The sequence below is a fragment of the Salvia splendens genome, chromosome 12 (assembly GCF_004379255.2).
Source record: "Salvia splendens isolate huo1 chromosome 12, SspV2, whole genome shotgun sequence".
NCBI classification, from domain to species: Eukaryota; Viridiplantae; Streptophyta; class Magnoliopsida; order Lamiales; family Lamiaceae; genus Salvia; species Salvia splendens.
In genome coordinates, this window is record NC_056043.1 from 30,814,004 (window position 1) to 31,098,386 (window position 284,383).

General features: G+C 40.2%; 24 protein-coding genes and 3 pseudogenes across 41 annotated transcripts; 15 read left to right on the plus strand and 12 right to left on the minus strand.

The window, feature by feature from the left end:
* Positions 1 to 11,828: 11,828 nt before the first annotated feature.
* On the minus strand, positions 11,829 to 12,374 carry LOC121757865 (annotated as a pseudogene).
* Positions 12,375 to 40,998: 28,624 nt separating this feature from the next.
* LOC121757866 (transcription factor bHLH84-like) lies at positions 40,999 to 42,407 on the plus strand. Its single transcript, XM_042153334.1, has 5 exons — positions 40,999 to 41,391; positions 41,470 to 41,709; positions 42,011 to 42,076; positions 42,173 to 42,238; positions 42,318 to 42,407. The coding sequence occupies exons 1-5, from the start codon at positions 40,999 to 41,001 to the stop codon at positions 42,405 to 42,407; spliced, it is 855 nt and encodes a 284-aa protein (XP_042009268.1).
* Positions 42,408 to 46,009: 3,602 nt separating this feature from the next.
* On the minus strand, positions 46,010 to 46,432 carry LOC121757867 (2S albumin seed storage protein-like). The gene has a single exon (XM_042153335.1). It carries the CDS (start codon positions 46,430 to 46,432, stop codon positions 46,010 to 46,012), a length of 423 nt encoding a protein of 140 aa, XP_042009269.1.
* Positions 46,433 to 46,608: 176 nt separating this feature from the next.
* On the minus strand, positions 46,609 to 50,636 carry LOC121759373 (vacuolar-sorting receptor 3-like). Of its 3 annotated transcripts, none has more exons than XR_006041650.1 (13): positions 50,116 to 50,636; positions 49,062 to 49,754; positions 48,899 to 48,987; positions 48,727 to 48,796; positions 48,569 to 48,652; positions 48,412 to 48,488; positions 48,257 to 48,338; positions 48,045 to 48,127; positions 47,898 to 47,964; positions 47,296 to 47,424; positions 47,103 to 47,212; positions 46,854 to 47,016; positions 46,609 to 46,662 (listed from the first exon to the last, which is right to left on the minus strand). XR_006041650.1 is itself a non-coding variant. In XM_042154932.1 (12 exons), the coding sequence occupies exons 1-12, from the start codon at positions 50,423 to 50,425 to the stop codon at positions 46,918 to 46,920; spliced, it is 1,893 nt and encodes a 630-aa protein (XP_042010866.1). In that variant the 5' UTR covers positions 50,426 to 50,636; the 3' UTR covers positions 46,655 to 46,917. The 3 variants fall into 3 exon arrangements, 1 of the variants encoding a protein (XP_042010866.1); XR_006041649.1 differs by having other exon boundaries at positions 46,730 to 47,016; XM_042154932.1 differs by having other exon boundaries at positions 46,655 to 47,016.
* Positions 50,637 to 56,595: 5,959 nt separating this feature from the next.
* Positions 56,596 to 57,219, plus strand: LOC121757868 (serine/threonine-protein phosphatase 7 long form homolog). Its single transcript, XM_042153336.1, has one exon. It carries the CDS (start codon positions 56,596 to 56,598, stop codon positions 57,217 to 57,219), a length of 624 nt encoding a protein of 207 aa, XP_042009270.1.
* A 1,715-nt stretch (positions 57,220 to 58,934) lies between these two features.
* LOC121756827 (dual-specificity RNA methyltransferase RlmN-like) lies at positions 58,935 to 61,974 on the plus strand. The gene is made up of 8 exons (XM_042152226.1): positions 58,935 to 59,273; positions 59,865 to 59,975; positions 60,073 to 60,207; positions 60,562 to 60,666; positions 60,870 to 61,039; positions 61,135 to 61,234; positions 61,322 to 61,548; positions 61,722 to 61,974. The coding sequence occupies exons 1-7, from the start codon at positions 59,013 to 59,015 to the stop codon at positions 61,538 to 61,540; spliced, it is 1,101 nt and encodes a 366-aa protein (XP_042008160.1). The 5' UTR covers positions 58,935 to 59,012; the 3' UTR covers positions 61,541 to 61,548; positions 61,722 to 61,974.
* Positions 61,975 to 70,333: 8,359 nt separating this feature from the next.
* Positions 70,334 to 74,507, minus strand: LOC121758231 (telomere repeat-binding factor 1-like). Of its 5 annotated transcripts, none has more exons than XM_042153654.1 (8): positions 74,366 to 74,468; positions 74,211 to 74,272; positions 73,725 to 73,887; positions 73,405 to 73,619; positions 72,911 to 72,995; positions 71,370 to 71,453; positions 70,888 to 71,238; positions 70,334 to 70,743 (listed from the first exon to the last, which is right to left on the minus strand). In XM_042153654.1, the coding sequence occupies exons 3-8, from the start codon at positions 73,872 to 73,874 to the stop codon at positions 70,720 to 70,722; spliced, it is 909 nt and encodes a 302-aa protein (XP_042009588.1). In that variant the 5' UTR covers positions 73,875 to 73,887; positions 74,211 to 74,272; positions 74,366 to 74,468; the 3' UTR covers positions 70,334 to 70,719. The 5 variants fall into 5 exon arrangements, with proteins under 5 accessions (XP_042009588.1, XP_042009587.1, XP_042009585.1 ...); XM_042153653.1 differs by having other exon boundaries at positions 74,211 to 74,299; positions 74,366 to 74,465; XM_042153651.1 differs by lacking the exon at positions 74,211 to 74,272 and having other exon boundaries at positions 74,366 to 74,507.
* Positions 74,508 to 78,737: 4,230 nt separating this feature from the next.
* Positions 78,738 to 82,867, plus strand: LOC121759360 (nucleobase-ascorbate transporter 4). The gene is made up of 14 exons (XM_042154916.1): positions 78,738 to 79,040; positions 79,196 to 79,293; positions 79,393 to 79,569; positions 79,655 to 79,755; positions 79,840 to 79,915; positions 80,331 to 80,390; positions 80,526 to 80,710; positions 81,133 to 81,229; positions 81,405 to 81,491; positions 81,580 to 81,638; positions 81,747 to 81,838; positions 81,937 to 82,014; positions 82,135 to 82,295; positions 82,384 to 82,867. The coding sequence occupies exons 1-14, from the start codon at positions 78,941 to 78,943 to the stop codon at positions 82,600 to 82,602; spliced, it is 1,590 nt and encodes a 529-aa protein (XP_042010850.1). The 5' UTR covers positions 78,738 to 78,940; the 3' UTR covers positions 82,603 to 82,867.
* Positions 82,868 to 85,367: 2,500 nt separating this feature from the next.
* On the plus strand, positions 85,368 to 87,185 carry LOC121757183 (cyclin-D1-1-like). 2 transcript variants are annotated; one of them, XM_042152698.1, is made up of 5 exons: positions 85,370 to 85,876; positions 85,954 to 86,040; positions 86,119 to 86,413; positions 86,493 to 86,602; positions 86,717 to 87,185. In XM_042152698.1, the coding sequence occupies exons 1-5, from the start codon at positions 85,649 to 85,651 to the stop codon at positions 86,927 to 86,929; spliced, it is 933 nt and encodes a 310-aa protein (XP_042008632.1). In that variant the 5' UTR covers positions 85,370 to 85,648; the 3' UTR covers positions 86,930 to 87,185. The 2 variants fall into 2 exon arrangements, 1 of the variants encoding a protein (XP_042008632.1); XR_006041180.1 differs by having other exon boundaries at positions 85,368 to 85,876; positions 86,119 to 86,642; positions 86,717 to 86,841.
* A 14,963-nt stretch (positions 87,186 to 102,148) lies between these two features.
* LOC121757318 (armadillo repeat-containing protein 7-like) lies at positions 102,149 to 103,858 on the plus strand. The gene is made up of 7 exons (XM_042152863.1): positions 102,149 to 102,267; positions 102,516 to 102,591; positions 102,754 to 102,790; positions 102,887 to 102,960; positions 103,048 to 103,141; positions 103,221 to 103,303; positions 103,479 to 103,858. The coding sequence occupies exons 2-7, from the start codon at positions 102,520 to 102,522 to the stop codon at positions 103,650 to 103,652; spliced, it is 534 nt and encodes a 177-aa protein (XP_042008797.1). The 5' UTR covers positions 102,149 to 102,267; positions 102,516 to 102,519; the 3' UTR covers positions 103,653 to 103,858.
* Positions 103,859 to 119,375: 15,517 nt separating this feature from the next.
* LOC121759384 (serine carboxypeptidase-like 7) lies at positions 119,376 to 122,192 on the plus strand. The gene is made up of 14 exons (XM_042154945.1): positions 119,376 to 119,523; positions 119,607 to 119,752; positions 119,904 to 119,980; positions 120,058 to 120,180; positions 120,290 to 120,392; positions 120,479 to 120,516; positions 120,615 to 120,716; positions 120,805 to 120,891; positions 120,979 to 121,131; positions 121,207 to 121,278; positions 121,346 to 121,464; positions 121,552 to 121,665; positions 121,752 to 121,812; positions 121,909 to 122,192. Exons 1-14 carry the CDS (start codon positions 119,399 to 119,401, stop codon positions 121,990 to 121,992), a joined length of 1,404 nt encoding a protein of 467 aa, XP_042010879.1. The 5' UTR covers positions 119,376 to 119,398; the 3' UTR covers positions 121,993 to 122,192.
* A 10,610-nt stretch (positions 122,193 to 132,802) lies between these two features.
* Positions 132,803 to 138,235, minus strand: LOC121758280 (ribosomal RNA small subunit methyltransferase E-like). Of its 5 annotated transcripts, none has more exons than XM_042153690.1 (10): positions 137,896 to 138,235; positions 137,164 to 137,378; positions 136,979 to 137,052; positions 136,407 to 136,549; positions 136,271 to 136,317; positions 136,070 to 136,178; positions 135,885 to 135,946; positions 135,644 to 135,758; positions 135,358 to 135,520; positions 132,803 to 132,945 (listed from the first exon to the last, which is right to left on the minus strand). In XM_042153690.1, exons 2-9 carry the CDS (start codon positions 137,326 to 137,328, stop codon positions 135,369 to 135,371), a joined length of 867 nt encoding a protein of 288 aa, XP_042009624.1. In that variant the 5' UTR covers positions 137,329 to 137,378; positions 137,896 to 138,235; the 3' UTR covers positions 132,803 to 132,945; positions 135,358 to 135,368. The 5 variants fall into 5 exon arrangements, with proteins under 5 accessions (XP_042009624.1, XP_042009625.1, XP_042009626.1 ...); XM_042153691.1 differs by lacking the exon at positions 132,803 to 132,945 and having other exon boundaries at positions 135,162 to 135,520; positions 137,896 to 138,000; positions 138,086 to 138,233; XM_042153692.1 differs by lacking the exons at positions 132,803 to 132,945; positions 137,896 to 138,235 and having other exon boundaries at positions 135,162 to 135,520; positions 137,164 to 137,419.
* Positions 137,946 to 138,757, minus strand: LOC121758281 (thymocyte nuclear protein 1-like). Its single transcript, XM_042153695.1, has one exon. It carries the CDS (start codon positions 138,754 to 138,756, stop codon positions 138,244 to 138,246), a length of 513 nt encoding a protein of 170 aa, XP_042009629.1. The 5' UTR covers position 138,757; the 3' UTR covers positions 137,946 to 138,243.
* Positions 138,758 to 140,720: 1,963 nt separating this feature from the next.
* Positions 140,721 to 142,464, plus strand: LOC121758881 (F-box protein SKIP22-like). The gene has a single exon (XM_042154307.1). The coding sequence runs from the start codon at positions 140,760 to 140,762 to the stop codon at positions 142,278 to 142,280; it is 1,521 nt and encodes a 506-aa protein (XP_042010241.1). The 5' UTR covers positions 140,721 to 140,759; the 3' UTR covers positions 142,281 to 142,464.
* Positions 142,465 to 143,193: 729 nt separating this feature from the next.
* LOC121758886 (protein SHORT HYPOCOTYL IN WHITE LIGHT 1-like) lies at positions 143,194 to 145,717 on the plus strand. The gene is made up of 4 exons (XM_042154313.1): positions 143,194 to 143,469; positions 143,545 to 143,790; positions 144,598 to 144,663; positions 145,376 to 145,717. The coding sequence occupies exons 1-4, from the start codon at positions 143,308 to 143,310 to the stop codon at positions 145,523 to 145,525; spliced, it is 624 nt and encodes a 207-aa protein (XP_042010247.1). The 5' UTR covers positions 143,194 to 143,307; the 3' UTR covers positions 145,526 to 145,717.
* A 738-nt stretch (positions 145,718 to 146,455) lies between these two features.
* Positions 146,456 to 148,968, minus strand: LOC121758887. Of its 2 annotated transcripts, XR_006041572.1 has the most exons (4): positions 148,544 to 148,968; positions 147,993 to 148,225; positions 147,667 to 147,774; positions 146,456 to 146,781 (listed from the first exon to the last, which is right to left on the minus strand). XR_006041572.1 is itself a non-coding variant. In XM_042154314.1 (3 exons), the coding sequence occupies exons 1-3, from the start codon at positions 148,722 to 148,724 to the stop codon at positions 146,659 to 146,661; spliced, it is 537 nt and encodes a 178-aa protein (XP_042010248.1). In that variant the 5' UTR covers positions 148,725 to 148,968; the 3' UTR covers positions 146,456 to 146,658. The 2 variants fall into 2 exon arrangements, 1 of the variants encoding a protein (XP_042010248.1); XM_042154314.1 differs by lacking the exon at positions 147,667 to 147,774.
* A 206-nt stretch (positions 148,969 to 149,174) lies between these two features.
* On the plus strand, positions 149,175 to 152,287 carry LOC121757869 (putative late blight resistance protein homolog R1A-4). The gene is made up of 2 exons (XM_042153337.1): positions 149,175 to 149,204; positions 151,100 to 152,287. Exons 1-2 carry the CDS (start codon positions 149,175 to 149,177, stop codon positions 152,285 to 152,287), a joined length of 1,218 nt encoding a protein of 405 aa, XP_042009271.1.
* Positions 152,288 to 152,418: 131 nt separating this feature from the next.
* Positions 152,419 to 153,597, plus strand: LOC121757870 (putative late blight resistance protein homolog R1A-10). Its single transcript, XM_042153338.1, has one exon. It carries the CDS (start codon positions 152,419 to 152,421, stop codon positions 153,595 to 153,597), a length of 1,179 nt encoding a protein of 392 aa, XP_042009272.1.
* Positions 153,598 to 156,848: 3,251 nt separating this feature from the next.
* Positions 156,849 to 163,640, plus strand: LOC121758885 (inositol-tetrakisphosphate 1-kinase 1-like). 5 transcript variants are annotated; one of them, XM_042154308.1, is made up of 10 exons: positions 156,849 to 157,286; positions 158,554 to 158,635; positions 159,712 to 159,744; positions 161,141 to 161,261; positions 161,482 to 161,574; positions 162,163 to 162,282; positions 162,370 to 162,546; positions 162,820 to 162,875; positions 162,973 to 163,057; positions 163,380 to 163,640. In XM_042154308.1, exons 1-10 carry the CDS (start codon positions 157,114 to 157,116, stop codon positions 163,445 to 163,447), a joined length of 1,008 nt encoding a protein of 335 aa, XP_042010242.1. In that variant the 5' UTR covers positions 156,849 to 157,113; the 3' UTR covers positions 163,448 to 163,640. The 5 variants fall into 5 exon arrangements, with proteins under 5 accessions (XP_042010242.1, XP_042010243.1, XP_042010244.1 ...); XM_042154309.1 differs by having other exon boundaries at positions 161,150 to 161,261; XM_042154311.1 differs by lacking the exon at positions 156,849 to 157,286 and adding an exon at positions 158,069 to 158,262.
* A 2,767-nt stretch (positions 163,641 to 166,407) lies between these two features.
* LOC121758878 (serine/threonine-protein kinase TOR-like) lies at positions 166,408 to 194,513 on the plus strand. Of its 2 annotated transcripts, XM_042154303.1 has the most exons (57): positions 166,414 to 167,001; positions 167,191 to 167,529; positions 167,610 to 167,684; positions 169,903 to 170,075; positions 173,263 to 173,361; positions 175,208 to 175,367; positions 175,448 to 175,591; positions 175,699 to 175,868; positions 175,951 to 176,155; positions 176,314 to 176,508; positions 177,100 to 177,252; positions 177,926 to 178,047; positions 178,193 to 178,292; positions 178,372 to 178,467; positions 179,353 to 179,483; positions 179,654 to 179,756; positions 179,842 to 180,024; positions 180,123 to 180,215; positions 180,410 to 180,445; positions 181,213 to 181,311; positions 181,391 to 181,492; positions 181,574 to 181,736; positions 181,819 to 181,943; positions 182,036 to 182,088; positions 182,999 to 183,122; positions 183,218 to 183,385; positions 183,978 to 184,130; positions 184,256 to 184,408; positions 184,701 to 184,772; positions 184,851 to 184,985; positions 185,060 to 185,121; positions 185,304 to 185,401; positions 186,063 to 186,172; positions 186,489 to 186,662; positions 186,740 to 186,805; positions 187,401 to 187,469; positions 187,584 to 187,694; positions 188,092 to 188,232; positions 188,325 to 188,453; positions 188,553 to 188,712; positions 188,818 to 189,032; positions 189,394 to 189,600; positions 190,348 to 190,461; positions 190,560 to 190,763; positions 191,016 to 191,096; positions 191,197 to 191,271; positions 191,393 to 191,459; positions 191,584 to 191,744; positions 191,899 to 192,072; positions 192,178 to 192,306; positions 192,380 to 192,463; positions 193,039 to 193,100; positions 193,177 to 193,249; positions 193,345 to 193,479; positions 193,632 to 193,805; positions 193,886 to 194,142; positions 194,263 to 194,513. In XM_042154303.1, exons 1-57 carry the CDS (start codon positions 166,879 to 166,881, stop codon positions 194,279 to 194,281), a joined length of 7,398 nt encoding a protein of 2,465 aa, XP_042010237.1. In that variant the 5' UTR covers positions 166,414 to 166,878; the 3' UTR covers positions 194,282 to 194,513. The 2 variants fall into 2 exon arrangements, with proteins under 2 accessions (XP_042010238.1, XP_042010237.1); XM_042154304.1 differs by lacking the exons at positions 191,899 to 192,072; positions 192,178 to 192,306; positions 192,380 to 192,463; ... (4 more) ...; positions 193,886 to 194,142; positions 194,263 to 194,513 and having other exon boundaries at positions 166,408 to 167,001; positions 191,406 to 191,459; positions 191,584 to 191,725.
* A 402-nt stretch (positions 194,514 to 194,915) lies between these two features.
* Positions 194,916 to 197,563, minus strand: LOC121758879. Its single transcript, XM_042154305.1, has 3 exons — positions 197,257 to 197,563; positions 195,199 to 197,159; positions 194,916 to 195,125 (listed from the first exon to the last, which is right to left on the minus strand). Exons 1-3 carry the CDS (start codon positions 197,396 to 197,398, stop codon positions 195,057 to 195,059), a joined length of 2,172 nt encoding a protein of 723 aa, XP_042010239.1. The 5' UTR covers positions 197,399 to 197,563; the 3' UTR covers positions 194,916 to 195,056.
* Positions 197,564 to 201,625: 4,062 nt separating this feature from the next.
* Positions 201,626 to 202,294, plus strand: LOC121757872 (agamous-like MADS-box protein AGL62). Its single transcript, XM_042153339.1, has one exon. It carries the CDS (start codon positions 201,626 to 201,628, stop codon positions 202,292 to 202,294), a length of 669 nt encoding a protein of 222 aa, XP_042009273.1.
* A 13,468-nt stretch (positions 202,295 to 215,762) lies between these two features.
* Positions 215,763 to 216,170, plus strand: LOC121757873. Its single transcript, XM_042153340.1, has one exon. The coding sequence runs from the start codon at positions 215,763 to 215,765 to the stop codon at positions 216,168 to 216,170; it is 408 nt and encodes a 135-aa protein (XP_042009274.1).
* Positions 216,171 to 233,482: 17,312 nt separating this feature from the next.
* LOC121757874 lies at positions 233,483 to 234,250 on the minus strand. Its single transcript, XM_042153341.1, has one exon. The coding sequence runs from the start codon at positions 234,248 to 234,250 to the stop codon at positions 233,483 to 233,485; it is 768 nt and encodes a 255-aa protein (XP_042009275.1).
* A 3,089-nt stretch (positions 234,251 to 237,339) lies between these two features.
* Positions 237,340 to 239,674, minus strand: LOC121757875. Its single transcript, XM_042153342.1, has 2 exons — positions 238,238 to 239,674; positions 237,340 to 237,861 (listed from the first exon to the last, which is right to left on the minus strand). Exons 1-2 carry the CDS (start codon positions 239,672 to 239,674, stop codon positions 237,340 to 237,342), a joined length of 1,959 nt encoding a protein of 652 aa, XP_042009276.1.
* Positions 239,675 to 269,015: 29,341 nt separating this feature from the next.
* On the minus strand, positions 269,016 to 274,906 carry LOC121757876 (annotated as a pseudogene).
* A 1,214-nt stretch (positions 274,907 to 276,120) lies between these two features.
* LOC121758893 lies at positions 276,121 to 280,484 on the minus strand (annotated as a pseudogene).
* Positions 280,485 to 284,383: the final 3,899 nt, after the last annotated feature.

Sequence of the window (284,383 nt, forward strand, 5' to 3'; positions counted from 1 at the left end):
CCGCTTTCGCTGCTCGTGTAACCACCAACGTCGGTGGTCTTCGTCCTCTTCGTCGCACGGGTGTGCAGAATCCCGTCTTGGAACTTCTGATTGTCCCTCAAGAGCGCCCAGATGCTGAAATGCTTGAAGTCGCCGTACAGGGACTGGTACGACAACAACGCTCTATCGCGCACATCGCTCAAGCTCTCGCCGCTTCCCTGCTCCCTCGAGCACTTCTCGTAAGGTTGTGTACCCGGCCAACGTGCACCGTCTCCAAATATCGGGCTATTGGGACTTGAGTATTCACTGTAATCCATTTTATAGCGTAAGTTGAGAGTGGAAAACTGAATCGAAAGGTTACAAATGAAATGTGGAGTAGGGGTATTTATATAAACACAATTTTCGAATTTAAAAAATAAAAAAAGAATAAAAACACGTTGCATCGTCCGCGCCATCGTCCGCGTTGCCCACAGTGGGCGGCCGATGACGCGGACGATGCCCTATCGTCCGCGGACTAAGCTTAGGGCGAGGACGACGCATCGTCCATCGTCCGCGCACCCACAGTGGCGGACGATGCCCTATCGTCCGCGGACTAAGCTTAGGGCGAGGACGACGCATCGTCCATCGTCCGCGCACCCACAGTAGCGGACGATGGCGCGCCCGAGGCATCGGGCGGCCTATCGTCCGCCCCACTATGGATGCCCTTATTCACTTTTTACTTTATTCTCTCTACTTTTTTTCTCTTTCTTACATTTTTATCTATTTATTTAACACACTCAACATTCTTTTTCTTAACTCTGTGCCGAAAACTTTCGCCTCAATTATAAGGGAACGAATGGAGTATTTAATAAGCGCAAGTAATTGAGGTCATTAATAGAGAAATGATTGAAATAAAAACTATTCAATTCATATGCTATGAGCCTATGACGAAGCGAGTTGATTAGTTTTTTTGGAATGGTTACGTGTTATTCTTCCTCCATAACCTTTTTCCTTTAAAACACGCTTCTGTAAATAATTATTCAGAAAAGAATTGAAGTCTTCGAAAATAGAAAAAAATGTAACGTACTCGTATTAGTTTAACTTTCCATTAAAGCAATCCATAATTAAAACAATGTAAGCAATCTCACGTATTCACGACTATTGTATAGTGGACTTTCGACACCAAAGAAAACTAAAATATGATAATTTAAAATTTAAAGTGCCCTTTCTTTAATACTTATTCATTTTACTTTTTTTTTTTTAATTTCTGGCTAGCTAGCTTTTCTTGTATGTATTGCATTTGGATACTTATTTTTTTAAGAAAGGAAATATGACATTAATTAAAGATCAAATAAACGGTACATTATCGTTAGAGCTTGTTAATTGGATGCTTTTCATATTTAAAATGATGCAACAATGTCTAACCCTTAATTTATTGTAGAACTAAAACCTCCAACCTTTTCCATTTGAAAGTTATTTACAATGTTAATATCCCACCATAGTTGATTTGTTTCTCAACGACGTCGTTTGCATATACGAAAACACTGTCATTATTGTTGGCATATTCATTTTCACGTATTTTCTCGTTTGATCACCTTTATTTTTGCCTAATTTGAACTCATTTAAAACCATCTAATTAATTGTGATTAGTGATGCAGTATATGTTATGTTTAAAGTTAAAGCTAATCTGATCATAACCCAAACACAACAAAATGATCAATGGCAATAGTGGTTGAATTGAATATTTATAAACAAATCACGAACGGAGCCAATCCTCACTACTAATAGTACTAATACATTAAAAATCTCTACTGTTAATTGGGTAGCCTTATCATTATTTAATACTACTAATACTGATGGATCAATCATTACATTAAAAATCTCTAAATTTAAGGGTTTTAATTATGTTTCTTTTACACCGTGAAAATGGTGGAGTTTTCTAACAATATAACTACATATCAAATATTAAATTTAAGGATTTTAATTATGTTAATTTCTTTTACTTAGTTTCAGAAAATGGTGGAGTTTTGGGGTTAGAAATGACACACATCCGTGTAATAACTTATATACATGATTAATAAATACAATGATCATCCATTTGAAACGCTTATCGATTATGTGCCTTTAATTTCTCAAAATTAAGTTTTAGTCTCATGAAAAATTAATTAAAGCTTCACTATGATTTTGTTTGATTTTAGACCTCTATGTTACGAGATCGCACCGTTTAGTATTTCTCACAAGGATACGACCTTTAATTGTGTTAGAATATTTAAGGATTATGTTGATATACTATATTAATATTTAAAAACTTAGTATATAAAAACTTAATATGCAAGCAAGCTAATGCTGAGATTGCATAAATTTGAGCAGCATATCTATCCATTATTTAAGCACGTGAACGTGTTACTTAACACCTTGGTCTACGCCTCCAGCGTGCCCTAGTGTAACTACTCAACATTTTCTTTAATCATCAACTTCTTATATATGTTGTGACACCATCATGGATTCATTATAATGTTTTTTAAAAAAAAGTAGTTAGACCCAAGTGCAAGAGAGGAAGCACCCTGTATCCTATTAATTTTTCAAATTTAATTTGTGATAATTATACTTATGTGCTTTGCAAAAAAAGGTAAAACACGAAAATAATATTTGAGATTGTTAAATATACCACATAATGTAACATTTTCATAATATTTGAAGTTTTTAAAATATACTCCGTTCCTTTTTAGTGAATAATATCACAAGTGTCGAAATATAAAATTACTGATTGTGCTATTACTTAACTCGTTAATATAAACACAACTAACCTTAGTTAATTATATTCAACTGTGGCTGTTCATCATATCTACACACTACAGCCCAAGTGTTAGTTTTTTAAGAAAAAAAAATCTCGTCTTATTGGAACATTCTTATACATCACAAGATTTTATGCTTTGTTGTTCCATTAATTAAGTAGAAAGAGAATAAATTAGATAAATTAGGGTGGGGATACGGTCGGTTCGGTTAGTCGGTTAATCAACTCCATTTTTTTCCAAATTCAAGAACCAGAACTGAACCTTAAGTCGGTTCGGTTATTTGAGGAACCAATCGGTCCTGACCGACAGGTTATTCGGTTCCACCAAAGGAACCGAAATTTAGTGACCGACAATAAAAAAAATTGTTTGCTATGTGCTAGTAGGATTTGATCCATAATGTTCCATCTTCAAATTCAAGACTTCAAATTGTTAAACATTAAGTACAAAATTCATAAATAATAATCATATATTCATATTTGTAGAAAACTGATGGTTTTAAGTAATAGTTAAACCATAATATCATCACAAACATACACTACAAAATCTAAATACTAAAATATTCATATTGGCAAATTATGCTAATTGCCTAAGCGGGCAACTACGATTCTACTTCTCACGGTAGGCGGGATTTTTACTTTTTCATTTCTTTTTAAAATTTTCAAAACTGAAATAACAAAACTAAAATCAATATATAAAAAATTAAAATTAAATATATAAAAAATCGGTTATTCGGTTCTAACATCTTGGTTCTCGGTTAGAACCAATAACCGAGATTAACTTAAACTGACTAACCGAAACCGAACCTTAACCTTATTTTTTCGGTTCAAGGTTAACCGAGAACCGAAAAAATAAGGTTCGAACCGAGAACCGAGAACCGTTTCCCCAGGTCTAGATAAAATGATGTTTTTATTTAAAAAAATACTCATTCTGTCCTTGAAATTTTGTTACATTTTACCAATTTTGGTAGTAGGCCCCACATTCCACTAACTTATATATTCAGGACCCACATCCAACCAACTTTTTCAACCCACTTTTCATTGTATTTATTAAAACCCGTGCCCGGTCAAACTGTAACAAAATTTGGGAGACGGAGGGAGTATGTAGTAATTTAGAGTGTAATAGAAAGTAATTAATAATAATTTCTTATTTATTTTGTGACCGTCGTAATTAGAATTCTTGTCAAAATAAGCTATATACTAATGAGTAATGAACTCCGATTATTGCTTAATTAATTTATGACCTCCTCTAGAATGTGAATACAGGTCATTTCAATCATATAATTTCAGTGGGGATAGGAAACAAAAGCAAGATTATAAATTCCAAATCAATAAAAATATCAGTCTTCAATTAGTATATTGAATACCACCACTTGTTGGTAAAAAAAAGCATATAGCTTACATAAGTGCCTTTGATTTTTCTTGCAAAGCATTTAGTCTCCCATAGCGGTTTAGGTGTGTACACATACTATAAATATATACTCCCATAACCCTAATCCCATTATCCACATCTTTAAATTCAACTATTTGGAAAGTGATTAATCACTAATCCAATACTCACAAATACAATGCCCTCCCCTAGAAGCATCAAGCTAGATAATTACTACTACTCCTCCCCACCACCACCACCACCACCACCACCCTCCACTCCTCCTCCTCCGCCGCCGACATACAGCCCACCCCCACCCCCTCCCCCTCCCCCACCAAAACCTAGCCCGCCGGAAAAGCCGCCAAAACCCGAAACTCCGGCATATCCGCCGGGAAAGCCGCCGAAGCCGGCATATCCACCTCACTCGGCGCCGCCGGAATATCCACCATATCCATACCCTCACTATCCGCCGATATCCCCATCAGTCCCCCACACTCCGATCACTCCGTTCCCGCCGCCCAGGGTGCTGACGCCTCCCGGCGGCGGCGGCGGAGGGCACGACCACACGACGATCATCGCCGTGTGCGTCTCCCTCGGCGGCGCCTTCTTCCTCGCCTTCCTCGCGGTGGGGCTCTTCTGCTTGGCCAAGAAGAAGAAGAAGCCGGTCATGGTTCCCGCGGCGCATCCGCACGGAGGGGAGGGCGGCGGCCCACACGGCGGCGGCGCGGCGCATGGAGGCGGGCATGATTACAGTTAATTAAGCGTGTGATTAAATTTAAATGTGTGAATGTTTGTGTGTTTCTCTCTAGTCAATGCTGTTACTTTCTTGTGATTTTTTTATATGTTGAATTGATTTTGAATAAATCTTCATTTGTATATGTCGTTTGGATTTAAATTAGTAAAATGTTAATGTTGGAGTTGTATTGATTACAATATTTGATCCAATCAATTGCTTGTATTAATGGTACATATATATAATATATATTCAATGTTTTTCGTCGACTTAAATATTAGACGGTTTAGAGATTAGTATGATAAAAAAAATGTCGAATTATGTCCTAAATTTGAAATTCTCTCTTAATTACTGCAAAAGAATGTTATAGAGGTTTCTACTTTATTGATAAAATTTTCTATACATTAATTTGTATTCTCATAATCTCAAACATATTGCTCGTTTAGGCAACAATATAACCACGCATCATCAAAAACATTTTTCGAATTGATATGCAATTGCTTATAAAAAAAACATGATTAATGTTTTTATGTGTAGAATCTCATAATTTTAACAAATTAAATGACAAATGGGCCTAAAAATACAATTGGATTGTGATTTCAGTCTTTATTTATTAGCGTCACTCAAACAAATTTGAGATTTGCGGAGGTAGGCAGTTATATGGTGGAATTATTTAATAAATTGATTATAACAAGATAACTAATACATTGTCGTGACATGTTCAATGGTGAAGACTAATATTTTTATAATGCATTTTCCCCTCAAGGGAGGCATGTGGAATTTTTGGATCTATGATCCAACGGCTTTGTCTATTGACTTTTTGCCACAGACATTACTTGGAACATTGCATTAGCATTTAAATTATACTCTATATATACTTTTTAATTCTTATTTTTTCCACTATATATTGATTACGTGAAACAATATTATAAAACGATATGTATTTATTATTTATGTTTTGACGTGTTAATATATTTTGGTTAAAGTGAGTATTTTCAATAGCAAATGGTTTCATTAATATTTCTCTTTATCGTATGCTATTTCCGTTCATAATTAATAATCTTATTTTTCTTTTATTTTAGAGTGGCTATGAATTTAAGCTATCTTCAATTTTATATAAAAACACATATTGAAACACCCCAATTTTTTCAATCTTTTTATGTGTTCTTGAAAGGACCGTCGTTTGTGCACTTAAAAAATTTTCGACCTTGTTTCTTTTGTCGAAAGAAGAATTTTACTTTTTGGGCCAAACAATTATTCTTTCCTAGCCCAATTTGAAACCCAATTGTTATGAGCTCAAAACACATTTTATTTATTTCTTTTGAGCCCAATTTTGGAGAAGCCCAATCAAGATTTTAAATGCATGAGTTTTTCTTCCACTCAAATCTAATACAAAGAAATCTGCCACGATCTGCACTATCTGAGAAATAGTTTTAGCAAAACCCTAGCAACAATCTATATATTTTCACGTTCCACACATCCGATTTTCGAGAGAAGAAACCGAGAGACGAGGGGAGAAAAAGAGTGAGGCAGCGACGGAAGAAAAAAAATTTGACGAAGTTAGGAGCGTGACGGCTCCCGTTTAACCGAACGCAGCTGCGGTGTGAAACCGGTGAGAGCATGAGGCGATATTTTGGAGAGGCGCGAGTTCTGGGGTAATAATTTGGATTTAGGACTGTTTCTTGAATTGAGAGATGTAGAGCGATCGATGTTGAGGAACAATGGAGACGACGAGAGTTTGAGAGAGAAATATGAGGGTGCTTGTTGGTGAAAGATTTAGAGAGATACGCGAGGGCGCTGTAGTGACGCAGCGGCTGGAGATGACGGCGTGAAACCACGCGATGGAGACAGACGGGGCCGGAGGCTTCAACTACACCGTGACAGCAACGACGCTACGTTCTGACCGGCAGAGAGGCTGCGAGCTGAGGAAGGGAGATGGCGATGTGTGACGGTAGAAAGAGAGAAAGAGTAGACGAATAAGGGACAACAGCGGCGCTCTCCGTGAACAGCCGATGCTGGATAAACCGGGCAGGCAGCTCGGGAGATGACAGCAGCAGCGAATGGCGGACAGCGGCTGCTCGGCTGAACGGCGATGACGAAAGCCGAGCTGGAGCGACGGAGATAGATGAGAGACCGAGAGGCCGAGGGAATCATCAGCCTTGGTAGAGCTGAGCGACGGAGACGGCAGGAGAGAAGGCATATGGAATTGGATGACAGAAGAAGGAACTGGACATTTTTCAAATGCCATTTTTGGAATATACGTAATGAGAAAAAGAGAGATAAGTATGGCCCTTTTACTATTTAATATATTTGGCTCAAGCAATATTGATAAATAATAGTATGGGATGGAGTTATATTTACATATGTCAATGAGTTAATTAGGAGACTTAGGCCGCTTGTTTTTCTTTTTGAGTTAGGACTGGAATTTGAATACAAGGATGACGAGAGCTCGGACTGAGTCAATAGAAGGATGAATACAATGTGCTAATATCACAGATATTTTAGAAATTCCTAAGAGAGACCGAAGGGTAAGATTATGCATGCATGCATTGTTGAAATTAAATTATTTTCTTAAAGTCTATTTTTTGCATATTATGTTCTTTTTACAAGAGTGATTTTTGCATGTTATTTGAGAATAGAAAGGATTGACAAGTGAAGGATTTAAGAGAACGAGGTGGACTTTCTTTTTAAATAAGGGTTGTGCCATAAGTATATTTTTATGTGAAAATAATATGAATATTTGTCATGCCGTGTTTTGTTTTATATATGGAACGAATCTGATGTGGCTTTTGGCATCTATGGATAATCGAATTCGGGTCTGACTAGGGAGTGGGTTCCTACTCAAGCTAGTGTACACCTATGGGAGATCGTGCGCTATCTTTCGAGTTGGCCGGTCTAGTGACTTGGAATGTGGCCACATTCCTTGTCATCAATGCTTCAGATATAGTAGACATCTATGAGAAAATGACTGATCAGTAGAATTTTACAATGGAAATGATTTTAGTGTCTCAGACATTTTCAAAGTTAAAACCCCGATGGCACTCAATGGTGGCATGATAAATACTTTTTATAAAAATGTTTTCGGCATGAGTCCACTGAATGCATCAAGTACTCAGCCCAGCATTTGTTTTAAAAATTGTGCAGGTTGAGCTGCGACGAGTGCGGTGGGTGTTGAGCAGAGCTGGTGAAGATTTATTTGTGTTTGCTTTTAAATGTTCCGAATATATTATGTCTTCATACGTAATATTATTCTTCTCTCGAATGGTTCCGCTGAATGTTGTTTCTTTGAGTTCATGTATTGCTGAGATATTATTCCTTTGAGCTATTCCCATTTATTTCGAGCCATGGTCGAGTTTCGTTGTTTTCCCCTTTCTTCCCCGCTTTTTTAATCCTCTCCTAATCGCAATCAACCGTATTTTCTATCCTTAGAAAATTCAATACAGCCCCACCACTCAAATTCTTTGATTTACATATTGCAATATTAAATTTTAAGGTACCATTAATGTCTATCTGGATACACTGCATTTAGCCACAACAGAATAAAAAGAGAAAGTGAAAATCAGTACACCAAGCAAAGAATTAAAAAAGAACTATAAGAAATATATATAGAATGAGAGACGTGTCGTAGATGAGAATTGAGATCTATGAATGAGATGGTTGCTAATTAGTACTACTACATTCATTAAGAGTCGAATTAAAGTTTTTGTGTCAAATAATTGATCAATTACATTTGTTTTCCTAATGGTAATAGTTATTAAATTAAATCAACAATAAGAAAATTAAATCAAATTGCATATTATAATTATATAAATTAAATTTAAAAACATTTTTGAACTTTCGAAAGTACATAGTCTCTCGTTCTATTTACTTTTTACAATTTTGTTACATCAATATATCAAATTCTTTATTATTTCTGCAGTTTTACTAGTACTACATAACTTATCACTTTCTCCAATTATAATATATACTCCATTTATTATTAAAATAGTAGTATAATTTATTCGTTCACGCTACATTTAATTATTTCTATTAAAACTTGTATTATTTCATTTTTTTATTTACTGATTTTTTGTGACTGGTCGCTGTTTTTACGTGCATCATCATTTGAGCCCAATCAACTTGTAGGTCCAAAACATAACTTTTATTTCTAAATTGCATTACAAAATGGCCCAATTAGCCATTTTCATAAAATTATGTAAAATTAAATAGAGATGTCGTTTAACTAAATACATTTAGAAAATTTTATTAACAAATACAAAAGAGTAATGACCTAGCTATTAAAATAGGAAAATGTCCAAAAATGTATTGAGACAAACCAACAAAAGCATATTGATTAGATTAGTTGTTCAACCATAAAAAACGACTATATATATACTCTATTTGTGTATCCTAATTATATTTATTCACCATTAAACAAAATGATTATCTAAAGTCTAAGCTCTTGATTGTATCACATCTTTGAACCAGATTATACTACTAATAAAATTTTGATTTTATTATAATAAAAACTATAGTAGTAATTTACACTTATATCCTACGCATATTAAAACATATAATTAAAATAAAAATGACAAATGTCACAAAACCAATTTTATAAGAATAGGCCCTTCATTAATGAAATACTACTACTTAGTAAATAAATTTTGTCCCATGCCGCAATTCTCCTTCCACGTATACATCACTCTCAATTGCTTCCTTAAATAATTATCAAATTAATAGAGAAATTTACTTATTTAAGCTCCTTGAAGGAAAATCCATGAAGCTTTTGTCATATCCATTGATCTGGAAACCGTAATACCTTTGCTGGTGCAGCACAAAGCATATAGAAGAAACAGTGATAGTTTCTTTCAGGATCTGAAACTCGGCAAACTCGCGATCTTTCCAGCAAATAAGTGCTGATAGCAGCTCCAGATATTCTGCCCCTATTGTTGAACTGAATCTCCACAAATTTTCCGAAGCGACTATGATCAAAGAGCAATTGAAGCAAAAGTATACCAACAGTTGCGAAAAAATATGGAATTTCGGAATGAATTGCAGATTGTGACTCACCTAGGAGGTACTGCGGCCTATTGTGTCGGAGACGGTGCTCGGATTTCATTATTCAGTGTTGTGACCGATGCGGCGGAGAAAGGAGGAGACGGCGCTGGGCAACGGCGACAGTGTGTACGTATGTATTCTTTCCAATCTGAATTCACCGTGAAAATCTCAAATGAAGGCGAAACAATCGGCGACGGAGGGCGATGGCGGTGGCTGAAACTCGGCGACGGCGGAGGTGGCTGCAGCTAGACGGCGGCGGTGACTGTAGCTCGCGGTGGTTGAAGGAAAATTTTGAGAGCTAGGGCACGATATTCCATTTTTTGAGAGTAATGACTAATTATGGACTAATTATTTTTTAATTAAATACATAAGATTACCGACGGATCACTTTCTGTCGGTAAAGAAAAAGAAAAATAATTGATAACCGTATTCGTTCGGTTTAAAAATAAAATAAAATAAAAGTTAAACAAATGGAAGGACCCTCCCAAAGTACCATTTTTTAAAATTATTTCCACGTCAACATTTTATCCTACTTTTTCTTAGGGGCTTATCTCCCTGCAATGGAAGGCCTATCCCACCTTCCAATTCATTTCCACATCATCAATATTTTGTTTTAATTTTTTTTCACTTCTATATTTAATATGTTATCATTTTAATTGATCCCAAATATGTGACAACTTATTAATTAATTAAATGAAACCCTAAATTAGATCACCTCCAATCTATAGTCCATTTATTTAATAAAATTATTGGTTCACTAATAAGCCCAATAGAATTAGTAAAATTAATTTAAATACAAATTAGGGTTACATTTTCTCTTCTTCCTCAAACAACAGCATTTTCTTTTTCTTCCTCCAACGTATTTCTTCTCTATCTCTCTCTCTCTCAGCAAATATTAAAAAAAATCGATCATAAGGCCGATCGTCAGCCCTATCACCACAAAGAAGGGTCGATCGACGGCCATATGGGATCGGCCAAGGCCGATTCAACGGCTCAAATGATGGAGGTGGAATGGGGCGATGATCGACCCCTCTTCCACAATGAGGGGCCTATGGGGGAGCCGATCATATGCTCGATTGGTCGCCCCCATTGCTAATGCTCCTATTATTAGTGTCCCAACTAAAATTAGAGGGGGCAAATGGAAACGTTCTAAAAAGCAAAAGATTAAGTTAATTTGTCCTTAATTCAGGGACGCTTTTTTTTTGCGTCCTAGATTGTCGTTACTTTTTTATGTCCTTAAAAGATAAGTTTTTTATAGCACAACCGTAGAAGAAGACATATAGTAATATAGTAGTAGAAGAGAGCAGCGCAATCGAGGTGACATGTAAAGAGCAATAAAAGAGAATTAGAACCACTAAAAATTACTTGATCAATATTTCAACAACAATAAATTAGGAGGCACACAATTGGTGGCTACACAACATGTAACATCTTACGATTTTATCACGTGGGGTTTCTATTTTTCAACAACAATTTCAGTATATCTTCTAACATATCATAATAATTCCCTATTTTCAAGAGACGTGTCACTAACTAATAATTTCGATTTCTTTTTATCCTCCAGATACTATAGTTGCATGTTTGTGATGGTCACCAACCTCAAATTTTCAATGAAATTCATTATATTGCAATTGATTCAATCAAATCAAAAACAACAAAGAAATACTACTAATAACACAACAAAAGACAAATTCCATTAAATAATATCGACTCATTTGATTATTTCAGAACGTCCACAGAACAATAATTTATTTTGTTATTTTTGGATAATTTACTATTTAAAATAATGTTTTTTTTCTATATAATATTTAATGAGTACACTTTATAATATTCTAACTAAATACGACTCACCATTCACCATTGACTATTTCTGTCAAGACATTTTTTAAAATCTGCACCGACTCAAACTGAATTTTTGAATTGCGGGACGGAGGGAGTATCTATTCGAATACAGGCGGCAGCGCACTCTACACTTCTTCATCCGACGGCAGACTGTTCAAGTCGAGATCCCGGACGACGGTGGTGACGCGGCTCCTGGCCGCACTGCCGCCGATCACGCCTTCGTAGTGCCTCCGCTTGTGTCCCCCGAGAGCCTGCCCGGACGGGAAAATTTTATGGCAAACAGAGCACTCGTGGCGCCGCCCGCTAGGGCTCAGCGCCGCCGCAGCGGAGCTATTGATTTCTTCCGCCGCCGCCGGAGCCTTGGCGCGGTGGCTTGCCTTGTGGCCGCCCAGCGCTTGGTACGAAGGGAAAGGCCTGCCGCACACACTACACTTGTACGAAACCGAGCCACCGCCGTCGCCATCGCCGGCGACGGCGGGAGCGGCGCCGCCTTGGGAGAGCATGACGAGGCAGAAGGCGAGATATTCGTCTTGGGATTGTTCGCGGCTGGAGAGGCGCTTGGAGCGCTTAGATTTCGGCCAGTCGGAGACGTCGTCGAAGCTGAGCGGCGGTGCCGCGGCGGCGGTGAGAGCTTCGAGAGCCATCGCTATCTATAGAGAGAGAGGAGTGAGTGAGTGATGAGAAATGTAGGGAATTTGAGATATTTATATGAGTGTGAAATTAGTTTGTGTAGTGAGTGAGAGTGTGGGAGTAGTATCTAATTCTTTGAATTAAAAAAAATAGGATTATGGTTGAATTAATCAATAGTGAAAAGTTAGACTGTAGACTGAGTATTTAATTCTATATTTCTATTTGAAGTCATGCTTGTGAAAATAAGCACTTGATATTAGGTAGTCATGTGCATTTAAAAACATTTAATTGTGATACATTAACAAAAATCTATAGTTTTGTAAATATGTATTGCGTAATTTATGTATTAATAAATGCATAATAAAATTGATTTGCATAATTAAAAAAATGAAATATATCACTTAGCGCGTGCAGTCTTTGGTTTTGCACACTGTACACTAAGTATTATTTTGATGGAAAAGGAAATGAATAAATTGATGTTAAATTGAGTGGGTGTACAATTAGGGTAATATTTATATACGGATTATCAAGATTATCACAAAATGAGAGATAGAGAGGGGACTATATGGAGTTTAGAATTTCCAGGTAATTAAAATAACTCTCTTTCATCAATAAATTAGAAATGATAAAAAAAATTCAGGTGAAATAATTGCATCCATCGAATTAATAATTAAAGTAATGTGAATAATTAATTTACTGATCCACCGGATTTTGTTTTGGGCAATTAAGAAAAAATATAATTTGCAATCAGATTTGGGGAGTGTGAAATCTGATGGCCTGCGCGAAATTATATTTAGAGATATGTTTTAATTAAAGGATATATTTGGAATACAATGCTGTTTTCCTTTTAAGATTTTGATTTATTAATGCAGATTAATTAGCTACGCATGATAGCGAAAATTTTAATTATTTTATCAAAGGAAAAAGCCACAAATATTTTTTACTCTTTTGAATGAGCAGAAAACTGTGATGCAATTTTCATTGAATCATTTGTTACGAACTCCAGTGTAAGAAAATTTTTCTGTGAAAGTAGGATACATGATATTTATAAACTCAATAAACTCTAGCTCTCATATTTATAAATGAAATTTTCTTTTTATAACAATAATAAGTACTAGCAGATATTATATTTATAGACTAAATAAACACTTTCATGTCTATAAATAAAAACTTCTTTGTATAGCAATAATAATAATTTCACACCATATTTATGGTGATAACCTAATAACCTATCATTCTATGGACGAAATATATCATTTTATAAAATAAAATATCATTTTATGAATTAAAAGTATTATTCTATGCATGCTGAAAAAATAATGATATTTTTGACCCATAAAATGATAGGTTATTAGGTTATCACCATAAATATGGTTATCATTTTAACGCACCCCTATATACAGGTGTATGTTTGAAGAGTTCCTATATATATATATTTTTTATCGAAGCCTAGTTTATATATAAAGTTTGATCTATTTTCTATAACAGACCTTCTTTTAAATTATTGAAGGTTGAGTCCTTTTAGAAAAATAAGAGATTTAGTGTAATATAGATATGTCTTAGAATATAATCTTAATAATCACCTGGAATTTTCTATGTATCACGAACATATTGGTCAATAGTTCTATAGTCGAACTACTCGTTGAATTTAATTGATCGATTTCGCATTGATAATTAAGATTACTTGGACCTAATTTTGCATTTCACACAATTAAGATCACTGGTTAATGTATTACAAGGATTTTCAAACATTAAGATTTGGTCAGTTGATTGTATTAGAATAACAATCCATTTTATTTGGAATCTGATAGCGTGAATTGCATTTGATTAGAAAAATAAAATAAAATAATCTTGTGTTACGAATCAGATAGCAAATTTTATCTACATTATCACAAGAGAAAGTCCAGCCTATTAACCAACTCATCCTGATAAATCTCATTTGATTTCTAAATCAACTCATCTCAAAACACTATGTCAAGAGAGAACTAATCCATTTAGGTAGGATTGGTAAATAATATTGGGATATAATATGAGATAAAGTTAAAATAGAGTTTATCTAGGATTAAATTAATATAGTGTAATCATAGAACTTTGAAGCGAGCCGAGATATATTGTCACGTAACAAGTTTTTAAGAAAAAAAAAAGATTTATCGAACAATATATAACAATAAACATGATCTATAATCATCAGTAGGATAGAGAATAAAGACAGTAGAAGAGAATAAAATATGAGCTATTAGACACTTTGTTTTTTGCGAAATAAGGAAATGACTCAATTTAGTTTGGATATCCGAAAATGAGTACGACTCAACTTAGTTGGGACGTAGGCAATAATTGTATATGTCTGTGCGACGTGGGTGCGTTTCGAACTAATAGTACATGACACGTGATGATTTAGAGCTAAGATCGATTATTGTTGTATGGGACAAGTAAACTGTAAAACCAAATCTTACTCAACCATTCCAAACTCAATTCTATTACAACAAAAGTCTTTCATTCAATAAATTCAGTCTTATCTAGTGTTAATGAAGTCTATGAAGAGAGACTAAGAGTAATACTTAACTACGGCTCTTTAATAATTCACACTTAATCGTTAAACAAGTTAGTTTTAGAAGAGAAATTAGGAGATGGGGAGTGAGGTAGCTTACCCATATGAGAGAAATAAGAGCTGACGTCAGCATGAAATAAAGGAATTAAGATTCCATAAGTGTGTGTTTGTTAGTGACATTGTCCTAACGAATGAATAATTAAGGTATCTCATTCTCATATATATTAAAGATTTGAAAAAGGAAAACATTTTCATCGCGTGACTCATGTTTAATCAAATAATCAAACTTTGTAAACATTCTTACATTTTTTTTAATCCAGAAAGCTAACAAGAAATGAGGGTTTCCAAATGAAAGCTCTCAAACTTTTATCCATGTTAATTACTATTATTTGATTTATTGATTATTTGATTTGTTGTATTCAATTATTTTGATTCTAATTAATCTAAAACTATTTTTAACATTATTAGTTTTATAAATTATTTATAAACCAAATTCTATACAACATTCATTTTATCGATAAGTTCGAATGAATGAATAAAATAACAAATTAAACTTTTTATATCAAGCTTTGTACACATTCATAATTAAAAAAAATCATCTGGAAAACTAACAAGAAATGAGGGTTTCCAAATGAAAAATCTCAAACTTTTATTGGTTTAGTCTATGTGAGATTTTTTGTTATATTTTATACTTTTATTTTGATTCTAATATCTCTGAAACAATTATTGAAGCTCATTATGAATGTCTCTGTATAAAAAACATAAATTAGGACCGTGTTTAGAAATTAGAATTACTCCACCAAATATGTGGTTAAGGCTACTGGACTCAATGCTCCTCAAATGAAACAAAACCCAACAAAGGCACAAATAATATTCTTATTTAACTTTTGAGTTATGTTAGTATTAAATATTGGTGCATTTGTCATATTGCAATCATAATTGTTATTTATTTTAGTGAAATATATATACATTTTATACCTGAATTATATACTAACCCAGTCCAACCCAGTCCATAAAAAAAGTCATCGTAGGAGACGACGCGAGTTTATTGCAAAATCGATAAAAATAAGATAGACTAATTTTGGCGGAGGACACAAAATGAAAAAAATATGGTTCATTCGTCCATAAAATAATATCCGCATTTTCTATTTTTGGCCGTCCACGATTTAAAGTTCCATTTATATTATTTTGGATGTACTAGTAAATAATTCGGGTATTAAAGTGTGTTTGGGAGAGACTGATTGAACTCCCAAATCTTAATCTCCTTGTAATCATTAGTTAATTTTTATTTTAAAATGTAACAAAAGGTCCCAAACAAAATTAGTATTGTCACAATTAGTGAGAGCGAGCGTTATCATTGATTGCTTGATATCATACTCCGTACTAAATCCATCCCTATTAGGGGGTGTTCGGTTTGCAAGATTGTATCCGGGATTAAAATTATAGTGTGTTTGGTTCATGCGATTCAATCTCACAACTCAATCCTAGATGGATAATCATGGGATAATTAGTCTTAGCTAACTCCCTATGACTAAAATAAACTCATAACTCTATCTAAATTATATCTTGGTATTGTTTTATCTTGGCAACCGAACACCGCCTAAAAGTTAAAGTGGCACATCAATATTTTGTCAAGGCTACTGAACCCAATAAATAGTCAACCCATATTTATAAAGCCCAACAATAGCCCAAATATTACAATTTGGGGCTCTTATTTACTCCACTGAGTTAAATTTATTAGCCTAAGTTGAAAAACCTATTATTTTTTTAGTGACAGACATGATGATAACGTCCGAATTAAAAAAACACTAATATAGTTTCTAATAGTATAAATCAATAGATTTCAGAATTTTAAAACATCTATGTTTAGTTGATTTCATTATCAAACTGAGAAAAAAATTCCAAATCTAGAAAACAAGAACATAATATATCAAGATCAGGAAAAATAATTTGATTTCAGAATTTTAAATCCCGTATGTAATTAATTTTTTGAGTCGGTACGGATTTTAAGAGATGTGTTGACAAAAATAGTGAAAGGTCAGTCCTATTTAGTTAGAATATTAAGTGTACTAATTAAATAGAGAATAAAAACAAATATTTAAATTATGAACGTCCTAATAAAATGAGTAAAAAATGTGAATAAAACAGGACTTGTGTGAAAAGGAAAATGAAATCAAGAGGTGATTGGTCGGAAGGAAAACAGGACTTTTTATGATTCTAATCAGCCGGCAACAACTTTTGCCATTGTCCATACTAATAACATCGAGTAGTACTATTTTCTTATAAGAGATTTAAGAATTATTTACAATATTTATTTAATGGCCACTTGACATTTGACACCATCAAAGTGTATAGATTTCAGTTCAATAGTAAACTTTTTCATAAATGCTTCTATCAAAATGTATTTCGCGGTATATAAACAGTCTTGGTCGTGGACGGTACGAATTTTAATGCGAAAACTGGTAAAGTAAAAAGAGAGAAAAAAAGTGGTTGAAATTTAATTAATGGTAAATGAGAATCAAAGTATTAGAGAGACAAAACATACTATTAATAGATAAATAGTACTCTAGTTTTTTTATAGGTAAATGAATTTTAATTTAAATGCCACGTCACAGAGGACTCGAACCAGAGACCTTTGGCTTCAGACACTAACCTCTCTATCGCTTGGTCAACTCACACATGCATAAATAATACTCTAGTTGTAAACTAATTTTGGAGGACAATTCAAAGTTAAAAAATATGATTATTTTTCATGGACGGAGATAGTACTAGCTACCTTCGGTTATACTACTACACAACAAACCTTTTGGCGGGTCTAATCTTTACAAATTAAGACAAATTTGATTTTTTAAGTTTGGTGAAAGATTAGTACTAGTATTAGAAAGAGAATATTCCAACTAGGCCGTTTCAACGGCATCTTATTACAGTTAATGCTGAAACTATTTCTCCAAAATGTACAATAAAAATAAAAATAACAAACACAAACAAAATGACAAAAAATGACCTCATTTGGGTCCATTTGTTATTTATTTTTTTGTGCACGTACTATACAATAAAAAATCCAACTAAACAAATACAAAGTCTATATAAACCCATAGAAACTGCATGATTTTGCAAAGAAAAACAAGAAGAAAAATAGGGTTTTTGGGTAGCAAGAATGTCTAGAGGTAGCACAATATTGTTTGTTTTTCTTATGGGATTTGCAGTGTGGTGCTATGTTAGTAGTCCTCACTCCAATCATGACCAAATTGGAAATGGTTTTCTCTTGAAAGAGAATGGCTTGAGTTTCCCAGTCACCGTTACAGATAATGTTATTCACAGGAAATTATTTGGCTGCTGCGGTTGTCCGAATGCTGGAAGGTCTTGTGTATTATGCTGCTCTACTACTAGTGCCAAAAATGGGACTGTCTGATTAAGTGTATTTTAATCCTAAATAAACTACTTATGTTGTTTTCTTCGATTGATCTGTGAATCGATCGAATCGAATTGTGTTCAGTGGTTGTGCCACATTCTCATCAGATTTGTTCATGTAAGGCTCAAGATCACCTTGATGTATTGTGTTTTGTGGTTAAGTTTGTTGTGAGTTCTTTCGAATTTGAAAGCTTATGTTTGGATTGTTAATTTGGTAATTCTTATACATTTCTTTACTCTACAATCCCGTCGTTAGAAAATAGGCGCACAAGCAATCACGAACATAAACGAGACAAACCCAGCAACCGAGTTCGATACTGTGTGTAACTCACAAATAAAAATTACATTAATCCTATACTAAGTACTCCTTCTTGTTGGATTTGGAAATTGTGAATTTGTTTGATTTAATCTTATAACTAATTCATTTCGATATATTTGTTCTTCTCTGTTGTAAGTTTAGTATAAAAAATTATAACAAAAATATGATTAATATTCACATGAATTAATATTTCTAGAAATATAAATGTCGTCGGACATTCTATTTATGATTAATGTTCAAGATGTACTGATATTCGAAGAAATAAAAAACTTTTCAACTATAGGTATAATTCTATATTATTTCGAATTACAAGTATCTAACAAAATAAAATGGAAAGCCCATAAAATAGAAACTAACATTTTCTATGGGGATTCTATTTTTTAGTTCCGAGATCGATATGTTAGCTTTTGATTGAATAAAAAAATGATTTAGCCCAATAATCCCATTGCAAATCTTTGTTACTAATATGTTTAGGAAACTTATGTTTGAGTCACATAGATATGATTGATAAATTAAATGTTCGATATACATAACTAGCCCAATCCACACATAATTATCGATTTTAAATATTATTTTATAACCCCAAAGTTGAATTGATTATTTAAACATCCTCGAATCTACATTACAAAATTACATAAGTACTCTTATACAATTATCTTTGTTTTTGTTTGTCCTCTATTTTGACTGTATATTTAATAAACATCCGTAAACATCTCTTAAATATATTGTCATAAGCTCCTATATGATGTTCCATAATTATTTCTTAGGTACCTTTCTTTTTAAAAATTTGATAAATTTTAGCTTCCCCAAATTAACGTTTTGGCTCCACCCCTGAATTATGTGTGAAGGAACCATGATTTGAGCTTTGACATTTGTATGGGTCAAATCATAAATGGAATTAACTAAAGGATGAATATTTCCCTATTTACAAATCGTGCAAGTCAAATGGATTTTGTCAAAACTATTTTAGTGATTGAAATTGCGAATGTCAACCATATTTATATTAATAAAAATAGTATTACCCTTTCTGTTACGGACTCGTTTTCTTTCAGGCTCTAGTAGTGGATATATCATAGGAATTAATAAATACTCATAGAATTTTGAAGAAAAAACTAATTAAAAAGAAGAGGAAAATTAGAACAAGCAAGGTCTTTTACTCTTTTCTTTTCCCCATTTTTCATCTTCTTGACTAAACCTTTACTCTTTAAATTTAGCCATAAGCATTTCTTATATATAAAAAAATATATAAAGTGACCATCCATATATATGTTCTGAATTGCATTCCCCTCCAAAATAAAACAAAAAATAATCAAATAGAGAGGTTGATAGCATGCTTGAATTTTCAAATTTGTATGTCAAATTGGAAATGTCATCATGAATATTTTCCCCATTTACTAGTACAAGTCGTATGTTCGATTTGGTTTTGTCAAAATTAATTTAGTATTTGAAATTGTGAATGTCAACCACTTTTAAATTAATAAAAACAATAGTATAACTTTCCAGGTCTGTTTATCCAGTCCTTTTCTTTCATGCCCTAGCAGTGGAAATATTACAGGAATAAGTTTTAAAAAATACTACTTAAATAAACAGAGTGAAGAAAAAATAGAACAAGCAAAGATTTTATTATGCAATATGCATACATACTTCTGTTTTTTCTACACTCAACAAGATTCAAATCTCTAACTAGTCGTATTTCGCCATAAAGTTCTAAAGATTGTAAGAGAAATTTTTTTACAATTAAATGTGAATGAAATACGACTGTTATAACTTATAATACCTAAAATTAATAAAATCTATATTTATCAGATGCCACTGAAATAGAATATTTATTAGTATAAATTTAAGTGCTAGTACTACCTAATTAGTCAAAGTCTTGGTTAACGCGGCAATTAGAGATGGTGAACATAGATTATATTTTAATAGTCTTAATTTTTTTTAATTGAGTAGCTCTTGGACTTAGAAAGCACAACCACCAAATTAAAATACATTTTTATAGTTTTACTAATAGAGATCGATAATGCATATGATGATGTATGGCGTTTTTCTTTCATTTTAATTCTTTCTATTTTTTTATTTCTTAAACCATGGGCACATATAAATGAACGAAACTCAGTGAGAGACAAATGAGATTTAAAAAAAATATTCTAATAATTAATTGTGACTATTTTTTGTTTAAAAATAATTAAGAGCCTCATTTTGAATTATTTACCTCGATTTTAGTTTTTCAAATAGTTGTGCCATTGGAGTGGAGCAGGGGTGGCTAAATCGCCCAATCATTGATTTTATTTCTTGCCTGTATAAAAGTTTACATTATAAATGGTTTGAAACCAAATTTTGAATAGAGCATCCTTTGTTGGAAAATATTAGACTAGCACATGACAAACTTAACGTGCATTGCTATTTTAAAGTGATTCTATTAAAGTGATCAACTAAAGTTTACATTCTGGGATTAAATGTATTAATTGTTATGAATTTAAAGTGTAGATACCAAAAGCAACTTATCATTATAATAAAGGAGATTGACGCATAATAATATCATCAAATTTTCCAATAATTTTTCTTTTTTCCTTGTAAACTTTAAACTTGACATATAATATCATAAATGTTGGAAATAGAGATCGGAGCAAAATCGAAACGGAAATAAGAACACGAGAGATTTAACGTGGTTCGGCGTAAGCCTACATCCACGGGAGAGTAACGGATCGATTTACTTCAATCACGATCAAGAACTACAATCATACAACAAGATCACACACTCAAGAACAAGCTACTCTCTCTTCGCATATGAACTCACATCAAACCGAAGACTATACAAGCTAGTTCCTCACAAAGATAGTGTGTATCTCTCTCTCTAGCTATTGATTGTTGTTATGATCTCTCAGCTGATTTCTCTCTCTCGTTTCTTCTCTCAAATGATCTCTGTGGCTTGCAGCATACTTATAGGAATCGCATCACCTCATGCAGTTGCAACTGCCGCTGTAGCCGTTGCACAACTGAATCTTGAACTCTTTCTTCTTGATCATGTGTTGCACACTCCACGCTCGGTTCCGATGCACCATCACTAGTTGTTATCATCACAAAATTCCTAACAATCCTCCACCTTTTGAGATGATACAACACATCTTTCGATCATTTTGTTCTTTGTTGATCTCATGTCCGAGTAGCGCCAATCTTGACTATTGTTGTCAGCATCCTGACTCCGAGAATCATACCCAGATCCTCCTTTATCACTTCCTTGATCAGCCACAACGCCCCCACCGGACGATCGCCTCCACCGGACGACAAAACCTCCACCTAATCTGAATCTTCCCCGATTCAGAATTGGAGTTGCTGATCCCTAGAGATATCACACATCTCTCATAAGTGATAACCAAATTTCTGTCAAGATTATGCCACCTTCACCGCTTAGGATGACACGGCTGTTGCACCTCTCTCACGGACAATTCAACAAACAAAGCTTCACAGCCTCCTCCAAATTGCATTCCCGCGAGCATCCATTGATCGGCGTGTTGTACGTGATGATGTCTGGCCTTATCCCCAATCTCCTCATTTCACCAAGAAGCTCAACCTCGGAGACTCAACAACTGAATACAGCTCCCTGACTAAAAACTTCTCTCAGACATTTCGTCGAACACGCTCTGCTCGAATTGCCGAGCTTGGTGCCGAACTGCCGAACTGCCGAGCTTAGTACCGAACTGCCGAGCTTAGTACCGAACTGCCGGGCTTGGTGCCGAACTGCCGGACTTGGTGCCGAACTACCGAGCCTGGTACCGAACTGCCGAGCTTGGTACCGAACTGCCGGACTTGGTGCCGAACTGCCGGACTTGGTGCCGAACTGCTGAGCTTGGTGCCGAACTGCTGAGCTTGGTGCCGAACTGCTAAATCCAACGCCCTTCTCGGCATCCAAGCAATCAGTGTTCCAGCATACCTTTTCTCTCACAGGCATTCTATCGAACACCTTCTTTGCACCATCCAAGATATCTCACCATCGTCGTCTGCCTCTGAAGCATCATCTCATCAAGGCTCTCATGGCCTTCAATATCCATCAACATCATCATAGGCTTCGGAAATGAGTTGCATATCGCCATACTCGATCCCATTATGGATCATCAGTATGAGCAACGATCATTGAGCGAGCTACACCAACGATCACCAAGAACTTCCCTCTTTCTTGATCGATGAACCTTCGAGCTCTCTCCACAATGAATCGCCAATGCAGAAAACTTCTCAACAATATCGCTCAAAGCTGCACGAACCAAAACTGGCCACACCGTCGTCCCTTCAACTGACGTGATCAAGAACTTAATCTCCTTCTCCAAGACCGCTGCATATCCCTTCACCAAGACCGCTGCGCATCCCTTTTCGAACTGATCCTCCGACTTCTTCCAACGATTCTCCTCCTTCCCACAGACGGCGCCACTTGTTGGAAATAGAGATCGGAGCAAAATCGAAACGGAAATAAGAACACGAGAGATTTAACGTGGTTCGGCGTAAGCCTACATCCACGGGAGAGTAACGGATCGATTTACTTCAATCACGATCAAGAACTACAATCATACAACAAGATCACACACTCAAGAACAAGCTACTCTCTCTTCGCATATGAACTCACATCAAACCGAAGACTATACAAGCTAGTTCCTCACAAAGATAGTGTGTATCTCTCTCTCTAGCTATTGATTGTTGTTATGATCTCTCAGCTGATTTCTCTCTCTCGTTTCTTCTCTCAAATGATCTCTGTGGCTTGCAGCATACTTATAGGAATCGCATCACCTCATGCAGTTGCAACTGCCGCTGTAGCCGTTGCACAACTGAATCTTGAACTCTTTCTTCTTGATCATGTGTTGCACACTCCACGCTCGGTTCCGATGCACCATCACTAGTTGTTATCATCACAAAATTCCTAACAATAAACATAAATAGTTGTTGAGTTTTCACACATGGCAACAAAATCCGGCTACATCTCATTTGCCTTCACATCATACTCCGTATAAGATATGGTTACGTTAAAAATAATAGTAATATTATTGGAAAATCCCTAAGCAAATATGATTATTCATCTATTTTTAATATAGCGGGATTCCAATCTTGTAATTGATCATTTTTATAAGGCCAGTCAAAATGGATGTCGGGTATTGGATACCCGATATCCAAACCCGAAAAAGTCAGATAATTGGATACCCGAAACCTGATTTTTTGGATATCGGATCGGGATCGGGTAGTGAGAATTTTGGATTATCGGGTATCGGGTTACCGGATATCCGATCGGGTATACCCGAATTATCCTATTTGTTTTCTAAAATTAATAAATTATGTTTTCTTAATAGTTAGTGCATAAGATATGTAATTTAATTTTTTAATTATATTTTAATTTCATTAACTTGTGATATTTTGAATTTTGAATATTTGATGATGTTATTGTTAGATCTTGATTCTTATGAATTTTTGAATTGTGATATTTATAAGGGATGAATGTTTGAACTTATGAATTTTGATGGTTATTGACTTATTGTGGATGGATGAAAGATGTTAATGGAGTATAACTTATTTTGTATTTTTCAAAGTTTGTATTTTCCTTTAAATTCGAACTACTGCAAGAATTTTGTATTCCTAAAAGTTTATAGTTATTTTCTCTTAAATTCGAACTACTACAAGAATTTTATATTTCTAAAAGTTTGTAGTTATTTTCTCTTCAATTCTACTTCAACTTTGTATTAAATTTGAATTAAATAATATTAAATAAATTCTAAAAGTTTATAGCTAATTTCCAAAAATAAATTAATATTGCAAGGAAGAATTATATACACCTAATTTCATGTAAATCCATACATTTACTTGTTTGGTATATAAATAAATTAACATTGCAAGGAAGAATTCATAAGCACGAACATGAGGCTTTTGGTCGAATGGATGACTTTTAATTTACATTACATTACTTTCAGTGAGATTTTATACTGATTTTTCATTTTATGTAACAACCCGAACTTTCGTACCTTATTATTATTATTAGCCAAAAGATAAATTATAAATAATCGTTGCTTCGTTCTCCAACGAATATTTCAAATACAACTAAAAAAGAGAGAGAAAAAAAAAAAAAAAAAAAATATAACACCAAATAAAAATTTATAATGTCTGGCACTATTATACAAATTTATAAAATCCCTATCTATTACAATTAGGGAAAAGTTCACGCAGCCCGTTCAACGGTCGTGCTCGTACTCCAAGAAAGTCCGGTACATCATCAGGGAAGACTATGAATGTTATTTATTTTCCTACACCAAATTAAATGAATAAGTAAACAAGTACTCAAATAATTAAATTAATAAGCAAATAAAATAAAATTAAAAGGGAGAGGGCGGATCCTAGAGGATCAACATTATCGGATACATTAAATGTGCATTAATGAACCTTATCATATACAATATTAAATGTGAACCTTATCATATACAACATTAAATGTGCATTAATGGATTTGCAGTAGAAATTGACAAAATATTTGCAACATACGCCACTTGCAATCTTTTATGTATAGATACATTTATGCAAATCACTTTCTTTCACCATAAGACATCACCATCGGATGTCATAATTTTTCCCTTCACAAAACCCCCCACACAAACATTTTACTCCACATCAATCTCCCAACAAAGCTGAAGCAAGAGGAGGAAGCAAATTCGGCAGCTCTTTTTCACAATCACTTTCACCACCCACATCACAATCAAGCTTTCCAAAGTTTCCACATAGAATAGAGGAAGGAGAGTTGCAGATAATTGTAGGATCAAGTTCCCCAATCCAACAACACTTCTTCGTCCCCACATCAAAAAGGTAACCACAAGCCTCCTTTCATTTTCTTTATGCATATACATCCATTTACAGTAGGAATGAAAATGGAAACACACATGCTAGGCACCACCATACCACATATTACATCTAAGACTCTCAATAACACAACAAATGCTCCAAAATTCACCCAACACATACAAGTAGCATGCCAAAACCAGAATTTTCCCCAAGCTATTGAATGATAGACATAACATAGGACTTTTAATGATGCTTTAGACAACACCAAAAGCATGTGACTCTTATAACAATTCTATGTAGACCTCTAAAATAAATATAGAAACTCATCTTGAGCCAATCAGTAAATCTGCCGTGAGGAACTTCCGGCAGCGAGCTAGGCGCTCCGTCGTCAACAATGACAGCCCACGCTCCAAAAACCCATCCTTTCTTTTCGTTCCATGAATCTGGGAAATCTTGGAATGAAATTAACAAAGTCTATTATCATAAAGGTATTTAAAACTTAAATAAAAAAGGGGGGAGGGGATGAGGATCTCGACGGCAACGGCGCTGGAAGGGAGGGGAGGGCTGGTGGATGCAATCCCAGCCGAGCTACAACCTCGGCAAGAGCCGAGCATGGTTCCAGCCGAGCTGAAACCTCGGCCAGAGCCGAGCATGGTCCCAGCCGAGCTGAAACCTCGGCCAGAGCCGAGCATGGTCCCAGCCGAGCTACAACCTCGGCAAGAGCCGAGCATGGTCCCAGCCGAGCTGCAACCTCGGCATGAGCCGAGCATGGAGTAGGAAACGACTCCGGCAGACCTACAGCCTCGGGAAGAGCCGGTCGAGGAGCAGAGTGTAGCAAGGGAGGAAGTATCCATTGCGAGGACAAGGCCGGCGAGGAACGTGGAGCCTCCGAGCCGATTCAGCGACCTTGGGGCTGTAATGCATATTGATTTGAGGTCCATTCCGAAATTAAATTATTCCGGTAAGAATGAAATGGTTAAGTAAGCTAAAATAAATAGTTGTGACCCAAATTGTTTTATTTTTTAGGAGTAATTAGTAAAGTATAGAATATCAAATTTTGGCTGGAATCTAACTAGCAAACGAAGTGGAAGTAAATAATGCAAGATTTGGAAATTTCGAATAATAATAATAATAATAATAATAATGTTAATAATAAAGTTAAACCTTGAGATTTTATTTCTCATTTAATCAGATTAGTTTAAAACTGAATTAGTATTTTTATTTTTTTTTCTTTTCCTATTGTGTTGTTTCAAAAGGTTATCTCCGCAAGTAAGGTCGGAGTAAGAGATTCAAGTAAGGAAAATAAGCGATCAAGGTGAGCTTTCTTATACTAAAAAAATACGAATCGTATTTTATGAAAACTTGAACACATGTTCGTGATTTTTAAAGATGTTGTCTTGCCATAAATGTTTTTGTGTATGATGCCTATCTGTTTGGCTAAGGCCAAGTGAATTATGAATGACGATATAAGTCGAATTCGGGTCCCAGTGAGGGTGGTGTCCCCGCTCGGACTAGTGTACACAAGCTACCTCTGTCATGATGGGCAGAGCAGGTGACCGAGGAAGGTGGCCACCTTCCCGGCACAAGGATACCTCTGACATGTTGGGCAGAGAAGGTGACCGTGGAAGGTGGCCACCTTCCCGGCACATGTATGTAAGGTGACCGTGTGAGAACACCATCTCAACGGCACAATGTGATCAGATATGGCTAAGTACAGGAAAAAAAGGGACTGCAGTCCAATGTGAATATTTTTAGTAAGCTCGGGCATTTTTAATAACACCCCCGAGTGTTACTGTGATGATGGCTTGACAATATTTTTAAATGTATATGTGTAATTTTCGGCAATGTGTTCACTGAGTACTTTTTGTACTCAGCCCTGCATATATTTCTAAATGTGCAGGTTGAGCAGCGAAGTGGTGGAGGAAGTGCTATTGAGACAAGACACTTACTTCAGTCAGATTTTGACTCTCGGAGGTTCATGTCTTCATACATGGAACCGCGTTCATTTGCTTCCGTTGTGCATCTTAAAAGACTCAAGTCTATTTTGTTCAAAACTCTGATTTATTTCGAGCTATTCCCATTTGTTTCGAGTTGTGGTTGAGTTGTGTTGATTTTCCCCTTTCTTCCCCGCTTCTTTAATCCTCCCCTAGTCGCGATCAACCGTGTTTTCTATCCTTAGAAATGCGGTCGTGACAGAGTGGTATCAGAGCATTCTTTCTCGCTCTGAACCCGAGAGTCTTTTTGAAAATCTTTGGTCTAGCCTTGTTCCACTAGACTGTATAATCGATGAAAATGCTCTTAGCACTCCCACCAATCGCACTCAACGAGGAAAAAAGAGGTAACTTGTCCCTTTTTCAAAAGAAAGTCAAGCTGTTTGAAAGTTTGAAATTGAGAAATAACTCATGCAGTTAATTTGAGTGAACAGATGAAAATACTAAGTCTAAAGAAAGAGTTGATGTTTCTTGATTTGGTAGCGTGCTTAAAGAAAGAGTTAGTATGTCTTTTCTTGGCTAAAGACTGTGAATGTATGAATAAAAGAAGTATCTTTCCTAAATGGAAAAAGGTACTGAAATATGAAAGTATAAAGTATACGAGTCTGGCACCAATTGGTGAAATGACATCTCTTTTTGAGTTGGTCATTGAATCATATTGCTAGTATGGGGAAATCGAAATTTCCAAGAACTTAGAATACTTAGTTATGCGTTCCTTCTAGAACACAATATGAACTCGAACTTAGAAGTACAGTATGAACATTTCTCGCTTTCCCAAGCGACGAAAAGAAAAGGGCGCGATAAGAAAGAAACTTCGTCACGAGAATAGTAATCCAACATAGAACAAAACGATGTTTCTACGTCCCAATGACATGAATAGTCTGGGTTAACCATTGTCTTTCTGGACAATCCAATCACTCCAAAGAATCATAGCTTTGATCCAACTAAGCGATGTACACATACATAGCAAGAGAATATGATTACAATGTAAACAAAGAACCTAGCTTTACAATATAAGTAAACAGAAACGACGTGTTACGAGGATGAGCGTTATGACGAACCAAGAGTACCAGAGAGTCGTAATCGCCACATATGGTCATCTGACGTGATCGTAAAGTGAAAGTAGCTTGTGACCAAAGTTTCCCATAACTCATTTACCATCCTCTATAAAGAATTAAATAAGGGAGTACCACCATTGTAGTTAACCAAGAAGATTCATCAGCAGCGCTTACTTGGGTCCCCTTGAATCCCATTTTCTCACATCCCCCTTGATGAAAATACTTTTGTTGAATTAAGATATTAAATGACTTCTTTTGCAAGGTAATGTGCCATTATTTTTTCCTCTTCTATGTCAAGGTTGTGAATCACTTTCAGTTTTGAGCTTGCTCCCTCATGTTTTCTGATAACCTCCAGTGACTACGGTCTTTCTTTACTCATTCTGTATAAAAGCAATACTTTGACTCTCTGAATTCTTACCACCAAACTCCTATACTCGAAGCTGCTTTATTTATAGCCTTCAGAATGAACATGTTTCTCTAAACTATTGTCTCTTCAATGATAATATATTCTTCAAAGATCATTAGTGGACTTTTGTGTTTTCAAAAGTGCTTCTTGAAAAGCTCTTTATTTTATATGAGTAGTTCCCTCTTATTAATTCCACTACAATTATTCCATCATGCTTTGAGATCTTCAGCAACTCCGGGTCTAAATCAATTTGCTCTCTCCCTGAACTAGTTTGTTTTGATTGTCTTCTCTACTAGTTAATTTCCGTAATTTGGTTGTAAACTTTGTGAATTCATTAACGTGATATTGTATCACGATGTTGTTGACCCAAAATGGTAGTCCTTGTTATTCTTCTTTCTCAAATCCACTTGAGCCCAATCATTTTCAGTCTTACTATATTGGAGCAGCCATCTGTTGAGACCTTAAACCTTTTAATTTGACTCTTTGTGTTTTCAGACATACTTATTGACCAGCTCTTTGTTTTACATGAGTACTCTCATCTTCTGAATTCAAATATGATGGTTGTCTCTTGATCTGATCTTTTCTGTAAGCTCCATGTTAAAACTGGCACATTGCTTCTCCCTTGGCTAGTTTCCTCTTGTTGTCCTCTTTATTAGCCAGTTTCCCTGAACTGCTTATAGACTCTAAAAATTTCGTTGATATGATCTTCTATCATCGTGTTGTTGGGCAAATTGCAATTGTTTGTTTTTCCTATTTTTTTTCAAATCCAATTGTAACCCACAATCTCAGGCCTTCCTGTTATTATCTGGGGATACTTGAAACTTTTCTATTTGACTGTTCATTTTGATTATATTATTAGCAACCTATTATTGACATCTACATTCTATTCATCATACCATCACTTTCGAAATTTATTCCATCTGGCAAGCTCTGCCCACAATGAAATTCTCAAGTTCTATGGGTATAGCTCAAGCCCTTTGAAGTTGTATCTTTTCTTTTCTGGGAGTGAGCATAATGAGCCCAATTGAGCCTAGTCTTTGCACTTCATGAAAATTTTGTTGCAAGCTACTGGTGAGGGTTGTGGTGAACCAAACACTCACGTAACTGAAATAATTATAATCGTTTTATTTTCATGGCTACCCTGGAGCCTACACAAACAAGAACGATTCGAATATTTCTCTTGGAATCCCAAATTCAGTTCCTATCGAAGTTAAAACGGTTAGATCAACTCTATATTTCCTCGCGGGAGACCCTATGAATTTCTAGAGGAAGTGGGCCCAGTAGCATATCGCTTGGCATTACCACCCAACTTTTGAAACGTACACAATGAATTCCACGTCTCCCAACTTCGAAGGTACGTGTTCGACCAAAAACATGTGATTAGTCACGAAGGAATCGCTCTAGAACCTGACCTGAGTTACGAAGAAAAGCCGGTAAAAATACTAGATCGAAAGGCGCAGCAGCTTCGGAATAAGTCGATTACTACAGTGAAGGTTTTGTGGAAAAACCACGGACAAGAAGAAGCAACATGGGAACTAGAAGAGAAAACGGAGGAAAAATATCTCGAGTTTTTGCCTAGATACTTTCTAAATTTCGGGACGAAATTTCTTTTAAGAGGGGTAGAATGTAACAACCCGAACTTTCGTACCTTATTATTATTATTAGCCAAAAGATAAATTATAAATAATCGTTGCTTCGTTCTCAAACGAATATTTCAAATACAACTAAAAAAGAGAGAGAAAAAAAAAAAAAAAAAAATATAACACCAAATAAAAATTTATAATGTCTGGCACTATTATACAAATTTATAAAATCCCTATCTATTACAATTAGGGAAAAGTTCACGCAGCCCGTTCAACGGTCGTGCTCGTACTCCAAGAAAGTCCGGTACATCATCAGGGAAGACTATGAATGTTATTTATTTTCCTACACCAAATTAAATGAATAAGTAAACAAGTACTCAAATAATTAAATTAATAAGCAAATAAAATAAAATTAAAAGGGAGAGGGCGGATCCTAGAGGATCAACATTATCGGATACATTAAATGTGCATTAATGAACCTTATCATATACAATATTAAATGTGAACCTTATCATATACAACATTAAATGTGCATTAATGGATTTGCAGTAGAAATTGACAAAATATTTGCAACATACGCCACTTGCAATCTTTTATGTATAGATACATTTATGCAAATCACTTTCTTTCACCATAAGACATCACCATCGGATGTCATAATTTTTCCCTTCACAAAACCCCCCACACAAACATTTTACTCCACATCAATCTCCCAACAAAGCTGAAGCAAGAGGAGGAAGCAAATTCGGCAGCTCTTTTTCACAATCACTTTCACCACCCACATCACAATCAAGCTTTCCAAAGTTTCCACATAGAATAGAGGAAGGAGAGTTGCAGATAATTGTAGGATCAAGTTCCCCAATCCAACAACACTTCTTCGTCCCCACATCAAAAAGGTAACCACAAGCCTCCTTTCATTTTCTTTATGCATATACATCCATTTACAGTAGGAATGAAAATGGAAACACACATGCTAGGCACCACCATACCACATATTACATCTAAGACTCTCAATAACACAACAAATGCTCCAAAATTCACCCAACACATACAAGTAGCATGCCAAAACCAGAATTTTCCCCAAGCTATTGAATGATAGACATAACATAGGACTTTTAATGATGCTTTAGACAACACCAAAAGCATGTGACTCTTATAACAATTCTATGTAGACCTCTAAAATAAATATAGAAACTCATCTTGAGCCAATCAGTAAATCTGCCGTGAGGAACTTCCGGCAGCGAGCTAGGCGCTCCGTCGTCAACAATGACAGCCCACGCTCCAAAAACCCATCCTTTCTTTTCGTTCCATGAATCTGGGAAATCTTGGAATGAAATTAACAAAGTCTATTATCATAAAGGTATTTAAAACTTAAATAAAAAAAAGGGGGGAGGGGATGAGGATCCCGACGGCAACGGCGCTGGAAGGGAGGGGAGGGCTGGTGGATGCAATCCCAGCCGAGCTACAACCTCGGCAAGAGCCGAGCATGGTTCCAGCCGAGCTGAAACCTCGGCCAGAGCCGAGCATGGTCCCAGCCGAGCTACAACCTCGGCCAGAGCCGAGCATGGTCCCAGCCGAGCTACAACCTCGGCAAGAGCCGAGCATGGTCCCAGCCGAGCTGCAACCTCGGCATGAGCCGAGCATGGAGTAGGAAACGACTCCGGCAGACCTACAGCCTCGGGAAGAGCCGGTCGAGGAGCAGAGTGTAGCAAGGGAGGAAGTATCCATTGCGAGGACAAGGCCGGCAAGGAACGTGGAGCCTCCGAGCCGATTCAGCGACCTTGGGGCTGTAATGCATATTGATTTGAGGTCCACTCCGAAATTAAATTATTCCGGGCCTAAGAATGAAATGGTTAAGTAAGCTAAAATAAATAGTTGTGACCCAAATTGTTTTATTTTGGGAGTAATTAGTAAAGTATAGAATATCAAATTTTGGTTGGAATCTAACTAGCAAACGAAGTGGAAGTAAATAATGCAAGATTTGGAAATTTCGAATAATAATAATAATAATAATAATAATAATGTTAATAATAAAGTTAAACCTTGAGATTTTATTTCTCATTTAATCAGATTAGTTTAAAACTGAATTAGTATTTTTATTTTTTTTTCTTTTCCTATTGTGTTGTTTCAAAAGGTTATCTCCGCAAGTAAGGTCGGAGTAAGAGATTCAAGTAAGGAAAATAAGCGATCAAGGTGAGCTTTCTTATACTAAAAAAATACGAATCGTATTTTATGAAAACTTGAACACATGTTCGTGATTTTTAAAGATGTTGTCTTGCCATAAATGTTTTTGTGTATGATGCCTATCTGTTTGGCTAAGGCCAAGTGAATTATGAATGACGATATAAGTCGAATTCGGGTCCCAGTGAGGGTGGTGTCCCCGCTCGGACTAGTGTACACAAGCTACCTCTGTCATGATGGGCAGAGCAGGTGACCGAGGAAGGTGGCCACCTTCCCGGCACAAGGATACCTCTGACATGTTGGGCAGAGAAGGTGACCGTGGAAGGTGGCCACCTTCCCGGCACATGTATGTAAGGTGACCGTGTGAGAACACCATCTCAACGGCACAATGTGATCAGATATGGCTAAGTACAGGAAAAAAAGGGACTGCAGTCCAATGTGAATATTTTTAGTAAGCTCGGGCATTTTTAATAACACCCCCGAGTGTTACTGTGATGATGGCTTGACAATATTTTTAAATGTATATGTGTAATTTTCGGCAATGTGTTCACTGAGTACTTTTTGTACTCAGCCCTGCATATATTTCTAAATGTGCAGGTTGAGCAGCGAAGTGGTGGAGGAAGTGCTATTGAGACAAGACACTTACTTCAGTCAGATTTTGACTCTCGGAGGTTCATGTCTTCATACATGGAACCGCGTTCATTTGCTTCCGTTGTGCATCTTAAAAGACTCAAGTCTATTTTGTTCAAAACTCTGATTTATTTCGAGCTATTCCCATTTGTTTCGAGTTGTGGTTGAGTTGTGTTGATTTTCCCCTTTCTTCCCCGCTTCTTTAATCCTCCCCTAGTCGCGATCAACCGTGTTTTCTATCCTTAGAAATGCGGTCGTGACATTTTATAATCGAAAATATCACTCCAATATTATACCATTCTGAAATAAATTAAAACGAAAAATCTCAATGGAATCAATAGCATTAATTTGTCGTTAATTATTATTATAGGTGACAACTTCTAAAATTAGGCAACATGCAAAAGTCAATATGTGTGGACTGTTCCACATTTAGGCTTTAACATTCTAAAATTAGTTCCATAAATCTAAAAACAGTACTTATAAGTTACTTATAATACATCTTTGATTAAAATATACATACTTTGTAAATTTTTAATTGTAATTCGCATTACCAATAAAGTATATTTCACAGAATATGCCGTAATGGACAATTATTTGATTTCAAAATTAGTTGTAAAATATAAGAGGAGGAACAACATGAGCTCGATTCTTATTGCAATTAATAAAATTATAAATCGTGATCTTCTAAGTTAATTAGTGCACTGCATCAATGAGCAGATATAGCTGGGCCAGTCATTCACTGCTGTTATTTGATCTTTTTTTTATTATCGATTATTTGATCTAAAATAGATAATATACTAATATTGAGTTTCAATATGCATCAACTAACCCTCATATATTACAAATAATGTTACAAAATTATATTTAATTATCCAAACTAGTCATCTTATACTAATATAGTAACATTTGTATAAAAAAGAGTATGAAGCTACTATTTATTTTTTTTAGTTTGTCTTATAAAAGATGGTCATATTTTCTTTTATGAAAAAAGTTCTCTTTCACATTAATATAAATACTGTACTCTCTTCATTCCAAAAAAATATGCACTCTTTCCCTTTTAGTCCGTACCACAAGAATATGTACTTTCTATTTTTGAAATTTTTTTACTCTCTAATGAGATATGACTCATTCTTCACTAACAATACTTTAATTACTTTTTCTTTCTATCTCTCTTACTTTATCAGTTGTGCATTAAAATCTGTGTCGAACCCAAATTAAGTGCATATTCTTTTGGAACGTTGGGAGTATTATTTTCTCTTTCCACTTAACACACAAAATAATATCTTTAAAATATTGAGCAATTATCCGAATATATCATCTATTATGGGACGGGAGAGTACTACATTAAAATCCACCCTCCCTCCCCGCGCGCCATTAATTGGTCTGCTTGGCTCGAATTTTGTTAAATGTAAAAATAGAGCACTGCCGACTTTGATATTGAATCATCTACAAAACCATAACTGTATTTGTCATAAAAAAAAGTAGTAGTAGTATATATTTACAGGGTAGTGATAAAATGCAAACTCTATATATTATACAAACATCAAACTCTTCAACACATTGTTAACACAATGTCAACATAATATCAACACAATGTAAAATTTCAGGATTTTGATATCAACACAATGTCAATACAATGCCAACACCATGTCAACAAGATGTCAACACAACATCAACCGTTGAAACTGTGTTGACATTTTCTGTTGTTGTTATTTTTTCATCTGTTGACATTTTCTAACGGTTCAGATCATAATTTGGAATTTGTACAGTATTTAGAGTTTACATTTGATTACATCTATATTTTTACATGTGTTAAATATAGTTACACCTTTTATATTATGTCTTCTCTACATTCTCAAATACGTACCTAATCTTAGTGATATATCTTTATTTTCGTGAGGCGCGGTTACCCATTTATAATATGTCACAATTTTATTTGGTGACAATTTATAAGTGTTATTTTTTTCAAATATTATGACACTACTGGAAATTTTACTGGAGAGGTTAGTCTAAACGAATTTGTTTAACTAAATCAAGATTTTATTACTATTGGACTTTACAAATTAACTACCACGTTCTATTAAATAGGTACTGGACTGATGTTTGCTACGTCAACATGGGCCTGAAGCCCTTAAACTTTTTTAATGAGGCTCGAATATTTAATATATTATTAAAATTACTATTTTTGTCAATTTATTGCATTTATAAAGGAAAGATGCTTGTTTACACCTTAACCTCACAAGATCAAAGAAACATGGCATTTAGTGGAAGTAAGTAACTTTGGCTCCTTTTCTCCATTATTACCCTTTTTTTTCTCACATATAGTTTTTGGATAGAATCCACCTTCACGTATCATACACACTTCAATATTTGGTACCGTATCTAACTAACTCCCTATAAAATCTAACATTATATTAGAGTAGCCTTATGTTTGAGCCGAATATATATCGACGAAGCCTCGATGAGAAATGGATGATCCTATTCAGATATTAACAAGTACAAATGATTGCATAATTAAAACATTACATCTGACTTGTCCCTTATGGAAGTATTGAGATATGAGTTGTGTTAGTGTGCTTACTAATTTGCAGTAATAGCTAATAACTTTGAATTATGTGTATTAAAATTATCAACACAAAAGACATAATTATATCAATACAACATGTAAATTTAAATATCAACACAAAGACATAATATTATCAGCACAAGAATATTGATAAATTTATATCTTTGTGTTGATATTTTTAACATACAAAATTGATATTAGTTATTAGTTATTAGTTATTAGTTATAACAATAAATTAGTTAGTATTTGATCACACACCATTGAGAATTTTCATATAATTAGTCTCACATCTTAAATTTAAAGTAAAAAGAGATAAATTTAAATACCTAGTGACCACTAGGGGCGGACCCATGTACAATGGGGGTGGGGCTAAAGCCCTTAATAAAATTAATTTTTAACCTTTTTTCTTTTATAAATTTTTAAAATTTATCTAAATTTAATGTTAATTATCATGTAAAAGCCCCTATAAATAATCTAAAATACCCAAAAATATAATTTACAACAAATTTTAGAAATCACAGCCCTTATTGTGATTTATTTCTGTGTCCGCCCCTGAGTGACCACTTATCAATTATCTTATTGCCAATTAATTTTAGAATGGAATCTCAGTAAGTCTTGGAATGAAACCTCGTTGGGATTTGCTAGATCCCTAATTAACGTATTAGGTACATTGTGATTGTGGTATATCACAGGCCCGTCCCTTGGCCCGTGCGGCCTGTGCGACCGCACAGGGCCCCCAATTTTCAGGGGCCTCTGAAATATTTCAGCCCATATACATGTATTCCTATTTTTTCAGCCCAACAAAGCTATTTCTCTTGTATAGCAACGCCCATGCCTTTTTCTAGCACCGTGACTCCAATTCTGATCGGTTTCTTTTCCCGATCGTAGACCTGGGAGCCGCTATTCGTATTCGGTGTTCCTCATTGACAAACGCCGCAACAGGGACCAGCTCACTAGAGCCATCGTTGATCGCTTCTGCAGCGCCTGCCATCGTCGGCCATTGCGATTGGGAGCAGCGCAAATGCATCAATTTAGATTTTTAGATTTCTATAGTGGTAGGCCTCATTTTAGATTTTTGCATGGGGCCTCTGATTTTGTCGGGACGACCCTGGTATATCATATATCTATGTGTTTTATTGGAGTGTCCTTTGCATGATAAATTAGGTATTTCTTATCTTTATTAATTTTGTTATCGGGCTGCGTCCGCCTAGGGGTGGGCAAAAAAAACCAGAAACCGAATATCCGAACCGAACCAAACCAAACCGAAATTTTGAAATTCAGTTCGGTTTTTTCAGTTTTTCGGTTCGGTTCGGTTCGGTTCGGGCGAAAAAAAAACCGAAAAACCGAATTATATATATATTCTATTAATTTATTATATTATATTATATATAATATATATATTCTTTTAATATATTCTACTATATAATATATATTATATGTATTATTAATTTTATATTATATATAAATATTCTATTAGTATATATAAAATAAAATAAAATAAAATACACATATATAAATATATATTTATATTATATTTATTTTTTCAGGTTTTTCGGTTTTGTTCGGGTTTTTTTTCTATTTTTTAAGTTCGGTTTTCGGTTTTTCGGTTTCGGTTTTTCGGGTTCGGTTCGGTTTGGATTTTGAACTAAATTCGGTTTTTCGGTTTTGGTTCGGTTTTGGCAAAAAACCGAACCGAAACCCGAATGCACACCCCTACGTCCGCCTTTCGTTACAATTTTTTTTTCATTAATTCTATAAAAACTAACTACTACTATTTGTTTTTGTATATGAATAGTTATATTGGGTAAACAGTTGATAATAAAATAAATGAAGTTGATTACTTTTAGAAGTTTGAGTTGGAATGAAGTGTTGTCAGTATCTAGCCAATTTGGGTAGATCAAGAATGTAATAATGCAAATGATTCGAAGACCGAAACCAAACGTGCAGGCCATTGTAGAATATTCTCCTCCCAACAACCACTGATTTTATTTGCTTACTTCATCTTACCATTAATCTATGCTTTCAAAATCTAAGATTTTGGTAGCTGCTATCTCCTTTTATAGTAATATTATTGCTAGTGTCTCATAAATTTATTCATGCATTATGCATGTTTTTTTAATGTCTAACGTCATTTTATTGAACCAAGATCGTGCGTTTGTTAATTGATCGCTCATCTGGCGACATCAATAATAATAATAATAACAATAATAGTAATTAATAATATATCCATTTTGTTATTGTAGAGAATAAATAGTCACTAGGGTAGCTATTTTTTAATCTTACTTTTGTTACTATAATGATTTACAATGACGATATTTTTAGCTATGAATTGATCTTTATTTTACTTACAATTTATAAGTACTAAATTTCTTAGTTGTGAAATGAATTTTATTTTGATTGTTTATTCACAATTTAACCATCAAACTTCTAGTCGTTATCAAATGATCTTATTTCACGTACTGTTTACTACCAAGTGCTCTTAATCTTAAATTATTTAATCAAAGCTAATCCTGTGAATAAAGAGCAAATTATAAGTACTACTTTGAACCAAAAAACATCTCTTTTAGCTTTTGCAGTGGAACATTTATGATTTTACTAAGTGAGATTACATATTAGTTTTGCTTATATTTAATCCAAACCCAATACCATAATTTCTTAACACAGAATCACAAAATAAGTTAATATATATACCGCAAAAAACATAAGTATACTTTGTTTAAGAGCCCCTATGTAAAACATTGTTTAGGGTCATGTTTTAACATATTTACGGATATGGGATCCCAAAATATTTATAAGAAAAAAAACTATATTTAGTCATTCGTTCACAAATATTTAGTGCGAATTTTTTGCTAGATCAACGCAGCACCAGAATTCGATCGAACTTTATGAAAAGCGAAATTTCATTGTTTTCTAGTACAATTCAATTTCATTGCGAATTAAGTTTATATGTGTAGTGCAGTATTCTCACGTTCTTATGAGAAAACACTAACATACCTGATTTCCATTAACCCTAACACATGAATGTAATCTAATTCGTCTTGGATAAATTTTAATCTATCTCGGACAACCTCAACCTATATAGGTAAGATCATTGAATAATATTATCGATAATTTTGGTTCAGATAGTTTATGGTTTAATATGATACTAAAAAATATTTGGAAAAATAATCTTGTTTTATTTTTGTTTTTATCTATTGCCCAACAAAATATTTTAATATAATTCCAATGAATAAATTACACTACATTTAGTAATCTCCAAAAGTAGAATAAAACGACTAACTTCATGGGAATGATGGAGTATTTCTTTTTTAGTTGGAACTATATAGACATTACAATATACTAGAAACTTATTGAGAGAACACATTAATATTATATTGTTTACATAAATATAAAATTGTTAATAGTTTTACAATTATGAATGTTGATAGTGATGTAATCACATATAAAAATGATCTCGACGCGTATTTGAAATCGAAGCAAGAAAATCGGCGAAAATCTTGGGTTCAATCGACCCTACACACACTTCAAGATATTTATATATGTTTGAGGGAATTAGCAACTCGATTTCGTTTTTTCTTTTTTTTTTTTATTTTCTTTGCTTTTTCCCAACTATTTTTATGGGTTTTTGCCTTGATAAATTAGTTGACCTTTTTTTTTGTTTTTCAGTGTGATTGAAGGACGTGTTTCTCCTATGTTTGGTTGCTGTCTTGTGATGTTTAAATTTTCATGGATCCAAAATTCTAGTACTTATTAAAATATTTCCATCAACTCAGTATAATTAATTAATTATATTAGTGTAATGTAAAACGGCACTGTGAATAATCCATGAATTTGAGACGGTGATTTAATTCAATCTAGTGAAACATATGTTCAAAAGAATTTTAGTTGTTAAAATGGCTTGATGATTTAGGATAAAGTTTTAATGTTGAGGGGTGTATTAAAAAGCTAATTAGTAAACAGTTTTGACAATTTATTGTGCTAATTCGCATTTGAAGTACTAATAGTCGACCAGGTTCAGTGAACCATCCATTCTAAATGTTAAAGAAATAAATTGATATAATCATAAGTCGACATGGCACCATTAAAGGATTTCTTCTTAATAATTTGAGTTATATGATTAATTGATAAATGTTATCCAAGTTAATGAATTGTTTGTTTTAATGGATTTTATTGTTTTGAGCGTGTTTGATCACTTTATATCTATCTTATCATTAGAAGTGAACACTCCTTATGCTTTGTTGGATGGATTGCATGTTTTTATAAGTATCAAGGTAGTGAAAAATATTAAAAGATGGTATACAAGAATTTTATCAGAGACAATAAAAAAACGGCAGCATAAATCCCGTGAACCATCGAGTCTTTGAACGCAAGTTGCACCCGAAGCCATTTGGCTAAGGACACGTCTGCCTGGGCATCACGCATCGCGTCGCAAAAAGTGGTACGTCTGCCTCGGCATCACGCATCTCGTCGCAAAAAGAAAAAAAATCTTCACAATAAAACCAAAAAACAGCAAGGTAATTTACATTTTATAAAATAATGCTAAATATTTGTGACAGAGTAGATTTTTTATATGGATGATGGATAAACCCCAATCAAGGTTTGGAGACAGAAGCTAAGATGAAAAAGATTATGTCTGCTCATAGACCATAGTGTTCTTATTAATATCTGCCTAATTAATCAAATATCATTTTCATTGGATTAATCATGGCCAAAATTGTTTAATAATTTTCGAAAAAGACTTGCACGTTCTAGTATGCCAGGTGTCGTTCCGATAACTCCAATCCGAACACCATATTTTGGTTAAATTTCTTGCCATCAACAATAATTAACCCTATGTCAGTTACTCATTTGATTAATTAGACTTCATTACCAAATAATATATTCTTAAAATTCCTGTTTTGAGCTTCTTCAAGTGCCGAAAGGTTGCTTTAAAATCCTCCTCATTATTGCTTGAATAAGTCTTCTATGAGTTGTCACATTTTGTTACTATGCTCATAATTAAATATTTGCACCAATAATTGGCTAGCTACTAGTATATATAAATATGTACTTGTTTGTGATCAACACAAGTCAGTTTTGTAAGTAACAAAAACTCCAATTAATTCTCTTCACTTGAAAACACAAGAATTGATATGGAATACGAAATGCCTCAAGTAGAGTGGAACGGAGTGATCTGCTCGGACGAGGAGGCCGAGTTCATGTCACAGCTTCTAGGGAACTTCACTCTCCCGAATGAGTTCCCGGCCACTTTTCCGGCTAGCCGGGGAATTGATGAGGCGACAATGTGTTCATTATCACAAGGGAGTAGTAGTGGTTTTAGTAGTGGCTTTGATCACTTCCCCTTCTCCAATCTCTCTCCACACACACCTACTTCTCTCCCTAACAACAATTTGATCACATTAATGGATTACTGCACCAATGATTACTTGAACCGGGACGCCAGCAACGACAGTTCACAGTCGTCTGAACACGAACAAACGATGAAGGTGGAGGAGAAGATTAGCCACTCCAAGAAAAGGTCTCGTGTTCCTTGTCAAGTGAGTAGTGCTAGGTTAAAAAGAGAGTTTTTGCCCTTTTTTATTGAATTTATTTTCTTACATTTGATGCAATGGCAGATTCCAAGGAGCAACAAGAGCATGAAATGCAGCAATGATGATAACCCTAACATTATCAGCAATGCAGTGGTTTGTAGAAAGCAGCAGTCCTCGAGCAGCTGCTGCTCGAAAGAGGAGTCGAATGAGGTCATTGGGACGACTTCTTGCTCCGGTTCCAAGGGCGGGCGGGCTCCCAATCCCAGTGGCAAAACACGTGCCAATAGGGGTTCGGCTACCGATCCACAGAGCCTCTATGCAAGGGTATACATTCTTGAGTGAACGAATAAAATATTCATTTTTCTATCGTAAACAAAAAAAAATAGTCATTGCGACTTTGAAAAAAAATTAGACGCTCAGGCGATTTTACCCTTACTATTATAGTAAACGCAACTAATCACAAAATTTCAAATTTATTTAATTTTATGCAAAAAGTTATGCACACATTATTAGTGATTTGAATCGCCTAAGAATTTTTGAATAAAATTTAGAAAATACCGCTCATACCAATCTTTTTTTCTGCATTCGCTCCTGTGCCAAAACATAAATTGATTTACTCGTGCAGAAAAGAAGAGAGAGAATCAACGAGAGGCTCAGAATCTTGCAAACCCTAGTCCCCAATGGAACAAAAGTAAGCATTGCCCAAATACAACTTCATATATATGTAAATATAACCTTTTTTTCTCAAGTAAATGAGACTAAAAGAAATTCCCATTTATGATCTTAGGTTGACATTAGCACGATGCTGGAAGAGGCTGTCGAGTACGTGAAGTTCTTGCAACTCCAGATTAAGGTATTTGCGAAACCCTAATTTTATCAATCTAAAACGATGAAGTTTTTGTTTGGATTTGTAACACTTTCGGTTTACGCAGCTGTTGAGCTCCGATGATCAATGGATGTATGCTCCGATTGCCTACAATGGCATGGACATTGGACTAAATTTGAGACAACAATCTTCGTGAAGAATACATATGTGAATAAAAATATAAAAATCTTTGATGTTTTTTTTTTCTTTTTATTGCATGAAAACTAAATAATTAGAACATAACAGAAAGAGCGGCGGGTTGTATCTGAGTGCGGCTTATTATATTCATCATTCTTGTTTATTAATTGAAGCCTAAAATCACTGGCTGATGTTTGAACTTGATGAATCGGACATTGTTTTTTTTATTTAATTTTTTTATGGTGAGAGCCATGAAGATGGAATTGTATAGGTTGTGATTAAACAATGGGATTATTCTTTTGTATTAAATTGTCACATTATTGCATGTAATTATTTGTGTCTAGCTATTTCAGAATTGTGAATTTGTATTTCTCGATTGTGTGAGACGAATTTTATTTAGCCTCTTTGGGTTATGATTTTACTAAATTATAGGCACGAATATGTATAAAAACATATTTCTAGTTAAAATGTCTACAGTAATATATATTGCTATCGTGCAACAAGCCAACAAACAATGCATAATTAAATTTGAATTACTCGCTAAGAAAGGAATATATAATATACTGGCGGCTTGATAGTGGAGATTAGGGTTAATTGTTGTTCCTTTTCCCACTCACACTAAAAAAAACAAATAAAAATGAAAGCGCATTTCTTTTACTTTTAAAAATTGAAAATTTTGTCCCGAGATCTTAGCGGAAAAAGTAAAACTTTGGGATTTAAAAAATAAAATAAATCCAGGACATTTTTTAATGACGCTAAAGTTAATTTGGGAATTAGATCCATATATTGGTGGAATATATATCAGTAAATTTCCCATTATTTGAAATTCCAATTAAATCTTGAAGAAATTTTAAAATTCAAATATTACACAAAACAATTTTGTTTATACTCATTAAAAGCATCATCGTTTTTTATATTTACCGGTTTGATCACATGCATAATACGACGTGTCGCGTAGAATTTAATTTAGGAGAAAATCAAATCAGTAGTAGTCAAGTTTTTAGTGCGTGAAAAATACCAAATTCGGCCACAATTTATGATTTTAGGAAACATTATCCCTATAATTAATTAACCATCTTTTTTTTTTATTGAGAACAAAAACAAAAATAGGTGTCAAAAACACCATGTTTTACATATTTGTATCATATATTATCACTATAACAAATTTATCTTACAAGGACAAAAAGTTAGAGACTTAATTACTTGAATTTTTTTAAAAAAATTGTCAAAATTGAGGATGCAAAGAAAAACTATCTTATGTTGAGGACACAATTGTCTACTACACCTTAATCTTTTATATTCCTGGAATGATTTCGTTTCTTAATTTTAGTTGGGACATCAAATTAGAGTCTTGAATTGACAAAAAAAAAATCCTTAATCATTCATGTACTATGTACTTATTAAGTGTTGTTTGGATTTTTCACCATTTAGACCATCAAAGCACCACACTATTCAACAAATGTAAGAACCCAATCACATCATCAACTCCATTCATTCTTACATAACTACATATCTCAACACATTATATATGTCAGCAGTAATATTGAGATATCTACATATTCAATACGCAACAAGTGTTCATCATGAATTATTCAATTTAACAAAATCAAGATCATCTTGAGAAGTTGCATATTATTAAATGAGTTCCAAATTTTCCCCACAGATCCGTGGCATTATGATGTAACAACCCATTCATTATTAACTAATATTCCATCCATTCCTTTGTAATTGAAGCGTTATTTTTGGACACGGAGATTAAGAAAAGAGTGTTTAGTTAGAAGACATTAAGTGTGTGATATTCTGTCATAAAAGGACATGACTCAATTATAATGGGTAAGTCCAAAAATAAATACGACCCAATTATATTAGGACAGAAGGAGTACACAATACTTATGTTAATTCATATTTGACTCTCTATATATATATATATATCTCTCTGTGTGCAAGAAGAAACATGCTATCACGATGAAGACACACTACCAAGAGAAGAAACACAAAAGAAAAAGGATTGAATTGATTTAGGAGGCACAAGCTGTCACATGCTACCAAATCTTTTTCTTAAAGACTATAGTAGTAATAACCTAAACACAATACTGACTCAAACATGTTGCTTATTAAAAGACATCAGGGTGATACTCATTCCAACTGTATTTCCAAATATCATTCAAATAATATTATAAGTCTACCTTCAAAACCATTGTTGGAGATGGAAGGACAGGTATACGAGCCCCCACATCACCCTTGCACAAGAACAATAATTCATGATAATTTTCAAGCACGATTGAGATATTCACTTATGAATTGTTTTCGCACCGAAATTGAGATATTCACTTATGAATTGTTTTCACACCGAAAATGTGAAGTAAAAGCTAACATGGTAGAAAACAGATCTCCCATTCACACACGTACTATAACCATTTATTTTAGGATGAAACCGCACTAGGGTTTGGTTGATCTCCCCTTCACACCGTATCAAGCCTCTGTAAAGCCTAACATGGTAGAAGAATAGATCAACTAAATATAGTTATATAAATCTAGCCTCTTCATTATATTAAGAGATTAATTAACACAAATTTCCCACCTTTTCAATGTGGGAGTGGATAACATCTTGTTAGAACACATCAGTACTTATATTCAATACCTAATTTATATCTCTTTGGATAACAACAAAGACAAAGAGCGATCAAAAAAGATTGTATTCTGGAAATCTACCTATTAGACTTAGTCTAAGATATGACTCATCAATTCATATCTTTTACTTTCTATTATATTTGGGAAATGATATGCTATATACCTTGAACTCCTTAACTCCTTAATTATGTGAGCACCATTGTTGTTTGATACATATTTGGGAAATAATATGCTACATACCTTGAACTCCTTAACTCCTTAATTATGTGAGCACCATTGTTGTTTGATACATGTTTGACGTTGTTTGTTTTAATTAATTTATTTTATTTGATTCTAACACATTAAAAAATATTATTGAAAATTTTAAATTCACAAAATTCACAAAATCAAAGCTCGATTTGCTCTTTTTCTCCATAACTTGAAATAAATTAATAAAATAAAAAAAATCGAGCTCTGATTTTTATGAATTTGTGAAATTAAAAATTTCAATAAAATTTTAATATATTAAAATCAAACTAAATATATAAATAAAAATAAACAACGCTAAATGATGCTCACATACACAACACTGCATATTGCATGCACACACATTGTATACACACATAATGCAGCCACACTTCCACACACACTACACACTTACAAAAAAAAATACACACATTGCACACGATATATGAAGATGTATACAAAAAATAAATTTATTTACCACACGGTTTGTCACGTATACACACTACATGCACAACACAATATATATACACTAGACACACACATATAGCGTGCGCACACTACAACACTATAGTGTTGTCGTCGTCATAACTACTATTAGTAACACACTACAATGTTGTCGTTATAACTACTATTTTGAAGCATTTGGCTAGTTTAATAGTGAGTGAGTTGTTGTTTCTCTGTTTCACTTAACATTGATAGGGAAAGAGAAAACACGGATACTTTATCCATTATTTGGAAGGAGAATAAAAAAACATTGCGACAGCCTCAAACGAAGAGGCGGCGGAAGTGGCATTGTTGCTCACGAAGGCCGCATCGGCGCGGGAGGGCGCGCACCTGCTGGTAGACCTGCTCGGACTGGCTAGTCTGGAAGCGGCGCGTGCTCTGCTGCGCCTGCCTGACGGCCTGCCTGATGGCCTCGCAGCCGCACTCCTGGCTGTCCATCTGCTTCAGCTCCTGGCAGCAGGCCTGAAGGGCGGGCCGCTGGTACGAGTCGAGGAGGGCCTCGAACTCGTTCCTCTGCTGCAAGAAGCGCTGGCAGGACTGGAAACGGCGCCCCTGCACCTGCTGCCTGCATTGGTGATGGTTCTCGCTGACCTCTTCATCGAAGGAGATGGTAATGGTGGTGGCGGTGGCAAGACCCACCATGGCTACGAGGAGAGCTGCTGCGAGTGCGGCCTTGTTTGCCATTATAATTTAGATGTGAGAGAGAAGGTGAGTTTGTTGGTGGTGTTTATATAGAGAAGGATTTGAAGGGGTTTTTACGTGTTGATTGATGAGGAAGAGTGAGGCTTCTGAGCTTCCACATCGATTCACATGCAAATGTTGCCAAAACCCACCTCCCCACCTATCCCCTTTTCATTTCATCTCCAAAAGTGTGCATACTTATTCAAATGAGCTCCCAACACACCATTTAATCCCTGGCATATGGCACGCATACCATTATTACTACACACTAATGCTACAACTAACAATGTTCGAACTCACCCTGCATCCACAAACATCCAAGATACACTGCCCCCGACCCGGGCATTCGCATGCATAAACACGTCACGGTGATTCTCATCGTATCTACAACCAACAAATCGTTCCAAAACTGTATAAATTCTACCTTCGAAACCATTGTTGGAGATACAAAGCGAGCCACCACATCACCGTTGCATTCAGAATCACGGTCAAGCACGATCAATATCTACGTGACTTGGTACTTCGTTCTGGCTGTCCAGAGGCATGTATTGGGCCATTATAGCCCTGATCTCCGAGTCCATATACGACTGAAAAGGAAAAACATGCTATAGATTCGAATATATTTCAACTAGGTAGTTCTAAGTCGTTCGTATGTATAGATCGAAAAACTTACCCTCAGCCTCTGTTTGTACACGAGATAACCACCACCACCGGCCAAACCCAATACGATCAAAACAAGCCAAACAGCGCCCCAGCCATACTTCACCTCTGAGGCACTCGTACCTGCACAAGAAATGAAATACGAATGAAATGAGGAAAACTCGTACAGATAGATAGTAAAAGACAATTCTTGGAGTCGAACTAACTGATGCAGGTATCTTGATCCCTCATGTACAGCAGGCCGCTGCTACAAGTGCACTCGTAACTCCCCCATGTGTTTATACAGTTGCATTCGTTGCATTGACAAGCTTTCTTTTCCTTACATTCATTAATATCTGTGTGTTAAAATGTAAAAGGTTATAAATTGTGAGGAAGTGTTTACTTTGCATGATAAATTAGACGCAATGGATTGAACATATGAAGGCTAACATGAAAACAAGAACAAAATTGCTCAAAACAGCACAGACAAAGCGATGAAAAAGACGATTTCTAGCAATCTAAAAAGCTGAATCTTCTAAAATATGACACCAATTCATGCCTTTCTTTTTCTATACCTTGTTTGTAAGTTACTCGGCAAAACAAATTGGTATCTCTACAGACTGTAAAATTCGCAAGGGAAGTTGATATTGAAAAATATGGAAGCTGTCATTTAATAAAAAAGATTGCAATTTCTAGCAAATATTGTAAATTCATTATCCAATTTGGTTCACATGGTTTTATTAGGGGGGCAGTATCGGGAAGAGAACCGTCTAGCATGGTGAACTGAGCTTCGAAGAAACATAAGAGTGTTGTGCAGAAAGTTCTTTACCTTCACAATGTTTAACACCGTCACCTTTGAATCCTGGAGGGCATTTGCATTTTCCATCATCACTATCCTGTTAAAAAGGTGCTCAAAAAATTCATGCCTATCCAACTTTAAGCTTCGGATGATGACACAGTTTTAAGGTTAACTAACCACACAAGCAGAGAAAGTGACCCCGTCTCTCTTTTCACCCCAGCAGCCTCCGTTATTTATTCTGCATCGCCCAGGCCCACTTGCTGCACATGCAGAACGAATGTGAATAGTTTTCGATGCTCAAGAGGGCAAGATAAGTTAGTCCATCTGAACTACTTGGTGTTTATTTGTTTGGTAAACAAATAAACAAACAACAATGATCCTTAACATACCAGAACAAGATCTGTAACCATCTCCCCTAAATTGCACGCCGTTAACTACTGGGCATTCACACACTCTTCCTCGAAATGTGTCCTGAACACCAAATATGTAAGAAAAGGAAAAACTTGAGACAAAACAATGTTTATTTTTATTGAAAAAAAATCACCTTGCAAGCTGTAACATTTGCTGCCTTGTCTTCCCAGCAGCCACCGTTATTGTGCAAGCACTCATTTGTTTCTACATCTGCAGCTAGAAAGTATCAGTTTCGATTTCATAGTCATATCATGACACTCAACCTTGTAATTACTCCGTGAAGAGCATACCGCCATTTAAACAAACAGATGGCTCCGTAGTTTCTTCAAAACCAGCACATATAGCTTTCGAGACAGCACCTTTCTCCAACTTCCCTGAAAGCAGACAGGTCAAGAGAAGGAAGTATTTGACTATATTGATGCATTTCTACATAAGGTTGCTAACAGACCTCGATACTGGCGATTGTTCACGACAAGGGTAGGCAAAATGGTTACATCGCCACGTGATCCTTTACCAATCTACAATTTAGTACTCCACTTTTTAGGCATATGAAATGATTGTTAACAGGCAATAACATAATACAAAGACTATTTTCCCGAAAAAGACGTTCAAATACTCACTTGAGCTTCCTGCTCTTCTTTCAGAACGGGATTGTCCGCATCGGCATCAGGGTCACCCATGCACGTTTCGATTTTACTCAGATCAAGACCTGAAATAGAAGTAACCATAAGATAATTTCATTTTGAGGTAAACCAACATGTTTATGAACAAAGTGGAATCTACCTAAAGACTTGATAACCTCTTCGGCACACTCTTTGCCGTATTTCTTCTCCTTCATGGGGCATCTGATATGGAAGTCAGTAACATAGTCCCACCAAATCCACGGCTTTCGAGTCTCATTTGCCACTCTGAAAACACATAGCTGTCTCAAGTTTTCAAGCACCACATCTTTTCCATCATAACCAGAGCTGAAATCTTGCTCCGGGTCCGGAGCACAGTATCTCCCATGGTTGAGGCATTGCGACTTGCATTGCTTGCTCACAGTGAACGCCTCAGGGCAGTACCACGTGATATAGTGCGGAGTAAACTGAGTATAGCCACCTTGCTCGAGCATTAGAGCTGCACCCTTAAAATCCTTCAAGAACTCCATCAGCATATCACACTTAACCCCACACTCGTCATTGCTGTTAGTCCACAGTTCATACTCCACTCGTTCATCCGGGTGGGGCACGGATTCCCTCCAGTCGAGGTTCACATTCACTATATCCCCACTACCAAGTGCTTTCTTTAGCTTCTCACCGAAACTCTTATCAATCAGCGCAGAAGGTATTGTTATATTCGCAATATACTCTGCAGCTGCACGATCCTCTTCGGGTGAGTCCATCGTGATCAATGGCTCATCGCGGTGGTCAGCCACTAAAACAGCAGCTGCACCGGCATTCTGAGCATTCCAAACTTTCAAAGCAAAGAAGCAATCTGCAACAAAGAGTATAACACCATAAACTCCCCAACTCCTCTGTTCAATAAGCTAAACTAACTACAAAAACTTCCTAAATCAAGAATGCCTCAGCAATCACAAGACAGGGAATCTTGAAAATTGAAATTACTTGAAACAGAAACTATCTCAACAATCACAAGGGTATATCAGGAAATAATTTAGTTTACCTAAATTAAACCGTCAAGCACAAAACTGAAATTCACATGAAACCCCCCCTTAAAAGGATGCGAATTTGAAGGAGAGATATGCATGATAATTAACTAACTCACCCTCAATTACAAAATATGCCATAAATTAAATACCAAAAAAATAAGAAAATTGAACAAAATACACAAGTACCTCCACGATCAACGAGAACAAAGGTGGGTAAAGCTCCAGGCTTGGACTTGAAAGAAATCCCAGAATCCTCAAATTTTTGGCAGCCCTTTCTATTATCCTTTGGATAAACCACAGTTCCAGCCATGCTTCCACCATATTGTGGAATCCCAAAGTTGCCGATGGCACTATCGTAATTTCCCTTAATGCTTTCCGGGGATAGTACTTTCAGGCTGTTCTTCTCCACCAGAAACCGACCGATCGCTGATTCCGCCCAAATCAGAAGTAGAAAAGGCAGCAAGATTGCAGCTTTCGATCTTCCAGAACGCCCCATTTCCTGCAACAAGCAAAAATGCCAGGATTTTGGTTGGGTTCGTCCTTTTTTGAGGGGATTTTTGTCTAGATTTCTTGCTAAAGCTAAAACACGCAGTGAGTGTGTGTTTGTGCGTGAGGTTTCTAGGGTGTGGAGAGTTGAAAATGGTGGAAATCCTAGCTAATAAAGAGTATAATTAACAGTGGAGATTTTGATGGAGTTGTCTGTTTCTGTCTTGATAGTGGAGCTAGAGACACGTTTTTGGTGATTCATGGAGTAATTTATTTCCGAATTGAATATCTAATCAAAAAACAACACGAATACAGTTGCGATTATGTTTTATCCAAATCTATTAACCAGAACAAAATTAACTCATTATGTTTTATTGATCCTTTTATTTTTTTAAAAAAAGAATAGCTTTTGTTTTCAATTCGGGAAACAATGATAGAATATTCAAGTAATTATATCAAAATAATAAATTAGAACAGTTTTGTTTAATGGTAATTGAAATTACTATATAAGTTTAGTTAGTTATTGGTTTTAAAATGATATTTTATTCACTTTTAATAATAATAATAATAAATGAGAAATTATAATCGATCCTTTCTTTAAAAAAACGTACACGTTTTTGACAATATTGTGAAAACAAAAATCATTTTAATTCTGAAATTATTTATGTGTTTTTTACTAGTTGTATGTTCACTGCAATAAAGTGAACCTCACAATTCATTAACATTAATTCAATTGTTTTTGTTATTCTTCTTTACTTTATCAATTTTTCTCTTTCTCTCTTTTATTTTATTAAAAAAAATTTCTTCTCCCTTACTTTACCAATTGTGCATTAAAATTGTGTCAGTTTCAAAGGTTTCTATTTTAAAAATAAATAAGTAGTATATTTTAATCTAGAAAATTAACTAATTAACAACTTTGAGAATTGGACATATAGTAGAATGAATTTACCCAGTTATCTTTCATCATTCCCACTTTCAATTTATATAAATACTGTTGCAAATATTTTAGTTCAAACAAAATTTAACATTATATTCTATTTTTTACATCAAACATAAATTTAATATATTGTGATTTTTTAAAGTAACCAAATACACCGACTAATTACACACTTGTATTAATCAATAGTACCATGTGTCCATGTCTGCCTAAAATCGAAATATGAACTAATTACCAAATTTTCCATAGATTTAAATATACCACTCATTAATAATAGGGTAATATAATAATGATGCAAAAGAATTGGGCCCGTCGTTCAAATCATTGAATTTGTTTTCTTATACTCCCTTCGTCCGCCATTAGGAGTCTCATTCTTTGGCACGGATTTTATGAAATGTTAAGAAAAGTAGGTGGAAAAAAGTTAGTGAAATAGGAGTCCCACTTGTATATATTAGTTTTAAATGAAATGTGAGTGGAATGAGTCAGTTGAAGGTGGGACCCTATTACCATTTATGATAAAAGTGAACCGAGACTCCTATTCGCGATATGTAATCCCCTGCACCTAAAGTCGCATAATTTAAATCAGAACTATAATGTCAAATTTGCATTTTCCCTCTAACGATCGAAAGTCTTCTCAACGTTCTTAAGCAGGATTGCATAGATCTTATCACGGGTCCTCGTAAGCTTCGTCCCCATCTCCCTTCACACTCGAATTCAGCCAATTACTCACCATCTTCACCTTATACATCATCCCCGCCATCTGCTGATCACCACATCCCACCAAAGAGATGGATGAGATAATTGCGAAAATTTGATTGCTTATAAATTGTGGGTTCATCACCTCGCAAGCCTCTTGAAGAGCATCTGCAGCGGGCGTCGCACTGCCGGATCACCTCCTACACTTCATCAACAACCACTCAGTTTACAAACTATGAAAGAAATAATTTGTGTTAATGGATTACCTTTCCATGATTAACTAAATTTGATGGAAGAGGGGTCCATGATATCCTAGCTTCCGCCCCTTTGCGATCACACACCACATTGAGTTTTAATAATGTTTGATACCATTTGTTATTACATTTACGCCCATGAAATGTTGGGCCAGTATTCCCTGTATGTTGAAACACAAAATTTTAACAAATATTTTAATACTCCCTCTATAAAAAAAAATAGGCAAAGTCGTAAATAATGTCAGTTTTAATACACAATTGATAAAGTAAGAGATAGGGAAAATGTGATGGAAAATAGTGTTAATGGATTATGAGGTCCACATTAGAATGATGTGTATGGTTATTATTGGTTTAAAACTTTCTATTTTTAGAATTAGTCTAATGGTAACCTTGTCTATTTTTTATGGACGGAGGAAGTATAATCTATAAAAGAAAATTCTAAACACGGAGGTAATAAAATGTTTTCCCCTAAATAAGAGAGACACTTGCGAGCACATCCTTGTTTTGGTCACCAAAATTATTATTCGAGTCCTATAAGTTTAAAGCATTTTTAATGAATTATAAATATGTTTTAAAAAAATTTAAAAGTTAGAATTTCGATCTTAAACTTGTCACAATAAAAAAAATCTAACATACATTTTGTTGAAAGGTATAACACCACATCGAATATCAATTAATGAATGGAAACATTTTATAATGTTGAATGCGACGGGATAACCTTGTTATACAAATCAAAGGAGTAGTTATTATTGCTGTTTGAATTCAATTTTGCTACAACAATGTAATTTAACACCACATGTCACACTAACTTTATTTAATCCACAGGCACCATTTAAATTTTAAATCAATGGGCTAAATCGGTACCACTTAATTTATGATTAGTGCGTTCCAACTGGTTTCAAATTAGACATCTATTTTTTAAATTTATTTACAAATTTCGGATATTGTAAAGTTTCCATGCAGTTTCATGAAAGTCCTAAACCCTCTCTGAACTCCTATTTTATACATTATCAGTAGCTGAGTTAGTAGTAATTTTGAAGAATTGTGAAACTCAAATAGTACTACTTGCTATTAATATTTATTTCTGGACTATTGTTTATACATAGCAAGTAATGAAAGATATAGCTATTAATATGATGTCACAGCTGCAATTTGCAAGCATGTAAAGTGAAACATGAGAAATTTAGCCGCTACACCTACATTTCATAGATCGCAGTCAGTCAAAACTAACAACGCATCAGAAATTTTGAAGTCACAATTGGGAAATTTTGAAGTCAGAAATATGTATCTCACTATCCATTAATATTATTTTATCTACTCTTCTTCTCATCTTTTTCATTTTATTAATCAGACATTAATTACTATGCCGTCCCAAATATTTTTATTTTTGAAGGGCGGGAGGAGTGTATTAACTTTCTTACTCAGTCCGTTCCGCGGTAGTTAAGTCATTTCATTTTCTAAACTCGTTTTGGAAAAATGATAATAAATAATTAAAGTGGAGATAGAGTAAAATAAGTGACACAATAAGGCAGATAAGAGTCTTATCTACATTATTCTCTCTCTTACTTTACTATTTGTCCACTTTAACTATTTGTTGCCATTTTTCTAAAACGAGTGCAGAAAATAAAATGATTCAACTACCACGGAACGGAGGGAATACATGATATTGTACTCCCTCTGTTCCATAGTAGTAGAGTCATTTTGTCATTTTGATACGTTTCATAGTAGTGGAGTCATTTCTCTTTTCTTTAAAAGTCAACACATTTCTTCTCACTTATTTTACTCTCTCTTCATTTTTCTGCCTTTTTCATTTTCTACTTAATTTTCCTCTACTTAACTCACTTAACATAATTTTTCTTAATTTCCGTGCCAAAAGGAAATACCTCCACTACTATGGAACGGATGGAGTATTTAATAATGTTAATCAGGCAAAACATACTCCCTCCGTTTTTTAAAAATAGAAACATTTGAAACAACGCGGGTTTTAATGTACAATTTGGTAAAGTAAGAAAAAGAGAGGAAAAAATTTGGTAAAGTAAGATAGATGGAAAGAAAAAAGTAATTGAATTAATGTTAGTGGATTATGGGCCCCACTTTATTAGCGATATAAGTATTAAATAAAATGATGTATATGTGGTAAAGATTTCCTAAAATAAAAAGTTTGAAGGTTGATATTTTTAAAGATCAGACTAAAATGGAAATAGTTGTTATTTTAAAAAAACGGCGGGAGTAATAAATTCTTTGACGGTCAACTTTCGCAGGCGTGAACATTTTTGTAAAGGACATAGACGTCATTATGAAAAATGGGCACTATAAATATTGAATTCATCAAAATAATTCTTCACCCAAGTACAAAATCAGCTGCAGATCAAATCGGAACCGGAAAAAAATGGAAGGTCTGATCCCGCTCCTCATCCGCGCCATGAAGAAACAGAGGCCTCAGCACGCCTACCGCTGCCTCTCAGTCTCAGAGAATTCCACCGGCAGAAGCTACCACCTTCTGCTCGCCGATGGCTCCTCACACCGCCGCACGCGATCCGATTTCAATCCGGCCGAAGCTTCGGAGAATTTCGCGGCTAGAGGCGCGTCGGAGGCTTCTCCTCATCCCAGTGCCGGAAATGGATCGAGGCATTACGGCCAAATCTCAGCCAGGGCTTGATCGGATGAAGATGAAATGAAAATAGTTGGATTAGTCTTTTTATTTTCTTTTCTTTTTTAATTAAATGTTTTTGTTACTCGCTATGATAAGTGAACAATTATTTATTTATGGCAGTCATATAAACACATTTTATGATTCTCCCGAGCTGTTACTCTTTTTTGGATATTTGTAATGCATTATTTATGAGCAAACTTTATGGAATCTAATTATATTTTTTTAATTACGCGATGTTTAAAAATAGCCAATTTTTTTCTTAATTATTTGAGGACAAAATATGTACAGTATGATTTATTTTTATACCAAAATCAATCAATTTTGTGTGTGGGATACAAATTTGCAAAAGATCATGAATTTTAACTTTCCCATCTAAGTGTTAAAAAAAGACAATTGGAAAAAATATCAAAATTATATTATTAGTAAAAAATTGTGAGATTGATTATAAATTGAAGTTCCCCCATAACATAATTGTTTTTAAAATATGCCAGGTACATCAATTGAATTTGAAGAATTTACCTTCATGAAAAACTGACACTGATCTTAGAATTTTTTATTCATAGTTTTGTTTAAAATTTATGGAAAATACCTAAATTCACCCCATTAAAAACCAATGTCTTTATTTTAAGTATATAATTTGCAAAATTTCAAAAAAATATTATTGGATTAAGTTCGGACCAACTTTATTGGATTGTAGACTATTTTGCTCAGGTTTATTTGGGTTAAGATTTTATAATTATAAACTTTTAACCCCAACTCTAGTAGGCCAAATTCCACGAAAGTATGTCATGGGAGAAGTTATCCGCCATTTGTACCCGAAAAAAAAACATTTCCAGTGATAGGAAAGACGCATGACGCTCTCGCGTGTATCCATATTAAACACGCGTTACGCTCATGCGTGTTTTAATTAAACACGCGATTTGCTCATGCGTGTTTTAATTTATACATGCGATAAGCTAATGCTTGTTTGAATGAATGAAATTACGAGGCTTCTGCCCTCTTCCTCACTACCAGTTTCTGCCCTCTTCCTCACTCCCAGCGCTCCTCCTCTCTGCACGGTGATAAGCTGCGAAATCGTCATATAGCCGACGAAAATTGAAGTGAATCCGACATATAGCTGCTCCCATTCCTCTTTTAAGCGTTGTTAGGTAAGATTTTACCCTTAATTTCGATTTTAGTTGGTTATTATAGATTTAGGGTTCATGATTTGAAATTTTTGGTTGAATTATTGAATTTGTCAATTATTGAAATTGGTGTCGAATTTTTCTTGAATTATTGAAATTGGCGGCGAATGTTTGTTAAAATATTGAAATTGGTGTCGAATTTTTGTTGAAATATTGAAATTGGTTTCGAATGTTTGGTGTTGCGATGAATTTGTGATGAATTTGGTGTTGAATTGATGAAAGAGACATGTTGGGATGAATTTGGTGTTGAAATTGGGTTGAATTTGGTGTTGAAATTGGTGATGAATTTGTTGTTGAATTTGGTGTTGAATTGTGATGAAAGACATGTTGGGATGAATTTGGTGTTGAAATTGGGATGAATTTGGTGTTGAAATTTGTGATGAATTTGGTGTTGAAATTGGGATGAATTTGTGATGAATTTGGTGTCGAATGTTGTTAATTGTTGATTATATTAGGATGTCGCGATATGGACCAGAAGATCCTTCTGTATTGCATTATCAGCACAGTCATATATCTCGCAAGGCGTGGGCAGGTGAGGAAACAACTCCTTTCAATATTCGGCGCTTTGAGGGCCATTTTTGGGAAATAGATAATCATCACAGACGCGTGATTGATTATGTCTGCAGATTTGGTTTCGATAGGGTTTTTTACTGTGGGAAGGCTCTAGATGTAGATCATGCTTTGATCACAGCTTTGGTTGAACGTTGGAGGCCAGAGACACATACATTCCATCTTCTCGTAGGAGAAGCTACTATTACATTACAGGTCGTTCAAGTATTATGGGCTCTACGTGTAGATGGAGTACCCTTTACAGGAAATGGGTATTGTGAATCTGGGTGGAAGAGTTTATGTGATGAACTGTTGGGCTTCTATCCCCTTCAAAGGGAGATGAAGGAAAACAGTATCTTGGCATCGGCTTTAATACATAGGATGTCGATTGAACCGTTAGAAGATGGTTTGGAAGACGAGGCCTACATTCAACGGACACGTATGATTGTGCTTGTGCTATTGGGAGGGTTTATATACCAGCGTACTGGTGAATCCAAACATCTGTATGGTATCGGGAATCAACATGACTAAAGAGGTCATCACTACGTTCTTATCAGAACCATCTAAACCGGAACAATTATCAGAACCATCTGAACCATCATAACCATCACATGTCACATTTGGTACATCTAGTTGTTCATCAACCTCCCTCCCAAATGTGTTGAATTCAAAGCTATGATATTCATCATCCCTCCTAGATGTCCCGACATCAAAACTATGATAATCATCTCTCATAGACGTTCCAACATCATGCTAAGTGATAGGTGGTTCAAATTGCAACGCAGTAGTCACAGGAGTATATTCAATAAAAAGTTCAATTTGACGTGAATTTTCAGCAAACATATACTCCAACAAATTATCATCCACTGGTGTAGCTATATAATTCACCACTCCACTAAAAACCACCGGATGTCTCCATGTTAAATCAATCGTATGTGCATCCAAATCAATTCCAATTTTCACACATATCATTGAAACTAGCTGATAATAAGATATCTTTTCATTCAATATAATAAATGATTTTGCACGAGGGGGATCATAAGCAACACCCAAACCTGGGAGCTGAATAATTTTCACATCCCAATATAAACTCACAAACACCATCAAACCTGCAAAATAAGTACGACAAAACATCATATACTCTAAATTCAACCAAATTCAACAAAAAAATTTAAAACCATGAACCCTAAATTTTATACCCAACTAAAATATACCAATAATAATCGAAACTAAGGGTAGAATACCTAACAACACTTCAAATTGGAATGGGAGCAGCTAAATGTCGGATTAGGGTTCGATTTTTGCTGGTTGGGATGAATGGGGCGACGAAGCAGAATCAGTTTTCGTGTTATGTGAGAGGCAGAGAAGCAACCTGGACTGATTTTTGTATCCAAGGGAGACACGCATCAGCCTGATGCGTGTATGTTTAGAGACGCGATAGCAGAATGCGTGTTTCTTTTTAGAGACGCGAGAGGAAGATGCGTCTATAAGTAAACACGCGATAAGCTCACGCGTCTTTCCCCTCTCTGGAAACTTTTTTTTTTTGCGGGAACAAACGACGGATACTACCTCCCAGGAGGTAGTTTCTTGGAATTTGGCCAACTCTAGTACTCCATCCGTCCCGGCTTAAGCGAGACGTTTCTATTTTGATACAAGAATTTAGGTAGTGTTGTTTAGTGAATTAAATTATTGATAGTAAAGTAAAAGAGAGAGTAAAGTAAGAAAGAGAGAAAAAAGTAAGAGAGAAGATAAAGTAAGAAAGAGAAAGAAGGAATTAAAGTAAGAGAGAGGATAAAGTAAGAAAAAGAAAGAATAAAGTAAGAGATATGATAAATTAGAAGAGATGATATGATAAAGTAGGTGAGCGGAGTGAGGCGATTGTTGCCAAAAAAGAAACGCCTCACTTAGATCTCAATTGGGACGTACTAAAAAGGAATACATCTCACTTAGGCTGAGACGGAGGGAGTAATTGATTTTTCACTCTTAATGTATTTTTTCTTATTATCGACTTTTATTCTTGGGATTTCAGTGACTAATCCTTGTGCAGTTTGTTATTTTATTTTCTCGTCTTCTTTCTAAGTTTGAAATATGTTTCAAAGTACATTTCTTTTATTTTTCGAATAAATTTTTCTCTATTTATTTGTAATTAAATGAAAAATTACTCCGCATTATGCAGTAATTTATAGTACTATTATTTTAATTCAAAATTAAATAATTAGATGAATGATCCATCTTTTTTTTTATTCTTAATGTCAAAAATTTTCTGTCACTACTTGAAAATTTTCAAAGATCGCAGCCCTAATTTAACGAACTAGCGCCGGCCGATGGCGTTCAAATGGAAATCGGTGTTCGACGTTTCCGCCATTAAATCCGATTTCGAGGTAGCCGGTTTAAACCCTAACTTCATTCCCCAAATCTGGAAACACGTCTTGAAAAATCCTGATTGCCGATGGGATGATATTCCTTCTCTGCCTTCCGCTGCTTACCATCTCCTCGATTCCAAGTTCAAACCCTCCACCTCTACTGTCCATGCCGCCATAGATTCTTCCGACCTCGTCACCACTAAGCTCCTCATCAAATTGCAGGTAACTGCCATCAGTTTTGTTTAATTTGCTTTTTTCTGAACTCTTCTGCTTATAATCTGTCGGAGGTCTACTGTGATTGTATATTTCGATTCACAGGATGAGGAAAGATTTCGTCTTTGCTCTGTTTGTCTCTAAATAGCTGGTTCTGAAAAGTAATTTCCTACATTCTGATGCTTTATTTGACAATTGAGGTCAAATCCATGGGTTTCACTTGTAAATGGAGTTGTGAGAACCAGTGCTACACATGAATACTTAATTAATTACGAATTTGATCATTCTAAAGAGACTTGGACTTTAGTGTTCTCCTATGTGAATGAAATTTGTGTTATGGAATTATGATTGCGTTTTTATACGCTATTATAGGCCTTGTTGGGACATATCTTTGGTGTTTTCGTGCTATGTTTTGCATGAAAAAGCTTAGAATGATTGTACTGAATCATAAGAAGAACCGGATATATTTGGTTATAGTATGTTTTTAGGAGAACATAGCCTGTATCTTATCTGAGTTTGTTCACGAGACACTTTTTAGTTACATTTTCTTGGTTGGTTTAGATGCATGAATGACATTAGGTTCTGTTCTGTTGTTGCTAGAATGGAGAATTTGTGGAGGCTGTGGTAATGAGATATGATACTCGATTGGGTAAATATGATGGGAAACCTCGTCTTGGTGGTCCTAGGTCAACCTTGTGCGTATCCTCTCAGGTAACTGTTGTGGAACATGGGATCACAAATTTATAAGTTGCCTACTCTGTGTGCAGCTGAACATTTCTATACAGCAATAATGTTATTGTTATTGTAGGTCGGGTGCAAGATGGGTTGCAATTTTTGTGCAACAGGAAGCATGGGATTTAAGAGCAATCTGACATCGGGGGAAATTCTGGAACAGTTAGTTCATGCATCGCGCATATCAGCTATACGCAACGTTGTCTTTATGGTATAAACTTATTAAAATAACACATGTTAGCATCCCACTGAATTGTTTAGTGCTTTACTGGTAACTAACTGTTAACTCGATATCTCCTGACTTTCATGTGGAGGAAGTAACTGGTGTTATTTTGAGTTCTCTGGAGTTGAGTAGATTATGCTAAAATGTTTGTATGAAGTAACATGCAGACTAACTTTACCTTTTTTGCAAACTGCAGCAATGGGCTCAATATATTGCTTTAGTTATGCTCTTGTTTATCCATCAAAAGTCAAAGAAGATCATTCCATTTGTTATAGGTGTGATTGTTGTGTGGGCTTAATTTTGAACTGATGTCATTTTTATATCATTATTTGTTGTGAGCAGGGAATGGGAGAACCTCTAAATAACTACTCGGCAGTGGTGGATGCTATTAGAGCCATGACAGCTTTTCCTTTCCAGCTGTCTCCCAAGAAAATTACTCTCTCAACGGTGCGTACATTTATTCTCATGATCAATGTCTTTCATGCTTATCTTTTTTTATATACTACCTATTTCTGGATCTCTTGGTTATTTTTGCACTGGGTTAGTTCCACGAAGTTTCTCATAATTGCATCGGAAGTGACAACTTGACTCGGTCACTTTGTTTGGCACAATCTTTGCTTGATTTTGATTAATTGCAAAATTGTGCATAGGTTGGCATAATACATGGTATTAACAAGTTGCAGAAAGACATGCCAAACTTGAATCTAGCAGTCTCACTGCATGCACCAGTTCAAGAGATCCGCTGTCAGATTATGCCTGCTGCTAGGGCTTTCCCTCTGGAAAGACTAATGAATGCATTACGAGAATATCAGACTACCAGGTGTCATTTTTTCTCAATTTGCCAACCTCTCATGACCACCTCATTTTTCATTTTTATTAGAGATGATTAGAGTAACTCATTCGATTTTTCTGTAGTCAGCAAAAGATATTGATCGAGTACATAATGCTTGACGCTGTCAATGATGAGGAGCAGCACGCTCACCAGCTTGGCAAACTGCTTGAGACATTGCAATCGGTAACCTTCAATGTGCTAAGTTGCAATATCTGCTCATTTTTTGAGGTCTCATCCACTGCTCTAATGCCATTCTCTGATTTCACGCAGGTTGTAAACTTGATACCTTTTAATCCGATCGGTTCTTTAAGCTGTTATAGTACCAGTGATGGTCAGAAAGTCATCAAATTTCAAAAAATACTTAGAGGCACTTACAACATCCGTACAACAATTCGTAAGCAAATGGGCCAAGACATAAGTGGAGCTTGCGGCCAGCTTGTAATAAAAAAGCCAGATATCTTAACAGACATTGAAGATCTCCGTATTTGATTTTCCAGGTTTGAGCTCTTCATTCATACACACCTGATGAAGCATCACTAGATTCAGAAACTGTTTCTGTTGGCCTTCATAAACTTCATGATTCGAACTTTAACTTGCATCAGTTTACGTGATCCTCCAAAGCCAGAATTTAATGTTTGACCGCATTCACATTTGCTCGTCTCTACTTTAGGACTGCCTGATGTTGATATGGATTACTTGACTAGTGACACCGGACAAATATGCGATCTGGGTGCTTTCGTGCTGTGGAGTAAAGCATAGCCTAGTGAATCAAGAGTGAACTAGGTCGAAATCGTTCCATGATCGATGAGATATTATTAAGTCGATTATCAGTAGGCAATGTATCAAAAGCTTTCTTACTATCTCTTTGTTGTCCTAGTTATAGGTCATATCTTAATCAAGTAATTTCATTTTATTTGCCGCAATAATCTTATTTAAATCTTCATTCGATATAATATAAACGACAAGACGATTAATTTTTCGAAAGAGAGATCTGTTTACATCAAGTAAATAAATAGTTGATGTTTGAGACTTTGAGCTAAAAGTTAGAGATAACCAAGGGTTGCAACTTAGAAATATACTACTACTTGCTATGTTAAATACTCCTTTGTTATTTACTTTAGCATAACATTGAATTTACATTTGTATACCATTTAACTTACACCAGCATAATATAAATTGCGAAAATCATGTTAGTTTCATAACTTATTTAAAATAAATTGAACCACCACGATATTTACTTCAGTATATTTTTCGAATTATAATAACTCTATATATATTTTGGCCATTTTTTTATTTATGTTATAATTAAAGAAGTGGACATATTATAAAGAAGAAATTGAGCAAAACAAAATAGTATTATTGTAAAAAATTGAAGCGAAATTATTATATAGCCTAGTTATAAATTTAAAAGTCCTAATAATGAATTATTATCTATAAAATTTAAGTTTAAAAATAAAAATAATTATAGAACGTAATCGGCACTGGAATAAACACTAATAATTGTTACTCCACAAAATTAAACCAAAACATATAAACAACTGAAATTAAAGAAAAAAATTTGAAAGGAAAAAAATTAAAATGGAACACAATGTTTGATACAGTACATCTCAAAGTGAAACATTCGATCTGTTATTAAAATTGTTACTAACATAGCAATATTCCAGTTTTTTTTTTTTTTAATTTTAAAAAGGGAAATGTCAAATGCCAGAGAATCCAAATGTAAATCAATGACCAATTTTGTTTATAAAATCGATTTCAGTCAATAACACATAATTAGGGTGTGGGTTTTTCCTTATTTTTTTAGTGTATTTCATGTATAATTTGCATATTTTGTATGTTAAATTGACGAAATATTAAATTATAATCATAAATGTACACATAACATGTTTTGATCAATGATATATGAAGCTCAAAATAAAAATTAAATCCTCCCTGACCACTAAACAAAAATTAAATCAATGTACACATAACATGTTTTATTTTTTTCATACTTTATTCGCATTCCATTCAACTCATAAAATTAAACAATTTTTTTGAAACTTGTGCTAAGTCAAATTAGCTCTTTAAATTAATGGTGGACGGAGGAAGTAATTCATTTTGAACTCTACTGATTTTAGTTCAACTACACACCACTACACATATTCATTGTTTTATTAGTACATATACACATGCTTCTTTGTACTAATTCAGTTTAAACCGCTCAATCTTGAATTGTAATTTTTGACGATGCAGTGTCACATTATGACTTATACTAATTCATGCAAAATTGCAAACCCAAACACAGATTCAATGTTGATTCTAACTTTGGTATTCAAATGTGAATGACAGGAACGAAAAGACCTGGTGATACGTGTTGTATTCATCGGATGTTGCTCTGATACCACTCTGTTTAAGGCTTCCAAAGTTTTACGAAAGGGAGCCAAAGATGCCGAAACTAGTCAAGCCAGTTCGAAGAGTGTAAACGACTTGGTCCCAACCGTTACAACACGGAAGAAGAAGAAGAAGAGGAGCCCTAAAACAACTCCAACAAGCTTTAATCTTATTCCATCCGTCCCTGATAAATATGAACTGTTTCCTTTTTAGTTATAACAGTATTGCATTTTCACAAAGATTCTAGTTAATAGATTCATGTGGATGACAATGCAGACCATGTTGTAACTGAATGTTGATTTCTATTTTTTTGCAGTGTTTCTATGTTGATCGGGTTGTATATGGCAAGCGCCCGGTCGATCGCGCTTTTCCATCTATAAAAGGATGGACAAGCAAACTCCTAAAGGACAGAGAGAGCCGGGAATTCAACCACTTCCAAAATTACGGATTTGTATACCTTGACGATCTCTACGAGTTAGGATCTGAAATTCATGAAGAAAAGTGGATGCAGACGAAGAAGCTATTCCTCCTTCGTCTGAGACTACTTGTTAGGATCATCGACTGCACATAGTGTTGATTGCCTGTTGCATACATATTGATTTTCATGTAATGCTTATTAAATCAGGCTACTCCTGACGTACCTTTTATCAAGAGAGGACGACGAAAATTGATCTAAAGCTTACTGATGAAGAGAAGGTGATTTATCATTGGTATGCTCGATATTGTTCATGGAGACACCCCAATATCATTGGTATGCTCGATATATGCAGAACTCAATCTTAATGACAAACTACAAAACTGTCATTATTAGTTGGTTTTTAAGTTCATTTTTGAAAGGATGAACTAAAACAATCTAAAAATGATCTTCGTATTTTTAAAATGAACTAAAAATGACCCTCATGTTATCTAAAAAATGACCCTATTGTGATATAAGAACGTAAAGCATCTGCAATTCCATAGAGCCAAATACTGTACAAAGTTGTTGGTGGCAGCTAACAATAAATTTACAAGAGAAAACATAGGGAAATATCACTGGAGTTTTATAATCTACGTTTAGAAAAATCAACTGTGGATGTGGAGAAAATGATCTTGGACACTTGTATTATTCAGCCAAAGAAGAATTGATATAATTGCTCGAATTTATTTTGTTTTGATCTGTGGAAGCATTATGCACAATCAGTATCAAGTTGAAATATAATCATTAGTGTTTGAGTTCATTTTTTGTGTTATAGTAATATTTTTACATTTAACATTATCAAAGTCCATCAATGCTTATTCGGAGGGAGTGCATGTTTGTAACATTGATCCTAACACTTCAAAAGCCTCATATTATACCCTTCTTCCGTCCACCAAAAATAGTCCTAATAATGGACTACACTAATTTTAATACGAAATTGATAAAGTATGACATAACGTAAATAAACAGAGTTGGTAAAGTATGATAGCAAAAGATAAAGAAAGGGAAAAAATGAATAATAAAATGAGAGTAACTTTCTAATTTTATTGAACAGACGAAAATAGAAAGATATACTCCATTCGCCCTCCAACACCTGACACGTTTTTCTATTTTGGTTTGTCCGCCGTATAAAAACACATTTACCAATTTTTCATTTTTTGTAAGTGGACCCCATGATACTCTACTAGTTCATACATTCACATTCTACTATAAAATCACATTAACTATTATTAACACCCGTGCTATGCATGGATCATGTGATTTTCACTTAATGAATTAAATTCTAAATAATTCAACATAAATAAATTAATATGGTTATATACATTTAAAAAAATTGTATTTCTCTCATCCCACTCTAATTGAAGTAATTCCTAATATTTTTATTTTGTAAATTGAATGGAGAAGGAATAGTAAGACAAAGAATAAAGTGGATATAATGGTGCTTCCATTTAAGAGAATGTGTTATTTTGAATAACACTTTAGTAGTTATATTCTTTGGGGACGGATGGAGTAATATGTGTATCATCAAACGCTTCATCAAACACAGTCGGTAGGTTATAAGTTCTTCCATCTCTACATCGTTTTTAAACAACCTTAAATTTACATCTTGTCTTCTTTCTTGGGCAATTTTTTGCTTTGCTATTCGAAACGACTTTATACTTAAAACAATAAACCAATAATAAATACCTACACAAAAAATTATTTTCATTATACTAACCTAAATTTTAATTAACTGAAAACATGTATATTAATACTATGTCAAAATAGATAAATATGAAAAAAGTAAAATGATTTCATTAAAGAGTTAATCGAAATAAAAAATTTATGGTTGATTGAACAATAATAACATGATTCATAATGTTAATATTCTTTACACAAAAAGTGAGTAATAAATAGTACCTTCGTCTTGAATCAAAGTTGATAAATCCAAACTAGTTTACACTAGATGAATTCTTTTCTTCTATAAGAAATACTATCACTTATAATTATAGGACTCTGAACAGATTCAACTACATCAACTAAAAAAAACTATGATCAATACAATAAAAGATTTACCAAAAAAAATACAAAATAAATTGATGAAAAATAATTATTGTGTCTGATTGAATAATATTTAACCTATTCATAATGTTAATATTATTCACAACAAAAAATTTCTAATAAATACACCATCCGTCCCTGAAAAGTATGAACTCTTTCCTTTTTATTTCATTACTGAAAAGTATGAATATTCTAATTTTAGAAGCTATTTTCTCTCTAATAAGGTGAGACTCCTTCTAACAATACTATAAAAACTTTTTCTATCTATCTCTATCTTACTTTACCAATTATGTATTAAAACTTGTGCCCAACTGAATGTTCATATTTTTCAGAAACGGAGGGATTAATAATATCACTTATAATTATTCTGATTCACATTATATGCATTCATTTACGTATAACAATATCACACATAATTATCGAACTCTAAATCGATCAAACTACATCAACTACATAAAAAATATGATACTAACCTATTCATAATGATAATATTATTCACAAAAAAGTGCTAATTTTTTGGAGATTTTGTATTATAGACTGGAGGAGATTAAAGAATCAACGCAACTTTAATTTGAAGTGATAAAATAATTATTCGTTTGAGTGATTAGCTGCAGGCCAAATCATCATACATGGATCTAATCATGCAAAATTAATACTTGATTAAGTTATATCATTATATTATTGATCAATTCATGCCTTATCACTCAATATGGACGTTAGTTAAGTTTAATTCAAGAATGTATTATTTAAAACGGTAATGAGTTTTCAAAATTAGTTCGGTCACTCAAATTAAAGGCACACAATAAGCTTTATTATTTCAAAATTAAAATGATGTATATGTATACCGGAGTACACAAATCACTAAAAAAATGATTTCTCGAAGTGAAATATATTAGTAGAAAGATTTATGAAAAAAATAGTACAAACTTAATTATTGAAACTAACTTTTAAGTAAAACTTGGTCAAATATATTTTTGTCATAATTAACATTAAATGAAATCAACGTCAATAAGAAACCCGCAAGCCGACTCGAACCATGTTTCAATCCGACAAATCGGAAAAAAAATGAAAATTAAAAATAAATTTAAAACTGAAAGGGGCATTCCGAGAATCGACTCGGGACCTCTCGCACCCGAAGCGAGAATCATACCACTAGACCAAATGCCCAAGTGCTATCTTTCAGCTATAGAAGTGAATTTGAAATGATGCGATGTTCACACTGAAATTTCTAGGTAAATTCGTTTCAAATAAAGTGTGATTTTGGATCGTACGAATTACGAAATGTGTTGATGGTGAATATGTATTTGATGTGTTTTTTTGGAAAACTATAGTCTATCGATTTAAATTTATAACTATAAGTATCATTTAGTAATATAAATCAAAAGTACATAAAACAACACTTACAAATAATATTTCCCTAATATCCTTAAATTAAATTAAAAGAATATATTTTTTACATTTTCAGGATATTATAAAATAACAAAAATCATACCTTTCAAATTAATAATTGGTGATATGTTATTTGAGCAAATAAACACAAGTTATAGTGGGCTGCATTTAAAAGCCCACACGACATTGGATTTAGCCCAAAATCAACAAAGTATACGTAAACCCAATTAATGAGGTAATTTTTTTATGAATAGACAACGTCTTAGGTCACTAACGGCGATACATACGTATGATTTTTCAACTGTCATGTCATATATAATTTCACAAAAAAAAAAGATTCGTTGTAGAATAGTTGCGTACAAATTCAAACTTCTAACTTTTTTCAGCATATTTCTAAAATCGCAAGATGGACTAGAATATATTAGCAATTTTTATTTTTCAAGCAAATTTATGTCAATGAATTAGCTTGTTTCACATATTGAAGTGTAAAAAGAAACTCTCATCACATATATTTCGACATTTTCTAAGGAATTGTCGAATTGGACCTAGATTTCAAGCCCATATTGGTTTAATTTTAGCCCAAATCATTGATTTACTATCATTCATGGAGTGCAATCAACCCATCAAGCAACAATGATTTTTCATCAGCAAACACTCAAGGGATAAGAGCATCCACATCGGTTGAAATCCGCCGTCCGTCCGTGCCAGCGGCGAGGCAACCGCTGCTTGTCGCTGGCACTGCGCTGCTCGATGCATTGAGCACGTCCGTGCCAGCGAGCAGCCTACGTGTAGCCTGTGATTGGCCAACGGCAATGCCGTTGGCAATTTATTTTTTTTAAATCGGATTTTAATTAAAAAATTCGATCAAAAATAAAAAAAAATATTTTCCCACTTCCCAAAAAATTATATCCGTTTTCTAAACACTTTTAATTTATTTTTTAATTTTTTCCTCAAAAATACACATTTTCATCTATAAATACCTTCACTTCCACACCAAAAAATTCACACCACACTACACAATTCTCATCTAAATTCTCTCATTTCTATTCTTACAATTCTCAATCTTTCTTTCACTCACAACAAAAAAATGTCCGGCTCCGACGATCACCCCTCCGGCTCCCACGGTTAGAACCCCGATTGGTTCGGTTCACAACCATTTCCTAGTCCGGAAACGGAATATTCGGCCCCTCCTCAAACCCAAGGTTCGCAAGTTCCGGGTGGCTACCAGCCTTACCCGATTGACAACCAAGATGCTCCTGAAGGGCAATACGGGTGGACACCCGAACCACCCGTACCTAGAGCGGGAGGGAGCGGCCCCTCTCAAACTCCTCCTCTTCCTACTCGTGGTGTCCGCACCCCGTACACTCTGGGGGAGATGGAGCAATTATTCAAAGCGTACTTGTCAATCTCCGAAGATCCGGAGGTTGGCACGAACCAATCCGGTGACCATTATTGGTGGCGCATCTGTCACCGGTACAATCAAAACCGGCCGGCTGGAACAATCGAGTGCAACGAGAGTATGGTGCGCAATGCCATATACAGAGCTAACGAAGAAATCCAAAAGTTCCAGGGGTATTACCTCCAGGAAAAGCGGTCGGCGGGGAGCGGCCTGAGCGAGCTTGACATCATCAGTTCCGGCTTGGCGACTACCAATCCATGAACTACAAGCCGTTCAAGTACATCAACATTTGGCAGGAGACGCGGGCGCATCCAAAATATAGGGGAGGAGTAACATCCTCCTCTAACTCCTCCTTCAAACGGTCGAGGTCGATATCCCTATCCGACGCCGGCTCTTCCTCTATTATCCGGGAAGAATCTCGTAACTCCATCCCAATGCCTCAATATTCCACATATCATCCATCACAATAAAATACCTCCTTCCTATCAAATATTGGTACAAGCGTAATCCTAATTCATCTTCACTCAAATCTCCCTAGTTTTTCTCCTCTTTGTCTACTTGACCAAGAACTTGTCTAAGAATTTCCCGCGGGTTAAACTTTTGAGAGATCGTAGACCATGCACAAAAATCAAAATGTTGCTGGACGAGTGGACTTACATAGATATTTTGAGCGAGAGTGGTCTTGCATATCCCACCCATTCCAACTACGGGGAGAATTTGAAGATCGAGTCCTCCGCCAGAGATCTTGTATAGCATTCGCAACAAGACATCATCGAAACCAATCATGGCAACATTCTGAGCAGTGGAAGTAGATCTAGAAGAGCCTGCACCAAAGCTTTTGATGCGCAGCTGATTTTGGACTACCATCTTCTCTTTAACCGCAATGTTGATCAAATTCATGTTTTCTATCACCTTCTCCAGACCTATTGAAAAACAAATGATCAGATCTAGTGTGTAACAAGCAAGTTAAATACACAATTGTTTGTTGTGAATTGAACGAGGTGATGTTTTGCACATCATTTCTAGATCGAACATGAATTTGATCGACGATATAGGACTCGATCACATCTTCAGCGTGGTAAGCCGCTTCGACAATTCGACTCTCCCAAACATCATCTTCTTCTTCTTCTTCAGTGTAGCCACTGTGGGGAGCATAGCCTTGGAGAAATTGTTGCAGGTGCGTGAGTGAGAGATTCAAGCTGTTGCTGGTCGATGGAAATAGGAGGGTGTGGATGAGTTTGAAGTTGATCTATAATATTCATTAGAGAAACTAGAGCTCCATAAGCAGCCATTTTGGACTAATTTTGAAGAACAGAGAAGCTTAAGCTCAATTCACCTGAGGATTCTGAGAGAATGAGCAAGCTGAAGAATCTTTGAATAAAGTACTTTTGGCCAGCTCATATTTCCATTATAATCCAAAAGATAAAATTACTATCATTTAAATCATTTTTAGTTAACTTGCGATACAAATATAAACAATTGTAAATTCTTTTCTACAAACTACAAATTAAAATTCACAACATTTAATTTCAAGATTTAATGTAAGAAATAACAAATGCAGTAATATCAATAAAAAAATATTAACACAACTTCATTTGTTGATATTTTTTTGTCATTATTCACTCAATTGGATTCGTGATTAGCATTATTATAATATTATTATTTTCATACAACAAAAAAAAGACATTTGCCATCCATTTTAAACTAACACAAAGCAATGGATGATCCAAACACTGATCTCAATTTTATCACCCGCAAGGTCTTTCCCCTTTTCATTTTTTTCCCAGCAAACGTCTCTCCTACGATAGAATGAATCAACATACAGCTAACCCCCCAAAAATGACGACGACAGACAGACAATGAGCGCCGGGCTCGCCTGGAGGAATACCTCCCCCCTCCCTCATGTTATAGGCTAAATATCTGGTTGCCATATTTACATGATAGATCAAGTGCATGGAAGACAATTAACCAGGTTTCGTTCGAGAGAATCTGTAGTGATCAGATCGAACCCCATCACGCATGAATCATCTGTACATTCTGTCAAAACAAAAATAAATCATGTGAGAAGAAAATAAGGACAGAGTGGGGCAAAACTAGCAATCTAGTGAAAATAAGTGAAAATACATGCAAAATGGTCAATTATATATTGTGGAAGTAAACAAGAATGCCTTAATAACTCACCAGGTTGGGGGTGTTTCTTCCTTTCAGTGTCTTCATTGCCGCATCTGCAAAAGCCTGGGCTGCTTCTGCATCAGCTTCTGCAGCATCAGCCTCACGAGCAGCCTCTGCAGCTTCAGCCATTGCAGCTTCTGCTTCAGCGACTGCTTGAGCAGCAGCTACAGCGGCTTCTTGTGGAGTCATACTCCTCAAATTAGCTAACTCAACATCGTCAATCTGAGATTTTGTGATATGATCAATGTCATCATGGACAATTCTTGGAGAAATCTTGGGCCTTCCTTCCGCAGAAACAGATGAATTCCATCTTCGTTCAGATAATGTGGAGGCTCCGGCTATTTTATACTTGCGTTTCATCTGCAAATCAAGAAACGACCTCTAAGTCTCAGCCAATTTATAGCAGTGGATTTCAAAGAGTTAATTTGTGTGTCATTCTAAGAAATAGAAGGGGGAGTGCAAATAATTTGGAGAAATTAAGAGACAACGACCTTAATAAGTTTCCCAGTTGCAGCCATATGCTTCAACTTTGCAGACAATATTCTCTTAAAGTTTGGAGGAGCCCAGTATTGATCCTAGAGAAAAAGAAACTAGTATTGAGATTCGATGAAGATGGCAAATATAAACACAGTAACTGTAGCTTCCAATCAAGTCCACAATCAGAAGACAGTACAAATACAAACACAGCCAAGGTGTATTAGGTGAAAAAAATGGCATGCAAGTCCACAATCAGAAGGCAGTGCGTGTGTGTGCTGCTACATCCCTAAACAACAAATTTGGTGTTCCAATTTCCAAATCATAAAAAGTACTAGATCGTTAGTAAACTTAATATGCCGAAATTTTTTTATTGTGATTCGACAAGGAAACTAGAGAGCAATGATACATCTATTTATTGTTTCTGAAAAAAAAGTAGCAGCTCCAGGACACAAGAATTGCTGTGTTAGATTAAGAATTCAAAAAATATAGTGGCAGTGTCAGTCAGTTCTATCAAATAATTTATTCCTTGAGGCATAAACACAGCTATGTTTTATTAACACATATTAAATCTATTCCTCACAGATCACAATCCATTCAAACGCATATTATCCCCCCAATATCTTCTACTATAACAATCATACCCAGACATTCCCAAAGCGACAGCAAGAAGCATGAAACAATGAGAAAATTGAAGAATTCTCTGAAAGACACCTACCACTGTCCTGGAGATATCAACAAGCATAATGAACTTGTTTCAGTTTCTCAAAAAGGAAAAGCTAATTCACTTATTGTGTAAGAGACACAATGTGCACATAATCACACTTATGATTCATGAAATAAAAATATATAGATTGTCTCTGAGCCACATGAGGACTTCTACAGTTACTTATCATAAACAAACGGGATATCAACCAACTAGGAAGTAAAGAACAAAATGAATTAAGTTGAAACTTGAAAGTTATCCACCCTGATAACTTCATCCAAGTAGCAAAGAACACATAATATATTATTCGCTTGATATTTTTATCTCCAACAATTACATATATGTTGGGAAAATGCTTTTTCACAAAAATTAAATCTAGGAGGAGATGACAAGAATGTGGTGATTAACACATGCCTCTTGTATTATAGAATGCACTTTAGGTCAATGCCCATGTAGTGTTAGTGTGTGTGGAGCTTGAATGCACTAAACACTACTACACTAGAGCATGATTGCAGTGCCGAATTGTTTGGGCCCATATTTCTAGCCTAGATAATATCTTAACGGGGAGGATTAGAGCTTGGTTGCTATAATATATAATAGCTGTTTCCCTTCGTGTTATGCATATGAAAATTATAGTGAAAAATCCATGATTGGTATCACCACAGACATAGTTACATATCGTAATGAACTAGTTAAGTAATTCTCATGTGTTCTTCATTGTTTTTTCGTGATTTTTTAGTGTTATTCCCAACATATAGGTCAATTGCAAAACACATACAAACAAGCTGCAAGTTTGCATCAACCAACAAATAAATGAACCAGTTCATGACATAGTAAAAAAATATATATCACCTCTATATATGTAGCTATTGATGTCTTGTTAGAGCCACCAGGTTCCCTCAAGTTGCTTATGGCCTCCATTATGAGATTGTCCAGCCTTCAGTGACAGAGAACATAAACATCCACTGTTAGTCAATCCCTGGCTTTTAGAACAGAGCTACTATAAAGTAATTAGAAACACACAGAACATGTATGGATGTCCAAATCACGGGCATGGTTTGTATAGAACAGCTATCTAATATGTAAGTACAAGTGACAGATCTTTTGCTATTCCATATGCAGATGTAAGTCAAAAAAAGGATATTCATGTGTAACTGATTAGAAGTAAATAAGAGTTAATCCAACACGTCTATATACACAGTTTTATCAAAAAGTAAAGCAAACATAAAAAAACGGACGAAAGAATGAACAACCAGATAATTTATGTACAGTTGTGACTCCACCTTGCCTGTTTTAGTAGGTAAATATAACTGAAAAATAAAAACTTGTAACATGAAATGTATAACCTCATGATAGATCTCTTTGGTCCATCATTTGGTGAAGAACCGCCTGAAGGATCAAGAGACCTAGCATCAACTAATTCGTCGTCACTTTGACTATAAGTGGACAACATAGAGCTCTCTCCATGCTTGGGGGTAGGATGCATCCTTTTTAGAGCTAACCGGGACCTCTCCCGCGAGCCCCATCCATTTGCCATGACACTCATGTTCCTCCACTTGTCCTAACCAATACTACCATGAAATCAGAAACATCTAAATATCTAAAACTCGGAAACAATGTAAACAGAATTATAACGACAAAAGCATAGGGGAAAACAAAATTCTACCTTCAGATCAACATTGGATCGCAGATACAGAACTCCACTAAATTGTGGGTCCTTCAGAATGGTACGCCATTTCCCTGGCCCGTGCTTAACAACTCCAGCTTTAAGAGCTGCTTCTTCCTCTGAGGTCCATTTTTGCTTAGGTGCCCCCATTATTTTAAATTAACTGCACAAAAAGATTACAGAGCATTAAACAATACACTAATTGCATAATCTCAAGTAACTCACTTCAATTTATATAAAGCAAAGCAATTCTATACCAAAAACCATTTATCAAATTTCCAGAAGGAATGGCCTTCAAATATAAAGCAACTGCCCTTTTTCTATCATCTAGAAAAGGGGAGGAAATGGGGAAAACTACATCCGTAAAAACAAACATTTATATTATCAGCTAGTTCCAATGATCAAATCAAATTAAAAGCTAACAACACCCATCAAGTTCCAGAATTTAACACGGATCAAATTCAATTTTAATCGCAAGCCAATTACCAAAACTCAATCGAAGCCAACGAATTAGGACTGGAGGAGCCGCAGAAGCGGAAACCCTAACCCTAATTTCGCAAGAGAAATAGAAATTCCTGCAAATTGAGTTCAAATTGCAGCTGAAATCAATAATTAATCATCAAATGTACCAGAAATATCACCTCAATACGGCGATTGCTATGGTGAATTGGAGATCCGATAATCAAATGTGAAAGATGCAAATATAACTGTATAGGCTGAGGTAACCGTATTTTATTTTGAAAATCTCAATGATGACAATTTTCCAATAATAAAAAGTCATGTGAAATTTAACAAATGAATATAATTATGAGAAAAGACAAATGTAACTATTTACACATTATGTACGTAAACATTAGTATAATTTGGGTTAGGTAGCTGTCTCGACTATATTCCAAAATAAGCTAATTTATATGTAATCATATGTTATAAAATTAGAATTTCTTTTAGTTATTCCTTTAGTAAAAAAAATATTTTAAAGTCCATAAAAATGAGTGAATTTTTTTTTCAATCTGATCATTTATTTGTTATTCACTTTTAATGTATTTTAATTATTTTTTTAATTTTATATTCAAATACGTGTTACGAATAAAATTTTGAAATTTGGAAGCTCCTTTTTTCTGTTTTTGCTAGCAGTATTTTATGGGCCTAATGCTTAATGGGTCACCAACAAAAACACAGGTCGATTATTAAGAATTATAGTATTTATTTATTTCATTAAATTTGATTCTCATTTATGATCTAATATACCAAGAAATAATAGTAATTTTCTTCAAATTACTGTGTAAATGGGACGGATGGAAGATAAAATTAGTAAATGAAAAACTTTTTTGTACTAATGTGTCATTTGAAAAAAATATATAGGTATGTCCATAAAAGTACTATTCGTATTTAGATTTTTTTTAGTTTCAACGTAAATTGTTAATCTTGAACACGCAGTAATATATTCTAACTGTTATTTATTACTCATATTCGAACTTTTGTATTAAATGAAAAGGAATGGCCTTGTGAAATTGCAACGCAAGATGCACATTTAAGATTAACAAACTATTACCAAAAAATTAAAGGAAGCTGTAAATATGAAATTAATGTAAACAAATGATGCATGATCTCAGTATTCCAAATTAATGACAGTGAAAACTTGACTGATAAAAAATTAAGAGCAAATTAAACAATGGTTATTTAAGAAAATAAGAATATTGGGGAGTAGCCTTCAATTTCACTGCATTTTATTTTAACATTCCTTCACTAGAAGCATGCATCCAGCAGGCAACAGCAGCAAAGTGCAGCACAACTGCACAACACAACACAACACAACACAACGCAAATGTGATATTCGGTTTGATACATCAGACGAGACTAGAGTCTTATACTTAATCTCGAGATAATGCCGCATAGGAACACTAGTCTTGGTCTTCACCATTTGACACAAAATTATTCTCAGAAAACACAACCAAAGTTTTTAAACCACAACTACTTTATTAGAACAATATATTGCTTCTACATGCACATAATGATTTTATACACACAACTAAAATTTCCAACTCCAAACATATTTATAAACTTTCAATTGTTCATATTTATTAGACGGCCCAGAAATTAACATGCATGAAATGTCGGCGTGGCTTAAACAACCAATTCACTAAATGAGGTTGCCTGTTCAGTACAAACTCATCTCACACCGAGTCTGTCTGAAGAAAGTTGGAAATTGTATATAATTCATGTTCAACCCTAATGGGAATTTTGGAAGTGACACAAAAACAAATCCATGCATACATAAATTTACTACTACTAAATTTTGACAATCCGTTGAAAAAGAATTGCAAAAAACAAAAGATTCAAGTGATTGATTGGAAACAAAAAATTCAAAAATGAATGTTAGATGCGGCGTACCATCCTTGCAAGAAACTGTCGCCGCCGTTAGGCTTATGGTTGTGGTGGTGGGGCGGCGGAGGAGCGTATTGTGGGGGGTAGGGGTGGTACCCCTGCGGCTGGGGAGGGTAGCCCGGGGGTGGGTAGCCCTGGTGTGGGTAGGGTTGAGGTGGGTACCCCTGGGGTGGGTAGGGTTGGGGCGGGTAGGGTTGCGGCGGATATCCGCCCTCCTTTGGATATCCCTCTGGTGGTGGCGGATATCCTAAACATTTATTATATAAAATCAAAGCCAAATTATTTGAAAATTCGAAAAAAAAATACTCCACCAAACAATCTCATGAGGAAAGAGACGGAAAGCATGCCTTGAGGAGAAGGAACGCCGACCGGCGGCGGCTGATTATTCTGATTGTAATAACTCATGATTTCTGCAACTCCACCAAACAATCTCAATTTTTGTTCTAATTAGGTAAATCTGAAAGAGGGATTCTTCGCAACAGAAAATTGTTCATGCAGTTTTAGATTTGGACCCACGATAATTTCGGTTGCTCTTTTTTTAGTTTTGTTAGTATGTATGTTCTTTAATTATTCATTTATTTTCATGTGATATACTTAATTCATAGTAGCAAGTTTACTATTCATGCAGACTTAGTAATCTTACCTGAATTCAACTAAATTATTTACCTATTTTAACACATTAGTTGTACATATCAAATTATTAATCAATCCTTCCAAATGGAAGTGCAAATACTATAGACATATCATTCTTTGTAAAACTCAAACTTTTATAATAGTACAGTAGAAAATTAAATAGTGATAATAGAAAGTGATTTTGAATTGAGACGAATAGAAAAAGATTGAGAATTTTGCAGGTTGGTAAACTTCTTTACGACTACTGCATTTGAGTGTTTGAGAAAATAGGCTATTTCCACCTAAAAGTTGTATGTAGTGTGGAAATAGTTATTGTTGGATGATGGGACTCTTTTAAAAATATTAATTGGTCGAAAAATATGCGATTTAGATTAAAAAAATTTATATGATTAATATTATTCATCGCGAATGATAAATATATAACGAGATGGTGTATTAATAAGCGTTTATTTACTAAAACCTTAGTTATGGATTATTTGGTAAATTTTAATCTGGACTTACTCTAATTCTTACTACTACTACTACTATATAGTTACTGATATCAGACAAGGTTTTATGAAAATATTTAATTTCCAGGTGTTCTTACTTAATCAGAGTGTATTATCTTAACTTTAATAATAAAAATAAGAATGGGATACGTATATTTTCATTCTTTTTCTTATCTCATCCCAAGTCCTTCAAATTTGTTACATATGGTATTTATTATCGGAATATTTGACCAAGTCATAACCAATATAGACAATTTGTGACAAATTGTAATTTTTTAGGAAATACTTGTGAATAAAAAGGCAAGGTGTTGGGTTGGTGAATTAGGTCATCCAATTTTGAGGGTTTATTGATAAAGAGGTCTTGTTTGCTCACCACATTGGTTGCTTTCTTTCATCATTTCTCAACTTCTTTGCTTGCCCATATTCTCTTCCATTTTTCACAACTTAAACAAAACACAATTCTTTTATCCTAAACATATACTCAATCCTAATTTGCCATTATGAAATAATGCTAAAATACTATAAATAGAAATGATGAAGAAATAAATAATTAGTACGAGTAAAATTTAATAATGGTCCCTTCGCTTTTAGATTATCTAATTTATTTTCATGAAGGCTACGAGTAGAATCAGTTGTACATCCGCCACCAACTCTATCAATATCCCAAGATATTGTCTTTAAATACATTAGATTCTACTATGAATTACTCATTTGTCGGCCAATAGGAATCTCATTTTTTTCCGGCACAGTTTTTAAAAAAATGCTAAGAAAAGTGGTAGAAAAAAGTTAGTAGAATTTGGGGCTCATTTATATATATTAGTTTTAAATGAAATATAAATGAAATGAGTCAGATATATGACCCTATTACCATTTATAGTAAAGGTAAAACCAAGACTCTTATTTGCAGACAGACTAAATAGAAAATAGGACTCTTATTCGCGGACGGAGGTAAATAAAACTGTATATCAATTCCACCCTATTGTTCAATTTTATGAATTAGATAAGATTGAATTTTATAAGTAAATATGGAGTATTCAATTTGATTATAAAGATCTGAGTCATCTGACACTAAATCTAAAGATAGTATTCATATGGAATTTAAGCTAGCTTATTAATCTTAGCCTTTTTATATTATAAATGTATTTAACTAATCTCTGAGTCAATTCAATTTCGGACAAATTAATCTTAAAGATTGGATATCCCACTAAGCATAGCATTGTATATTCCCATTTTCCTATTTTTAGTCCACTTTGTGTTAGACATGAGTTTTAAAAAATAAAGAAAAACGAATTGAAAATGTTAATGAAATGTGGATCTCATTCTTATATATTAGTTGTACAATAAAATGTGAATGAAATGAGTTAGGGTAACGTGTGACGTACTTATCGTTTATAATAAAAAAAATTAAAAGTTAACTAGTAAATAAGGGACTGACAAAAATGACAAAATTGGACGTAAAAGGGGACGGGGCACTAGTGAATAAGGCTTTGAAAATGAAGTCAAATGATTGAAATTCATGCATGGTAGAATACGAGTAGCTCATAACTGGTTGAAGCAAGCACAATTGTGTGTCTACATATTGTTTGTATATATATACATATATATGTGTGTATAGAAAATACTGAGAAAGAGAGAAAGCGCGCGAAAGTGAAGAAAAGGAAGGAAGAGAGGGCTTTAAATTCCTCCTTCTTATCGATTTACAGAGAGAGAATGACTGTGGCGGCGAAGGTAGCGGTTGAATTAGGGCCTCACCCCATCAAAGAGCAGCTCCCCGGCGTCGATTATTGCGTCAACAGCAATCCTTCCTGGGGTATCCCTCTCTCTCAATGGCGCGAATTACTCCAATTGCAGAAACAGAGCATTCAATTGAACTCTCTCTCTCTCACATCACATGCATCTAAATTGGGGAATATTGATGATCATCCCTAATTGATTTCAAAAACTTTATACGATTTTGTAATGCAGGTGAAGCTGTGATTTTAGGATTTCAGCACTACTTGGTAATGCTTGGAACTACGGTGATAATTCCTACCATTATTGTTCCTTTCATGGGTGGTGGAAATGTTAGTATTTCTTTCTAATCAATTTCATGAATTAGCCATAGTTAGTGTTAAATCCTGTAAGGGATTTCAAACCTCCTAAGTTTGAATCATCATTATCAGGTGGAGAAGGCACAGCTGATGCAGACTTTGCTGTTTGTATCTGGAATCAACACACTGCTGCAGACATGGTTCGGGACACGGATGCCAGTAGTGATTGGCGGTTCGCTTAGGTTCCTAATTCCGTCTCTTTACGTTGCCTTCGCCCAGAGATATTTAATATTTATCAATCCAAGAGTGGTTAGTTGGTTCTTGATACAACTGTTATGTAGTACTAAGGATCAATGTAGTTGTTAATTGATGGTTTCTGCTTTCGTTGATTAAGAGGTTTCTGAGAACGATGAGGGGGATGCAAGGTGCTCTAATGGTCGCTTCAGTACTTCCGATGCTCCTTGGTTTTCTTGGGATTTGGAGAATTGTTGTGAGGTGGGTGTTAAAACATGAAGCAAGCTATTTTTCGGTATCTTGTGAGATAATGGATGACTAAATCAAGATTGTTTAACTATACAGGTTCCTGAGCCCTCTTGCCGCTGTGCCTTTGATAGCTCTTGTTGGATTTGGTCTCTTTGAACAAGGTTTCCCACTGGTATGAGAAATATTGTCAAATCAAATGTCATTATGTTTACGAGGCTGTTCCAAATTTTCTATTCAGCTGTGAACTAAAACTTTTCACCCATTAGTACTCTGTTAAGATCTGCATGGAATTGGAATCTTAGCATGTATGATGATGTGTAAGTTTGATGTGAAACCTCTTCTATTCATGCCCCAAAACTTTTAGATCAAGATATCGTATACTGGTCTTAAACGTGTCGTTATGTGGTACAGAGAAATAGTGTTTCTCATCTGGAGTATTGTAGGAGGAGGATGACTTCATGCTCAAACATTTTAGTATATGAAAGCATCATATTCTTGATCTAAATATGATTGATTTGGAACTTTTGAAGCAAGCAAAAGCACCTAACAGATTCTTGTTTGTTGATTTTATTGGTTGATGTTTGTAGCTTGCAGAATGTGTGGAAATTGGGCTTCCGGAGCTAATTATTCTTGTTTTGTTATGCCATGTAAGTAAACATAATTTGTAGTATATGTATTCACTCAGTTTCTTTCTCTTCAAGGACGTTATGTTGAACAATATATTTGGCATCCTCGTCCCAATTTTATACTTGGCTCACGCATTATCATAATATGCGTTTCAGTACTTCCCTAGTTTCTGGAGCTTCAAGCGTCCCATTTATGATCGCTTTGCTGTTCTAATATCTGTGGGTCTGGTGTGGGCTTATGCATCCCTTTTGACAGCCGCTGGTGCGTACAGGAATAGGCCCTTAAACACCCAGTTAAGCTGCCGTGTTGATCGTTCTGGGTTTGTAAGTGGATCATCATGGTAAGTAGAGTTTTGTAATGTTTTTTTCATCTTCTCAGTACTATACTTTTTTTTAGTTTGCATAGCCTGCTCTAGTTTATCTGACATTCTAGCAGTGAGTGCAATATATCTGAAAGCTTGAATCTGAAAATAAGAGGACTTCAACTAGTTTTCCCTACCTATTTCTTCATGACAAACGTAAGCCTAAAACTTTTGCTGGTGTATCTCTTCCCTAATAAAAGCCTGTTGAAAATATCAATTCACCAGCTAAAAGACGGTCTTTCTGAAGTTGAGATCATTTCGTATTCTTTTTCTAATCAAAAAAATTATTGAAACTGGCTGTATCATGGATGTATAAAAGCATTACAAATGCAGTTGCCTATTGATATTAAGTACTACTCCCTTGACAGCTTTCCAGTGCTTAACTACAGCTAAATTTGCAGGGTTAGCATTCCCTATCCAATTCAATGGGGTCAACCCACTCTAAATGTCGGAGAAGTTTGTGTCATGCTAGCAGCTGCTTTTGTTGCTATGGTTGAGGTTTGTATCCTCTTAGTATAAGTTTGTGCATAAAACAGTGTCAAATGTTGATTTTGTTAACATTCTTTATAAGTGATGATATGTTGATGAAAATTCCTCTCTTTTCTCCACATCTGTTTCTGTCCTCCTTGAGGTATCAGTTTGTCATTTGGTTCCATTTTATTTTCTTCTACAGTCAACAGGGGCATTTATCGCAGCATCCAGATATGCGAGTGCTACGCATATACCATCTTCTGTTATTAGTCGAGGAATTGGCTGGCTGGTAAGAAGAGAGTTAACTATACACCTTCGGGCTTGCAGTTTCTCAACATATTTTTTGGCCTCACTATTATTATATCTATGAGATGCAGGGCTTTGGCATTTTCCTGGATGGTTTATTTGGCACAGGAATCGGATCAACCGTATCAGTGTAATGCTGCTAACCTTCTGAAGAAACAAATAAATCAACTAAGCATTCTGAATGCTTATATTATTATTTTCACTCAATGGCTATCTAATTCATTCTCTCCTCTTCCAGTGAGAATGTAGGACTATTAGGTCTGACACGAGTTGGAAGCCGGAGGGTGGTTCAGATATCAGCGGGATTCATGCTCTTCTTTTCAGTACTAGGTTTGTTATTCAACACCCTCTCTAATACATTCCTCGATGATCACATGATACATTTTGGTCTGCATCTTTATACTCATGGAACAGTCTTCTATAAACAGGAAAGTTTGGAGCCATTCTAGCTTCCATTCCCCTGCCAATTGTAGGAGCTCTGTATTGCGTCCTGTTCGCTCTCATGTGTATGTCTACCTTCTCCCCTAATAACACACATCGTGTAGTATGCTTCTTCCTCGACCTAGATAATCCGAACTGTGATTGTATTAATGTAATGCATGTTCATGGGCAACCATATTTGACAGCTTCTGCTGGTCTGGGCTTACTGCAATATTGCAACCTCAACAGCTTCAGAACAAAGTTCATTTTAGGCTTTTCTTTCTTCATGGGGCTTTCGGTTCCACGGTATTTCACTGACTATGTGTTAACTTCTGGGCGTGGTCCTGTTCACACTCATTCCGTGTGGGTACGCAACTGATATCCACGACTCGTTTTTTTTTTCCCAACTTCTCTTACGATTGAAGGAATTATGCCTAACTTGTATTCTTGCGCAGTTCAACAAAATGGTTCTTGTCTTCTTCACGTCCCCGGCCGTGGTGGCAGGTTGCGTAGCCATGTTTCTCGACCTTACTCTTGCGCGCAAGCATGCCAACACGCGGCGAGACAGCGGCAGGCACTGGTGGGCTAAGTTTAAGTATTTTGACAAAGATCCAAGAAGTGAAGAGTTCTACTCTCTTCCATATGGACTTTCCAAGTATTTCCCTTCCTACTAACACACACTTATTCATCCCAAGTTAAGAATGTGAGATGCATAAGATCTTTGATACACCATGGGAAGTGGATCAAGAATTGGCTTTGTTTAATTCAACCAATTAGCCATATACATATGTCTATAGTGTATATCAATGTAGCACTTGAGTTAAGAGTAGCTGTCTCCTCTAATGTATAATTAGTCGATCATACATTTCCTTTTTCATGAGATATCCTACCATGTTATAAACTAAAAGAGTGTGTTTGTATCACCTTTAATCTTTAACACACTATCATGTAGATTGTGTATTGAGACACACACATATTTAGTGATTGGGATGTCAATTTAACTCGAATTTTACTGATTGTTCTAAATAACTATCAAACAAGTCGGTTAGACACTCAGGCCTAAAATCTCTACCCGTAAAAAATCAGTAGACGAACTTGAATAAGTCACATTTTTGGAATGATTTGAAATAAGCACATGACCTAATAAATCAAACTCATAACTCCGTTGGAGGAGTACTGGTGCATCATGAATTTTGGCCATCAGAGATCGTTTGAGTGAGGAAAACATCAGTTTACTATTTTTGGATTTTATGTTATTTTCGGATTTTATTTCATATTTCTGTTTTCTTATTTCCTTTCATATAAACGGTCATTCTTACAACTTACTACATGTCAATTGGCTTAATTTTTGCATTATGTCAAAAGGGAATGACTGTACATGCAAGTGTATATATGTGTCCTTTTTGCATGCATAACTATAATAATGGGAATCATCAATTTTTGTAGTGAACATGTGAAGAAACTGAGTTTAAATAATTATCAAGTACGGTATCTATGGTTCTATTGGAAATTACCGAACTGTAATTATGATCATTTATTTCAACAAGAAATGCATTTCTTCATCTGCAAGTACAAAAAACTGCATAGTAATCTATGGAAAAAATGTAGGAATAATAAAGAGAATGTTCAGTTCAGTCAATGTAGCTTTGAAGACTAAACAAAACAAAATGTAGCTTTGAAGACTTTCGCATTGAAGTAACCACTGTAATAATATTAAAAATTGATCTTCTAGATCAAGAACTTATACTACTCCATATAAATGCATAGTTATGTCTTACTTAGAACATTATATCGAAAAGATCCCTTATGATAAGTACTTATATCAGTGTTTAATCGATCTCATTTGTATCGCGTTAATGCCTATCTATATACTACATCTGTCTCATTAAAAATGAAACATTTTCTTTTTTGGTTGTCCTATTAAAAACATAACGTTTCCTAAAATGAAAACAATATCATTTCTATTTTTTCATCTCTCTTACTTTAATATCTCTTAATTAACTCACAAAACAATACTATATAAAATCTCGTGCTGAAAAATAAATGTTTCATTTCTAATGGGCTGGAGGGAGTATATGTACTATTTTACATATACTAATATAAAAATATATAATACTCCCTTCATCCACAAATGTATGCCTTATAAATTTCATTTTTGATCCTTCCATCCAAATCATTTATTTTTCACAGTATATTTCACTAACTTACTCCACTCACATTTAATTGTAAAACGAATCTCGTAGACTTTTTACACGAAATTGGATAAATGTTTGGGCTTGGATGGAGTAACTGATTAATTAAAAAAATAGATTTGAAAATAGAAAAAATGACCAGATGGCACATGAGCTGTATTGAAAGTTGTAAGTAGTTCAGAGAGCATTAAAAATGAAAATAAATAAGCAGAGTTAGTAAAAAGTAGCAAAGACCAGTCAATTGCGAATATCAAAGTACACTATATTTCTTTAGTTGAAAATCAGTTTTTTTATATAAAATATAAATTCTTTATACTCCATAACATTAATTTTAAACTATATTTCTCGTCACGTGTATTTAATTCGTTTGAATTGAATTTTAAATCCGTTGCTTGTCATATTATAGAATCATCTTATTCCTTAAAATGAATTGAAAAAGCCATTACTACTTACTAGGAATTCAACTTACTGCTTACACATCTGATTTTTCTTTTTCCCTTTTTGGCAATGAATTAATACATTTTTATAATATATTATAGAATTATGGAGCAATTAAATATGAATAACATCAATTATATAAGTTTATTTAGCTTCAGAATCAAGGGAAAATGATGGCTAAATGAATAAAAGTCCTAATGTCCTGAAAATAAATGAAATGATACAACCCTACCGCCGAAAAGTGTTTTATAATAAATAAATAAGTGTTCATCATAACTAAAATGAAGTTTGATAAGTGAGAGTGTGAGACCACAGTCCACACACACCATATTGTTTGAGAAATGAATGTCATTATAATTGCATATAATACAAGTTATAACTTGGATTAAACATTTTAGCATGTTAAGAGTTTGCGTCTAATTTCAATATTTTAATATATTGTTGTTTTACGTTCTCTATTAATTCGTATGATTCTTCTTTCCATTTTAGTATAACTTTGGTTCTTCTGTGCAAATTGATCTTTAAGTTCCATTTATAGAGACTTTGACTGGTCTCTAGATTTAATATTGAGCTTGAATTCAGCTTTAGGATTCATAATCATACATTCATGGAAAATAGTTAGGAGTATATCAAATGTTGGGTTAAACTCGAACAACTTGGGACTCTATGTTGATATGAACTCGAGACACTTCATGTTGCTTCCACAATTACTGCCTTAATTCTCGTCGGTATTTTGAAAAGTATCGACTGACGTGACAACCAAAATCATACGTCGATTAGATAATCAATGTGTAACTCCGGATAATAACTTCAGCTGTCAAATCGCTATTTCGACCGCCATAAAACTTTTTACCGGTGATTTTATTCATGATGGTACAAAATCAACTATATAACCTAATTTTATTTAATGGGATAAAATTGTGTAGGGGTCGGATCCAAAATCCTAATTTTAAGGCCCATTCACAAAAATAGATCTTCCACTCTCTCTTCAAATTTCGCGCAGCTACTTATTTAGAGAGAGAATCAAATTCCGAATCAAAGCAAGAGAGAAAATAAAATGTCTTCACTCCTCCACAAATCATAAACCGCCATGTGTCAATCCCTACCACCACCACCACCACCACCAATCCCACTCCGCCGCCGCTCCTCCGCCGAGATGTCCCCCGCCGGCTCACTCAGATCCGATGAATCCGCTCTCATCGCCCGATTGCTCGATTCCGAGCCCCGCCATATGCCCCACCCCGATTACATCCGCTTCTGCCATAACCGCCCCATCCACCTCGCCTCCCGCCAGGATTCCATCAATTCCATTCTCAAGGTATGGTTTAGGGTTTAGATTCATACCTGTAGAGTTTGTTGAATGTTGATGGAGATTAATTGAGCAAACGATTATAGGTACATTCGCATTTCGAATTCAAACCGGTCACGGCTTTCCTCTCCATCAACTACTTCGGTCGTTTCCTCGCTGCTAATTCGCTTCCGGTAATCGATTCGTTTCTATATCTACACTTCGATCGGCGCCGCAGAGCTAATAATTTTTTTTTCCAATCGAAAAATTAGGAAACCGGATGGCAGTTCCAGCTTCTATCAATCGCATGCCTCTCTCTCGCCGCGAAAATGGAGGAATTGCACGTTCCATGCCTTCTAGAGCTGCAATCGCTCGAGCGCACCTACATTTTCGAGCCGAAGACGGTACAGAGGATGGAGCTTCTAATTCTGACGACTCTCGATTGGAGATTACGCTCCGTCACACCGTTTGATTACCTCCATCACTTCATCTCCATGCTTCCTTCCTCCTCCGCCTCCGCCGCAAATCACTCCGTCGCCTCCTATATAATCCTCAATACCAGCCGCGGTAAAACTCAAATCGCCTTTAACCGTCGAAAATTTCTTATCAATGTCGATCTAAACCCTCGCTGTATTGGATTGATCAGTGGTGGACTTCATGAGGTTTCCTCCGTCGGTGATTGCAGCGGCCGCCGCGATATCCTCCGGCGGCGCGGGCGCAGATCTGCCCGATACGTTCGATGAGAGAATAAACAGAGTAAGATTCGATTTCGCGGAAATATTATTGGAAATTCGAGGTAGTGAAATAAATGGAATATCACATTCTCCAGGGGCTAAAAAGGAAATATTTACTGATTTCGTTCTTCTCCAGGAAATGGTGAGAAGCTGTCATCAACTAATGGAGGAATATTTGTTGGACACGTGTCTTTCATCCGACGGTCTCAAAGCCGCGCCGCCGAGTCCCCACGGCGTCCTCGAAGCGGCGGCTTGCGCTAGCTGCGACACCAACTCCGAAAATCAAGCCGGCTCCGAGCCGCAAAACAAGCGGCCGAGATTGTCTCCGCCGGATGTACAGGAATCGTAACCGTAGATAAGCATTGGGTATTCTTCTGTTTTCTCCAAAAAAAACAACGAAACAATTCTTTTGAAAAAAAAGGATACTTTTGATTTAATTGGAGTAATTATTTCCATAATTGGCTGTAGAAAAGGATGGACTTTTTTTTTATATTTTATTTATTGGGTTATGGATTCAATTGATTGCCCCTAATTTTGAGACTTTTATTAAAGGGGCGCTGTGTACGCCAATAATTTTGGTATGAGTATTTTTTCTTTTCTTTTCTTTTCTATTTCATTTTTTTAGCATAATGGTGGTGGTTATGGATCTTTTTCCTGTGTTTGTATGTGCTTTATTAATAAAGTTTTTATAGCGTTGTTATATATTTAGGGTCTGTTTGATAACGAAGTTGGGATATACGAAGATATGTAAAGTAAGATAAGAAATGTGGGTTTTTTTATCGAGATATGCCTTGATAAAGTTTTTTCGTCGCTGTTTGGTAGAAGATTAATTATCTTGATTTTTGTATTAGATAATACATGAAATAACATAATTACCATTATTTTGAAATGTGTATATATTTCTTTTTTCGTACTACTACTTACTAGTGGTGCAAGTCTTTATAATATAAACAAATTTAATAACTTAATTAGCTACTACTGTAAATTTAATCATGTAAATAACTACCTCCATCAAAGAATAAAATAATATAGTACTCACATTCATCGAAGGACAAAGCTATGCCCTCCCCAAAATTGACAATCCAGAATCAAAAGAACGGCAAATATTATATCTTCCACAATTCAAACAGTTTTTTAAAAAAATCAAATATGCTCAAATTAACCACATCATCATCACTGCCTTGGAGAATCACAGAGAAGAATCGGCTGAACCATTTGAACAGAAAATCAGATGGAAAAATTGGTCAACTACGATAGAAACTCAGGCCATGAATCTGCGTCGGCCAGCGATGAGCCGAAGGTTGTGCTCCGACGGAGGCTGCGGAGTGAAACACAATCCAAAAATTGAAAGGTCACCGAGATCGTAAACACTACCGCAGGAGTATCTGGACAGTCGTCGTTACTGAGGAATGGGATGATCTTGCTGGTGCTATGAACTTAATAGAATAGAAGAGGGAGAATCGTGGAAGGAGGGGATCGGTGGGAGAAGGAAAGTCATGTGATGGAGAGAGTAGCATCGGAAATCCGAGAGAATAGATACATAACCCACCAATTTTGTGGGTTACATAAATGGGCAAAACAGCGCACTTTTGGCCTGGCCGAGACAGGCCTTTCTCTTTTATTGGGCTTTATGTTAAGCTTTTCTTAGATACCAAACAAATAGAAATGTCAACATGTAATTCTTTATGTTGACATTACCCCTTATCAAACATGCCCTTATAGATAAATATTGAAATATGTGACAAGTCCATATAGAACGAGTGATGCATAATATGGATAACAGATTCCAATTAAAAAAAATCCATCCAAAATTCTTGGGCTCTGTATTACTAACTTAGTTCTTTTAAATTCCATTGTTTTCAAAATGGATTTTTAAACTTAAAATATATATATATATATATAGGGGAGCGTTATTCTCCTTTTCACATCTTAGATCCTTTTTCCTTCTTAATATTACGTGTTAGATCTAAGGCATCAACGGATCAGATTGATTCTATAAAACTGGTTCCGTGTTGCATTATAGAAGGTGGTTGTATGCATTACAGGGTTATTATTGACATTTGACGGAAAAGTAACTGCCACATTTTGGTATCTGCGAATAATGCACCACATGGTCACGAGTAATGCATATAATTGACTATATAATGCACAATATGTGAACTGCAATGCATACGAATAAGATGTACCATGTTATGATGTTTGGACACACGTTTCTTGTTTCCCCTAAGGGTTTAATAAGCTTAGGGGCTAGGGTATAGTACGTAGACACGTATGTAATCTTCACATGGTAACGAGTAATGGATATAATTGACTATATAATGCACAATTTGTGAACTGCAATGCATACGAACAAGATGTGCTGTGTTATGATGTTTGACACACGTTTCTTGTTTCCCCTAAGGGTTTAATAAGCTTAGGGGCTAGGGTATAGTACGTACGCATTAATAACAAATTGTAAAACGATACGAATAATTCACCAAATTGTCACGAGTAATGGATGTTATTAACTATATAATGCACAATATGTGAACTGCAATGCATACGAATAAGATGTACCATGTTATGATGTTTGACACACGTTTCTTGTTTCCCCTAAGGGTTTAATAAGCTTAGGGACTAGGGTATAGTACGTAGACATTACTAACAAATTGTTGTTATTGGAATATACGTATGTGCATTATTTGGTTTAGGTAGTGCATTATGTAGCTGTTAATTGTCATTATCTCAGTATATTATGCATTATTAGAGGTATTGTGTATATGGGTTAATCAACGGATTGAAGATTACATACGTGCATTTAGTAATGTCTATGTACTATACCCTAGCCCCTAAGCTTATTAAACCCTTAGGGGAAACAAGAAACGTGTGTCAAACATCATAACATGGTACATCTTATTCGTATGCATTGCAGTTCACATATTGTGCATTATATAGTTAATAACATCCATTACTCGTGACAATTTGGTGAATTATTCGTATCGTTTTATAATTTGTTATTAATGCGTACGTACTATACCCTAGCCCATAAGCTTATTAAAGCCTTAGGAGAAACAAGAAACGTGTGTCAAACATCATAACACAACACATCTTGTTCGTATGCATTGCAGTTCACAAATTGTGCATTATATAGTCAATTATATCCATTACTCGTTACCATGTGAAGATTACATACATGTCTACGTACTATACCCTAGCCCCTAAGCTTATTAAACCCTTAGGGAAACAAGAAACGTGTGTCAAACATCATAACACAGCACATCTTGTTCGTATGCATTGCAGTTCACATATTGTGCATTATATAGGCAATTATATGCATTACTCGTGACCATGTGGTGCATTATTCGTAGCGGTTTCCAGCCATTATTAGATTACTATTGTACCCTCATAATGCACAAAATAGGACAAATAATGCAACACGAGATTAATTACCCAATGTTGATCTTGACCGTCCATTTCTCTAATCTAATGGCTGATATTAAGAAGGAAAAAGGAGGAAATATAGGAAAAGGAAATGAATACATCCCTATATATATATATATATATATATATAGGTGCGTTATAATGATAACCCATTGTCACGCCCGCATTTCCTAAGGATAGGAAGTACGGTGGACCGCGACTAGGGGAGGAATAAAGAAGCGGGGAAGAAAGGGGAGAACAAGAATACTTGACCCGAAACGTTTAATTAGAGGAAGTTCACTTCAAAACAAAGTACTGTAGCGACATTTCTAAAGTTAAAGTAAACAGAGTTTAAATGAAAACATTGTATCGGATTACAAAGCAGCGGAACAGACCAAGAGATAGATAATGTCGGGTATGACGACACGACACCATCCAAAAGGCAAAGTAAAAACACAATTTTGACTTTAATTGCTCAACATCCGTCATCCCCATCGTCGCTCAACCTGCACATTAAGAAAACAACATGCAGGGCTGAGTACTTATTGCACTCAGTGGACACACGCCAAAGTCATAGTTTGTCATGCCATATCAGTGTAACCTTGGGGTTTTAAGTGCAAGAAAATAACCCAAGTACACTAAAACATATTTCATAAATTCGACTGCGCAGTCATTTTCAGCTATTGCCACCCTTATTCCCACCATCATACACTATCTGATCCAACGGGTGACAAGGGGCGTGGCCACACCCCAGGTCAACTAGACCGGCTAACTTGCTCTCAGATGGCTCCCGATCTCGTGTACACTAGCCTGAGGGTTCGCAGCCCAACAGACCCGAATTCGATTAAACATATGTGGTAAACCACTTCAGATAGGTTTCAAAACAAAACAGTTGGCAAGACAAACAGTTCATCTCCATAAACATTTCCGGAACAACGTCCGTATTAAAGATAACCCACAAAATAGTAAGGTAGAAAAGCCCACCTCAATTGCTTAGCTTTTAAATAGTTCCCTTCTTCAACCACAATTTCCTCGTAAAAGATCACCCTTTTGAAAGATAAATAGATATCATAATTAGAGTCAGGAAAGACGAGGTTTAAACGACAATGCATGATTCCTACGTGGATGACTTCAACATCTAGCACATTACACGTACACACACTTAACAACATCTTATAAGTCAATCACACAAAATCACACATCCGAAACACACCACGCACGCACCCGACATGCATACCACGCACCCACGACGCGCACACGACACACACCCGAAACACCCGTACTCCCGGTATACCCTCCTTGTGCAAACGGCTCACTTGGCTCGGAAAAGGTTCAGAAAAGGCTCGGTGTCTCGGCCTGGCTCGGCACCTCGGCCGACCGTCTCGGCCGCCTGGCTCGGCACCTCGGCCGACCGTCTCGGCCGCCTGGCTCGGCACCTCGGCCGACCGTCTCGGCCGCCTGGCTCGGCACCTCGGCCGACCGTCTCGGCCGCCTGGCTCGGCACCTCGGCTGACCGTCTCGGCAGCCTGGCTCGGCACCTCGGCCGACCGTCTCGGCCGCCTGGCTCGGCACATGTCTCGGCATCTGGCTCGGCATCTGGCTCGGCGTCTCGGCCGCTGGCCCGATCAAGTGCACACCAGTTTTCCCCCAACCAACGATTCTCAAACCTTATACGACATTCACAACACACATTCTACATCCCAAAACACACCCGAAAACAAGAGATCAACCCTCCAAAACTCTCCACAACACCACCCTAGGCCAAACCCTAAAACTCTCGGCCAACACACACGAAACACTCGAACCAAACACTGATTCCTCCGAGCCATCCCTTGGCCAAACACACCCACATACATCATAATATCAAAACACTCAGATTCACACCCATTGCACAAAAACACATCACCCAGAAACGTACATCTCGCAGAACTGCGCAGTTTACTTACAAAAATCATTATAAAATCATCCGACGTCCAATGAAGCTGAAATTTACACACCACACAGAAGACACACCCAAGTTTAAACAGTTAAAATTTCGTACCAAAAGGAGATCGTTTGCTCAGTCAAAAAGGGGTCGGAACCCACTGTCAGTCACCACCGAAGACATACCCCACACAAACACATAATCACAAAGCCTATTCAGCATCTAAAACATTCAAAACGTCCTAAATGCATGTGTTTTCGAAATTATCATGAGTTAGGGTCTTGGGTTACCTTTCCCGGATAGTTCAAACGTAGTTCAAACGCTTTACTTCCTCTTCCGACTCCGATTCACAACGAGAGAGAGTAACACCTTGATGAACCAAGAAATCGATGAGAGGGAGTGAAAGGAAAAAGGTGAGAACCGAGGGGGAGAAAGAGGGAGACCTTACCGTGATGATGAGAACGATTGCGAGAGAGAAAAGAGAGAAGCCGATGTGGGGGAGAGATTGGAAGGGAGAAAGTGTATCGGTTATGTGGGAGTGGGGAGAGAGGTTGAGAAAGTAGTGGGGAGAGGGAGAGAAACCGAGAGAGAGAGGGAGAGAGAGAGATTTAATTTATTAATTAGGATTTTATTTTGTTTTTCAATTAATCATAAAAAAAAATCTAAATAATCACATACAAAAATAATATAAAACAATTAAGACTTACCAACCATATCTTAAACAAGATATTCACAAATTCAAACCTTAATTAAAAGAAACAAAAAAAAAATCGGATATTACAATCCTCCCACCTTAATAAAATTTCGTCCCGAAATTTTCCTAGATCACTCAAACAAACCTGGGTACTTATCTTTCATCTTATCCTCGAATTCTCACGTTGCTTCCTCGACTCCATGATTCCTCCATCGTACTTTCACCGAAACGATTGACTTATTCCTCAATTCTTGCACCCTTCGATCCAAAATGGCCTCGGGCTTCTCCTCATAGCTTAGATCGGGATTTAGGATCATCATCTCTTCTTCAGAGTCTGGTCCGAGAATTCTTCTCTCACCCACTTCATCCCAATAAAGTGGCGATCTACACTTCTTTCCATACAATGCCTCATATGGAGCCATCTTGATAGTCGCTTGGTAACTATTATTGTAAGCGAACTCAACCAATGGCAATACTTCTTCCCAACCCCAGCCTCGATCTAGCACCACGGCTCGCAGCATATCCTCTAAGGCTTGAATCGTTCTCTCTGACTGCCCATCGGTTTGTGGGTGGAAGGCAGTACTAAAATTCAATTTAGTCCCCAACTCGCGCTGCAGGCTCGTCCAAAATCTAGAAGTAAATTTAGCATCGCGATCGGATGTAATTGTCGCTGGTACTCCATGCAGGCGTATAATCTCCCGCACATATATCTTAGCCAACTGGTTGGATCCATAGGTAGCACGAACCGGTACAAAATGAGCAGATTTGGTGAGGCGATCTATAATCACCCAAATCACAGTGTTTCCTCGCTGGGATTTTGGCAGTCCTGTCACAAAGTCCATTGCAATATGTTCCCACTTCCATTCCGGAATCTCGAGGGGTTGCAATCTCCCATAGGGCCGTTGGTGTAGCGCCTTTACTTGTTGACATGCTAGGCATCTCTCCACAAATGCCGCAACATGCTTTTTCATACCGTTCCACCAAAATTGCCTCTTCATGTCCTGATACATCTTGGTGCTTCCTGGGTGAGCAGCGTATGGGGTTTCATGTGCTTCTCTCATGATTTCGATCCTCAGGCCTTCATCCTTAGGCACACACAACCTTCCCTTGTATGTGAGACCATTATCCGCTGCCTCGTGAAAGTTTCCGAGTTCACCCGCCCTCACTTCTGAGCGAATCTTCTCTAATAACGTATCTCGCCGTTGAGTTTCCACAATTCTGGCTCTTAAGTCGGGTTCCATCACCAACGTGGCTACTATTCCTTCCACAGTCTCGGGCATTCTCACTACTTCCAACCGCATCTTACTGAACTCTTGGATTAGACTCTCCTCGATAGTAAGAAAGGTGGCCAGCTGAGATTGAGACTTCCTACTAAGGGCATCGGCCACTACGTTTGCTTTTCCCGGATGGTAATTTATACCACAATCGTAGTCCTTCACCAACTCGAGCCACCTACGCTGGCGCATGTTCAACTCCTTTTGCTCAAAGAAGTACTTTAGACTCTTATGGTCCGTATATATCTCACAACGGACTCCATAGAGATGATGTCTCCAGATCTTCAGTGCATGTACCACGGCTGCCAGTTCTAAGTCATGTGTCGGATAGTTCAGCTCATGGGGCTTCAATTGTCTCGATGCATATGCAATCACTTTCCCCTTCTGCATAAGCACACATCCAAGTCCCACCTTCGACGCATCTGTATACACCGCATAGTCAGTCTCTGACTCCGGCACAGCTAGAATTGGTGCGGTGGTCAATTTCTCCCTCAACAACTGAAAGCTCGCCTCACACTCCGGTGTCCAATTCATCTTGACTCCCTTTTTCAGTTGTTGAGTCATTGGCCTTGCTATCTTCGAGAATCCCTCAATGAATCTTCGATAATAGCCTGCCAGTCCTAAGAAGCTTCGAATTTCATTTTGTGTAGAAGGCGACTTCCATGCCTGCACCGCTTCCACCTTGGCCGGATCTACACGAATTCCATCTGAAGTTACTACATGTCCAAGAAAATTCACTTCCTTGAGCCAAAACTCGCATTTACTGAACTTGGCATATAGTTTCTCGTCCCTTAGGGTTGCTAGGACGGTTCTCAAGTGCGCTTTGTGCTCCTCCACGTTCTTTGAGTAAACGAGCACATCATCGATGAAAACTAGGACAAACCGATCCAAATACGGTTGGAACACGCGGTTCATAAGGTCCATGAACACTGCCGGGGCGTTCGTCAGTCCAAAAGGCATCACAACGAACTCATAGTGACCATATCTTGTTCGAAAAGCCGTCTTGGGTACATCTTCTCGCCGAACCCTCAGCTGATGGTACCCAGACCTCAAGTCCATCTTAGAGAAGACTCCTGCCCCTCGAAGTTGGTCAAACAAGTCGTCTATCCTTGGTAGTGGATACTTGCTCTTCAGCGTCAGTTTGTTTAGCTCTCGATAGTCGATGCACATCCTCATCGTTCCATCCTTCTTCTTCACAAACAATACTGGTGCTCCCCATGGCGACACGCTAGGTCTAATGAATCCCAAATCCAGTAGCTCTTGTAGTTGCACCTTAAGCTCCTCCAACTCTTTTGGCGCCATCCTATAAGGTGCCTTGGATATTGGTGCCGATCCGGGCTCCAGATCGATCGTGAATTCTACTTGCCTGTCGGGTGGGGGTCCCGGCAATGCATCGGGGAAGACATCGGGATATTCACTCACTATCGCCACATCTTCTATCTTCCTGTCTTTCTTCTCCTCCCCACTCAAATAAACCAGGTACGCTGGACATCCCTTCCTCATCATTGTAGTGGCTTGCAGCGCGGAGACAATGGACTTGCGTCGGTTCATTGAGATTCCGTAAAACCTCGTCGGCTCTTTTCCTGGGGTTTCAAACGAAATTTCCCTTTCTCTACAATGAAGGGTAACGTGGTTCTCCGCTAACCAATCCATACCCAAGATTATGTCTACGCTATCCATCGTCATTACTTGTAAATTATGAGCCAACAAATTGAGTTCACCTATTCCAAAGTTCACACACGCACAAGATCGGGATATATCTATAGTCCCTCCTACCGGTGAGGTCACACTCATAGTGGGTTCAGTCTTAATCGTAGGCAATCCCAAAGTATTCACACAAGAAGTTGATATAAAGGAATGCGATGCACCCGTATCAAACAAGACAACTATAGGCATATTTAGAAGTGTGCCCATACCTGCCAAGTTTCCTTGCCCAAAGGTTTCTTTCCCGTTTGCCGGCTGTTTCCCCTTCAAGGCGTAGGCTCTTGCTTGCGACGGTAGTCCTTGGCGGCGTTGTTGCGGTTGAGGTGCAGGTAGTGCCTGGGATGGTGGACGGAAACCTAGCTGGTTCTGTCTCATTCCCGTTCCCATGTTCTTACTCGGGCAATTTCGGAGGTAGTGGCCGCTTCCACCACAGTTGAAGCACCTGAGGTCCCGACACTCTCCGGTGTGGTACTTGAAGCATCTTCCACATTGAGGGTTCCTCGGCGGAAAGCTTGCCCTCGGGTGATAGGTATTCTGTCTCCCGCCATTGAGGGTGGGTTCTTCATGTGTTGTGGCCTCTTGCCACCATACTGAGTCTGATCACCATCCCACCTCCTCTTCTCTTGATGACCTGACTGAGCTTGTAGGGGTGTCGCGTTTGTTGTCGCCACTACTTTTGGTTTAGGGAGTGCATCTTCCACGTCCAGTGCACAAGTCAAGATCTCCGAGTAGGAGAGTTCTCCTTGACAAGCCAATGCGGCCTTTATCTCATCCCTGAGCCCGGCCCGGAACTTCACCGCCCATTTCTCGTCGGTGTCCATCAACTCGGGCGCATATCGTGCCATCTGTGCGAGGGCTCGGTCGTACTCAGTTACAGTCATTCGGCCTTGGCTCAGCGTGTGGAATTCTACCACCTTGGCCCGTCTGTACGTCTTTGGAACATACTTGTTATCAATCTCCATTTTAAATTCCTCCCATGTTAACGCTTCCAAGCGTGCAGGATTCATAGTTCTTTGCCGAGTCTCCCACCAGTAATCGGCATCACCTGATAGTTGAAAGGTGGCGCAAGCAATGCGCTCCCTATCTGTGCACTCCATGACCCTGAAAATACGCTCGAGGCCGCGTATCCACTCTTCGGCTTTTGATGGATCTCCTTGTCCATCGAATTTAGGGGGATTCTGCCTGGAGAACGTAACTATGAATCTTTCCTGCTGAGGCGGGGGTGGAGGTGGTGGTGGAGGCGGTGCATCCACGTTGGGTCCTTGTCGTGGTTGGCGTACACGTCTTGGCGGCATTCTGATTCAATATCCAAAAAGTGTTACTACAATTCTCATCCAAAATTACCACTTTCTCAAAATTTTCTTATAAAATCTTCATGTAGTATAAGATGCAACACGTAGGATATAAATCAAATCCAAATCCTCATTAAAAGAAAGAAGGTTAAACGTTGTTTCTCAAGAGCAGTTCACACTAAAAGCAACAACTAAAAAGACATCGAACTATTTTATTTCTAGACTACGACTCGATCATCTTCATCCATAGGCCCTTCCTTCGGATCTTCGTCATCGTCCTCCTCGGAATTCCCTTGCGGAGCCACCTCGGGTTCCTCCTCGGGATCCTCTTCGGTTTCCTCCTCATAGTTATCTTCAAACCCTTGCTCACCCTCGTACATACTCACGTACTTGTCCTGATACACGATCCTCTCTTGCACATCCTGTGGGGGCTGCTCCTCTCGAGAGTCTACCAGTGCACAATACACGGCCTTCCGAAAGCCAGCCATGTCGCCCACCATGTCATCGGTAACGGGCTCATGCCACGTGTACCTCCTCGCCGTTCTTTCAGCCCACTCCTTCCAGCTGTCAGGGAGCAATTCTATTAGCTTCTCAATGCCGTCAAGCTCTGTCACTCCGAACTCCTGAGCTGCCCTCCAGAGGGTGTCGAAGTGCGCTACGAACTCAATCAACGGTATGTGATCCTTCTTTCGATACACTCTATACTCTCTGAGCACCCTCTGTGCCCTAAGTCTATCACGATCACTCCGTCGCGGGGTTCGGAACATACGCGCCATCTATAGAAAAACAGAAACAATCGCCTCGCATATAAAAACAGGGTGCATAACCGAAGAAGAGAGAGATATGTGTATGCAGACGTATCACTGTTCTAATTCCAAGCCCGCTGGTGTTCAAAGGCCATAAGTCCTTATCTACTATAGGTCCAAGAAGCACTAGTGAAACCTCTCACGTCTAAGTTCAATCATTCAAAAGGCCAACACATTCACACGTAAAAGCTCACATCAACATTCACGTCATCATAGCATCACACATCAGCCACATGCTTTCATGTACACTCGACACACACTAACAGTTCATGACATACCATAACAGTTTGTAATTCAAATAATTTCCAACTTTTCACATCATTTTGTACCCTTCCACATGCATCAATATTTACTTAAACTTTCCAAAAATCATTTTCAAAACCCAAAATCACAATTTCCTCCACTTCCATATACTTTCCAAAAATTCAAAATTTTCATTACCTCATTTCAGGTTGAGTGCGATGAGTCCGATGTTGAGCCAATGACACTTTTGAAAACTTACTCAAAACAGAAACAGACTCTTGGATCCAGAGCAGAAAGAAAACCTAGGCTCTGATACCACTCTGTCACGCCCGCATTTCCTAAGGATAGGAAGTACGGTGGACCGCGACTAGGGGGGGATAACGAAGCGGGGAAGAAAAGGGGAGAACAAGAATACTTGACCCGAAAACATTTAATAAAAGGAAGTTCACTTCAAAACATTGTACTGTAGCGACATTCTAAAGTTAAAGTAAACAGAGTTTAAATGGAAACATTGTATCGGATTACAAAGCAGCGGAAAAGACCAAGAGACAGATAATGCCGGGTATGACGACACGACACCATCCAAAAGGCAAAGTAAAAACACCATTTTGACTTTAATTGCTCAACATCCGTCATCCCCATCGTCGCTCAACCTGCACATTAAGAAAACAACATGCAGGGCTGAGTACTTATTGCACTCAGTGGACACACGCCAAAGTCATAGTTTGTCATGCCATATCAGTGTAACCTTGGGGTTTTAAGTGTAAGAAAATAACCCAAGTACACTAAAACATATTTCATAAATTCGACTGCGCAGTCATTTTCAGATATTGCCACCCTTATTCCCACCATCATACACTATCTGATCCAACGGGTGACAAGGGGCGTGGCCACACCCCAGGTCAACTAGACCGGCCAACTTGCTCTCAGATGGCTCCCGATCTCGTGTACACTAGCCTGAGGGTTCGCAGCCCAACAGACCCGAATTCGATTAAACATATGTGGTAAACCACTTCAGATAGGTTTCAAAACAAAACAGTTGGCAAGACAAACAGTTCATCTCCATAAACATTTCCGGAACAGCGTCCGTATTAAAGATAACCCACAAAATAGTAGGGTAGAAAAGCACACCTCAATTGCTTAGCTTTTAAATAGTTCCCTTCTTCAACCACAATTTCCTCGTAAAAGATCACCCTTTTGAAAGATAAATAAATATCATAATTAGAGTCAGGAAAGACGAGGTTTAAACGACAATGCATGATTCCTACGTGGATGACTTCAACATCTAGCACATTACACGTACACACACTTAACAACATCTTATAAGCCAATCACACAAAATCACACGTCCGAAACACACCACGCACGCACCCGACACGCATACAACGTACCCAAGACGCGCACACGACACACACCCAAAACACTCGCACTCCCGGTAAACCCGCACCGTGCAAACGGCTCACTTGGCTCGGGACAGGTTCGGGAAAAAGGCTCGGCGTCTCGGCCTGGCTCGGCATCTCGGCCACCTGGCTCGGCACCTCGGCCGGCTGTCTCGGCCGTCTGGCTCGGCACCTCGGCCGACCGTCTCGGCCGCCTGGCTCGGCACCTCGGCCGACCGTCTCGGCCGTCCGGCTCGGCACCTCGGCCGACCGTCTCGGCCGCCCGGCTCGGCACCCCGGCCGACCGTCTCGGCTGCCTGGCTCGGGCGTCTGGCTCGGCCCTGGCTCGGCACCTGTCTCGGCACTGACTCGGCACCGTCTCGGCATCTGGCTCGGCACCCGTCTCGGCACCTGGCTCGGCACCCGTCTCGACACCTGGCTCGGCACCCGTCTCGACACCTGGCTCGGCGTCTCGGCCGCTGGCCCGATCAAGTGCACACCCATCTTCCTCCAACCAACGATTCACAAACCTTATACGACATTCACACCACACATTCTACATCCCAAAACACACCCGAAAACACGAGATCAACCCTTCAAAACTCTCCACAACACTGCCCTAGGCCGAACCCCAAAACTCTCGGCCAACACACACAAACCACCCGAACCAAACGCTGTTTTCCCCGAGCCATCCCCTGGCCAAACACATCCACATACCTCACACTATCGAAGCACCCAGAATCACCCCCATTGCACACAAAAACATCCCCCAAAAACATACATCCATCAGAAAAGCGCAGTTCACTTACAAAAATCATTATAAAATCATCCGACATCCAATGAAGCTGAAATTTACACACCACACAGAAGACACACCAAAGTTTACACAGTTAAAAATTCGTACTAAAAGGAGATCGTTTGCTCAGTCAAAAAGGGGTCGGAACCCACTGTCAGTCACAACAAAAAACATACTCAACATAAACACATAATCACAAAGCCTATTCAGCATCTAAAACATTCAAAACGTCCTAAATGCATGTGTTTTCGAAATTAGCATGAGTTAGGGTCTTGGGTTACCTTTCCCGGAGAGTTCAAACGTAGTTCGAACGTTTTACTTCCTCCTCCAACTCCGATTCACAACGAAAGATCACAACCGCGAGATTGAGTGAGATTGATTGCTTGTGAGAGAGAGATTGAGAGAAGAGCGATGGTGAGAGAGGGAGAGATTGAGAGAGAAGATGGTTTCTTCTTTGGATCGGTTGTGAGGAGTGGGGAGGGGTTGAGGAAATAATGGGGGTGAGGGAGAGAGATCGAGAGAGAGAGAGAGAGAGAGAGCGAGAAATCGAGAGAGAGAGAGAGAAAATTAGTTAATTAGGATATTTAAATTCATAGCTTAATTAATTATTTCAATTACAAACCATATCTTAAACAAGATATACACAAAAATTTCATTCCTTAAAAAAAACAATATTTTCGGATATTACATGTCTACTCCTCCAATATATATTCAGATTCCAATTCTTCCCCGCTTGATTATGTTTAATCGAACTTCATTCTGTTATATTCTTAGACACTCGTATTTGTATATATTATAAATGAGTCACTCACCCCTTAAAAGGTCTCATAAGGGGGAGGGTTATCCACACTTATATAGAAGAGATAGGATCATTACCAAGCCAATGTGGGACAAGATATTAGAATTTTAACAGTATATATATGCTTCATTTTTGTTGTTAATTTATAGTATATATGTACTAGTATATTCTAGAACACCAAGTGCATGCATTTCTTAGACGTTGGATAGTTGTTTTGTCCAGTGTTCGGCTATGGAATGATGTAAACATATTGTATAAATATGAAAGAAATACAGTATTTATATAATTATATACTATCTCAGTCCACCAAAAATTGGTAAAATAAGAAATATATATAGGAAAAATGTGTAGTACTACCACTTTTTATTGCAAATTTTACAGATCAATTTTGAAGTTTAGTATTTATATTATCAAACTAAAGAGTTTGCGGAGAAGTGGTAAATGTACTTATAACCTAACCAAAGGTCAAGGGCTCGAATCCCACTAAGGTCAAATCCTGCAATGTGGGTCTTTATAGGTTTGATGAGGTTTGATGATATACCTTTGGTTAGGTTATAAACACGCTCAAATCCCACTAAGGTCAAATCCTGCAATGTGAGTCTTTATAGGTTTGATGAGGTTTGATGATATACCTTTGGTTAGGTTATAAACACGCTCGAATCCCACTAAGGTCAAATCCTGCAATGTGGGTGTTTATAGGTTTGATGAGGTTTGATGATATACCTTTGATTAGGTTATAAACACTTGATGGTTTGATCAAATGACCTTAATATGGTTAGGTTATAAACATCTTTGTCACTTCACTATGAGCTCTCTTTTGAAAATTGTATGAATTTCAAAAAATAATACTCCTTCCGTCCCATAAAAATATGGGCTATGAATATGGCACGAGAATTAATACAAAATTGGTAAAATAAGAGAGAGGAGATTGATAAACTTTTCAAAAATAGAATTCACATATATTTTGAATACGGGTATAACAAATGCATATAACTATAGCAGCAGTACTAGTACTATTTTCAATGGAAAACTAAGTGCATTTGCACAATATGTGAGATAATAAAAAGGAACTAATTTAGTAAGCGAGGTTTGTAATTAACACTAATCGAGAATTATTAGAATGCCTAAACTTATTACTTTTTCTCTATACATCTCTCTTATTTTATCAATTTTACTTTAAAACACGTGCCGAACACAAAGTGCATATTCTTTATGGACGGATGGCGTATTTAAATTGCTATTTTCCAAAATTAATAATGTTTGAGCCCACAATTAGTTCAATTAAATTAAGCCCATTCAATTCATATGAAATTAAACGCCGCGATCTTCTTCTTCCCGACGCCTCTGCACATCTGTCGCCGTTTCTTTCTCTTCCAGGTATGTTTCTATCTTCCTACAGTGTTTCTTCCACTCACAGAAATCTGCAAATACATAGCATTTATTGGTTGATTTGCAATTTTCAAAAAAATATTTGCAGCTCAAACGCATATACTGTAGCAGGACGAAAAAAGGATAAATTAGGATAATTGAGTTTACATTTTCAAAAATTGAAGCTGTAGCATTTCACGTTAATGCTAAATGCAATCTGTATTGCGCTTTTGAACATTTTAGTTGTTGTGTTACAGCAATATGTTTACCAATGATCAGAGACAAAAGGAGCGCACCGGAAAATATGGATCTCCGAGATTGCAATATCTCCAGGTCAGTTTCCTATCTCAATCAAATGTTATTTTGCCCTAGAATTGTTCAGTTTTTCTAATTTATCGCGTATTTAACACGTAATAGTATGCTTCTTGCAATGATAATTGTCAATTGATGGGGACTAGGTTTTAGGGCTTTAGCTTTGTATTTTCTGTGTCACAGGAACTGGTTGCACAATTTCAGAATGCATCTGATGAAGGTATGAGTTATCAATCAATTGGTTGTATTTGAACTCCAATCAGCATTTAATATTCTGTGGTTTAAACTAGTATATGGGGACTTGATGATATTGCAGAAACAAAAGAGAAAGTTGTTGCTAGTTTGGGGAACTTTGCTTATGATCCTTATAATTATACGTTCTTCCGCCAGGTTTGTGTTTTTATCTTATGTGGTTTAGTTTATGAAAACAGATCGTGTATTGGTGACACGAGCAACTGTTCTTTTTTCGTTGAGCAGCTAAATATTTTGGAGCTTTTTCTAGACTGCCTAACCGAGTCCAATGAGAGGCTTGTGGAGTTTGCAGTCGGAGGAATTTGCAATGCTTGTGCAGGTGTGGTTGGACGCTATGTAGTTATCATTTTTTTCCCGTTGCAATGATTTTTCATTCAGAATTCTTTTCCAACTTGCAGATCCAACAAATGCTGCGGTTGTCACCCAATGCGACGGTATTCCTCTTGTCATCCAATGCTTATCGAGCCCTGTTAGAAACACGGTAAATCTTCTTTGAGCTCTTAACACGTACTACTATACATTATTTACTCCACTGTCATCAATAGAAAGATTCCATTCAAGATTGTTTTGGAGCTTTGAACTCGATTTGATGTCTCTCGTCTCAATGTAGTTAAGGTTATGCTCATCGAGAAGTTCCTTAAAACGCTTGTATGTAGGTGAATTACGCAATTGGATCTCTGTACTATCTGTGTAGTGCAAATGCTGAGGATGAGATTTTGAAACCAGAGGTAGTGGATGCTATGAAAAGATTTGCAGCAGCTGGTGCGAGCTTTAGCAATCTAGCTCGGGCGTTCTTGGATAGGTACGTTACGTCTCTCAATGAAAAATAGGCTTGTGTTACAGCATGTAAGTATAGCAGATAAGTTTAGTTTCTCATCTCCTGAAATTTTGAGCTTGTAAGTTGGAAATTATGATCCTACATGACATGAATGAAAGCAAGAGGCTTATCAGATGAGAAATCGTGAAGATTATTTTCTCTTCTTAAACATTTCATTTTGTATATTTTTTATTGTAAAATGTAAAAACTTATTGGAAAGACACGTTTCTCTCTCTTATTTGAGGTGACAAAAGTCACACAATTCTACATAAGGTTTATAAATTCTTGCCAAATTTCTATAGAACACCTGTTTTATGAGTGTTTATCTCAAAATCATAAAAAAGGGAAAGTGGATTAGTTTTAACTCTTAAATAATGATGTGATGGAGCTGCTTACTAATTCTGCTGGGCCCTCTTGGGGAACCAAACCATTAATCAATACTACATCCGTCCCAAAGAAGATGACACACTTTGGAGATGTCACGAGATTGTAGGAGATGTTGTTTTGTTTGTTAATTGGTGAGAGAAAATATAATTTTATAATTAATGTGAGAGAACTTTTTTTAAAAGAGGAAATGTGACATCTTTTATGGGACAAACTAAAAAAGAAAGTTTGACATCTACTAGGGGACGGAGGGAATATTAAATATTAATAACTCTGCTGGCCCCTCTTGGGGAACCAAACAATTAATCACTATTAAATATTAATAGCGAAATAGTATATGCATTTCACATATGAGTTTTTTTTTGGGTAAATAGAAAAAAAAAACTTGGGTCAAATTTTAGTTTATCCCTTAAGGCCATCCGCAATGGGCGGACGATGGCACGCCCGATGGCGCGCATCGTCCGCGCCATCGATCGTCCGCGCCCATTGCGGATACGGACGATAGGTCGCGGACGATCGTCGCGGCCGATACTAAGGGCGCGGAGGATGGCGCGCCCGATGCCTATCGTCCGCGCCATCGTCCTCCCCATTGTGGCGTACACGGACGATGGCCGCGGACGATAGGCATCGTCCGCGCCATCGTCCTCCCCATTGTGGCGTACACGGACGATAGGTCGCGGACGATAGGCAAGCCGACTGCCACTGATTGCCAGGGTCTGATGCAGATGCACGAGACGGCGCACGGGTTTCCTGGGATGCTCGGGAGCATCGACTGTATGCACTGGCAGTGGAAGAATTGTCCGACGGCGTGGAGAGGCCAGTTCACAAGTGGATACAAGGGCAGCCACCCGACGATGGTCCTCGAAGCCGTCGCTGACCATCGGCTATGGATCTGGCATGCTTACTTCGGCGTAGCCGGGTCGAACAACGACATTAACGTCCTCAACTCGTCCACCCTCTTCACCGATCAATGTAATGGCAACGGCCCGGCCATCGAGTTCACTGCCAACAGACGCCAATACCATATGGGGTACTACTTGGCCGATGGCATCTATCCACGGTGGCCTGTTTTTGTGAAGACGGTTAGCTGCCCAATTGGTGAGAAGAGGGTTTTATTTGCGCAAAAGCAGGAGTCGGCGAGGAAGGATGTCGAGCGGACATTCGGCGTGCTCCAATCACGGTGGGCAATTGTGAAAGGGCCGGCTCGTTTCTGGTTCAAGGATGTCATCGCCGATGTCATATATGCGTGCATAATCATGCACAACATGATAGTCGAGAATGAAGGCGGAAGCATCACCGATTGGAATGAAGATGATCGTGCATCTAGTTTGGCCGGCGCGTCGACCGAGCCACCCGATAGAGGGTTACCGTTAGGCTTCAACGAGGTTCTATCTAGACAGGCCTCAATGCGCAACCAACAGGATCATGCGCAGCTCATGAACGACATGATCGAAGAAGTGTGGGCTCGCAACCGCCGTTGTTGAGTTCGCGTTTTTTTAATTCGCATTGTAATGTATTAATTTTTATTCAATGAAATGAAGTTTTTGAAATTCGTATTTTAATGTATTAATTTTGTTAAATTCGTATGAGTTTTGTAATAAATATTAAAAAAATGATGATGTGGCGCGCCATAGGGCGCGCCTTAGGGCGCGTCTTAGGGCGCCCCACTGCAGGTGAGGAGGTAGGAGGATAAAACTGCTGACGTGGCGCGCCATAGGGCGCGCCTTAGGGCGCGCCTTAGGGCGCCCCATTGCTAATGCCCTAACCTCTAAAAATGGGACGATTAAATCATAACTTTGATGTTTTTTTTATTTGTTCCATAAATTTGAATTTAGAGAAAATTGAGCATGATATGGAAAGTAGGGAACATGATTTCAACCCTATATTTTGTAGGGAATGTGATTGTGCGTGAATTGAACGGTGATTTCAGCTCTATTAAATCATAACTTAAACACTTGCGAAGAAGAAGAATGGAAGGAACATGATTTCAACCTTTTTTTTCTTTGTAAAAGACGTAAATTTGGAGTGGAACGATGTCGTTTAATAATTTTTTCCACATCATACCTTCCCGACGTCCATGTCACACTCATTTTTTTTTCCAAATTCAAATTCATGGGACAATTCAGAAAATTCATCAAAGTAATTTAATCTGCCATTTTATAAAATTATAAGATAACATCATAATTTGACCAAACTTCATTTTTTTTTCATTTACCCTAATTTTTTCATGCATCCAGCTTGCAAATAAAATCAAATGAGTGGGACAGTTAATAACACTCACGGAACTTAATAAGACCATCCGCAATGGGCGGACGATGGCACGCCCGATGGCGCGCATCGTCCGCGCCATTCATCGTCCGCCCCAACTGTGGGTGTGTGGCATAGGCCGCGGACGATAGTCGCAGCCTATGCTTCGGGCGCGACTTAAACCGCGGCCGATGGCCATCGTCCGCGCCATCGTCCGCGACATCGTCCGCCCCATTGTGAAGGCCGCGGACGATGGCACGCGGTTTCGTTTTTTTATATAAATCTCGTTTCTCATTCAGTTGTGCATACGAACATATCGACTATCTCTCAACATATTCTCTCTCAACATCCAACGAAAATGAATCCCGGCGAAGACACCAATAGTTCTAGTTCGTCTGATTCCGGTCGTTCGATTGACGAAGCATTAGATGCAGCCGTTGAAGAGGCCATGGCGGCATGCTATTCGCAAATGCAGCGCGAGAAGGCGGCGGCTGAGCAAGTCCATCGTCCTATTCGACATAGGACGTATGTCCGACGCAACCACGAGGAAGCTCACAGGCGTCTGGTTGAAGACTATTTTGCCGATCAACCACGTTGGGGCCCGACTGTGTTCCGCCGCCGGTTTCGAATGTCGAGATACCTTTTTCTCAGCATTGTTCGTACATTGTCTTCACGTGAAGAATACTTCACGTTTCGGGAGGACAGCATCGGGAAACCCGGCCTTACACCATTGCAAAAGTGCACGACTGCTATTCGTCAGTTGGCATACGGCACCACGGCGGACCTTTTTGACGAGTACCTCCACTATGGGGAGACTACAGGCCGCGAGTGTCTGAAGTACTTTTGTCGGGGGATAGTAGAGGCCTATGGCGACACGTATTTGCGCAAGCCGACAGCCACTGATTGCCAGGGTCTGATAAAGATGCACGAGAGGGCGCACGGGTTTCCTGGGATGCTCGGGAGCATCGACTGTATGCACTGGCAGTGGAAGAACTGTCCGACGGCTTGGAGAGGCCAATTCACAAGTGGATACAAGGGCAGCCACCCGACGATGATCCTCGAAGCCGTCGCTGACTATCGGCTTTGGATATGGCATGCTTACTTCGGCGTAGCCGGGTCGAACAACGACATCAACGTCCTCAACTCGTCCACCCTCTTCACCGACCAATGTAATGGCAACGGCCCGGCCATAGAGTTCACTGCCAACAGACGCCAATACCATATGGGGTACTACTTGGCCGACGGCATCTACCCACGGTGGCCAGTTTTCCTAAAGACGGTCAGCTGCCCGATTGGTGAGAAGATGGTTTTATTTGCGCAAAAGCAAGAGGCGGCGCGGAAGGATGTAGAGCGAGCATTTGGGGTGCTCCAATCACGGTGGGCAATTGTGAAAGGGCAGGCTCGTTTCTGGTACAAGGAAGTCATCGCCGATGTCATATATGCGTGCATAATCATGCACAACATGATAGTCGAGAGTGAAGGCGGAAGCATCACCGATTGGAATAGCGACGACCGTGCATCTAGCTCTGCCGGCACATCAACCGAGACACCCGATAGAGGGTTACCGTTAGGTTTCGATGAGGTTTTATCTAGGCAGGCCTCAATGCGCAACCAACAGGAGCATGCGCAGCTCATGAGCGACATGATTGAAGAAGTGTGGGCTCGTAACCGCCGTCGCTGAGTTTGCGTTTTTTATTATTTCGCATTGTAATGTATTAATTTTTATTAAATGAATGAAGTTTTTAAAATTCGTATTTTAAATGTATTTTAGTTTTTTTTTAATTCGTATGTATTTTGTAAATATTACAAAATTGATGACGTTGCGCGTCATAGGGCGCGCCTTAGGGCGCCTCACTGCGGATGGCCTAAGCGTAAAGTACCACTAATTTATGTCGAATTTTTCAAACCCAAAACAAATACTCCACTTCTACATTGAAATAATTGTTCATTGATATATGCATTGTGATAAATAGTGTACCATCATGATTTACGTAATCAGTCAGACAGATGCGACATCGTCAGTAATTCAATTCTAAACTTAATTCTTTTCTTTCTTTTTTTCTCCCGAGCTACCTATTTTTCTAAATCTCTTCGTATTGATTGAATTGCAAAAGATTCCCACAACGTTAGATGAAAAAAATAACAAAATATAAAATGTTGCAATATAATTAGAACCGTAAAAATTGAGCTGGTAAATCACATCGCAAAAGTTTAGTAGGCAAACTTTTATGTCAAAAAACTCTAGTGCGCTGATGGAGTACGTACTAAGCAAATACTAAACAAGCCCAACAGCAGTAAAGCCCAAGAAAGAGTATCAGTTCGGCATGGCTAAAGAGTATCAGTCCGGCATGACTCAAGAGTTCAGTTCGGCACAACCGCAGAGTTCGGCCTCAGCCTACAGCTCGGTAAAAGCCAACCAATCAAACTCTGCTCTCTGGTCGGCATCAAGCTCTACTCTCAGATCGGCAAAAGCTGCTCGGCAATAATTCAGCAGTCCGGTCTCAGTATTCGACCGAACTAGGAAATAGTGGACTCATGCAAGATTTCCACCTCCGCTACACCGACGATCTATTTAGTGGTGTCAAGCAGTCATTAATTCATGCAGAATAGTGGACCCATGCAAGGTCGCCACGACCTCCACGACATCCACTACCTAATAAATGCTGCATGCCACGATCTTGGTTCAATGTATAAATAGAACCTAGGTCAGATAGATAAGGTCTTCTGTTAACTTCTGTTAAGCTCTCTAGAGAGAAAATAGCAAATAGCAAGTCTGTATTGTTAGCTGTAGAAAACAGATCAAGCAATACAACTCTGCCCTCTTTTCTTCCCGTGGATGTAGATTTACCTCAGTAAATCGAACCACGTAAATTCTCTGTGTCGTGATCTGCGTTTTTCCTGCATTCACTAACATCAAATTTTCGCCGATTCATCACTGGCGCCGTCTGTGGGAAACAGAGAACCAAATTTGTGATAAAGCGAATTTTTGACCCTTTTTCTACCCCAAAAAAATGCATACCAGATCACATAACACCCATAATACCGTTCGTGATAACCGTGAGGAAGCTAATCCAGCTCGCAGGTCTGAAAAACGGCCTAGGGAGACATCTACCTCCGGTTCTCACGAAGAAGGAACAAGCCACTCCAGGAGTCATCGCACCGAGTCTTCCCAGCAGCCCGATTTAAATGAAGCTGTCAAGCTGTTCTTGGCCGAGAAGCAGGAGGAGTTCTTAACCTTCCTGCAGAAGAGCCAACAGCCGGAGAAGACAACGACGGATTCTCCCTCCTCGTCTAGGCATGAAAGTCACTACCGCAGTAGTGACGTGTCTTCCAGGAGAAAGAATCCTCAACCCCGACATGTTCCTGATCCTCCTCGGTACCGGAACCACAGGAGAACTCCATCTCCTCCGTACCGAAGAGATGTCGGGTTCGCCATGTACGGAGCATTAAAGACTCCGTTCTCGGACGATATCACCCGAACTCCTTTGCCGCGGAACTACCGAACTCCGTCGATAACCTATGACGGACTCGTGGATCCTCATGACTTCTTGGGACGCTATCAGTATAATATGGCGAACCAGGGTCTCAATGAGGTCCACATGTGCAAGCTGTTCCCCGAGCTGCTCATCGGGAACGCCAGAAGGTGGTTCGACAGCCTTCCTCAAGGCAGCATTAGATCCTACCGAGATCTAATGGATGCTTTCCACAGGAGGTTCTTTCAGAAAGCGGAAGCCCGAAGTACTTCGGCTCAGCTGCTTTCTATACGTCAAGGTCGCGACGAAAAGATCAGCGACTTCCTGACGAGATTCCACAAGGAATGCCTACAAGTAGATGATCTCAACGATCTACTTGTCATTTCGGCATTCCAAAATGGAATCCAGCCCGGAGCTCTCTACAGAAAGCTCGTGGAATGCAGTCCGCAAACAGCTCAGGAAATGTGGGACATTGCGGACCAGTACTCCCGGGCTGATGAGGCAGACCGTCGCAAACGGTCGTTAGACAGCTCATCGTCCCGAGGAGACAGAAGGAAGCCCGATCATAGCGACCAGGGGCATCCTCGCCGGACTCCATTTGAAAGAATTCAAAGGGCTCCGGTGCAAGACAGATTGGGACCCCGTCTCAATCCTGAGAAGCCGCCCGCTCAGCTCGTACCATTAAACAAGTCAAGAGCGGAAATTTTCGAACTACATTCCGATATGTTCGAAAGACCAAAGCGGATGACGAAATCAGCCGCGCGGCGACCTCAGGATCGATATTGCTCCTTCCATCAAACCCACGGTCACGATACCGAGGAGTGCCGAGATTTGGCTGCAGGTATTGATGTTCTTGTGAAAACGGGAACGTTAAAAAAATACCAAAGCAAGCAGCCGAAAAAGAACAAAAGGCAGAGAGGTGCGAACTGCAATCCTCAGGATCCGAAAAGGCATGAGGATCCCGAAGACGACGACGAGCCGCAATATGATGGAGTAATCCTGACTATTGATGCTCTCCCTGCCGGGAAGACTAAGTCGTCCCTAAAAGCAGAACGCAGAGGTTCCAATCAAGAGGAGCCAACACATAAAAGGCTGAAGAAAGACGAAGTGATCACATTTTCAGATGCCGATCCCGTCCCAGCCATCTCTCCTCACCAAGACGCTATTGTCATTCAAGCCGGAGTGGCAAACAAACTGATCCACAGAGTATTTGTGGATACAGGAGCGTCAGTCAGCATTCTTTTTAAAGAATGTTTCGATAAAATGGAAGTGGATCCAGCTCGGCTCAGTCCGGCTCCACTTCCTCTGAAAAGTTTCGCCCAGGAGGACACCCGCCCTGAAGGTATTATCAGCCTTCCGATCACGGTGGGAAAAGCGCCTACAAGCTCCAATACGATGATCGAGTTCTTTGTGGTGAAAGCTCGGTCCCCGTACAACATCATCCTAGGGAGAGACTGGCTCAACACAGTTCGGGCCGTTTGCTCTACTTATCACCTCACCATCAAGATCCCCACTAAAGGAGGGATAGCGGTCATCCGAGGTGATCAAAAGAGAGCAAAAGAATGTCTGCAGATTGCGCTTAAAAGTGCCGAGCAGTCAGATCGGCACCATCAAGCATAGCAATCACAGCAACCGGAGTCAGAGGCAAGCGAGATGACCGAAGTCACTTCAGAGCCGAACTCAATGACCGTTCAGTTATACGAAGATGATCCATCCAGAGCGGTCAAAATCGGCTTCGCAGGAACGCCTCTACTCCGGGAAAAAACCATTCAGCTCCTCAAGGAGTACAAAGATGTCTTTGCATGGTCTCCTTTGGACATGACCGGAGTGCCCCCCGAGGTAATCACTCATCGGTTAAATATTGATCCTTCAATCCGGCCAGTAAAACAGAAGCAAAGACTCTTTGCGGCAGAAAGAAGCCGAGTCATCCATGACGAAGTCCGCCAATTACTAAAAGCAGATGTACTATTCGAGGTGAAATATCCTTCTTGGGTGGCTAATCCTGTGATGATCAAGAAAAAAGAAGGAGGATGGCGGATGTGCATAGATTTTACCGATCTAAACAAGCACTGTCCTAAAGATTGCTATCCCCTTCCGAATATAGATAAAAAAGTAGAAGCTTTGATCGGCTTCGAAATTTTCTGTTTTCTTGATTTATACAAAGGATATCACCAAGTATTGATGGATGAGAGTGACGCTCCGAAAACAGCTTTCATTACCGATTTCGGCATTTTCGCTTATAAAAAGATGCCATTCGGTTTAAAGAATGCCGGAGCCACTTATCAAAGGATGGTAGACAAGCTTTTTCGGCACCTAATCGGAAAACAGGTTGAAGTGTATGTCGACGACATAGTTGTCAAAAGCAAAAGCACTTCGGAGTACGAAGACAACCTCAAATCTACTCTCAACGTGCTCCGAAAAGCCAACCTCAAACTCAACCCCCAAAAATGTACCTTTTTGGTAGATTCGGGAAAGTTTCTGGGTTGTTGGGTTTCAAAGGACGGACTCAAGGCAAACCCCTCAAAAGTTCAAGTCGTTCAGAACATGGCAATGCCGAAGTCCATACATGACGTGCAAAGACTAACCGGATGTCTAGCCGCACTGAGTCGATTCCTTTCCCAAGCAGCCGAAAAGCAACTGCCGTTCTTCAAGGTGTTGAAAAAGGCACCAAAGTTCGAGTGGGGAGCCGAGCAGAAAAAGGCCTTTGACGAGCTCAAAAGTTATCTAGCCGAGCTTCCTATTCTCTCTGCTCCAACCGAAGCCGAAGTAATATTCTTATACTTAGCGGCATCAGATCAAACCATCAGCGCGGTGCTTGTACGAGAAGAAGGCCTAAAGCAGTTTCCCATCTACTTTACAAGCCGAGCATTAAGAGGTCCAGAAACAAGGTATCAACCTCTGGAAAAAATTGCTCTGGCATTAGTAAATGCAGCAAGGAGACTGCGGCCATACTTCTATGCTCACACGGTATGCGTCTTAACCGATCTGCCTCTTCGGCAAGTTTTGACCAAGCCAGAAGCATCAGGCAGAATCGCCAAATGGGCCATAGAGCTGGGAGAACACTCAATCGAGTACCTACCTCGGAAAGCCATCAAGGGACAAGCCTTGGCAGATTTTCTTACAGAAGCCAAGTTCGATCAAGCAATCCCTGTCATTGCCGAACAGAAAAAGTCTGCCAATGCCGAACTAGCACAGCCCTTGGAATCCGAAGTAGAGCCGCCAGACTGCTGGAGTGGATTCGTAGATGGAGCTTCAAACAAGACGGGAAGTGGAGCTGGTATTCTACTCATCGCTCCCGACGGACACGAGGTAACTTATTCACTTCGGTTCTTATTCCCCACTACTAATAATGAAGCCGAGTACGAAGCCCTCCTGGCCGGACTCCAGTTAGCGCAAAGTTTGCTCGTCAAATCTCTCAAAGTCCATTGTGATTCACAAGTCATAGTAAATCACATGTTGGGTACAAGTGAAGCTCGTGACGAGAGAATGAAGAAGTATTTGGACAAAGCGCAAAGCATCAGCCGAAGTTTCTCCTATTTTCGGATAATCCGCGTTCCCAGAGCGGAAAATAGCCGAGCAGATACCTTAAGTAAGTTGGCCTCAGATCCGAGCTCAAAGGCGGAAGAATTAATGCATCGAAGCATTGATGAAGCCGAGGTACATTCAGTATCCAGCTCGCCGAACTGGATGACGCCGATCTTGCAGTATCTGGATCAAGGACAATTGCCCGAGGATAAGAGAGAAGCTCGGAAGATCACGTGCCGAGCACTTCGGTACGAACTTCATGAAGGAGTCCTCTTTAGAAAGTCTTACCTCCAGCCGTTATTGCGGTGCGTAGGACCAGAAGAGACGGACTACATCCTCAGAGAAGTTCATGAAGGATCGTGCGGCAGCCACATCGGAGCTAGAGCTTTAGCTAAAAAAGTTCTAAGATGGGGATATTATTGGCCAACCTTGGTACAAGAAGCAGTGCAGCTCGTCAAGACCTGCCCGAAGTGCCAAATCCATACAAATATCCCAAGGATGCCGCAAACCGATCTATCCACTATGCAGAGCCCTTGGCCTTTCATGCAATGGGGCATAGACATAGTGGGACCACTTCCTCAAGCTCCTCGGCAAATGAAATTCCTAATCGTTGCCGTGGACTACTTTACGAAGTGGGTGGAAGCTGAACCATTAGCTACGATAACAAGCTCGAAGGCATTGGATTTCGTCTGGAAGAACATAGTGTGCCGATTTGGCATACCCCACATCCTCATCTCGGATAACGGGACTCAGTTCACCGACAAGACGTTCAAGAATTGGTGCCAAGAGCTGAATATTCAACAGCGGTTCACTTCGGTCTCTCATCCACAAGCAAACGGACAAACGGAGGTAACAAATCGTATCCTGGTGAAAGGGTTAAAAGCTCGGTTAGAACAAGCCAAAGGACAATGGGTAGAAAATCTCCCTCAAGTCCTATGGTCCTACCGAACTACACCCACAACCTCCAACAGTGAAACTCCGTACAGTCTGGTATACGGCACTGAAGCCGTGATTCCGGTGGAGATCGGCGTACCCAGTCCCCGAACTCTAAATTTCTCCTCAGAAATGAATAACGACGGACTGAGAGCCGAGCTAGATCTTGCCGAAGAAAGAAGAGAATTGGCATGCATAAAAGCAGCCAAGTACAAGGAGCAAGTAGCCCGGTATTACAACCAAAGGGTGAAGAAGCTGCAATTTCAAGTGGGAGATCTCGTCCTGAGAAACAACGAAGTAAGCCGAGCAGAAAAGCTGGGCAAGCTCGAACCCACATGGGAAGGTCCGTATCGGGTGTCAGAAGTCCTCGGCAAAGGGTCTTACAAATTGGCTCACATGTCAGGAGAACAGGTACCCCGAACATGGCACATTTCCAACCTCAAAAAGTTCCATTTGTAAGAGACAGTCCGGTCAGTCAGTCTTGGGTCCTGTTTGCTCAATGTGCTTTATTTTGTTTGCTTGGTCTTTATTTGTCTCTGTGCGTTTTGTCTGTGTGTTTTGTCTGTCTCTGTGTGTGTCGTCTCTTACAAATGTTACTGAGGTATCTTGTTCTTCGAAGGCTGATCCCCTTCTTAGAACATATACAAGCACACGATTGTGAGTCAAAGCTTCTACAGAAGATACAAGACCACAATTCAGCTTAAACAAGCAGTTCGTCTGAAACGAGCTGCAATAAGCCAACGATTGTGAAGTCCAAGCTTCTAAAGAGGATACAAGACCACAATTCAGCTTAAGAATCAAGCACTTCGTCTGAAACGAACTGCAACAAAAGTCTGATTCTCGCGATAAAACTTGCCTGAATTAGGACTAGGGAAAGTCCGATCCACGCGATAAAACTCGCCGAATTAGGACAAGGGAAAGTCCGATCCCCAAATTAGGACAACGGAAAGTTCGATCCGAGCGATAAAACTCGCCAAATTAGGACACAAACCAAGTCCGGTCAAAGAAGAGTTCACTTCATCAGACCGAGGACAAACATCAACTTACCCCGTACCTTTATCCAGAATGCCGAAGTGATTCACTTCACTTTTCGGGGGGGGTAGTGATGGAGTACGTACTAAGCAAATACTAAACAAGCCCAACAGCAGTAAAGCCCAAGAAAGAGTATCAGTTCGGCATGGCTAAAGAGTATCAGTCCGGCATGACTCAAGAGTTCAGTTCGGCACAACCGCAGAGTTCGGCCTCAGCCTACAGCTCGGTAAAAGCCAACCAATCAAACTCTGCTCTCTGGTCGGCATCAAGCTCTACTCTCAGATCGGCAAAAGCTGCTCGGCAATAATTCAGCAGTCCGGTCTCAGTATTCGACCGAACTAGGAAATAGTGGACTCATGCAAGATTTCCACCTCCGCTACACCGACGATCTATTTAGTGGTGTCAAGCAGTCATTAATTCATGCAGAATAGTGGACCCATGCAAGGTCGCCACGACCTCCACGACATCCACTACCTAATAAATGCTGCATGCCACGATCTTGGTTCAATGTATAAATAGAACCTAGGTCAGATAGATAAGGTCTTCTGTTAACTTCTGTTAAGCTCTCTAGAGAGAAAATAGCAAATAGCAAGTCTGTATTGTTAGCTGTAGAAAACAGATCAAGCAATACAACTCTGCCCTCTTTTCTTCCCGTGGATGTAGATTTACCTCAGTAAATCGAACCACGTAAATTCTCTGTGTCGTGATCTGCGTTTTTCCTGCATTCACTAACATCAAATTTTCGCCGATTCATCATGCGCGCACCTGCATGGTGTGCACACTCTTCTTCTCCGGTTTTCCCTTCTCTTTTCCGTTGCCTCGTCCACCTCCATTGCAATCTACTCACTTGTCTTCTTGAGCTCACCACGCGCTGGGCCGAAGACTAGCTCAACTTTTAAATGGAGTTGGTGGCAAAATGTCATCACAAAAAATGCCAATGGTTGAAACAATAATTGTAGACCTTTTGTCCATAGTTAAAGACATAATAATATGCTACTCAAATATTCCTTTAGTTTAAATAATTGAAGCACTCTTAAAATCAAATCATTAGCAATAAAATCTTTTTAAACTGTACGAGTGTTAATATAAAATTAATAAATTAAGAGAGATCAAAAGTGTATAAATAAAATGAAAAATGAATCTCATTTTAATCGACAGATAAAAAAAAAATTATTTTCAGATGACAAAAGGAGTCTTAATTGCACCGAAAGAAAATAAAAATGGAATGTGTTAAATAATGGACAATTGGAGTTTTGACAATTTTGCCCTTTGATTAAGATAATATCACATGACCTTTTTAAGCAGCTGCCGATGTTTGAAATAGAAATATTAGAGTAGTCCAGAGTCTTTGTCCTACCAGCAAGGAGCTTAGACATTATTGCATGAGGTGTCGACTTCGAGTACTCTTGACATCAGTTGTAATTTCCTTCTATCTATAGTATAGAAGTTTATTTGTAGGAGTTTATTTGTAATTTTCTTGACATCCTCCCTTATATAGGAGTTGTTTTTTTGAAAAAAAATAGAAATATTAGAGTATCCACTATAGGGGCAGCGCGCCGGCCGCCCCGGAGGCGGCTAAGCAGCGGCGGGTTATAGTGGGTGTGTCGTCCGCCCCGTAGCGGACAGAAATTTTGGGGCGGATGGGCGATCGGCGCCTAGTCGCCGAGGACGGGCAGGTGGGGGTGTGTCGCGCCGATAGGCGCGCTGCCCGTCGGTTTATTTAATTTTTATTTTTTTTATTTTTCGACATTTTTAGAGAGAGAGAGAGAGATACTATTTCGTTTATTGGGAGGATACTATTTCGTTTATTTCCTTTCATTTTGGACTGGTATAATTTAATTGGGATTGGAGAGTATGTTGTTATTTTTATTTATATTTTTTAAATGTTGATTGTATAATTTTCCCGTATCCGTAATATAACGAATATTTGGTCCCAATACTTTTTTTACATATCAGTATTATCTCGGTTTCTAATTATTTACATTCCGATCATTTTAATTACAATTGATTTAAAATAAATAAAAAAGAAATAAAATGAAAAGTGGCTAAAAAAGTGGTGAGGCTATTAAAAGTGTCCGGCTTATAGCTGCAGATACTTTTTTTTATAAGCGCAGACAAATAAACTGGGGCCGTGGACAAAAAAAATGGTCAGGCTATTAGGCCATCCACAACGCTGTTCCTATTCCGTTCCTTAAACCACTATTTGAGGGCCCCGCTGTACTTTTTTACTCCATTCCTTAACTAAGGAACGGAACCTGCAACCCTCTGTTCCTTAACCGTTCCTTAAATTACTATTCATTCAATTTCATTTTTTTTTATTTCCAACCCAATTCAATTTAAATAAACACACTTTAATAAAAAATAAACACACTTTATTAAAAAACACACAACATTAAAAACAAATTCAACTTAAACTTAAAAAAAATAAAAAAAGCACACAATTAAAATCCTAAAAAAATAAAAAACATAAAATAAAAAACACACAATTAAACGTGGGAAAATAAAAAAACTACTCTTCCGGCGAATCATCCTCCGGAGGCGGTCGAGGTTTAGGGGGAGGAGGAAGACCAAGTAGTCCTGCCATATGCACAATTCCGTTCCACCAGGCCGAGAATTGGGCGTACGAGAAGCGGGAAGTGTCCGCCATTGTGGCGGTTATGTACGCCACCATAAGTGTGTCCGAGCCTCCCCGCGAGCCCGATCCCGAGGCCGTCTGGCTTGATTCGCGGCCCTTCCTCGCTCTAGCCGCCTTCGCCGCCTTCGTCTCTTGCGGCTGACGGCGCCCACGGCTGGATCCCCCGTATTCGTCAGGCGTTGGATCCCCCGTACCCCCAAACACCTGCGGTTCACCCTCGCTGGCCTCACCGGTGTCACCAGACGAGTAGTTGCCGCTCGCCGTGTGCTTCGTGCGCTTTGAGGTTGAGCCCGAGCTCGAGCGGACACCGCCGGCCCACCTTTCCTCGTTCTTGACGAGCTGCCAAATATCAACATATTTGAACTGTAGACCGGTGTCCTAGTAGAAGACGCGCAAAGCCGCCCTCAGAATGTCGGCACCCGAAGCTCCGCTTTGGTAGTTCGCCGCTTCGGCCGAGTAGATGCCGCAAAATTTTTTGACCTGTACGTCGACTCGGCCAAAGTGAGCACGGAGCATTGTATATTTGCGCTTCCGGGTCCCTTTCGGCTTAGTCTGGTGGTAGACATCACGGACCTTTTCCCAGAAGCACTTGGCGGTTTGTTGGTTCCCGACGATGGGATCGTACGAGACGGTAAGCCAAGCGGTGTACACCGCCTTAGTTTCTTCGTTGTTGTACGAATGCCGGCCCAGATCCTCCAGTTCCTCCTCCTCCTCCTCCTCGGGTGCCTCAGACGCAGCCCTAGAGCTTCCACCGCCTCGGCTTCCTCCCTGGGTGGGTTCAACGGGGATATCCTCCCGAATCTGGGACAAACCCTGAGAAAGCTGCGAGCCGGGTGGTCGAGAGTAGGCATCCACATCGAAAGTGGGTGGTTGGTACCCACCCGGCGTCGCCGACCCCTGGGTGCCCGGCGTCGACGACCCGGAACCACCAAGTGTGTTGTACATGATCTCCCAATCGCCGAACCGTTGAGATCCCACCCACCGGAGCCGCCACCGCCGTAATTCTCGTCGTCGGACATTTTGTGAAGGAGATTGAAATAGAAAATTGGAGAGGAATTGATGTTGGTTTAGGAAGAGTAAATGTGTAGTTGTGTGTGAAATGTAATAAATTAGGTGTATTTATAGAATAAGAAAATAAAAATAAAAATTAAAAAAAATTAAAAAAAGTTTTAAAAAAATGGTAATATTATCGTTAAAATTTTTTTAAAAAAAATTAATTATTGCGTCATCGCTGACGTGTCCCACTCGCGGGCCGGCGAGTGGGAAGCACGCACGAAGCGGGGAGCGCCACGTCGCCCCAGCGCGTGGCGGCACAAGCCGTGCCGCGTTCCGTGCCGTCGGCACCCGGCACGGTATGGGAACGGAATGGGAGTGGAATGGTGCGCCGCAACGCGTTCCGCGGCGAAACCGTTCCGGTGGAACGGCACGCGGAACGCCGGCGGCACGCGTTGTGGGTGCCCTTAGAAGTGTCGGCTTATAGTGGACATCCTTAAGACACGTTGAAACTTCACGACCTTGAGGTGGAGAGGCATGAAGCCATTTTTGTTGCATTTGCTTGTTGCTTTTCTTGTCGGAATCACGTCTGCTGCTTCACAATCGATCGTGGAAACCCTCCCCGGCTACGACGGAGCTCTGCCTTTCAAACTCGAAACAGGGTCTCTCCATTTCTCAATTCACTAGCTACACTCTGTTTTCTCTGTTTAATTAGAAAGAATTGATGTTGTTTTGTGGGATTCAGATATATTAGCGTGGGAGAGGATGATGAAGTTCAGCTTTTTTACTACTTCATCGAGTCCGAAAACGACCCAGCTAGAGACCCTTTGCTCCTCTGGCTCAACGGCGGCCCCGGTTGCTCTGCCTTTTCCGGCCTCGTTTATGAAATCGGTCTCTTCTTCTTCTTCTTCTTCTTCTTCTTCTTCTTCTCTCTCTCACACACACACACACACACACACAAACACAGGGAGATGTAGTTTTGTGATGGGACTTAATCGTATGCTTTTGGTTCTGATTAATTCTCCTTAATGCTAATTTGTAGGTCCACTTGCCTTTGATGTTGACAATTTTAATGGAAGCTTTCCTTCTTTCCTGTTGAACCCATATTCATGGACTAAGGTTTCTTACCATCATTGCTACATTAGTTATCTCTTGATTTCATCCATTTTATTTGATGGTGATTATGATGATGTTAGGTTGCCAACATTATATTCCTAGATTACCCTTCTGGAACTGGATTCTCATATTCCAACAATGCAAGAACCTTCCCGGTCTCCGACACGAATTCAACTCTACATAATTACACGTTTCTACGCAAGGTTGCTCTTCAATGCCCTCAACTTAGCTATCACCATCCTTTGATTTAGCTGGTTTTTCGCATCTTTGTTGTTGATGGAAGCTTGTCATTGTTTGGAAAAACAAATATAGTGGTTGTTAGCTCATCCCGAGTTTATCAAGAATCGTCTGTATGTTTCCGGTGACTCTTATGGTGGCAAGATTGTTCCTATGGTTGCTCTTGAAATAGCTAAAGGTAGTTAGTTGCATCTCACATAAATTTGGTTACACTTAGTTATTTCCTTTTGTTGTTTCCTCAACATTTAAGTTGAAAATTTGCAGGGAATGAAGCTGGACTAGAGCCAATAATGTCTCTCAAAGTAATGGGAGTTCTTGATATCTTATTTTCTTCTTTATTTGTTTTCTTGTCATTGGTTTCTATGGCTAAGAAAAGAGGTATTTTATGGAATGGGAACAGGGCTATATTATTGGTAATCCAGTGACATATGAAGCTCAGGATATGAATGAAAGGATACCTTATGCTCACAGAGTGGCACTCATTTCAGACAAACAATTTGAGGTACTTTCGTTGTCTATTTGCTTATTTAAACTAGTGTTAGTCTTTTTGTCCTTTGCTTGATCTTCCATATCTTGAATAATGATTTCAGCGAGCAAGAATCAGCTGCAACGGAGAGTACGAGAATCCAGATCCAAATAATATTGAATGTTCATATGCACTTTACAGCATCAACCAGGTATACATCATTAAACACATTCTCCTTGCAAATGTCAATTGGTTTTGATGTTTTAGACAATGGTGATGGCCTTTTAATCAAGTGCAGTGCACCAAGCTTGTCAACACAGCTCATATTCTAGAGCCAAAATGCAAATTCCTATCACCAAAACCAAGTGGTTCTAGAAAGTTCCAACCGTCTCAAGTAGACGATCCAATTGACTTCCTCTCCCTCTCCAGCGGAAATAAACTAACATGCCGCGTATTACTCCACTCTGCCTATCACATTGTCTCCATGTCATCACCGACCTTAACCCAAAGCTCTCATGTTTTGCAGAATATGAGATATGCGACCTCCTACGTGTGGGCTAATGACGAAACTGTGAGAGAAGCTCTGCACATCAGAGAGGTACATGAACCAACTTTTTGAATTTGACTAAGATGATGTTGTGCTTGAACATTAACCAATCAATCAGGGGACGGTACCTGATTGGACGAGATGTAACAAGAGCTTGAGCTACGAATACGACATAGAAAGTGTTGTCGAGTATCATCAAAATCTGAGTGATAGAGGCTTCCAAGCCTTGGTGTATAGGTGACCCTCAAAATTTGATCCCACGGTCTGTAAACTCGTGTATATGTTTCGACAATGTTAGTGAAGCTATACAACTCTTTCTTTCAGCGGTGATCATGACATGAGTATACCTTACATGGCCACGTTGAAATGGATACGCCAACTGAATTTGTCCGTGGATGATGAGTGGAGGGCGTGGAGCGTCGATGGTCAAGTTGCAGGGTGATTTTTTTGTGTTGTAACAACTGATAATTGATGATGGAAGTAAAAATCACATTGCTCAACCTTGTGTGTTATGTGATTTGTAGATACACAGAGCTATACAAGAGTAAGATCAAGGAAGCTTACCTCATGTTTGCTACAGTCAAGGCAAGATAAATACTACTAATATAATTTGAAATGAAGTAAAATATTAGTATTACTATAATTTTTTTATGGTTGTAATGCATATATATATATATGCAGGGGGCAGGGCATACAGCACCAGAATACAAGGCTAGAGAGTGTTTGGAAATGTTAAGAAGATGGTTATCTCTCTTCCCACTCTAAAATCTCTCTCATCTTCATTTCTGTAATAATTCCTGTTTGTGTGTTAGTCGAATTGATTTGAGTGGACAGTATAGCATTTTTTGTGGCCCTAAATAGCTGCTACTACTGTTCATCAATTATTGTACTGCTAATTTAGTTGGTTTCTGAAATTTGTAATGCGATTCCACCTACTCGTGGCCCTAAGGCCATCCACAACGCTATTCCTATACCGTTCCTTAAACCACTATTTGAGGGTCCCACTGTACTTTTGTACTCCATTCCTTAACTAAGGAACGGAACCTACAACCCTCCGTTCCTTAACCGTTCCTTAAATTACTATTCATTCAATTTCATTTTTTTTTATTTCCAACCCAATTCAATTTAAATAAACACATTTTATTAAAAAACAAACACACTTTATTAAAAAACACACAACATTAAAAAAAATTTAAACTTTTAGAAAAATAAAAAGCACATAATTAAAATCCTAAAAAAATAAAAAGCACACAATTAAAATCCTAAAAAAATAAAAGTACACAATTTTAATAATTTCATCCGCCAAAATTTGCCCAAATGTGCTCAATTAGATCCTGTTGGAGTTTGGTGTGGGCACTAGAGTCGCGTGTCCTTGCACGAATAGATAACCGTTCTTGTATAGACGGATGCGCTCCACTTCGAGGCGGACTACTTGCGGTTGAGCTTCCGGGGGATTCGTCGCCGAACCATTTTCCCGCCTCGGGTCCTTCGTCTTGGACAATCATGTTGTGCAAGATTATGCACGTATACATGATGTCGACCATGTTTTCCATGAACCACGTACGAGCCGGGGCTTTGATGATGTTGAAGCGCGCTTGGAGAACCCCGAACGCCCTCTCCACATCCTTGCGAGCAGCCTCCTGCTTCTGCGCAAAAAGAGTCTGCTTTGGGTTCGCAGACCCACTGCACGTCTTCACGAAGGTAGGCCACTTCGGGTAGATGCCATCGGCGAGATAGTACCCCATTTTATAAAGTCGGTTGTTGGCGACGAAGTTGATGGCCGGCGCTTTACCATCCAAAACTTCGGTCAAGAGGTCGAACTGGTGGAGCACGTTTACGTCGTTGTTCGACCCGGGGACCCCGAAGTACGCGTGTCAGATCCAAAGGCGGTAGTCGGCAACGGCCTCAAGTATAACGGTTGGGTGGGTGCCTTTGTGGCCGCTCGTGTAGGACCCCTTCCACGCCACCGGGCAATTCTTCCATTGCCAGTGCATGCAATCGACGCTGCCGAGCATCCCGGGGAATCCGTGCACTGTTTCGTGAAGGTCGAGCAGGAACTGACAATCGGTTGTGCTTGGCCTTCGGAGAAATTCGTCGGTGAAGGCTGCCCGGACGCCTTTGCAGAATTTGAGCAATCACATTCGCCCAGTGTTGTCTCCGATGTGGAGGTATTCGTCGAACATGTCGGTCGTTTGTCCAGTCGCAAGCTGGCGGATTGCTGCAGTACATTTCTGCAGCGTCGTGTGGCTGGGACGGCCGACCGCGTCGTACCCTTCCTGGAAGAACTCTTCCCGGGCTGCCAAAGTATTCGCGATGTGGAGAAATAAAGGTTTCCCCATGCGGAAACGGCGACGGAAGTACGTATCTCCCCAAACCGGGTTATCGCAGAAGTGGTCGCGTACTAACCTTGCAGCGGCTTCCTCCCGGTTACGATGGATGTACGTACGGGAGCGTCGTTGGGGCGGCGCGGCTTCTTCGGCCTCCCGTCGTCGATCTTCTTCAAGTGATTGTTGCAATATTTGACGCATTTGTTCAAAAGGATCCATTAGTTTGATTAAATTTGGGAGAAGGAAAGCAGAGTTGATTTGAGATGAAAATTGGGGTTGAAATAGAGAGGAATAGATGTGTGTTTGTGATTGAAATGAGTATGAAATAGGAGTATTTATAGAGTAAATAAATAAATAAAAAATAAAAAAATATATATAAAACGAATATAAAAAAACGGTCACATTACCGTTGCAATTTTTTTTTATTATTAAATTTGAATTTTTTTAAAAAAAATTGAATTATTGCGTCACCGGGACGAAGCCCACTCGCGGGACAGCGAGTGGGCTTCACGCGTCGAATGGGAGGCCGCCACGTCGCCTCGGCGCGTGGTGGAACGTTTCGTTCCGCGTTCCTCCGGAACGGAACGCGGCACGGCATAGGAACGGCATGGGCACGGAATGGCGACGGAACGAAGCCCGCAACACGTGCCGCCGCGGAACCGTTCCGCCGGAACGGCATAGGAACCGCAACGGCACAGCGTTGCGGGTGCCCTAAATAACAGTAGTAATTTTGTTGGTTTCTTATAAATCAATCACACATTCATCTTTTAATATTACTCTCACGCTTCATTTATACTAAAATTCTATTTTTTTAAAAAAATATTAGGTGTGAGACTCATAAACAATGCAAGTAACTAAATTTAGCATGACTAAATAGCTTTTATGGTAGATTATTCGAAAACGCCAAAAATTGAAAATAATTGGACTATTTACTCACCGAATGTGGAGTAAGTCATTTGAATAACAGTTTAACTTTTGTCTACATTTTCTAACCAATAATCGTGCATCATTGACAAATTGTGTAATCAAACGGATCGCGATAGAAAACCAAACCAAATAAATAAACTTGTAGGAGTATAAGATATTAATCAGTGTTTTGAAAATCGGATCGGACCGGTTCGGCCACGAACCGGTAGCCTTTCCGGTCCGATTCAGCATGTAAAACCGGCAAAGGGTTGGGCTGTTTTGAACCGGGTGAGCCAGCCGGTTGGACCAGGAACCGGTTCCAAATTTTTTTGATTTTTAAAAATGAATTAAAAATCAATTTCAAAAAATTTATACTACAAAACTTTCATTTCATATTAACCCTATTTTTATTGGCCTTATGAATTGATAAAAGTTGTACTTGAAAAATCATTTGTGACTCTTAATAGAGTATTCCACAAAATTTTTCTTTCATTTTCCAACGTAGGATGAGAAGTAAGTTTTATAGTCACCTTTTACACTCCTTTGTCTATACTTTTTCAATGGGATATAGTTTTTTTTGTTAACATGTACCATGTTATACAAACTATCAACTATATACCACGATATATTTATAATTGAAAGCTATATACATATATTTTATATAACTAGATCATAAATAAAAAATTAATAAATCGTAATTAACTTTCAAATAAAGTTTTAATTACTAATGCTTAGATTGAATATAAAATAACAATAATATACAATAATGGAAGAAATATTTATCACATGAAAATTGATATATAATAAGCATATAAATATGTATATTTTATGTAAACTTGTATTACTGTTAAGAATTGGTATATATATGCATTGGGGAGTGTTATATTGTTAACTCAATATTTAGTTGCTAACTACAATTAAATAATAGCTATTAGATATTCAAATCAAGGGCCAAGATCATCAGCCTCGTAATGTCAATACGATTAATAAAAAACGTCAATAAGAGTATTAAGGTCAATTTACACCAAATTAGTTGTAACTAACTTTTGAAAAATATCTCTAAACTTTAAATGATTATAACTGTCTCAATTTAAATTATTTTTTGCACACAACATATATCAAATTAAAGATAATTTAATAAGGATTCCAACGAGATCTCAATTACATATGTTTCGAGATCAAAATCTGAAATTTTTTTTATGAATTTTCGTATTTTTTGTCAAGCAGATAATGTCAATATAACTAACAAAATTTGTCAACTTAATACATGTAAAATGTCAATATTAAAAAAAATAAAAAAACGAATTTACATATGACAATTTATAGACCATTAGATCTTTCAAATCTTATGTTGTTAAATTAGTTGTAGTTATCAATTAAGGGGTGAGTTAACAATTGATCACACCCCTATATGCATTTATCTATATATGTATATCAATATATTATTTGAAATCAAACTAGTTTATGTACATGTTTTGAATTCCAATAGTATTATATTAAATATATATCTAATTATATAGTCATATATAGCTGCTACAGTATTCCGGCTCGACCAATGGTTGGACCGGTCTGACTAGTTGAACTGTGAACCGATAGCTTCGCCGGTTCGCTTACTGGTCCGGTTTTTAAAACATTGATATTAATAGTGTTTTGAACTAACTATAATAAGACTAAACTAGGAATGCAATGTCGATTTCCATGAAGCCATTATTGCATTATTAAGATGTTGTTTTGCTTGAACATTAACCAATCAATCAGGGAACAGTAATTGATTGGATTAGATGTAACTGGAGCTTGAGCTACGAAAAAGACATAGAAAGTGTTGTCGAGTATCATCAAAATCTGAGGGATAGAGGCTTCTATTGAGAAAATCGGGTAATTTTCTCTCAAATAGTGAAATGAACCGATTCAATAATTTCAGAGTTAACCCAATGGGGTCTACTCGATAAAATTACTTCTCCAAATAAATTTTTTGGAAAGACTGGCGGGGACACTGTCCCTCTTAAATACCAGATTTCTAACAGAATTTATCAGTCGGTGTATTTATCACAATATAAAAACAGTCAAAAGAACCGTACAAAACACTACTACCAAACCCGCAAATAATATTGAATACAATATCCCAACAGAAAATAAACCCAGAAATAAATGCGGAACAAAATAAATAATAAAGAAAGAACACACCCGAAACTTTGATAACGGAGTTCGGTCAAATTGCCTACGTCTCCGAGCACCCTCTGCAGAGCCCGCTTATATTTAGATGAAGAAGAGAATACAAATGTTTGAGGTGTATTACAAATGAGGGAGGAGTGCTCCTTTTATAGGCAGCTACTCCCCCAACTTCTAACTCCCCATCGATGTGGGATGAGAAAGTTTGACAAAAGTCAAAGTTTGTAGGCAACAAACTTCAACAAATCTCCACCTTGGCAAATTTTCAAATTCCACCGAACACGATTCTTCTCCATCCAAACAAATGACTCACGGTGCTTTCATATTGGCGCAGTCAAGCGCCAACTCCAAATCGCAGAATATTAATCAAGTCCAAACAATGTTCAAACTTGGCTCTCGTCACCACCTTAGTCAACATATCTGCAGGATTCTCCAAAGTCGGAACCTTTCGGATGACAATTTCCTCTTCTTCGAGAATTTCCCGCACAAAATGATAGCGAACATCAATGTGCTTCGTCCTTGCATGAAAGACCTGATTCTTTGCTAAATGAATAGCACTCTGGCTGTCAGAATATACTTCAAGTTGTTTCTGACCAACCCCTAATTCTTTCAGCAACCCATGAAGCCAAATTTCCTCCTTCACAGCTTCAGTAATGGCCATGTACTCTGCCTCTGTCGTAGACAAAGCTACCGTTGACTGCAAGGTAGACTACCAACTAACTGGCGCATTCGCTAAAGTGAACAAATAGCCCGCAGTAGATATTCGCTTATCCAAATCACCAGCATAGTCGGAATCACAATATCCAACTGCAAAATGACCAAGTGATTTATCCTGCTCAAACAACAAACCAATATCTACAGTATTTTTGATATACAGCAGAATCCATTTCACAGCTTGCCAATGACCCTTTCTTGGATCATGCATGTATCTACTTACAATACCAACGGCTTGTGAAATGGCAGGTCTTGTACACACCATTGCATACATCAAGCTTCCAACTGCGTTAGCATAGGGAACTTTCGCCATATATTCTCGCTCATCTTCCGTTTTTGGAGATAACTGAGAACTAAGTTTCAAATGAGGAGCAAATGGGGTACTTACAGATTTGGAATCATCATTTACACCAAAACGCTGTAGTACTTTGATCAAATATTGCTTCTGTGTCAGCCAAAGCTTGCCTCCCTCTCTATCCCTTGTAATCTCCATACCGAGAATCCTTTTGGCTTCCCCCAAATCCTTCATCTCGAACTCTTTACTCTACCGAGCCTTCAATCTGTCAATTTCAACTTGGCTCTTTGATGCTATCAGCATATCATCAACGTATAAGAGTAGGTAGATGTAGGAACCATCTTGAAGTCTGTGCAAATACACACAGTGGTCGTATTTGCTTCTTGTGTACATCTGATCCTTCATAAATTTGTCAAACCGCTTGTACCACTGTCTTGAAGACTGCTTCAATCCATACAACGATTTGTACAATTTGCAAACCCAATTTTCTTTACCAGCAACCTTGAATCCCTCCGGTTGGGTCATATTGATTTCCTCCTTCAGATCACCATGTAAAAACGCGGTCTTCACATCAAGTTGAGCTAACTCCAAATTCAACTGCGCTACCAAAGCCAACAAAATTCTAATGGATGTATGTTTAACAACATGAGAAAAGTAATCAATTCCCTCCTTCTGGGCGTAGCCTTTAGCTACCAATCTTGCTTTGTAGCGAACATCATCTTTGTTAGGAAATCCCTCTTTCTTTGCAAAAACCCATTTACTTCCAATTGCATTCCTGCCTTTCGGCAATGGCATCAGCTTCCACGTCTTGTTCTTCCGAAAAGATTGCATCTTTTCTTCCAAAGCACCTTTCCAACCATCGCTTTCTGAACTTTCAATAGCTTTCGAAAAGATACATGGAACATCATCAACAACTGGAAGCGCATATGCTACCATATCCGCAAATCGAGCAGGTTTCTTATTTTCCCACCTCGTTCGCCTGACTGCAATTGGCTCTAATTGCTGCGAAGGTTCTTGGGGTGGAACCTCTTCATCATCTGACTCTTCTTCTTCCGTAGGAGAGTCATTTGTGGTGTTCGTAGTTGGGATCACAACTGCTTCTTCGAACTCCACCTGCTTCGGTGTATACTCCACATGCTGCGAAGTATCACTACTATTTGGATTTACCTTATTCAACATGGAAGATTCATCAAAGGTAACATCCCTACTTACAATCGTCTTCTTAGACTCCAAACACCATAACCTATATCATTTAACACCAGCACTGAAACCCGTAAATAAAGCCTTCTTTGCACGTGGATCCAATTTTGACTCAGTCACATGATAATATGCAATAGAACCAAAAATACGCAAAGAATCATAATCAGTTGCAGGTTTACCGGACCATACCTCGAAAGGAGTCTTGCCATCAATGGCAGAACATGGCAAACGATTGACAATGTGTTGAGCGTATGTGATGGCCTCAGCCCAAAATTTCCTGCCTAGCCCAGCATTAGACAGCATACAACGAACTTTCTCCAATAGTGTTCGATTCATACGCTCTGACACTCCATTCTGCTGTGGTGTATTTCTCACTGTGATGTGCCAAATTATGCCACACTCCTGACATACATCTTGGAAAGGATCACTCTTGTATTCTCCACCGTTGTCAGATCGGAAAACCTTGATCTTCCTCCCCATCTGATTTTCAACTTGATCTTTCCATTTCAGAAAAATCTCAAGGACTTCATTTTTGCTCTTCATAGTGTACACCCAAACTCTCCTGGAAAAATCATCAACAAAGGTGACAAAATAGTGTCTACCTCCAAGTGACGGAGTCTAGGCAGGTCCCCACACATCTGAGTGCACGTAATCCAGAATTCCCTTCGTATTATGGATTGCAGTGCCAAATTTCACTCTTCGCTGTTTTCCCAGAACACAATGCTCGCAAAACTCCAATTTGCAAGACTTCGTACCTTTCAATAATCCTTGCTTGGCGAGAATTTTCAATGATCTCTCACCAGCATGTCCCAATCTCAAATGCCAAAGCTTTGTCACCTCTACATCCTTCTTGTTACTCGAAGTTGCAGTTGATACTGTCCCAACAACTGTACTACCTTGATAGTAATACAAATTGTTCTTCCTGATGCCTTTCAACATCACCAATACTCCTGAAGCTGCTTTAAGAATTCCATCTCGCATCATCACAACTAGGCCTTTAGATTCTAAGGCCCCCAATGAGATAAGATTCTTCTTCAACTGGGGCACGTACCGCACATCCTTCAAAATTCTGGCGGATCCATCCTGATTCCGTAGCTTGATTGAGCCTATCCCGACTGTCTTACATGGACTGTCATTCCCCATGTAAACAAGTCCGCCATTGAGCTCAAGTCCTTTTTCCTTTATTTCTTTTTTTTCATTTGTTCCTACTTTTAAAATATGCAAATACAATTAAATAATTGTATTTGTATATACTCTAGTCGATGAAGTAGATTTCTCTATAAGGCTAAATGAGGGAAACTTTTGACAATTCTACTATAATTGTTGATTGTTAGACAAAACTCAACATTTAAAGTTGAATTGCTAAAGGTGTCCTCAATTTAGTTATGTAGAAAGATCTCCTTCGCCGACTAAGAGTATATACTTATAAGTTTTTTTTATATGAACTTCTAAGTCTTTTTTTGTAATTTGTAATTAGCTTCGTTGTTGACTAGTAGTCTCGTTGTGTTTAAATTTTTGTTTAAGTCTTCAAGACCTCAAGGTTTTTGTGATTTGTAATTGTTGTAACGTGTAATCTCAATAAAATTGCAATTTTCATCGTGTTTTTTTGAATTTTATTTACGTACATTTCATACGTAAACAAATAAAAAAATGGAAAAAAATTTAGACGAACAGCCGAACCGGCGGTTCAGGCCGAAAACAGGCGGTTTTGAACCGCCCCGTAAACCGGCGGTTTTTTGAACCGGAACAGGAACCGCCGGGACCCTTGGCGGGCCGGTTCCGGTTCATGGGAATCATGAACCGTGAACCGCCGGTTCATGAACCAGAATCGGCGGTTCCTGAACCGTGTGCATGCCTAATTCCACTAATTGTCCACACGCTATGTTCAAAACGCATACAGACGTTGTAAACAGGGGCGGACGCAGAAAAAATTGGTTGTAGGGGATGGGCTCCACTATATATATACTCCATACGTCCCATATAAATAAGTCATTTATGATTGGCAAGGGTTTTAACACGTAATTAATAAAGTAAGAGACAGAGAGAAAAAATAGTTAAAACTGTGTCATAGATAGTGGAACCTATAAATAATAAAGTAAAAGAGAAGGAGAAAAAAATCGTCAATCGTAATCCTAACAACTACTGTATAAAAAAATGCATATATATTTACAAACTAATCCAAAATATATCTAATAAAAATAACAAAAAGACTATATCATTAACTAAAAAAAATTAAACTCAACTTCAAAATAACCATTGTCATAATTGTTTTACAAGCTTGCAACTATTCTCTCAAATTTTTAAAAGTAAGAGATGGAATACAAAATTAACAAGTTTAATAAATTCTTTACCCCACAATTTGTGTAGAATTTGAAATTTAATTCTCTAATGTCTAAAAAGGCTAAAACCCTCCTTTTCACCATTTTGTATGCCGCTACTCTAAACCCTTTTCTTTTTTAAAATTGCAATATACAAGTAGAGTACTTAAATTTTATTAAGAAGACAAATTTAATTGAAAAAAGAACGAAATTGATAGCACTTTATAAGTTTGAAGTCTCTTTTCAAAAAGTAAAATACGTGTCAAAGTTATTAACGTGGGTCAATTTGACTTTTTTATATTAGTTAATTTAATTTTAAGTTTCTGATCTTCTTCCTCACATCTAGCAGCGCTATTGTTATACATTTTCTCTGCAATTTTTCACTTTTTCCTTCTTTAAATTTTTCAGCCCCTTACAACCATTCGTTCCAAGAGAATTTGTTCTTCAGTAGCATTATTTGGTAAGGGCTTAACATCAATTTCCAAATTTTGAAAATTTTAACAGTAGAAAATTACAAAAAAATGAAAATTGGGTAAGGGCTTAAGCCCTATCCTCGTCCGCCCTTGGTTGTAAAACATAGTACTCATATTGCTTAAAGAGGTAGTATATAATTTGGGGTTTGCATACAGATTTGATTTTTATTTTTTTTTTAAAACTGAACTGGATTGAATTTGTAGAAAATTCTAACGTCTTTGAATTGTCTAAAATGTGAATCGAGTCGTCCAAATGTCCTCGTTTTTGCCGTTTCTTGATTCTAATAACTAAATGCGGAGTACAATTTATTACTAATATTTAATTTGATTAAATAATTAATAATTATCTACTTATTTGATTAAAATTGTAATAAAATAGAATTAAACTGCTTATATAAATGTAATTAATACAATATTTTTCTATTTATTTAATTATTGATGTATAACATTCAATCAATTTATTAAAATATTTATAAATATGTTCTATGCAACCAAAAAATAATATAAGTAATATTTTTCAAATAAAAGTAGTCACCAAACACTTAATTAATTGAATTGAATGGACAGTTGGACAGCGAACTGTGAATTCTAATTTGAATGATTTAGAATTTGACGTTACATAACACTCAAATGCGCAATTAATCAAAATTAATCATCCCTATACAAGAAGTAAATTAATACCACAAATTCAAAATAATTGCTGTTTCCAAAATTTTCACTATCCCGATGAAAGTAAAATTCAAATTAGGAAACCATAAACACCTAAAATATTCCGCCGAACATGAGTTCTGCATGATAGATTGCAACACATAACGGATCGAAGCAAAATTAGCAAATATTTATCAGATTATTCAAATCAAGAGAATAAAACAGTTTTTTATGCAATTTTGACTACTGATTCAGTTTACCAAAGAGAGGCATCTGTTGTGAAAATCCAAAATCCTATACATAATAATTAAAAGTGGGAGGAATCAGGGGAGATGCTTCTTGCCAGGGCGATCGGCGGTTTTGAGAGTCCGGTCGATGATTTTCCTCGCCTGCCGGCTGCGGATCTCCACCTTCACACTCGCGCTCTTGTCCATTTTTATGTACGGCTTCTTCTTCGAGTTCGACGACTTCTTCAGCGATCGGACCTTCGATCTTATCACCTCCACCAAATTCCCCAACTGATTCGCCATTTCTCACACCGAAGCGAACCTCCTCCTTCCGCGAATCGATCGGATTGAAAATCCGCCGCGTTATTTCGTCTCCGATTAGCGCAACGCCGATGATTGGATCGTAATTTTAGGTGAGAGTGAGGAAAACGGCAGTCGGTGCTGCGTTTGGAGAGTGTGGAATGCGAAATGAGTTTCAGTTTGGTAGAGGTATTTATAGCGTGATCGTGGCGTGCTCACATTGACTAATGTACTTTGTTTTATCTTTTCTAATCTTATTAATTTATGAATATGAAAATATGATGATTATAGTATTATTGGAACATGATTAATAATAAAAGAGTTTATCTCAGAAAAAAAATAGATTATTATAGGTTTTGGAGCTTCTGATCCTAGTTTGGTGAATGGCATGCTCTCCTTGACCATATGATAGTACAAAATAATTGTATGCAACAAGATTTGACCAGTAACCATTAAGCAGTCATACCTCTGCCCTCTACACACACATCATTTAAATTTGATAAATACAACTCCTATCATTCATGTCTTCACTCATAGTACATTATTTAAAGCACTAAATGGAATGTGATTTTAATAAAAACAATTACTGTATTATGATGGAGAAAAATATTACACTTTAATTATAATGTTAGTGGTGATTAAAAATATATTATGAGTAGAAAAAATAAGTCATACGGTACAAAAGGTGAATAAGTTTATACTGATGATAATATATTGTAGCATGATGTCTACAAAACTAATTTTTATAAATATACCAAAATAAAATAGTGAGAACTGAGAAGAGACTATTTTTACAAGATGCATAAGTAATCAAGTTGATACAGTTTTCATTTTTCAAATGAGGAAAAGCATATTCCACACTTGTTTAGATGTCACAACCAAAACATAAATGGGGATTGAAAAATAGAGGTAGAATTATTTGTTATGAAATGAAAGTAGAAACTTAGCAAACACATCTATTGAATGTCAACTTCACAAGAAAGTGTAAGTAATAGTATCGATTTTTCAAAGTCATGACTTCGATGATATCTCTCAATACACACCACATGCCTTTGGCCTCTTTAACTTCTGCTGAACAAAGTCAATGCATATCATATACACCATATGATGTACACACATTAAACAAATGCAATAAAAAAAATTATACTCCATTATTATATATCAATATAGTAATGGCCAATTTTACTAACTAGAGTAAATATTCAGCCACACTCCGTAGTCATTTTTTAGGTTCGAAATCCAAACAACCCTTACTTTTTAATTTAACCATTTCGTTTTTTTTTACTCCCTTTCTTCCTATTAATTGATGATATCACCGATAACAGAGTAATTAAGAGACATTTTTTGAAAAAAAAATAATTTAGGTATCGGTAATTGAAAACACAAAGTGAGAACATTTTTTTTGGTAAAGATAGAGTAAGGATTCAATGAATGATTCTGTTCAAAGTTCAAAGGTAAAACTTCTCTGGTTAAGCCAATTCCACATTTCAATAATGCATTATACTAATCAAATAGGTCAAAACACTCAAAATTGTATACATTATAATATAGGAAAGAAATAAAACCATTCGTCATAAAATAATTTAATCAAACATAGCTAGTTTTTTTTCAACTTATGCAAAAGTCTGCCGCTGAAATTCTTCGCTTTTGCGCTATCATTTTCAACAAAAACGTTTTTAAACCGTTTAAAATATTTCTTTTACTATAATAACCTTATCTAATGTTTGTGAAAATAATATGTAAACCAATGGATAAGGGTAAAATAAATAATTGCTCATAAATTATAATTTTGCAAAATATTAAACATATGTTCTTAATGTGAAAATGAGTGAAGGAGTAATTAATAAGAGAAAGAAAATAGAGCTTTGTAGACTCCGTAGAAGACCGTTAACTAAGGCAAACCACTAATTGCCCTACAAATAAGTCAAATATGTGACGTTTCCTTCTGTCATTCTCAAAAGCCAAAGATGTTCATATTAGGATTTCAATAACATACCCTTTGGTTGTTACAAATATCAGTTCCAAGTACAACGACATCACAAGTATCCAAAAAGCACTATCCATGTGTGTGTTAGCCTAGCGGTATTGTGGTTAATGCACGATGCCAAAGGTCTCGGATTCGAGACCACTATGATGCGGCTTTAAATTTTTGTTCATTCATAAATAAAAAGAGCCCTATTCAGTTTCATCATCACCTTGTGTGTGTGTGTTGGTATATTATGGAGACACATGTGCAAGAATATCCGAGTCCATTCAGTCGTTCACAATTGAGATAGAACTTGTTCGACTCAAGCGGGCATATAATGACACCAGGATGATTTTTTCACTCCTTTTTTGAACAAGAGGGATACATAACTACACAAGGGAATGGTTTGATTGCAAGCAAGAAATTTTCTGGTATAATTTAGACAAGTTGCAAGCATATGTACAAGGTTAAGAGCTTATGTCATGTCAAGAAAGGTGAATTAATCTGGAAGATCTAGAGTTACATATTGATTTGAGATAAGACTATGTCAAAAATGTATGACATACATATTGAGAAAAGGAACTTGCCTGAAGTGCAATTAATTGCTTGCGAATTCCTGGCAGTCGGACCATAGCATCACAGTAGAAAGGAGAGCCATTGTAGCAGTTTCAACACGCAAGCGATGTGGGCCCAGACCAACAGCAATTGCTCCAGCCTCCCTTAACGAGTTCATTTCCTCTTCGGTGAAGTCTAAGTATGACATGACTTTATTAATTATTTGTGCATAATCGATCGAGGAAAAAGAGCAAAGGATTAAACTTAGCCTCACCCAAAAAGGGGTGGGATTATACATAGAATGTATTAGTCACTGACCTCCTTCAGGGCCAATTATAATGATTCCATTAGGTTCTTTGTTTAAAGAGCTTAACGCATTAAAAACGGGAGTAGCCTCTGCTGCAGCCAAAAATGCTAATCTTGAATTAGCTACCTAAATAGACGATTGAGAGAAGAGCACAACATGAAACATGAGAACAGAGTTGAAGGTTAAACATTGCATTCAAAACACATCAGTCAAACACTACTAAATTACTATGATTTTACAGAATATACTTACAACAGGTAGGAGTTCACCAACTGCAATTGGAGGCTTCAAAATCATTTCATGTAATCGTTGACCTACATATACAAGGTAGTTTGGATAAACAACAGTGAATAAAATTCAAAACACGAAAATGATTTCATAATGACCTAATATGAAAGAAAACAATGCAGAAAGAAAGCAGCATCATAGTATATTACATTGCTTAGCAGCTGCCAATACAACTCGCTGCAGTCTGTCAGCCCTGTTTTCTGATATTGACTGAGAACGTACAGTCAGCAACGGTGTCACACTGGATGCTCCAAGTTCCTGTGGTGCACAAAATGAAGAAAAAATAGATATCATAAATATCTCTGAAAACCACAAATTAAACGAAAATTACCATCAGCTGAAGTTCATACAGTGCATTTCTCCACTAGCCAATCAGCTCTCCCTCCCTTGAGAGTGCCTTGAATAAACAACATAATACAACATAAATCAGGTATAGAATCCCAAGAAGCAGGGGAAATAAGTTAAACTAGTTCTCCAGAAACTCACTAAACGCAGCGAAAACGTGCCACTGAGTGGTTGGTGGAGAAACTAATTTTGGGTTCTCCACTGCTTCAAAATCCACCCCAGAACGATCAATACTCTCTATGCGCCCCTCAACGAGACCGCCCTTTCCATTAAATAGCTCTACCCTTGAAATGTAAAGATCTATATAAATCATACCATATGGATACCGAATCAGAGACTAGTAACTTCAAAGCTTCCACATCCCTAGAAATAAATCGAATGTGTAACATCTCTTCTCTTCAAAATCATGTTCTCCTTTTCCATTTCACTTTTGGTGATTGGATAATCACATCTTGTAGTCCAAATTCGCGAGAAAAGATGTCGACAGACTCAGAAATCGGAACAGCTCAAAAAAGGGCATATCTTAAGCAATTATTCATTTCTCTTACTCTTTAAAGTGTGTGCATAATGCAAATAAAACACAGAGGTGAGAATGAAGACATGTACCTATCAAAATCCGATTCATTCCACAAAATCAATAACAAATCACCAATTCATCAATATATTGGAGCTTGACCACGAAATTAAACCAAAATTAACGGAAGTCACAGTACCTATCATCGATTCCTAGTCTTAGCACTTTGGTCATGTGCCAGAACTCGTCGCCTTTCACTCTCACAACACCACCCTACGAAATATAAACACGATAACGCTTACAAATGCTGTTTCTTAAGCAATAATCCGTGTGTGTACACGCAAACGTGCACAAATGCTGGTGAAAATTGGGGAATGGAAGTACCTTAGTGGTAAGTAAGGTTTCGGAGAAGAATCGAGGAAGTCCGCCGCGTGACTGGCTGGAATAGGCTGAGGATGATGAAGAGGAGGAAAACGGACGCAGATTGAAATGCTGCGTTGAGCGGTTGATTAGGCTGAAGAGCCGCGGATTACAGCTTATGACTTGCATTGGAAGAGCTCCGGCGGCAGGGTTTATCGCCGGCGCGACCACTCCTAATTCTACGCACAGGGTTTTGAAACAACTCTCAGCGACTTTTGAATTCGATGGAATATCATTTGAAATCGCGTTTTGACTCAATATTTCTTTTTTTTAATTGATAAATGGAGGTAGATTTTAATTTTCAACCATAAACGCAATCTACTTTGATTAGAATGAATTATTTATAAAAAAATAAAATGATCTATTACAATTTACAACACAATCTTGAATCTTCGAAATAAAATCCATTGAACATTCATAAAAAAATGTGCAACATTTCTTTTTTAACACCCTTCTTTGTCCAATAATATATACTCCATTTTGATTTTAACATGAATTTTAAGAAATAGTATAAAAAAAATAATAAATAAAAAATTAGTTTTTAAAAAAAAGTTGAATTGAATAAATTATTAGAACGTGAGAGCTTACTACTTATTAATCGTGGCATATATATGAATAGAATTTTGGATAGGTTGAGCGAATAGAAAGAAAATTTATAGTAGGAAAATATTTTAAAATAATGCGTATGTATCTCACAATTTCAGCGCTTCGATTCTGCAGCATCACGTATTTGCATTTGATCAGACTTTCGTCAAGTTGGTTCACAAACCATTGCAATTTCGCACAAAAAATGCTTGAATGCTGCCCAAAATATACACAAAATACTTAAAAAGCCAAACAAAAAAAATGCAAAATCTTCAGTGAGGCATATCATCAAACACCTAACCTAATCATCATCACCACTTCGATTCTGATTTCCGCAGCATCGCACATTCGCATTTGATCAAACCTTTCGTCAAGTAGGTACACTAAACTAGCAGCAAATCCCATTGCAATTTTGCACAAAAATACCTTAATAAAGCAATCAATCAAAAAGCAATATCTTCACTGAGGCATATTATCAAACACCTTATCCTTATCCTTATCATCATCACCATCACCATCACCATCACCATCATCCCCATATCCACCTCCCATCCGGCAAACTCTCTCCCAAACCCCCTTCTCCACCGGCAAAACAGACAGCCTGGGCTGCCTGAACAGCGCGAACTCCACCCCTTTCAACTCCTTCTTCATCTCCACCAGCCCCACCGCCGCCCTCATCTCCCCCACGGCCCTGACGTCCACCGCCTCCGCCTCGCCGTACCACTCGCGCACCACCTCCACCACGCCGACCACGCGCCGGGATTTGGCGCCGGAGTGGTAGAAGAAGCAGAGATCCCCCATTTTCATGCTCTTCATGTACTTCTGCGCCTGCTTGTTCTTCACCCCGTCCCAATTGGACACCCCGCCGTTGGCGGCTTGGTCGTCCCATGACCACTCCGCCGGCTCCGTTTTCAGCAGCCAGTAGTTGCATTTCTCCTCCTCCGGTTTTAGGTTTTCATCGCTGATTTCCATTTTTTTTGTTTTGTTTTATTCAATTGTGCATTTAGTTGAAGGCTTTTAAAAGGAGGGAATGCTGGTTGAGGCGGGAAATATCTGTCAACAGTAATTAAATCTGGCGCCATAAAATTATCACTGATTTTATCAACACTCATTATCAGTGAAATAATTAAGTACTCCGTCTCCGTCCGATCACAAGTAAGTGCTTCGAGTTTTATTTTTCGTTCGTCCACAATTAAGTGTTTCATTTATTTTAATTAATTTTGATATTTGTTACTCATATTTTATTTTAAAACTAAAGTATATAAAAGTAGGAATGACACTCCAATAATTTTTTCTATCCATTTTTTTATTGCATTTCTTAATACTCGTATCAAGTCAACTTATAACACTTAATCATTGATAGATGGAGTAATTTATAGCTGAGTTAAAAATGGTGGGACATATTAGCCTTTAGGCTTATAAATAGTTCGAGTTGGATTATTGTTTTGTCGACTTGATAACAATTCAATTCATTAAGATCATATCCAAACATAACTGTTTGCATTTCGCGCCTCTAAATGCGCGGCACATTTTAATTTCGCATCTTTTATAATCTCCTTATTATACACTTACTTGAGGTGGCTTGATTCACTTGACAAAGTCTATATCTAATTAAAATTTGTAGGGATCACTTATTATTGAAAACAAAATTTTATTCATCTCTCAAGCAATAACATAAATTATTGAAAATGGTTGCATACTTGCATACATAACGATCACGGCTTCTTCTTGTTTTGGTTATAGATGTAATCAAGTTGAGCTTCAACCATTCTCTTCATCATGCACTCATCATCTTTCAATCCGACGCAGTTATCTCGATCCGCCTCCTTCTCTCCGTCCTGATCCTAAAAAAATCACAAGTCGTCATCGTTAATAAAATTCAAATCTACATACAAACCAGAACGTTAATAAAAACGTGTATGCATGTGTTATGATTATGTGTGAGGCTCACGGAGCGATGATTCTCTATTGGAGTGACGTCGTGAAATGCGGGGCCCGGCCGGGCAGTGGCGTGGGAGGAGAATAGAAGGAGGAGGAAGAAGAGGGTTGTGAGTGTGCAAATGGTGGTGGTTTTGGCCATGGTGTTGAATTTTTTGAGTAAGGTCAAAAGTTGTGGAGACTTGTTTTGGTATATAAGTAGATACAAAGTGATCGGACGGTCAATATTTTATGATTAATTAATGTAGGAAATTATATTCGGAGAAGGAGATAATAACGTGGCTACAAGAATGCTACGCCTTTATTTTTTTGGAAATTGGTTTTATTTGGATATGTTGTTTATAAATCTTAAGTACTACGTATAAAAGTTGAATAGTGTGTAAATTAGTCCAATTTTAAACATGAGGTTGAAATTTTAATTATGATTACGAAACAAATTAAATGTCTAATTGACAATCGTAATTGATAAAAAAAACCTCTGACGTCATGGTGTTTTCAGTTTTATGCAATTTATTTTGGATGATTAAAATGAATTTAGCACAAAAAAATTTAAATTGATACCGGGATATGTAAGAAAGGATTTATATTAAGCAAGTTATAATTGTTTTAAATTTTCTCTTATGAAATGCTAATTTATAGTAGTATTGAACTAGAACATACTAGAAACTTTTTTTTATTTTCTTCATTTTTTTCTTCAAGTCCAGCATTTTGATTTTTTTTTGTACGTCAAGAAATTTACAATTTTGTTTCTGGTTAATCAAATTTTGCCAATTATATATGGAGTAGTTGATTTTAAGATGAAAATGTTAAAGTTATCACATGGTAAAATTAGATGTTTTGAATTTTTTTTATAACAAAATAGTTGTAGTTCGATTATTATTGAATCGATTAATAATTTATTTTAGAGATAAGTACGACGAAAAACAATGCTTTAAAATTAAAATTTACATAAATAACATTTTAAAATTTCAAATAAAAATTAACAATATATACACACCTCTTCTCCCAAATCCCATCCCATCTCTATCTCTGCAAACATGAAACTCAGACTCAGATCATTCGAATCTAAAGAAACCCTAAAAATCGAAATCCCTAATTCCTCCACTCTCCTCCAACTCCGGCAAATTCTCTCCCAAACCCTCCCCAATTCACCATCTCCTGCTTCAATCCGCCTCTCTCTTAATCGGAATGACGACATCCAATCCGACGGCGCAGACACCCTCCTATCTCTCGGAATCGCCTCCGGCGACCTTATCTATTTCTCCGTTGAAGACCCGGCGCCGGCCACCGCTTCCATTTACCCAATTACCCTATCGCGGGTGACCGACTCTACCCCTACGCCTCGCTCTAATCATCCCGAATGTTCGAATCCCCAAATTACGCTCCCCGAAGCCGATGATTCCGATTGCGTTATGCTTGATTCTCAGAAACGGCAAACCCTAGGTACGGATGCGAGTGACATGGAAGTCGATGACGACGGTATTGAAATTGATGGTATGGGTAATGAATTGGATGATGTTGTAGATAGGTCGTTTTCCGTGCCTGGATTTCTTAGGAAGGTGTTCGCGGCGGAGTTGGGTGACGATGCGGGGCGCGATCACAAGCTGATTGTGATCGCAGTCCATGCGGTTATGCTGGAGTCTGGATTTGTAGGTTTCGATGAGAGGGGAAATGCAGTGGTTGATGGTTTTCAATTGCGCAATGAGTGGCCGTCGGGTCTGTTTAGGGTTTCCTTGTCTTACACTCTGCCTGAGAGTATTGTCGGCTCCGATGAAGCTATTAAGCGTGTGGTTTTGAAATTTCAGAATTTGGGGAATTACTTGAATGTTTATGGTACATTAGACAATGGATCATCAGCCAAGGGAGGCCTGCATTTTGGGGTTCGATTGAACGAGGAGGAATTGGTTCCTTTTCTGAATGTCGTGTGGGCGAATTGTGGCGCAGTGGAGAATGTAGGTGGAGAAAATGGAGAATCTTCAGGCATATCTCCGGAGAAGGAGGTGTTTAGGTTTTGGAGGACTGTGAAGGATAATCTGGCGCTGCCATTGTTGATTGATTTATGCGAGGAGGCCAGTTTGGAGCTTCCTCCCTGCTTCGTGCGGCTGCCAAGTGAGCTCAAGTTGAAAATCTTGGAATCCTTGCCTGGTGTTGATGTAGCAAGAGCGAGCTGTGTGTGCTCGGAGCTGAGGTATATGGGGTCGAGTGATGACCTGTGGAAGACCAAGTTCTGTGAGGAGTTCGTCATTGAGATGAAAGAAGCCAACATGAGTTGGAAGAAGGCATTTGCGACGGCTTGGAGCAGGTGGGAAGGCTGCAGGCGCCTTGCGAACAGAGTTAGAGCTTCACCCTATTGGCCAGTGCCAAACTGGCCTCAGCCTAGGAGGAGAAGGTATCCCAATCCACTCATGTTTCAAAGGGTAGCGCGGTTTCCAGGGGACAAGCTGCCTCATGGAGATGACCCACTGATCAGGCGTCATGTTCCTGTGAATCCTCATCCCATGAGGAGCTTTTCACCACAGTGTAATCTAGGCAATCGTGGTGGTAGGTTTCTTGATTGAGTATATGCATACATGCTTATAGGAAGTTCTATGTTATTTCTATTAATCTTTGTGTTTTTGGTACTTGGTAGTATGTTCAATTATATAAAACAGTTTGGTATTGACATTTTATTCCAGCACTGCTGTTGCTGTACATGTTAACCTATTGGTAATTTTGATAAAAGCTGATCCTTTATTTTCTCAATTTCTATGGCATTGTTTGTTTTGTTTTGATGAAGTTGTGCTGTTTGATTGGAGAAGAGGTCACCTAGTTTGGCAACTGGTTTTACTGACACATTTACGTCTGTTTGTGTGAATATATTGTTTCTGTATATTCACAAAACTCAGCAAATATTGATGCACTGAATATGATTTAGCAGCCATGGAGAAATGAATTTTGGTTTCTCTGTTTCTGATGATTTTGTCCCATATTTTGAACATACAAATTAATGTCAGATTTGATGATTTTGTTAGTGGAGTGGTTGAAAGGATATCATTGGCTTTGAATTTGATTTCAATACATATTTGTAGGCTCTGAATCAAATTTTCAAATTTGTTGAATGCAACAATAGATAAGATAATAGTAAGATATTGTATGGGATAAGCTAAAATTGATTATATCTAGAATTAAATTAGTCATCGGTAGAAATGAGATAATTAATTACTATAAAATATAATGTGATCTTAACTATCAATCAAAATAAGCTTCACGGTTAAACCAAATAGATCAGAAGTTGGAGCTTTTGAAATAGGGCAACTGAACGTATGAACAAGTACTTTTTTCACTAATGCAATTTCGTAATAAAAACCACATCACACAAGTTTTTTTTCCTAAAGTGGTAACAACTAAATTACTCTGCTTAAAAATCTGTTTTTTCGATAAAATAAAATTGAATATTTATTGTGGAGAAAAAAAGGGCTAATTTATTAGTCAAGTAGTTGACCGCTATGCCTCTGTACCCAAACTTTTCCCAAATCTCAAAATAGTCCCTAAAAAGTTGCCAAATTCCCCCTGCCGTCTACCGGTAGAGCTCCCGCCGCCACCGTTATGGCGGCGACCGCCGTTACTCTCCGTCCCCAGCATCTCTATTCATTTCCTCGAACATTACGATTATCTCACTCTTCCTTCGTCGATTCTCATAACCTCAAGACCTCCACTATCGTCCAGTTCCGCCGCTATCGCACAAGCGATTCTCTTCTCCCTCTAGAGGTCAAATTTTGAATAAAGTTAAATCGGAGATGATTTATGGCATTTCAACAATTGATTGGCTTCTGATTGGTACAGAGATGCCGGAATCCGATCCACGAAGCTCGGGCTTGGAGCGCGAGGCAGCGAAATAGTATGGTGATGGGCGACTACATCGATGATATCGAGGAGGATGATGATGATGATGACGATGAAGAAGAGGAGGAAGAAGATAGGAGCTTGGATCTTCTGATTAGGTTTGTGGAGAATGTTTTCAGAAAGGTGTCCAGAAAAGTTCGCAGGGCCGTTAAGTCTGTTTTACCAGTCCCTATCTCCACCAAATTGGTAAGAGGCTGATTGGTAATTGCCTGCAAATGGCATTTTTAGGTTTCAATTCATTATGCTTTGATTTGTAATTTCTATTTCTACTCTGGTTTTGAGGTGCATCAAGTGTGTTTTGAAGAAAATGCAATTCTTCATGGTGTTTGATGCTGACAATAATAATTAAATATGAAACCTTTTTGGCATATAAACATGAGATTGGGAATACTGAGGTGAAAATATAGTTTGCAACTGCTCTATTAGTTTCTGCATATTTAGGTGGAGCTGGTTGATTTTGTCTTGCATCTTTTTTAAAATAGTTATCAGAATTCTGGCCACCACAATCTAGGAGCCTGTTTTGTAATGTGATTCTGTGAATACTGTATGGTTTTCTTATATTGGGATAGGTTGCATCTTGTAAAAAAAGTGGGGGTGGTAGAGGAGGTCTGGTCGAAGTTGATGTGTAATTGTTCAGATTTCAGTTTTACTCTACCAGGAAGTTGAAATAGTTGAATATGTAAAATTATGCTACTAGTAGTATTTATGATCTCATTGCTATTCATCTGTTAGTTTTTCTATTATACAAGAAAGTTATTATGCACCGTTTATTAGGGTTAGGTGGTGTAACTTTTCAAATGATGAGCTTTCTAACAATGAATTGTCGTTTTCATGAAGCATTACATGGCTTGACAATTTATGTTTTTAATTATTATCCACAAGCCTCTAGAAAACGTTATTAAGTTTTTGGGTGCTCTTTTACCTTCAAGTGTTTTTAGACAAATTATTTTGTGCTCTTACCTTGAGCTGTTGTATTCTCTCTTTCATATACAGGTTGGATTTGCTGTGAATGGAACTATAATTTTGACTTTTATGTGGGTTTTGAAAGCTTTTCTTCAGGTAATACCTTTGTAAATTTTGCTTTCATTTTAGTTTATTAAGAGTTTTTCCTTCAGTGATAAATAGAATTGAATCGTTTCTTCTTTTCTTGATTGTTTGAGAATTTTTACAATGCTAGACTGATTCTAAGTTTGGCTAACTGGCTTTCGGAAAGGCACTTCATTGTTTTGTTAAAGTACAATCAACTAGATTTGGATTACATGCATAGTAGACGTAGAGGGTTATTACTAAGAGAGTACTGTTTTAGTGTTTGCTGTAGTCAGATGATAATCTTCTCCACTACGTTAAAAAGCTCCTTTAGTTTGGTCCTTGCCATTGTTTTGACCTATTGGGGTTTAAATAAATATTACGTGTTTTAAACATGTATTTGACGCTGATACATTTGTCATAGACTTGTAACAGTGCCTGAACTCTAAACAACAATAGGAGGGTGAGATTGTTGATTTCTAGTCCCGTATAGCTTCCATTGATGGATGGGCAGACTTTTCTTGGTAGTAATATCTACTGCATAAATAATATTTAGCCATATTCTTATGTGATAGTAAATCACAAAGTTTTTCCCATTGGCCGAATATAGTTTCTGGGGCTCAAAATCTTTATATTTTCCCTGTAAGTGCTTTGTCCTCGAGAGAGGCCAAGTCTTGTATTTCTAGAAAAACTTGAAGAGTTGTTATTTCGTTGATCCTTTATTCTCTACTGCATATAATTGCAGGTTATTTGCACGCTTGGGAGTGTAGTGTTCGTGAGTATTTTGATTATTCGTGGAATATGGAGTGGGATTTCGTACTTGCAGGAGAACCGTAGTTACAGAGCGTATGAAGATGAGCCCCAGTCATGGAATCGGTCTCAACCTGCTGCATAGGTATTGTGTTTTGCTCTGAGAGCAAGGTTCTTAATCTTAAACACGAAAGAATCGTATTGATTCTGGAGCTTTGACTGAGGAAAAGATCTTTGGTGAAAACATACACCAACTTAGAACTTTTTCTTCTTAAATGTTAGAATTTGGTGTATTAGCCTTTTATTCATCTGTTATAAGAAAATAATCCTTTCCTCAGTTGGTGTATTTAGGGCTGGGAAAAAATATCGAAAAAATGATATATCGCTCGTATTGTATTGAAAAATATCGAAAAATTATCGAATTTTCGATATATCGTAATTTTCGATACGATACGATACCGTATCGTAAGTTTTCGATACGATAACGATATGAATTTCCTTATATCGCGATATATCATTTTATATCGAATATACGATATATATCGATATTTTCAATATATCGTTTTATATCGAATATAAGATATATATCGTATATATCGAAACATATTGAAATTCAATACATATTAGAATTTAAAATTATAAATATATATAAATCCATTTCATTGTATTTGGTTGTGTTGTATTTTGATTATGGAGATAAGAACACTATTAATTTTATTGTGTTGAAGTTTTATTAATTTTTGTGTGAATTTTAAGTTTTGAAATTATAATTTTCGATATACAGGTATTCGATACGATATCGATATTTCGATATATCGTACCAAAATTCGATATATCGATATATCGAATTTAGGTACGATATATCGAAATATCGATACGATAACGATATTGATATTATCCATATCGAAAGTTCGATATATCGAAACTTTCGATACGATAACGATATGAAATTCTTTCATATCGATATTTTCGATACGATATACGATACAACGTTTTCGATACGATATCTCGTATCGATCCACCCCTAGGTGTATTATCCAATTCTGTAGGAATTTTCGTTCATTACAAGTCTAGATTACAACTTAAATACCTCTAATTTACTCATTCATGAAACAACATTACCAGAATACATTCTATATTAAGTTCAACTTGAGAAATACATTATATATTAAGTTCAACTTGAGAGAGATGCTTTTACACATTCTAAGTTGTAAGTTAAGCAAAATTATAGGATCATTGATGAAGTGGAAATGCTGCTATACACAAGTTCGCTGTCCTTCAATTTAGAGGGGGTGCAGTCTTATACATCCTCTCTTCTTCTAGCAACTCATAAGGGTCGACATATGGGGGCGGAGCTATCGGATGATCACGTCCATCGTGAACAAATTCTGTTCCAAAGTACTGCACCAAACATATCAGGAACATCAGAAAATGCGGTAATGCATAACAAGCGTCATTCTTGAAATTCAGGCCCTGTTGTAAGCAGTTAAAGACACTGAATATACATAAACACATTCATCTACCATTGTCATAGCAAACAAGGAAAAAACAACTGCAACAATCAAATAAGTTGTTTGTGACCAAGTAGTTCATTTCATGGACATAAGCCATTGTCTAATAAAACCGGTTACACTGCCCATAGCTGAAATAATTATAAAGTCATTAGACAAAGTTCTGTGAACAAGACCAAGATTATAGATGGAATCAGGCCAATGACGAGAATATCAATTAGTGTGGAAATAGACCCGTAAAACAGAGATTGCAGAAAGCCTCTAAAACTCTACAAGAAGAAGTAAACCTGGTAAACATAAGGGGGAAAACTAATATCCTAAATCATGGTCAAAGTCCTAAACAAGGAAGCCAACTTCTCCTTTGTCTTTTCAAAAACATAAGCAATCAAAAAAGAACAAAAAATTAGTCCGGTGCCTAGGCCTCAAAAGACCGAGGATCCAGCTCTAAATATAACTAGAACTCTAATTTGATAGCATAACAGGTGTGAGATAGAAGTTGAACTGAAGGACTTTTAGGGACATCCCAACATTTATGGCTGATGTAAGTTAGATATGTACATCTCACGTAAACGCTTCCATGGATTTCCACATTAAACGTTTTTGCTCCTTTTATAGAGATGATTTTGTCATCACAGCATACATGAAATTGCACATAATCGAATAACAATAATCTAGAGAATATGAAAAAGAAAAATCCATGCTTTGAGGATCAGTTGATAATGAAGTATTAAAAGCAAGTTACAAGAACACACAATGAACAAGAACAGGAGATTACCAGATATAGTGCAAGGAAAAGTGCAATATTTACAAGAATCAATGGCCAAAATGTCAGAAAAAATGTTCATCCCAGGGTAAGCAGAAGTTTCCCTCGCGGGATCAAACCCTACATTACGAGCAAAGAGTTCAAACAAATGCCAAGTAGAAATCATAAACCAGGAGGCTATTTCACTCCAAAGAAATATAAGACAAATCCCATTTCTGAATGACAAGAAGAAACCTAAATAAACATTCAATGACCTAGATCAGGACACAAATACATCTAAAATTTGACTCCATAAAGTAGCAATTCATTGAATAAAATCAAAACAGTGATCTTCCTACCCCAAGACCTTCACTATTAAGCGCCATGGACGTTTCCCTTTGACCGGTCAGGTTTGTTTCTCCACCCGTTGTGGTGCCATTTCTTCTTGAGTAACCCCAACCCCCATCTTCTTCCCTAAACTTCATCTCCTCCTCCCTCACAACACCTTTGTTCTTTTCCTCAAGCAAAGAAGTGGGAGTCATCCCTCTTCTTCTTAGTTCCTTCATAAATAAAGACTCGGGAGGTTCTTCACCTGAGACATAAAGGCACAAAAATGTTCACACATTTGACAAAACAAGAGGAAATTGATCACAGGCATATGCAGAATATTTAATTCAATCCAAGTTCTTTCCAAATTAACAGTAAAATCTAAAAATAGCTAACATCAAAGTTCCCATCTTTATGATCATAGTAATAAATTATCTGTTCCAAATGGTGAATTTTAGAAGAGCAAGCTCATCAATGGTTACCCATAACTTCTTGTCGGGAAAAAAAGGAAAATAAAGGTTGCCCATAACTTATACTCCTCATATAGTATTATCATATACAGCAGAAATCCGCACCTACTTACCATTACTCTGTTTACCACCGTCTTCTACTTTGCAATTAACCCTAAATCTTCTGTAATTATTTGCAATTCCTGAATTCCGAAGCCTAATTCGCCTTTTCTGCAAGCTGAAATCCGCGCGGGAACAGCCGATTTTGGACTGTGAAATTGATGGAGCTGATTTTAACAGCTGAAGGCAAGCCATTACAATTACGGGAAGCTGAAATTCGAATTTGTAAATGCTAAATGGATTTATCTGAGGTCATGTAAATGATCAGTGGGAAATACGAAGTTTGATACGGAAGCGAAACAAAGCGTGAAGGTCTAACCAAGAGGGCCGCACCCCTGGCGCATCGTAGAAAATGCGAGATCTGGGTGGCTATTCTGCGCCATGAGTTTGTTTTGTGGCCAGAAGGTGGGTGGTGTGGACTGTGGAGCCGTCGGATATCTGGAGAATGACGTGTCATATCAATCCCCCATAAATAGGGGTTTAATTGTTAATTACATCATTATTTTAATTCAAATTGTAATTGGTTAATAATCTTTATTTTATTGAAAAATGTTACTCCATGCACAGAGTGTGAATGGAAGACTTCACCGTCAGCTCGATTGACTATCACTGTCAGTCTTATTATCACCCATTCAGCCGTCAACAATGGTGTTTGCTGAAATGGCTTTTGCCTCAGTGATTTGTCTCAAGAACACAATTGAGCGGTGAACATCTGATATGGTCACTCCCCCGCGCACACGGATGTAATCCTCGTACGCAGTCCTCTCAGCAATGGTCGTATTCAGCTCGGCCTCCAGATCCTTCTTATCGGACTCTAAGTCCTTATTATCGGCCTCCAGCTTCACTAAACGAGCCAGAAGCTCGTCATTCTTCGTCTGATCGGCTATAGCTCTTTTCTCAGCTTCGTCTAAAGCCGAAGAGTACAGCCGTTTCCAGTGAAGTATCTCCATCTCCTTGAGTACAAAGCAGCTATATTAGTTCGGCAGCTGTACCGAGCAGATAGTAAAATACAACAGGAATAAAGGCGAGTACGAAAAGCTATACGAAGACAAGTGTAGAGAATTTTTCATTCACAAGGAAAATTTTTTACACTAGGAGGGCTTCAAGGCCATTTTACAAGGAAGAAACTAGACTAAGAGAAGGGAGACGAAATCATACTCCGCCAGCTTCGTCTCCGGCTCCTCGGTCTGGTTCAGCTTCTTTCTCCTGAGCTACCTCAGCCTCGGCCTCGCATCCTGCCGGCCTCGCCTCCGCCTCCTGATCGGCTTCCTTCTCCGGATGCCCGGCCCGCTCGACTTCGGCCTCCTGCTCCAGCGGCTCGGCCTCACCCTCTCCGTTGTAAGTTGAAGCGGGTGAAACGGGTCCCACGGAGGCAAAGATAGCCTCCAGGTTCTCGTCCCGATCAGCTCGACAACTCCGGACTCGGTCTGCAGAAAGCAGGACCGAGGATGAAGCGAGCTCCTCAAGGAGCGGCAGATTCTGAAGCCGAGCTGCTATCTCTCGGCTGTACAGAGGCAGCACGACGTCGGCCCCCTGCTCGCCCTTATCGGTAATTAGCCTTACCAGACTACCGACAAAGGCCGAGAACTGGCCGCTCAAAAAGAGTTTCTCCGTGTAAACACGGAGAGCCTCCCCCTGGGCAGCCACGGCGGCAGCCTCCTTCTGAGCCTCCCGGTGCTTCGTCTGCTCTTGCAGGATGATGAGCTGGTTTTTGGCTGACCGGGCTTCATCCTGAGCCGAGATCCTAGCAGCTCGGGCCCTCTCAAATTTGGCCTCAGCCTGTTCGGCCAGACTACGAGCAAGATGCAACTTCTTCTGCATCTCCTCGTAGTCGTGGGATGCTTTGGAGAGCTCCACGGAGACGAGCTTGGCTCTCTGAAGATGAACAAGGAAAAAACTCAACAGAATGGCCATCAAAAAATGTGGAAAAGAAGCCAAGTCAGAAAGCTTACCTCCACAAAATTCGTCGGCCATTGAAAAGGCTCAGGGACGTGTTCCGGGATGTCTGCAACCACCTCGGAGATGACCAGGTCTTTCCCCGGCACTCTTGGGGACTCATGAACCCACTACCACGTGGTGTCAACTCAGGCCACGATCGTAGGCCATGACCTACGCTACATCCACGATCTTAGGCCATGACCTACACGACATCCACGACTTAGGGTGGCGATGCAAGCCACGATCTTAGTTCAATATAATAGACAAGGGTTAAGCTCTCTAGAGATAAAATATCATATAGCAAGTCTGTGTTGTAAGCTGTAATCCCAGATCAAGCAATACAATCTTGCCCTCCCTTCTTCCCGTGGACGTAGATTTACTTCAGTAAATCGAACCACGTAAATTCATTGTGTCGTAGTCTTTATTCTCTACCAGCATTTACTAACATCAGAAATTCGCGGATTCATCACAAGCAATACAATCTTGCCCTCCCTTCTTCCCGTGGACGTAGATTTACTTCAGTAAATCGAACCACGTAACGCGGATTCATCAAGCGGCTCACAAATTCATCCAAAATCGTGCTCCTTCCACCCTCTCAACAAATCATACAATTTACCCACGAAAAACTTCAGTCCTTGCAAGAAATTCTCACAAAATTGGACACCAGCAGCAAGAGCATCACCAGGAACAGAGTAAATGCTCTGGATGCAGAAATCAGAGAAATTGTTTCCAAATTCGAAGATTCACTCGATTTCCGCCTCTCGCGTCAGATTTCTTCACAATCCGAGCCCAACCATCCATCGAAATTCTCCATAGATCTGCAGAATCTAACTAGTGATGTCGATTCCTTCATCCAAACGGCGGAGAAGATGGAGGAGCAGTACGCCAATTTGCTGGAGAATCTGCTTCCCGAGGAAGAAGACAAAGCTGCTGATTTTGACGGAAGCAAATCGAAGATGGTTGGATTATCCGATCTATTCGGTAAATTCAAACATATGTTCACTGTCCCCAACTATTTTGGGCTGCCGATTTTCGCTCTCGTCGGAATGGCGGGAATCGGTAAGACTACTCTTGCTAAGGAGATATATTATGATCAATTGATTTTGAGCCATTTTGATTGCTGTGCTTGGGTTAAAGTAGGTAGAAAATGTGAATTGAGTGAAATCCCTTGGCACATTCTTGCTCAAGTAGATCAATCTTTTGGAGATGGAGATGGAGATGGTGACTGTAAAATGATAAATCAGCGTTTATATGATTTTTTGAAGGATAAAAGATACTTGATTGTGTTGGATGATGTGTGGGAAACGAAGGTTTGGGATTATTTGGAGTGTTGTTTTCCGGATAGCGATAATGGAAGAAGCCGGATCTTGATTACAACTAGGCTGATGGAAGTATGTGATCACTGCAATGCTAAAGCAAGAACTGTGCCTTTTCTGAATAAAGAGGAGAGTTGGGATCTTTTCCGGGAGAAGGTGTTTGGTGGGGAATGGTGCCCTCCTAAACTCGAGGAAGCGGGGAGGAAGATTGTGAAGCATTGTGATGGCCTTCCTCTCACTATAGTCAAAGTTGCAGAGCTCCTATCTAAAGTGGATATCACGGTTGAGTACTGGAACGAGGTGGCATCGGACAAAGAGAACTCTGTTTTCCTGGAGGTGTATTGTGAAATATCAGAGATACTATGTCCGAGTTATGAATACTTGCCTCAACGTTTGAAGCCATGCTTTCTTTATATGGGTGTTTTTCCTCAAAATTATGAGATTTCGCGGTCCAAGTGTGGATGGCTGAGGGGTTTCTTGTGCCAAATATTGAAGAAACATTAGAAGATTGTGCTACGAAGTGTTTGGTTGAGCTTGTTTCCCATAGTCTCGTCGTAGTGTGTAAGGAGAGCACCATACTTCGTCGTAAGGTGAAAACTTGTCGCCTTCATTCTTCCCTATGGCACTTTTCTAAGATGGAAGTTCGCAAGAACAAGTTCTTCAGTGTCCTAAATAGCCGTGCCTATGGTCTTGGAGAAGGTTTTGGAGGTGGACGGAGATTTTCCATCCACAACAACGTTTTGTTGGGCATAAAAGATGTGTATGACACATTAGAAGATGAATGTGCAATTACTGCACGTTCTCTCCTATGTGTTGGTCCGTATCATCGCTATCCAGTACCCTTAGGCTTCGGTTTGAGGTTTCTCAGAGTACTCAAAGCTCTTTCGATCCGATTATATGAGTTTCCAACGGAAGTTTTGGAACTAGTCCAGTTGAGATACCTTGCCCTTACGTACACTGGAGATCTCCCTGGTTCCGTGTCCAAACTCTTTAACCTTCAGTTCTTGATTATCCATCGCCATCTGAGCATTATATCGAATCCATCTCAATCTTATGTGCCTCTAGAGATATGGGATATGCAAGAACTAAAGCATCTACAGATAATGGGAAGCGACCTACAAGAAACTAGTTCTGGCGCGTTCTTGGAAAACCTCCGAACACTTTTAGATGTGAGCGTTGCTAGCTGTACCATAGAGGTTCTTCAGAAAATCTCCAATCTAGAAAAGCTTGGTATCCTAATTGAGTTGGTGCCTGATGATGATGATGGTGAACCTTTTCAACGTTTGAATCAAATTTCTTGTCTTGATAAACTAAAATCACTTAAATGTATTGTTCTGAATCCTGAGCTAAAACCCGAGCCCGGGTTTGCTGCCCCTGTTTCGATGTTCCCATCGAGCCTAGTAAAGTTGCATTTGAGCGGGCTGTGCTATCCTTGGGAATATATGGATACTGTTGGTTTGTTGCCGAAGCTCCATGTGCTGAAATTGAAATGCTATGCCTTCCGAGGCCCAAAGTGGGAAGTCGACGACTTCAAATTCCAAAGGCTTAGGTCCCTCGTGATCGAGGATACGGATTTGGTTGAATGGAAGGTGGGAAGTGGATGCTTCTCAAGGCTTAGGCATATCAGCATAAAACATTGCTACAACTTGGAGGAGTTCCATTGGGATTATGATTATTATTTCAAGGATGTTGAAGTAGTTGACAGCAACCCTTTAGCAGAAGCTTTTTTTAACCAGATAAAAGATAGAAAAGGACGTCGTTTTCTTCGTGTCGGCTTCCATTCTTCGTGGGAGGACAGGAAACTCAGATCGTGATTCTCAGCTTTGTCGAAAGGTTGAAGATGTTCTTCTGCTTTATGTATAGAAGATTATAGTAATGTTGTGAAATAAGATGAAACTTGATGTTTTTCAGCTCGTTCGGTTGCCATGATTTAAGATCATGTCTAATCTTATCTGTTGTTCGGTTGCAATTTTTTTCAAAAGCTCAACCCGTGACAAACTCCATTCCTATCAATTGGGAGACCAAATACAACGTTATTCAAATCAACACCAAAATCCAACTCTTTCTTGATCATTCCACCAAATTTGACAGCTAAAATTTTTTAATTTAGATTTTTGAAGTATAGTGCGACTTTGATGTAAAAATGGAACACCTTTATTAATAAAAATGTCCTAGTGCTTCAGCTCCACCATTTTAATCTTTTTTACTTATGTTGATGTTATTAACGAAAGGTTATGATTGGATAAGGCCATCCACAACGCTGTCTCTATACCGTCTCTTAAACCGTCTCTTAACTACTATTTGAGCACTATTTGAGGGCCCCACTGTCCTTTTTTCCTCCATCTCTTAACTAAGAGACGGAACCTGCAACGCTCCGTCTCTTAATTACTATTCATTCAATTTAATTTATAATTTTTTTAAAACTCAATTCAATTTAAACAAACACACTTTATTAAAATTAAAACAATATTACAACTTAACATTAAAAAAAACGAAGACATAATTAAAATTCTAAAAAAATAAAAATGACATAATTTAATCTTCTCCGCCAAAGTTTTCCCAAATGTGCTCAATTAGATCCTCTTGGAGTTGGGTGTGGGCGCTAGAGTCGCGTGTCCTTGCCCGAATAGCCAACCGTTCTTGTATAGATGGATGCGCTCCACTTCGCGGCGGACTACTTGCGGTTGAGCTTCCGAGGGATTCGGGGTCGAACCAATTTCCGGCATCGGGTCCTTCGTCTCGGACAATCATGTTGTGCAAGATTATGCACGTATACATGATGTCGACCATGCTCTCCATGAACCACGAACGAGCCGGGGCTTTGATGATGTTGAAGCGCGCTTGGAGAACCCCGAACGCCCTCTCCACATCCTTGCGCGCAGCCTCCTGCTTCTGCGCAAAAAGAGCCTGCTTTGGGTTCGCTGGCCTGCCGCACGTCTTCACGAAGGTCGAACCCTTCTCGGAAGAACTCCTCCCTGACCGCCAAAGTATTCGCTATGTGGAGAAATAGCGGTTTCCGCATGCGGAAACGGCGACGGAAATAGGTATCTCCCCAAATCGGGTTATCGCAGAAGTAGTCGCGTACTAACCGTGCGGCGGCTTCCTCCCGGTTCCGATTGATGTACTTCCGGGAGCGTCGTGGGGGTGGTGCGGCTTCCTCCGCCTCTCGTCGTCGATCTTCTTCGAGTGATTGTTCCATTAATTGGCGCATTTGCTCAAAAGGATCCATTTGTTTGAGTTGATTGAAGATGGAAATTGGAGTGATAGAGAGGATTTGAGAGGAATAGATGTGTGTTTGTGTGTGAAATGAGTATGGAATAGAATTATTTATAGAGTAAAAAAATTAAAAATTTAAAAAATGAAAATAAATATTTAACGGTAATATTACCGTTTGAAAAAAAAAAAAATTTTTTTTATTAAAAATCGATTTTTTTTTAAAAAAAAATGAATTATTGCGTCATCAGTGACGACGCCCACTCGCGGGCCAGCGAGTGGGCGTCACGCACGCATGGGGACGTGCCACGTGTCTCGGGCGCGTGGCGAGACAGCTCGTCTCGTGTCTCTCCGAGACGAGCTACGCGACGAGACGGTCGCGAGCTGGAGACGAGATGGCCGCTGCAATGCGTCTCGCGGGGGTCTCGTCTCTCCGAGACGAGACGCGAGCCCGGCGCGAGACGCGTTGTGGATGGTCTAAGAGCACTATTAGGCTCTAATTATTTTAAAGTAATACGTATATATGAATACGTCATTGATGATAGGGGTATATATTTAATACTACTTTATAAATGTCATTTTAAAAGAATCTAACTTATTCACTATTTTCATTTGAATTATATACTAGAAATCAAGCTTTGTGATATACGAAGTGTCATATCACATTTAGTTAACAAAAATTTACAAGCTACTGTATACGTATCACTAATATTTAATTTTAGCCGCTCTATTTCCAATTTACAACTAGGGCTGGGGAAAAATACCGAAATACCGGCCTTATCGTACCGAAAAAATATCGAAAATACCGAATTTTTGGTATACCGTGACTTTCGGTACGGTATGATACCTTACCGAAAAATTTCGGTAAGGTAACGGTATGGATTTTCAAATACCGCGGTATACCGCTGCATACCGAAATTCGGTATATACCGTAAATTAAGGTATATACCGTAAACTAAGGTATATACCACAAAAATATAAACACAATTATATATAAAATATATTTTATATATTTTTAAATTATAAAATCTATTGTGAAATATAAATATAATTATGAATAAATTATATTTAATTTATTTTTTAAATTATAAAATATAAATAATATTCTAAAAACTCTAATTTTCTATTTTAATTGATGTTGAAACTCTAAGTTCGGTATACCGAAAACTTTGGTAAGGTAAATGTATGATTTTTTCGCATACCGTATTTACGGTAAGGTATACGGTATAGTGGTTTCGGTAAGGTATACCGTACCTACCCACCCTATTTACAACCACCAAATTTGGACCTTTTCACTTAGTAGTACTTCATCATACATTGAGTTCAAATAATGATCTTTTGAAACCTCAATTACTGAAGACTGAAACTACTAAAAGGTGCAAGACTGGTCTTATATTAGTTGTATGAGCAATTAATGATGGATTTATATATTAAATGGATTATTTCACTTAAATGTTTTGAGATGAGTTCTTTATTTTGATCTCTTCCTTACATATTCCACTCATTATATATTCAATTTAGTTGTGAAACCTTTTTTCGCTCATAATACATTTAATCATATCTAAATTGGGATGAAATGAGTACTAATATTTAGATACAATTAAAAAGACATCATAAAAAAAATCACGAAGTCCAACAATGGCGTTATTTGGTGGAGTAGTTTATTTTATTTTATTCACACGGCGGCATTTGATAAAGTATTGGATGTGAAATGAAATTTGACATTTTCTGGGGTCAATGTTGCAAATCACCATACATTAAGGGACAAAAATGTCAGCTCAATCAGCTGCCGTTCTTCACAATATATGTATACATGCATTCTTCCCATGAATCTGTATATATTCACGCACAATATAATCATATATGTAGCGTTTTGCTCTTCACCTACGCGCATTGATCCTGTATTTTCGGTTATTCAAAGCATTGTCACACCCAAACAACAAAAGAAGTTGCGGATTAATTAAGAATTTGGCGATTTTTAAATTTTACCGACGATTTGGGTATAGAGAGGGCCACTAACAAGGCGAGAAGGTTCAATTTCTTCCAGACTTTGGGGAATTTTGAGTGGAGCGGTTTTGTTTCGTGTTTTTCTTCGATTGGTGAAGCGTAATTTGAGTATGAAATTGAACGCGACGATTCTGTATTCATGCGTGGATGACGAGAGAGAAGAGGCATCGACGCTGCCATCGGAAATCTCGCCGCCGGCGCCGGCGAGTATTATAGTGGGCTATGCATTCACTTCGAAGAAGAAGAAGAGCTTTTTGAAGCCCAAGTTTATCCGCTTAGCTCGGTACTCGTCCGGATTTATTTTCTTATTTTCTCGTGATTTGTCTGTAGAAATGCGATGATCCATCGATCGCTTTACATTGCGTTCTCTTTAGGTTTTTCATATCTTTCGCTGATTTCCGTAGTTCTATCTTCTTTGTGATTACGTTGGCTGATTATGCAAATTCACACATGTTTACTCTTTTCAATTTAATCTTAGAACATGATGCATGCAGAGGTGTTCTTGGCAATATGTATTTTGATTTCAAATAAGGGAATGGACTAGATTAGTGATTTAGTCGATTTCTGTTCTCTTGGAATGGTTAATTTTGATTCGGTTGGTACATTTCCTTTCTTTCTCTATAAGGAAGATTGATAATTATAATTATGAAGGATTCACATTATTGAGTGGCTGGTTTTCTGGAACTGTTTGTTTAACTTATCTAAATCTATATGGTTTCAGAAGGAATCATACATGTGAAATTCTTCTTTGGAAGGAATATTCCATTATATGTTCTCTTAAGATTACAGTCAACTTATTTTATGACCTAGGTATTTAAAATCATCTGCTGCTTTTTATCAAAAAAAAATCATCTGTTGCTTTCCCACTGCAATGGAAGATTTGGTATTTAATGCTTGTCCCTACTGCTGCTTGTAAGAATTTAGTACTCCACTGCAAAGAACTAGTTTAGTGAACCCCACTTGTCTAATTTTGCACAACTAAAAATGGACATAAAAATCAATTATTGATTTTATTGCCTAAATTTCCATCTGCCCCACTGTGATTGCTGATACAGGCTAGATCCGAACAAAACCATTTGAATTGTATTTGGCTGTAATCTAGTGGATTGGGAATTCTTCTGGGATCTGCTAAAACTTGAGCGCAGTATCTTCTTTTCCAGTTTCGGCTCCAAATATGTTCTAAAACTTTTGAAGACCAGTCCTCCCTAATTTAGTTTTTTCCCCTTCATGGCGTTTAGTTGCCTGATTTGCATTAAAATGCAAGTATAATTTGATAATTTTCTATGTTATGCTATTAACTTATCCTCAACCAAATAACTTGGAAATATGAGGCTACAGTTTTGATTGGTGATTCTCCAAATGCCTGCTTATTCATTCTATTCTTTTTTTGTTTATCAATCGATTATCACTTAACTTCAACTTGTTCACCACATCGCTTGAATCTTGATAACCATAAATTTTCCATTAATTTACTGAAAACCCCCTTAGATGTTTTGATGAGGTATAATCTACTTTTCTGGTCACTTAAGGGGTCGCATTTTCTAATGCAGAAATAAGGGCATTCAATTTGTTCCAATTGATCTCAAAAGAGCTTTATCAGAGCAGGGTCCATTCAATATTGTTTTACACAAGGTTTGAGTTATTACTGTCATATTTGCTTGCTAATTGTTTGAATTCCTACAATAGATGCAATGTCAGTATTGCTATTTTAGATGTTAACACATAGGTATTGATAGTCCTCTGACCATCGTTTTAGGAAGAAATTCTGCACCAAACCATTTCAACTGAAATATATAGTGGAAACTGAGCCCAACAGGATCCAGAGGTTAGCTTGCATAAATGGAAATGAAGGTTAAAAAGAATGAATGATTGTTTCTTGACATATTTTGTTAAGCAATTAACTAATAAATTTTAAAGTATAGCCTGATCAGAAAGGATGCATTATAGCTTTTCACACTTAACCATAGTTTTTGGATTCAATAATCTCACGACTTCTGATTGTCTGCCCTCTTCTTGTTCATTTACAAGTGGCACTGCACTAGCCAAAATTCTCTGAATGTCTTAGTATGTAACCGCAAAGTCCAAATAAAAGTCTATTGCTATATTCTCTCTCATCATTGCTAACTTCGTCTTGCCTTGTTGGATGGACCCATTTGGCAGGTCCTAGATACGAACACTTCCAAGGATCTGTCTAGTCATCATTTTTATTTTTCTACCCGAGTTCTGTTACAGGGATCTGCATCTATTTGTACAAAAAGGCTAATTCGGATATATTTTTGTTACTTGGCATTAAACTAATTATCCTTCACGATGGCGAGTTTCTTGATGTCGAGTTTTTTAACACCAAGTATTTCAAGTATTGACCAACTTGAACCAACCTCTTCAATATTAGGAATTAAAGTTTGTATTTTATGTATTTATTTATTTTTGGTTTTGCAATGTGAGAGAAAAGAATGTAATAATGAATTAAAAGAACCATAGGAGGACAAATGAATTTAACTTTAATATACATCTCATTTACTAAGACTAGCAATTATGAATTGCCTTAAAAATTTTGCACTTATTTTGTCAAGCCAATAGCCCCTGTAATCATGAATTGCCTTCTTATAATATGACGCTTGTGTCAAACCCAAAAAAATATGTAAAATGCATATTATCATTCACAGTTGCCCTCATCTTTATTGATTGATTGCACTTTTTGATTTCAGTTAGAAGGGAGGGACTGGTCCCAGGTTATTGAGGTTTGTGCTCTCAACTTTATATTGGTTTATGAATCCAATGGTCTAGTGCTGCTGTGGAATTTCTACTGTGAGAACTATGCCATGAATCCATAAACTACTTAGTCTTCGTCGTGATTCATGAGGATCAAACAAGTGAGGATTGTACTTTCTAGATCAAGTATACTTGTGCAGGTGTAGGTCTGATGAACATTTGCTGTAGTGAGTAAACAAGGGGATTTTGATGTCCTGAGTAGCTTGTCCTAGTTGGCAGTAACTTTTGAAGTCTTTACTACTTGTGAGAGTACCAGAATTTAATCAAGTTGGAACTTAATGTTATTAGATATATAAAAAAACACCCTGTGAGCATAAACAAAAAAAAGCAAATGATGAACAAAGGCTTCATACTACTCTGCATTTGTTTTCATGTGTTCCCAATTCTACTAATGTTTTGGTGGTGAAATAATGATAGAATTACACATTCACTTTAAATAATGTTAGCCTTTATGCTACAGGATATTTTAATTTGACTGGTAGAGTTGCTAGATTGGCCATTCTGTGAAGCCTTATAATCTTATTACAAAGTTCTAGGTTTTTTGTCAGACTTCAGGGAATCTAAGATCTCTCTAAGACTATTAGGATAAAGAACACTTTTTTAATGTGTAATGTTGTCAAAAGATAATTACATATTTCCTTATTTCTGTAGAATGCATAGAAGATCAACATTTCATGCATCTCCCTGAACAAGAACGGAAATGATTTAATGGACTGGATTACTTGAAACCTAAAATGGTGACTTGGAGGACGAGCTACTGTGGTTGACTAATTGAAAATTTGGCTCATGAAGTAGCTAAGACCTGTGTATTTTCTTGTGGAAGTAATTCAGATTCATTTCTCTCAGTAGCTGACTAAGGTCTACACTTACAAGCAAAGGAAAAGAAAAATCTTGCATGTGATCTTTCTTGCTTTGGAGAGAGATCCAAGGAAATTTAGAATATCATGCCATGTTTCAATGAAATTTGTTTCTCATTTGTAGCCAAACATTAGAAGAAAGATATGTGTGTATAAAGTATAGTCAATAGGAACAAATCAAGTCTCCATAAAACTCAAGGTACACAGAGGAAACTTATAACTGTTTCTCATGGAACAGACCTATTGTAGTTTAATGTTTAGTAATATGTCACTTCCCTTGCTTGTTGCTTTAAAACAGAGTAATCTTTACGTTCCATCCTTGCGTGTCAGTCTTGATTCTTGAACTTAAAAGGCCTTAATTCTGAATTAACTATTGAACAACAAGCAAAGTAGGAGAACCGAGAATGCAAGCATGGATGAATTCTTAGCCTAGCTGGAAAAGCTAGTTATTTTATATGCTGCAGCATCTTTCTTTCAGTCTCATTCTATTTCATATTTTCCATTGAAGGATTATCAGAGATTACATCCAGAGGTGACAGTTGTTGATCCTCCTGAGGCCATTCAGCATTTACGCAACCGTCAATCAATGCTTGAGGTGGTTGCTGACCTGAAATTGCCCGAATCTTATGGTAATTTCATGCACAAGCAAAACAGTACTCTTGTCACTATATGAAATGGTTTTTTATACTTCAGTCTGCCCTTTTCTTGCACTCTCCTTGCTATATTCGAAAATGGGTCTTTTGTCTTCTCGACCAAATCTTATCTTTGTCGGTTATGGTAGATGAGTTCCAGACTATTTGATCTTCTTCAAATTAAATACATGGTGCCTTTTGGGTATAATTGTCGCAGGCAAGGTTTGCACTCCACGGCAGTTGGTGATTTCAAAAAACCCTACTTCGGTACCAGATGAAGTCGTTAAAGCAGGATTAACAGTACCCCTAGGTAGCCTTATTTTCATTTTCGATGGAGAAACCAGTTTAAACTTGTTCTTATAAAGCATGAAATTATTCATTTGACTCCTATTTTTCTCTTACTATTAGTGGCAGAATGTGGGTGGTTTTTGGTTCTGTTGTATAATGTGTACAAAATTCATGATGCTTTTGTACCTCCAAGTATAGAGTTTGTAACTCTTTGGTGTTATCATTCTGGATGAATCTCATTGAACTGAATAAATAACCTAGATATTGATAGAGTAAAGGCGGATGAATGCAAACTGAACAGAAATATTATAGAGATAGATCACTCTGCTACAATCCTTCTATTATATACTGTAGGAAACCCTAACCCTAAAAGCCCATGCACACGCTCTCTCTCCCCTGACATATGTGTACCAACGTGCCTCCATTCTAATAGAGATGATCGTGGAAATGTGATAAGCTAGTTAAAAAATTGCACGTGACAATAATTTGGCAGTGTTTCTCTTTCCATGAAAAGACGTATTTTACTCATTATTCAGGTTCTTTGATATGTTAAGCTAGTTGTTTCGTTCTCTCTGAGACGTATAACCTATGTCGTGTTCTGCTGTTCCAGTTGTTAAACCACTCGTAGTGGATGGAAGTGTAAAGTCTCATGCGCTTTTCCTTGCATACGATCATATTTCCCTATCCGAACTGGAAGCTCCGATGGTTTTGCAGGAATTCATTAATCACAGTATGGGAAGTTTGTTGTCATCTTCTGTCCTTCTTTCAGCTATTGCTTATTAAATTTGAATTACTGATATGTTACTCTCAATGGTAGGTGGTGTCCTCTTTAAAGTTTTTATTGTTGGTGAGTCTATTAAAGTTGTCAGGCGTTTCTCTCTGCCTGATTTAAGTGAAACGGACATATCAACAAATTCTGGGGTGTTCGGCTTCCCGAGGGTTTCTGGTGCTGATTCTTCTGCAGATGATGTGGATCTGGATCCTGCTGTTGCTGGTAAGTTTGATTGTACTTGCAGATATTACAATTCCACATCCTGCGTGAGTGGAGCTCTTTCTTTCATTGCTCTTCTATTCTGCCACGCAAAAGTTTACTACTCATTCTAAAAATCAACTAGGGTCAATGAAACAATCATTTTTGTTTTAATCTTTGGTGCTTGAAACCTTGTCCCTATGTCTTGTGAGACTAATACTGATTGCATCTATTTCTTTTGTTGAAATGAGTAACAGCTCACAATCTAATTTCACATAGTTAATTAATTTACTGCAGAGCTTCCTCCGCAGCCTATGCTTGAGATGCTTGCAAAAGAGCTCCACCATCGACTGGTAAAATCCATTTTCATTGAAATTTTGCTTCATCTATTCTGTAGTTCTATCGACTTGGCACATTAGATAAGTGATTGTCTGAGCTTGGTAATATTAGGGACTTCGGCTGTTCAATTTGGATATCATTCGCCAGAAAGGGACCAAAGATCTGTATTACATCATCGATATCAATTACTTCCCTGGTTAGTGCTCGTTAATTTCTGAATTATGCGTCTTGATGTGGACATTACAGCATGTATATGTTGCTCCCCATTCAACCCCTTAGATAAGTTTTGCTACACGAGTCAAATATGTTGGCAGTCGCCTAATTCATGCTATTCACCATTTTCATCTCTTCTCGTGTCATCTGCATCACCGGAGCGTGAAAACAGCCAACTCCATTAGTGAAATAGAGTAAACAAGTTGAAACAGCAAACTGCTCATTCATTACTTTTAACCTTGTACTATTCTCTTTCTGAATCGCGCTAGTGTTCACGTCTTGGTGCTGAGGTTTGATCGTTGCAGGGTATGGAAAAATGCCGGACTACGAACAAATATTCACAGATTTTCTTGTTAGCCTTGTGCAAAGCTAGCTAGAGAGTATACATACACATACATGGTAAATTGTGTATCTGCTTGTAAATGTGTTTCTGTTACTAGCAGAATTGCTAGTTACCAATATATTTTGCCATCCCATCCACAATTTGGGTGCTCTTCTTTTTTTACACTTTTTTCACGAATATTTCTCCGTGGTGCTAATTTTGATATCATATGGGGGTTCTATTAGTTTCTTCCAAGTTTATTATAACTAAATTGTTACTTTGCTGTTACAGTTTTTTTGTAGAATCAAATTCATGTTTATTTAGATTAATAAGTTGTCAATTTTCTTGAAAAATACATATACTATAAATTAGTTAAATTTCCAATGTCTATTATGTAGCATTTGTCTGTGTCACAATAAATCTCTATTTACAATTTCAGTTCATCAAATATTAAGTGTCTTATTTTATTTTTATTATAACTGGTAAATACGTACATAGGTAGCGTATTCGACTAACTTATCATACTTTCCAAAATTAACTTGATTAAATGCATATGATTCAACATTTAAATTCTTGCAGAAAGTTGAAACCCCAACAAGGGTCCCCCACATTTCGGTCGACAGTATTATGAGGGGTATTCAATTAAGATACGCATTAGCCCGCAAAGAGGGAGTTGAGATACGCATTAGCCCGCAAAGAGGGGGAAGGATTCAACATTTAAATTCTCACCATTAATATTACCCGCATTTTAAGAACAAAATTCGTATCCTATAAAACTTTGGCAGCTAATCAATTTTTAAATTTAAGTTGACGAAGTGCAAAGTTCTGGAAGAGACTTTTATTCTTTTACTATAAATATGTCATTACATAGATTTTAATCTTTATATTCTTATCGTTTTTTCATAATATTCTTTGTTGAATTCTCTTTGCGCGAGGAAGCGGGAAAAAAGATATACTGAAACGTAAAAGAATAACTACATAAAAGAAGCGGAAATGGTATACTGAAACGTTTTCATAATATTTAGTTGTTGAAATGGTATACTGAAACGTAAAAGAAGTGGAAAAAATCTAACATGTTGCGCGAGGAAGAAGAACAAGCAAGGATACGGAGAAAAACAAAAACATAGCATAAAATATTTAGTTTATTATTAATTTATATTTATTTATTTAAGTATAGTGAGCTAAGGTTATATTTTTTTAGTTTTTACAGTATGCTTCGATGTAAAATATCGTTATATTCTTATTAACTTTTAACTGATTTGTTTTGACTATTTTAACATTTATCACTACTTTAAGTTTATAGCATGATAATTTAAAAAGCGATTCAACTTTTTTACAAACTTTTAAACTCAGTATGTTCTTTGCATAAAAAAAATTATTAACATTAAATTACATTAATTTAGTTGATAAATAGAATATATAAAATCAAAATAAAAGATAAATATCAAAATTATAATAATTAAATAAAAAATCAAGTACCATTTTTACACAAGAAATAATGTAGGTAAAACGCATTAATAATTAATTTTATAATAAATTTGATGTTATATAAAATTATTGATTATAGGATTAACTGTATACCCTAAAATGTAATAATACGTATAATTTTTTCTCCCATATTCATCGTCCTTTTCACCATATTCATCGTCTTCTTTTATTCGCGTGATGACTTTAGCCTCTCACTATGCGCTTCATTCCTTTTCCATTTTCAATAACGATTTCCGTCTAGTAGTTGGTTGTTTTGGACGCTACCGCCGCTGCCAGCCTGTTGTCGACCAAAACATATCCCATAGTCGCCACCCTCATCTTCTTCACGCTTCATCTTCTGTATTTCCATTTTAATTTTGGGTTACTGGATTTGAATTTCCTTCATATATGAAGATCTCCACTTTCAGGGTGAGAATATGTACATACATGTCTGTTTATATATTATTAGTGGTGATATGTATGTATTTAATTAAAAGTCTTTTTGGTTGATGAAAAAACGTCTAATTGAAGAAACGATTGAATTGGAAAGAAGAATGAAACAAAAGTTTATGCATCGTCCATAAATAGTGACTTGACGATGCATTGTAAATATTAATATTCTTTTTATTTTATATCATCATAATATTCATAATGACATTTATGTTGTTTTTTCCAAAAATCCATTTTATATATGTATAAATAGATTAATATATAAAAGAGAACTCATATTCTATCAAATGAAAAATCATATTATGGGCAGATAGAGTCTATTACAAGGAACTTTTATTGGAGTTTCGATATTCTGATTTTTTTGAAGTTTCCATCAACTGTAGATCCATTATACACATTGTGACATTATTAAAGCAAGCTAAGTGGACATTATTTTCCAATTAATTTAATGAAATTGTTTGGCGGAAACATATATTGACAATAATTAAATGGCTCGATTAATGATTAATCTTTATTACGTATACAAGGGTTCGTCTTGGGATAATGCAACCCTAAATATATACATATAGATACTAAGATGATTACTGACAGATTCAACGCAGGTCAAGTTGCCGCCTTAGGAGGAGGCTTGTCCCGATGTCAGACTCAATACCTCTGCCATGACCACCACACCCCCAGATTACTGGAAGAGTGACGAAACAACGCCTTGTATGTGTGTCTGTAAAAATAGAAATAATTATATTGTATAAGGAATGTAATTAAAGACAAACTCTAAATATTGTGTACAAACTTCAAACTATGATCAGGTCCGTTAAAAAATGTCAACAGATTATAAAATAACAGCAATAGAAAATATTAACACAGTGTCAATGGTTGACACCGTGTTGACATTGTGTTGATATTGTGTTGACATTGTATTGACATCAAGATCTTGAAATTTTACGCTGTGTTGACATTGCTGTATTGAATAATTTGGAATTTGTACAATATACGTAGCCACAATACATAAGATAAAATAAACTAAAAGAGAAAAAAAGAGAGTGCGAGTACATTTCTTTATTCTATATGACTATTAAAACTTGCCAAAGCAAAATAATAGGGTTATTAAATCAATGATATGCTAGATCTCTTTAAATTAAGAAAGAAGCTCTTTGTGAGAAAGTAGGAATTTCCGCAAATAATAGGCAAAATAAACGAGAAATATTAGCATAGGGGAATCGGAATCCTACCAGAAGAGGAGGGTTTTGGCTGTGGTTAGAGAGTGAATCCATTGAAGAAGGCCGCTACCTGCTTTCTCGCTAACCAAATCACTTCCTGTATCCACTTGATCTTCAATCTCGAAAGCCTGATTGTGACACAGATACAGGATTTTCGTTAGTTTTCTATCAGGATTCCGTTCGCCGCCGAGCTGTAGAGAGCGATTTTGGTTGCAGACCTCACCCGCTGTAAATAATCGCAAATTGTACACATATCTGCAGCAGCGTACTCTAATGCAGTCGAGATTGGGGTTAGGGTTTTGAGATTTTTGCCATTGGAGCTTGCTTGCTTGCACAGGTATATTTAGGATGGCTCTCGCAACGACAGCACAGTCAAGTCGCTACATTGGTCCAGCGGCTGCCACCGGAGCTAACAACCTCGACGCTCTTAACCGAGTGCTTGCTGACCTGTCCGTCCGCGGCAATCCAAAGGTATGAAAAATCTACTCACTGTCATGTTTGAAAGTAGCTAGCTATATGGTGTGAATTCTACAGATAGCAGAAGCTGGTTGCTGATTTTACTTTAATGCACATTAAATTGTTTAATTTGTCTTTTTAGTTTTTACTACTTGCAAATTTGTAAATTCGATTGTACATCTTGATGAATGGAGTGTCTAATAGGATGGAGCTGCTCCGGCACTGAGAAGATATGTCGAAGAGCAAGCTCGTGATCTCAGTGGTGAAGCGTTTTCACGTTTTATGGATCAGCTGTACGATCGGCTTACTGGACTTCTAGACAGCAATGATGTTGCTGAAAATTTGGGTGCTTTGAGGGCCATTGATGAGCTAATAGATGTGGAAATCGGGGAGAATGCAGTCAAAGTGGGGAAAATCGCAAATTACATGCGAACTGCGTTTGAGGCAAAGCGTGAACCTGAAACTTTAGTTATTGCTAGTAAAGTTTTGGGCCACTTGGCAAGAGCAGGTGGAGCAATGACAGCTGATGAAGTGGAGAGGCTGGTATGTTCAGTTATTTTTTTCTATTAGTGGTACAATACCTCAGATTCTTTGTAACCTTTTGTCGCTGCTGTATTTCTCAGGTTAGAATTGCATTGGATTGGCTTCGTGGTGATCGAGTCGAATATCGCCGTTTTGCTGCTGTTTTAATTTTAAAAGTAAGTCCCACCTACCAATGTGTTGATGCTTACAACTTTTATTATGATTGTGTGGATATTTTGTGGGAATTCCACCCATCCCCCCAAAGGAATAAATTGCATTTGCTTTTGTGAGCTTAGGAAGAAAGAACATTGAAAGGACTTGGAGATATATGCGTGTATAATATACTTGGCTTTGTGTTGTAAACTAGACAAAAAGGTCCGAGTAGAAGATCCACCCATAATGTTTACAATGAAACCAAATCACTCCTTAATTCCTTATCGCCAAGATTGCTCATTTCACTAACAGACAACATAACTTTGTTAGCTAAAACCTAAAAATGTTTTTTTATAAAAAATCTAGTTTTATTTTTGTCTTTATTCATGTGTTTGTTGGAGATGTTAAATGCTGTGAGGTTTGGTCGGAGAGGTTGTATAAAAAACCTTATTCCTAGGAGGGTTGAACTCTAAGGGCATCGGCGGCGCGAAGGTGGGGCCTCGGTAGGATGTGACGCGGTGGAACGCGTTGCGGGTGGCGTGCTCTGTGGATCGAAGAGGGACAAACAATCCTCCACGCGCCCTCCCCTTCCGTGGCCTAATGGAGAAGGACGCTCAGTTGCTTGCTGGGCATGTGAGCGGGCTTCAGTTTTTGCTGATTATTCATTTACTTTTAAAATTTGAAAAATTTGAATTTTAGTTAATTTCCCCTTCACTAGCCGATGGGTAATGTTATTTTCCCTTTTTTTAATACCCCAACCCCTTCTATCCCCTCCTATAAATACCCCCTTAAACCCACTTCATTTCCTCACCATTTTCATTATCTTTATCTCTATTTTCTCTGTCAATTTCTTCATCATCTTCATTCACACAAAATTCCACAATGTATAGCAACGACAACCTAAACCAATGGCGTGATATGTTAATGTTATTTTGTCAAGGCTTTGATCTTAGTACTCTTTCATTTGATGTAAACACTACAGCGTTCAGAGCCACCCATCCAAGGTTTCTGCCTAATCGCCATCTCCCTACCCATCGGCTCCCCAAGGCGTTTCTTCAATTTAATTATAATGTACTCCTATAATAAAAATAAGAAGTAAGAAATGAATAAAAAAGAGATGATACTCATGAATAATGGAAGAGAAAGAATGAATATTCAATTAAGTTGTGGTTATTAAGTGATGTGTAGGGCTTGTGGTAAAATGTGGTGTGTGGCCCAACTAACGGGATGGTTGAATGTGGGCGCTTGGATGACTGAAGAACTTTTACATTTTCCATAATTATGTGTTTGGTGCTGATATTTTTAGCTGAAGTTGACGTTTAGTTGTAGCCGTACTGGGTCTTATATAAAAATTTACACTTGTTAAATCCTTTGACTAGGTGACAATGTGTATTACCATGTTGTGTTTCGTGTCCATGCGGTAATGAGACAATGGCCAAGCACGAACATAACATGATAAGGATATGCCTGACATGAACCCGGAAATTTCTGTTGACACAATACACAAGGATACAAAATAAATTACTTCACTAAATATATTTTAATAATAATAAAATATTACTCCTTCCGTCCAAAAAAATAGTTTCATTTGTGGACGACACGAGTTTTAATGAGAAATTGGTAAAGTAAGAGAGAGGAGGAGAAAAGGTGGGTAAAGTATAAGCGAGAGGAGAAAAAGTGGAAAAGTATGAGAAGAAACTTTCTATTTTTAGAAATGGGACTAATTTTTGTGGACATCCATAAATGGCAAAATGAGACTATTTTTCATGGACGGAGGGAGTACTATATACCAAATGGCACGACAAAACACAATATTAGCAGTATACTATAGGATAAGACCATTATCAAACCCTTTAAAAGTTACAAAATACATAAAATTCATAATAAAATATTTATATTTTATTATTGAATAAGTGTCGATATGATAGCCACACAATTACACAACACGACAGAATAAGTGTGCCCTGTCATGCAGCTTGCAGACACAATAATAACATGATCACAAAAAGCCCATCATGTCATGCTATTATGCCATGTTAAAATTGCCACCCTGCATTTGACCATCAGTATTGCTATTGTTTTCGGGAAGAATGAAAATGCACATGGTAGTTTAGCAATCACTATTTTTGAACAGGCTCTTTTAATTGTCTAGTAACTCATTCTTCATGAAGTTTTTCTCATTAAAGTTGTTTTTCACTTTATGCCTTCAGACCTATTAAAAGTTTGCAATTGTTCTCATAGGAAATGGCTGAAAATGCTTCAACTGTATTCAATGTGCATGTTCCGGAGTTTGTTGATGCCATATGGGTTGCTCTGAGGGATCCAAAACTGGATGTTCGAGAGCGTGCCGTAGAAGCATTGCGTGCTTGCCTTCGTGTCATTGAGAAGCGTGAGACACGATGGCGAGTCCAATGGTAATTGTGCTATTTGTGTAATGCTATGTGCAACTATTCGTGTTATGCTTTGGCAACTATTTATTGTGATGCTATTTTTTATTTTGTAAATTTGGTTTTCTGTTATGCACATTCTCCCATGCTAAATTGAAATTTTATAATTCTCTAATTACGTTGACACAATGTTGTCAAAGCAGTATGGCGGCTTATGGCGGTCCGCCCGAAAACCGCCACAGGGATATGGCGTATCGGTATGGCGGGATATGGTGGTCATTAATTAAATAAATAAAATAATATTTATATATTTATATATAGTTCAGAAAATTAGAAAATAATAAAAATATAACATCAAAATTAAAAAACTATTTAAACAATTAATAAAACAAAATAAAAAAGTTATATATAAGTCTAATAATTAAAGTCTTTAGTTCAACAAAACATAAAGTCATCCTAAGCAATACTCAATAGTCATCAATCATCAAGCTCAACATAGTCTTCTAGTTCATCCTCATCACTAGAGGTGCCCAAGGTTTACGGTTCCAACAGTTAACCGCGAAATCATAACTGTCGGTTACGATTCCGAACCGAAATCATCGATTTTAGAACCGTGGTTCGGTTAAGGTTCGAAAATTTCCAAACTGAAACAGTGCCGGAACTGCCGGTTCCAAATCGGAACCGTGAAAAACCGCCAGAAAATCGCGAAACCGAGCCGGAACTGAACTGCAATACACCAGCAAAAACTGGCGATTCAGAACCGTGAAAAATCGTAAAAAAACCGCCGGTTCAGAACTGAAACCGGCGGTTTAAGAACTGTAACCGCGATGTTTAAGAACTGTAACCGCGAAACACCCTCGCGGTTCGGCAATTTCCAAAATCGGAACCGGCGGTGCTAACCGTAACCTCCGGTTTTGGAACAGTGGGCACCTCTATACTCATCACTATCATCAGCATCCATTGCTTCATCACTATAATTAGGGTTTCAATTTCTATTTTAAGTTTAATCCATTTTCATTCTAATTATAAAATAAAATGGGTTAGAATGGTTGGGTGGGCCGGTTCAATTTTGGGTTTATACCAAAATTCAATAAAAAAGTAAAAAATCCATTAAAAAGTCAAAATTAGAAAAAAGTCAAAATTACAGGAAACACCGCCATGGCGGGATATAATGGCGCTATGGCTCCACAACCGTGGCGGGCATGGCGGCCGACAGTGTTATTAAAAAGCGGAGATGGCGGCGCCGTGGCGGATGTCGGTGGCAGTTTCTAGGCTCAACGCCACCGCCACCATGTGATATGGCAGTTTACTCCCTTTTTTGAATGGCGGCCGCCATTCGCGAAGCGCCGTGGCAGGATATGGCTTTCATGGCGGTCGAGATGCCTTTTTGCCTTGTAAAACGACCCCGCTTACCCCACTACCCGGCCCACATGACATGTAACCTAGCCCATTGGCCATTATAAACAGTCTATTTATAGGGTTTATGGGAGTTTCTGGCTTCAAAACCATAACCGCTGATGTCAATCCAAGTTATCGTCTCTCCAGTCTCCACACGCACAAGGCTCCAGATTCTAGATTTTCATTCACGATTCAAGATAACTGAAAATTTTTATGTACTACTACTTGGATCATCCACAATAGCATCAGACTAGCATAGTTTAGCCAAAAACTCTTCCTGCCACATCATCATGCCCTTCCTAAAGCCTAGCCACTGTCCTAGTCAAGTAACAGCCTAGCAATAGGCTAACAATAGCCTAGCCAATGCCCTAGCCTAACAAATAAATTGACAAATACGATTTAATTCATTTTAATTATTGGTGTTTATCAAATATTAAAAAAATGAAGTGGAATGAGTCGTAAATATAGAGTATAAATAATAAAAACAAATAAATAAATCGGGTAGCTTATTGTTCGCCGCAAAATAGGCGGTCAGCGATCGGCTAGCCTGTTAGTCCATGCCCAACCCCTCGTTCGCTCCGCACTCGTCCTTACTGTTAGCCGATTGCAATGGTGGACTAGACGCCCGCCCTAGCCGCTAGCCTGTGGCTAGGGCGGGCACTAATCCACTATTGTGGATGCTCAGTTTGTATTAATTCCACTATTTAATTCTCTCTCTTTTCTTATAACTGTTCTACTCGATGCATGGATTAATTCCACTGTATAATTCTCTCTCTTTTCCTATAACTATTTTGCTCGATGAAAGCGTCTCCATAATTATTGTCTTCCACCATTTAATTTTCTAATTTTCCTATAACTATTCTAATTTTTTTGCATCTTATGTTATGTATTATATTTTATTTATTTGTTAATTTATCAACCGCCATTTACGCCATAATACCGCCATGCCGACCGCCTCATCCCTATGGCGGTTTTTTGACCGACCGCCATAAGCCGCCATACGCTATTAATAACACTGGCGGCCGATACAGAAAAATGCCATAAATCGGTGTGGCGATGGCGTTTTCATTACTAACCGATATGATATAGCGCCATATCACTGCCATAGCCGCTATTTAACAGCTTTGCGTTGACATGAACTCTGTGTATAAAGTGTAATATGAGAACATTTGTCTGGTTCTATCTTACAAAACTGCCTGCTGCACTTTGTTGATTTTTTCTGCTATTGTGAATGGATTTATTAGTGAAAATTTGTCAACAAAGTCATTGAAACATTAACAGTCTAATGATAACTGGTTACAGTAACATGGCCTTCCTTTGTCTCTGTAAGATGTATATATAGCTTTCTTATAGAAGGATAAGTAGAACATCACATTATGAGGCTCAGTTTGATTCTTGACTCAATGTGAAAGCATATTTTGTTAGTTCAAAACCATTGTATGGACATTATGGAACCGTTATATGGCTTGATTGATGAAAGTGTTGACTGAGATAATAATTTATAAAGAAATAGGCGACCGAGGGCATGCAAAGTCATAAGCTAAGAAATAATGAAATAATGTGTGACCAAATCCAGACGTATACTGGTAAATTGCTTTTGTTGGTGACTCTCCAAAAATTTGTTAGTCTATCTAATTTATGGCCTTCTCTTGTTCACATTATGATGCATGTTTTGAAAACTGTCTCTTTTTTCACAGAGCTTCCGCTAAGAAAAGATACGTTGGTTTCTTAGGTTTTTATCTGCTTTTTTTGCTTGTCGATTGCTTTCAGCTGATTTTATGTTGGTACTGTCATTTGCTCAATAATCTAATGACAGGTATTATCGTATGTTTGAGGCTACACAAGATGGATTGGGAAGAAATGCCCCTATACATAGCATACATGGCTCTCTGCTTGCAGTTGGGGAACTGCTGAGGTAGGTAGAGATGATGAGTTTGTTGTTTGCCGAAACTAGGTCTGTGCTTTTATGTCTTGTGAATGTTTGAATTTCCTTGCTTCTTGCCATGTTTGTGCTTCATCATGGCCTGCGATCTTCGTATACTTTTTGTTGTTATGGTTTCTTTGAAGTTGGTCTTCCCCAAACTCCTTCATGTTGTATTTCTAACTCGTGTAATCACATATGCTAATCTCTCTCTTGCCCTATTGATCTACAGCATATGCTAAACATCTACAGCATTTCATGTTTATTTTTCTTGATGCTGTTCTTACATTTGGGCTGGCCTTCAGTTTTGTTCAGTTCCCCATGTCTCTACATGATTTCAAGCTCACTTAAACATAGAATCCCTGTGTAATGTACATTACAACTTTTATAATCCCAAAATCTCTCTATCAATAAACATGTAAGTAGAAACCATGTAACCATAGGAAGGATGAATTTTCCACAACTGGCCAGTTTAATTACCAAATAGGGACACAGGTCATATTGATTGTGTAATCTATTTATTGTAATACTGTTCAAGGTATCAGGAAAATAGTGCAATTATTTCTATGTAAAAATGACACAAATACTCATATCATGGTTGAGCAGAATTACACTATTACTACCTCCGTCCCCGAAAGTTTGTCCCATTTTTCCATTTCCGTCCGTCCCCCAAAGTTTGTCCCATTTCACTTTTTACCATTTTTGGTAGTGGACCCCATATTCCACTAACTCATTCCTACTCACATTTTATTATAAAACTAATATATAAAAGTAGGACCCACAATCCACTAACTTTTTCAACTCACTTTCCATTATATTTTTTAAAACCTGTGCCGGGTCAAAGTGGGACAATAATTGGGGGACAGAGGTAGTATTATTTATCCAATAATAAAATATTTTTAGTATCATGGACTTCTAGTTAATACATATAACATATTATTTATATACACTATATTGTATAATTTGCATCAAACAAACCTGTATTATACATGATAGTGTATTAACTTAAATTATATGCATGCGGCCTAGTCCGTCTATGCTAGATATATAATTTAAAGAAGTTTTCATTTTGGTCCTGCAAAAAAAGCAAAAAAGAACATGCATTTTTTCACATATTTTAAATCAATGCATATGATAAACTTCTAATCATACTTAATTGCCTTTTATGTTTGTTTCACTTTTGTGTACATGTTTTTGTTAGATTTAAATGTTGACACATCTTGCTAGATTTGAAAATGTTTGGTCATTTAATTGGCTATGCACCACATGCTTAAATATTGTACAGTAATTTAAATTTCTTCATTCTCTATTTGAACAATCAAGTTGTATGTCCTTTTGATTTACAACAACATGGTTTACAATACACTGCTGTCAGTGGGAATGCCAGTTGGTTTGTAAATTATAATACTTATATCGTTTATTTATTCTGAGTGCTGTTTGCTCTATTTTAAGTTTTGATTTTGTACTTTGTGTTTCAGTTAAATTTTTATACATAAGTAACATAGCATCTAGGTGCCTAATGTCTTTTTGTTCATAGGAATGTGACCTCATATTTTATACAGTGTTGTGGATGCCAGTGTAGTTGGTAGGCACTGTATTTTCTCATGGAAAGATATAGACTGTGAAAGCAAATTACAAGTGCATTTGGATATGTTCATAAACATTTATGATGATAATTATTTGACTTTTCTTAGTGAATAAGACTTTTTTAGTGAATTAAGACTTTTCTTAGTGAATAGTGAGTACTTGACTAAGGTAAAATTATAGAAGTTGCTTTTATTGTGGGTGCTTGTTCGGAATTAAATAGAAATACCTTAGTCATTTTGTTTCCAATTGGCAGAAATACAGGCGAGTTTATGATGTCCAGATACAGAGAAGTTGCTGAAATTGTTCTTCGATATTTAGAGCATCGGGATCGGCTTGTTCGTCTAAGCATAACTTCTTTGCTTCCAAGAATTGCTCATTTCCTACGTGATCGTTTTGTAACCAACTATCTGACGGTCTGTTATTTTTCCTGCAAACAACTTTGTACAAGTCATTTTTAGTTTATTAGTCTGGCTTATACTTTTATTTATAACAGATTTGCATGAAGCATATTCTTCATGTCCTCAAAATCCCTGCAGAAGCTGCCAGTGGGTTTATTGCCCTCGGAGAAATGGCTGGTGCATTGGATGGGGAACTCATCAATTATTTGCCGACAATAACATCTCACTTACGTGATGCGGTATGAGTTAAGGCCTTTAAGTATCTTAAAAGTTCTATTGGAGCTGCATTCCCTGTATCTATGAAGCATATCAAGCATATACAATTTAACATGGCATTTCTCTATAGATTGCTCCTCGCAGAGGGAGACCGTCCATGGAGGCTTTGGCATGTGTTGGAAATATTGCAAAATCCATGGGGCCTTCTATGGAGCCTCATGTACGTAGTCTCTTGGATGCGATGTTTTCGGTTGGGTTGTCTTCCACCCTAGTGGAAGCCCTTGAGAACATAACTGGCAGGTCTAGCAAGACACCTTATGTTGTGCTTGATCTTCTCTTTTAGTAAATCGGGAGATCTGAAATGAGTTTTCTTATATTGCAGTATTCCATCTTTGCTTCCAACCCTTCAAGTACGCTTACTTGAGTGCATTTCAGGAGTTCTTTCTCGACACCAACAAGTTCAGCCAAGGCCTTCTGTTGCTCTTAGTCGAACCAGTAGCTCAGCAGCTACTTTACAAGTATCAGAACCCAATGGTTCTGCTCTTGTTCAACTTGCCTTACAAACTCTTGCCCGATTTAATTTTAAGGTTGTTTCTTCTTTCACCTGCTGTGCTTTTCTTGTTCTCTGAGTGTTTCTTGTTGTAATTGCTTTATAAACTCTCTCTCAATTAAATTGATAAGTAATTGGGTTGGTCTTAATCTGCCTGGTTCTTGCTTTACAAACATGGATCTGCTATTGTTTTAGGGTCACGATCTTCTTGAGTTTGCAAGAGAATCTGTTGTGGTATACTTGGAAGATGAGGATGGAGGTACACGGAAAGATGCTGCTTTATGTTGTTGCAAATTAATGGCAAATTCTTTGTCTGGTATCTCCGCTGCCCAGTTTAGTTCTAGTAGGACAAGCCGTGCCAGTGGAAAAAGGCGCCGCCTTGTTGAGGAGGTTTGATCCTGTCCAAATTTATCATAATTTCATTATGTAAATTTGCATGTGCGTAACTGTACTCCCTCCATCCCTAATAATTTGTCATCATTTGACCCAGCACGGGTTTTAAGAAATGTAATAGAAAGTGGCTGAAAAAGTTAGTGGGATGTGGGTCCTACTTTATATATTAGTTTTATAATAAAATTTGATTGAGAATGAGTTAATGGAATATGGGGTCCACTACCAAAAATAGAAAAAGTGAAAGGTGACAAATTTTTGGGGACGAACAAAAATGGAACTAAGTGACAAATTTTCAGGGACGGAGGGAGTATTCTTTTTTCCTTTTTAAACTTACAGAACTATATATTCATGTTCGTGGAATATGCTGCCCCTTGCATTTTCTATTTTGTTATTGATCACGAACTCTTATTAACAAATCTTTGCAAGCCAGATTTTTTAACCATGCTGAATCAACATATTAACAGAAAACACAGCCATTTCATATTTTCATCTTGAGTAAATTACGTATTCCTACTTCCGTGTATTGGGAGCTGTATTAAACAACAGCCATGTATTCTCATATGATTTTAATGCTATTTTCTAGTGCAGATTGTGGAAAAGCTTCTGATTGCAGCAGTTGCTGATGCTGATGTCGCTGTTAGGCGATCTATATTTTCCTCTCTGCACGAGGGTGGAGAATTTGATGATTTTCTTGCACAGGCTGATTGTTTGACTGCAGTGTTTGCTGCTTTGAACGATGAGGTATTTATCTAATGATTTGAAGAGTTAGATATCTCCTTGTAAGGTGGCATCTCTTAAGCTGGTGGAGTTGTCCTCTGTAACTTCCTGATTTTTGAAATGGTTTTCTATAGTTTATCAGTAATAAGTAGCATCTGGTACTCCTAATTCCTAGTTCTAAAGAATCTAAACTTCCTCTTCGTTAAAGCTAGAGTAGGCATGAGCCATTTAAAATTTTTACAAGACTTTGAGTACTCTCTGTATGATTTATCAATTTATGCTTTAGATGTGAAATGAGCTGCTTGAGGATTGGCCTTTTCATGTTTCAGTAAAAGGGTGTTTATAGAACCTCAAGTAGATTAGATGTTTAATTAACTTTGGATAATTCTGAATGATTAATCAACTGTTTAATTGCTTATTTTCTTTTTATGACAAGTCACCATGTTAGGAATCTTCCAGACTTTTACTTGAAATTTAGATCTCACACATATTGAGCACCCTTTTTCGAAGTGAGAGGACTGAGGACCTCACCATAGTCATCCTGTTTAAAAGTTCTGATAAAGTGAAGATTAACCATAGCTGAAGCAGGAATATTTGGTATTTTGGGTTGAGAAAGATGTCTAAATGAGCATCTACATCTATTTTTCTGGTCTTTCTTGTCAACTTCTTGACATGCTCCATCTTAACTCTATGTTAGGATTATGAAGTTCGGGAATTTGCAATTTCAGTGGCTGGAAGGCTGTCTGAGAAAAATCCTGCATATGTTCTTCCAGCACTCCGTCGCCATCTTATCCAACTATTAACATATCTAAAACAAAGGTATTGTTGAACACTTTTTTATGTTTAGTATAACCTCTTCTATGTTTACTTGCTGATCCAGTTGAACTTTCTTTCTGTTGTACCGATTACCTGTCTCCTTATTTTTTTTACCACATGCCATTAATAAGGCTACTGCTGTTATCAGTGCTGATAGCAAATGTAGAGAAGAAAGTGCAAAATTGTTGGGGTGTTTAATTCGCAATTGTGAGAGATTAATACTCCCATATATTGCTCCAGTACACAAGGTTAGATATTCTACTATGTCCCATTCAGTTTGTTGATTGATTTGCTTCTGTTTTTTTTATAATTTCATTGGAATTTTAGGCCCTTATTGCAAAACTCAATGAAGGAACTGGGGTGAATGCTAATAATGGCATTATAAGCGGAGTCCTGGTAACTGTTGGAGATCTTGCTAGAGTGGTGGGTATTCTCTTTATTTTTGCTTGTATATACAATAAATAGTTTCATCAGTTGCTTTAGTGTTTTCTTCCCGAATGTTTATTTTCTCTAAGCCTAGCAGCAGTATAGTGCTTCTTATCTAACAACCTCTTTTCTTGAAGGATTTGAGTTTCTTAAATATCAGCCGGTTGAGATTGACTCACAAAAGTAGCTTGCATCTATTTCTGATGGATTCATGTTTTTTCTAGGCTGATAATTACTTTGTATGTATTGTGTGGATAATATATTCATATCCCTTTCATAAAAGTGTATGTGAAATAACAGAAACTAATATTTTTATCTGAGTGCAACTACAACCATTATTCAGTTAAATTATTTCACTCCAAAAACTAAAATTTGAGCACGATATCATATGATTCATAGTTATTCTAGTTCTTGAGTCTAAAAAATTGAAGAAATAGTGAATGTGAAAAATCATACTAGTATTGTTATGGTTCAATGATTCAATGTCAACAGCTAAAGGGTACTGCATGGCATTTTTTTCAACATATATGTCAGAGAGTAGCTTAATGAATTTGAGCACCTCAACATACTACCTTCCTTAAGTTTGTATAAAGTGACATGGTTTTATTTTACCCTTTCTGGAACTTGTAAAAGGTACACAACAATCTTAAACCTCATTTTTATATAAGAAAGTTGTAGGAGCCAAATCTTAGATGAAGCCATTGCATCTGAAACATTTAGCCGTTCTATTAGGTTTGTTACTGCTTGCAGCTAGAACTACTGTTCCAGTTTGTCTTGTTTGGCTTATCACTTGTATCTTTGTTGCATGCTTGATGAACGATATACTAATTACTTCATTTGTATTGCTGACTAACTGTTAATACATCCCATCCATGTGTTCAGGGTGGTTTTGCAATGAGACAATACATTCCAGAACTTATGCCTTTGATTGTTGAAGCCTTATTAGATGGTGCTGCCGCCATGAAACGGGAAGTGGCTGTCACCACTCTTGGTCAAGTGGTACAAAGCACAGGGTATGATTTATTTTTTATTTGTATTATTTGTATGTTGGTCTGTGATGAATTTCCCTTACTTCTATGGCTTTTAACTGAATCAAGTATTATTCATGAGATCACTTAATCGTAACTGTGTGTAGTTTTCACCACTTTGAGGTCTATCTAACATGATTTAGATAATTTTGCAGTTATGTTATAACTCCATATAATGAGTACCCACAGTTACTTGGGTTGCTTCTAAAACTACTCAATGGTGAGCTAGCTTGGTCTACGAGACGTGGAGTTTTAAAGGTAGGTGTTTCTATCATGTTAATAATATTTTGTTTATTATGGAGAACGATCGGTTTTATTCCGTGTGTATTTATATCTTTTCTAGGTTCTTGGGATAATGGGTGCTTTAGATCCGCACGCACATAAGCGAAACCAACTAAGCTTACCAGGGTCGCATGGTGAAGTTGTTCGTGCAGCTGGTGATCCTGGTCAGCATATTAGGTCTATGGATGAACTACCTATGGATTTGTGGCCATCTTTTGCCACATCAGAAGATTATTATTCCACTGTGAGAACTTGAATTTGAAAGTCATGTTATTCAGCATTAAAATTAGTTATAAATTATTAGCTGATCTTTTCATTTCCTTTAATATGGATCTGGTTCAGGTTGCTATCAGTTCCCTCATGCGTATTTTTAGAGATCCTTCACTTTCTAGTTACCACCAAAAGGTGGTCGGATCCCTTATATTCATATTCAAGGTTAGTTTAACTGTTTAATTATTATGGATGTATGGGAGGCCTTATTCTACTTCTCCTATCATTATCACTGCCCCTGTTTTTTTTGCACCAACATATCCTGGAAGTCTTCTTTTTCTGTTACCGTTTGCTGCTTTATTACGACCACTTAGTTTTTTTCTGCATCGTGATTTGTTTTGTTTGTTTTGCGAGGTTAGTCAATGGGTCTCGGCTGTGTTCCTTATTTACCCAAGGTGAGTTGACTGTCCTTTTTAGTAAAATTCTTGCTTATTCATCCCTCGTGTTTTACAGTTAGTGATCTGTTACTTGCATATGCACCTCTCTGAGGACTCATTCTTGATATCACAGTTGCTTTGGAATGCAGGTCATTCAAAACAGATATTGTCTTGAAGCATCTTAAGATATACTCCCTCTGTCCCAATGAAGATGTCTTATTTTCCTTTTTGGTCGGAGGGATGGAGGGAGCGTTCTAAATGTACTTTCTGATTGCATGAGCGAAATGGGAAGAACTAGTGATAACTCCTGAAATAGAAACAATATGAATCTTTCATTTTTATAGATCTTTTGGTAGTGGATTATCCTATATATGCACCACATTATTCAGCGAAAGCTTGGGAAATTATTACTATTGTATGTTTACATGGCTGTGTGGACATCTATTCTCTTATATGCATGATTATGTTTTCTTCCTGTTAATGGAATTTGATTGCTTAATGCTTATTAGAAAAACAATATGTTGTATGATTCCACTTATACCTTCTTTTAGCCTTCTTTTGACTTGTGCTTACAAATACATGCCTTTTGTTCCGTTATCTAGATTGTGATTTTATTCCTCTCTCCTCCCCTTTCTTGCCTTGTGATTTTTTTAATATAATGTTCCTTCCATCTTGTACTTCACGTGAATTATCATTAACATTTTTTCTGTAGGTTCTGCTTTAATTCATTCTCTTTTTATTTCTCTTCATATTTTATATTTTTGTAACTGTAACTTTCCTATCAGGTTCTACCCGATCTCCTCCATACTGTTCGTACTTGTGATGATTTTCTTAAGGAGTATATTATATGGAAACTTGGAACTCTGGTTTCTATAGTTCGGCAGGTACCCAATATTGTTCATGTCTCTTCTATTGTTTGCCTATTATCATTAGATTTCTTATATTCTAATTCTCCTTTTGCAGCATATTCGTAAATATCTGCCAGATTTGTTATGTCTAGTATCAGAATTATGGTCATCGTCATTCGCTCTTCCTGCTTCTAACAGACTAGTTCATGGATCTCCGGTAAAAACAACCTAGTTATATTGCTAATGTATTCAGTTGCGAAATGTTATTTGATTGTTATGTGCTTGGCTTTTGTTTTAGATTCTCCATTTGCTGGAGCAACTTTGTTTGGCTCTGAATGATGAATTTAGAACACATCTTCCTTTTATTCTTCCATCATGTATTCAAGTCCTAAGTGATGCCAAGAGGTTTAAAGACTATACTTATGTCACTGATATTCTTCGCACTCTTGAAGTTTTTGGTGGTTAGTATCTTCCCTATGGAATATTCTGCACAAAACTAATTTACATCTTATAAATATTGAATCTTTGGCTGGAACTTTTCAGGAACCTTGGATGAGCATATGCATCTTCTACTTCCGGCTCTAATTCGAATTTTTAAAGCCAATGCTTCAGTAGAAGTGCGGTGTGCTGCTATCAGAAGTCTTATTAGGTTGATTCCTCGCGTGCAGGTTGAAGTTAGATCCATCTTGTTTTTAGCTCAAGTGAGATTCGGGTTATGCTTGAATTATAATTAATCTTCTTTCTTCCTTCTCTTAACCAGGTCACGGGCCACATATCAGCTCTTGTGCATCACTTGAAGCTCGTCTTGGATGGGTCTGATTTCCCTCTCATTTTCTTAAAAGTTGAAACTGAAACTCATCAAACACTTGACTCTAAAGATGGCTGGAGATCTGATTTTTTAGCATGAATATGTTTCTTCTGTCACTTTTTAGATTTATTTATATTTATATATGTGGATATATTATTAATTCCTGAAATTTTTGTGTTCCACTGCTGGCATTTTTGCGTTAACAATCTTAAAGGGTAGTGGGACATGCTGTTTATGAGCTAGATGTTATGGTTAGAATATGAAAAAAAGTTAGGTCATTATTTATTCAGGAGGAGATGAAATTGTTTGTTTCTCTTGTTTACTTAACATGACTTGATGAATGTGTTTGTAAAATTGTACTGGAGGTAGCTACTTAATTTTTTTTCTTCTTTATTTTGTATTGGAAATGACAAGTCCTTAGTCAATAATTAAGGAGGTTCTTGGTATGATAGAATGAATGAGGGGTGAATGGAATGAAGGTAGGAATGGAATGAAGGGCTATTTCCATGGGATGAGAAGGAATAGTTATGCCTAACCTAGTAGGAAATAGGAATGGGAAAGAGTAATACCAATCTAAATGAATGGAACAAAAGTAGGATTCACCAATCGATTCCCTTTCTCATTCCATCATACCAAGGACCTCCTAAATGAATGTTATGCTTCTTAAAAGGAAGAGGAAGTTTGGAATCTTGATGTAGGCGACTAAGTAACTTTAAAATCTAAGAGCTGAAGAAATGGTATCGTTGCATGATTGGATGTGTTTGGTGACAGATACATGTTCTGCTATCTTATATGCCTGTAGTCTTCCTCTAGCTCTGATATCATAGTATTTTTCTTAAAAACTATTTGCTAGTTCTTTGTATCAGGGTGATTTTGCTTTCCTTTCCTATCTCTAAGTGAGGAATTCTTTTGCAGGAAAAGTGACGAGCTTAGAAAGGATGCTGTTGATGCACTTTGTTGTCTAGCTCAGGCTCTTGGAGAAGACTTCGCTATCTTCATTCCTTCTATCCGTAAACTTTTGGTTAAGCATCGAATGCGGGTACCATCAAAACCAATTTATCCTGTTTAGGTTTATGTTTTGTTAGTCTAGGTGATCATCTTGTTTTGTATAATTAATTTCGTTTTCTTTGCCAGCATAAGGATTTTGAAGAAATTGAAGGTCGCTTGCAGAGAAGGGAACCATTGGTTCTTGGCAACGCTGCTTCTCAGAAACAAAATCGTCGGTTCCCTGGTGAAGTTATCAGTGACCCACTAAGTGATACGGAGGAAGAAGGAAGGACTGATCCACAAAAACCTCATCAGGTAGATTGACCTTTTCTCTGAAGCAATAGATTTTAAGTGGACATTGATATTATTTGTGAGTTTTAAAACAGTCAGTACCTTTGTGGGAGTTGATCAGTAGTATGACTGTATGCCAATTCTGCAAGTTGAGCTGGCTTTATAGTAGCATTGAAGAACAGCTGAATTACTGGTATAGTGCTTGTATAATGGTGTTGGGCTGATACTGAAATAACTGAATAAACTAAGTGACCACCAGACCAACAATAGCTCTTGTCCTTAGTTGGTAAATGATCTCCATGCTGGATGTTGGGTTTCGAAGTTAACTGTGATGTTGCCTTTAAATATATGATGGAAACATATGAACTTGCTCGGTTGGTGCTGCACTAGTTATTGGTGGCACACTTAGTCCTGCATTTTTCGGATAAATGCATGGAAATTCGTTTCTGTTTATGAATTGAGTGGTTTGCTCTCATTTTCAAATACTTGTGGTGAATATAGAAGAATAATGATTTGGTGTATCTGAAGTTATGCTGTGCAATTTTCTTCTTACTGCTGTTATTTAACATTTAAACATGTAGCTGTCTAACTAAGTAGCCTTTTATATTTTTCATAGGTTAATGAATCTCGATTACGTGCTGCTGGTGAGGCCTCTCAACGCAGTACAAAAGAAGACTGGGCGGAGTGGATGAGGCACTTTAGTATTGAACTACTAAAGGAATCGCCTTCTCCAGCTTTGAGAACATGTGCCAAGCTTGCCCAGCTTCAGGTCACTTTCATTATTTCCTTTGTATTGTAGCTGGCAAGTTCTTACTTTAGCAAAACTCTAACTGCAGACTAAAGAACGAATGCTTTCATTCAATTACAGTAATCCAACTCTGTCCATTTTTGCAGCCTTTTGTTGGAAGGGAATTGTTTGCTGCTGGTTTTGTCAGCTGCTGGACTCAGCTGAATGAGGCTTGTCGAAGACAGCTAGTACGGAGCTTGGAAATGGCATTTTCATCTCCAAATATTCCTCCTGAAATTCTTGCTACACTTTTGAACTTGGTATGCACGAACAATTTTCTATTCAGCGGCTAGTTTCATAACTGTAGCTGTAAACATTTAACATTTAATGGTGGCCTTGGCACAAGATCAATGGAAAGTTGAAATTTCTTAATGATTGTGTCTGGTGAATCTAGGGACTATATCAACAACTAAAACTAACTCTCTTTGGATTATCTTAGAACTTCTGTTTGAAACTTTAATTGGTTTCTATCATCCATATATCTGTAGCCTATTTGGTGTACTGTACACTTGTACCATCACTGTGCTGATCAATTTTTCTTTAATTTTCTAGGCTGAGTTTATGGAACATGACGAGAGACCCCTTCCTATTGATATACGGCTATTGGGTGCCCTTGCAGAAAAGGTTAGATTTTCTAACAGCAGTTGCATGGCTTGTTATTGAAACCAATTGTTGGAATCAATCATAACTTCTGTATTTCAGTGTCGTGCATTTGCAAAGGCTCTGCACTATAAGGAGATGGAATTTGAAGGTGCCTGCTCAAATAGGATGGATGGTAATCCTGTTGCTGTAGTTGAGGCCCTTATCCATATAAATAATCAATTGCACCAACATGAGGTGACTGCATTTTCATATGGAGTTTCATATCTCTTGATTATTTGTCAAGTATGAATTTGTATTCTTGTGCTCAGGCGGCAGTTGGAATATTGACATATGCTCAACAAAATCTGGGTGTGCAACTGAAGGAGTCATGGTAAGTTTAATATTAAACAACTTCCAAGATCCATTTATTGTTATTGATGACTTGTTGGGTCTTCTTGTTCACCCTATCAAACGAGCTTTTAGAAGCTACCGCATTTGGTATATAGCATATGAATCTTAGCAACAAGAATTTATTTGGTATTTAATTTACTGAAGTGAAGTTGCTTTTTACAGGTATGAGAAACTTCAACGATGGGATGATGCTCTAAAAGCTTACACTGTAAAAGCCACTCAAGCATCAACTCCACATCTGGTTTTGGATGCAACACTAGGTGCGTATATCTATATAAAATAGAGTATTAGCTGGATATGTACGCTAGTTCAATTTCAGTGGCAAACTGGCAATTATGTACAACTGGTTTCATGTTGAAGTCCACGGGATAAGAAAAGTTGCATCAGAATATGTAGTTTATTATATTGACCTTTACTCGGTAAACAAGTCTTGGTAAGCATAGTATTGAGAAAAATGATACGATTGACATCTCTAAAATGGCCATAAATTAAGTCCTTTTATCTGATAATTCAATGATTCATATTGTCTTATGGCCCTCCAGATGCCTTTTATTGTTTAAATTTCCTCTGTTTTTAAGGTAAATCAAGTCTCTGTTTTCAAGGCCATTTTCATTTGAGCTCAACTTATGTGCTTCCTTAACAACTGTACTAGTATGGAAGAGAAAGCATGAGCATTTTGTTTCCTACTAGGCGACTACAGCTTCTAGAATAGTGCTCCTTCCACCAACCCCTTTCTTTTGATTTTCCTAACCTAGCCTTGCTCTGTTAATGCCTACTTTCTTTTCATCGCTTTTAAACCCATGGTTGCTCAGCACACGTCTTTTTCGTTGGCTGTAACTTGTAATGCAACATGAAGTCATATTTGTGGAACTAGCAAGCCTTAGTTCCTTGAACTAAGATTTATTCTTTGTTGGCTATAAGGGCGAATGAGATGCCTTGCTGCACTTGCACGGTGGGAAGAACTCAACAATCTCTGCAAGGAGTACTGGACACCTGCTGAGCCAGCTGCTCGACTGGAAATGGCACCAACGGTCTGTTTTCTATTTTCTTTTGGGTCTTTGGAGGATCTACTCCATGATGTCATTGTGTTCTTCCTGTTGATATCTCAGATGTGAACCTGGACGGAAAATCTGCTTCATTCTTTCCAACCATGACTTTTCAAATCAATTTGAGATCCAAATAAAATAAGAACTTCCTGCTGTCAGATAGTTAAAGAAAAATACATTGCTTCTAATTTTATAATGCCATTCTTAAATTCTTGAAATCTGTGTTTGTTGTGATGTGCTAGTAAGGAATTAACTTTTGACCCCACTTCAGCTGTTACTAATCTATTACCTACTAGTCTAGGCTGCTATTTCTGCGTGGAACATGGGTGAGTGGGATCAAATGGCAGAATATGTTTCTCGATTGGATGATGGAGATGAAACCAAGCTTCGGGTCTTGGGTAATACTGCTGCTACTGGGGATGGGAGTAGCAATGGAACTTTTTTTAGAGCTGTATTGTTAGTTCGTCGTGGGAAGGTAACCCTTAGTTTTTGTTTCCTTCAGTTCTTTTGTATTTCTTGGCTGACATGGCTCGTTCTTCTTTTACATATTAGTATGATGAAGCACGTGAATATGTTGAAAGAGCAAGGAAATGCTTGGCCACAGAAGTTGCTGCATTGGTTAGTTTTCTTTATTTCTTTGTTATTCCATGTATAAACTGATACAAGTCTTTCCTTATATTGAGCAATTCTGTACTTCTTAGGTGTTGTATGGGAGGAGTTTCTTACATACCCCTTCTCATTTAAATGCCTCTATAGCTACTGCGGATCCAAGTTTGATCTTCTGCTCTTTGAAGGATAATAATAAGTTCTATAGTTCACTTATCTTGGGGTCTAAGATTGATTATCTACTAAGGGAGTGTTCTTCTCGCGGACAGTGCCATGTAGCATGTCTTGCATTATGTGTCTTGGAACCCCATGATAAAATTAATCTCGTACCAATGTAATCTTGGTTAAACACCCCCCAATGTATTTGCACTTAGTCATGGTATCAGGGAAAATATTCTTCCACTTTGGTATAAGATGAACCCTTTTTGCGATCTTACTGTTCATTGTATGCTCTGCTGATTCTATTAGATGTGTCCATTATTTTGCTGTTATTTTCATAATTTCTTTGATGTTTTAGTAAATCTATAAATGTCAACTACACATAGATTTCAACCTTCCAAGTTTATGTTTTACTTATACTGAAATTATGTTGATTTCCATTTACTAGGTTGTTGAAAGCTATGAACGTGCTTACAGCAACATGGTTCGCATCCAGCAACTGTCAGAATTAGAGGAGGTACATGCTTTTGTGCCATTACTTTGATTGTGGCCTTCACTGAATAGATTGCATTTGAACTGTTGAGTCAATAGAATGCTAATGAGATATCTGATGACACACCTCTTGTAATAGGTTATGGATTACTGCACCCTTCCCGTTGGAAACACGGTAGCTGAAGGACGGAGGGATCTTATCCGCAATATGTGGAATGAACGCATAAAGGGCGCAAAACGAAATGTTGAGGTACGCTGATGGGTTACTTTTCTTCTATCTCAATTAGTCAATTTGGAAAGTAATTAGATGTTTCCGGAACAATACAATTGTTGTTATTTAAAACTTTTTTCTTTCTAGATTGTGTGTCATGTGACTACTTGTAAATTTTGCAAAATTGTGCAACTGTTTTCAGCTCAGTAGTCCATAGTCCTAACAATCAAACCTTGAGCTATCTGAGACAAGCGCTTCCATGGATTTGTTTCGATTTTCCGCAGAGATGACTATTTATTATAAATATGATTCTAGTGATGTTCCCTGGATGATTGCTTTATTCCAGGCTTCCACTTGCATCTAGCATTCCTTACTCTGCAGTCTGTACTATTGTTATATATTTAGCTATGGTGTGACTGTAACTTTAAAATGACAGGTTTGGCAAGCACTTTTGGCTGTCAGGTCACTTGTTCTGCCACCTACAGAAGATGCAGAGACATGGATAAAATTTGCATCACTTTGCCGTAAAAGTGGCAGAATCAGTCAGGCTAGATCAACATTAACAAAACTCTTACAGGTTTGTGATGAATATTGATATTTGACATGTATATGCTATTATATGCTGATGCCTGATGTGTAACTTGATTTCTCTGTTTGATGGAAATGTAGTTTGATCCTGAAACAACTCCTGAAACTGTAAGATATCACGGGGACCCACAAGTTATTCTAGCTTATTTGGAATATCAATGGTCAATTGGGGATGAACATAAACGGAAGGATGCCTTTTGCAGACTAAAGGTTCATATTATTTATGTACAACATCACACTTGTTTTCTGTCACTCTCAATGTTAATAATGGTTTGATATATTGCTGTTCTCGCAATTCCTATTCTATAGGATTTGGCATCGGACCTTTCAAGAACCAATGTGCATCAACCAACCACACAGTCTGGCATACATGGTTGCTCAAATGTGTCTCTCATTGCACGAGTTTATCTTAAATTAGGAACTTGGCAATGGGCACTTTCCCCTGTTCTGGATGACGACTCTATACCAGGCAAGATTACTGTGTATTTTTTTGTTGTGCAAGTTCATACATATGCTCCTTTGGGGGAATATTGTTGGCTAATTTTGATCGATGATTGGTTGTTTCTGCTTCCAGAAATCCTTGGTGCATTCCGACATGCGACTCATTCTGCTACTAAATGGGCCAAAGCTTGGCATAAATGGGCTCTTTTTAATACAGCAGTTATGTCTCATTACACTTTGAGGAGTTTCCCTAGTATTGCTTCACAGTTTGTCGTTGCTGCTGTCACTGGATATTTTCACTCAATAGCTAGTGCGGCTCATGCTAAGGGAGTGGATGATAGTTTGCAGGTATTATTATTTGGGAAATTTTTTTTGTCATTGTGATACTATGGGTAGTTAGATAACTTAGATCCAGGTCTACTGACTCATTTTAAGTAAATTTTATTGAAATGGGATTTGAGCATTCCTGTTCAGGTTTTATTTGATATTTCTTATGTATGTTATTTTTCTTGGTTGTAATTTGTTTACGTCTATTAGTGTGCTTTTATGTAGTAGTACTTTATTTTTCAAAAAGTTATTATCATTAGTCTGATTCGGAGTCTTAATTTTGATTTGTTTCCTGGACTTTCTTCACTGTATGTTCTGATATTACATTTTTGTTATATATCTGCATGTCGTCATAACTCTATTCGCTAATCCAAAATTTCAGGATATCCTTCGTCTCCTGACTTTATGGTTCAACCATGGATCTACAACTGAAGTTCAGATGGCATTGCAGAGAGGCTTTTCCCTTGTTAGTATAAACACATGGCTGGTTGTTTTGCCTCAGATAATTGCCAGAATACATTCCAATAACCATGCCGTAAGGGAACTGATACAATCGCTATTAGTGCGAATTGGCCATAGTCATCCACAGGTTTGTTTGAAAGATGACTTGAATATTCATTTACAAACAGAAATGACTACTTTATTCTCTTAATTTCTTAGGATAATTTGTTCATGCGGCACAAGTTCTTTCAGTCTCCTCACAGGAAGACGAATTGAGTATTCATTTACTCATTATTTCTCAAATGGTAGTTTTCCATTAGAGGAAAGGAAAAAACGGATAGTTTATTTCATGAGCATCACTACTTTTCCTGCATAGTTTGGCGCTTTCAAACAAAGAGTGTAATAAAAAAAATTGGAATTCAGAGAAGTGCAGTCAATCTTTAAATCTGCCCTAGAGGTTCATAACCTGACATCGAGAAAATACACCGTGTCCTGACTTGAGTATATAAAGGAAATTTCTCAAATATCTTTAAGGTCTACCTCCACCATTTGCTAGCTAACCAAGGATCTAATAATTACCTGAACACCCTCTTGCCAGATCTCTAGCATTATCTAAACTTGTGTTTGTTTGTGATGAGGCTAGAACATTAGGACTGGAATGAGTGCTAATAAGGTAGGAAGGATGGCTTGTTTTAAAAAATCAGAACTAGGAATGAAATCACCAAGTTGATGTTGTAAGACAAAGTTTGATCTTCGATATTGGGCTCTCTAAGAACGAATATGAAATATAAGTTAATGCAACTGAACTGCTTGACTAGTGTAATGAATACAGTTTGATTATCCTTTTCTCAATTTTTCAATAAGGGAACATATTTAATTTAATTCTATTATGCAGGCTCTTATGTATCCTCTTCTCGTGGCATGTAAATCTATTAGCAATTTAAGGAGAGAGGCAGCGCAAGAAGTGGTTGATATAGTTCGACAACATAGTGGTATACTAGTGGATGAGGTAAAATAGAAATGTCGTAATGATTATTATCTGGTGACTGCTTTCCTCTTTTATCTGTGCTTTCCTCTTTTATCTGATATTACTTCTTGAATTAACAGGCCCAACTTGTGTCCACGGAGTTGATCCGAGTTGCAATACTTTGGCATGAGATGTGGCATGAGGCTTTGGAAGAGGCAAGCCGCTTATACTTTGGTGAACATAACATTGAAGGAATGTTGAATGTTTTAGAGCCATTGCATAATATGCTCGAGGAAGGTGCAGCAAGGAATAATTCCACTATTAAAGAGAAAGCCTTCATTCAGGTAGTGTCCCTTTTTACAGTGCAACTTGTTTCTAATATCATGAGCGTATAATTTTGAAGTTTCATATGCATTTAATAAGATGGTTATATTATCTATGGTTTTCATTTTTCTTTGTACGTGTTCCTCTATGTTATGTGAAACGATCCTCTCTTCCATTGAAAATAATTGAAAGAAAGAAAGTCGACCTTCATATTTTTTTTCAATCATTCTAGTTTCATTATTGTTTTTGTTTATTGAAGACTTTCCTTTCAGGCATACCGGCATGAACTTCTGGAGGCCTATGAATGCTGCATGAGATACAGAAGAACTGGAAATGATGCAGACTTAACTCAGGTATGATTTGTGAAAGAATATAGTCATGTTTCCACCTCTATCGGAATGATGTTTGCCTTTATTACACTACCGGATGATTCTGAGTTTTGTATCTCATCAGGCTTGGGATCTGTATTACCATGTGTTTCGGCGTATAGATAAGCAGCTTCAAACTTTGACCACTCTGGACTTGCAGGCAAGAAGAAATTTCTAACCGGTGTTTAGTTTTTGGTTGGAAATAAAATTTCTAACTTGTGTTTAGTTTTTGGTTGGAAGTAGTTGCTTACTGATTTTATTTTCTTTTTTGGCTAAACTAGTCTGTCTCTCCAGAGCTATTGGAATGTCGTGATCTGAAACTAGCTGTGCCTGGAACCTATATAGCTGGTACAGTTGAACTGTTTGTCAAGATCCATCCCCACCCCACCCCCCCACAACATGCATCCACTCACACATGTATAATATATACTGATTACTATAGATTCTAATGAAGTCATAATTTGGTTCCCAGATTCACCTGTGGTGACAATTGCATCATTTGCACCCCAGCTTGTTGTCATCACGTCCAAACAACGACCTCGAAAGTTGACAATCCATGGAAGTGACGGGGAAGAACATGCTTTCTTGTTGAAGGGGCATGAAGATTTACGCCAAGATGAGCGTGTCATGCAGGTGTTGTTAATACTTGTATACTCTTTGTTCTATTCAACAAGTGGTGTTCTTTTTCTGATATCACAGTGCCATGCTATAGTTTTTGCATCTTTTACCAGAATAATCCTTTGCCTTTTCCATTTTAAACAACTAACACTGTAGCATTCTCCATCAGCTATTTGGTTTAGTAAATACTCTGCTGGGAAATTCTAGAAAAACTGCTGAGAAGGATCTCTCTATTCAAAGATATTCAGTCATTCCACTATCCCCAAACAGCGGTCTCATAGGATGGAAGCCAAATTGTGATACCTTGCACCAACTCATTCGTGAGTACAGAGATGCTAGAAAGGTTTGGCCTTTTCCTCCTTTCATGCAGCTTGACAATTATCTTATTTGTACTCCATGATATTGTGGCATTTTCTGGTGGTTATGACGATTATTTCTGGTTTTGTAGATCACGCTGAACCAGGAGCATAAGTTGATGCTTAGTTTTGCTCCAGATTATGACCATTTGCCTCTCATAGCAAAGGTTGAGGTGTTTGACTATGCACTGCAGAATACAGAAGGCAATGACCTTTCGAGGGTATGTATTGCTCATGGATTGACTTAGTTTGGTTTCTTTCCTGCATGGCTATATTTGCTTCTTGAAATGGCAGGTGCTCTGGCTAAAGAGTCGCACTTCGGAAGTCTGGTTGGACAGGAGGACCAACTATACAAGAAGCTTAGCTGTGATGAGCATGGTACTGTTTTTATCCCCTTTCTAAATTGTTGACTGCCTAGTAATTATTTTGTCAATATTTTTTACTATTACAAAATCAGCTGCATAAGTTTCTGGATTGTTTCGAAATATGTGCTGATATATTGTTTTACCTTACTTGCAGAGTGGTACTATTTCATGCCTGCTTTACTCTAATGTCTCTTTTAACTAAAAGAAATATCAAATGTAGCTGTTCTGTTCTAAAGATATCATTGTAATGTTTTCAATATATAATTTAAGTTCCATTGTATGACATTACAAATACTACATGTATAGTCCATTGTGTACACACACAATGAACTATACATACATGGATTTAATGGGTATTTGCATGTATTTTCCACTAACACACTTTTTCTTTCTATCTTTCTCTTACCTTACCAATTTTGTATTAAAACTCGTGCCGTTTTAAAAGTTCCTATTTTTAGGAAACGGAGGAAGTATAATTTTCTGCCCTACAATTTTTTGTTTACTTAAGCTGTCAGGATTTTCATTGTGCTCAATTCTTAAGCCTAATGCACATTTTCAAGCTTTAAATATTACTCCCATCTTTTTCAGGTTGGTTACTTGCTTGGCTTGGGTGATCGGCATCCAAGCAACCTAATGCTGCATCGATTCAGGTCAAAATTTATAACAAATGCATGATTGTCAATAGTTAAATCTTCTTAGTTTATTTAGAAAAGATATTGTTGGCAGTGGAAAGATACTGCACATCGACTTTGGGGATTGTTTTGAAGCTTCAATGAACCGAGAAAAGTTCCCAGAAAAGGTTGGAAATCTGTTCCATTGGTTTTTGTTCTTTCTATTCTTTGAAAAGAGGAAGTTTGGGCATTTGTCTAAATTAATACATATTGGCTGGTATAGGTTCCTTTTCGGCTAACTCGAATGCTTGTTAAAGCAATGGAGGTCAGTGGTATTGAAGGAAATTTCCGCTCCACTTGTGAAAGTGTCATGCAGGTTTTGCGGACTCACAAAGATAGTGTTATGGCAATGATGGAGGTAAAAAACCCACTGTTTCATGATGTAACTGCTTATAGTTACTAGACGTAACTTATAGCTGGGCTTGAGACATATCTATATGATCTGCTTATAGTTGGCGTTTTTTTAAATCCATTTATACTCTGAGATAATATAATATTTGTTGTGTCCAGGCATTCGTGCACGATCCCCTGATAAACTGGCGTCTTTTCAACTTCAATGAAGTCCCTCAAATGGCTACCCTCACAAATACACATACCCAACCCGCTGTCAGCGGAGAGGAATCTGTCGCCAATAGAGAGATGCTTCAACCACAGCGGGGTGTTCGAGAGAGGGAGCTCCTCCAGGTAATGCTTTGATAGTCTTCATCTTTCCTACTTGTTAGCCATGCTCACAAGCCATGATGTTAAACCAAATTGCTTTATAGGCTGTAAACCAATTGGGCGACGCTAATGAGGTTCTGAATGAGAGAGCGGTTGTTGTCATGGCAAGGATGAGCAACAAACTTACCGGAAGGGATTTCTCTTCCGTACCATCGAGCTCCATCCAACATTCCCTCGAGCACAGTACCTTGATTTCTGGCGACACTCATGAGGCTGACCATGGATTATCCGTCAAATTACAAGTCCAGAAGCTTATTCTTCAAGCAATGTCGCATGAAAATTTGTGCCAAAACTATGTGGGGTATGTTTCCGGTTATATAATTCACGTTCGTTCCAGATTCATCAAATTCCCTTTTTTAATTTATGTATTTTAAGTTTTTTTTTTTGGTATTTGTATCCAACAAAATGTTTCATGCTGCAGGTGGTGTCCTTTCTGGTAATAAGGTTTGAAGATGAAGAAAAACACATGCATCAAATGTTTGGAGTTGTAAATGCTCTCTCATCGACAACAGGTGACTATTTAGTGGAGACAACTTCTTTGTAAATAATTTAGCTTTCTTGGACAAGTAGAATCTTATCCAATTTCAGGTTGCTGTATTTCTGTATATATTTGTGTAAATATTGTACAGATCCCTCAACTAATTTGTAAATAGTACTCCATATACTTCATCATACACTGGTATTTTATTTGCTCTGGTTTGGTTACTTGCCATCATATTTGTGTTGGATGTGTTGATATTAATTAGTAGGAGTAATTGGTAAATTCAATTAGTAAATCTTGTGGGACACCTAATTTATATGTGATTTAGATTTAAATGTTTACTCTTTATTTGAATATGCTTAATCATAAAACTTTGACATCTCCCCTAAAAAAAGTTAATGTTTTATGATTATTAATTAGTCATTTTCCACTTATTCATAAATGTTTGCTTAATTTATCCAGATGCACAATTTTTTTTACTGTAACATATTATTTCCGGTTTAAAATGGCATATTTTGGAAATTAAATGACTTTTGTAATTACCAAAAATAGCTTAAGCTAGAAATTAAATAACATTTTTGGAAATATGATGACACTACAATCAGAAGAGTATTGCAAGGAATATAAAGTTATTTACATGGAACTGTTATCTTTTATTGGAAAGTACTAAGTACTACTACTTGTTTGATGTTTCTACTATTTATACTTCTATTTCTAATTCTAATGCAGAACACTTAGGTGAACTTCTTCCTAATTCGGCTGGATCGCCTAACCGGAGTCATTATCTCCTCCTCTCCATAGCCCTGCATACATCAAACTACTTCTTACTTTTACATTTTTCATAACAACAAAAGAATAATGTTTTGTGATACTCACATTAGCCTTGGTGGGAATCCTCTCATAAGTGGTGAAGCTTCCATAAGAAGGCGACCCCGAGGATGAAGCCAACGATTCCCTCTTCGAAAACCTTCTAGCCTTCCTCTCCGAGCTCACTACTTCGCCTCCACCACCACTCCTCTCATGATAGCTGCTGCTCATTTCCGTTTGCCAACTCTCTGCTTGCTCCATAGCCTCAGTGTTGCTGCTTTTAGTAACCCCTCCGTCCCGTTGTTTGCTCTCAACTGGCACGACTTGCTCCACTTGCACAACCTTAGGTGAGGAGCCGGGAAACCTCTTGTACACTAAGGCTGCAACTCCAGCCACACCTGCCAACAAACAAGTAATTGCCAATGCGATATCACTTGATTCCGTCTCAGCGTTATCAGAAGCTCCAGCGTTGATGTCAACTTGTGATTTCTCCATTTCCATTTCAGTTTCTTGATGCTGAGGATCAGCAGATGATTGATCCATGTCTGTCTGAATCTGGATATTTTGCATAGATTCAGATTCCATGTGAGATGTTTCTATTGCAGTTTCCACATCAGTTTCTTGATTGAGAGAAACAGGAGCTGATTGATCCATCTCTGGTTGAATCACGGTATCAGAAGCAGTTTCTGCAATAGTTTCATCAATATCCTTCTCAATGTAATCATCCAAGTCAGCTTCTTCCTCTTCAAATGCATCAGTTTCACCTTCAAGATCAAGCTCCTCATCTGCATAGGCTTCATCTTCAATTTCACTATCCAGTTCCTCTTCAAACTCGTCTTCTTCAATGCTCTCCACTCGTTTCAGGAAATAAGCCTCCTTCCAAGCATTCTCTTGCAGATCAGACAGGTTCATGAACTGCACGGGAGCTTGTTTCTTGCCTTCAACCAGCTCGTTAGCTAGCTTGAACACGAGAGCTGCACAACTAGCCGCCACACGACCTACATTCAACTTTGCAGAAACAACAACAGCCCTTGATTGCTCATACAAGCTGCTAGTACTCAAATCAGACAAGCTCAGGTCCTTGACGAACAACAACGACGACTCATCAAATGAAGGAGCGCGCGTCACAGAAACCGACACACCAGCTGCTACCAACAATACAAGAACCACAGTGAAAAAACACATCGATCTTGCCACCCTCCTCGGCTTCTTCCCATCACTCCCAACCAATTCCTCCTTCAAGATTTCATCAGCTGGAGCTGTACTAACCGGCAATGCCAAAGAAGGCAGCTCAGATACATGATCAATTGCCTTCTTCCCATCACTCCCAACAAATTCCTCCTCCAAGATTTTATCAGCTTGAGCTGTAACAATCGGCAATGCCAAAAAAGGCGAGTCTGAGACATGATCAACGGCTTCTATCTCTTTATCCGATCCAATCACCATATCAGCTGAGGCCTCATCAGAGTCTGAAAACCCCTCAGCCATCATCTCTTCCATTAGGCTACATTCAAAGTCATCCGAATCCATCCCCTTATCCTTGTTCAAGAGCATCTCAATTCTGGGATTCGGCTTGTAACGAATAAACTGAGGCCTCGGAGACAAGTAGTTCGTTTTCGGATCATAAGGCGGGAGACACGGATCAACATCAATGGGAGACTGAACAACCTTAGACTCCACTCCCACACCATCAGAATCAGTAATCACTGATTCATCCGAAAAAGTCACCTTCTTGCAAGGCTTCGAAATCGGATGAGTCTCAACAACAGAAGCTGACATATTCTCATTAGAGAAAAACATGGCCTTTCCATCGGAGAATGAGATGGAGGTCCGAACAGGCTCATTCCTATCCACCAACACCTTCTTCCTCTGCGAAGGAGTGAACTTCGAGGCTGCAGAAATCGTGGGCGCCATGAAATTCTTGCAACCCTTCGCCGGAGATTGCAGTTTCGAACCTTTCAAAAAGCTATCTTTTTCACCATTCTCCTTCTCTTCGCAATCTCTACCCACACATCTTCTTCCCCCAAATTCTGCCAAAAGCAATCAAAATCACTCAAGTTTGAATCTTGAATCAAGAATCAAGAATCAAGAATCAAGAATCAAGAAAGTGTGAGGTAAATGAAATACCTGAAGGGCTATTAGCAGGCGAGGGTTTGTTGGTAGCAGTGAAGCTTCTGCGGATTATTGAATTGGTTTCAGGGTTTCTTGGATTTGGATTAATGGATTTGGAAGGGAGTGGAGAGAGGGAACTGTTGGAATGAGCCGCCATTGATGAGACCGATTTTTTAATTTTTACAGCGAGCTATTTTGAGATTTGAGAGAAATGAAAGCTGAGAATATTGATATTGATTGATGAGGATTTATTTTCTGGGTTTAATTGGATATGATTTGAAGGAGATTGAGAGTAATTTCGATTTGAAGGAGATGGTGTAACGGCTAGTGTTTGAAAGGGTAATGTTAATTCAAATGAACTGATGATTTGACCGTTACGGGAGGGAGAATTAATGGTGAGAGCAATCTTTTATTTTGGCTTATTTGTTTTGTAGTGAGGTTGTTATGAAATTTAATATGGTTTCAATATTTACTTAAATATTATTTGCATGAAATACACAATTTTAATATTTAAATTTTAATACATTGATTTGAATTCGTGTGTGGATTATCTTACATGAGCATGCATTCTGTGTTACTAAAAGTAAAGTAAAAAGATATTTTTAATACTAGTATGTTTGTATGTGGCATGAGTTTGCCAGGTTGTTTGGCTCAAATTTATAAAGATCAAAAGCTTGCTTGAATTGACCTGAATTGACAAATTAAGTTTAAGAAGGGGTTTTGAAAAAAATGAACTCAATTATTATGAAGATAGTTTGTGGTAAAAATATCTTGATATCATGTAATACTATTATCTAGATATTGTATATTAAAATATCTAATTGTTTCATAATAAAATATTTGTAAATAGAATATTAAAGAAAATAGTAGAGGATTCTAAAACATCTATGAGGTCTATATATGTGTGTATTGCAAACATTTATATTTGGATTCATTTATGTCCTCCTTTTTGTGTTTGTGTCATAGTCTTTTTTTTTCTGCTTATTTATATTAAAGTCAATCATCGCCGCTCAAAAAAATGTTGTATGACGTCATAATCTTCGTCTTGACATGGTTTATAAAATCACTTAACATAGCCATAAACTTAACATTATTTTCGATATTGAATTTAAATTTAAGGTTCTTTCTATTAGTTTTAATTGAATTTGTTTTAGTATTAAAATTAATAAAACGAAAAGTCTATTTTGTACTCTATCTCTTACTTTATCTTTTATCCTTACGAAATATCAGATCAAATAGAATGTTTAGAAGGGATATAATGAAATTCTTTGATTGGCTCTTTCCCCAAAACAGAGGAATGGTCTATTTTAATTATATGAATTAGAAATTCATTTTTATTATAACAAATAATAATTAAATATTATAAAATAAATATAAATAAAAGGCGCCTTCTTTTATTTTTTTATTCGAAACGCCCTGTGATCTTCAACCAATTATGTGCTTCAATATAATTACGTTAATGAGTTGAACATAGTAAAATAAGAAATTGAAAGATTTCGTTGAAATTGTTCGTTTGGAACATTAAAATTTTTCTCATAAACGATGTTATAACTATTTTTTTTAAAATTCATGCTATAAAATAAACTAAATTTAATGTCATGTTTAATTGAAATTTCTTCAAGTTTTGGTTAGTCAAAATCAAACTTTAATATTTAATATAATTTGTAATTTATAAAGTGGTTACAGTTTAATCTTTAAATTGATATATACCCAATTTTTATGGAAGGTTGACTTGTAAATGGCTCTCTGAGTATTAATGTTGCCTGGATTTCTTTTTGTAGATAAAATATTATGATTATTAGAAAATTTTATTAATATTTTTCTTTTTCTTTTTTATTTTTTATTAGTTGTGTCATACTCCTTTATTTATATGTCACAAGATAAATTTTGAGCACGGCTAGATTATTTATATGTCACAAGATAATTGATAACCTTTATTAGTGGCGCATCTATTAATAATCATTTCGCTTTATATCATTTCATTAATTCGTTGTTACACTCGTTGATACAGTTATAGAAGAAAAGACTTGGAGGGTAAGCAAATTATATTTTAGGTTTTATTTATTTCCTAGTTAATAGAATTAGTAGATGGAAAAATATTAGGAGTAATTATTTTTCCTTCTACAAATTAGGTTTTCTTATTTTGCTTATTTTCCATTTTAGTTATTTTCCTTCTAGTTTTATTTTCCATAAGTTTAGGATTTCCCTTTGCCTATATAAAGGCCTCAATGTTGAACTTAAAAAATAGACTTTTGAATATATAATTTTACATTGAGTTTTTATACTCCGAAATTCTCAATAAGTTTGAGTTCTTTATTACTAGTTCAGTCATTCTCCGTATGTTTTCTGCGTCATTTGGTATCACGATCCAGGTTGATTATCAATGGCTGAACGTAGACATGGCGGCAGACGTGGCGATGCTCGTGGTGGCGGTCGTGGTGGGGGACGTGGAGATCTCCCAAACGAAGAGGCTGCACGACAGTGTGATCTGCGCGACATCGAGAACGATGATCTGAGACAACAGGTTCTAGACCTCCAGCACGACACCAAGAACGGTGATATGCGACAACAGGTTCGAGACCTACAACGACGAATGACGCGACTGGAGAAGCGTCGGGGGAAATCCAACCCGATAAGGTCTATTGCGCTGGAGTGCTGTTCGATGCACTATCAATTATCCATTATTCAAAAGTCTGTTTTTTAAGTTCAACATTGAGGCCTTTATATAGGCAAAAGGAAATCCTAAACTTATGGAAAATAAAACTAGAAGGAAAATAACTAAAAGGAAAATAAGCAAAATAGGAAAACCTAATTTGCAGAAGGAAAAACAATTTGATACGACCTCAACCAATGCCCATGATACATCTGTGATAGACGAGGAAGTAGACAAGGAGGTGGAGGTGCGTAAAAGAGGTAGACCGAAAAGTAGAGGAACCAAGAGGGATCAACCAAGGAGAAACGCGTCCCGACCTTATAAGTATCGGGATTACGTCAGCCATTAGAGATAGATTTGTTTTGATTTCCTTTGATTTGTTTCCTTATTTTTTTGATTTGTTTCCTTATTTTTGTCGTTCCTTTTCCTTTTAGAATTGAGTCAAGTCTTTTTGGGATCTCTATAAATACTATAGAATCCCCATAGATCGAGTCATTGAGAATTAAAGAAATAAAAACCTTTTTCTCATCTTAAGCTCTCGGTTACTTTTGTTTCATTATTTTTGCTACAACGTGTGCTCTCAGTTCTCGTTAGGATCATTATTCCTATTACAATTACTCCTAATATTTTGCCATCTACTAATTCTATTAACTAGGAAATAAATAAAACCTAAAATATAATTTGCTTATCCTCCAAGTCTTATCTTCTATAACTGCATCACACTGTATCACTCGTTCTTTAATTAATTCAACTTATGACTTCACACGAGGTGCATGTGAGTTGTAAGTAGAAGAATATGTTATAAAATGGATCGATTTAATTCATCTTAACTCTCCACAATCAACATCGATCAACGTTAAAAGTAAACGTTTCTATGTAGTGATTCCCTTCCTTAATCACAACATCAATGCACAGTAAACAACAACTAGGTTGACCATATATGGCACTACTAAAAGATTACTATTCCCTCCGTCTCATTGAAGATGACCCACTTTTCTTTTTGGTTTATCCCAACTAAGATGACTCATTATTTAAAATGGAAACACATTTATCTCTACTTTATTTTCTCTCTCTTACTTGACTCTTTCTACTCAATACACAAAATAAAACTGTATAAAATCTCGTGCCGCCCAAGGAATGGGTCATCTTCCTTAGAACGGATTTAAATTTTGATTTGCCTTATAACTCCAAAAATCGATCAAATAAATCCATAAAAATTAACATTCTTCCATATTGTACTATGACAAAATATTCATATCACATATGCATAATATATTATTAATATCGGGCATACATGTATCATATTGAAGATGTGGTTGAGTGAATGTTAAATGTGTTTCCAAACCGATAAAAATTCTAAATATAAAGATTCGAATAAATATTGATTATGAATTTACGGTTTTTTCGATTGACTTTTAAAGTTAAGGGACATAGTTCCAGCCATTTGCATTAATAAAAAACAAAATCATTCTAAGAAACATTACAAATTAACATATGAGGTTGACTTTGCTCAAAAGCAATGATTGATCAATTAATCATCATTCAATAATGACAACTAAGACACAAACTCACCTGAAAAAACAAAATCCACAAAATAAATAGCAAAGATTTTCGAAACTCCCAAATCACACCCAAACAAACACCTATAAATCCATCCCGAACCTTCCAATCTCTCTCATAAAAAAAACCAACAAAAACCTCCCAGTTCTCTCTCATCACAAACACAACAACATGGCAAAGAAGCCAAGCATGGGTAGACAAAAGATCAAGATTGAAAAAATCCTAGTGAAAAACCACCTCCAAGTCACCTTCTCGAAGAGGCGCTCGGGCCTCTTCAAGAAGGCGAGCGAGCTCTGCACCCTCTGCGGTGTGGAGATCGGCATCATCGTCTTCTCCCCGGCCGGGAAGGTCTTCTCCTTCGGCCACCCCAACGTGGAGTCCATCATCGACCGCTACCTCACCACCCGCCCCCCTCTCCCCGCTCCCCACGACCCGTTCCACCTCCTCGAGGCGCAGAGGAACGCGGCCGTGAGGGAGCTGAACCTCCAGCTCGGGCACATGTTGAGCGAGGTGGAGAGCGAGAGGAAGCGAGGAGAGAGCTTGGACGCGATGAGGAAGGCCAACCAGAGCCATTACTGGTGGGAATCGCCGATTGGGAAATTAGGGCTCGAGGAGCTGGAGCAGGTGAAGGAGGCCATGCAGGAGTTGAAGAAGAATGTCAATCGGGAGGCGGCCAAGCTCGCGGTTTATGCGGCCGGGAGAGGTGGGGTTTTTGAGCAGTACGAGACGAAGCCGAGCCATGGGGGTGTGGGGTCGAGTATTAATAATATAGCAGCGGCTGCGGCAGCTGCCGCTGCCGCTGCTAATGGCAATTTTGGATATTGCCATGGTTTTTTTTAATGTTTAATTTTTTTTTGGTTTTGGGGGTTTGCTAGTATCTCACTAGTGTATAAGAGATATGGTGTGGTTGATGGTTTATTACTTCTTTTTGTGTGGTTTTTTTTTTATCATTTTGTGGTTCATGGTTTATGAATTATTCGGATCAAGAATCGCTTAGATTATATTGTGAAGGCATTTAACCGACGTGCATCACTTAGCTAAGCGAAATGCCAAGTGTTGTCTATATACTCCATATATGTCGGTCATTAATTATTCTAATTTGTCATTTTAATTTTATCCGTCTATGAACAATTGTCTAATTTGTTTTTTTTATTATTATTTTACAGAATGAACTTTATATTTTACTAGCTTTATTTCACTCACGTTTTATATATTTTATGATATAAAAGTAAGACCAAACTTTCAGTTTCACTAACTTTTGTTTATTCACTTTTTATTATATTTATTGAATTCGTGGCAAATTGAAGTGAGACCATTAATGACGCATGGAGGGAGCGAATTTTTTTACATGTGCTGAATTTATAACGATAATCTTGGTTAGCTTAGTGGTTTGGTTATTGTTATTTATTATAATTATTTTCACAGTAATTTATTTTTGCTTTTCTTTTTGTTTATTGCATTTTTATTTTTTATTTTTTAAAAGTATCATACTTCCTCTCTCTTACTAAAATAGATGCATTTTTTAAATCAAGATTTAAAAAATGATGTTTGGTAAATTCAGTAGAGAAAAGAAAGTAGATTAGTAAAAAAAATAATTGAAGTAAGAGAGAATAAATTGACATTGGCACCTTCTTGCTTATGCACGAAATTCTACATCAATGATGTACATCAAATTTATTGATCCAAGGGTTTACCGATCGTTCATAAGACTCCGCCAATCAATTCTTTACAATTTCTATATTTATTAATTATTAACTATTTTAGTAGTTTACGTAAATCGTTGTGCATTAGCTTATGCAATTAATTCGAATCTAATAAAATATAGTTTTTAAAATTTTGAGCTTGTAACTTATGATGTTCGGTTACATTAATAAATGTCATCCCTCAAGTCATACCTTGCACACGCATCATTCTACATCAATAATGTATTCCAAATCTTACAGTCCATGGGTTGACCAACCCGGGGCTTGAGACCCACCAATTAATTCTTTAGAATTTCTAAATTTATAAAATAATTAACTTTTTTTTAGTGGTAAGTGTGAATCGTTGTACAAAGGCATATGCAATTAAATCGAATCACATAGCATTTTAAAATTCTAAGCTCAAAACTTATAAAGTTCGTTTATATTAATAAATGTCCTCTCTCGACTCTCACCAGCCTATGCACACGTGGCCTTCTACTTTAGAATTTTAGTATTTTTAAATTATTAATTTTACATGTAGTTTATGCAGATCATAGTAGTGCAAAGGCTTTTGCAATTAAATTGAATTACGTAAAATATAGCTTTTCAATATTTTGAGTTCCTAACTTTTAGGGTTTGACTTACATTAATAAATGTCCTCCCCGGCCGCAACCTGCCTATGCACACGCGGCATTGCTACATCGGTGATGTATATGTTAACATTCTTATATCTCACCTATTAATTAATTCGCGATCAAGATATTTCGACGAGAATCACACTTTAAATAATTCAACTCAAATATGTTTAGCCTAAAATTTTCCTTCTTTAGTCATGTGTCACAATTAAGAACGAGCTAGTACTTCAAGTTAAAGAATATCCTAATCTTTACAACAAAAATTTACTAGTACCTTTTATTTATGATTATAATAAAATAATTTTGTAAATTTCATTTTAAATGTGTCCGCGACAAGAATTCCCATTTCTTATGTAAAGAAAATACCGATTATGTGTCTTTAATTTATTGATACATCTATACATAATTATAACAAAGAAACCCCAATTGTGATTTTCCAATAGTTGAAGAACTTTGATGAATGATTACTATTTAACAAAACGAGCTAAAATTAGTTATTGCATTGAAATATCTATTGTAATGTTGTTAGAGTTATAAAGTATCCACAGTGATTTAAATAAAGCTATTGTTTTGCGTATTGTGACTTATTGTCTTTAATTTATGTAAATTAGAGTCCTTTGTAGTTGTGAAGTATAGACAAAATAGAACTAATCCACCACTAATATAAGCTCTTTGCTTACATGCAAACTGTATGAAAATATGATGAATTTATGACTCTGAAATTTTACCTTGTTCTTGACTTTCTTATGAAAGTCACCATTGTATTCCTGTCTATATTTTATAAATATATAAATTCATCAGATTTATATATACGACTGAATTATAAATTCCTGGGCAGGTGGTAAACAATAAATACATTTAACTTGATTCTTGAAGTAAAGATTATTTGGTCAAGAATATATTACTCTCTCGTTCCCCTACTAAATGACTATTTTGATACGCTAAGAGTTTTAAAATATAAGTACATAAAATTTATCTAGCTAAAATAAAATAAGTGAATTGAAATATGTAATGATGGATATCCAAAATGGAAATATAAGTCGTTGTTTGGGAAATTAGGGTTGGAGGATATCAATAAGAACGTGAAACGGGAGGCTACGAAGCTCGTTAACTCGTTGGCTAATGCGGTTTATGAATTATTCGGATGATATTCGTGTTTGATAATGATAAGCGGTACCTGCTTATTTGTCCCGAACCGAGAATCGCTTTGATGTTCTAGATATATTGTTTAATTATACGAATTATTCGGATCTAGATCGTGGCCTATTAGAATTGGAAGAAGTAGACACTCTCGTCGTTGGGGGATTTTCACGAACATCAAAAGATTATAATTTGATCCTTTGGGGTCGCAAATTAAATATGATGCAAAACGGATCGTATTCAATATTGTGAAGTTGGTCGTGTGGGGATTGGAGGAATCTATAATACCTACATACAAAAATATATTTGATAATGTTTATTGTGTAATTTGTGTAACGATTAATTCTTTTAGTGCAAAGACTTATGCAACTAAATCGAATTACGAAAAATATAGCTTTTCAAAATTTTGAGCTCGAAACTTTTAGGGTACGGCTTACATTAATAACTGTCCTCTCCGTCCGCACCCTGCCTATGCACACGCGGCATTGCATAATCAATGATGTATACAGTAACATTCTTATATCTCACTTCTTAATTATTTCGCGATCATGATATTCACATGAGAATCATTCTTTAAATAAGGCTACACACGACCATATGAATATGTTTAGTCATGAGTTATCTTATCCAAAGGGCAATTTTCGGCTAAACTTATTTTTGAAGAATCTTAAAGTCTAAATTATTTTCTTTTTAAAAGGCTAATTCACTAAATTTTTTCTTAACCCTAGAAATATCATCATATTTAAACCAATAATTTTCAATGAATCCTATTTATTTGTTCGTGACTTTAGTCATAAATTCTTTAATTATAAGAACGAACTAGTACTTCACGTTAAAAAAAGTAACTACTTTTTATTTATGATTATTTTTTTTTCAAATTTCATTTTCGATGTGTCCGCGTCAAGAATTCCCATTTTTTATGTTAAGAAAATATTAATAATGTTTCTTATTATGACATCTATACAATTACACTACTAATAAAGAATCCTTTATTGTGATTTTCCCAATAGTTGAAGAACTTTGATTAATGATTACTCTTTAAACGAAACGACCGAGGATTAATTACATTTCACCTGTCCAAAAGATATCTATCTTCCTCTATGGATTCTCTACATGACAAAATCAGCAAGAACAATTACTCAATTTCATAATGAAGTAAAAGCAATTTCTAAATCATACCTCACTCTCGATTATAAATAACAAATCAACCATGTCATTTTTTACAATAAAACAAATATTATTCACGATGAATGCACCAAACAATGGCAACGACCAGACAATGCATCCCGGTAACGAGCAACAGAGGCAGGGCGCGGAAGGAAAGATAGTAACGCTGACGATCATGAATGAGACCGGCAATCTCCAAATCACCTTCAGAAAGCGCGTCAAGAATGACTGATGGCGTACATGTATCATTTCAATATAATTATGTGGTTGAGTGAATGTTAAATGTATTTCCAAACTAATAAAAATTCTGAATATGAAGATTCGAATGAAGGTTGATTATGAACTTTACAATTTTGTCAATTTTGAATATGAAGATTCGTTGATTATGAACTTTACAATTTTAAAGTTATGGGATATATCAAAATTCCCGCCATTTGCATCAATTAATCAACGTTCAATACCGACAACTAAGACACCAAGTCACAAACCCATATGAAAAAACAAAATCTACACAAAAAGTATACTATTGTAAAGGCAATTAACCGACGTGCATCACTTAGCTAAGCAAAATGCTAAGTGTTGTCTATATAACTTTTTTTTACCTGCGCTGATTTTATAATAATGGATCTTGGCTAGCCTAATGGTTTGATGGCTATCGGTTTTGGTTTTGGTTATTGTTATTCATTATAACCAGTTTTATTTTATTTTGTATTTTCTTTTTGTTTTTGTAAATTTCGTTTTAGCAAATTTAAAAAATTTTCTAAAATTATAATACTTCCTCTATAAACCAATTGCTGCGAGCATCCAACACCCACCCGCAAAGTAGAAGAAAACATTTTAATCAAACGTAAACTACGATAATCTTGAAAAGGTTCATAAAGTTGAAGAGATTCAAAGCCTAAACGACATTCAACAAAAGTATGATTATCTAAGAGATTAAGCTAGAAATATCCAAATCATCAAGCAACTAAAATAATTTAAATCCCAAAAGTAAAGGCGAAACGGAAATGTAAATTGTTTCTCGCTCCTAAGAGTGACAAGAAGTGTTGAACTAGCTAACAGACGACAGGCTCAATGTTTTCCCTCTCCTCTAGCGATGGAGGTTGAAGGCTTCAAGTATGGAGTGAGAACCAAGTGGAATGAGAGATCATTTCTTTGTGGTAAGTCCTTCTATCTATAATGTGGCTTGGCTTCAATCCCTAGTGATATTTTCTCCCTATCTCCCTATCAAACTGACTAGTAACCAATGCATGAAACATGCCTTATCAAAAGGCATATGCAATTAGATCTAATCACATTAATAAATGTCCTCTCTCGACCCCTACCTGCCTAACACGTGGCATTCTTGATAACGATGTAGATCAAATCTATTTGTCCAAAGGTTGACAGACCCCAGGCTTAAAACCCATCAATTTATTCTTTAGAATTTTTATATTCAGAAAATTATTAGCTTTAAACGCTGTTTGTGTGGATCATAGTACAAAGGCATATGCAATTAAATCGAATTACGGAAAAATAGTATTCAAAATTTTGAGCTCGAAACTTTTAGGGCTCGGCTTACATTAATAAATGTCCTCCCTTGCCGCAACTTGCCTATGCACACGAGGCATTCTACATTAAAGATGCAAGTCTAAGGGTTATGCAATTAATTATTAGCTTTTTTAGTCTAACGGTTGGTCCAAGGGTTGACCAACCGTTCTTAAGACCCCACCAATTAATTATTTATAATTTCTATATTAATAATTATTAGCTTTTTTAGTAGTTTATGTAAATCTTTGTGGATAGGGTTATGCAATTAAATCGAATCTCATAAAATATACTCCCTCCGTCCCGGACTACTTGCACTTATTTCATTTCTGGGCGTCCCAAGTTATTTGCACTATTTCCATTTTTAGTAAAAAATTTCACCTACAGCCGTAATATTTGACTTTGCTATACACTCATTCCTTAATCTCTGTGCCGAAAATGAAACGTGCGAGTAGTACGGGACGGAGGGAGTATATTTTTTAATTTCGAGCTTGAAACTTATACTGTTCGCTTACATTAGTAAATGTCATCCCTTAACCCCTACATTCCTATGCATACGCGTCATTCTACATCAATAATGTACATAAATTCTATCGGTCCATGGGTTGACCAACCCCGGACTTGAGAACCCACCAATTAATTCTTCTAAAATTTCTATATTTATAAAATTATTAACTGCTTTTAGTAGTTAGTGTGAGTCGTTGTACAAAGGCATATGCAATTAAATCGAATCTCATAAAATATAGCTTTTCAAAATTTCGACCTCGGAACTCTTAAAGTTAGGTTACATTAATAAATTTCCTCACTGGACCCCTATCTGCTTGTGCACAGTTGGCATTCTCGATCAACAATGTAGATCAAATCTATCAGTCCAAGGGTTAACTAACGACTCGGCTTTAAGACTCCACCAATTAATTCTAGAATTTTTTATTTATAAAAATCATAAGCTTTATACAGAGTTTACGTGGATTCATACTACAAAGGCTTATTGAATTAAATCATCATTTCAGACAATGTAGTTTTTAAAATTTGAGCTCGAAACTTTTTAGGGTTCGGCTTACATAATAAACTTCCCGCGCAAGTGGGGTGCGAGACGGGGGGAGGCAATCTTCACCTAAGCGATGCCGAGGATCACGCAAAGAACAAAGAGCAACAAATCATCCAATGTCAGGCAGGGCCTTCATCCCCTTCGGGTAAGTACCCCATCTCTTAATCATATCTTACAATATCATGATTTGGAACGTGAGGGGGATCGCAAATGCGTCAACCCAACACGTATTGAAAAGATTGATTAAATGTCATAATGTGTTATTTCTTGCAATATGGAACCACTTACAACCCATGATCCGGTCCGGTTCTCCAAGGCCGTGGGGCTGCCCTTCATCGGCTCGAACACAAGCGGCAAGATTTGGTTGTTTGCAGAAGAAGGCTCTACTTTTGATGTTGATTGATACGTAAGACCTCTTTAAGCTTACGAATACCAAGGCCCCCTTCGGCTGTGGGTAGTCAAACCTGGTCCCAGCCGATCCAGTGCGTCCTTTTCTTCTCATTACTCGATCCCTAGAAGAAGCGGCCATTTGTTGATCTAACTGCTTGAGGGCACCACCCGTTGGCTTGATCGCTTGGAAGATGATGGAGGTACACCCAAGCTGATCAACAAGGACAAGAAGATGGATCCATTAATCATTCAAAGTGGACCAATTACAAGAGCTAGAGCTAAGAAGATAAAGGAGTCCATGATGCTTTTAGTTGATGAAATAAAAGCCCAATTCCAAGACCATTCAACATTGGCCCAAATGGTGAATATTATTCAAGTTAGTGGGCAGCCCAATGCATGAAGTTTTGAGTCAATATATATCACATTTTGGAGGCCCAAATTGAAGATAAATGATGCATTTTCGTCCAAGTTGGAGCAGCAAAAATGAAGAGTCATTTTTAAGTTACTTTTTGAGTTAAATAAGTGACTTTAGATGTCCTAAAGTCACACCAATAGTTAGGAGTTACTTTTCACTTATTATGAGTCATTCTAAGGTCTTAAGTTGTACTAATGATATGAGACTTCAAGAGTCCATTCTAGCCTATAAATAGGCTTGTAAGCATGTCATTTGAGGACATCATTGATCAAATACGAAAATAGAGTTTGTCTTGTGAGTTGAATTCTCTTTGTAGAGTTTTTCACTTGTTTGGAACTTATCAAGATACTTTGAGCAAGTTCTTGTGGCGTTCATCCATACCGAGGTTCTTGGCTGATTACATAGCCAACGGGTCGAGGTTTTCCAGCTCTGGAAGTGGATCAACCAGATTATCAATCAAGGAAATCCGCTGCCAATCATTATACGTGGGGTTCTTGGATCAATATATCCAACGGGTCCTTCGTCGTATCCCAATCCATATCATTTGGTATCACGAGCCAACTGGTATTGATCTATCCATAGCTTTATCTTACATTGTTTATCTTTCATATCCTTGAAAAAAAAATCCAAAAAAAAAAAAAAATCCAAAAAAAAATCCGAAAAAAAAATCAGAAAAAAATTCGAAAAAAAAAATCCAAAAAAAAAATCCGAAAAAAAAAAAACCCCAATACGTATTTCACCTCATATTTTCTTGACCATTTCCTTTCATCCTTCATTCAAGGGCTGAAGTTTGGTTGGTCGTTATTAGTTCTTGTTTTGTTTTTGATTTGTTTTTTTACTTGTGTTATCTTTGACAAAAGAGAAAGAGTGGTAAAAGGCTTGAGTGGTGAGGTTATTTGAGGGGAGGTAAAAGCCAACGAGTGATATACACGAGTGTTTTGTGAGGTTTAATTTTGTGTGATACACGAGTGAACTGTGAGGATGGATTCTACTGACGATCATATTCCAGTTGATCCTACGTTGAAAGCCATGCAACAACAATTTGCAAGGTTTGCACGGATTCTGGAAAGTGTTTCAGGGCGGTTGGAGAGGCTAGAAGTTCAGGCAACAAATGAAAATAATAACGAGGAGGAAGAGAGTGGAGGAGAAGATGATGCTTCATATAGGCATCGAAATGAGAGACGAGGGAAACGGTAGAAGAGGGCGTACAAATGAAGTGGATGGTGATTTGAGAAGCATCAAACTGAAGATCCAACATTCCAAGGAAGGAGTGACTCCGAAGCTTATTTGGAGTGGGAGAGAAAGGTGGATCTCATCTTTGAATGTCACAACTATTCCGAGGAGAAAAAAGGTTAGACTTGCTGCTATTGAATTCACTGACTATGCTATAGTTTGGTGGGATCAATTGACAACCAGTACAAGGCGATACGGAGGAAGATCAGTTTCGACTTGGGAAGAAATGAAAAGCATAATGCGTAAGAGATTTGTACCTTCTCATTATTTTCGTGAATTGTATCAAAATTACAATCTATGAAACAAGGTACTAAATCTGTTGATGAGTACTACAAAGACATGGAGATTGCCATGATTAGGGCAAATGTTTGAAGAAGATAGAGAAGCAACTATGGCTCGATTCTTATGTGGGCTGAATAGGGAGATTGCAAACATTGTGGAGCTTCAACACTATGTGGAGTTGGAGGACATGGTTCATATGGCCATGAAGGTGGAGGGACAATTGAAGAAGAAGGGAACATCCAAAAGAATTTTCAACAAGTTCTCATTCTTCAAGACAAAAGAGTGGACTTCAACCAAACCCAATTTTGGGGCAGGTTCTAAACCCCAAAATGAGGCGTCGACATCCAAGTCCAAAGAATTTGAGAAGGGTAAAAGGTAATTTCTACTTCTACTTCTACTCGAATAGAGATATCAAATGTTTTCGTTGTCAAGGTGTTGGACACATTGCATCTCAATGTCCAAACAAAAGGGTGATGATTTTGAAGCCAAATGGAGAGATAGAATCTGAAAGTGAACGTGAAGATGATGATGAGGAGGAGGAGGATAAACAATTGGAGGAGATTGAACCAGAACATGGAGAACTTTTGGTGGTTCGAAGGGCTCTAAACATGCAAAACAGAAACGATGATCAGCAAAGGGAGAACATCTTCCACACAAGGTGTTTGGTCCAAGGTAAACTTGCATAATGATTATTGATGGTGGTAGTTGTGCAAACGTTGCAAGTTCTGAAATGGTGGAAAAGTTGAGCTTAACAACGGAAAAACATCCTAATCCGTAACAAGCTACAATGGCTTAATGAATGTGGAGAAATTCGAGTGACTAAGCGAGTTCTAATTTCGTTTTCAATTGGCAATTATAAAGATGATGTTCTTTGCGATGTTGTGCCAATGCATGCTAGTCACATTCTTTTGGGGAGGCCATGGCAGTTTGATCGTAGAGTGACTTATGATGGATTTCACAACCACTACACCTTCAAGCACAACAACAAGTCTATTATGCTTGTGTCTTTAACACCTCAACAAGTTCAAGAGGACCAACAGAAATTGTCACAAGCAAGGAGAGCTCGTGAGGTTGAGAGGAAAAGAAGTGAGAGCATTGAAAAAGAGTCGAGTGAAAAAAAGAGTCGAGAGAAAAGTAAGAATGAGAGGAAAAAAGGTGAGGGCATTGAAAAAGAGTCAAGTGAAAAGAGTCCGAATGAAAAAAAGAACTTTTATGTGGGAGCAAGAGAAATAAAGAGTGCAATAGTTGAAAAAAAGAGTGTTTTCATCTTAGTGTACAAACAGTCTTTGTTTACCACTAACGAATTAACCACTTCTTTGCCAAGTGCTTTTGTGTCTCTTTTACAGGAATTCGAAGATGTTTTTCCCGTGGAAGAATCAAGTGGATTACCGCCATTAAGAGGTATTGAACACCAAATTGACCTTATTCCCGGGGCAGTTCTACCAAATCGACCAGCCTATAGAGCCAATCCCGAAGAGACTAAGGAAATTCAAAGGCAAGTGCAAGAGTTGTTGGACAATGGAAAATCCGTGAGAGCATGAGTCCATGTGCTGTTCGGTAATTGTTGTTTCTAAGAAAGATGGATCATGGAGGATGTGCATCGACTGCCGAGCAATCAACAAAATCACGGTAAAGTATCGCTATCTTATTCCTAGGCTAGATGATATGCTTGATGAATTGCATGGTTCTGTTGTGTTTAGTAAGATCGATTTGAAAAGTGGTTATCATCAAATTCGAATTAGAGAAGGAGACGAATGGAAAACAGCCTTTAAAACAAAATTGGTCTATATGAGTGGTTAGTAATGCCTTTGGTTTAACTAATGCACCAAGTACTTTCATGAGGTTGATGCACCATGTTTTGAGAAAATTCATTGGAAAATTTGTGGTTGTTTATTTTGATGATATTCTTGTCTATAGCAAAAATGTGAATGAACATCTTAACCATGTGCGTGCAGTTTGGATACCTTACGAAAAGAAATCATTGTATGCAAATCTCAAAAGTGTTCTTTTTGCATGGATAAAGTTGTTTTTCTGGGTTTGTTATAAGTGCTAATGGGATTGAAATGGAGAAAGAGAAGGTGAAAGCTATTTTAGAATGGCCAATTCCTCAAATGTAGCACAAGTTAGAAGTTTTCATGGTCTTGCTAGTTTTTATAGGAGGTTTGTCAAGGATTTTAGTACAATTGCTGCACCTTTGAATGAAATTGTGAAAAAGGATGTTTGTTTTATTGGGGGAGAAAAACAAGAACATGCTTTTAATCTCCTTAAAGAAAAACTTACAACTGCACCAATTCTTTCTTTGCCTAACTTTGATAACATGTTTGAGCTTGAATGTGATGCATCTGGGGTAGGCATAGGAGCTGTTTTGTTGCAGGATAGGAAGCCAATCGCGTACTTTAGCGAAAAGTTGAAAGGAGCTCAATTGAACTATCCAACGTATGACAAGGAGTTATATGCTTTGGTTAGAGCTTTGGAAACATGGCAGCATTACTTGTGGCCTAGAGAGTTTGTAATTCACACGGATCATGAATCTCTCAAGTACTTGAAAGGTCAAGGTAAGCTTAGCAAGAGACATGTTAAGTGGGTGGAATTCATTGAATCATTTCCCTATGTAATCAAATACAAAAAGGGAAAAGAAAATATTGTGGCTGATGCATTATCTCGGAGGTACATTTTGATCACTACTTTGAGTTCTAAGTTGCTTGGTTTTGAGTTGATTAAGGAAATGTATGATAATGACCCGGACTTTTCTTCTATCTATTTAGCTTGTGAGCATGCTGCATTTGACAAGTTCTATAGGCAATGATGGCTATTTGTTTAGAGAAAACAAAATTATGCATTCCTAAAGGTTCTATGCGTGAATTGCTTGTGCGTGAAGCTCATGGTGGTGGTTTAATGGGTCATTTTGGAGTCCATAAGACAATGAATGTTTTGCTTGAACATTTCTTTTGGCCTAAAATGCGTGTGGATGTTGAAAGAATTTGTAAAAGATGCATAACTTGCATGCAAGCCAAGTCTAAATCACACCCACATGGTTTGTACAAACCGTTACCAATTCCTAGTGCACCTTGGGAGGATATTTCAATGGACTTTGTTGTTGGTTTGCCAAGAACAAAAAGAGGTAGAGATTCAGTTTTTGTGGTTGTTGATAGGTTTTCAAAATGGCACATTTTATTCCATGTCACAAAACTGATGATGCATCTCATATCGCTGATTTGTTCTTTAAAGAAATTGTCCGTTTGCATGGTGTTCCTAGATCAATTGTGAGTGATCGAGATGCTAAATTTGTGAGTCATTTTTGGCGAGTGTTGTGGAATAAGTTGGGAACTAAACTCTTGTTTTCTACTACTTGTCATCCACAAACTGATGGACAACTGAAGTAGTTAATAGGACTTTGTCTCAATTACTACGAACTTTAGTTAAAAAGAACTTGAAAGTTGGGAGGAATGCTTACCTTTTGCTGAGTTTGCTTATAATCGAAGTGTCCATTCTGCTACTAATCTTTTCCCCATTTGAAGTTGTGTATGGTTTCAATCCATTGAGTCCACTAGATTTGATTCCAATACCTATTGAAGATCGTGCAAGTCTTGATGGAAAAGCTAAGGCTGAAATGGTGAAAAGATTGCATGAAAGGGTAAGACTCAACATTGAAAAGAGGACAGAACAATATGCAAAGCAAGCCAACAAGGGTCGGAAACAAGTCATCTTTGAGCCGGGAGATTGGGTTTGGTTGCATATGAGAAAGGAGAGATTTCCTTCGAAAAGAAAGTCCAAGTTGCAGCCAAGAGGAGATGGACCATTCCAAGTGATTGGAAAAGTCAATGATAATGCTTACAAACTTGACTTACCTGGTGAGTTTAATGTAAGTGCTACTTTCAATGTTTCTGATTTATCTCCTTATGTTGGTGAATTAGATTCGAGGACGAATCCTCTTGAAGAAGAAGGGAATGATGGAGGTACACCCAAGCTGATCAACAAGGACAAGAAGATGGATCCATTAATCATTCAAAGTGGACCAATTACAAGAGCTAGAGCTAAGAAGATAAAGGAGTCCATGATGCTTTTAGTTGATGAAATAAAAGCCCAATTCCAAGACCATTCAACATTGGGCCAAATGGTGAATATTATTCAAGTTAGTGGGCAGCCCAATGCATGAAGTTTTGAGTCAATATATATCACATTTTGGAGGCCCAAATTGAAGATAAATGATGCATTTTCGTCCAAGTTGGAGCAGCAAAAATGAAGAGCCATTTTTAAGTTACTTTTTGAGTTAAATAAGTGACTTTAGATGTCCTAAAGTCACACCAATAGTTAGGAGTTACTTTTCACTTATTATGAGTCATTCTAAAGGTCTTAAGTTGTACTAATGATATGAGACTTTCAAGAGTCCATTCTAGCCTATAAATAGGCTTGTAAGCATGTCATTTGAGGACATCATTGATCAAATACGAAAATAGAGTTTGTCTTGTGAGTTGAATTCTCTTTGTAGAGTTTTTCACTTGTTTGGAACTTATCAAGATACTTTGAGCAAGTTCTTGTGGCGTTCAACCATACCGAGGTTCTTGGCTGATTACATAGCCAACGGGTCGAGGTTTTCCAAGCTCTGGAAGTGGATCAAACCAGATTATCAATCAAGGAAATCCGCTGCCAATCATTATACGTGGGGTTCTTGGATCAATATATCCAACGGGTCCTTCGTCGTATCCCAATCCATATCATAGGTGGTGACTTCAACACCATTCTATCCCAGCAGGATAGAACTGGGAGCGACACCAACTGGCAGGCCGAGATGGTCAATTTTGCGGAGGCAATTGAGGATTGCCAACTCGTGGACCCAGGGTTCGATGGGGCGGAATTTACTTGGGCAAAAAACGGTCTATTTGAACGGCAGGATACAGTGCTTGTTAATGAGGCTTGGACTAGGGTCTTCGAGGCCACCCGAGTAACGAACCTCCCACGGATCGCCTCGGACCACGGACCAGTCCTAGCACGATGCAAAATGTCGGACATTGCCATCGGGGGGAAGGCATTCAGGTTCCAGAACATGTGGATCCGACATGAGAGATTTTTGGCTGTAGTTAAGAATGCATGGGAAGAGCCCACTGGGGCGGGCGGCCTTCTTAACATCCAAATTAAACATTCCAGAGTTAAAAGAGCACTAAAGGAGTGGAACAAAGAGGTTTTCGGGACCTTTTGAGAGAAGCTCCTCCTTCTCTCTAAAATACTCCACCCTATTGTCCCACCTTTGACCTCCGCCGCCAACCTCCAACCACCACCTCGCCACCCGACGACATTAGCCGACCCCAGCCACGCACCACTCCCTCCTCCGACGGTTCTTCACCTTTCATCACCCTCCTTGGTGGTTGTCCCCAATCCCCCGAACCGGCTGATCCTCACAAGAGCTTGTCCACTCGCATCTACGCCGGTCTTTGCTCCACGACCGGACATGCCGGACCCCCAACCGGACCCCGAACCTGCTCCCGAGGAAGCGCGCAAACTCACGGACCAGCAAATGGTCTTTCGGTCCCCCGAGGAGGAGCTACCCAAACCTCCGACTAAAGCCATGAAAGTGAAGGAGAGCAAGGCGAGGTACAAGGCCCGCAAGAATACTCCGGCTCCTCCTTCGAAGGAAGATGGCCGGAAACGCTTCATCCTCTCCCCACTCCCAGAGGATAAACAACTACGAAAGAAACTTTCTTTTGGTGATGAAGATGGCGCCTTCGCCAGAAATCTCAAGTGCAAAACGGTCATCTTCCCCGCGAGCTCCGGCCAACCCGCAAGTGATAACCAACCGCCGGACAAGCCCCCTCCATGCCCCAATGCCGAAAGTGAAAGAATGCGCATCAAGGCCCACGCCGACGCTGATTCGGCCATGGGTGGCTCAGCCGCCGGCCATGAGTCCGACGGTGTTGGGGGGGTCATCGCCGATGGTGGGGACTCCAGCCTCCATGATGTGCGAGTGGTGAGAGATGGTCCTAGAATAGGACAGGGAGCTTTGGAGGCCGAGATAGTCAACTTGCCCGAATTGGCCACACCAACACTTCCACCCTTCGAAAGTCAATTGGCGCTTTGCCAAGCTGGGACATCACGTGCTGCTGGTCCACAAGGAGCCGTTGAAGCCTTAAAACCACCATATATGACGTCCTTTTTGCAGCAAGGCAAGTTACCCAATTCAGCTATAGGGACAAAACTAACTTCCGAAAGTGCTTTTGTGCCTTTCCACACCAAAGGTTCACGTGAACCCATCGAAGTTGAGAACCCTAAGCTACCAAAGGAGGCGAAGCTCATCCACCTAGCCGCTTTGGACTCGGCGGAAATGATGAGCCATACAATACTCGCCAGCCGAGAATTGAACCAGCAATGCCTTCGAGTGTGGCGACACACAACCCATCGTATGAGGATTTTCCCCCCCGTGGAAAAGGTAGGACACTCAAAATACGATACACCTTTGAAGCCAGAAAGTCACGCCGAAGGGACGCTCAACTTGGGGTTCGGACGAAGTGGGGAAACCAACTGCTACAAAGCGCCGGTACAAGTGTTAACCCTCCCTTGGCCGAGATGAACCTTTGATCGGATCCTTGTCGTTCATGGCTTCATCGGGAGGCCGGGCCGTCCCCATCTCCATCTCGTTCCTCGCCGGATCCTTCGCATGCATGCCCGCGGCCGAGGATGTGGTCAAGTCTCGGAGGGGGTTTTGGGTAGATTTGGTCATCGGCCAGCCCGGCTTCGTTAGGGTAGCTCCGTCTTCGAATGAAGCTTGGATTTTCCGAGTCCTTCCTTTCTCTAGAGGTGGAAAATCTTCCAATGATGGGCCAATCTCCAAGTAAGGCATATGTGGTTCGGTGTCTTTGTCTGTCCCATTTGTAACGAGGTCGACTCTTGGCATATTAGCCTTGACATGACCGGTCGAGCGCTCACCTCGTGGCTGGTCGAGGGAGCTCCGGGTTGGTTCGGCGGCCAAGGTCGTGTGTTGGGGATGGAAGAACCGAGCAATGAAAACAACTCGACGGGATTGGGTGTAGTGGTGCGGTGGCCGAAGGGTTGTGGCCGACGGGTTGTGGGGGTAAGAGGAGGAATGTGGAGGACGGCGTGGAGAGGGTTGCGGCGGCTGGTCGTGGAATTATGGAAGGGCGGTGGGCTGGATCAATGTGGGGGAATTGCTAGAGAGAAGGGAGAGCTTCTCACTCTAGAATTTCTTTGAGTCACCACCTATAATCCATGGAAGGGTGGTGGGCTGGATCAATGGTGTTGAAGTCACCACCTATAATCCATGGTATTCCCTCGAGGGTTCCAGCGATCTCTCTCATCTTATCCCACAAAAGGTATCTCTCAGATCTTGTGCATTTGGCGTACACGGCCGAGATAGCTAGAGGGCTAGCAATGCGATGTGACTTGAGCCTCCCGTGAAAGATTTGTTCGGAGTCCCAATCAATCTCAAAAGTAGAGCCTTCTTCTGCAAACAACCAAATCTTGCCACTTGTGTTCGAGCCGATGAAGGGCAGCCCCACGGCCTTGGAGAACCGGACCGGATCATGGGTTGTAAGCGGTTCCATTATTGCAAGAAATAACACATTATGACATTTAATCAATCTTTTCAATACGTGTTGGGTTGACGCATTTGCGATCCCCCTCACGTTCCAAAACATGATGTTGTAAGATATCATTAAGAGATGGGGTAATTACCCGAAGGGGATGAAGATTGCCTCCCCCCGTCTCGCACCCCACTTGCGCGTCCATGACCGAGCCTTCCGCATCCCCACAATTGTCAACATCAAATTCTCCACTCTCCATGAGGGTGTAGTGTTGGTTAGTGCTCATATGGTTTTTCATCGTGAAGAATCCACGTCCCCTCGTCATGGAATGTCGCGCGCCCCCTCTCGAGTTCCCGCGTGTAGACGGGTAAGCCACACGTTTCTCATTGGGGCCTCCCCTCCCCGCCTCCGAATGTTCATGCATTGGCGTCGGTGTCTCAAAGTGCGAATATGGTGGTTCCCTTTGGTTCCCATCCCCGAGCTTTACCCCCCATATCGTATGTTCTGCTATGCATTTCACTCCCCTCGTGAGGTTCCCCCATTATGTCCGGTCCCTCCCAAATTGTTTCAACAGCACCTTCTCCAAGTGAGTTGTTGCTTGATCTATCACCCGCCTTCCTTTTTTGCTTCCTTGGCGTTTCCATTCATTTGAGTTAGGGGCGCTTGTCGCCATGTCTTGCTTTCCATTCCCACCTTGGTCCGCGGGTTGTGGCTGATTTGGTGGGGCGGTGTGGTAGTTCCTCCTCGGTGGCCTTTCCCTCTTCCCCGTTGCATAGCACGCATCACTCGCATGAGCAACATGCTTGCATCATTCTTGGCAATAAGATGGTATATCAAGAATTATTTCTTCGGGAGGCGGTTTGTGATGTCTATCTCAATGCAAATTCGAGCGAAGGATAGTCTAGACTTGTTGGCCGTGGCTCGGTCGACTTGGATGGGGGTACCAAGGAGCTTGCCGATGGCGAATAAGGCGGATTGATCAAAGAGGTGGATTGGGAGCCCGATTATATTACACCAAATTGCTTGCAATCGGGGACTCACAATATGCGTCAAAATCCGGGGACCATTTGAAAACCCTCATTGGGTGACGATCAATGAGCCATACGGGTGTTCCCTTTGGTCCTCCTAGAAGTCGTGCATATTTCCAACTAAAACCACGCCGAAATTTAACACTTTCTAGGGCTTTTTGAATTTAGAGTCCCGTTGGGATAGAATGAGATGTGACTTGAGCCTCCCGAGAAAGATTTGTTCGGAGTCCCAATCAATATCAAAAGTAGAGCCTTCTTCTGCAAACAACCAAATCTTGCCGCTTGTGTTCGAGCCGATGAAGGGCAGCCCCACGGCCTTGGAGAACCAGACCGGATCAGGGGTTGTAAGCGGTTCCATTATTGCAAGAAATAACACATTATGACATTTAATCAATCTTTTCAATACGTGTTGGGTTGACGCATTTGCGATCCCCCTCACGTTCCAAAACATGATGTTGTAAGATATCATTAAGAGATGGGGTAATTACCCGAAGGGGAATGAAGGCCCTGCCTGACATTGGATGATTTGTTGCTCTTTGTTCTTTGCGTGATCCTCGGCATCGCTTAGGTGAAGATTACCTCCCCCCGTCTCGCACCCCACTTGCGCGTCCATGACCGAGCCTTCCGCATCCCCACAATTGTCAACATCAAATTCTCCACTCTCCATGAGGGAGTAGTGTTGGTTAGTGCTCATATGGTTTTTCATCGCGAAGAATCCACGTCCCCTCGTCATGGAATGCCGCGCGCCCCCGCTCGAGTTCTCGCGTGTAGACGGGTAAGCCACACGTTTCTCATTGGGGCCTCCCCTCCCCGCCTCCGAATTTTCATGCATTGGCGTCGGTGTCTCAAAGTGCGAATATGGTGGTTCCCTTTGGTTCCCATCCCCGAGCTTTACCCCCATATCGTATGTTCCGCTATGCATTTCACTCCCTCGTGAGGTTCCCCCATTATGTCCTTGTCGCCATGTCTTGCTTTCCTTTCCCACCTTGGTCCGCGGGTTGTGGCTGATTTGGTGGGGCGGTGTGGTAGTTCCTCCTCGGTGGCCTTTCCCTCTTCCCCGTTGCATAGCACGCATCACTCGCATGACCAACATGCTTGCATTCTTGGCAATAAGATGGTATCTTGTCCCACCGCACTTGCTGCACCGTTCTCGACCACAAATATCAAGGATTATTTCTTCGGGAGGCGGTTTTGTGAGGTCTATCTCAATCCAAATTCGAGCGAAGGATAGTCTAGACTTGTTGGCCGTGGCTCGGTCGACTTGGATGGGGGTACCAAGGAGCTTGCCGATGGCGAATAAGGCGGATTGATCAAAGAGGTGGATTGGGAGCCCGATTATATTACACCAAATTGCTGCAATCGGGGACCTCACAATATGCGTCAAATCCGGGGACCATTTGAAAAACCCTCATTGGGTATCAATGAGCCATACGGGTGTTCCCTTTGGTCCTCCTAGAAGTCGTGCATAATCCGACAATCCTCGCATTGAATAAGGATATGTTTAGCGTTAAAGTATTTCCAACTAAAACCACGCCGAAATTTAACACTTTCTAGGGCTTTTTGAATTTAGAGTCCCGTTGGGATAGAATGAGATGTGACTTGAGCCTCCCGAGAAAGATTTGTTCGGAGTCCCAATCAATATCAAAAAGTAGAGCCTTCTTCTGCAAACAACCAAATCTTGCCGCTTGTGTTCGAGCCGATGAAGGGCAGCCCCACGGCCTTGGAGAACCAGACCGGATCAGGGGTTGTAAGCGGTTCCATTATTGCAAGAAATAACACATTATGACATTTAATCAATCTTTTCAATACGTGTTGGGTTGACGCATTTGCGATCCCCCTCACGTTCCAAAACATGATGTTGTAAGATATCATTAAGAGATGGGGTAATTACCCGAAGGGGATGAAGGCCCTGCCTGACATTGGATGATTTGTTGCTCTTTGTTCTTTGCGTGATCCTCGGCATCGCTTAGGTGAAGATTACCTCCCCCCGTCTCGCACCCCACTTGCGCGTCCATGACCGAGCCTTCCGCATCCCCACAATTGTCAACATCAAATTCTCCACTCTCCATGAGGGAGTAGTGTTGGTTAGTGCTCATATGGTTTTTCATCGCGAAGAATCCACGTCCCCTCGTCATGGAATGCCGCGCGCCCCCTCTCGAGTTCCCGCGTGTAGACGGGTAAGCCACACGTTTCTCATTGGGGCCTCCCCTCCCCGCCTCCGAATGTTCATGCATTGGCGTCGGTGTCTCAAAGTGCGAATATGGTGGTTCCCTTTGGTTCCCATCCCCGAGCTTTACCCCCATATCGTATGTTCCGCTATGCATTTCACTCCCCTCGTGAGGTTCCCCCATTATGTCCTTGTCGCCATGTCTTGCTTTCCTTTCCCACCTTGGTCCGCGGGTTGTGGCTGATTTGGTGGGGCGGTGTGGTAGTTCCTCCTCGGTGGCCTTTCCCTCTTCCCCGTTGCATAGCACGCATCACTCGCATGACCAACATGCTTGCATTCTTGGCAATAAGATGGTATCTTGTCCCACCGCACTTGCTGCACCGTTTCTCGACCACAAATATCAAGGATTATTTCTTCGGGAGGCGGTTTTGTGAGGTCTATCTCAATCCAAATTCGAGCGAAGGATAGTCTAGACTTGTTGGCCGTGGCTCGGTCGACTTGGATGGGGGTACCAAGGAGCTTGCCGATGGCGAATAAGGCGGATTGATCAAAGAGGTGGATTGGGAGCCCGATTATATTACACCAAATTGCTGCAATCGGGGACTCACAATATGCGTCAAAATCCGGGGACCATTTGAAAACCCTCATTGGGTATCAATGAGCCATACGGGTGTTCCCTTTGGTCCTCCTAGAAGTCGTGCATAATCCGACAAATCCTCGCATTGAATAAGGATATGTTTAGCGTTAAAGTATTTCCAACTAAAACCACGCCGAAATTTAACACTTTCTAGGGCTTTTTGAATTTAGAGTCCCGTTGGGATAGAATGAGATGTGACTTGAGCCTCCCGAGAAAGATTTGTTCGGAGTCCCAATCAATATCAAAAGTAGAGCCTTCTTCTGCAAACAACCAAATCTTGCCGCTTGTGTTCGAGCCGATGAAGGGCAGCCCCACGGCCTTGGAGAACCAGACCGGATCAGGGGTTGTAAGCGGTTCCATTATTGCAAGAAATAACACATTATGACATTTAATCAATCTTTTCAATACGTGTTGGGTTGACGCATTTGCGATCCCCCTCACGTTCCAAAACATGATGTTGTAAGATATCATTAAGAGATGGGGTAATTACCCGAAGGGGATGAAGGCCCTGCCTGACATTGGATGATTTGTTGCTCTTTGTTCTTTGCGTGATCCTCGGCATCGCTTAGGTGAAGATTACCTCCCCCCGTCTCGCACCCCACTTGCGCGTCCATGACCGAGCCTTCCGCATCCCCACAATTGTCAACATCAAATTCTCCACTCTCCATGAGGGAGTAGTGTTGGTTAGTGCTCATATGGTTTTTCATCGCGAAGAATCCACGTCCCCTCGTCATGGAATGCCGCGCGCCCCCGCTCGAGTTCCCGCGTGTAGACGGGTAAGCCACACGTTTCTCATTGGGGCCTCCCCTCCCCGCCTCCGAATTTTCATGCATTGGCGTCGGTGTCTCAAAGTGCGAATATGGTGGTTCCCTTTGGTTCCCATCCCCGAGCTTTACCCCCATATCGTATGTTCCGCTATGCATTTCACTCCCCTCGTGAGGTTCCCCCATTATGTTCAAAAAGAATTGTAAGTTAGAGAGAGACGCTCTCCCTTCTCTCTAGAATCCCCCACCACGTTTTGAGTTCCCACATCGCCGCCCACCCCATTCTTGCTCGGCTCACCACTGTCGACGGTCCTCCTCACGCCCCCGCTCCACCAGCCACCCACCATCCTCCCGACCTCGGATTCTCACCAACCAACCACTCCCTTGGCTAAGGCACGAACAAAGCTCCGGAGCGGCTGGTGACTCGACTCATTCTCTCGATCATGCCGGAGCGCCTGCCGGATCCCCCCCCGGAGTCAGAAGAACCGCGCACCATCTCGGACCAGCTAATGGTCCTCCGGCCGGCCGAGGACCCTCTCTCGGACCAGCCAATGAATTTCACGTCGGAGGAGTCTCCCTCCATAATTTTTCCCTGCAGGAAAGTGGCGAGGAAAACTTTGAAAATGAAGGTGAAGGCACGGAAAAGTACACCAGCCCCTCCCATCAAAGGCACTGGTCGGAAAAGGTTCGTACCCTCACCGATGCCGGAGGACAAGCAACTTAGGAAGAAGATTGATTTCGGGGCCGAAGGGAGCTCGCCGGTCGGAAGCCCAAAATGCAAAGGCCCCATCTTCCCGACGTCGATGGAGCCCTCCCCTAATCTCAACGGTGAAGATGAAGCTAAGATTAATGAAGAACTTGCCGGCGCCAGAACTGTTGACAACGCTCCGGCCGATGACCTTGCGGCCGGCGCAAACGCGGGGACTGGTGACGGAGGAGAGCACAACCCCCCACATGATGGCTGCTCGGAGAGAGATGGCTCTAGCATGGGTCAAAAGGCCTGGGTGGACGCGCTAGTCAACTTGCCCGAAATGGGCACAACAACAAAATCACTTTCCGAAAGTTCCTTGGCGCCTTGCCACTTCGGAACACCACGTGATGCTGGCCCCAATGCATCCGTTGAGCCCCCAAAACAACAAAAATCTAGCTCCTTTTTGCAGCAACCCAACTTTCCCGAATTGGCTTGGAGACCAAAACCTCCTTCCGAAAGTGGGCTAACTCCTTTCCGTCCCAAGAGCTCACGTGAGACGATTGTCGTGGAGGCCCCAACGCAACCAACAAAGGCCGAAATCATCCACTTAGCCGCCTTGGACTCGGCGGAGATGCTAGACACATTGGTTGCGCAACCTCTCATTACGGCCGGCCACAATCCACTGGAGTTCCCCCTAAACCCTTCGGGATGCATGCAAAGTGTCACACACACACCTCGGGATGGAAATGGACCCTCTCTTGAGGACTTTCCCCCTCTCGAACGAGGACGAACTAGCAAGCTCCGAGCTACGTTTGAGGCTAGTTCGGAACATCATAGTGCGGAGTTCGGCCAGCCGCGACCGAAGTCGAACCCTAACGTCTACCGAGAAAAGCCTTTTATCGAGACGATGAACAAGGCCACGCCTAGTGCCGAGATGGTTGCAGTGACAAGAGACACACCAACACCCAACGATACGCCTATGGATGATGCCGAACAGACCCTCACCGAGAAGGAAAAAGTCGAGAAGATCCACACCGAGAAAGAAAAAGCCGAAAAGCCGAGAATGGAAAAGCCGAGAAGGGCACACAACGGCAACGTAGGTGCCGAGAAGATCCACACCGAGAATGGAGAAGCCGAACTCAACAATCCGAAGAGAAATGGAAACACACCTAAGTCCGCGACGGATGCCGCAACACAAGGGCTGAATGTAGTTAATCAACTTGGGGGGGTAGAAGCTACACTGGGGCCCTCGCCGTGGCCGAAATCGATGGCGGACTTGCTTAGGGGTACCCCGTCGGGCTCGGCGAGTAACACTCTACAAGGCCGGGGTGAAGGCGCCGCAAACCACCCCGGTCGGCCGAAAACGATGGCGGACATGCTCAAAGGCTCGACTGACCCTACCGGCCCCCAAGCCTTTGAACCGGATAAGCTCCAGAACATTGGATTTGCTTCAGTGTCCGACGGCATCCCGGCCATTTACTTCTCCGGAGCGGAAACTCAAAAGCTTGCTGAGAGCATGGGACACGCCATTGTGGGTAAGTTTTCTCACTCTATCCCTACGGGACTGCAAATCCAAAAGACCCTCGACAATATTAAACTTCGGTGTGGATTTAGTTGGAAGTACATTAATGCTAAACATATTCTCATTCAATGCGAGGACTTGGCGGACTATGCCCGAATCCTTGGAGGCCCAAGGGGTACGCCCGTTTGGCTCATTGACCGACACCCGATGAGGGTCTTCAAATGGTCCCCGGACTTTGATGCTTACTGCGAGTCCCCCATTGCGGCAATCTGGTGCAACCTAATTGGCCTCCCCATTCACCTTTTCGACCAATCCGCCTTATTCGCCATCGGCAAGCTTCTCGGCAATCCAATACAAATTGATCGAGCCACGGCAAACAAGACTCGGCTTTCATTTGCCCGAATCTGCGTCGAGATAGACATCACAAAACCACCTACCGAAGAGATAATCCTCGATCTTGGTGGGCGAGAAACGGTGCAGCGAGTCCGATGGGACAAGATACCATCATATTGCCGAGAATGCAAACATGTCGGCCATGCAAGTGAGGTGTGCTATGCGACGGGCAAGAAGGAACGGCCGCCAAAGAGAAACTACCACAACGGCCCGCCAAAACAGCCACAACCCGAGAGACAGACCGAGAAGGGGAAGCAAGATATGGGGAAGAATGCCTCCAGCTCCAACGAATGGAAACATCAGGGGAAGAAGCAAGGCAAGGCCGGTGATCGACCAAACAATAACAAAACAATGGGGAGGACTCCGGTGATACTTCCTGGGAGGGACCGAACTCCAAGGGTGACTCTACTTTGGGGAGCGGACCGAGCTCCGGAACTCAGAATGCCGGGCTTATTGCCGGGATCGAGATTGGGAAGTCCCCACCGAACCGGGGGAATCCATTGCATCCCACCACCGAACCACCAACACCACGTGGGAACATGGACGTGGAGTGGGGCTCCCCCATTGCGAGGAGCTTGGTCTCACCAGTTCGGCGAGGGAATCCGAGAGGAGGCGCGCGCCATGCTTTGACAAGGGGGCGTGGGTTCTTCTCGGCAAAGAACCACATGAGCACTAACCAATATTATACTCTCATGGAGAACGGAGAATTTGATGTTGAGAATTGTGGGGATGCGGACGAAGACCTTATGGAATTGCATGTGGGGGCCGAGAAGTTAGGAGGCAACAGTTCGGCCGAGGACGCCGAGGAGGTCGCTCCGAACAAAGAGCAACACCGTACTGATTATCAAGGAGGGCCTTCAACCTCTTTGGGTACGCACCCTTCTTGTTAATAATGTCGTACAATCTCATGTTTTGGAACGTGAGGGGGATCGCGAATGCGCCCACTCAAAACGTTCTGAAAAGACTAATTGGTTGTCATAATGTTTTATTTCTTGCAATAATGGAACCGCTCACACAACCGGACCCGGACCGTTTCTCTAAGGCCTTGGGGCTGTCCTTCATTGGTTCGAACATGAACGAGAAGATTTGGATGTTTGCGGAAGAGGGGTCCAATTTTGATATTGAGGTTGACTCGGAACAAATTCTCCACGGGTACCTCAAATCCCACCGCCTTGCTAGGCCGGTGGCCATCTCAGCCGTGTACGCCAAATGTACAAGGGCTGAAAGACATCACCTATGGGACAAGATGAGAGAGATTGCCGGGCCTCTTGAGGGAACACCTTGGATCATCGGTGGCGATTTCAACACCATGCTATCTCATCAAGACAGAGTTGGAAGTGATACCAACCGGCAAGCCGAGATGGTAGATTTTGCGGAGGCAACGGAAGATTGTAGGCTGCTTGACCCTGGTTTTGATGGAGCGGCATTCACTTGGGCCAAGAATGGCCTTTTTGAAAGGTTGGATAGAGTGCTTGTCAGCGAGGATTGGACTAAGACCTTCGAGGCTACTCGGGTTACGAACCTCCCCCGGATTGCCTCGGACCATGGACCAATTCTTGTCAGGTGCACGAAGATGAACACATCCGCTGGAGCCAAGGCTTTCAGGTTCCAGAACATGTGGATCCGACATGAAGGATTCATGGCCGTAGTGCAAAAAGCATGGGAGGAGCCCACGGGGGCGGGTGGAATCCTAAACATTCAAATCAAGCAGGCCAGAGTTAAAAAGGCCCTTAAGGAGTGGAACAAAGAGGTTTTTGGAAACATTCATGCTAATCTAAAAGAAAAGGAGGAAGAAATTGCTTTGGCCCAATCTTGTTTCGAAGCAAGGCCGACCCCGGATCACAGGACAGCGATCAACAAACACATTGCCGAGTACATCCTTTTGCTGAAAATGGAAGAAGATTTTTGGCGACAGAAGGCAGCTCTGAGGTGGCTTGCCGAGGGAGACAAAAATACCCGGTTCTACCAAAGCTGGGTGAAACAAAAGAGGGTTCGTCTCCGCATCCATTCAATACGTGTCAATGGGCAGGAGCTCACCGAGGGAAGCCGAGATTAAAAAGTCCGCAGTGGAGTTCTTCCAACAACTCCTTGCCCCCAACAATCCGACACTTGAAGATCCAGACCTCGACCTAATCCAGCAGGTCCACTCAGCCGAGCAGTTCGCTGACATCGCAGATGCTCCAAGTGCGGACGAGGTCAGGAGTGCCACCTTTTGCATTTCCGGAGATAGTGCACCCGGACCCGACGGCTTCTCGGCCACCTTCTATCAAGCCTGCTGGCCTATTGTGGGACCGGAGGTAGTGGACGCAATCAGACAGTTCTTCAGAGGGGCCTTCCTGCCGAGGAGCATCACGGCCACAAGCATTGTCCTTATCCCAAAGAAGGCTTCGCCGGAATCATGGACCGACTACCGACCCATCAGTCTCTGCAATGTTTTAAACAAGATCATTACCAAGGTACTCACCTCTCGACTCTCTCCTTTCCTCCCACAGGTCATCTCCCCAAACCAAAGTGGATTTGTCAAAGGTCGGCTCCTTAACGACAACGCACTTCTGGCTCAAGAGATGTTCCATGAGCTTGCTAGATGCTCCCCAGCGCCTAATGTGGCAGTAAAGATTGACATGGCTAAAGCCTATGATAGGGTCCAATGGCCATTCCTCTTCAAAGTTTTACGCTGTATGGGTTTCCCGGATTCATGGATTTCACTTATGGAGAGGTGTATTGGGTGTTGCTGGTTCTCGGTCCTTGTTAACGGGGCACCCTCGGGCTTCTTTAGATCAACTCGAGGACTTCGGCAAGGAGACCCGATCTCCCCTGCTCTGTTCGTAATCGCGGCGGACTACCTGTCCCGAGCATTAGATAAGCTCATCCTCGGCCAAAAGGACATGACGTTCAAAGCCTCCCGGAGATGCATGGAGATCAGCCATCTAGCCTATGCGGACGACATTATCATCTTCACTCAAGCGGCGGCAAATCCTATGCGCCGGCTAAGAGCCTGTCTCGAAAAATATGAAAGAGTCTCCGGCCAACAAGTCAGCCTCGCCAAGAGTAATTTCTATATTGCCGAGGCCCATGAACACTGGGCAAACTCGATCCAGGCGGAAGGAGGCTTCTCTAGAGGGGCCTTTCCTTTTCTCTATCTCGGTGTCCCTATCTACCGTGGTGTCAAGCGCACGGACATGTTCCTCTTTCTACGGGAAAAGATTGCAAGAAGGATCTCAGGATGGGCACACCGTCACCTATCCTTTGGAGGAAGGCTTACGTTGATTAAGAGCACTCTTGAAGCGATCCCCTTGCACATCTTTCAAGCCGTCGAGCCCACGGCCGGTACCCTCAAGCAACTTGATCAACAAATGGCCCGATTCTTTTGGGGGTCTACGAATGAAAAGAAGCGGACCCATTGGATTGGATGGGAACAAATGTGCCGGCCCACTGATGAAGGAGGCCTTGGGATCCGAAAAACTATGGAGGTCCTCCACGCTTTCAATATCAAACTGTGGTGGCGATTTCGGGAGCAAAACTCCCTTTGGGCAAGATACATGATGGCAAAATATTGCTCCAACTCCACACCGCTCACCTTGAGATTGCCGAGCAGGAGTAGCCCTACGTGGAGAAGGCTCTCAAGAGCATGGCCCCTCGCGCAACCGCACATGAGATGGCTAGTGGGACAAGGGGACATCTACTTCTGGGATGACATTTGGCTTGGCAATAGCCCTCTGAGGGAACTTAGCCTTGATGATAGGGGAAGACCAACCACCCGGGTCTCGGAGTTCATTACAAATGGTGGTTGGGATGTGCCCAAGCTTCAACTCCTTCACAATCAGGCCGGCCTCCCTCAGCATGTTATCGATGGCATCATTAATACACCGATCCTCCATGACGAACAGGATATCCCGAGGTGGAACCTCTCTAAGCATGGGGAATTCACGGTGGCTTCGACATGGGACACACTTCGAGGACGAAACCCGATCATCCATGGTTTGGGGGACGTTTGGAAGGTAGGCCTCACCAACTCAATAGCCATCTTTATCTGGAGGCTTCTCTCCAATCGGGTGCCGGTTGACACGAAACTTCAGTGGCGGGAGATTGAGCTAGCTTCTAAGTGCCAATGCTGCCCCCACAGACCGAACACTGAGTCACTCCAACACCTCTTCATCCAGGGATATGGAGCTCGCAGAGTATGGAGTGAGTTCGACGGCTGGTTCACAGGCCCGTTCCCACGCATCCATATCAATGACACAATCCCTACGAGAATCGAAGTGTGGGCGCGATGGTGCCAACAGCCGAACAAGAAACATCTTAGCCGAGCCACTCCATACCTCATCCTTTGGTTTATTTGGTCGGAGAGAAACAGGAGCCGCCACCAAGGCACACAGTTTAAACCACAAAACGTGGTATGGCAGGTCCACATGTTCATTCGGAATGCTATGTCTAATGGAAGCTTGAAGCCGAAACATTGGAAGGGAGTTAAACTTGGAATCAATATTCCTCAACAAGCGGCGGCAATCAGGGCGCTACCCCTAGCCATGGCAATCAAATGGAACCCCCCGGATCAGCCGTGGATAAAGCTCAACACGGATGGCTCCTATAATGAAGCGAACGGCAGTACAGGGGCTGGCGGGATTATTCGAGACCACTCGGGTAAGATGCTCGTCGCCGTCAGCACACCCCTTGAAGCCCACTCGGCGTTAGAAGCGGAGCTGTTGGCCATGATCCACGGGCTAAATATAGCCAAGGAATACGGCCTACCAATCTGGATTGAGTCAGATGCAGAGCAAGCAATCAAATTGGTCAATGGGACGGGATGGGGGCCGGCACTCGCTCGGCAAGCGGTGGCGCAACTAACCATTCTCAAACGCCAACTCAAATTCCGAGCCACCTTCATACACAGGGAGGGGAACAAAGCGGCGGACTTCCTTGCGAAAATGGGGCTAGTCCAAGACAGTGGCCTACGAATGCACTACAACTCAGCACCGAGAGAACTATTGGACTTGGTTAGATTGGACGAGATGGGAGTGTCGCACATCCGAAACCTAGACGGGGACGGGCATCAAAGTTGATCATGAGACGACGGGAGACAATAGTGACTAGCTTTGTGGTTAATTGTTTTTTGGAAAGGAGTATGATGAGGTCCGAACCTTGTGGGATCGGACCGCATACTACTCTTGATTTTGTTACGGCACACCACTTTTGGGTGTGGCCACGCCTTGTAATTATCTCTTGTGGAAATATAGGGATGAGGGACCCACGAACCCTCCACCGTAGAGGTGTTTGATTAAAAAAAAAAAAAAAAAAAAAAAAAAAAAAAAAAAAAAAAAAAGAGGTTCCCCCATTATGTCCTTGTCGCCATGTCTTGCTTTCCTTTCCCACCTTGGTCCGCGGGTTGTGGCTGATTTGGTGGGGCGGTGTGGTAGTTCCTCCTCGGTGGCCTTTCCCTCTTCCCCGTTGCATAGCACGCATCACTCGCATGACCAACATGCTTGCATTCTTGGCAATAAGATGGTATCTTGTCCCACCGCACTTGCTGCACCGTTTCTCGACCACAAATATCAAGGATTATTTCTTCGGGAGGCGGTTTTGTGAGGTCTATCTCAATCCAAATTCGAGCGAAGGATAGTCTAGACTTGTTGGCCGTGGCTCGGTCGACTTGGATGGGGGGTACCAAGGAGCTTGCCGATGGCGAATAAGGCGCATTGATCAAAGAGGTGGATTGGGAGCCCGATTATATTACACCAAATTGCTGCAATCGGGGACTCACAATATGCGTCGAAATCCGGGGACCATTTGAAAATCCTCATTGGGTGACGATCAATGAGCCATACGGGTGTTCCCTTTGGTCCTCCGAGAAGTCGTGCATAATCCGACAAATCCTCGCATTGAATAAGGATATGTTTAGCGTTAAAGTAATTCCAACTAAAACCACGCCGAAATTTAACACTTTCTAGGGCTTTTTGAATTTGGAGTCCCGTTGGGATAGAATGAGAAAACTTACCCACAATGGCGTGCCCCATGCTTTCGGCCAGCTTTTGCGTTTCGGCCCCGGAGAAGTAGATGGTCGGGATGCCATTGGACACAGAGGCAAAGCCAATGTTATTAAGCTTTTCCGGCTCGAAGGCTTGAGGGCCCTTTGGGTCGTTAGATCCTTTAAGGAGGTCCGCCATCGACTTCGGCTTGCCGGGGTGGCCCGAGGGCGGCACGCCCCCCCCCCCCCTGTTGGGTGCCGATATTCGGACCCCATGGTGCGGCTGTTTGTTTTGGGATGTCCATTGCCGTCGGCTGGGTTGATGCTCTCGAACTCACGCCCTCCCCCTCGGCTTCACAATGGTTGGCCATAGCCATGCTTAGGTTCACCTCGGCCAAGGGAGGGTAAACACTTGTGCCGGCGCTTTGTAGCGGTTGGTTTCCCCACTTCGTCCGAACCCCAAGTTGGCGTCCCTTGGGTGTGACTTTCCGGCTTCAAAGGTGTATCGTATTTTGAGTGTCCTACCTTTTCCAAGGGGGGGAAAATCCTCATACGATGGGTTGTGTGTCGCCGCACTCGAAGGCATTGCTGGTTCAATTCTCGGCTGGCGAGTATTGTATGGCTCCGGTGCCACGGGTTCGGTTTCCGGCGGCCCAGCGGTTAGAAGTGGTTGCGCGGCCAAGGCATCCATCATTTCCGCCGAGTCCAAAGAGGCTAGGTGGATGAGCTCCGCCTCCTTTGGTAGCTTAGGGTTCTCAACTTCGATGGGTTCACGTGAACCTTTGGTTCGGAAAGGCACAAAAGCACTTTCGGAAGTTAGTTTTGTTCCTATAGCTGAATTGGGTAACTTGCCTTGCTGCAAAAAGGATGTCATATTTGGTTGTTTTGAGGCTTCAACGGCTCCTTGTGGACCAGCAGCACGTGATGTCCCAGCTTGGCAAAGCGCCAATTGACTTTCGAAGGGTGGAAGTGTTGGTGTGGCCAATTCGGGCAAGTTGACTATCTCGGCCTCCAAAGCTCCCTGTCCCATTCTAGGACCATCTCTCACCACTCGCACATCATGGAGGCTGGAGTCCCCACCATCGGCGATGACCCCCCCAACACCGTCGGACTCATGGCCGGCGGCTGAGCCACCCATGGCCGAATCAGCGTCGGCGTGGGCCTTGATGCGCATTCTTTCACTTTCAGCGTTGGGACATGGAGGGGGCTTGTCCGGCGGTTGGCTATCACTTGCGAGTTGGCCGGAGCTCGCGGGGAAGATGACCGTTTTGCACTTGAGATTTCCGGCGAAGGCGCCATCTTCGTCACCAAAAGAAAGTTTCTTTCGTAGTTGTTTATCCTCCGGGAGTGGGGAGAGGATGAAGCGTTTCCGGCCATCTCCCTTCGAAGGAGGAGCCGGAGTATTCTTGCGGGCCTTGTACCTCGCCTTGCTCTCCTTCACTTTCATGGCTTTAGTCGGAGGTTTGGGTAGCTCCTCCTCGGGGGACCGAAAGACCATTTGCTGGTCCGTGAGTTCGCGCGCTTCCTCGAAAGCAGGTTCGGGGTCCGGTTGGGGGTCCGGCATGTCCGGCCGTGGAGCAAAGACCGGCGTAGATGCAAGTGGACAAGCTCTTGTGAGGATCAGCCGGTTCGGGGGATAGGGGACAACCACCAAGGAGGGTGATGAACGGTGAAGAACCGTCGGAGGAGGGAGTGGTGCTTGGCATGGGTCGGCTAATGTCGTCGGGTGGCGAGGTGGTGGTGGGAGGTTGGCGGCGGAGGTCAAAGGTGGGGCAATAGGGTGGAGTATTTTAGAGAGAAGGAGGAGCTTCTCTCAAAAGGTCCCGAAAACCTCTTTGTTCCACTCCTTTAGTGCTCTTTTAACTCTGGAATGTTTAATTTGGATGTTTAGAAGGCCTCCCGCCCCAGTGGGCTCTTCCCATGCATTCTTAACTACAGCCAAAAATCCCTCATGTCGGATCCACGTGTTCTGGAACCTGAATGCCTTCCCCCCGATGGCAATGTTCGACATTTTGCATCGTGCTAGGACTGGTCTGTGGTCCGAGGTGATTCGTGGGAGGTTCGTTACTCGGGTGGCCTCGAAGACCCTAGTCCAAGCCTCATTAACAAGCACTTTATCCTGCCGTTCAAATAGACCGTTTTTGGCCCAAGTAAATTCCGCCCCATCGAACCCTGGGTCCACGAGTCGGCAATCCTCAATTGCCTCTGCAAAATCGACCATCTCGGCCTGCCGGTTGGTTTCGCTCCCATTTCTGTCCCGGTGGGATAGAATGGTGTTGAAGTCACCATCTATAATCCATGGTATTCCCTCGAGGGTTCCAGCGATCTCTCTGATCTTATCCCACAAAAGGTATCTCTCAGATCTTGTGCATTTGGCGTACACGGCCGAGATAGCTAGAGGGCTAGCAATGCGATGTGACTTGAGCCTCCCGTGAAAGATTTGTTCGGAGTCCCAATCAATATCAAAAGTAGAGCCTTCTTCCGCAAACAACCAAATCTTGCCGCTTGTGTTCGAGCCGATGAAGGGCAGCCCCACGGCCTTGGAGAACCGGACCGGATCAGGGGTTGTAAGCGGTTCCATTATTGCAAGAAATAACACATTATGACATTTAATCAGTCTTTTCAATACTTGTTGGGTTGACGCATTTGCGATCCCCCTCACGTTCCAAAACATGATGTCGTAAGATATCATTAAGAGATGGGGTAATTACCCGAAGGGGATGAAGGCCCTGCCTGACATTGGATGATTTGTTGCTCTTTGTTCTTTGCGTGATCCTCGGCATCGCTTAGGTGAAGATTGCCTCCCCCCGTCTCGCACCCCACTTGCGCGTCCATGACCGAGCCTTCCGCATCCCCACAATTGTCAACATCAAATTCTCCACTCTCCATGAGGGAGTAGTGTTGGTTAGTGCTCATATGGTTTTTCATCGCGAAGAATCCACGTCCCCTTGTCATGGAATGCCGCGCGCCCCCTCTCGAGTTCCCGCGTGTAGACGGGTAAGCCACACGTTTCTCATTGGGGCCTTCCCTCCCCGCCTCTGAATGTTCATGCATTGGCGTCGGTGTCTCAAAGTGCGAATATGGTGGTTCCCTTTGGTTCCCATCCCCGAGCTTTACCCCCATATCGTATGTTCCGCTATGCATTTCACTCCCCTCGTGAGGTTCCCCCATTATGTCCGGTCCCTCCCAAATTGTTTCAACGGCACCTTCTCCAAGTGAGTTGTTGCTTGATCTATCACCCGCCTTTCCTTTTTTCCTTCCTTGGCGTTTCCATTCATTTGAGTTAGGGGCGCTTGTCGCCATGTCTTGCTTTCCATTCCCACCTTGGTCCGCGGGTTGTGGCTGATTTGGTGGAGCGGTGTGGTAGTTCCTCCTCGGTGGCCTTTCCCCGTTGCATAGCACGCATCACTCGCATGACCAACATGCTTGCATTCTTGGCAATAAGATGGTATCTTGTCCCACCGCACTTGCTGCACCGTTTCTCGACCACAAATATCAAGGATTATTTCTTCGGGAGGCGGTTTTGTGATGTCTATCTCAATGCAAATTCGAGCGAAGGATAGTCTAGACTTGTTGGCCGTGGCTCGGTCGACTTGGATGGGGGTACCAAGGAGCTTGCCGATGGCGAATAAGGCGGATTGATCAAAGAGGTGGATTGGGAGCCCGATTATATTACACCAAATTGCTGCAATCGGGGACTCACAATATGCTTCGAAATCTGGGGACCATTTGAAAACCCTCATTGGGTGACGATCAATGAGCCATACGGGTGTTCCCTTTGGTCCTCCGAGAAGTCGTGCATAATCCGACAAATCCTCGCATTGAATAAGGATATGTTTAGCGTTAAAGTATTTCCAACTAAAACCACGCCGAAATTTAACACTTTCTAGGGCTTTTTGAATTTGGAGTCCCGTTGGGATAGAATGAGAAAACTTACCCACAATGGCGTGCCCCATGCTTTCGGCCAGCTTTTGCGTTTCTGCCCCGGAGAAGTAGATGGTCGGGATGCCATTGGACACGGAGGCTAAGCCAATGTTATTAAGCTTTTCCGGCTCGAAGGCTTGATGGCCATTTGGGTCGTTGGATCCTTTAAGGAGGTCCGCCATCGACTTCGGCTTGCCGGGGTAGCCCGAGGGCGGCACCCCCCCCCCCCTTGTTGGGTGCCGATATTCGGACCCCATGGTGCGGCTGTTTGTTTTGGGATGTCCATTGCCGTCGGCTGGGTCGATGCTCTCGAACTCACGCCCTCCCCCTCGGCTTCACAATGGTTGGCCATAGCCATGCTTAGGTTCACCTCGGCCAAGGGAGGGTTAACACTTGTGCCGGCGCTTTGTAGCGGTTGGTTTCCCCACTTCGTCCGAACCCCAAGTTGAGCGTCCCTTGGGTGTGACTTTCCGGCTTCAAAGGTGTATCGTATTTTGAGTGTCCTACCTTTTCCAAGGGGGGGAAAATCCTCATACGATGGGTTGTGTGTCGCCGCACTCGAAGGCATTGCTGGTTCAATTCTCGGCTGGCGAGTATTGTATGGCTCCGGTGCCATGGGTTAGGTTTCCGGCGGCCCAGCGGTTAGAAGTGGTTGCGCGGCCAAGGCATCCATCATTTCCGCCGAGTCCAAACCGGCTAGGTGGATGAGCTCCGCCTCCTTTGGTAGCTTAGGGTTCTCAACTTCGATGGGTTCACGTGAACCTTTGGTGCGGAAAGGCACAAAAGCACTTTCGGAAGTTAGTTTTGTCCCTATAGCTGAATTGGGTAACTTGCCTTGCTGCAAAAAGGATGTCATATTTGGTTGTTTTGAGGCTTCAACAGCTCCTTGTGGACCAGCAGCACGTTATGTCCCAGCTTGGCAAGGCGCCAATTGACTTTCGAAGGGTGGAAGTGTTGGTGTGGCCAATTCGGGCAAGTTGACTATCTCGGCCTCCAAAGCTCCCTGTCCCATTCTAGGACCATCTCTCACCACTCTCACATCATGGAGGCTGGAGTCCCCACCATCGGCGATGACCCCCCCAACACCGTCGGACTCATGGCCGGCGGCTGAACCACCCATGGACGAATCAGCGTCGGCGTGGGCCTTAATGCGCATTCTTTCACTTTCAGCATTGGGACATGGAGGGGCTTGTCCGGCGGTTGGCTATCACTTGCGAGTTGGCCAGAGCTCGCGGGGAAGATGACCGTTTTGCAATTGAGATTTCCGGCGAAGGCGCCATCTTCGTCACCAAAAGAAAGTTTCTTTCGTAGTTGTTTATCCTCCGGGAGTGGGGAGAGGATGAAGCGTTTCCGGCCATCTCCCTTCGAAGGAGGAGCCGGAGTATTCTTGCGGGCCTTGTACCTTGCCTTGCTCTCTTTCACTTTCATGGCTTTAGTCGGAGGTTTGGGTAGCTCCTCCTCGGGGGACCGAAAGACCATTTGCTGGTCCGTGAGTTCGCGCGCTTCCTCGAAAGCAGGTTCAGGGTCCGGTTGGGGGTCTGGCATGTCCGGCCGTAGAGCAAAGACCGGCGTAGATGCGAGTGGACAAGCTCTTGTGAGGATCAGCCGGTTCGGGGGATTGGGGAGTGGTGCGTGGCATGGGTCGGCTAATGTCGTCGGGTGGCGAGGTGGTGGTGGGAGGTTGGCGGCGGAGGTCAAAGGTGGGGCAATAGGGTGGAGTATTTTAGAGAGAAGGAGGAGCTTCTCTCAAAAGGTCCCGAAAACCTCTTTGTTCCACTCCTTTAGTGCTCTTTTAACTCTGGAATGTTTAATTTGGATGTTTAGAAGGCCGCCCGCCCCAGTGGGCTCTTCCCATGCATTCTTAACTACAGCCAAAAATCCCTCATGTCGGATCCACGTGTTCTGGAACCTGAATGCCTTCCCCCCGATGGCAATGTTCGACATTTTGCATCGTGCTAGGACTGGTCTGTGGTCCGAGGTGATTCGTGGGAGGTTCGTTACTCGGGTGGCCTCGAAGACCCTAGTCCAAGCCTCATTAACAAGCACTCTATCCTGCCGTTCAAATAGACCGTTTTTGGCCCAAGTAAATTCCGCCCCATCGAACCCTGGGTCCACGAGTCGGCAATCCTCAATTGCCTCTGCAAAATCGACCATCTCGGCCTGCCGGTTGGTGTCGCTCCCAGTTCTGTCCCGGTGGGATAGAATGGTGTTGAAGTCACCACCTATAATCCATGGTATTCCCTCGAGGATTCCAGCGATCTCTCTCATCTTATCCCACAAAAGGTATCTCTCAGATCTTGTACATTTGGCGTACACGGCCGAGATAGCTAGAGGGCTAGCAATGCGATGTGACTTGAGCCTCCCGTGAAAGAATTGTTCGGAGTCCCAATCAATATCAAAAGTAGAGCTTTATTCCGCAAACAACCAAATCTTGCCGCTTGTGTTCGAGCCGATGAAGGGCAGCCCCACAGCCTTGGAGAACCGGACCGGATCAGGGGTTGTAAGCGGTTCCATTATTGCAAGAAATAACACATTATGACATTTAATCAATCTTTTCAATACGTGTTGGGTTGACGCATTTGCGATCCCACTCACGTTCCAAAACATGATGTTGTAAGATATCATTAAGAGATGGGGTAATTACCCGAAGGGGATGAAGGCCCTGCCTGACATTGGATGATTTGTTGCTCTTTGGTTCCCATCCCCGAGCTTTACCCCCATATCGTATGTTCTTTGCGTGATCCTCGGCATCGCTTAGGTGAAGATTGCCTCCCCCCGTCTCGCACCCCACTTGCGCGTCCATGACCGAGCCTTCCGCATCCCCACAATAGTCAACATCAAATTCTCCACTCTCCATGTGGGAGTAGTGTTGGTTAGTGCTCATATGGTTTTTCATCGCGAAGAATCCACGTCCCGTCGTCATGGAATTCCGCGCGCCCCCGCTCGAGTTCCCACGTGTAGACGGGTAAGCCACACGTTTCACATTGGGGCCTCCCCTCCCCGCCTCCGAATGTTCATGCATTGGCGTCGGTGTCTCAAAGTGCGAATATGGTGGTTCCCTTTGGTTCCCATCCCCGAGCTTTACCCCCATATCGTATGTTCCGCTATGCATTTCACTCCCCTCGTGAGGTTCCCCCATTATGTCCGGTCCCACCCAAATTGTTTCAACGGCACCTTCTCCAAGTGAGTTGTTGCTTGATCTATCACCCGCCTTTCCTTTTTTCCTTCCTTGGCGTTTCCATTCATTAGAGTTAGGGGCGCTTGTCGCCATGTCTTGCTTTCCATTCCCACCTTGGTACGCGGGTTGTGGCTGACTTGGTGGAGCGGTGTGGTAGTTCCTCCTCGGTGGCCTTTCCCTCTTCCCCGTTGCATAGCACGCATCACTCGCATGACCAACATGCTTGCATTCTTGGCAATAAGATGGTATCTTGTCCCACCGCACTTGCTGCACCGTTTCTCGACCACAAATATCAAGGATTATTTCTTCGGGAGGCGGTTTTGTGATGTCTATCTCAATGCAAATTCGAGCGAAGGATAGTCTAGACTTGTTGGCCGTGGCTCGGTCGACTTGGATGGGGGTACCAAGGAGCTTGCCGATGGCGAATAAGGCGGATTGATCAAAGAGGTGGATTGGGAGCCCGATTATATTACACCAAATTGCTGCAATCGGGGACTCACAATATGCTTCGAAATCTGGGGACCATTTGAAAACCCTCATTGGGTGACGATCAATGAGCCATACGGGTGTTCCCTTTGGTCCTCCGAGAAGTCGTGCACAATCCGACAAATCCTCGCATTGAATAAGGATATGTTTAGCGTTAAAGTATTTCCAACTAAAACCACGCCGAAATTTAACACTTTCTAGGGCTTTTTGAATTTGGAGTCCCGTTGGGATAGAATGAGAAAACTTACCCACAATGGCGTGCCCCATGCTTTCGGCCAGCTTTTGCGTTTCTGCCCCGGAGAAGTAGATGGTCGGGATGCCATTGGACACGGAGGCTAAGCCAATGTTATTAAGCTTTTCCGGCTCGAAGGCTTGATGGCCATTTGGGTCGTTGGATCCTTTAAGGAGGTCCGCCATCGACTTCGGCTTGCCGGGGTAGCCCGAGGGCGGCACCCCCCCCCCCCCTTGTTGGGTGCCGATATTCGGACCCCATGGTGCGGCTGTTTGTTTTGGGATGTCCATTGCCGTCGGCTGGGTCGATGCTCTCGAACTCACGCCCTCCCCCTCGGCTTCACAATGGTTGGCCATAGCCATGCTTAGGTTCACCTCGGCCAAGGGAGGGTTAACACTTGTGCCGGCGCTTTGTAGCGGTTGGTTTCCCCACTTCGTCCGAACCCCAAGTTGAGCGTCCCTTGGGTGTGACTTTCCGGCTTCAAAGGTGTATCGTATTTTGAGTGTCCTACCTTTTCCAAGGGGGGGAAAATCCTCATACGATGGGTTGTGTGTCGCCGCACTCGAAGGCATTGCTGGTTCAATTCTCGGCTGGCGAGTATTGTATGGCTCCGGTGCCATGGGTTAGGTTTCCGGCGGCCCAGCGGTTAGAAGTGGTTGCGCGGCCAAGGCATCCATCATTTCCGCCGAGTCCAAACCGGCTAGGTGGATGAGCTCCGCCTCCTTTGGTAGCTTAGGGTTCTCAACTTCGATGGGTTCACGTGAACCTTTGGTGCGGAAAGGCACAAAAGCACTTTCGGAAGTTAGTTTTGTCCCTATAGCTGAATTGGGTAACTTGCCTTGCTGCAAAAAGGATGTCATATTTGGTTGTTTTGAGGCTTCAACAGCTCCTTGTGGACCAGCAGCACGTGATGTCCCAGCTTGGCAAGGCGCCAATTGACTTTCGAAGGGTGGAAGTGTTGGTGTGGCCAATTCGGGCAAGTTGACTATCTCGGCCTCCAAAGCTCCCTGTCCCATTCTAGGACCATCTCTCACCACTCTCACATCATGGAGGCTGGAGTCCCCACCATCGGCGATGACCCCCCCAACACCGTAGGACTCATGGCCGGCGGCTGAACCACCCTTGGACGAATCAGCGTCGGCGTGGGCCTTAATGCGCATTCTTTCACTTTCAGCATTGGGGCATGGAGGGGCTTGTCCGGCGGTTGGCTATCACTTGCGAGTTGGCCAGAGCTCGCGGGGAAGATGACCGTTTTGCAATTGAGATTTCCGGCGAAGGCGCCATCTTCGTCACCAAAAGAAAGTTTCTTTCGTAGTTGTTTATCCTCCGGGAGTGGGGAGAGGATGAAGCGTTTCCGGCCATCTCCCTTCGAAGGAGGAGCCGGAGTATTCTTGCGGGCCTTGTACCTTGCCTTGCTCTCTTTCATTTTCATGGCTTTAGTCGGAGGTTTGGGTAGCTCCTCCTCGGGGGACCGAAAGACCATTTGCTGGTCCGTGAGTTCGCGCGTTTCCTCGAAAGCAGGTTCAGGGTCTGGCATGTCCGGCCGTGGAGCAAAGACCGGCGTAGATGCGAGTGGACAAGCTCTTGTGAGGATCAGCCGGTTCGGGGGATTGGGGAGTGGTGCGTGGCATGGGTCGGCTAATGTCGTTGGGTGGCGAGGTGGTGGTGGGAGGTTGGCGGCGGAGGTCAAAGGTGGGGCAATAGGGTGGAGTATTTTAGAGAGAAGGAGGAGCTTCTCTCAAAAGGTCCCGAAAACCTCTTTGTTCCACTCCTTTAGTGCTCTTTTAACTCTGGAATGTTTAATTTGGATGTTTAGAAGGCCGCCCGCCCCAGTGGGCTCTTCCCATGCATTCTTAACTACAGCCAAAAATCCCTCATGTCGGATCCACGTGTTCTGGAACCTGAATGCCTTCCCCCCGATGGCAATGTTCGACATTTTGCATCGTGCTAGGACTGGTCTGTGGTCCGAGGTGCTTCGTGGGAGGTTCGTTACTCGGGTGGCCTCGAAGACCCTAGTCCAAGCCTCATTAACAAGCACTCTATCCTGCCGTTCAAATAGACCGTTTTTGGCCCAAGTAAATTCCGCCCCATCGAACCCTGGGTCCACGAGTCGGCAATCCTCAATTGCCTCTGCAAAATCGACCATCTCGGCCTGCCGGTTGGTGTCGCTCCCAGTTCTGTCCCGGTGGGATAGAATGGTGTTGAAGTCACCACCTATAATCCATGGTATTCCCTCGAGGGTTCCAGCGATCTCTCTCATCTTATCCCACAAAAGGTATCTCTCAGATCTTGTGCATTTGGCGTACACGGCCGAGATAGCTTGAGGGCTAGCAATGCGATGTGACTTGAGCCTCCCGTGAAAGATTTGTTCGGAGTCCCAATCAATATCAAAAGTAGAGCTTTATTCCGCAAACAACCAAATCTTGCCGCTTGTGTTCGAGCCGATGAAGGGCAGCCCCACAGCCTTGGAGAACCGGACCGGATCAGGGGTTGTAAGCGGTTCCATTATTGCAAGAAATAACACATTATGACATTTAATCAATCTTTTCAATACGTGTTGGGTTGACGCATTTGCGATCCCACTCACGTTCCAAAACATGATGTTGTAAGATATCATTAAGAGATGGGGTAATTACCCGAAGGGGATGAAGGCCCTGCCTGACATTGGATGATTTGTTGCTCTTTGTTCTTTGCGTGATCCTCGGCATCGCTTAGGTGAAGATTGCCTCCCCCCGTCTCGCACCCCACTTGCGCGTCCATGACCGAGCCTTCCGCATCCCCACAATAGTCAACATCAAATTCTCCACTCTCCATGTGGGAGTAGTGTTGGTTAGTGCTCATATGGTTTTTCATCGCGAAGAATCCACGTCCCGTCGTCATGGAATTCCGCGCGCCCCCTCCCGAGTTCCCACGTGTAGACGGGTAAGCCACACGTTTCTCATTGGGGCCTCCCCTCCCCGCCTCCGAATGTTCATGCATTGGCCTCGGTGTCTCAAAGTGCGAATATGGTGGTTCCCTTTGGTTCCCATCCCCGAGCTTTACCCCCATATCGTATGTTCCGCTATGCATTTCACTCCCCTCGTGAGGTTCCCCCATTATGTCCGGTCCCTCCCAAATTGTTTCAACGGCACCTTCTCCAAGTGAGTTGTTGCTTGATCTATCACCCGCCTTTCCTTTTTTCCTTCCTTGGCGTTTCCATTCATTTGAGTTAGGGGCGCTTGTCGCCATGTCTTGCTTTCCTTTCCCACCTTGGTCCGCGGGTTGTGGCTGATTTAGTGGGGCGGTGTGGTAGTTACTCCTCGGTGGCCTTTCCCTCTTCCCCGTTGCATAGCACGCATCACTCGCATGACCAACATGCTTGCATTCTTGGCAATAAGATGGTATCTTGTCCCACCGCACTTGCTGCACCGTTTCTCGACCACAAATATCAAGGATTATTTCTTCGGGAGGCGGTTTTGTGATGTCTATCTCAATGCAAATTCGAGCGAAGGATAGTCTAGACTTGTTGGCCGTGGCTCGGTCGACTTGGATGGGTGTACCAAGGAGCTTGCCGATGGCGAATAAGGCGGATTGATCAAAGAGGTGGATTGGGAGCCCGATTATATTACACCAAATTGCTGCAATCGGGGACTCACAATATGCGTCGAAATCCGGGGACCATTTGAAAACCCTCATTGGGTGACGATCAATGAGCCATACGGGTGTTCCCTTTGGTCCTCCGAGAAGTCGTGCATAATCCGACAAATCCTCGCATTGAATAAGGATATGTTTAGCGTTAAAGTATTTCCAACTAAAACCACGCCGAAATTTAACACTTTCTAGGGCTTTTTGAATTTGGAGTCCCGTTGGGATAGAATGAGAAAACTTACCCACAATGGCGTGCCCCATGCTTTCGGCCAGCTTTTGCGTTTCGGCCCCGGAGAAGTAGATGGTCGGGATGCCATTGGACACGGAGGCAAAGCCAATGTTATTAAGCTTTTCCGGCTCGAAGGCTTGAGGGCCCTTTAGGTCGTTAGATCCTTTAAGGAGGTCCGCCATCGACTTCGGCTTGCCGGGGTGGCCCGAGGGTGGCACGCCCCCCCCCCCCCCCTGTTGGGTGCCGATATTCGGACCCCATGGTGCGGCTGTTTGTTTTGGGATGTCCATTGCCGTCGGCTGGGTCGATGCTCTCGAACTCACGCCCTCCCCCTCGGCTTCACAATGGTTGGCCATAGCCATGCTTAGGTTCACCTCGGCCAAGGGAGGGTAAACACTTGTGCCGGTGCTTTGTAGCGGTTGGTTTCCCCACTTCGTCCGAACCCCAAGTTGGCGTCCCTTGGGTGTGACTTTCCGGCTTCAAAGGTGTATCGTATTTTGAGTGTCCTACCTTTTCCAAGGGGGGGGGGGAAATCCTCATACGATGGGTTGTGTGTCGCCGCACTCGAAGGCATTGCTGGTTCAATTCTCGGCTGGCGAGTATTGTATGGCTCCGGTGCCACGGGTTCGGTTTCCGGTGGCCCAGCGGTTAGAAGTGGTTGCGCGGCCAAGGCATCCATCATTTCCGCCGAGTCCAAAGCGGCTAGGTGGATGAGCTCCGCCTCCTTTGGTAGCTTAGGGTTCTCAACTTCGATGGGTTCACGTGAACCTTTGGTTCGGAAAGGCACAAAAGCACTTTCGGAAGTTAGTTTTGTTCCTATAGCTGAATTGGGTAACTTGCCTTGCTGCAAAAAGGATGTCATATTTGGTTGTTTTGAGGCTTCAACGGCTCCTTGTGGACCACCAGCACGTGATGTCCCAGCTTGGCAAAGCGCCAATTGACTTTCGAAGGGTGGAAGTGTTGGTGTGGCCAATTCGGGCAAGTTGACTATCTCGGCCTCCAAAGCTCCCTGTCCCATTCTAGGACCATCTCTCACCACTCGCACATCATGGAGGCTGGAGTCCCCACCATAGGCGATGACCCCCCCAACACCGTCGGACTCATGGCCGGCGGCTGAGCCACCCATGGCCGAATCAGCGTCGGCGTGGGCCTTGATGCGCATTCTTTCACTTTCAGCGTTAGGGCATGGAGGGGGCTTGTCCGGCGGTTGGCTATCACTTGCGAGTTGGCCGGAGCTCGCGGGGAAGATGACCGTTTTGCACTTGAGATTTCCGGCGAAGGCGCCATCTTCGTCACCAAAAGAAAGTTTCTTTCGTAGTTGTTTATCCTCCGGGAGTGGGGAGAGGATGAAGCATTTCCGGCCATCTCCCTTCGAAGGAGGAGCCGGAGTATTCTTGCGGGCCTTGTACCTCGCCTTGCTCTCCTTCACTTTCATGGCTTTAGTCGGAGGTTTGGGTAGCTCCTCCTCGGGGGACCGAAGGACCATTTGCTGGTCCGTGAGTTCGCGCGCTTCCTCGAAAGCAGGTTCGGGGTCCGGCATGTCCGGCCGTGGAGCAAAGACCGGCGTAGATGCGAGTGGACAAGCTCTTGTGAGGATCAGCCGGTTCGGGGGATAGGGGACAACCACCAAGGAGGGTGATGAACGGTGAAGAACCGTCGGAGGAGGGAGTGGTGCGTGGCATGGGTCGGCTAATGTCGTCGGGTGGCGAGGTGGTGGTGGGAGGTTGGCGGCGGAGGTCAAAGGTGGGGCAATAGGGTGGAGTATTTTAGAGAGAAGGAGGAGCTTCTCTCAAAAGGTCCCGAAAACCTCTTTGTTCCACTCCTTTAGTGCTCTTTTAACTCTGGAATGTTTAATTTGGATGTTTAGAAGGCCGCCCGCACCAGTGGGCTCTTCCCATGCATTCTTAACTACAGCCAAAAATCCCTCATGTCGGATCCACGTGTTCTAGAACCTGAATGCCTTCCCCCCGATGGCAATGTTCGACATTTTGCATCGTGCTAGGACTGGACTGTGGTCCGAGGTGATTCGTGGGAGGTTCGTTACTCGGGTGGCCTCGAAGACCCTAGTCCAAGCCTCATTAACAAGCACTTTATCCTGCCGTTCAAATAGACCATTTTTGGCCCAAGTAAATTCCGCCCCATCGAACCCTGGGTCCACGAGTCGGCAATCCTCAATTGCCTCTGCAAAATCGACCATCTCGGCCTGCCGGTTGGTTTCGCTCCCATTTCTGTCCCGGTGGGATAGAATGGTGTTGAAGTCACCACCTATAATCCATGGTATTCCCTCGAGGGTTCCAGCGATCTCTCTCATCTTATCCCACAAAAGGTATCTCTCAGATCTTGTGCATTTGGCGTACACGGCCGAGATAGCTAGAGGGCTAGCAATGCGATGTGACTTGAGCCTCCCGTGAAAGATTTGTTCGGAGTCCCAATCAATATCAAAAGTAGAGCCTTCTTCCGCAAACAACCAAATCTTGCCGCTTGTGTTCGAGCCGATGAAGGGCAGCCCCACGGCCTTGGAGAACCGGACCGGATCAGGGGTTGTAAGCGGTTCCATTATTGCAAGAAATAACACATTATGACATTTAATCAGTCTTTTCAATACTTGTTGGGTTGACGCATTTGCGATCCCCCTCACGTTCCAAAACATGATGTTGTAAGATATCATTAAGAGATGGGGTAATTACCCGAAGGGGATGAAGGCCCTGCCTGACTTTGGATAATTTGTTGCTCTTTGTTCTTTGCGTGATCCTCGGCATCGCTTAGGTGAAGATTGCCTCCCCCCGTCTCGCACCCCACTTGCGCGTCCATGACCGAGCCTTCCGCATCCCCACAATTGTCAACATCAAATTCTCCACTCTCCATGAGGGAGTAGTGTTGGTTAGTGCTCATATGGTTTTTCATCGCGAAGAATCCACGTCCCCTCGTCATGGAATGCCGCGCGCCCCCTCTCGAGTTCCCGCGTGTAGACGGGTAAGCCACACGTTTCTCATTGGGGTCTCCCCTCCCCACCTCTGAATGTTCATGCATTGGCGTCGGTGTCTCAAAGTGCGAATATGGTGGTTCCCTTTGGTTCCCATCCCCGAGCTTTACCCCCATATCGTATGTTCCGCTATGCATTTCACTCCCCTCGTGAGGTTCCCCCATTATGTCCGGTCCCTCCCAAATTGTTTCAACAGCACCTTCTCCAAGTGAGTTGTTGCTTGATCTATCACCCGCCTTTCCTTTTTTCCTTCCTTGGCGTTTCCATTCATTTGAGTTAGGGGCGCTTGTCGCCATGTCTTGCTTTCCATTCCCACCTTGGTCCGCGGGTTGTGGCTGATTTGGTGGAGCGGTGTGGTAGTTCCTCCTCAGTGGCCTTTCCCTCTTCCCCGTTGCATAGCACGCATCACTCGCATGACCAACATGCTTGCATTCTTGGCAATAAGATGGTATCTTGTCCCACCGCACTTGCTGCACCGTTTCTCGACCACAAATATCAAGGATTATTTCTTCGGGAGGCGGTTTTGTGATGTCTATCTCAATGCAAATTTGAGCGAAGGATAGTCTAGACTTGTTGGCCGTGGCTCGGTCGACTTGGATGGGGGTACCAAGGAGCTTGCCGATGGCGAATAAGGCGGATTGATCAAAGAGGTGGATTGGGAGCCCGATTATATTACACCAATTTGCTGCAATCGGGGACTCACAATATGCTTCGAAATCTGGGGACCATTTGAAAACCCTCATTGGGTGACGATCAATGAGCCATACGGGTGTTCCCTTTGGTCCTCTGAGAAGTCGTGCATAATCCGACAAATCCTCGCATTGAATAAGGATATGTTTAGCGTTAAAGTATTTCCAACTAAAACCACGCCAAAATTTAACACTTTCTAGGGCTTTTTGAATTTGGAGTCCCGTTGGGATAGAAGGAGAAAACTTACCCACAATGGCGTGCCCCATGCTTTCGGCCAGCTTTTGCGTTTCTGCCCCGGAGAAGTAGATGGTCGGGATACCATTGGACACGGAAGCAAAGCCAATGTTATTAAGCTTTTCCGGCTCGAAGGCTTGATGGCCGTTTGGGTCGTTGGATCCTTTAAGGAGGTCCGCCATCGACTTCGGCTTGCCGGGGTAGCCCGAGGGTGGCACCCCCCCCCCCTTGTTGGGTGCCGATATTCGGACCCCATGGTGCGGCTGTTTGTTTTGGGATGTCCATTGCCGTCGGCTGGGTCGATGCTCTCGAACTCACGCCCTCCCCCTCGGCTTCACAATGGTTGGCCATAGCCATGCTTAGGTTCACCTCAGCCAAGGGAGGGTTAACACTTGTGCCGGCGCTTTGTAGCGGTTGGTTTCCCCACTTCGTCCGAACCCCAAGTTGAGCGTCCCTTGGGTGTGACTTTCCGGCTTCAAAGGTGTATCGTATTTTGAGTGTCCTACCTTTTCCAAGGGGGGGAAAATCCTCATACAATGGGCTGTGTGTCGCCGCACTCGAAGGCATTGCTGGTTCAATTCTCGGCTGGCGAGTATTGTATGGCTCCGGTGCCATGGGTTAGGTTTCTGGCGGCCCAGCGGTTAGAAGTGGTTGCGCGGCCAAGGCATCCATCATTTCCGCCGAGTCCAAACCGGCTAGGTGGATGAGCTCCGCCTCCTTTGGTAGCTTAGGGTTCTCAACTTCGATGGGTTCACGTGAACCTTTGGTGCGGAAAGGCACAAAAGCACTTTCGGAAGTTAGTTTTGTCCCTATAGCTGAATTGGGTAACTTGCCTTGCTGCAAAAAGGATGTCATATTTGGTTGTTTTGAGGCTTCAACAGCTCCTTGTGGACCAGCAGCACGTGATGTCCCAGCTTGGCAAGGCGCCAATTGACTTTCGAAGGGTGGAAGTGTTGGTGTGGCCAATTCGGGCAAGTTGACTATCTCGGCCTCCAAAGCTCCCTGTCCCATTCTAGGACCATCTCTCACCACTCTCACATCATGGAGGCTGGAGTCCCCACCATCGGCGATGACCCCCCCAACACCGTCGGACTCATGGCCGGCGGCTGAACCACCCATGGACGAATCAGCGTCGGCGTGGGCCTTAATGCACATTCTTTCACTTTCAGCGTTGGGGCATGGAGGGGCTTGTCCGGCGGTTGGCTATCACTTGCGAGTTGGCCAGAGCTCGCGGGGAAGATGACCGTTTTGCAATTGAGATTTCCGGCGAAGGCGCCATCTTCGTCACCAAAAGAAAGTTTCTTTCGTAGTTGTTTATCCTCCGGGAGTGGGGAGAGGATGAAGCGTTTCCGGCCATCTCCCTTCGAAGGAGGAGCCGGAGTATTCTTGCGGGCCTTGTACCTCGCCTTGCTCTCTTTCACTTTCATGGCTTTAGTCGGAGGTTTGAGTAGCTCCTCCTCGGGGGACCGAAAGACCATTTGCTGGTCCGTGAGTTCGCGCGCTTCCTCGAAAGCAGGTTCAGGGTCCGGTTGGGGGTCTGGCATGTCCGGCCGTGGAGCAAAGACCGGCGTAGATTCGAGTGGACAAGCTCTTGTCAGGATCAGCCGGTTCGGGGGATTGGGGAGTGGTGCGTGGCATGGGTCGGCTAATGTCGTCGGGTGGCGAGGTGGTGGTGGGAGGTTGGCGGCGGAGGTCAAAGGTGGGGCAATAGGGTGGAGTATTTTAGAGAGAAGGAGGAGCTTCTCTCAAAAGGTCCCGAAAACCTCTTTGTTCCACTCCTTTAGTGCTCTTTTAACTCTGGAATGTTTAATTTGGATGTTTAGAAGCCGCCCGCCCCAGTGGGCTCTTCCCATGCATTCTTAACTACAGCCAAAAATCCCTCATGTCGGATCCACGTGTTCTGGAACCTGAATGCCTTCCCCCCGATGGCAATGTTCGACATTTTGCATCGTGCTAAGACTGGTCTGTGGTCCGAGGTGATTCGTGGGAGGTTCGTTACTCGGGTGGCCTCGAAGACCCTAGTCCAAGCCTCATTAACAAGCACTCTATCCTGCCGTTCAAATAGACCGTTTTTGGCCCAAGTAAATTCTGCCCCATCGAACCCTGGGTCCACGAGTCGGCAATCCTCAATTGCCTCTGCAAAATCGACCATCTCGGCCTACCGGTTGGTGTCGCTCCCAGTTCTATCCCGGTGGGATAGAATGGTGTTGAAGTCACCACCTATAATCCATGGTATTCCCTCGAGGGTTCCAGCGATCTCTCTCATCTTATCCCACAAAAGGTATCTCTCAGATCTTGTGCATTTGGCGTACACGGCCGAGATAGCTAGAGGGCTAGCAATGCGATGTGACTTGAGCCTCCCGTGAAAGATTTGTTCGGAGTCCCAATCAATATCAAAAGTAGAGCTTTATTCCGCAAACAACCAAATCTTGCCGCTTGTGTTCGAGCCGATGAAGGGCAGCCCCACAGCCTTGGAGAACCGGACCGGATCAGGGGTTGTAAGCGGTTCCATTATTGCATGAAATAACACATTATGACATTTAATCAATCTTTTCAATACGTGTTGGGTTGACGCATTTGCGATCCCACTCACGTTCCAAAACATGATGTTGTAAGATATCATTAAGAGATGGGGTAATTACCCGAAGGGGATGAAGGCCCTGCCTGACATTGGATGATTTGTTGCTCTTTGTTCTTTGCGTGATCCTCGGCATCGCTTAGGTGAAGATTGCCTCCCCCCGTCCGCACCCCACTTGCGCGTCCATGACCGAGCCTTCCGCATCCCCACAATAGTCAACATCAAATTCTCCACTCTCCATGTGGGAGTAGTGTTGGTTAGTGCTCATATGGTTTTTCATCGCGAAGAATCCACGTCCCGTCGTCATGGAATTCCGCGCGCCCCCTCTCGAGTTCCCACGTGTAGACGGGTAAGCCACACGTTTCTCATTGGGGCCTCCCCTCCCCGCCTCCGAATGTTCATGCATTGGCGTCGGTGTCTCAAAGTGCGAATATGGTGGTTCCCTTTGGTTCCCATCCCCGAGCTTTACCCCCATATCGTATGTTCCGCTATGCATTTCACTCCCCTCGTGAGGTTCCCCCATTATGTCCGGTCCCTCCCAAATTGTTTCAACGGCACCTTCTCCATGTGAGTTGTTGCTTGATCTATCACCCGCCTTTCCTTTTTTCCTTCCTTGGCGTTTCCATTCATTTGAGTTAGGGGCGCTTGTCGCCATGTCTTGCTTTCCTTTCCCACCTTGGTCCGCGGGTTGTGGCTGATTTGGTGGGGCGGTGTGGTAGTTACTCCTCAGTGGCCTTTCCCTCTTCCCCGTTGCATAGCACGCATCACTCGCATGACCAACATGCTTGCATTCTTAAGAACTTAATCCTTTTCTAGAGAGAGACGCTCCCCCTTCTCTCTAGCAATTCCCCCACCTTGATCCTTTTCGCCGTCCACCCACTCACACCCACGACCCGCCGCGACTCCCTCACGCCGACCACCACACCTCACCCCCCCACAACCCGCCGAGACCTTTTCCACGCCGGTCGTGTCACCATCCCTCCTCAACTCCACCGTCTCCCCACCTTGGTTCGGCGCTGCGGTCACACCCTCGGCTGGCCATGCCGGACCCCCCCACGAACCCAACCCCGGCCCCACCAGACCCCGAGGAGGCTAGGTCCATCCCGGACCAATTTATGATTTTTCACTCATGCGATGACCCAACACCAAAGGTCTCGGCCAAAGATTTGAAAATGCAAAGCAAGAAGAATAGGATGATGGCTAGGAAGAGCACGCCGGCACCTCTCACAAAAGGTCATGGCCGGAAAAGGTTCGTACCTTCTCCACTCCCGGAGGACAAACAACTTAGGAAGAAGCTCGACTTTGGAGAAGAGGAGACCTCCGAGCCCGAGTCATCCGTCCCGAGCCCCGACCTTGATAGCCTTAACTCTAAGGTAAATCTTTTTCCGGCTTGCTCCATTGATAGCAAGGAAGCACTTGGCCTAGGAGCCCTTCCTAAAGCCCCCACATCCGAGGATGGGGTCCAAATGGAAGTGGTGGTTCACGGAGATGCACCGGCGGCGGAGGTGGCGCCACCCTTCGACCATGGACCCGTCATGAGCGAGATGACCGTTGGAGGGGATGATGTCGGACCCCTAAACGTATCCCAAGAGGATTTGACCGTAGCATGTGTGCCAAAAAGTACATTGGGGAGTGAGATAGTCAACTTGCCCGAATTGGGCATGGGAACAAATCACCTTTCGGAAAGTGCTTTTGCCCCTTACCAAAACCGGAAGTCACATGTGGAGCCTTGGTCACCCCTACCAATGCAGCAAATGAATACAAAAAAGAGTGATATCCTCCAAATCATTCACCTGGCCGCGGTGGAGATGCTTGATGCGGCGGGGGCGCAGCCCCTCCTCGCCGAACCCTCACCGGCCACGGACTACACGGCGAAGGTCACCCTTCTCCCAGACCGGAGAGACAAAGATATTGAACCATGCACGCCTCTCATTGAGCATGGCCCTTCCCTTGAAGATTTCCCACCTCTCGAAAAGGGAAGGACCCGGAAAATCCGAGCATCATTCGAAGCCGGCTCGGCGTTAGTGAGTACGGGATGGCCGAGGACCAATGCAATCCGCAACCCCCCTCGAGACACGTCCGCGCCTTCGGCCTCGGACACGCATGCGATGGACCCGACGCCGACCGAGATGGACATAGAAATGCCGCGGCCTCCTTACGCACCCAGGGTCGAGAGGGACTCGTGTGATGATCCGCGAACCGACCCAAACGGTGTGGCTAAATCAAAAGATAAGCCGACAAACAACCCTTTAGGAGGCAATACCGAGCCGGGCGTGAGGAACCCCACCAAGCCAAAATCCATGGCCGACATGGTGCGGGGGCCATCGGCGGTTGAAGGCCCGCAAGTCTTTGTCCCGGAGAACATCCAAAATATCGGCTTTGCTTCCACGTCAAACGGAGTGCCATCCATTTACTTCTCCGGGTCAGAAATCCAAAGGTTGGCCTCGTCCCTCGGCCATGCTATTGTAGGTAAGTTCTCGCACTCAATCCCGGCTTCCTATCAAATCCAAAAGGCTCTAGACAACATTAAGTTTTGCCGTGGCTATACTTGGAAATATATTAACGCCAAACATATTCTTGTTCAATTTGAGGACATGACGGACTATGCTCGGCTCCTAAGTGGACCCAAAGGGACACCGGTGTGGTTCATTGATCGGCATCCGATGAGAGTTTTCAAATGGTCTCCGGAATTTGACGCCTATTGTGAATCTCCAATTGCGGCTATATGGTGCAACCTAATTGGACTCCCGATCCACCTATTTGATCAATCGGCCCTCTATGCCATTGGGAAACTCCTTGGTAACCCGATCCAAGTAGATAGAGCGACGGCCAACAAATCAAGACTCTCCTTTGCGCGGCTATGCATTGAGATCGACATTACAAAGCCGCCACCCGACGAGATCATCCTTGACATTTGTGGGCGTCCTTTGGTGCAGCAAGTAAAGTGGGATAAGATCCCGTCCTACTGTGGAGAATGCAAACATGTCGGTCACAAGAGTGAAGTTTGTTACGCTTCCGGGAAGGCGGATCGACCTCCAAAACGAAATTACAACTTAGCAACACCAAAACAACCACAACACGGAGGAATAGGAGCTAAGAAGAACAATACTGATCCGAGGCACACCGATAATAACATGGAATGGAAACAACAAGGGAAACACAAGGGAAAGGAAGGCAACATCCGGATGAACCCGAGAGCCAATATGTACTCGGGGGCGGAGTGGTCGGGGCCGGACTTTTTGGGTGATATGCAAGGTGCCGGGAGTAAGGACATGATCATCATCCATGATGAGCATACCACCTCTTCACCTAAAGGGGTGCTCGCTAAATTCCCCTCTTTTGGAAATGGGCGCGGGGGTACGCCAAGAGGAGCGGATATGGCGCGGCGAGATGTGAACCCGACTTCGGGGGCCCTTGTGCAACCGAAAGGCTTCTTTAAACCCTTCGACCTAGAGAAAACCGAGGCACAAGGGCCATCAAGTCACTTGAGTACTAACCGATATTTCACCCTCATGGCTCAAGAGAACTTCGTGGAGAATGATATGGAAGACGAGGAAAACTGGGATGATACCATCTCCCATAATGAAATCGATGAGGGCGCCAATCCCGCCTTTTTGGAGGCCGCGGCATCTCATGGGGAGAAGGACCTTCAAATCATTGAATTCCAAGGAGGGGGGTCAATCCCGCCGGGTACGAACTCCTCTTGTTAATCATGTCGTTAAATTTTCTATTTTGGAACGTTAGGGGAATCGCGAATGCGTCAACCCAAAACGTCCTAAAAAGACTAATTAAATCTCATAATATTTGTTTTCTTGCAATAATGGAGCCGCTTACCTCCCCTAATCCGGACAAATTCTCGAAAGTGTTGGGGCTGTCCTACAAGGGGACGAACACCAATGGGAAAATTTGGATTTTTGTGGAGGAAGGGATGGATTTTGTTGTGATGGATGACACGGACCAGCTGCTACATGGGAGGCTCACTTGTCCTCGGATCTCAACCCCTATTATGATCTCGGCCGTGTATGCTAAATGCACGAGAGGAGAGCGGCATGCCCTTTGGGAAAAGATGAGAGATATTGCCCAAGTTTCGGAGGGAATATCGTGGTTCATTGGAGGGGACTTCAACACAATCCTCTCCACTCGAGATAGGACGGGAAGCGACACAAATCGTCAGGCCGAAATGGTGGATTTCGCCGAGGCCATTGAGGATTGCAGACTAATGGACCCAGGCTATGATGGGGCTGAATTCACCTGGGCAAAGAACGGCCTCATGGAAAGGCTGGATAGGGTGTTGATTAGTGAGATGACGCCCCAATTGTTTGATGCAATAAGAGTCACTAACCTACCCCGTATTGCTTCGGACCACGGGCCTCTCCTCGTCAGATGCAGGCTACCTAATGCCCACGGGGGTGGTAGAGCCTTCCGGTTCCAAAACATGTGGGTCCGGCATGAGGGTTTTGGTGAGTTGGTGCAAGAAGATTGGATGGCTCCCACGGAGGCTGTGGGCCTCCTCAATTTGAAGATCAAGCTGGCTAGGATCAAACAAACGCTTAAAAGATGGAACAAGGAGGTTTTTGGGAATATACACGCCAGCCTCAAAACTTGTGAAGAGAACATTGCGCTGGCTCAATCGGAGTTTGAAGGTGACCCCTCGGCCCGGAATAGAACAGGGGTCAACAAACAAATTGCTGAGTACATCCTTCTCCTTAAGATGGAGGAAGATTTTTGGCGTCAGAAGGCGGCCCTCCGTTGGTTGGAAGAAGGGGATAAAAACACTAGATTTTACCAAAGTTGGGTGAAGCAGAAGAGGATTCGGCTACGTATCCACAAGATTAACGCTAATGGGCGTGAACTTACGGATAACACGGCCATCAAAGAATCGGCGGTTGAGTTCTTTCAAAACCTCCTAGCCCCAAGCTACCCGGAGCTTGTGGATCCGGACCTCAGCCTCTTACATCCACTCCCTCCCTCGGAGCAGTTGGCGGGCCTCCCCAAACCCCCGGATGCGGATGAGGTGAAACGAGCTGTCTTCGATATCTCGGCCAATAGCGCGCCCGGCCCGGATGGCTTCTCGGCATTGTTCTTCCAAGCTTGTTGGGGCATTGTGGGGCCAGACGTGGTGGAAGCGGTTAGGCAATTTTTTGGTGGGGCTTTCCTCCCCCGCAGCTTCACGGCCACGAGTATCGTACTCATCCCCAAGAAGCCTTTACCCGAGACTTGGGGAGACTATAGGCCCATTAGCTTGTGTAACGTGATCAACAAGGTGATTACTAAAGTCCTCACGAGGCGCCTTGCCCCATTCCTTCCAAGTGTTGTTGCACCGAATCAAAGCGGGTTTGTCAAAGGGAGGCTCCTCAATGACAATGTACTCCTTGCACAGGAGATGTTCCATGAGCTCCATAGAAGTACACCAGCCCCTAATGTTGCTATCAAGATTGACATGGCTAAGGCCTATGATAGGGTTCAATGGCCGTTCCTCCTAAAAGTCCTCAAGCAAATGGGCTTCCCCGAACCTTGGGTGGCGCTCATAGAAAGGTGCATCGGGACATGCTGGTTCTCGATCCTTATCAACGGGGCCCCTACGGGCTTTTTCAAATCCACTCGTGGCCTTAGACAAGGGGACCCCATTTCCCCCGCCCTCTTCGTCCTTGCTGCGGACTATCTCTCGAGATCACTAGATAAACTTATCCTCGGAGACAAAGAGATGACATACAAAGCAACCCGAGGCAGCATGGAGATCAGCCACCTCGCCTATGCGGACGACATCATCATCTTCACGCAAGCAGCCGTAAACCCCCTCCGGAGGCTACGTGCATGTCTTGAGCATTATGCCGAGGTGTACGGACAACAAATCAACCTCGGCAAGAGCAATTTCTACATCTCCGAGGCGCATGAAGGCTGGTCAAACATAATTCAAAGTGAAGGAGGTTTCTCACGAGGTACGTTCCCCTTCCTTTACCTTGGTGTCCCTATTTACCGGGGGGTGAAGCGCACGGATATGTTCATGTTTCTTCGAGAGAAAATCTCGGCTAGGATATCTGGATGGGCTCACCGACACCTTTCCTTTGGGGGGAGACTAACCTTGATAAAAAGCACACTTGAGGCGATTCCCTTACATATTTTTCAAGCGATCGAGCCAACCGGCGGAGCCCTCAAGCAATTAGATCAACAAGTGGCTCGCTTCTTTTGGGGGTCGAGTAATGAGAAGAAAAGGACGCACTGGATAGGATGGGATCAGGTTTGCCTACCCACGGCCGAAGGGGGCTTGGGCATTCGGAAGATCAAGGAGGTCTTACGTGCCTTTAATATTAAATTATGGTGGAGATTCCGGGCACAAAACTCCCTTTGGGCTACGTACATGATGACTAAATATTGCCTTAAGGCGTCCCCACTCACAGCTAGAGCCTCGGGGAGGTGTAGCCCTACTTGGAAGAGGCTTTTGAAGGCTCGGGCACAGGCGCAACCGTACATTCGTTGGGTGGTGCGAGAAGGTAAGATATCATTTTGGGATGACCTATGGCTAGGAGAGGTTCCTTTGAGGGAACTTTGTCTTGATGATAGGGGAGGCCCTCTTGTCCATGTTGCTGATTACATTATCAATGGATCTTGGAATGAAGCCAAGTTGCGGATTCTACAAGCGCAAGCCGGCCTTACACAACACATCGTCCGGAAGATCCTTGACACGCCAATCATCCCGGAGGGGCCGGATGTGCCGAGATGGAGGCTTTCACACAATGGGGAGTTCTCACTAGCATCAACTTGGGAGACCATCCGAACTCAAAGACCTATCATCCAAGGCCTTGATGACTTATGGAAAGCAGGCCTCACGTCTTCTATTGTTATCTTCATTTGGAGACTCCTATCCAACCGAATACCAGTGGATACGAAGCTACAGTGGAGAAGAATGGAAATGGCATCTAAGTGCCAATGCTGCCCTCATAGACCGGGCATCGAATCACTGCAGCATCTCTTCATCCAAGGGGCTGGCGCCCGAGGTGTGTGGAGGGAGTTTGACTCCTGGTTCGAGGGATCTTCACCACCTCTCTGGATCAATGACACCATCCCAGAGAGGCTCGAAGTTTGGGCACGGAGAGTCCAACAACCCGGTAAGAAACACCTCAGCCGGGCGATGCCGTACCTTATTCTTTGGTTCATTTGGGCTGAGCGAAACAGGAGTCGTCATCAATCGGTGCAATTTAAGCCTTTCAATGTGGTATGGCAAGTGCAAATGTTCCTTAGAAATAGCATGGCCAATGGATCCTACAAACCGAAGCATTGGAAAGGAGTCCGCCTCAAGATCAACGTCCCGAGTCAGGCCGAGCCACGAAGGACCAGGCCCCTCGCGATGGTGGTCAAATGGAACCCGCCGGATGAACCGTGGATCAAACTCAACACTGACGGAGCATACATGGAGGCAACGGATAAAGCCGGGGGGGGAGGTCTTGTTCGTGACCACGAGGGCAACATGCTTGCAACCTTTACCTCCCCACTCGAGGCTCACTCAGCCCTCGAAGCGGAGCTTCTGGCCATCCAATTCGGGTTGACGCTCGCCGCAGAATTCAGAAGGCCTATATGGGTTGAGTCGGATGCACAACAAGCGGTTAAGCTCCTAAATGGCACGCACTGGGGACCGGCCCATATTAGTCGGGTGATGGCACGACTAGCAATCCTCAAGCGCCAACAAGACACCCGTATCACCTTCATCCACCGGGAAGGGAATAGAGCAGGAGATCTCCTCGCCAAAATGGGATTAGAAAGAAATGACTACTGGCGTATGAATGCCCTCACGGCACCAAGGCACCTCACAGCGATGATTAGGATGGATGCAATGGGTATCCCGAACATTCGGGTCCATAATGAAGAGGAAGAATAGGCTCGAGTTTTGGTGGAAAGGGGTATAGTCTTTCTTTTTTGTTGAATTGTATTTTACCTTTTGAAAGGGAGTATGATGTGGTCCGGGCTTGTGGAACCGGACCGCATACTACTCCTAATTTTCGTGTAGGCACACCACTTTCGGGTGTGGCCACGTTTTGTATTCAACCACTTTTGAAATATAGGGATGAGGGACCCACGAACCCTCCACCGTGAAGGTGTTTGATTAAAAAAAAAAAAAAAAAAAAAAACATGCTTCCATTCTTGGCAATAAGATGGTATCTTGTCCCACCGCACTTGCTGCACCGTTTCTCGACCACAAATATCAAGGATTATTTCTTCGGGAGGCGGTTTTGTGATGTCTATCTCAATGCAAATTCAAGCGAAGGATAGTCTAGACTTGTTGGCCGTGGCTCGGTCGACTTGGATGGGGGTACCAAGGAGCTTGCCGATGGCGAATAAGGCGGATTGATCAAAGAGGTGGATTGGGAGCCCGATTATATTACACCAAATTGCTGCAATCGGGGACTCACAATATGCTTCGAAATCTGGGGACCATTTGAAAACCCTCATTGGGTGACGATCAATGAGCCATACGGGTGTTCCCTTTGGTCCTCCGAGAAGTCGTGCATAATCCGACAAATCCTCGCATTGAATAAGGATATGTTTAGCGTTAAAGTATTTCCAACTAAAACCACGCCGAAATTTAACACTTTCTAGGGCTTTTTGAATTTGGAGTCCCGTTGGGATAGAATGAGAAAACTTACCCACAATGGCGTGCCCCATGCTTTCGGCCAGCTTTTGCGTTTCTGCCCCGGAGAAGTAGATGGTCGGGATGCCATTGGACACGGAGGCAAAGCCAATGTTATTAAGCTTTTCCGGCTCGAAGGCTTGATGGCCATTTGGGTCGTTGGATCCTTTAAGGAGGTCCGCCATCGACTTCGGCTTGCCGGGGTAGCCCGAGGGCGGCACCCCCCCCCCCCCTTGTTGGGTGCCAATATTCGGACCCCATGGTGCGGCTGTTTGTTTTGGGATGTCCATTGCCGTCGGCTGGGTCGATGCTCTCGAACTCACGCCCTCCCCCTCGGCTTCACAATGGTTGGCCATAGCCATGCTTAGGTTCACCTCGGCCAAGGGAGGGTTAACACTTGTGCCGGCGCTTTGTAGCGGTTGGTTTCCCCACTTCGTCCGAACCCCAAGTTGAGCGTCCCTTGGGTGTGACTTTCCGGCTTCAAAGGTGTATCGTATTTTGAGTGTCCTACCTTTTCCAAGGGGGGGAAAATCCTCATACGATGGGTTGTGTGTCGCCGCACTCGAAGGCATTGCTGGTTCAATTCTCGGCTGGCGAGTATTGTATGGCTCCGGTGCCATGGGTTAGGTTTCCGGGGGCCCAGCGGTTAGAAGTGGTTGCGCGGCCAAGGCATCCATCATTTCCGCCGAGTCCAAACCGGCTAGGTGGATGAGCTCCGCCTCCTTTGGTAGCTTAGGGTTCTCAACTTCGATGGGTTCATGTGAACCTTTGGTGCGGAAAGGCACAAAAGCACTTTCGGAAGTTAGTTTTGTCCCTATAGCTGAATTGGGTAACTTGCCTTGCTGCAAAAAGGATGTCATATTTGGTTGTTTTGAGGCTTCAACAGCTCCTTGTGGACCAGCAGCACGTGATGTCCCAGCTTGGCAAGGCGCCAATTGACTTTCGAAGGGTGGAAGTGTTGGTGTGGCCAATTCGGGCAAGTTGACTATCTCGGCCTCCAAAGCTCCCTGTCCCATTCTAGGACCATCTCTCACCACTCTCACATCATGGAGGCTGGAGTCCCCACCATCGGCGATGACCCCCCCAACACCGTCGGACTCATGGCCGGCGGCTGAACCACCCATGGACGAATTAGCGTCGGCGTGGGCCTTAATGCGCATTCTTTCACTTTCAGCGTTGGGGCATGGAGGGGCTTGTCCGGCGGTTGGCTATCACTTGCGAGTTGGCCAGAGCTCGCGGGGAAGATGACCGTTTGCAATTGAGATTTCCGGCGAAGGCGCCATCTTCGTCACCAAAAGAAAGTTTCTTTCGTAGTTTTTTATCCTCCGGGAGTGGGGAGAGGATGAAGCGTTTCCGGCCATCTCCCTTCGAAGGAGGAGCCGGAGTATTCTTGCGGGCCTTGTACCTCGCCTTGCTCTCTTTCACTTTCATGGCTTTAGTCGGAGGTTTGGGTAGCTCCTCCTCGGGGGACCGAAAGACCATTTGCTGGTCCGTGAGTTGCGCGCTTCCTCGAAAGTAGGTTCGGGGTCCGGTTGGGGGTCTGGCATGTCCGGCCGTGGAGCAAAGACCGGCGTAGATGCGAGTTGACAAGCTCTTGTGAGGATCAGCCGGTTCGGGGGATTGGGGAGTGGTGCGTGGCATGGGTCGGCTAATGTCGTCGGTGGTGGTGGGAGGTTGGCGGCGGAGGTCAAAGGTGGGGCAATAGGGTGGAGTATTTTAGAGAGAAGGAGGAGCTTCTCTCAAAAGGTCCCGAAAACCTCTTTGTTCCACTCCTTTAGTGCTCTTTTAACTCTGGAATGTTTAATTTGGATGTTTAGAAGGCCGCCCGCCCCAGTGGGCTCTTCCCTTGCATTCTTAACTACAGCCAATAATCCCTCATGTCGGATCCACATGTTCTGGAACCTGAATCCCTTCCCCCCGATGGCAATGTCCGACATTTTGCATCGTGCTAGGACTGGTCTGTGGTCCGAGGCGATCCGTGGGAGGTTCGTTACTCGGGTGGCCTCGAAGACCCTAGTCCAAGCCTCATTAACAAGCACTCTATCCTGCCGTTCAAATAGACCGTTTTTGGCCCAAGTAAATTCCGCCCCATCGAACCCTGGGTCCACGAGTCGGCAATCCTCAATTGCCTCCGCAAAATCGACCATCTCGGCCTGCCGGTTAGTGTCGCTCCCAGTTCTGTCCCGGTGGGATAGAAAGGTGTTGAAGTCACCACCTATAATCCATGGTATTCCCTCGAGGGTTCCAGCGATCTCTCTCATCCTATCCCACAAAAGGTATCTCTCAGATCTTGTGCATTTGGCGTACACGGCCGAGATAGCTAGAGGGCTAGCAATGCGATGTGACTTGAGCCTCCCGTGAAAGATTTGTTCGGAGTCCCAATCAATATCAAAAGTAGAGCTTTATTCCGCAAACAACCAAATCTTGCCGCTTGTGTTCGAGCCGATGAAGGGCAGCCCCACGGCCTTGGAGAACCGGACCGGATCAGGGGTTGTAAGCGGTTCCATTATTGCAAGAAATAACACATTATGACATTTAATCAATCTTTTCAATAAGTGTTGGGTTGACGCATTTGCGATCCCCCTCACGTTGCAAAACATGATATTGTAAGATATCATTAAGAGATGGGGTTCTTACCCGAAGGGGATGAAGGCCTGCCTGACATTGGATGATTTGTTGCTCTTAGTTCTTTGCGTGATCCTCGGCATCGCTTAGGTGAAGATTGCCTCCCCCCGTCTCGCACCCCACTTGCGCGTCCATGACCGAGCCTTCCGCAATCCCACAATTGTCAACATCAAATTCTCCACTCTCATGAGGGAGTAGTGTTGGTTAGTGCTCATAGGTTTTTCATCGCGAAGAATCCACGTCCCCTCGTCATGGAACGTCGCGCGCCCCCGTTCGAGTTCCCCCGCGTGTAGACGGGTAAGCCACATCGTTTCTCATTGGGGCCTCCCCTCCCCCGCCTCCGAATGTTCATGCATTAGCGTCGGTGTCTGAAAGTTCAAATATGGTGGTTCCCTTTGGTTCCCATCCCGAGCGTTACCCGCATATCGTATGTTCCGCTATGCATTTCACTCCCCTCGTGAGGTTCCCCCATTATGTCCGGTCCCTCCCAAATTGTTTCAACGGCACCTTCTCTCCAAGTGAGTTGTTGCTTGATCTATCACCCCGCCTTTCCTTTTTCCTTCCTTGCATTTCCATTCATTTGAGTTAGGGGCACTTTTTCGCCATGTCTTGCTTTCCTTTTCCCTCCTTGGTCCGCGGGTTGTGGCTGATTTGGGTGGGGCCGGTGTGGTAGTTCCTTCCCTCGGTGGCCTTTCCCTCTTCCCCGTTGCATAGCACGCATCACTCGCATGACCAACATGCTTGCATTCCTTGGCAATAAGATGGTATCTTGTCCCACCGCACTTGCTGCATCGTTTCTCGACCACATATATCAAGGATTATTTTCTCGGACCCCCCCCCCCCCCTTGTTGGGTGCCGATATTCGGAACCCATGGTGGCGGCTGTTTGTGTTTTTTGGGATGTCCATTGCCGTCGGCTGGGTCGATGCTCCTCGAACTCACGCCCTTCCCCCCCCTCGGCTTCACAATGGTGGCCAATAGCAATGCTTAGGTTCACCTCGGCCAAGGGAGGGTTTTTTTTTTTTTTTTTTTTCTTCAAACACAACCCCAAAGGGCGGAGGGTTGAGGCGGACCCACACCTGTGCATTACTAACCCATTGATTACAACAAACATACACCGAGTCGCCCAAAGTGACGACTCGCCAAGGCATGACAAATTAGAGTACAACGCGGGCCTCCCTAACAACTAGAGGTGGTCATCTATATACTCTCAAATCAAATTACCATTTGATACAACCTTTGTATCCCCAACACTTCAATCCATCACCTAGCTAAGGCCCGCAATAGGGATACCTCCGCTAGGCACATGCTCTCCTGGATCAAGGTCCTCGATGTGGCCCTCGATCACCCGGTTGGGGCGCCCACATGCTACACTCATGGAGCTAAAGCTCGCGTCATTCGCACCCGATGAGACACTCCCAAATGTCACCGTAACAACATTCTCCTTCAAATGCCAATCATCCACGTGTGGAGCCTTGGTGTGCATATCGCCCTCATGCACTTTTCCTTTCCTCCTCCTCGACACCAATTGGAAGCCATCCTCATCCACATTTGGGTGACTCCTACTAGCCACTCTTGACTTCGACGATCCCGCACCCAATGTACCCTCGATGTGCTCCGCGTGGTTGTTACAATCTTTGGACTTCTCCAACTGTCCAATGGACGATGGAGTGCCATTTGCCTTTGGGCGCCACTCACGGTGGATGATCTTGGCGGCATGGCTTGAAAGGTTCTCCTTGTATGATGCTCGGCAACCCTTTGTCTCTACCCCGAGACTTCCTTCCCGCTGCATGGCAATCCTCTTTCTCATGCCCAACATGTTTACAATTATCACAAACAATGGAATACGGTCCCATGCCACTTTGTACCCTCGAGTCTTTGCCTCGGATATTAAAGGATGATCTCATCCGTCGGGGGAGTAGAGATGTCAATCTCTACGCAAATCCTTGCGAAAGGAGAGTCGGCTTTGATGAATTGTGGCATGATCGGCTTGTAGTGGCTTGCCAAGGAGCTTACCGTATTGCCAAAGAGGGCCGATTCTCATAGAAGATGAGGCGAGCCGGTATAAAAAAACCAATTATGTTCACCACTCGGTAACAATGGCGACTCAAAGAACGGTGTCAAAATCCGGCGCCCACTTGAACACCGCCTCATCCGGATGGCAATCAACATACCAAATTCGGAACTACCCATTAGGTGCCATTTAGCACCTTAGCATAATCGGTCACCTCTTGAAATTGGAGTAAAATATGCTTAGCATTCAAGTATTTCCATGTGAATGCTCCAACTAGCCCCATGCCACTAAGACTTTTTTGAATTTGGGTTGTGGACGGGAGTGAATAGGAGAACTTCCCGACAATAGCTAGCCCTAGCTTCTCCGAGAGAAAATCCGTTTCAAAATCGGAAAAGGAGAGCGATGGCGTACCTTCAAAAGAGCCGGCTGTACCCAAAGGCTTGGTCTTGCCGTCGTCCAAGGGGATTGGCTCGGACTTTCGATTTGGGGCCGATGAACCCTCCACGGCCCCGGTCCCCCCGCGGTTGGAATGATTCGTTGCCGCCTTCCACACATTCGCCGGCGGTGCCAGCGTTTCCGGCGAAGATTCCGGCGGTGCCAGCTTTTCCGGCGACGGCTCCGGCGGTTGTGCCACGGGGGCACGGTCTTCCATGCGTGCATCAGCCTCAAGGTGGAGGTAAGTAGCACATGGTATTGCTTGTGAGTATAAATTGTCATTTTCCCCATTTGGAGCAACACCTCCTTCCCCATGCAAGTCACATGATTCCAACACATCACATGCCAACCCATCTTCTAGCCTAGGACCCATGTGATGTATTGTACTTGCACCGGTTGGGTGGTGGTCCAGCTCACTCCGGCTCGCCGGCGCCGGCGAAATTCCGGCCACCTCCTCGGAGTTGAGCATTTCCATTGCAATCTTCTTCTTCTTATCTTCCATATTTGATGTCGACTCTTTCGTCGGCTCATCTACCTCCCGGAAACTGGATTTGGCTGGTGGGTCCACTAGGTCGTCGTCTGAGATTCCGGCAGCAAAAAACCGCTCATGATCGAGAAGGAGTAAGTGGCCCGTAGCTGGTTCGAAGGGGCCCGGTTTCGCCATTTGAGCAAACGTGCTCATCATATACCCACCGGGAGGCTGCTCTCCTTCCGGCGACGCCGTCCCCTCATCATTTTCCCGGTCGAGTAGCTCCTCGGCCATTTCGAAGATCATTTTCTTCTTGATTCGACTAACCCCCGAAATTGTCTCAAGGTCTACGCGTTTCAGATCAAGTCGGCCTCTCTCGGGGAAAGGAGTCCCGGCCCTCTTCGTCTTTGGCCGTGGGATGAAAGGGAGACTCCGTTCCGGCGAGCGGGGTGATTGGAACGTGAGAGATGAAACCGTAGCAGCCTCAACCGCCGGTTCTCCGCCGGCCTTCACCATAGTCGTGTCTAAAGCTTACATATCACCTCCCTCAAAGGGGAGGGAGGAAGAGGGGCGAATTCTAGAGAGAAGGGAGAGCTTCTCTCACTAGTAATAAGGGAGGGTTAACACTTGTGCCGGCGCTTTGTAGCGGTTTGTTTCCCCACTTCGTCCGAACCCCAAGTTGAGCGTCCCTTGGGTGTGACTTTCCGGCTTCAAAGGTGTATCGTATTTTGAGTGTCCTACCTTTTCCAAGGGGGGGAAAATCCTCATACGATGGGTTGTGTGTCGCCGCACTCGAAGGCATTGCTGGTTCAATTCTCGGCTGGCGAGTATTGTATGGCTCTGGTGCCATGGGTTAGGTTTCCGGCGGCCCAGCGGTTAGAAGTGGTTGCGCGGCCAAGGCATCCATCATTTCCGCGCCGAGTCCAAACCGGCTAGGTGGATGAGCTCCGCCTCCTTTGGTAGCTTAGGGTTCTCAACTTCGATGGGTTCACGTGAACCTTTGGTGCGGAAAGACACAAAAGCACTTTCGGAAGTTAGTTTTGTCCCTATAGCTGAATTGGGTAACTTGCCTTGCTGCAAAAAGGATGTCATATTTGGTTGTTTTGAGGCTTCAACGGCTCCTTGTGGACCAGCAGCACGTGATGTCCCAGCTTGGCAAAACGCCAATTGACTTTCGAATGGTGGAAGTGTTGGTGTGGCCAATTCGGGCAAGTTGACTATCTCGGCCTCCAAAGCTCCCTGTCCCATTCTAGGACCATCTCTCACCACTCGCACATCATGGAGGCTGGAGTCCCCACCATCGGCAATGACCCCCCCTAACACCGTCGGACTCATGGCCGGCGGCTGAGCCACCCATGGCCGAATCAGCGTCGGCGTGGGCCTTGATGCGCATTCTTTCACTTTCGGCGTTGGGGCATGGAGGGGGCTTGTCCGGCGAGTGGCTATCACTTGCGGGTTGGCCGGAGCTCGCGGGGAAGATGACCGTTTTGCAGTTGAGATTTCCGGCGAAGGTGCCATCTTCGTCACCAAAAGAAAGTTTCTTTCGTAGTTGTTTATCCTCCGGGAGTGGGGAGAGGATGAAGCATTTCCGGCCATCTCCCTTCTAGGGTGATGAACGGTGAAGAACGGTGAAGAACCGTCGGAGGAGGGAGTGGTGCGTGGCATGGGTCGGCTAATGTCGTCGGGTGACGAGGTGGTGGTGGGAGGTTGGCGGCGGAGGTCAAAGGTGGGGCAATAGGGTCGAGTATTTTAGAGAAAAGGAGGAGCTTCTCTCAAAAGGTCCCGAAAACCTCTTTGTTCCACTCCTTTAGTGCTCTTTTAACTCTGGAATGTTTAATTTGGATGGTTAGAAGGCCGCCCGCCCCAGTGGGCTCTTCCCATGCATTCTTAACTACAGCCAAAAATCCCTCATGTCGGATCCACGTGTTCTGGAACCTGAATGCCTTCCCCCCGATGGCAATGTTTGACATTTTGCATCGTGCTAGGACTGGTCTGTGGTCCGAGGTGATTCGTGGGAGGTTCGTTACTCGGGTGGCCTCAAAGACCCTAGTCCAAGCCTCATTAACAAGCACTCTATCCTGCCGTTCAAATAGACCGTTTTTGGCCCAAGTAAATTCTGCCCCATCGAACCCTGGGTCCACGAGTCAGCAATCCTCAATTGCCTCCGCAAAATCGACCATCTCGGCCTGCCGGTTGGTGTCGCTCCCAGTTCTGTCCCGGTGGGATAGAATGGTGTTGAAGTCACCACCTATAATCCATGGTATTCCCTCTAGGGTTCCAGCGATCTCTCTCATCTTATCCCACAAAAGGTATCTCTCAGATCTTGTGCATTTGGCGTACACGGCCGAGATAGCTAGAGGGCTAGCAATGCGATGTGACTTGAGTCTCCCGTGAAAGATTTGTTCGGAGTCCCAATCAATATCAAAAGTAGAGCCTTCTTCCGCAAACAACCAAATCTTGCCGCTTGTGTTCGAGCCGATGAAGGGCAGCCCCACGGCCTTGGAGAACCGGACCGGATCAGGGGTTGTAAGCGGTTCCATTATTGCAAGAAATAACACATTATGACATTTAATCAATCTTTTCAATAAGTGTTGGGTTGACGCATTTGCGATCCCCCTCACGTTGCAAAACATGATATTGTAAGATATCATTAAGAGATGGGGTTCTTACCCGAAGGGGATGAAGGCCTGCTTGACATTGGATGATTTGTTGCTCTTAGTTCTTTGCGTGATCCTCGGCATCGCTTAGGTGAAGATTGCCTCCCCCCATCTCGCACCCCACTTGCGCGTCCATGACCCCCCCCCTTGTTGGGTGCCGATATTCGGACCCCATGGTGCGGCTGTTTGTTTTGGGATGTCCATTGCCGTCGGCTGGGTCGATGCTCTCGAACTCACGCCCTCCCCCTCGGCTTCACAATGGTTGGCCATAGCCATGCTTAGGTTCACCTCGGCCAAGGGAGGGTTAACACTTGTGCCGGCGCTTTGTAGCGGTTGGTTTCCCCACTTCGTCCGAACCCCAAGTTGAGCGTCCCTTGGGTGTGACTTTCCGGCTTCAAAGGTGTATCGTATTTTGAGTGTCCTACCTTTCCAAGGGGGGGAAATCCTCATACGATGGGTTGTGTGTCGCCGCACTCGAAGGCATTGCTGGTTCAATTCTCGGCTGGCGAGTATTGTATGGCTCTGGTGCCATGGGTTAGGTTTCCGGCGGCCCAGCGGTTAGAAGTGGTTGCGCGGCCAAGGCATCCATCATTTCCGCCGAGTCCAAACCGGCTAGGTGGATGAGCTCCGCCTCCTTTGGTAGCTTAGGGTTCTCAACTTCGATGGGTTCACGTGAACCTATGGTGCGGAAAGGCACAAAAGCACTTTCGGAAGTTAGTTTTGTCCCTATAGCTGAATTGGGTAACTTGCCTTGCTGCAAAAAGGATGTCATATTTGGTTGTTTTGAGGCTTCAACGGCTCCTTGTGGACCAGCAGCACGTGATGTCCCAGCTTGGCAAAGCGCCAATTGACTTTCGAAGGGTGGAAGTGTTGGTGTGGCCAATTCGGGCAAGTTGACTATCTCAGCCTCCAAAGCTCCCTGTCCCATTCTAGGACCATCTCTCACCACTCGCACATCATGGAGGCTGGAGTCCCCACCATCGGCGATGACCCCCCCTAACACCGTCGGACTCATGGCCGGCGGCTGAGCCACCCATGGCCGAATCAGCGTCGGCGTGGGCCTTGATGCGCATTCTTTCACTTTCGGCGTTGGGGCATGGAGGGGGCTTGTCCGGCGAGTGGCTATCACTTGCGGGTTGGCCGGAGCTCGCGGGGAAGATGACCGTTTTGCAGTTGAGATTTCCGGCGAAGGCGCCATCTTCGTCACCAAAAGAAAGTTTCTTTCGTAGTTGTTTATCCTCCGGGAGTGGGGAGAGGATGAAGCATTTCCGGCCATCTCCCTTCTAGGGTGATGAACGGTGAAGAACGGTGAAGAACCGTCGGAGGAGGGAGTGGTGCGTGGCATGGGTCGGCTAATGTCGTCGGGTGGCGAGGTGGTGGTGGGAGGTTGGCGGCGGAGGTCAAAGGTGGGGCAATAGGGTCGAGTATTTTAGAGAAGGAGGAGCTTCTCTCAAAAGGTCCCGAAAACCTCTTTGTTCCACTCCTTTAGTGCTCTTTTAACTCTGGAATGTTTAATTTGGATGGTTAGAAGGCCGCCCGCCCCAGTGGGCTCTTCCCATGCATTCTTAACTACAGCCAAAAATCCCTCATGTCGGATCCACGTGTTCTGGAACCTGAATGCCTTCCCCCCGATGGCAATGTTTGACATTTTGCATCGTGCTAGGACTGGTCTGTGGTCCGAGGTGATTCGTGGGAGGTTCGTTACTCGGGTGGCCTCAAAGACCCTAGTCCAAGCCTCATTAACAAGTACTCTATCCTGCCGTTCAAATAGACTGTTTTTGGCCCAAGTAAATTCCGCCCCATCGAACCCTGGGTCCACGAGTCGGCAATCCTCAATTGCCTCCGCAAAATCGACCATCTCGGCCTGCCGGTTGGTGTCGCTCCCAGTTCTGTCCCGGTGGGATAGAATGGTGTTGAAGTCACCACCTATAATCCATGGTATTCCCTCTAGGGTTCCAGCGATCTCTCTCATCTTAGCCCGCAAAAGGTATCTCTCAGATCTTGTTTAATGATTTTAACTACAAGTCGATATATATACTCTCACTTGCGTGTGTGTGTGAGTATGATATATAGTAATCGAATATGAGGGATGAAAGCTAATGAAAAATGAAATATATCGATAGTTCGGTAACATATAAACAACCCTGCGATCCAAAACAAAAGCCAATATCACTTCAGAGAATATATATTTGTCAGTAAACATCTTTACTGATTAGTGCCAAACACGAATATCGTCTGTTTATGTCAAGAATATCAGAGATACATGCAATGAATTTACTATAGTTTTAAAACATGATAATCACCAGGCAGCTATGAATCAAGTGTAAGCTAAGCCATCACATCAACGGAACACTCTCAACTGCTTACAAGGAACAATCTCCTTTACCAGTTCGGTGAGGAATGCCTGTTTGTTCAACACCATCAAGAGTTGTGAAAGCAGACTCAAGTACCCGGGAGAGATAGGCAATAACTCTGAAATTGGACAGAGAAACCAGAGCTTAGTATAGAAGCAACTCGGACAAGAGTAGAGACGAGAATGTGACGAAATTGAAAAAACTCTTTCAGAAAGACAAAGAAAAAGAAAAAAAAGCACGTGAATGGGAATCTAATAATTGCCATACAATATATTCCTGGTATGCCGCCTAAAGAACAAACTTTAAATTGAACATCATATACACAAGGTAAAAATGACTAAGCTTTCACACCTAGTGCAAGCATTTGTTGGTCGCTGCTCCGGACTAATGTCATCGTCAGATGATCGGAAATCTGCAGCTTTCTGTTCAGCTGATTGCAGGCGATCAACTTACAATAACTCAATAGTCAAATAAAACAATATCTAAGTAAACCAAAAGAGGCACGTGAAAAAGGTAAGAAAATTCAATTCTTAGAAAACAGGAATATCATACTTCCGGAGAGAAATTTAATACTCACCTCAGCCATCACTGTTTCAATGCACAGCTGGAGCCCTTGTAGGCAGCAGCTTCTGCACTGGACATTGCTGATGCCATTTCTTCACAGGCAGCAGCATGTGCACCCTCCACAGGCAGTAAGATTTGAGAAACGGAGTTTGCAAAAAACTGCAAAATCAGAGTTCTTACTAGTAAGATTTGGCACAAGTTCTATAATAAACGTCAAGAAACACGACTGCAAGCAAAATGACATACTTGTTGAAGAACAACCACAATACTTCCGCACTGCTGTAGAGCAAGCATAAAAGATTTAAAACCACTTTCTCCAGCTGCAGCAGCAGTTTCTCCCTACATAATACCAAGTAAATTCTAACATTAAAATAGTTCAAGAACAAGATCTGCAAATACGACATTCATTTTTGCATATTGTAACCAGCGAAAGACTCAAGAAAGCTAAATGTATCAAGTCCTTACTATAGATGTGGATCCTGCAACTCTTCGACCCACACTAGTTCCTAGAACAAACCGTTCTCTAGATGCTGCAGCATCAGTCAGGCTTTCTCTCGCTCTTTCAAGGCCTTCTGTTATATATTGACTAACCTAAAGAAGGAAAAGGAATAAGAAGATGATAAAATAGTTTCTTAGACACCTACAGAAAGAATTCAGAGTACTGCAAGAAACTGATAATCTCGCCTGCTTCAAAAGGCATGTGAAAACGAGCCGAACGTTAGCTGCAAGAGTAGTTTCCTGCACGATAGTAAGATATAATCTACTATTAGTTAAAGCTATGGAACAATTTTGCAATCACATAATGGACTCTCTCTCTATCTCTTAATGTTTGATCTCAGAATAAATAAAAGTCGAACCAGGTATACCTGTGTTGAAAACAAAGTACATCTGGATATGGCTTCTTCGTTCCAGTGTACAAAGTCGGTAACAATGGTGACAGTTATCTGGTGTTGAGAAGATGCAATGGATGCTCCCTTGGAACGCCCAATTGTGCCCTTTGATTCAGAGGACGAGGACTCAATTCCTAGTTCCTCCATCTGCAGCATTTTCATTTTCACAGCCATTTGAAAAACAAAGCATTAAGCTAGTGAGTATATGAATTGTGATAATAGCCACTAGGTCAGAAGGCTCTCTCTTTCTAAAGCAAGAGAGGAAGACAAAGATGGAGATCCATAGTTTAGGACGGACCTTTTCCTTATAGAGTAGCCTAAGAGAAACCTTTTCATATTCTATATATGTATCTTTGTGGGGAAGAAAAAGTGACTCAGTCAAGCCTGCACAGAAAGATAAGATGAAGATTATAAATTCATCAATGTGTTATCTACAGAATCTGTTAATATAGCAGATAATATCTTTCAGCAGAAGCAACCGTTTTTTCCAATTAATATCTCTCATGATGCCACACGATAAGAGATTCCAACAGTTAATTTATGCTAGCATTTTCTGCATAAAAAGTTTCCTTCAGTTAGACATTGTATCTTATCGTATTATGTCTCTGTCATTAAGAAAAGGTATACCAGTATACAGTTGTCTCCAGTGATAAATAGATTGCTTGATTTCTTATAATATTCTGAACATGGCTTTCTACTTTGAATTATTATCTTCTTACATGTGATCTAGTAGAGTGGATTCAACACAAGCATAAATACCATGATGAAAGAATCAAAGGAACATCAAGCCTTTTTTTATTTTTCCTGAATTTACATAGAATTCTATATGTGCACATAACAGAAAAAATATGTTCCCAAGTCAGAGGCTGAAGATAGTTGATGTTGTAGAAAATCTCTTGATAACTTTATATTATGTACCTTCAACATCCAAGTCACCACATCCCACGCTATGCAAGTCCTTAGAAAGTTCAAGCGTTTTCTCATATGACACTGCTAGCATTCTCAGATACTGAGGGTTATAAGGAAATTGTTAATATTTTATTCTGAACTCATAACATAATAGAATTTGCTAGCTGCATAAGGGACTCACTAATATAAGCCCTCCTTCCTTGGAAGGTGGATTAACAAGAGATGGTTTCAGCAATAGCTTCTCAAGAAGATTAGGAACTCGGTCTTCCAGGACACGCTTCATGTGTAACAAAATAAAAAAAATCAATAATGTAGAACATAATACCAAATATCCTATGATCTATGCATATTTGAGAAATATATGCAAGATATTTTGAAATTATCAATGACTTCAATCAAACCAGAATTATAGCCAGGTCTAGTTAATGCATGGAAAAATCAATCAAACCAGAATACCTGAACCAATATCGACATGACATCATTGGGGTAAGGAAATACTGCTGTTATGGTTTCTGCTTCTTTCTTTACAGTATCTGCAAGAAAGTAGTAACAAAAGCAAAATGAGTTGTCAAACACAACTCATGAGACAAGGTGGAGTTTTTCATACCAGTAATTTCTTTGTACAATGAAGAGAGCCCTTGCCCAACATTGCTAGGAATGGGTTGAGATCCAGAGTCACCAAGAACCACTTGGACATCAGCATTCATGACCTCCAAATCAAACATTGGACGTAACCCCACATAATGTTGCATAACACTAGTACCCCTGTTGAACTGAATACAGACATCACTAGTAGTATTTCAGCTACACAATCAAGCAACATAAGTTATGCATATGTTGCAAAGATAACACCCTACAATGCAGACATGCTTAATGGCACATATCTTAATCTACAAGACCAATGACCAATCCTTTAAAAAAAACATAGAAACAGATGACAATAGTAACAATGAAGGTGATGGTGATAATAGCACATAACAGGTAAAAATATAAATAGATAACAGATTGCACTAATTGATCTTTAGAAGTTTTCAGCTTCTTTGTCATTTTACAGACATGATGAAAATCCTTAGCGCAAATCTTGGACAATGCTCTATTGCAACAAAACATTCTGCCCGCCTGATTGAACAAATCACCTGCAACAAAATAATTGCACATTGTGCCATTGAACACAGATCCTTTTTCTGCGAGGCTACATCAAATCTGGACAGCAATTTGTTTTCCAGTTCTGCACACAATTTAGAACAATAACCAATAATCAAAACTAAGCAAAGGGGGATATTAGATTCAAATTAAATGTGTGCTTCGAGAACCAGAATTGAAGCGGTGAGCTTCGTTTAAAGATTTATATACTTTGTTGATCGAACCAGATTCTGAAACACAGTTACGCTAGGATATGCTTAGGCTCAAAAGTCCTCGGTAATTTCAAGTTAAATGGCTCATATAGCCAAAAGTAGATCAGTCAACTAAAACAAAATCATACCATTGCAATATTCCTGGAGATTACCAACTGCAACTTCCAATCCTTTGCTTGCTGTTGCATTTCCTGAGACAGTCATGGCTTGTCTTCCAGGATCTTCTTCGGCAAATGATCCTATATTGACAGCAGTTACCAGAATTTTCAAACTTTTGTAATCAAGAAGGAAATATAAATCACAGTACATGAATAAGAGGTTTATCTCAGTTCCAGGACATGATTTATTCAAATCATATGACACATTTCTGAAGAAAGGAACATGATTTAAATTACAGGAGATGGCTTTCAGTTTACAGAAGACTAATACCAAGAACTTCTATTCTCAGATTTTTTTAAAAACTGCTAATTCTAAGATTCCTATAAGGGGTTCATCTTACTCAATTTTTGCGCAATTGATGCAGCCTCAGATACCCGGGTATCATCTGAGAATAAAGGTGAGAGTTCCATTAGGTCACCAGGACTGCTGTTAAACTCCATCAGGTACTGCAGGATGAAGATCGCTTAGCGCTATTCAAGATGGTGTCGACATTGCTAATCATCATAAGCAGAGAGGCTTTTATGGCTACACAATTGTAGTAGACACATAGAGGCACATCTGAACCTTCTTATAAAGAGTCTACCTTAATAAGATCTATTGTTTGAGTGGCATTTTCTCTCTGGGTGTCTGCACTCTGACAATAAGAATGACAGAATTCAAAAGATCAATTTCCGAAATTCAGACATGATTTGCCAAGATATATATATATAGGTAATGAAGTAAGTGAAACAGCAATAGAAGAAGTAGCATCAAGTGTTAGATTAGCTTTACATGGCAATCATCAAATGAAAATTATAAACGAATATCTATACATGTAGAGTTGCATATGGTTTCACCTGAAGATGGTCCCCAATCTTAGCAGCAGTTTGGCCAACGCTCGATATGCGGGAATCCAACCTTGCAAAACTATCGAACAGGACCTCAACACGTTTTTCGAGCTGTGTGCCGCATGAAGAAAGAAGCAAAAAACAGAAAAGTGCAGCCATACACTTCATTAAGCAACAAAGTTAAAGAGCCACCACTCTACAAAAAAAGGACATGCGTGATACATGCGATAAAAGAGCAAGAACAACTGACCTCAGAAAGTGTCTTACGGTGCTTATAATCTTGACTTGCTACTTCCTTCTTGAGATTGTTGAGTTTCCCATCAATCTTTGGGCACACATGAATATTAGAAATGAGAACTAGTAAAAGAAACCGATAACCTAGTACTTTGTTGAAACTTACCTTCTTTCTAAGATCAATCAACTGCGTACCCGAATTCTTGAATAGAGATAACAGAGCATCTACTTCGGGAAACAACGGGCTTGATTCCTACCGAGAATTTCACAGCTTCTGAATGAGTTCGCGTATGACCACGTGGCATAACATCATTTACACTAGCTTTTTCAGAAGCATCTATTTCTTCTAAACACGATGGTAAGAACTGATTTACTAACTTCCGGAACAGTACATCAAATGAAACGTCACCCTACATTATACAGGCAAGCACATAGAAGAGCAGCCGAATCAGCTGCAATTCACGTAAAAGTGATCAAGACACATACACTCAAAACACAAACTAGTCCTCACCTTGAACTCATCAATGCTTAAAATTATTGCAGAGGCATCAATCGTTGCACCATTTTTCGTCTCTTCCATCTAAGAGAGAGCAAAATATGACGAGTACTATCAAGTATGGCTTGGGAATCACCGACTAAATAAGCAATCAGAATCGATAAATGTAGGCCTACTGTTATTGGCTAAAGTCAGTAGAAGGATGTCTATGATAGATAGCCTTTGCATAATGCGACAATCGAAAATAAAATGGTACATTGAGCTGAGCAAGCGTGCTTAAATATATCACAAAATCAAATCATCCACTACATACACGGAAAAAAATCACAATGTGTTCTTCAAAATGGAAATCACCGAAATCTACAGTATCAGTCAGCGAGAAAACATCAAATAGAACGAACATTAAAAAATCCAACTGGAAATTCACCTGAACGATGTTGTTGGAACCGCGAAGCTTCACAGTGAGGAATCAATACAAAAAAGGATCTACCTCGAAATTTGCCGCACAATGTTTTGCATGTATCTGTTTAGGTGCATTACGATAGAAATCTGAACCACAATGCGAAGAATTGACAGCGATTTCTGGAAAAAATTTAGCCGCCGAAGAATTTGTGGGGTTTTTTCGCGCAAGTTTTCATCAACCGTTGCGCATGAAAAATAGCATCAATTACTTTGACCGCAGCGAGTAAATCTAAAACTGTAAAAGTAAATAGTAGCAGTACTATTTACCGCTGTGATTTTCAATTGTATTTCCCTACCTTAAGTTTTCCCATTCTAAAAATTTCGGAACTCGTTTTGATTTAAACATTAATCTGGTTACAGCATCTCCCAGGGGAGAAGGTATATATAAAAAGATATACTATTATGTATTTACTTTCTTAAAAAGTGAAATATATCCTTCTAAAAATAACACGCTCTAAATGAAAAATATATAGAAAGGTAAATTATTTTTTTAAAATAAAATAATACTATAGTCCAAAATGCATTAAAAATATAAATTGTAATACTTTTTCAAATACCTTTCCCCTTGGAGATGTGTTTTTTATGAAAAGAAGACAAATATGGTAGTTATAAAATTTTCAATGGGAAGGTAAAGATACCTCTTCAAAATGAGAAAATGTATAATACATTCTCATATATCTCTCTCTTCGAAGAATGATTTTTCATGAAAAAAAAAGATAAATATGATAGTTAAATTAGTTTACCTCACCCCTTGGGGAATCAGAGATGCTCTTATATGTAAACCAAGTTAAGATAATTTAATCCAATTTTACTTTAGTCATGTCACCAAAATTTCATAAAATAAAGATAATACTCGAGATCCTACTTTATTCAGCATAGATTTTAAAAAATGTGCTGAAGTGTGATTAAAAATATGAGTTGAATAAAATGAGATTCCGGCCATATCAAAATGACAAAATAAAACTCCTATTATTAAACGAAATGAGTTTTTAATACTCGGGATCCTACTTTAATATTTTTACAACTGATTTAACGACGGCTTAATTGCGAAAGTAGTTTGAATGTTGAAAATTCATGCTTCCTTAGTCCACGATAAAATGTCCTACTTTGAGTCGGCAAAGAGTTTATACGAAGAAATTTTTACATGAATTTTTTTATAGAAAAAACGACTTTCTAGCTTGTTTTGTTTTGTTTTGTTTTGTTTGAGAGCACAAGTTGTAGTAGTAATAAACGGCATTTACTGCACTAGACTTAAAGACAGAATCCAAACTAATCTTGTAACATGCTAGTAGTAAAGATCCATTAAAAAGAAAGCAAAAACCAGATCCTTCCTCTCTTAAGACACGGAATGCCTCCCTTTCCTCGTCGGCGTCGATTTCGCCTCGTCGTGGATGCCCGAGCCGAGACTCTCCGATGAATCGGACCCGCTGTTCTCCGCCTGCGCCGCCTTGTTCGACCAAATCTTGGAGAAGATCCTCTTCGACATGATCAGACCCTTCACCTTGCTGATGGCGGCCCTGTCCGAGTTCCCGTTCATCTTGCTCTCCCCGTTGCTCCTCTCGTGCATCGCTCCGTTGCCCACCCTCAGGGAGGCCAGCTCGCCTCTCAGCGCTCTGAGCTCCTCCGACGAAGCAACAGCGTCCCAATCCTCGTCTGTGTTGTCGTCTGCGACCGGGAGCTGCCGTAGGAGCTGGAGTTGAGGTCCTTGATTGCCTTGGGCAGGTCCGGGGTGCTGCTCCCGGAGGAAGCAGAAGCCCGGACTTGCTCGAAAAGAGCACCTGCACCACCACGCGTAGAGGGAGCCTCTCGTTCTGCACGGCATGCATGCATGCCTCCGCGGAGAGCTTCTTGCAGTCCATCAACCGGCATAGCTTCTTCCGCTCACTCTTACTGATCCCGGTGCACCTGCGCCATCGTTCCACACAAGAATTTCAACAACTCGCTCTAATGTATCGAATCGCAACGAAGCGAAGGTTTTTTTTAATGTTTACCTTGAGATATGTATCGACAGCGCGATATAGAGCATCGTGGGAAGGTCGTGGATAGCTCGAGACGAGCTCTGCAATCCCGGTGAAGGTAGCTAGTGGTAGATTAGGATCCTTTGCAATCTCAACAAGGTAGCCGTCGACGAGCTTTGCCACCATCAGCTTCGAAGCATCGGAGAGAATCCCGGGCCTAACGGGACTAGACATATCTTGAATCTCACCACAATCTTCCATCTCGGCCATGGAGTTCTTGTCTCGTGTCACGAATTCCTCGAGTATTTTTGTGACCACGTGGACATCGTACATTGTCTCTTCCCGGTCAGAAGCTCGGATCAACAGATCAGAGACGGAAGCCTCCTCCAACTGACGCCCTATACTTTTTGCCAGCTCCATCTTGACCGTCTCTCCCGAGTCAGCGGAGATGGACGCTTTCAACAGCTTGAGCAAGAAACTGCACGAGACGCTGCCCTTCTCCGCGGGCAACAGCCACACGATGGTGTCCAAGATGTTGCGATACTTGGCCAGATCATTCTGTTGGATTACGTTCTTGCCAGAGCCGGGTAGTTTACGGTAAGCATACGCTTTCAAAGCCTCTCCGATCACCTCACAAGATACAACCTGTTTGTTCTTAATAGTCATGATGATCTTCTTGAACAAATCTATGTCGAGCTCGCACAAGTCCTCGACCCACCAGTCATTCGGGACCATTTGGTTTCTGAGGGCGTCCCAGCTGGGGTCGTTCCCATTTTCCTCAGATATCTTCTTCCGGTTGTAAGTGTAGGACCAGTCCACCTTAGATACATGAACGGACGCCTTGGAAGCGATAGCATCGATGCACTGGCTGATTATCTTCGCTTCCTCACTCAACGGGGACGTGGATTTCACTGTTTGAACAACTATGATGGAGTCCTTCCAGCTCCTGAAAATCACCGAGTTGAGGAAAACATCGACCTTGTAGATGAGGTTGCCTTTCTCTACCGACTCATGCATCTCGAGATACTCAGCAGCACAACGGCTTGTAACAACGTTATAAGCATTTAGGGTTACAGTCATCCCGTAACAAAACTTGGCACATACTTCAAAGGCACTGGCGCCGCCTGGAATATCATCAATATTGACCTCATCGCCATTTCCATCATTACCCGAAGAAACCAACTTCTGTAACCGTGCACATTTAGAGAGAAGAGGAAACTGCACATTTCATTTTAGCCAAAAATCAGTATTGATGTCATAGTTATCTGTAATAGTAGTATGTAAAATAGATGATTGGCCGATAAATACAAGCATTAACGAATAAATTACAGACATAATTTCCATTCGCATATTCGTAAGATCACCATACCTTGTGAAGGTAGAACTTACATCGCCAATGTGAACGATAATGTCGGTAGCCAACTCACTAGCCACATATCTGCAGACAAGAGTGTTTTAACATTAGGACATGCTTAAGTCGATCACCACCTTCACGAATACACTCACAAAAGGAAAGTGACTGTATCACGACGGTTCAAGAAGCCTTGGAGTACTATTAAAATAGTCTTAATCATTATTCGGTTTCATATGCATCAAATAATTCAGCTGTGTACGCATTTTCCAGAGATGGGTCGAGAGCTTCAGTTGAAAAGTTACATATTTTTGTCCTAAAAAATGGTCGAAAGCCATGAAATAAGTCCTGCAATAAATCATTCAACTCAATAGGGACGAAGATAGAGCTTAAAACCTTGGGATACAGCCCATAAACAATCTTTTTCGAGTTGGCAAATGCACAAAATGACAGAAACATCAAAAAGAAAGAGTAGAGCTTCTCGGAGCAAGAACGCCGACTTAGACGAACATATTGCTGTGTACACATAAAAGGAGAGAGAGAGGCTGGAAATTGACCAACAACCATTATGATTTTACTAATCCGGTGATAGCGACTGAATTAGCTCAATGTTTCATACTTTCACCTTCCATCAAAAAGCTAAAAGATAGAAAGTGGAGACAGCAAAAAGATAACAGGAAAATATATATAATACAAAGCCAAACAATTGAAAAGAAATAAGAGATTCACATAAGTTCAGCAAGCATACAAAATCATTCAAAGGAAGATACAAACATCGAACATAAGAGGAAGACGGACAGAGATCTAACCTGACACAGTTCCCATCGGTCTGAAACGTATCAGGCTTGGATCCAAGCTTCATAAACTTCATCTTGCCAGACTTGAAGATCTATTCTCACCCAAATACTTGAAGAAAAAGGGGGAAAGAACACCACAATGCTTCCACACTACTCAACTGAATACAGCAAAATGCACTAGGCCGGATTGACTTTCGAGCATTTCCAACGATCCGACAGGGCTTGAATCGAGGAGAGAATCCCTGGAAATGGATAAATGCAGGAGTGGGGACCAATTTTCTCAATATAGCCAATTTCTTGAAGTTCTAGAGGGGAAAAAGTGATGGGATCTAAAAGAGGCGAAAAAGATAAATGCTTCGTGCGACCGAATCTTGACAACCAACCAGGCAAGAAGCAACTTTTTATTCACTTTCTAGAGAGAGGATATGGAATGGGGGTTTAATACAGATTCAGAGTTTTTAAAGAAATGGATCACTTGAATGGGAAGAGAGCTACACAGGAGGCTGTTTCCTTGGTCGGCGGCAGAGCCCACGGAGTCCGGAAGCACCTAGTCAGCAAAGGAGACATCACCAACAGGCTTACACACTAAATTATTCCCCAAAACCAGAGATAGCTGCCACTAACACCCAATCTAACTCCACCCAGCCACCCTCCTACTATTTCTTTATCTTTCACTTTCCCTCTCTCTCTCTCTCTCTCTCTCTCTCCCTATTTCTTTAATCAGCATAAAGATATACAGGCAAAAATATGCATAAACAAACAACAAGGGACCCTAGTGCTCATAAAAGGCTTCAAGTTCCAAATCTCATAAAGAAATTTAAAAAAACATAAAACATGTGCACTATAATTACTGTGACAGTTCAAAACCTGCAACGGAAAACAGCATCTCGGTATCAGATGAATCAACCACCAAAACGGTAGACAATGAGCATCTCTCCTTATAGATTTCACTGAGGCTGTAATTATAAAAAATGGAAGGATGGCTTAGTACATAGGTTTTCTTGAACAATACTACTCTATTAAGGATAAATCAATGCACCAGAATAATCTCAGGAACAGAAGAAATCAGAAGGCCATCAACCATGTGGTGTGAAAATCATGCAAGAATCCAAAATATACTAAATTAAATAAATTTCAAGAATGAAGTCAACAGACAGAACCCAAAAGGCACTCTCCATGTAAACCCCCAACAAAACCCAATGGTAGAAACACAAGAAACCCACCTCAAATAATGAATCAAATCAAAATGTGAAGCACACTCAGTATCTCCTTTTGGAATAAAGATGCGGTGGTTAGCAAATATGAGGAGAAATAAATGAGGCCGCGTGCTGGAAACTGAGTTCTAGGCCGAAAAGATGAATCTTTTTAGCACAGACACCAAAAAAAGAAAAGGAATCAAGAAAATGGAGATTTTCTTTTTACAGAAATGGGCAGGGAAATGCTCACTCCCAAAAGCAAAGATTTTGCTGGCTATGTGCTCACCAGTTTTGCTGGAATAAGCCTTTCTTCCCCAGAATTACCCTTTTTCATTTATGAGCAAGGACAAAGTGAAAAGGTAAAGGTAAAAACCTCAACAGTAGTAGCCCACTCATTTAAGAAACTCCACTTAAATGATGAAATTTAAATCAAATGAGTTAATCTAATTTTATACTAATAAAATGGAGTACAAGTGAAATAAGTTATTAAAATGGCATTCATAATACTCTATAATATTAGAGTGATTGTTCACTTAAATAGTAAAGTTTTCAAAAATTTACGCTCCTTCTGTCTCACGTTATTTGAGGCGTTTCTTTTCGGCACAAGATTGAAGAAAATTGTGTTTAATAAGTTAAATAAAGTTGAAGTGAGAATAATCTAAAAGATAGAAACGAGAGCAAAGTAAAAAAAATGAAAAAGACAATTGATCATGTGCATGCGCAGAATTTGAATGAAGAAGGCAAGCTATAAATCATGGCTCAGAAAATACTTCTAGTGCTGTTAACGAGAAAGTATTTATAGTCATAAAAACGACCACAAATGCAACTAAAGAGACATGACGATGGGAGCTTTGGGAAAGAAGATTTGATTCTTATTTCGGTTGTAGTAATTTGTATTGTCCTTTAGCTGAATTAGTTAGATTATTCTTTTACATTTTTTACTATCATATGCTTCATTAATTAAGTATATATTGCTTGGAAATCCATATATATTTGCAAGTTGTACTATTCTTTTTAACAAGTTCTCTTTTCATATGCTTCTTTTTATTTATAATAGACTGTTTCGAAGTGTTATAAATTTATAATGGAAATGCTTCTCAAGGAAGTCTAAGAGCATCCGCAGCGGTGCTTGCTGGGACGGACGGCGTCCGTGCCGCTGAGCAGGCGACGTGGCGCGTTTCTATTGGCCAACGGATTATCCGTTGGAATTCTTTTTTTTAATTGAAATAATACCGAAAATAATACCAAAAATTAAAAAAAAATCAGATTCCCAAATATAGCAGTTTTATTACCGTTTTTTGGATTTTTTTTTTATTTTTTTATATTTTTTAAAACCCTAAAATCATCTATAAATACACACATTCAACATCCATTTTTCACATCAAATTATCTCTCATTCACCATTTTTCATACAACCTATCTACATCTTCTTTTCTTACTCAATCTCTCTAAAAGATTTCATACCGATATCATGGCTGAAGTGGAGGGCGAAGAACGAGAATACTATGAACAATATCGTGCAGCCTATGAAGCCTATGTCGCCGCCACCACCCCCGTCCCTCCTCCTCGACCAACTAGATCAATTCGCCACTACATACCTCGTGACCGGGAGGGAGCCAATGAAAGGCTCGTTGCCGACTATTTTTCCGACCATCCGCGGTTTCCGGAAGATTACTTCTGGCACCGTTTTCGCATGTTAAAACGGTTGTTTATGCGTATTGTCAACACATTGTCCGCCTGTGTTGAATACTTTCAATCAAGTAGAGACGCAACCGGTCGGCAAAGTCTCTCGGCATTGTAGAAGTGTACTTGTGCCATCCGACAATTTGCTACTGGGCAATCGGCTGACCTCTTCGACGAGTATTTACATGTGGGTGAGTCAACTGGAATCATATGCCTCAAAAATTTTTGCGACGGCATTCGTTCTGCTTTCGGTGAGGAATTCCTCCGGGCACCCACCACCGAAGATTATCAACGGTTGCTTCATCTTCACGAAACAGTCCAGGGTTTTCTCAGTATGCTTGGCAGTATTGACTGCATGCATTGGAAGTGGAAGAATTGTCCGACTGCTTGGAGGGGGCAATACTTAAGCGGCCACAAAGGCGGCGGCCCAACGCTTATCCTTGAAGCGGTCGTCGACTACCGCCTACGGATTTGGCATGCATATTTCGGTGTTGCCGGGTCCAACAACGACTTGAACGTGCTCTATTCTTCACCACTCTTCAATGATGTTTTGAATGGTGTAGCACCGACGATTGACTTCATCGTCAACGGAAATGCATACCACATGAGTTACTATCTCGCCAATGGTATCTACCTAAGGTGGTCGACTTTCGTGAAGACGTTCAGCAATCCGCAAGACCCGAGACGGGTTCTTTTTGTGCAGCGTCAAGAGTCTGCTCGGAAAGACGTCGAAAGAGCTTTTGGGGTCCTTCAAGCCCGATTCAACATTGTGAAGGCCCGTCTCGGCTGTGGTACGTTAAGAATATCACCGACATCATGTACTCGTGTATTATCTTGCACAACATGATTATAGCTGACGAAGGACCGAGAGCGGCTAACTTTTACGACGAGGATGAAGCCGGAAGCTCAACCGCGAGGTCTCCCCACGCCGATGTGTGCATACGATGGTGGGCGAGACGATCGAAACACATTTGGGAGAAATTCGGCACGAGTAGTGTTTTTTTTTTTATTTTATTAATTTAATTATGTAATTTTAATTTTGGATTTTAATTATGTAATTTTTATTTTTTTAGTAATTTGTAATGGTATCAGATATTTTAAATGTATTTTAATATTGTGGAAATGTTTTTAGTAATTGAAGTATTTAAATTAAGTAATAGAATGGTGTTGTGCTATTGGGGAAGAGCAGAGAGTAAAAAATTAATAAAAGTGGGTTCGGGCCCACATCCATTCTCTTGTCAAAGAGTACGGATGTGGATGCTCTAATGAACACGGATATTATTACTCCTACTATGTTTGATCTAATTTAAATGTAACTTAATAATAATGGTAGAAGCCCAGCTTGATCTTCACGCTGTACACCCTAACGACAAATTTAAAACATTTTGGATTGGATGTTGGATTTGATCATTAGAAAATCACAACGGTCAAAAAAAATCTTTTATCATGATCATATTTACTTTTCCAATGTATTATTCTTTCTTGTATGAATGAACACATGTATATTAATTATTACCATATATTTATGAAGTTAAACAAAATTCTGACTCATCCACGTATTATATTTCTAGATGATAGTATTATTAAATATCTAATCTAATTAATAATTTTCATCAATTAATGTAGTAATTGTTTATTACCCTAGTTTGCTAAATTAGTAAATTTGGAGCTGTTGTGACTTGTGAGTTGTGACCATTTTAGTCAAAATTTATGGATGTTATTTTTTTACGATATACCATACATTATATTATATCATCAGTATAATTTATTAGGATATTCCTCCCACTAAAAATGAGTATTTTACCAATGGTAATGGTAGGGATATTCCTACAAATCCTAGACGTCAATAAAATAAATAAATTAGCATAAATAAAGGGTCAAAATACTGCAGGCAACTTATTAATCCCAAATCCAAGAAATTTTGGCTGTACAATAAATTAATAAAAATTGAAGGGAATAGATCTGAAGGTCAAGTCTTAAAATTTCAAACGATATCTGCAGATACATTTAATGTAGTTTGACTACATTATTCCTAATTCCCAATTTTATAAGTTAGCTACCCATACCACACCGCTAATGCATGTGACAATTAAATATAGTGATTTATGTGATTATGAGAACACTTATATTCAATATATTTTATTTATAAAGTAACTGTATATGCAGTAAAAATAATTATATAAAAAAATCATTTTTAGAATTTGAACTTATAAGTTATGCATTCATCTAGTAAGGGAGTCGTATGATATAAGTATTATAACTTCGATTAGAATGTGATAGCTCATGCATAGAATTTATAAACAATTGTATTACTGGACTCTATACTTTTATTATAAGTTTATGTTAGAGTTCTCATGTTCCATAAAAAATATGATTATTTGAACGTTTGTTTATTACTAGTACTAATGATTTGGTGTAATTACTTTACAAGATTAGTGTAAGCACCATTAGGAATAAAAAAGACATATAGTACTATTAAATTTATGTAGCTTTTAA

What these genes read in the sequence shown, in the direction of transcription:
- LOC121757872 (XM_042153339.1), top strand. Translation starts at nt 201,626, where the DNA reads ATGGCAAAGAAGCCAAGCATGGGTAGACAAAAGATCAAGATTGAAAAA.
- LOC121758879 (XM_042154305.1), bottom strand. Translation starts at nt 197,398, where the DNA reads ATGGCGGCTCATTCCAACAGTTCCCTCTCTCCACTCCCTTCCAAATCC. An exon ending in GCCTGCTAATAGCCCTTCAG is followed by an intron (nt 197,160 to 197,256) that starts GTATTTCATTTA and finishes TGCTTTTGGCAG; the next exon opens with AATTTGGGGGAAGAAGATGT. An exon ending in GGATTCCCACCAAGGCTAAT is followed by an intron (nt 195,126 to 195,198) that starts GTGAGTATCACA and finishes TGATGTATGCAG; the next exon opens with GGCTATGGAGAGGAGGAGAT.
- LOC121758878 (XM_042154303.1), top strand. Translation starts at nt 166,879, where the DNA reads ATGGCTCTCGCAACGACAGCACAGTCAAGTCGCTACATTGGTCCAGCG. An exon ending in TTGTAACCAACTATCTGACG is followed by an intron (nt 175,368 to 175,447) that starts GTCTGTTATTTT and finishes TATTTATAACAG; the next exon opens with ATTTGCATGAAGCATATTCT. An exon ending in CAGAAGATTATTATTCCACT is followed by an intron (nt 180,025 to 180,122) that starts GTGAGAACTTGA and finishes GATCTGGTTCAG; the next exon opens with GTTGCTATCAGTTCCCTCAT.
- LOC121757870 (XM_042153338.1), top strand. Translation starts at nt 152,419, where the DNA reads ATGGAAGTTCGCAAGAACAAGTTCTTCAGTGTCCTAAATAGCCGTGCC.
- LOC121757874 (XM_042153341.1), bottom strand. Translation starts at nt 234,250, where the DNA reads ATGGAACCGCTTACAACCCCTGATCCGGTCCGGTTCTCCAAGGCCGTG.
- LOC121758231 (XM_042153651.1), bottom strand. Translation starts at nt 73,874, where the DNA reads ATGGGGGCACCTAAGCAAAAATGGACCTCAGAGGAAGAAGCAGCTCTT. An exon ending in GATCCAATGTTGATCTGAAG is followed by an intron (nt 73,620 to 73,724) that starts GTAGAATTTTGT and finishes AGTATTGGTTAG; the next exon opens with GACAAGTGGAGGAACATGAG. An exon ending in CAATAGCTACATATATAGAG is followed by an intron (nt 71,454 to 72,910) that starts GTGATATATATT and finishes CTTTTTCTCTAG; the next exon opens with GATCAATACTGGGCTCCTCC.
- LOC121757183 (XM_042152698.1), top strand. Translation starts at nt 85,649, where the DNA reads ATGTGTCAATCCCTACCACCACCACCACCACCACCAATCCCACTCCGC. An exon ending in TCGCTGCTAATTCGCTTCCG is followed by an intron (nt 86,041 to 86,118) that starts GTAATCGATTCG and finishes TCGAAAAATTAG; the next exon opens with GAAACCGGATGGCAGTTCCA. An exon ending in TCGATGAGAGAATAAACAGA is followed by an intron (nt 86,603 to 86,716) that starts GTAAGATTCGAT and finishes GTTCTTCTCCAG; the next exon opens with GAAATGGTGAGAAGCTGTCA.
- LOC121758281 (XM_042153695.1), bottom strand. Translation starts at nt 138,756, where the DNA reads ATGGAAATCAGCGATGAAAACCTAAAACCGGAGGAGGAGAAATGCAAC.
- LOC121757875 (XM_042153342.1), bottom strand. Translation starts at nt 239,674, where the DNA reads ATGGCGGACCTCCTTAAAGGATCCAACGACCCAAATGGCCATCAAGCC. An exon ending in AGGGCCTTCATCCCCTTCGG is followed by an intron (nt 237,862 to 238,237) that starts GTAATTACCCCA and finishes TTGTGGGATAAG; the next exon opens with ATGAGAGAGATCGCTGGAAT.
- LOC121757867 (XM_042153335.1), bottom strand. Translation starts at nt 46,432, where the DNA reads ATGGCAAACAAGGCCGCACTCGCAGCAGCTCTCCTCGTAGCCATGGTG.
- LOC121758887 (XM_042154314.1), bottom strand. Translation starts at nt 148,724, where the DNA reads ATGGCTTGCCTTCAGCTGTTAAAATCAGCTCCATCAATTTCACAGTCC. An exon ending in CGGTGGTAAACAGAGTAATG is followed by an intron (nt 148,226 to 148,543) that starts GTAAGTAGGTGC and finishes TTTATGTCTCAG; the next exon opens with GTGAAGAACCTCCCGAGTCT. An exon ending in TTAATAGTGAAGGTCTTGGG is followed by an intron (nt 146,782 to 147,992) that starts GTAGGAAGATCA and finishes TGTTTGGTGCAG; the next exon opens with TACTTTGGAACAGAATTTGT.
- LOC121759360 (XM_042154916.1), top strand. Translation starts at nt 78,941, where the DNA reads ATGACTGTGGCGGCGAAGGTAGCGGTTGAATTAGGGCCTCACCCCATC. An exon ending in CTTTCATGGGTGGTGGAAAT is followed by an intron (nt 79,294 to 79,392) that starts GTTAGTATTTCT and finishes CATCATTATCAG; the next exon opens with GTGGAGAAGGCACAGCTGAT. An exon ending in CTTTTGTTGCTATGGTTGAG is followed by an intron (nt 81,230 to 81,404) that starts GTTTGTATCCTC and finishes TTTCTTCTACAG; the next exon opens with TCAACAGGGGCATTTATCGC.
- LOC121759373 (XM_042154932.1), bottom strand. Translation starts at nt 50,425, where the DNA reads ATGGGGCGTTCTGGAAGATCGAAAGCTGCAATCTTGCTGCCTTTTCTA. An exon ending in GAACAATCGCCAGTATCGAG is followed by an intron (nt 48,653 to 48,726) that starts GTCTGTTAGCAA and finishes GTCTGCTTTCAG; the next exon opens with GGAAGTTGGAGAAAGGTGCT. An exon ending in TGTACAAACAGAGGCTGAGG is followed by an intron (nt 47,017 to 47,102) that starts GTAAGTTTTTCG and finishes TTTCCTTTTCAG; the next exon opens with TCGTATATGGACTCGGAGAT.
- LOC121757866 (XM_042153334.1), top strand. Translation starts at nt 40,999, where the DNA reads ATGCCTCAAGTAGAGTGGAACGGAGTGATCTGCTCGGACGAGGAGGCC. An exon ending in GGTCTCGTGTTCCTTGTCAA is followed by an intron (nt 41,392 to 41,469) that starts GTGAGTAGTGCT and finishes ATGCAATGGCAG; the next exon opens with ATTCCAAGGAGCAACAAGAG. An exon ending in TCTTGCAACTCCAGATTAAG is followed by an intron (nt 42,239 to 42,317) that starts GTATTTGCGAAA and finishes CGGTTTACGCAG; the next exon opens with CTGTTGAGCTCCGATGATCA.
- LOC121757873 (XM_042153340.1), top strand. Translation starts at nt 215,763, where the DNA reads ATGGTCAATTTTGCGGAGGCAATTGAGGATTGCCAACTCGTGGACCCA.
- LOC121758280 (XM_042153690.1), bottom strand. Translation starts at nt 137,328, where the DNA reads ATGCAAGTCATAAGCTGTAATCCGCGGCTCTTCAGCCTAATCAACCGC. An exon ending in AAACCTTACTTACCACTAAG is followed by an intron (nt 137,053 to 137,163) that starts GTACTTCCATTC and finishes TATATTTCGTAG; the next exon opens with GGTGGTGTTGTGAGAGTGAA. An exon ending in TATAATTGGCCCTGAAGGAG is followed by an intron (nt 135,521 to 135,643) that starts GTCAGTGACTAA and finishes TGTCATACTTAG; the next exon opens with ACTTCACCGAAGAGGAAATG.
- LOC121758885 (XM_042154308.1), top strand. Translation starts at nt 157,114, where the DNA reads ATGAAATTGAACGCGACGATTCTGTATTCATGCGTGGATGACGAGAGA. An exon ending in AGGATTAACAGTACCCCTAG is followed by an intron (nt 161,575 to 162,162) that starts GTAGCCTTATTT and finishes CTGCTGTTCCAG; the next exon opens with TTGTTAAACCACTCGTAGTG. An exon ending in CGATATCAATTACTTCCCTG is followed by an intron (nt 163,058 to 163,379) that starts GTTAGTGCTCGT and finishes TGATCGTTGCAG; the next exon opens with GGTATGGAAAAATGCCGGAC.
- LOC121758886 (XM_042154313.1), top strand. Translation starts at nt 143,308, where the DNA reads ATGGCGGCGACCGCCGTTACTCTCCGTCCCCAGCATCTCTATTCATTT. An exon ending in TCCCTATCTCCACCAAATTG is followed by an intron (nt 143,791 to 144,597) that starts GTAAGAGGCTGA and finishes TTTCATATACAG; the next exon opens with GTTGGATTTGCTGTGAATGG. An exon ending in TTTTGAAAGCTTTTCTTCAG is followed by an intron (nt 144,664 to 145,375) that starts GTAATACCTTTG and finishes ATATAATTGCAG; the next exon opens with GTTATTTGCACGCTTGGGAG.
- LOC121757318 (XM_042152863.1), top strand. Translation starts at nt 102,520, where the DNA reads ATGTTTACCAATGATCAGAGACAAAAGGAGCGCACCGGAAAATATGGA. An exon ending in CGAGATTGCAATATCTCCAG is followed by an intron (nt 102,592 to 102,753) that starts GTCAGTTTCCTA and finishes TCTGTGTCACAG; the next exon opens with GAACTGGTTGCACAATTTCA. An exon ending in CGAGCCCTGTTAGAAACACG is followed by an intron (nt 103,304 to 103,478) that starts GTAAATCTTCTT and finishes GCTTGTATGTAG; the next exon opens with GTGAATTACGCAATTGGATC.
- LOC121757868 (XM_042153336.1), top strand. Translation starts at nt 56,596, where the DNA reads ATGTCGCGATATGGACCAGAAGATCCTTCTGTATTGCATTATCAGCAC.
- LOC121758881 (XM_042154307.1), top strand. Translation starts at nt 140,760, where the DNA reads ATGAAACTCAGACTCAGATCATTCGAATCTAAAGAAACCCTAAAAATC.
- LOC121756827 (XM_042152226.1), top strand. Translation starts at nt 59,013, where the DNA reads ATGGCGTTCAAATGGAAATCGGTGTTCGACGTTTCCGCCATTAAATCC. An exon ending in AGCTCCTCATCAAATTGCAG is followed by an intron (nt 59,274 to 59,864) that starts GTAACTGCCATC and finishes TGTTGTTGCTAG; the next exon opens with AATGGAGAATTTGTGGAGGC. An exon ending in TACGCAACGTTGTCTTTATG is followed by an intron (nt 60,208 to 60,561) that starts GTATAAACTTAT and finishes TGTTGTGAGCAG; the next exon opens with GGAATGGGAGAACCTCTAAA.
- LOC121757869 (XM_042153337.1), top strand. Translation starts at nt 149,175, where the DNA reads ATGGTGTTTGCTGAAATGGCTTTTGCCTCA. An exon ending in CTGAAATGGCTTTTGCCTCA is followed by an intron (nt 149,205 to 151,099) that starts GTGATTTGTCTC and finishes GAAAAACTTCAG; the next exon opens with TCCTTGCAAGAAATTCTCAC.
- LOC121759384 (XM_042154945.1), top strand. Translation starts at nt 119,399, where the DNA reads ATGAAGCCATTTTTGTTGCATTTGCTTGTTGCTTTTCTTGTCGGAATC. An exon ending in ACCCATATTCATGGACTAAG is followed by an intron (nt 119,981 to 120,057) that starts GTTTCTTACCAT and finishes TGATGATGTTAG; the next exon opens with GTTGCCAACATTATATTCCT. An exon ending in ATTACACGTTTCTACGCAAG is followed by an intron (nt 120,181 to 120,289) that starts GTTGCTCTTCAA and finishes AAACAAATATAG; the next exon opens with TGGTTGTTAGCTCATCCCGA.